At 32.9% G+C, this 252242-nt stretch overlaps 3 protein-coding genes across 4 annotated transcripts; 1 reads left to right on the top strand and 2 right to left on the bottom strand.

The window, feature by feature from the left end:
• Positions 1-63556: 63556 nt before the first annotated feature.
• LOC114338956 (protein deltex) lies at positions 63557-142400 on the bottom strand. Its single transcript, XM_028289579.2, has 7 exons — positions 141915-142400; positions 128047-128198; positions 127816-127990; positions 124135-124350; positions 112490-112714; positions 112061-112400; positions 63557-80073 (listed from the first exon to the last, which is right to left on the bottom strand). The coding sequence occupies exons 1-7, from the start codon at positions 142111-142113 to the stop codon at positions 79743-79745; spliced, it is 1638 nt and encodes a 545-aa protein (XP_028145380.1). The 5' UTR covers positions 142114-142400; the 3' UTR covers positions 63557-79742.
• Positions 142401-142433: 33 nt separating this feature from the next.
• Positions 142434-188768, top strand: LOC114338957 (GTPase Era, mitochondrial). Of its 2 annotated transcripts, none has more exons than XM_028289582.2 (6): positions 142434-142586; positions 144457-144581; positions 144636-144810; positions 145568-145733; positions 154581-154787; positions 188571-188768. In XM_028289582.2, exons 1-6 carry the CDS (start codon positions 142557-142559, stop codon positions 188750-188752), a joined length of 885 nt encoding a protein of 294 aa, XP_028145383.1. In that variant the 5' UTR covers positions 142434-142556; the 3' UTR covers positions 188753-188768. The 2 variants fall into 2 exon arrangements, with proteins under 2 accessions (XP_028145383.1, XP_028145382.1); XM_028289581.2 differs by lacking the exon at positions 142434-142586 and adding an exon at positions 142781-143078.
• Positions 188769-222221: 33453 nt separating this feature from the next.
• On the bottom strand, positions 222222-249837 carry LOC114338958 (uncharacterized). Its single transcript, XM_028289583.2, has 3 exons — positions 249660-249837; positions 241048-241262; positions 222222-222567 (listed from the first exon to the last, which is right to left on the bottom strand). The coding sequence occupies exons 1-3, from the start codon at positions 249712-249714 to the stop codon at positions 222274-222276; spliced, it is 564 nt and encodes a 187-aa protein (XP_028145384.2). The 5' UTR covers positions 249715-249837; the 3' UTR covers positions 222222-222273.
• Positions 249838-252242: the final 2405 nt, after the last annotated feature.

The following is a 252242-nucleotide window of genomic DNA, read 5'->3' as shown; positions in this document are numbered from 1 at the left end:
AGTTAGGTTTTAATTTTAATATTTTATAAATGCTAGAATATTCCACAGGGTGATGCAAACTTTAAGAAAAAAACACCGTTTGAGTGGTACACCCGGTATACAACGAATATTTACCTGTTTAGCAACAGTATGATTATAACGATATTGTCAAGGAATTAGGCTATAACATACTAAAAAAATCATTTAAATCGGACAACAGGTTTAGGAGATATAAGACATCAAAAATGACCCACTTTTAAGGTGGCCCGTTAATTTTGGCCCAGAGTGTAGATATCCTCATATTTTGAAATAAAAAAAATTCCCTATATTTTACGAATAAAAAATATATTCTGAAGTTGATGTTTAGTAAAATACCGTCTGTTATGTGTAATTCCAAGTAGTTTTACGCTAATGACGTCGACTTTGCAAAGTAACAAGACACTTATTCAACATACACACTACACATGACACTAATACTCTTACAGTACAACACTACATGTTATGATTGGCTGAATGACATAAAGTCCATGCCATAAAAAAAATTAAAAAAAAAAACTTCATTTTTTTGTTAATTGTCATTTTTGACATTTTTGACCTGGGGTCATTTTCCCCCCTTGGTCATCCGTGTAACAAAAAAAGGTTGGTCATCGGAAGGTTAAAAAATATTGTGTAAATATTCCGACCCAAAAAAAACACCTTGTATATTAATTTTCTTTAAAATGGATTTCGCATTTGAAAAGAGGATGAAAAACAAAATTAGTGGTATACTTTGAATTTTCGACAAAATGATTTTTCTGGTAAAATTTTGAATTTGAATTCTGAAATTATGTCAATTGCGAGAGCTCTTGTAGAAAAAATTAAAATGCGACTTAATTTTAATTAATACCATTATTTAATCTAAATTGGTAAAATGTTAATATTTTATTGTCTTTTATTATGTGTGAAAAATAGTTTTTGGCGAATATTCATCTTTAAATAATGAATAAATAATAAAGGGTCAATAAAGAATACATCACTTTAATTAACAAAATAGCTAAAAATTATAACAGAACAGCGAAAATTTGCAGCAATCACTATTCAAAACTAAAGTACTTATTCAAAATTACCACCATCAAAAATTATTTTTTTTTATACGTAGGTACGGTAAATTTTTGTAGTTAGGTACCTGTGCGTGTTGAGTAAGTGTCTTGTTACATTGCAAAGTCGAGGTCATTGTCTTTGCAAAGAGACACTAATTGTATCCGAACGTCTGCGGTCCCTCCGGTGAGTACCGATCCCACAAGGACAGAAACTATCTTCATTTATTAATTTATAATAAACGAAAAATTTCTGACCCTGGTGAGATTCGAACTCACGACCATTCGGACCTTTCGATCCAAAGGTAGGCGCTCTTACCACTGAGCCACCGAGGGGGTCATCAAAAATTATTGCTATGTGTGCAAATGTTAATATTTTACCAATTTAGATTAAATAATGATATTAATTAAAATTAAGTCATATTTTAATTTATTCTACTTTGAGCTTCGCAATTCACATAATTTCAGAATTCAAATTTAAATTTTTACCAGAAAAATAATTTTGCCGAAAATTCAAAGTATACCACTAATTTTGTTTTTCATCCTCTCTTCAAATGCAAAATCCATTTTAAAAAAATTTAATATACAAGGTGTTTTTTTGGGTTGGAACATTTATACAATATTTTTTAATCCGGCCCTGGATTTTTTATAATTGAAATTAAATTAATTGGCTGGACACCTAAAAGAATATTCGCGTGTTAAATATAAAATCAATATACAGTGTGGTTGACAAGTTGTAAGATGTATTTAAATTTTTTTCTACTTTGAGCTCTCGCAATTCACTTAATTTCAGAATTCAAATTCCAAATTTCACCAGAAAAATCATTTTGCCGAAAATTCAAAGTATACCACTGAATTTAGTTTTTTATTCTCTTTTCAACTGAAAAATCCATTTTAAAAAAATTTAATATACATGGTGTTGTTTTGGGGTCGGAACATTTTTCCAATATTTTTTAAGCCGGACCTGGATTTTTTACAATTGTAAATAAATTAATTTATTGTACGCCTTAAATGATATTTGCGTGCCAAATATAAAATAAATATACAGTGTGATCAAAAAGTTATGAACCAATTAAGAAAATGGCAAAATAGATAAAACACCCAGTATCTTTGTTATTAATGGAGTAATACCCATTAAGTATGGTGTTTTTGAGACCGCCTAAGTACATATCCCCTTTCTACAGTTAACGTATGTTAATTTACCAATGAAACAACCTGTATATGTAGATTCAGAATTTTCTATTATTGACTGAGTTCGGGATGGTTTCAACCCTATAGGTGCTAAACAGTGTTTATTTCTTTGTCTCCATCAACTTGTTGGAATTTTTGACGAGTGTGTTTGGTTTTTATTGACGGACTTTGTTCATTATCCTACAACCAAATGCAATAATATAACAAGCCACGTCATAAGCCACTACATTAATCTTGAATGGTAATAATGTGACAAGCCACATTTAGGAAAAAATGACATATCGCTGGATTTTCACTACTTATGTCACTTCTAGATTGTACATAGTCACGGTCACTGTCATCGAATGTCAAGTCAACTTTGCTATTTTTCTTTCTAAACTGCGCGTCATAGAAAACGGGCACCCTAAAAAATGGGTAATTTTTGAGGTTGCGTATCTCCTCAACCTGTTGTCCGATTTAAGTGATTTTTTGAATATGTTATAGCCTTGTTCTTTGTCAATATACCTGTAATAATATTTTTGCTAAACAGGTAACTTTTCATTGTATACCGGATGTACGAATCAGACTGTGTTTTTTTTCTCAAAGTTCGCAACACCCTGTGGAATATCTTAGCATTTATAAAATACTGAAATTAAAACTCAACTATAGCCACAGGTTTTCTCAACATTTTCTTTTTTGATTCATTCGCTTATGTTGGATAATACAAAAGTTAGGTACTTTAACAATTACCCATGTTCTTTTTCAGTACAGGGTGTTTCTAAACAAGTGCGACAAACTTTAAGGGGTGATTATGCATTAAAAAATAATGACAGTTTGCTTTATAATCGTATGTCCGCAAATGCTTCGTTTGCGAGATACGCGATCTTGAATTTTTTCTTACAAACTGACGATTTATTTATTGCTTTAAAACCAGTTGAGATATGCAAATGAAATTTTTTGGGTTTTAAGACGTAGTTATTGCACATTTTTTGACATACAATTAAGAATTTGATATTCACCATTGGCGTGCATACTGGTAATATGATCGGTCATATTACCCATATGCACGCCAATAGTGAATATAAAATTCTTGATTGCACGTCAAAAAATTCGCAATAACTATCTCTTAAAACCTACCAAATTTCATTTGCATATCTCAACAGGTTTTAGGACAATAAAATAAATCGTCAGTTTGTAAAAAAAATTCAACATCCCGTATCTCGTAAACGAAGAATTTGCGGACATAAGTTTATAAAGCAATCGGTCATTATTTTTTCATCCAGAATTGCTCCTTAAAGTTTGTCGCACTTATTTACAAACAACCTATACTGATGAAGAACATGACTAGTTATTAAAGTACATAACTTTTGTATTATCCAACATAAGAGAATGAATCAAAAAACAGAATGTTCAGAAATCCTGAGGCTATAGTACGGATTTCATTTCTGTATTTTATAAAGGCTAGAATATTCCACATGGTGTTGCGAACTTTGAGAAAAAAACACAGTTTGATTCGTACACCCGGTATACAATGAAAATTTACCTGTTTAGCAAAACTATTATTACAAGGATATTGACAAAGAACAAGGCTATAAGATATTCAAGAAATCACTTAAATCGGACAACAGGTTAAGGAGATACGCGACATCAAACATGACCCATTTTTTAGGGTGCCCGTTTTCTATGACGCGCAGTTTAGAATCGTCAGAACTTAATAATTATCAGAAACGCTTCCGCCCATGTTCGCCATTTTGATGGCTTGTCATTATGTCGAGTAGATACTAGAACAAACTAGGCCTATGCAATAGTGTGACCATAGATTTATCGGGCCATCTATTAACGAAGGGCTGAGATAATTTGTTAGTGGCTTGTTATACCATTAATTTAACCAAGAATAACACTAACTCTTTTTGAACTCATGTGTGGCTTGTCATTGTTTCACCTTAAGCCCTTCAATTATACAAATAACAGTTATCCAAGAACATTCAAAAGCCATCTCTTTAAGTTAATGATGACATTTTCAAGTAGAATGACATTCTAGTAATGTTTACATATCCACACCAGTGTGAATTTTACCACACGTAATTTGCCGTGTAGACAGAAAAAGTAGGGATAGCCGTAAAATATTTGCGAATTATGTACCGATGGCCTTAATAAGCAGCTCATAATGTGTGATTGCAAGTCACAAGATGTGTAACATATTTTGATATTCAGCCCTGTCATAGATGACCGAAGTTATCTTTAACGTAAAGTTATCCTGTAGTTAAGTTATAATCCTCGAATTGGTGTGATGTATCATATTTAACTTAACTACTTGCGTTATTTTTTCACAGTTCTTGAGTTATCTGATGTATCAACTGTCACTTTATAACTCGACGTTAAACCTCAAGTTATGAGATAACTCTGTAGTTATGTTAAGGATTGTAAGGTTATGTTTTGATTTGTTTTTAGATAAAAATCAAGTGAATATTTAACGTAGAACGCTGCTTCAGGTTGTCCCAGGACTTTCTGCGGCATTTTATTAATTTAATAAATCAAATTTGACATCAAATATAAAGCAGCACAAAATTATCAAAAACATAGAGTTAAGATAACAATCAAAAAACAAGTAGGTAATAAAATTAAAACAATAATAAAAATGAAAAGAAAGCTAATAATTTAAAAATAGAAGGGTAATGCAATTTTAAAAATTATACAAAAATCAAATCGAGAGATACAAGTTGAAACTTTTATTTAAAACATCCAAGGCCAAGTGTTTTAAGTACTTCTCTACTTCTTTCTAATATCTACTTTTACGATTCACCACCGAATCACAGCGAACAGCTGTTCGGTCATCGGAGTCTGGTGGGTAGGTATACCAATTTCTCGTGATTCTCTTTCTCGCTCCAACTTGTACTGATTCTACATAAAGTTCTCTTTTTAGACAACTTAATATTTTCTTCCTCGTAATCACGTCTAAGAAATAACTCATCTCATAACGGTTGATGATCCATCACACGGAATTTAACTTTTATAGTTATGGAGATAGTTATATGTCGTAGTTACGTTAACTTTAAGGCAAACGTTAAAAATAACTTCGGTGATCCATCAAAGGGCTGATTATTTGAAAAGAACAGAATTACGCATGTTTCGCACGCTAAGAGTTTTGACCTGCGATGGTTGAAATCTACATAAAGGCTCGAGCAATCGTATGGAATCTTTCTCCCTTCACCGCTTGAAACGTTCGGTGAAAGGAGAAAGAAGGGAGAAAAATAATATGATTGCTCGAGCCACTATGTAGATTTCTACCATCGTACGTTCAAAATTCTTAGTGTGTCCCAGGCAACCAACTGACGTCATATAACGTCGAGGAAACGTCAGTTTTTGGTTGAAATAACACGTGTTTTAACATGACGTCATATAAGCGTCTTTTGTAGGTGATTTGAAATACGTAACATTAATGACGTTAAAATACGTTTAAAAAACGTTTTCATTTCAGACAGCCTAAGTCTGACGTCACAAAATTGGGAAGAGCTTGCTTGTTTGTATTGACTCCAAACAATTTCGTTTAGGTATAACGCTGTTCATAAGAAATTTTTCATTTATTTACGTGGTTTGTGTTTTGTGTGATAAAATTTATTTACGTGGTTTGTGTCTTGTGTGACTTTTCATTTAGATATTTAGTTGAAGAAACCTGTTAATCAAGAGATTTTTATTCGTTTTTGCTCAGTGAGTTAGTTTAATGCAGTAATTATTCTTCTTGACAACTACTTGAGGTTATGTTTATTTGTTTTTAACTAAGTGTTAAATTAAGATATTAAGACAACGTTAAATTAAAATATTAAGTATGCTGGATAATTTGTTAATAAATTATTTATCAGTTTCATATATTATGTTGTTCCAGTTATGACACAGTAAGTAGGTGTACAGGGTGAGGCAGATAAAAGTCCTATTAGAAATATCTCGAGAACTAAAGGAAACAGAATCATGAAAATTGGAATGAAGGGGTTTTAAAGAGTGGTCTCTTTAATGAAAATATTTTCATCGATTTACTACTTCCGGTTATACCGGAAGTGGCTTATAACTTCGTTTTTTTAAATGGGACATCCTGTATATTTTTACATTTTTAGATTCTACTCGATGTTTTCTTTCTTAAAATATGAGGTTTTGTAATGTTATACAGGGTAGTTTAAAAGATAATTACGTTTTTTTTTCTTAATTTTCTAGCAACATTGACACCCTGTAGAATTGTAGTAGTTTGACATCAAAAACTCTATTTATGTTCAAATGATTTTTAATATAGTCTACTATTGTTAAAAATTGTTAGTATAGCTAAATGTTGAATTGTACTATACAGGGTTGGTCGAAACTCGGAAAGAGTATTTTCTGAGTTTTCTCAAATGGAACACCCTATATATTATTATTGTAGTGAAATCATATTTTAAGCTACTTTTTTATTTCTTAAGCATTCCCTATACGTAACTGCTTTAATTTGTGAGTTATTGGTGATTCAAGCCAAACAATAATTTCAACAAAAAATACGTGAAATTTTATTAGGTTGGCCGTGAAAATATTCAATCACAAGTAATTTTTCGGAAATAAATACATATTAATCTAGACTGATCTTTAAAATTGCCAATAATGGTTGAGCTATCAAAATACCTACGTAGTTAACATTCTTGGCGCGATTAACAATTAAGCACAAATTAAAGCATTTAGGTATAGGGAATGCTTAAGAAATAAAAAAGTACCATAAAATTTCTTTTCATTGCAATACTAAAATACAGGGTGTTCCATTTAAGGAAATTCAGAAAATCCTCATTCCGAGTTTCGACCAACCCTGTATACTAAAATTTAACATTTAGCTATACTAATAATTTTTAATAATAGTAGACTATATTAAAAACCATTTTAACATAAATAGAGTTTTTAATATCCAACTACTACAATTCTACAGGGTGTGAAAATTGCTACGAAATTAATAAAAAAACGTAATTAGCTTTTAAACTACCCTGTATAAGATTACAAAACCGCACATTTTAAGAAAGAAGACATCGAGTAGAATCTAAAAATATAAAAATATACAGGGTGTCCCATTTAAAAAAACGAAGTTTCAAGCAACTTCCGGTATAACCGGAAGTGGCAAATTAATGAAAATATTTTCATTAAATAGATCACCCTTCAAAACCCCTTCATTCCAATTTTCATGATTCTGTTGCCTTTAGTTCTCTAAATATTTCTAATAGGCCAGTTATCTGCCTCACCCTATATATATATATATATATATATATATATATATATATATATATATATATATATATATATATATATATATATATATATATATATATATATAGGGTGTCTGCGTGACTTTTAACCATATGGGAGACTTTTTTAATATCAATTTTACGAAAAAAAGTCATTCTTTATAAAGTGCTCTGCCTAGTCTAAAACCTCAGATGCAATCATCAGATATCAAATTTTGTCAACAGTATACGAGGTGTGTCAAAAAATATGAATTTCGCTCAAGAGCAAACTACCTTTATATTTCAAAATATCAAAAAAGTTTACTATGAAAAGTTATTTGTAATTAAAAACCATATTCAAGTAAGCAATAACAGCCTTCTACTTTAAAAAAAAATTCTGAAATTTTCCTAAATTACCGATTCACATCATCTTTATTTATTAGACATGTATTAACTCTTTTATTAATAATTTTAGGAAAAAAAGTTATTCTTCATAAAAATCTGTGTATGGTATAAACCTCAAGATGCAACCATCAGTTATCCAAGTTTGGTTATTTTATACGAGGTGTGTCAAATAATATGAATTTAGAAAGAATTCTTTCTATATTCGTATAAAATTAACAAACTTGGATAACTGATGTTTGCATCTTGAGGTTTGAAAGAATTCTTTCTAAATTCATATTATTTGACACACCTCGTATAAAATTAACACACTTGGATAACTGATGTTTGCATCTTGAGGTTTGAAAGAATTCTTTCTAAATTCATATTATTTGACACACCTCGTATAAAATTAACACACTTGGATAACTGATGGTTGCATCTTGAGGTTTAGACCATGCACAGATTTTTATGAAGAATAACTTTTTTTCCTAAAATTATTAATAAAAGAGTTATTACATGTCTAATAAATAAAAATGATGTTGGGAATCGGTAATTTAGGAAAATTTCTGAATTTTTTTTTTCAAGTAGAAGGCTGTTATTGCATATTTGAACATGGTTTTTAATTACAAATAACTTTTCATAATAAATTTTTTTGATATTTTGAAATATAAAGGTAGTTTGCTCTTGAGCGAAATTCATATTTTTTGACATACCTCGTATACTGTTGACAAAATTTGATATCTGATGGTTGCATCTTAGGTTTTAGACTATGCAGAGCACTTTATAAAGAATGACTTTTTTTCGTAAAATTGATATTAAAAAAGTTTCCCATATGGTTCCAATTTTAACTATTTAGAATGGGAAATAAGCCACAATATTATTAAAAAATGATTTTTATTAACGTTTCGACGCCCAAATCGGGTGCCGTTGTCAAAATACAAAATACTATTAATATAAACGATTTTATTTATATTTATATAATATAATTATATTTTGTATTTTGACAACGGCACCCGATTTGGGCGTCGAAACGTTAATAAAAATCATTTTTTAATAATATTGTGGCTTATTTCCCATTCTAAATAGTTAAAATTGTAAAAATGCCACAAGAAAAATAGCTTCAGAACAACATATGGTTCCAAGTTACGCAGACACCCTGTATAACTAGTGAAAATCTTTGACTTTTGAAAATCGTCACAATCTCAACGTGAAAAAAAACGTAGATACGATGACGTTTTAAAATCGTCACAATTATGACGTCAAATCGATAAGACAAATACACGTGATTTTCAACGTCAGTACTACGACTACTTCATAGAAACACGTCAATTGGTAATTTTATGACGTGTTATCTACGTTATAAAAACGTCGTTTGGTTGCCTGGGGTGTTTCGAGCGTTATAAATCAGAATAAACTGGGTGGGTGTCCGTAAAGTCAAGATTTGTTCTTTTATTCTCCTCTAGCTACTTAACATTAAAACCTTTCCTTATCGACCACCGCCCTTACCTTACAACAGTTTTATAGTTTGACTTTTATTTTAGGGTTCTGTCAGAACGAGATTAAAACAAAGCGGAGAACGAGAACACACACTGTAGAACAGCCTTACAAGTGTAAAATTTGTTTTAAACAATTTACTCGAGCAGGGTCTTTGAAAAGGCATTTGAGAATACACACTGGAGAGAGGCCTTACACGTGTCAAATTTGTTCAAAGCAATTTAGTGAAGCAGGAAATTGGAAAAGGCATTTAAGTGTACACACTGGGGAGAAGCCTTACACATGTGAAATTTGTTCTAAGTGGTTTATAGAAGCAAATAAATTGAAAATCCATTTGAGAATACACACTGGAGAGAGACCTTACAAGTGTGAAACTTGTTCTAAGCAATTCAGTCGAGAGGGAGATTTAAAAAGGCATTTAAGGGTACACACTGGAGAGAAGCCTTACAAGTGTGAAATTTGTTCTAAGCAATTTTTTCAAGCAGGCAATTTGAAAAGGCATACCAGAATACACCCCAGAAAGAAGCCTTAAATGTGTGAAATTTGTTTTAAGCAATTTAGTGAAGCAGGAATTTTGAAAATTCATTTGATAATACACAGTGAGCCTTAAGGCGCAATTCCATTGAGACATCATGAGTCATGGGTCATTGTCGCATGCTATACGGGAGAGATTAAATATCCAGCAAACGACGGCACTGTTGCCAGATTTAGTTTTTTCCTTTTAGCGGGAATTTTAAAATTAGTCGAATGCCACTTTGGTTTTAAAGAGAGTTCGTATTCTTAAATCTTAATCTTATTTTTACAAATAATTAGGATTATTTTATTTACATGTAAATATTGATACAATTATTGTACTGTGTGATAATTTAAAACTCATGTTGCAGTCTTTTGAAAAAAAAATTAAACTCAAAAAAAATATACACACTTGTTTACAGTACAAATTATTTTTTAATGGCAATAGAGATTTACGATTTCAAAAGTGAAAATGTGTTTGATAGTATAGATTATAGATGACACTTTTTTAGTGGTTTAGTGGTTATAATTATTTAGAATATTAATAAAATATGTACTAGTAATTTGTATTAGTTTTAACATGTATTATAATAGTATTAATTCTCATCATGTATCTGGCTAAATAGCTAAGCGCTAAAGTCTCAAAATAAATAAAAATGAAAAAAAAAACATTCTTAGTGGCCTAGCACCTTTACTTTACCTGGGGGCGAGGCGAGTTATTAATTCTATTTTCTTATTGCGGTCATTTTGTGACGTCTTAAGAAGTTACATAAATGACGTCTTTAGGCTGTGAAATTTTAACCATAGAAAGACATCTTTATGATTTGTATTTACATCATATTCAATTGGCGTCTGCATTACATCAGGATATTGCTGGGTGTACACAACTAAACAACATTTTTTTGATTAAAAGGTTTATTTCATTAAATCAAAACTTAAATGTATACAATTTAAATAAGATAATAATAACAAATATGATTTGCTATCTACAAATGTGTTAGTGCTAAGAAATACATAAAACATGACAGTACCTAAATTAACACATTAACTGCCCAATTGAAAATTTTTGTTTTGGTCTTCAGGCTCCATAAGATATATTATGGATACATAAGGTAATATATAAGATATAATATTTATTTTAGTATAGCTCCCCTACACTAACAAGCTTTAACACGTTCGGTGGCCATGACGCATGGGTAGCGTGATGAAGGTTTTACCAAAGGTACTGACGACGTATAAGTTGTGTCAGTAGTACTGTGTAACTACATACATGATTTAAGTATGTGGTACCAGCCAAGTGGAGCTTGTTCGAGATGGGCACCGACCGTGTGTTAATCTGGTCATGCGCAGAGAGTTATACTATAATATATGTTATATCTCATATCGCTCACTCATTACTGTTATAGTGAACGATATGAGTGAGATATAATATATATTAAGGTATAGCTCTCCATTCGTGCCAAGTTTTAACCTTAACTGATAACAATTGATGGATACTCTTTTATCCAAAATTTTATGAATATTTTAAATGGCCATATTGGTATTAATTCCACAACCTCTTCCTATAACAATAGGCCCATTGTTGGATGTTATTGCAGTAGTTCTATTGGAAATACTTACTAAAATTATAGTATTTGCATTATTTAGAAGTCTACCCAAAAAGCTATTAATACTCTCTAAAACATCATTAATACATCTTGTAAACCTACATAGGTTTTTTTTAGAATCAGATATTTTATTAAGATTTACTTGCCATGCCCTATCTATGTGCCAGGCACTTAACAGTATATTAGGAACAGAACCCATTACATTTGACCAGGCATTGTAGAAGGTGTCACTTATGTCTGATATGAAAACACTCCACTGTACATATAATACCAACACACATATTTATGTATTAAAAAAAATGGTAAATAAAAGTAGATATCTTTTCTATTTGAAAATAAGAAAGCAGTACAAAATCCATTTCCAAATTCATCTTTTACTAATACTGTTGTAAGCTCATAAATGTTGTAAAGTCATAGGAATTGAGCCCATGAGTTCCATCGATTGCAATAAAGGATTTACCAAACTTAATTAACATTTCCTTTTGGCACAGCATTCATGAAAATAAGACAAAAATCATAAATGTTAATTCAGGATGAATATCCATTAGTATGCCCTGTTGTTTGTAAAATAATATTGGACATGACATAGCTTGTAAGCATTCCACCCAAAAATGAACACTGGTTGCGTCATCTTAGTACATATAGGTATCCATCTTTCAAATAAATGCCATAAGAGTGTTTAATGTTTGTGATATCTTTTCTTGTAAGTAAATCAATCCTTTTTAATTCGCCTCTTATGCTATCCTGAACAGTCTGAAGTGTACTAAAAAAGTAAAATATAGGTATATTTATTTATTTATTATTTATTGACGGACCGAAGTCCATTAGTACATGATACAATTAAAATGTCACACAAATTAGAAAAACAATTCAAAATAAGATCTATTAGGTACAAAATTGGTAAATACATAATAAACAATAATAAAAAAATAAAATTACTTGCTCTCATTTAACAATTGAGAGCTATATATGCAAATATTTTACTTACATTTTTGAAGAAACTCTCAACATAAACTTTGAAGATGTATTTATCTGATTTTGGTATAATATGTAAGTGCTCTATATCATCTTCATGCCCATAATGTGTTTTAAGATATGTTACTGCACAACAATCAGTGTCAATATTTTTAGATACTATTATTCAACTAGTACACGACATTACAAACATTTTGCAGGATCTTTGGGATTTTAAAGCTCTTTCTCTATCTTGTTTTGTAGAATAATTTTTTGAAGATCACATACATTCATAATAAGATGTTTCATGTTGTACTCTTGTTCTCTTCCTGTGCCATCCATACAGTAAAATCTACAAAAACAACATAAGTGATTATATGGGCGTTATACTACTTAGAGCTTACTTTGTATCTACTGTATTATCTAGTATTACTCTATTAGTATATCTACCTACATAAAACTATCTTTGAAATCTAAATTTTTGTGATCAACATCAACCTTAATACTTAAATAAATAATAATGTGGAAGTTACACGTACCTACCTAAAAGTTTTTGAATTGCAATTTTATCAACTGGAAAAGACTGCAACATAATGAGTTTTAAATTATGACACAGTACAATATTTCTTTCAATATTTACATGTAAATAAAATAGTCATCCTAATCACTTGTAAAAGTACGGTTAAGATTTTTGAGTTGAGAAAACAGAACTGTCAAATTTAAAACCAAACAGACTATAAAATTTTAAAATTCCCGCTAAAAGGAATCTGGCAACAGTGCCGTCGTTTGCTGGATATTTAATCTCTCCCATGCTATACAGTCTTTCCATGGAGACAGAAAGCGACACGAATCAAGTCGCCTTCCCGCATGCCACATGTTGACTGTTGTTGCTTCGGCAAATTTCAACGCGTTGAACAGTGTCGCCGCTATCCAGCAGTCAACGGATCGGTGCGACATGGAGTGGAATATTGAAAAAACAATATTATTTATTAAAGGCTCTCATAACTAACCTGAGATATGGAATAAGAAAATTAGTTTTTATAAAGGCAATAAGATAAAAATTTATAAGTTGAAGCAGTTATCAAATAAATATGATTGTACTGTAAGTGATATAAAAAATAAAATCAATAATTTACGTTGTGAATTTCACTGTGAGAGGAAAACACTAAAATTAAAGGGCGGTTCATCTTCTAGTAAAAAAGGGAAATGGTTTGCATTCGAATGTCGTTGAGGCGAGTTGCCTCAACTTATGATGGTGGGTCTTTGAACCCTATCATGATTAAAAATGTTAAATGTGTTTTTGTGAAAACCCCATGTGCTGTTCTGATGTTTTTAACCTTTTTATAACTTTATTAAATTCAAAATTCAACCTACGACCAAGCTTCCAAAAAATAACAAGGAATTTTTTCAAAAATTTTTAACACAAAAATGGGATCACTTTCTTTATAAATGGTACTTAAACATTTGACCATAGCTCTGAAGATGTCTTTTGTTTTCCCCGTTATTCAAATACATAAGGGACTCACGCGGTGGTATGATTCGGTATCATCTTTTTTTAATTTTTGGTCACACTTTCTCAAGTACTCAAAATCATCTTAACTCATTCGTGTGAAATTTCGAAATAAAGCTTGATCGTCTGTAATCAATTTTATATAGAAATTATTCTGCGTCTCTTGACTACCAACATATAGCTCTCTATTCCACCACCGCGGTTTACTTCTTTTCTTTTTACCATTCAAAGCAATTACTAAATATGATGCTGTCGCGACTGCTTGCAAATACATAGCATTCTAAACTGAAGTGGCCTGAATGGAATCATGTCTAGACTAGTCTTGCAAAAATTCTCGAGAATGAAAAATCGGAGAATATTCTCGATATGGAGAATTTTCTGAGAATGAACCCCATGACGCACTTAAGAATATTGTTGAAGATTAAAAATAGGGTTTTAAAAATCATGATCTTATATACAAAATTATGAGACGAAACAACAGTGTTCTTTGTATATAAAATAATACAAAAACAACAGAAAACACAAAATTTCTTTGATAAAAAAATGAAATTTTCTTCATAACAGCAAATAATCGATGTGGTATGATAAAAGATGAGACCTCAGATTCAGAATCTATTTATATCATTAGCTCATCCTAGTCATCTACAATCTGCATTTCAATGTATTGATGATGAGTTGGGGAATTTTGATTTTCACGAGTGGCCAGCTCAGTCATGAATTGGTCTACGTCTAACCATTTTAAATTGTGAGCAATAAAAGTTACCTTACGAGCCCTTTCAGCAGTGAGCCGGTTTCTTTTAAAGTGGATAAAAAAAACCATAAGTACCGAAACTTCATTTAGTCGCTGCACTGGATTAAAGCATGCTTAATAATATATTAACTACTATTTTAGATAATTTTGTTCCGAAACATGTACCTTTTCACCATATGATTAACTTTAGTTTTTCAATTGATTTTACAACGTATGGTTTTCCAAAATATCCCTCCTTAGACCGATAAAGTGCCAAATCTGCCATTATTTCAGCCGACTCATCACCATATTTTAAAGTTGCTAAATTATCTATAAACTCAGTTTCCTCAACTTGTTCTTCTCTGCTTAAATGAACACCATTCTAAATATTTGCACGTTAATATTGCACCAAAACAATAAATATTGACACTGTCAACACCCTTGCTAGTGGTCCATGGGATTGGCAAAAACAATAGCTATATTTTTTAAATTATAATAATTTGATCCGTATCTAGTTTTTATTTTTGTTTTGGTTTTTGAAAATATAGAAAAAATTTGCCGAGAATATTCTCGAGAGAATTTTCTGGCCGAGAATATTCTCGTTCTCGAGAATATTCTCTTCTAACATCACTAGTCTAGACGCATGCTACAAGCTCATGCGACAAGACGCATGCGACCTAGGGAGAAAAATAATGCATGCGACCTTTTAAAATTTGTGGCTCAAAGTCGCAAACCTTCAAGCAGGCGACAAGTGGATACGTGTATCTTGCCACATGTCGTTCAGTGTTGCCTCAATGGAATTGTGCCTTTATGTGAAATGTGTTCTAAGCAATTTAACGAAGCAGGAACTTGAAAATTCATTTGACAATACCTACACGCTAGAGAGTAATATTTAAATTATAAAGTAATTCTGAAATAAATAATTTGTGTACTTATTTGTGAAATTGGTGGTCACTTGATTGATTAATAATAAAACAAATGAAAAAATACAACAGTTTTTTAATTTCCACAGAATACGGCCAACTTGACATGTCTGCTGCAGAAACAGTTTATTTAGATGATACATTTTAATATTCTCCCTCAATTCGTTTCTTCTTTGTGTTTTTGGCTGCCAAATTTCTTTCACTGGTTATGTATAATCCATTCTCTGAAGATGACCTCGCCAACTGAGTTGCCTTCTTTCTATAAATTCGAAGGTTGACTCTATTTCCAAATCTTCTTTTATTTGAGTGTTCCGTAGTATATCTTTTTGGTAACTCCTCGAACCCGTCTAAAGCCGGATCCACATCAATAAAAATTTATGTTGTACGTTGTATTTGACACAAATTTGCTCGTGTGCGTTGAAATTTTTGTTGATGTGGACTGTGCGCCGCAAGGATTTATGCAAAAATATTTTCGTGACGAACAACACACGCTATCGGACGTGCTGTCGGTTCTTCAGTCGACTTCAAAGAAATTTTCGCCGCACAGAGATGTTAGTGTGGACTTGATTATCCACTTGTCGTTAAGTGGATTCGGAGGTACAACACACGAACCAAATAAAAATCCACAAGGAAAAAGTTTTCCTGTAGTTGGCTGTATACCATGTGATACAAAAAACAATAAATCCTGTATAAAAGGTATATTTAAAAAACCCTCAAAAGGGCCACATCAAATTCGCATAACTAGTTTTCGACTGGTTTACCAGTCATCATCAGTGCTTACCTAAAATGAATATAACCTGATAAAAAGGCAGATGTTGAAATTTTGACTAGGGTTAAAAAAATATTAGGTTATACTCACGTGCAATGTACATGCTTAACCACCAAGATAGTATTACACAAAAATATGTGGGTCAAAGCCCAGTAAAAGTAGTCCGTCAAGGAAACATTGGTATAAAATGCTACATTAAGCCTGGATGTTTAAAATATTATCTAATTTGCCCTAGGTAACATCTGAGAGCTAGGTATGACTTGTTCACATGTTGGAAGTGAGACGGCAAGTGAAAATGAAATGGTTGGGAACCTCGGAACGATGACAAGACAAACGACAGGTCCACAGGTAGTTTAAAATAACCTGTCATATTTAAGAGTAAGGTATGCAGATTGTTAAAATTAGAAATGATGTAACAACACACCCAATGTGAAAATTATCATTTAAAATTCATTAAACTAGTTGTTATTGAAAAATGGATTCTCGCTAACGGTAAGTGGAACTAGTTAGGCAAACTACATTACACAGGAGTTTAGTGTTCGACAACTGAATACCGTATAAAATCTTATTATCAAGAAATCGAAGATTTAAAAAAGCAATTTTGTGGTGATTTAGAGTTATCGAATTTATTTAACTTATTAGTAGCTGTTGGAATTTGTGTAAGTGGGTAAGAAATCACAATGGGGGTGTCTAAGGTGTAAAAATGTCTTAAATAATCTAGGGGACGTATCATAATGAAAGCACAAACTCAGACTGAGGCGACTATTTCTTAAAGGCAATGCAGGCTGCCCGGATCTCTAAGGGTCCAAAAACCAAAACCGTAATATGATGATGACAGTGGGGGGTGGGGGGGTATGAGATGTCTGTGAGGAAATTATAGTGAAAGGAACAAGAAAGAGAACCAGAAAGAAAAAATTAAACTGTTGATTTGGTTTAGCTAGAGATGAGTATTATATGTTGGTGATGACAGATGGAGTAGGTATGATGATAATAGTCATGTAGAAATATAGTGGTGGGTTGTATGCAGGTGAAAGTTTGTTTAAAAATGTTTGCAGATGATGATATCAGTAATTTATATGTATGTTATGAATATATAAAATTGGTGAGATGACTGAAGATGACAAAAGGATTATTGTGACTAGTAACAGATAAAATATTAAAAGTGTGACTGAGAATGAAGCAGATGAAGTGAGGTGAAAAGAAATATTGTAAATGTATTAAGAAAAAAGTTGTCGATGGAGTGGTTGGAAGTCCCGATTGAACGAAACATGGCGGTTGACACAATTCGGACTTTTTTGTTTTTCTTTGATTATTTCTAGGTCCTCGTACAAGTCTAATTTTAAGGAGTCTTTCTGTGGGATGTTGTGAAGTAGAGCAACATCATCTGGGATATTTAACGTATGGTTTTTTTGTTTAAGATGTTGTGAAAAGGTATAGGTGTTCTCTCTTTTGGTGTGTTCAAGAGAGCGAGAAGCAAGTGATCTACAAGTTCTTCCTATGTAAGTAGCATCACAGTCAGAACATTGTAGTCTATAAACACCACTACGATTCATGTAATTGATGCTATCTTTGGAATTAGATAGAGATTGTCCTAAGTTGTTGGATACTTTAAACACTTTAAAGGAAATTTGGATGTTGTCTAGTAATCTGTGTGTCTAGTGTGATCTAGTAATAATGAGAATGAGAACAACAGAGGAAAAAGAAGAAAAGAGAAGAAAGGTAGTAAATGAAAAAATAAAAAGTTACAAATTAAAAGAGGAAATATATAAGAAGAAATTCCAAGAAAACTTAGATAATACTTTGAAAGGTAGGGCAAAAAATACAAATATAGAAAAAAAATGGGAATATCTAAAAACCAGCATAATCAAAGCAGCTGAGGAAACTTGCGGGAAAGCAAAAATAGCAAACACTAACATGAGGAGAACAGAATGGTGGACGGAAAAAATACGAGAGAAAATAAAGAACAAAAAAGACAAATGGAAAAGATACCTAAGCACAAAACACCCGGAAGATTACGAAGCATATAAAGAAAAAAGGAAAGAGGTTAAAATAGCGGTGAAAGCAGGAAAGGAAAGGTCATGGGAGATATTTGGACAAAAAATGACAAAAAATTATAGGGAAAACCAAAAACTCTTCTACGGCGCATTAAAACAACTCAGACAAAAGAAAGAGCACACGATGCCGAATATAAAAGACAAGAATGGAAACGTACTAACAGAAGAAAAACAAATAATGGAAAGATGGAGAGAACATTTCAAAGAGCTAACTCATGTAGACAAGGACAACATAGGGGAGATACAAGAAAGGAATGAAGAACAACAAGTGGAATCCATAACAAGAGAGGAATTAGAGAAAGCAATAGAAAGAGTAAAACTGGGCAAAGCACCAGGCAAGGATCATATCACCCCGGAAATGATAAAATTCATGGGGACAGAGGGAATGGATAGCATGAAAGAACTAATGAATGATATCATAAATAGAGCAGAATTACCAAAGGACTGGAAGAAAGACATTATATTACCAATACACAAAAAGGGAGACAAGAGAAACTGTAATAATTACCGAGGTATCACCATATCAAGTATCCCTGGGAAGGTATTAGCAAGAATACTAGAGACAAGAATAAAAACACAAATAGAAACAACTATGGAAGACACACAGTGTGGATTCAGGAAGGACAGAAGCACGCAAGACCTAATATTCACATTAAGACAAGTAAGTGAGAAGGTAATCAAGAAAATAGAGAGATACATATGTGCTTCATTGACCTGGAAAAGGCGTTTGACAGAATCCGAAGAAAGGACGTTTGGAAGACACTAACAGAAAGGGGAGTCGACAGACACATAATAGAAGTAATAAAGGATATGTACAAAAATAATACAAATACAGTAAGAACCAATAACGAGGAATCCAGAGAATTTTCTACAAGTCAAGGCGTCAAACAGGGATGCGTGCTGAGTCCACTGCTATTCTCAGTGGTACTGGATGAAGCGATAAAGAAAGCCAAGAGAAGAATGAGAAAACTAACATTAGGATACTGGCAAATGAAACAGACTCAACTATCGGAGCTACTATTTGCAGACGACATGGTATTGATAGCAGAAAACAGAGAAGACTTACAGAACAATCTTGAAATCCTAGAAGAAGAACTATCAAACATAAATATGAAAATTAATACAGAGAAAACAAAAACAATGATAATTTCAAATACGAGGAAGACACACGCAATAGAATTAGACGGGAAACAACTAGAGCAAGTGGAATATTTTAAATACCTAGGAGTAATAATCGAATCAAATGGTAAACAAGACATGGAAATAAACGAGAGAATGGGACGAACAGGAAGCTTATTTAACACTATGAAAACAACATTTTTTGGGAAAAAAGGGATACCGGAAAAAGTAAAAACGGCAGTCGTTAAATCAGTAGTTAGACCAACAATCATGTATAGCAGCGAGACATGGACATTGACGGGGAGACAAAAATCCAGAGTCAATGCTATGGAAATGAGGTTCCTGAGGAAAATAGCAAACAGAAAAAGGACAGACAAAATACGAAACGAAACAATTAGACAAAACCTAAAACTAGAACCAATCAATGAAAAAATAGTAGAAGGACAACTTAGATGGTTCGGGCACGTGTGTAGAATGTCGAACGAGAGGCTAACAAAACGAGTGTTCGAAACGAGAGTGCAGGGGAAAAACAAAAGAGGGAGACCAAGAGTTATGTGGGTAGATGAAATCAGGAAAGAAGTCGAGAAGAAGGGATTGACATTGGAAAGTGCAAGAAACCTAGCGCAAGATCGGAAAGCATGGAGACTACAATGCCAAACTCAACTCCACCAGCCTTACACCTAAAGGTAGAAAGGCTTAGGACTAAGTAAGTAAGTGGATGTTGTCTACTGATCTTTTGATAATGTTCGAAATATTACAGACAACCTGATGGTTTAGCCATGGGTAGTTGCCTATCTCCTCTTTTAGCTGATATTTTTATGGATCATTTAGAATCCATACATATCATGAAAAATCCTGAAATTCTACATTGGTATCGTTATGTTGACGATTGTTTATTGATTATCTCAGGTAACTCAAATACAGCTGACTTATTGCTTTCTAAAATTAATCAAATCCATCCCAATATTAAATTCACCATGGAATTAGAGTCATCCCAATCAATTAACTTTCTTGACCTCACTATTACCAGATTAAATGACCACTTCGATTTCAGTATCTTTAGGAAGCCGACACAGACTGACCATGTCATACCTCTATCTTCTAACCACCCTATGTCGCACAAACTTGCCGCCTTTCACAGTTACATACACCGCCTTGAAAGCATTCCCCTGTCACAATCTAATTACAATAAAGAATTAAACATACTTCGTCAAATAGCTTTTAATAACGGTTATGATCCACACATCAGACAAACTCATTAATAAAAGACAGCTTAAAGTCTTACGACATGCTGCGTTCCCTAGGGATTCGACAACCAAACCTACTTATGCTTCCATACCCTTTCACCAAGATAGGCTATCTGGGAATATTTCGAACATTATCAAAAGATCAGTAGACAACATCCAAATTTCCTTTAAAGTATCCAACAACTTAGGACAATCTCTATCTAATTCCAAAGATAGCATCAATTACATGAATCGTAGTGGTGTTTATATACTACAATGTTCTGACTGTGATGCTACTTACATAGGAAGAACTTGTAGATCACTTGCTTCTCGCTCTCTTGAACACACCAAAAGAGAGAACACCTCTACCTTTTCACAACATCTTAAACAAAAAAACTATACGTTAAATATCCCAGATGATGTTGCTCTACTTCACAACATCCCACAGAAAGACTTCTTAGAATTAGACTTGTACGAGGACCTAGAAATAATCAAAGAAAAACAAAAAAGTCCGAATTGTGTCAACCGCCATGTTTCGTTCAATCGGGACTTCCAACCACTCCATCGACAACTTTTTTTTAATACATTTACAATATTTCTTTTCACCTCACTTCATCTGCTTCATTCTCAGTCACACTTTTAATATTTCATCTGTTACTAGTCACAATAATCCTTTTGTCATCTTCAGCCATCTCACCAATTTTATCTATTCATAACATACATATAAATTACTGATATCATCATCTGCAAACATCCATTTTAAAAAAACTTTCACCTGCATACAATCCACCACTATATTTCTACATATGACTATTATCACCATACCTACTTATCGGTCATCACCAACATATAATACTCATCTCTAGCTAAACCAAATCAACAGTTTAATTTTTTCTTTCTGGTTCTCGTTCTTGTTCCTTTCACTAATTTCCTCAGACATCTCATACCCCCCACCCCCCACTGTCATCGTCATATTACGGTTTTTCGTTTTTGGACCCTTAGAGATCCGGGCAGCCTGCATTGCCTTTAAGAAATAGTCGCCTCAGTCTGAGTTTGTGCTTTCATTATGATACATCCCCTAGATTATTTAAGACATTTTTACACCTTAGACACCCCCATTGTGATTTCTTACCCACTTACACAAATTCCAACAGCTACTAATAAGTTGCTTTTTTAAATCTTCGATCTCTTGATAATAAGATTTTATACGGTATTCAGTTGTCGAACACTAAACTCCTGTGTAATGTAGTTTGCCTAACTAGTTCCACTTACAGTTAGCGAGAATCCATTTTACAATAACAACTAGTTTAATGAATTTTAAATGATAATTTTCACATTGGGTGTGTTGTTACATCATTTCTAATTTTAACAATCTGCATACCTTACTCTTAAATATGACAGGTTATTTTAAACTACCTGTGGACCTGTCGTTTGTCTTGTCATCGTTCCGAGGTTCCCAACCATTTCATTTTCACTTGTTAACCCCCTCTGTGGCGCAGTGGTAAGAGCGCCTACCTTTGAAACGAAAGGTCGGGAGTTCGAATCCTACCAGGGGCAAAAATTTTTCATTTATTATAAATTAATAAATGAAAAATAGTTTCTGTCCTTGTGGGATCGGTACTCACCGGAGGGACCGCAGACGTTCGAAAACAATTAGCGTCTCTTTGCAAAGACAATGACGTCGACTTTGCAAAGTAACAAGACACTTACTCAACACACACACTACACATTACTCCCCTGACTTAGTATTAAGTTATACAATTACGTGGCTAAAGGTTCTAGTTCTAAACCAAAGCCAGAATCAGAGAAAAAAAAAATTTTCACTTGCCGTCTCACTTCCAACATGTGAACAAGTCATACCTAGCTCTCAGATGTTACTTAGGGCAAATTAGATAATATTTTAAACATCCAGGCTTAATGTAGCATTTTATACCAATGTTTCCTTGACGGACTACTTTTACTGGGCTTTGACCCACATATTTTTGTGTAATACTATCTTGGTGGTTAAGCATGTACATTGCACGTGAGTATAACCTAATATTTTTTTAACCCTAGTCAAAATTTCAACATCTTTGCCTTTTTATCAGGTTATATTCATTTTAGGTAAGCACTGATGATGACTGGTAAACCAGTCGAAAACTAGTTATGTGAATTTGATGTGGCCCTTTTGAGGGTTTTTTAAATATACCTTTTATACAGGATTTATTGTTTTACGAACTAAATATTTACGCCGTAAAAATACTTCACCAGACTTAAATTTGTGCCGCAAATATTTTTTCTGTATTTTAAAATACAACATTGTATACAACAATACACAAATACAAATTGTTATTGATGTGGATCAGCCTTTAGGAACTAAATTTTGTTTTATTTTTATTGTCATTCCATATTTTTTTAGTATATATCCAGTTTTAGTTCCATATTTCTTTGTAGGTACTTGTTTCTCATTTCGGCCAATATGACAACGTCAGCGAATGCTCCTTCTGAAATGTCTAGACTTCTTAAATTTGTATATGTATAACCCACATGCATTTTTTCACTTATACGTTACATTCTTTAATTATGTCTTCCATGTAAATTATTAATAATGTTGGATAAGTTGTGCATTCACACTTGAGTTGTTGGACAATAGCTCAGGTGTGATTTCAAGAACACATTTTGATATTTGAAAAGAACAGAATTAGAAATTAGAATAAACTGGCTCTCCGCAAAGTACAGATTTGTTCTTTTATTCTCCTTTAGCTACTTAACATTAAAATTTTTCCTTATCTACCACCGCCCTTGCCTTATAGTCGGACAGATGGAAGCGGATTTTGTGCGTGATAAGTAATATGGAAAAACTATACGGGGATATGTTGAATTAGTTGTGTACATGACTTTCCCCAACGGGCGGAAACCAGAGTGAGGGACGAGGGTAGTTATAAGGGGTCAAAGTCGCAGTTTTTATTATTTTTTTGTGACACTCATGATCGAGATAGTGCACCAAAATTTGGGAATAAGTAATTTATGACGTAACTAAGTAAAATCTCCAGGGGCGGAACGCTGCGTGGCCGACAAAGGGGTGGGGTTAGGGGTGAATACAAAAATTATAAGGGGTTTTTTTTGTGACGTTCTTGATTGAGATAGTGCACCAAAATTTGGGAATAAGTAGACCAAAACATAATTAAGTAAAATACCCAGAGTGGGAAACGAGGGTAGTTATAAGGGATCAAAGTCGCGGTTTTTATTATTTTTTTGTGACGTTCATGATCGAGATAGTGCACCAAAATTTGGGAATAAGTAGGTCATGACGTAACTAAGTAAAATCTCCAGGGGCAGAACGCTGCGTGGCCGACAAAGGGGTGGGGCAGGGGTGAATTTAAAAAATATAAGGGGTTTTTTGTGATGTTCGTTATTGAGATAATGAACCAAAATTTGGGAATAAGTAGACCATGACATATCTAAGTAAAATCCCCAGAGGCGGAAACCAGAGTAGAGGACGAGGGTGGTTATAAAGGGGCAAAGTCGCGGTTTTTATTATTTTTTTTGTGACGCTTATGATCGAAATAGTGCAGCAGAAAATCCGAGTTATGAAGAAGTAGCAAATAATAAAGTAACTAAAAAGCAGTAAAGCGCCAGGAACAGACGGTGCTTCGGCAAAATTGTTGAAATATGGAGGACCCGACCTCTGGAGAAGAATCCATTACCTAATAAAGTTGGTATGGACCAAGGAGCAAATGCCGGAGGAATGGGCAGTTGGTCTTATAAAGCCAATATATAAAAAAGGAGGTGAGAGTGAATGCCAGAATTACAGACCAATTACATTGCTAAATGTAATATACAAAATCCTTTCTGGCATTATCTATACTAGATTGTCAAAATACTCCGAAAATATATCTGGTGATTATCAAAATGGATTCAGACCAAATAGAGCCACTACAGACACCATATTCATACTTATAACAATACAAGAGAAAGCCTATGAATACGACATAGAACTATATAATATGTATATAGACTTTAAACAAGCTTTTGATAGTGTGAACAGAGACAAAATGCTGGAAGACCTCCGAAATCTAGGTATACCAGAAAAATATATCAGGCTCACAAAAATGACGTTGCAGGGTTCAAAAGCCGCAGTTAGAGTAGATGGAGAACTGTCTCCCCTGTTTGACATCAACATGGGGGTGAGACAGGGAGACGCACTTTCAACCATGCTGTTCAACCTAGTTCTTGAAACAGTCATCGGAAAAACCAATGTAACCGGCCATATAAACACCAAAACAGTACAAATTACTGCTTATGCAGACGATGTCGCCATTATTAGTAGAAGCAAGATACGACTAAAGTAAATTGATCCTGAAGTACAAAAAAGAGGGCTTAAAATAAACAAAACAAAAACTAAGTACATGACCATCAAAAGAACACCAGAGAATGAACAATAGACAACTATACTATTGAACGTGTGGATGCCTTCACATATCTGGGCACAGAACTCAATCAGAAGAATTCCGTAAGTAGCGAAATTAATGAACGTATTTCCAGTGGAAATCGTACATACTATGTTAAAAGATTAATGACATCGAAATTATTAGACAAGAGAACCAAAATAACTATCTACAGAACTTTGATTAGACCCGTAGTAACATATGGTTGTGAAACCTGGGTAATGACGAAAAAAGATGAAGCCCAACTCAGGACATTTGAGAGAAAGATACTGAGAAAAGTATATGGCTCGGTGCAAGAGGAAGACGGCACATATGGAGAATCAGGAGAAACGACGAGGTTAATGAACTGAATGAAGAGTATAACATTGTAAGATTTGTGAAAAGTCAAAGGCTGTCATGGCTGTGACATGTTCAGCGACAAGAAGACACGAAAACAACAAAGAAGATGTTACACTAGAAGGCGGAAAAAAGGAAGGCCCAGGACGAGATGGTTGGATGACGTGGAAGACGACCTGAAAACCATGAATATAAGACAATGGAGGAGAAGGGCCCAAGAGAGATCTGAATGGAAAGACATAGCCAGACTGGCAAAGGCCCATCCAGGGTTATGATGCCAAAAGAAGAAGATGAAGGGATTTTTTGTGACGTTCGTGATCGAGATAGTGAACCAAAATTTTGGAGTAAGTAGATCATGACGTAACTAAGCAAAATCTCCAGGGGCGAAAACCAGAGGGGATGAAGATAGTTTTAAGGGGTTAAAGTTGCAGTTTGTATTTTTTTTTGTGACGCAGCAAAACATTTGTCTCCCACACAGCGTTCCGCCCCTGGAAATTTTACGTAGTTATGTCATGATCTACTTATTCCCAAATTTTGGTGCACTATCTCGATCACGAAAGGCAAAAAAAACCTCTTATATTTTTATACTCACCCTGCCTACCACTCCTTTGTACAAAAGCAGCGTTCCGCCCCTGGAGATTTTACTTAGTTACGTCATGACTTACTTATTCCCAAATTTTGGTACAATATACTATCGCGATCCGATCATGAGCGTCACAAAAGAAAATAATAAAAACCGCGACTTTGCCCCTTATAACTACCCTCGTTCCCCACTCTAGTTTCCGCCCGTTGGGGAAAGTCACGTACACAAGTCACAACTAATTCAACATATCCCCATATAGTTTTTCTATATTACTTATCACGCACAAAATCCGCTCCCAGCTCTTAGACTATTATATATATAACAGGCCTTAGAGGCCCTTGGCTTCGATAGTCTTGACTAATTTCTTCCACTTTTTGCGGTCCTGTACTTATCCTCTCCAGTCTCTTGTACCCATTTCTTCTAGGTCAGTCCGGACGGCATCAAACCACTTCCTTCGTGGTCTCCCTCTTCTTTTCTTCCCTTGTTCTACTGCTGATAAAACTCTTAGGACGTTTCTTTCTTGTGGCATTCGTAAAACATGGCCCAACCATCTAACTCTCTGTGCCTTGATTTTCTGAGTTATTTTAGGTTTCTTATACATCTCCATTAGCTCCTGGTTTGTTCTTCTGCGCCATTCCCCGTTATCCTCCTTTATACCACCAAAAACTTTTCTCAATATTTTTCTCTCCCAAATCTCTAGCTTCTTTTCTACTTTCTGGTTCATTGTCCAAGTTTCACATGCATACAGCACCGTTGGTCTCACTATTGCTTCATACGCTCGGATCTTGGCTGCCCTGGACACGTTTTTTGCCTTCAACAGTGCGTTTAATGAACCTACTGCTTTGCTACCTTTTAACAACCGTTTATCTATCTCTCTCTCTCTTCGTCTCCTCTATTTGTAACTGTGACTCCAAGGTACTCAAATTCAGTTACCTTCTCAAATTTATAATCTTTGTCATTTGTCCATAGAGTAATCCACTTATTTTCTTCGGCATTTTCTCCTCTCATTTCCATATACTTGGTTTTTCCTTGGTTTATAGTCAGGCCATATTTTTTTGCTTCTTCTTCAAATTGCTTGAACATTTTTTGAAGTTCTATTCTTGAACGCGTCAGAAACACCAAGTCATCTGCAAAACCTATACACTGTTGTCTTCTGTTAAGAATCGTGCCGCTTGTCTGGATATTGGCTCCTCTAATTATATTTTCTAGTACTAGATTGAATAAGTCTGTTGACAGGGGGTCCCCTTGTTTTAATCCTCTGTTGACGTTAAACTGATTTGAAAAACTGCCTTCTATCATGACTTTATTGACTGTGTTGGTTAACGTCATTTTAACTAATCGTATCAGTTTCTCTGATATTCCTAGTGCTCTCATTGCTTCGTATAGCCCGTTTCGTGAGATTGAGTCGTAAGCCTGTTTAAAATCGATAAAGAGCATATGTAAGCCTAGATTTTGTTCATAACTATTGTTTTGCAATAACTTTAGCAAAAAAATTTGATCGGTTGTTCCTCTTCCCTGTCTGAAACCAGCCTGGTATTCTCCTATTATCTCTGATTCATAAGCTTTCAATCTAGTTCTTATAATTTTTGCTAATACCTTATACACCACTTCTAACAGTGCGATTCCTCGGTAATTTTCATATATGGTATTATCACCTTTTTTGTGAATTGGGCAGATGAGTGCTGTGTTCCATTGCTCCGGCATTTTTTCGTTGTCCCATATTTTCTTTATAAGTCCAGCTATTTTTTGCTGCAGTATATTTCCTCCTACCTTTAATATCTCTGCTGGAACTCCGCTTTCTCCGGCACTTTTATTATTTTTTAGGTCCTTTATTACTGTTATTATCTCCCTTTCTGTCGGTGCTTGTGTTTGTTGTGGTTCCGCTTCTTGTATTTGTTGTTGTTCGATTTCTTGCCCTCGCTGTTGCATTTCTGTTTCTGTTTGGGCTTTATCGTTTAATAATTCTCCGAAGTATTCTGCCCATCTATTAAATTTTTCTGTCTTGTCTCCCAGCAACATACCATCTTTATTTCTGCAAAACATTGTGCATTTATTTTGAGTCCCTCGTGTTTTTTTTACTCCTTGATAAAAATTTTTAATTTCTTTTTGGACATAGTTTTCTTCTATTATTTCTAGTTGCTTTTCCAGTGCTTTTCTCTTCTTTTGCCTACATAATCGCTTAGCTTCTCTTCTCTTTTCTTTATAATACTCGTTACTTTTTTCTGTGTTGTTTCTAATATTTTCCATTTTTGCGTTGTTTCTCTGCTCTAGAATTATTTTGCAGTCCTCATCAAACCATTGTTCTCTATTGTCTTTTTCTGCTTTCCCAATGCTAAGGTCTGCCGCTTCTATCACAGCTGCTTGTATTTGTTCCCATTCCTCTTCTAGGTTCCCGGTCGTGATTCTTTCCAATCTCTTGTTTATCTCTTCCTCTGTTCTTTTTGCTACCTCTTTATCTTGGAGTCGCTCTAATTGGTATTTTTTCCGTTGTGTTCCTTTTCTTGTTAGCTTGGGAATTTCTTGCTTAAGTTTGACTATTGTCAATATATGATCGCTATCCGCGTCTGCTCCTCTGTAACTTCTACAATCAGTCACAGATTTGTTGTGTTTTCTTTCAATGAGGACATGGTCTATTTGGTTTCTCGTTTTTCCATCAGGAGAGATCCAGGTTATTTTGTGTATATCTTTATGATCAAATTGTGTACTTACTATCTTAAGGTTATGTTCCATTGAAAGTTCTATTAGTTTTTTGCCATTGTCATTACTTTCTTTATGTAGGCTTTTGCCTCCTGTTATATTCATATAAATTTCTTCTCTTCCTACTTTCGCATTCATATCTCCCACAATTATTTTTATATCATATTTTGGTATTTTCCCAATTAGCTCACCGAGTTGTTCATAGAACTCATTTTTTGTTTCCATGTCTTTCTCTTCTGTAGGAGCATGTGCATTAATTATGCTAATTTTTCTATACTTCCCGCGAAATCTTAAATAGCACAGTCTTTCTGATATTGCTTGGAACTCAGTTACTACTCGTCTTATTCTGTCTGATACTATAAAACCAGTCCCCAGGTATCTATTTGGACAGCCGCTTTTAAAAAGGGTACTTTTCCCAACTTTTACTATCTCACTTCCTAGTTGCTTGGTTTCTTGCAAGGCCATTATTTCGATTCTATATTTCTCTCGTATTTTATCTAAATTTCTTAATGCTCCTTCATCGTAGGTCCCTCTTACATTCCATGTGCCCACTTTCAGTACATTTTCAATTTGTTTATTTCCTTTCTTATCTTCTTTTCCTTTCTCCGAATTCATCGTCCTTATTGTAGCCATGTCGTTACCATTTTTCTCATGTTGATTATTATTTTTTACTTTTTTGACCCCCCTGGTGCAGCTTCTCCTTTTTTTATTTCGTATAGCTGCTCCTTCTCTTCATCCCATCTCCATTCTCTACCGTCTACTATTAACTTTTTGTATCCAATTCTTGCCATTTTTCCTTTTTCTCTTTCTTCTTTCGCCACCTTGCTTAATTGTTTCTGTATTTCTTTTTCTTTCATCGTTAGGGCACTGTTTATGTAAATGCGTTCGTTGTGGTTTTTTAACTTTCTCTTGTTTTTCAATATCTCCATTTTTTCAGTCATTGTTTCCGTTTCTATAACACAGAGATTCTCTCCAATTTTTGTGGCGTTCCTTAATTTCACTTTAACTTGCAGTTCTCTGACTAGGAAATTTTCCATTTCTTCTCTAATGTTTCTATCGTCGTTTGTGTCCATTTTTAATCCTGATATTATCAGGTTTTTCTTCTTACTGTATTTTTCTATGTATTCGATTCTTTCCTGTAGTTGCTTTACTTCTCTTTTCAAGTTCTGATTCTCTTTACTATTATAACTAAACTTAGACTATTATAACAGTTTTATATAGTTTGATTTTTATTTTAGGGTTACGTCAGAACGAGATTCAAACGAAATCGGAAAGATCGATGGTAATATACACTGGAGAAGAGCCTTACAAGTGCCAAATTTGTTTTAAACAATTTAGTCAAGCAAGACCTTTGAAAAGGCATTTGAGAATACACACTGGAGAAAAGCGTTACAAGTGTGAAATTTGTTTTAAGCGATTTAGTCGAGATCAATTTTTAAAAAGGCATTTAAGGGTTCACACTGGGGAGAAGCCTTACAAGTGTGAAATTTGTTCTAAGCAATTTAGTGAAGCAGGAAATTGGAAAAAGCATTTGAGAATACACACTGGAAAGAAGCCTTACACATGTGAAATTTGTTCTAAGTGCTTCACAGAAGCAAGTAAATTGAAACTCCATTTGAGAATACATACTGGAGAGAAGCCTTACAAGTGTGAAATTTGTTTTAAGCAATTTAGTCGATATGAACTTGTAAAAAGGCATTTAAGGGTTCACACTGGAGAGAAGCCTTACAAGTGTGAAATTTGTTCTAAGCAATTTAGTGAAGCAGGAAATTTGAAAATTCATTTGAGAATACACACTGGACAGAAGCCTTACAAGTGTGAAATTTGTTCCAAGTGGTTCACAGAAGCAAGTAAATTGAAAATCCATTTGAGAATACACACTGGAGAGAAGCCTTACCAGTGTGAAATTTGTTCTAAGCGATTTATTCAAATGGGAAATTTGAAATCGCATTTAAGGGTACACATTGGAGAAAAGCCTTAAATATGTTAAATTTGTTTTACCTAAGCAATTTAGTGAAGCAGGAATTTTGAAAATTCATTGGATAATACACATTGAGCCTTACAAATGCGCTTCTAAACGATTTATGGCCGGTTTCACCAACGACAAATAGTAGTTTATTCTATGAATAAAGTTATTCAACCAATAAACTGACATTTCTTAATTTTACTAACGTCAAATATAGTCCATTCTTTCAGGGGTTTTTGCTGTAAATTTTAAAGAACCGCTTGGATTGACATGAAATTTGGCATACGCATAGCTAACATGTCGTAGAAAAAAGTGATATGGTGCCGATGTGTGTTTTTGCCCTGGGGGTGAGTTTCACCCCATCTCGGGGGTGAAAAAATATATGTTCAAGATAAGTTCCGAAATGGATAAACTGACTAATTTTAAGCAACTTTTGTTCTATAGAGTTTTTTCACCAAATCAATACTTTTCGAGTTATTTGCAAGTGAATATGTTCAATTTTCAACAAAATAACCACGTTTTTAGACGGTTTTTCGCAAATAACTCAAAACGTAAGCATTTTGTCGAAAAAAATATTCTTAGCAAAACTATAGCCTATAAAAAATTGAAAAAAAAATGGTGTATACAGGGTGTCCCCGAAAATAGTGCGTGCCTTTAAAGTATGGATATATTACACAATTTAGAACAAAAAAGTCCTACAACATTTTTTTCTAAAGTTAGCCGTTTCCAAAAAAAAAATACATTGGTCTCCATATAGGCAAATTTTCATTTTCAGACAATTGAACAATCTGGCAACACCTACAATTGTGACTTACGAAATTTAACATAATGGAACCCCATGCACAAGCCCTTCACAAGCCCATGGTTATTTACTCTGTTTGGGAGGTTGTTGACATCTGAAATATGGGTTACCTTGTTACATACTTTCACTTTTAACATAATTGTTGCTTTAATTATGGTTCATTTGCTATTATCTGAATTAATTGAGGTTTTGGATTGCGGCTCGAAATTCTTTTTCGAAAATTACTACTTTTACTTAAGGGCATAAGCGCAAAATATCGCCTCTAATGCATTTTAAGTGCATTCATTTTTTCGAATCCTGAGAAAACTAAAAAATATTTTTGAAAAATTTAAACGCAGAATGAAATATTACGTTATAATGTTTATTTTAATAAGTTACAGGGGTAAAAAAGAGAAAATTTAGTGTGATTTTTAATTTCAAATATCTCATTAAAAAAAGTTTTTGTTTATTCTAAGTGACTTTCGGCCCTCGGCAATAATGCAATCTTTCATTCTGCGTCTAAAGTTTTAAAAAATACTTAATAGTTTTCTTAAGATTCTAAAAAAATTAGTGCATTTAAATAGCATTGGATCAAAATTTTGCGCCTACTTCCTTAAGTAACTATGGTTTAATTCCCAAAATGCAATTATTAATGCAACTAAGAAAAATTATTTGTAATGTTTTTCTGAAATGTAGTGGAATATGGAATAATTTTAAACGAATTGATAAAATGTTAATTATTTACAATAAGAAACGCTTTATCTTTTAACTAAACTACATTGTATTATGTATTTATTAAGCTCTAAAGGTGTTTAAGGGCTTTAACTGAATTAAGTACATAGTTAACAGTGGAAATTAAATATTCTCCTTTTCACGAACATTTTTCAGTGCGTCACAAATTATAGAAAAAAAGGTAAGTCCGTGATAATACACATTTATGACATTTATTCTAACGTGACATTTTAGTTAAATCTGACAGTTGTCAAATTTTATTTTCAATTTGGAATAAAACCAAATCAATTGTGTCTATTGCATTTATAAAATGGTATTTTCTTTCATTTGTATAGTCTTATAAATTGTACAGATTATATTGATAATAGTATTATTTTATTTAATAAATAATTCTTTTTTGATTATGGCGCCATCTATCGACAACTAGAATAATCACCAAACTAGAATAATTACCAAAGTATTCACAGACGTGCCTTTTTTTCTGTCACATACAATTTAATGCGTTAGAGAGAAATCGAAAAACTGTGATGCACTGAAAGATGATCATGAGAAAAAGAATACCACAGACAACCTGTAATAATTCTAAATTAGTTTTTTACAGTGTTCTCGGACTATCAGTGATTTGTTTACTTGTGAACTAATATTAAATTAGATGTTTATACTTACTTGACAATATTTTTTATAATAGATGTTCAAAGTGAGCTCCACATGCGCGAACTAGTTATCTAAATTATGTCGAATGGTTTCTGCAGCATCAAAAATTCGTTCCCGTAATTCAGCTTCTGATTGGATTTCATCTCGGTTATCATAAACTAACGATTTAAGATGTCCCCAAAAATAAAAATCTATTACATTGAATTCGGGACTTCGGGGAGGCCAAAGAATGGGTCCATTCCTACCAATCCAATGACGAGGATACGTGGTATCCAAAAGATTTTCACAACTCTGGTAAAATGTGCTGGGGCTCCGTCATGAAGAAACCACATTTCACGGCGTATTTGCAATGGCAGGTCTTCAAGCAGAACCGGCAAAACATTTTGCAAGAAATTATGATAGGCCTCTCCATTTAGAGTTCTGGGTAATTCATATGGTCCTATCAAACGATTGTTGATTATTCCTGCCCATAAATTTATGCTAAATTTTCGTTGAAAATTTGTCCTACGTATTAAGGGTTTTCGTCACTCCATCTGTGGCAATTATGAAAATTATACACACAATTTCTCGTGAAACATGCCTCATCCGCGCATAACACTTTAGATGGAAATTCAGGTTCTCTGATGAGTTTATCTTGAAACCACCTGCAAAATGTTAATCGTCGAGGAAGATCACCTTGGTGTACCTAAATCTTGTAGTACTCTCTGATAGTGATACGGATGTAGAAGTTGTTCCCGAAATGTTCTATGAACAACGTTTTTCGATATGCCAACCATTTTAGCCACATCTCGTGTGCTTACATTTGGATTATTTTCCACAGCATCTAAAATGTTGTCTTTTACATTCAATCGGTGGATACTTCTTGTTCTTCCGCTATTTTTTTTTCGGTACAACAGAACCCGTTTCTAATAATCTTTGAGAAACATTCACAAAAGTTCGAGGATTAGGAGCTCGCCTTTCGGGATACCGATGCACATAAATTTGGACAGCTAAATTACTGTTGCATTGCGCTTCTCCATAAACAATCAACATATCATGATATTCTCGGATGGAAAACATTTTTATTCAACGGTGACACTAAACACAATCGCGTTTCCACTAAACACAAAAAATGTTCCAATCTATCTCGTACGATGAAAACAGTACCTACCCTTTACAAAGTAACGGATATACTATTTGAATTACCTACCGATTCCTCGTTGTTTTGATAATCACTTGTTCCTCGAGAAAGACTCGTTCTTTTGGTACAGAATAAAACTAATAAATACGGAAATATCCAGATGTCAGTATAATAACAAACGAAACAAATTCTTCTTTTGTTTGATGTTGAGGCGCCCCACAGGTTGCAATGTATAATAAACACTTTTAGGGGTATTCCGATATGGACATAGACCGGACTATATCGTCGCCCCCGCTAGCGAAATTATTCCGATTCGATTTTTTTGCACAAACTTACTCAAAAAGAGGTCCTTATAACATATCCACAGGGTGCCGGGCGATGCCGTGGTCAAAAAATTGTTTAAATAATTTTTTTTAAACAAATTCATAAAAATAATTTTTTTATTTCGAACAGTATTTTTTTAGATAATTTGGGTCATTCTGAACAAAAAACGCCTCTTGTCATTTTTTTCTAAAATTGATTGTTGTCGAGTTATATGCGATTAAAAATTTGAAAAATGCGAAAATGACCATTTTCAAGGTTTAAATTATTATTATGAAATTCAAGAAGTGACCAAATCAAGTTTCAAACCCCTTCTTCAAGGTCCTGAAGAGATTTTTGTCATTATTTTATTACAAAGTTGTTATTTTTAATTATTAACAATTAGCGCAATAGTCCAACTTTATCGTCGCCCACGTTAGCGAAACTATTTTGATTAGATTTCTTTGCACAAACTTACTCAAAAAAGGTCCTTATAACACATCCACAGGGTGTCTGGTGGTGCCGTGGTCGAAAAATTGTTTAAACAATTTTTTTTAAACAAGTTCACAAAAATAATTTGTTCATTGCGAACGATTTTTTTTTAGATAATTTGGGATATTCTGAGCAAAAAAGGTCTCTTTTGATTTTTCTCTAAAATTGATTGTTGTCAAGTTATATGACCATTTTCACATTTTTCAAATTTTAAATCGCGTATAACTCGACAACAATCTTTAGAGAAAAATCACAAGAGACATGTTTTGCTCAGAATGTCCCAAATTATCTAAAAAAAAATTGTTCGAAGTGAAAAAATTATTTTTGTGAATTTGTTTAAACAATTTTTCGACCACGGCACCGGCCGGCACACGGTGGATATGTTATAAGGACCTCTTTTTGAGTAAGTTTGTGCAAAAAAATCAAATCGGAATAATTTCACTAACGGGAGCGACGATACATCCTGGACTATAGCGCTAATTGTTAATAATTAAAAATAACAGCTTTGTAACAAAATAATGATAAAAATCTCTTCAGGATCTTGAAGAAGGGGTTTGAAACTTGATTTGGTCACTTTTTGAATTTCATAATAATAATTTTTAATCGAGTTATTAAGCATTGATAATGGCCATTTTCGCATTTTTCAAATTTTTAATCGCATCAACAATCAATTTTAGATAAAAATGAGAAGATGCGTTTTTTGCTCAGAATGACCCAAATTATCTAAAAAAATATTGTTCGAAATAAAAAAAATATTTTTATGAATCTGTTTAAAAAAAATTGTTTAAACAATTTTTCTACTACGGCACCGCCCGGCACCCTGTGAATATGTTATAAGGACCTCTTTTTGAGTAAGTTTGTGCAAAAAAAATCGAATCGGAATAATTTCGCTAGCGAGGGCGACAATACAGTCCGGTCTAACAAGGGTTTCATTGATATGACAATGTATTTACATTTTATTACTTTACAGGTATAACCTTAGAGGATGGAAAAATTTCCATCCTCTAAGGGTATAACAGTAATAAACAGGAACCCACTATTTTCTCTAATTGTGACCATGTACCTTTAACGTTTTGTATTACAGAGTTGCCATATTTTATTTTGCATGCCAAAATGTATTTTCGTTTTTTGGCCAAACGGGTGAATTTAGAAAAAGATGTTATAAGACTTTTTTGATCTACATGGTGCCTTCTACCTACACCTTTTTTTTTTTTTTTTTTTTTTTTTGGAGGTCGTCTGACATATGTCTCCGATGGCACTGCAGCCTCATGGGCTTATTGTGCCATACCTTTAAGGAACGCACTATTTCCGGGGACACCCAGTATATTAGGTCCCTATACGTAGCAAAAGCAGGGTTATAGCTAATGAAAAATAGGTTCATATTCGAAAAATTCCAAATAGAATAATTCAATGTGACATATCCAAATAATGAAGCATTCTTGGGGAAAACACATTACAACTTTTTTAAAGTGTTTAAAAAAATCTTTATTTCTGTTTTTATAAAAAAAATCTAGCATCAAATGTAAGCAAGTTACGCTCAAAATAAAGTTGGTCCCTTTTGTTTTGGCAAAAAAAAATCAGGAAGATCATCCCCCAATTAGCAACTTAAATGAAATTAATCGTTACCGCTTCACAAGTTACTTTACTTATGTTGTGTTTATATGATCTGTAAGTTTCATCGATTCAAAGTGCTTATTTTTGAAAAAAAAAATGGTAAGTAAAATTTTCAAAAATTTTAATTTTGAAAAAATGCTTTTTTTTCAAAATAACTTAAAAATTGTTAGAGATACCAAAAGTCTTTTTTTTTTCGTGGAATTTATGGCTTTGGTGAGGACCAATTAGCCAGACTATGTTAGATTGTATAAATAGTTTGTGTAAATTGTTTCATAGTATCAAACTTGAGCATGATGTATTCATTTGTTTTGTTAGTAATATGTAGCATTAGTAAAGTGTAAGGTGTTTAATTTTTTTTTCCTTCCGCGCTAGAGCATCAACCCGGTTCAACGCCGCGGAGGTTTTAGCCCTCTTTGTGTGTGTTTTTATTTTTTTTGTTTTCTTTTTTTTTGTTTTCTTTTTTTTTGTTTTCTTTTTTTTTGTTTTCTTTTTTTTTGTTTTTTTTGTTTTTTTTGTTTTTTTTTTGTTTTTTTTTTGGTTTTTTTTTTAATTGGTTCATTTTTTTTTACTTGGTTTATTTTTTTTTATTATTTTTTTTTAATTTTTTTTTTGTATTCACCTTTTTTTTCCTTTAATGCTTTACATTTAGTTTGTTTTGCAGAATTGCTTACAAAATTGGTTAGTAATTTTACAATTTTAGTTTACAGTTTATGATGTGTTGATGAAGTACATAAAGTATATTATTATTTCCTGAAAAAATAATACAATTTAGGTCTATTGGAAGGTTTATCTTGTAGTGAATTAAGTTTTTATATAGATTATTAAAGTTTACAATATTTATTGGACATTCAAGTAAAACATGTACCAATGTACCCATTTTACCACAACTACACAGTGGATCGTCTGTAATTTTTATTTTGTGCTTATAATAAGGTGTTAGTGCATGGTTTGCACGTATTCGATTTATTGTGGCGACAAAGTTTCTGTTTGGTATTTTGTGAAACCATGGTTTTCTGGGGATCCTTGGCTGGTGTTTACAAAAGTTTGTTCCAGTTGTTGATGCACTGTATAGGTTTTGCCACATCTCATTTATTTTGTTCCTTTGATTTAAGAATAAATCGGACGGGGGTAGTTTAAGATTTAGTTCTTCTCCTGATGTTGGAGCTGTTTTTGCTAAGGCATCCACCATTTCATTACCTGTTATGCCTGCGTGTCCCTTTACCCATAGATATATGACGACTTTATTCTTGATGTGTATCTCATTATGTAAATACAGGATTTTTGCTTCAATATGATTAACTGATCTATTTATTTTAACATTTTTAAGTTTATCTACTGCACTTTTGCTGTCCGTACATATTATAAATTTGTCGTGGTTAAAGCCGAGTACGTATTTCATAGCTTGCACTATTGCTGTTAGTTCTGCAGTGTATATGGAAGCTTCCTTTGGTAAAATAAATTTTTTGTCAGTATTTTCCTCAAAATGGTAAAAGGCACAACTGGTATATTCTTTTGACTTTGATCCATCAGTGAATATAGAATCATAGTTTGGCCAGTATTTGTTTTTTGTTTCGTTGAACTTTGTTTGATTGATACTTGCTACTTCTTCACTTTCAAAATAGTAGGTTCTAATTTCACGTGAAAAAATTTGTTCAGGTGAGTAAATTAAAACTGGAGGGAGTTGGTTGGAATAGAGTATATCTGTAATGTCAGCTATTTCTGAGAAAGATTCTACTATGAGGGGGGTTTTCTTGAAGTGCCAGTATCTATGGGTCAAAACTTGAACTGTTAGTGACTGTACACTATTGAGGTAAGAAGTTTTTTTTGAAATGGTTTTTATCATGAATTTTCTGCTCAATAGTTGTCTTCTTAGTTTAAGAGGAGGTTCCACGGCTTCAGCTTGTATAATGTTTATGGGCGTTGACTTAAGATATCCCAGGCAAACTCTTAAGCATTTATTTTGTTGTATCTCGATTTTATTTAGATGTGTATTTGCTGATATTCCATAGAGTTGACTTCCATAATCCATTATTGATCGTACCATTGTTTTGTAGAATAGTAAAGCCGTATTTGGGTCTGCTCCCCACTTTGCTCTACAAAACGCTCTTAGGATATTTATAGAATTACTTGTTTTTTTGATAATTTGGTGGATACAGTCCTTCCATAATAGTTTTCTATCTAGATGCAGACCAAGATATTTTACAGAGTTGCTAATACAGAGTTTATATTTTCCTATTGTTAATTGTCTTTGATAGTTGTTTCTGTTTCTAGAGAAAATACATATATTGGTTTTGGACTCGGATATGGAAAGTCCCATGTTGTCTAGGTATTTTTGGATTTTTATAAATTCAGTGTTGATATTTTCTATACATTTGTCCTCTGATTTGCTACTGGTGTAAATAACAACATCATCAGCGTATTGAATGATTTTAGACTTTTGTGATATAACATTTTCTATATCCATTGTGTACAGGCTGTAGAGGATTGGGCTCAGGATACTACCTTGTGGTAATCCAGATCTACATATTCTTGATTCCGAAATTTCTTGATTTATCTTTAAGGAAACTGATCGATTAGAGTAAGCTGATTTTATGAAGTTGGCAAAGGAGGTTGGTAGACTAATATTGATGAGCTTCTCTTCTAGTATATTTATTTGAACATTATCATATGCTGAAGTTATATCCAAAAATGTGGCCAAAGTGCTGTATTTGTGTGTGAAACCTAGATAGATGTCATTTACTAGTATCGTTAGGGGTTCCAAGGAAGATCTTCCCTTTCTAAAAGCATATTGTGAGTCAGGTAATATTTTTTCATTTTCTAGCCAATATTCAAGCCTGTTCTTTATCATTCTTTCCATGGTTTTAAATATACACGATGATAAAGCTATGGGTCTATATGAATCTGCATTTCCATTATGTTTTCCAGGTTTTTTGATAGGTACTATGATGTATTCTTTCCACATCGGTGGAAAAGGAATCCTATTTATCCAAATCGAATTGAACAATTCCAACAGGGCTTTCTTATGGTCTAAGGGCATTTTATGCAACATATTATATGAAATGTTATCCGCCCCGGGAGATTTATTATTTGTTGATTTAATGCAATGATCGAGTTCCCATAATTGAAATAACGATTGTAGGAAAGAAGTGTTCCTATTTACAGTAGCTATTTGTTGAGTAATGTTGTTTTCGACCCATGGAGGTGAGATTTTTGTGTGGAATTCGCTTATCCAGTCTTCTTTGGGGTCCATTAGGGGTTTATTCGCTTGTTTTCGGTTTTTATATCGGTTTACTTTGTTCCACACTTCTTTAATTGGTGTATTTTGATTTAGATTTTGGCAGTAATTTATCCAACTTTTTTTCTTAGTTTCTTTAAAAGTTTTTTTAGCTACTGCATCAAGTCTTTTATATTCTGTTAGATTATTAAGATTTGGAGCCTGTGTGTAGGTTAAGAAAGCTTGTTTTCTTGCTTTAGCAGCTATGTTACAGGTTTCGTTCCACCAGTCCTTTGAGCAATGATTTCTATTTTGTGCGTTTGATTTTCGTAACGGAGTTGCTTTGTCGGCAGCTTTGTTAATATTGTCGATAATGCCCATTAGTGATGATTTTGGTTCTGTTGCTTCAAGGGTAGCGGTGTATACATCCCAATTAGCAGCCTTGAGTCTCCATATATTATGGTTTGTCTGTTTAATTTGCGCAGGTGGGATATTCCTTCCAAATTGTATGTGTATTGGTAAGTGATTAGAGCCATAAGGTTCTTCTAAAGTACACCACGTAATTAGTTGTGTCAGATCCTGTGTACAGAGGGTCAAGTCTACAGCTGACTTCTTATTGTTTGCTAATGTAGGTGATCCGTCGTTTATAATTACTAGGTTGCATTGTTCGATAGCTTCCAAAAGAATCTTGCCATAGATATCGTCATATCCATCGTTCCATGCCAAACTATGTGCGTTAAAGTCGCCCCCAATTATGAATGGTTTTGGAATTTGTTCCAAAAAGTTAATCCACTGTTGTAATGATATTCTAGTTCTCGGTTTAAGGTATACTGAAACAAAGTAAATTTTTTTATGTATATATGGAAAATTTACCGAGATACAAGTATGCTCAAAGTTGATTGTAGTTGGAATTGAGACTTCTTGGTATATTAAGTCTGATTTTAATAAAATGGCAGAGCCGCCGTACCCCTCGTCCCGGTCACAGCGAATATTGTTGAAGCCTTTAAAATTATAGTATTTTTCTGCTTTAAACCATGTTTCCGATAGAAGTGCAACGGAGTAGTTGCCCCTATCTAGTAGATATTCTAAGTTATTTTTATTAGAAACTGCCGAACGGCAGTTCCATTGAAGGATATTTATTGCATGGTTGAGGTCTGAGAATGTGATGACGTGTTTCCATTTATAGTTAATTTGACTAAGTTTTCGAGTTCTTCCTTATTTATGTTTATACTTTTTGTTACTAAAACTTTTGTGACAATTTCTATAACTAATTCTAATATTGAATTTACCATGCTCAAGTCTGAAGGAGATGCAACTGGATTATTATTAATATTTCCCTTATAGTTAATGCTGTCTAATATTCCTCCAGTAGGTAATTGAGATCTAGGGGAAGATATAATTTCATTATGCAAAATTAATGTTGGATCTGGACTATTTGGTCTCTGTCTTTTGAATGTTCGAGAATTTGTACTATTTGAATTATTATTGTAGAATATATTATTAGTTGACATTTTGTTAATTGGATTTGATGGGAATTGGGTGGGTGTATAATTATTGGGATTTAATGGAGGGAAAGTTTTGAGGCATGAGAGGTTTGTAGTTTGTTCCGTATTTATGGATGTTACTTTTGCATAGGAGTTTCTGGGGAACTGTTTGTTTGCGTCTTGATAACTAATATTATTGGAAGACATAGCGTCTTTAATAAGTTTTTGACGCTGAAATTCTTGACACGCGCTTAAATTTGTAGTAAAATGATCCCCCGAACAGTTAAAACATTTTGGAGTGAGATCGGTCTTTTAACAATCTTTTGAGTTGTGGGATTCTTGACATTTATCGCACCTAGCCTTGCTCTTACACTGCCCACCTGTATGTCCAAATCGAAGACAATTAAAGCATAATAGCACCTTTTGTTTGTATGGTTCGACTTCCTTTAGTACCTTGTTGATTGTTATATATTTTGGTAGCACTTGTGACTTAAAACTAACTACGCATGTTTTTGTTGGAATGTATTGAGTACCGTTTTCATCTACTTGTCTTCGATTTAATCTTGTGACTTGAAGGACTTCAAATTTACAGTGTAAATCGTACATTTTTATTCTGTTTTTAACATACTCTACTGAAAATTCTGTGGAAATATCTTTTATTACGCCCTGTCTAACTAAAAGAAACTTAGGAATGTATATGTCTAGATTATTTTTTATAAATATTGCTTCATTTTTTTTAGATATGATATAGTTAGCCGATTTATAATCTTTAAATTTTATACGTATTTTATTTCTTCCTACTGCGTCAATGCTTACAATTTTTTCATCAATTTCTTTAAAATTTGTGATAATAATGTCACCTATCCTTAACGCGTTTAATCTGCCTTTAAAATCGGGTGAATTATTTTCTAAATACGCGTAAAAAGGTCCTAGGTCGTTTTGTCGGTAAAGAAATTCCTCCCTTTTTGTTCCTACTTCTTTGTTAATGTTATTTGTTATTGAAGTGTGTACATTAGCAAAGTCATTATCGATAATGGGTTTATTATTAACAAGTTTTGTGGTACTTATCTGTGTAACTGGAACAAGATTGCTCCTCCTTTGAAGATGTTGCATGTTCTGTATCCATTTGGGTTTCTAAAACATTTTTATCGGGGGCGTCGCCCCCGCTAACTGCACTCATAACTTTTTAATGTTTTTATTCCGATTTCGCTTTTTTATTTGGTGTAATTAATTTACTTTTAAAGTTCACAAAATATTTATTTAAATATCCAATTTATAGACACCGGTTTTAAAAAACAAGCTTCTTTCCTACGCACGTCTAAGTGACCAAAAGTCTTAAACAATAAAAAAGTCGTCTTTACTTTTCTGAATATTTTGTATTTTTTTGTTTTTCTGTAAGACAAAAATTGGTCAAGATTCGGTGTTTCCAAATTTGCATACACTCGTGATAAGTGACTCGTTCAAGCCATTTTAATTACAGCTCTTTCAAAAATAAGGACTTTGAACCGATGAAACTTACAGATCGTATGATCAATACATACGCGAGTAAAAAACTTGTGTAGTGATAACAATTAAGTTAATTTGAAATGCTAATTAGGGGGTGATTTTCCCGATTTCTTACCAAAAAAAAAAAGAGACCAACTTTATTTTGAGCGTAACTTGTTTATTTTTGATGCTAAAAATTTTTTTAAAAAACAAAAATAAGCATTTTTTTAAACACTTTAAAAAAGTTAAAATGAGTTTCCCCAAAAAAGTGCTTCGTTTTTTGGTTATGGCACGTTACAATATACAATTTGGAATTTGACGAATATGAACCTATTTTTCATTAGCTATAACTCTGCTTCTACTAGATACAGTGACCTAATATATACACCAAGTTGTTCACTTTTTTACGTGCTATATTTTTGATACAAATTTTTTTTCCACCAAATACTTACTTTTTGAGTTATTTGCGAAAAACCGTTTGAAACGTAGTTATCTTGTAGAAAAAATATTTACTCGCAAATAACTCGAAAAGTATTAACTTGGTGAAAAAACTTTATAGAACAAAAGTTACTTAGAATTAGGCATTTTATCCATTTCCGGACTTATTTCGAACATATATTTTTCACCCCCAAAGGGGGTGACTCACCCCTAGGGCAAAAGCACACATCGGCACAATATCACTTTTTTTCTTTGACTTGTTAGATATGTGTATGCCAAATTTCATGTCAATCCAAGCAGTTCTTTAAAATTTAGAGGTTTTGCAATATTTTACCTTTAAAGAACGTACTAATAAGACTTATTTTATGTATTTATCTAATAAATACTCTTTAAGTAAATTGACAAGTTAATATCGCTGTAAATATTTATAAGAAAGTAAAGTCGCCAGTTTAGCTTTAAATTATCAAAATTATATTGAAACAAAATATAAATACGTTCGGTCCTGGCAAGTATACTAGTTAGTGCGTATTTGTCAGCTCCAAACAAAATAGTTATTTAGATAGTAGCTAATGAGTAAAAAAAATTATTTTCGCATATACAGGGTGTCCCGGAAAATAGTGCGTTCCTTTAAGGTATGGATAGAATACACAATTTAGTACAAAAAAGTCCTATACCATTTTTCTCTAAAGTTAACCGTTTCCAAAAAAAAGATTACATTGGTTTCCATATACCTGAATTTTAATCTTCAGAAAATTAAATAATCTGGCAACATGTTACTCACTGGTAAATAAGAACTCGTTTGTGTCTTACAGCATAGATGAGGGGGTGGGGTCTTACAGTATTTAAAATAATCCAACCTAATACTTACTATTTTTGTTTACTATAATTTTTTTTAAAATGTAGTTGAAATATGGCATAATTTTAAACGAATTATACTTACATATTTTAACATGAAAACACACATTTTAACTGAACCACCACTTTTGCGAACACATGAATTCATAGAGTATCATGCACTCATACGACGAGAAATTCCAGCAAAACATTTTGAAAGAAATTATAGCAGGTATTATGCCTCTCCATTTATTGATCTGCCATAAATAATCAACATAATATCATAATATTACTTAACTCATGAACACACGATTCAAAAACATTTTCGGCGTTGACACTAAACAGTATTCTTCCAAATTTATCTGTTTACTAAACATGGGACTATTTACGTTTAGATTTTTGTACTTCACAGAGCTGCCAGATTTGAATTTGAATTCCAAAATGTTTTATAGTTTTTTGGTCAAACGGTTGAATTTAGAAAAAAATGGTATAAGAGTTTTTTGTTCTGCATGGTGCCTACTACCTATACCTTAAAGGAACGCACTATTTTCCGGGACACCCTGTATAAGTGTATAAAAGTGCGTTCAACTATTGTACGTAAGTACTCTTTAAAATTATATAAAGCCAAGTCATTTCACTGGAATTTATTATTTATCAGAAATCGGTTTGATACAAAAAAAAAACCCTAAACACGTTTATTCGTTATCTATAACATGATAAAATCACCTGTTGTAAGACAGGTCCGTATTTCAGGATTTACTTAGTTTTAAATAATAAAGAAAATATGTCAAATCCGACTGCCGGGGACTTCTGACTACAGGAGCGCCCAAATGGAAAACACTACTAAAACTTATTCTACTGCTTTGATTGAACAACAATTCCCAACGAAAGAACAAGCCATTGTATTCCCATCCATTGAAAACCTTAAACTTCAAGATTACCTGATTTCACTAGGAAAGTTGATCGAGCCCAAAAATATCTTATTTTCTTCAAGGCTTTCTAACAACAGAGTGTGTATGTACCTTGCAAACAAAAATGTTGTTGAAAATTTCATGAATAATTATGGAGGGTCTATAGAAATTAATAACCAAAAAGTCCAAGCACGCAAACTAATCACTCCAGCAAAAAGACTAATTCTGTCAAACGCTTGTCCCACCATTCCGCATGCTGTATTAATTCAAGAAAGTGAAAAATTGGGCCTTCAACCCATGTCTCCCATGCCATTTCTCAAGATAAGCGCCGGTTTGCCGGAATTTAACCACATTTGAAGAGTACAGGGGAAAAACAAAGAATGTCACTTTTTCATGAATTTTGGATTTTCTCGCCATGTGGTAGCAAGAATTAAGTACTATCGACTAGACTGTCGATTCAGAACAATAACCAGAAATTTCAGTCTATATAAATTTTTTAAGAATTTGTATCCAGGGTGTCCAGGCTAAGGACCAGGATTGTCCGCACGCCACTGGACAAAAATAAAGAATGTTAGCAGTTTTTTGTTGCATTATTAAATTAATCAAGTTAATATCGAGTATATAGTTAATACGTTAATAAAGAGTGTTTATCGCTAGTAGATTAACGACACACGTACATTTTTGTGCTCCTAGTAATTTTCAAGATTACGCTGTAAATAATAATAATTTCGCAAAGAAATTTTGCATACCAGTTCCATATACCAATAGTCATTAGTGGTGTAAAAAATTTTGTGTAAAAAAGTGCAATTACAGTGAACATAAACTGTGAGTACCATTTCACAATTTATTAATAATAAAACAAACTATACTAATTACATACCAGTAAAAAACCCGATCATGCCTTCTACCTCAGTTTGTTCTAACTGTTCCAAAAACATAGCAACAGCCTGACCGTAAACTTCAGTGCGATGGTTGTAAGCGACAAATACATATCACATGCACGGATCTTTCTTCCGACGATCGCGTTACTCGACAGAAAATTCGTGGGATAAGTATCCTATGTAATTCTTGCAGCACAAATATCTCTAATTTTTCGGAAATAAAAGATCTTTTGCTGGAATTTAAAATGGAAATTCGTACGACAATTAATGATTTTGAAAATAAAATAACTGAGTTAAATAATAAGCTCAGCCAAATTGATTTGTTTAAGTCTACCGAATTCACGGATAATATTGCAAACGAAGCTGTAGATCGCATGACACGTGCGAAGAATATTCTAATCAGAGGCGTTCCAGAATCTTCCTCTGGGGATGCACAACGCAGAAAAGATGACGACGCAAATAAGATTAACCTTGTCTTGGAAACTGTTGGCTGTCAGGAAAAGCAAATCACTTTCTACAGAGTTGGCAAAGCGAACCAACGTTTTCCCCGAATGATAAAGGTAGTAATGAGTTCGGAATACCACGTTAAAGATATTTTGAGAAATAAAGCAAAACTTTTGGAAAACAAAGCCACGGACAAATTCTCAATAATTGATGATAAGACGCCCATCCAACAAACACGCTTAAAAGAACTCCGAAATGAACTAGAAATTCGCAAAAATAACGGTGAACATGACTTAACAATTAAATACATTAATGGCACTCCCAGAATCACGAAATTTCGTTCATAATTTTTCTACCGATAGATTTAATGATTGGCTATTTCTATATACGAATTTAGATTCACTTTCCGCAAAATTTGATGAATTTGTATGCACAGTGCATCTTCTTCAGCCACACATTATTTTGTATTGCTGAATCCTGGCTTAAACCCTCTATTCCTGATTCTTCTGTTAACATCAATGGATATACAATTTATCGTAAAGACAGAGAAAATCGTGTCGGTGGTGGTGTATGCATTTAGATATTCCTGGAATAGATGCTATTCACGTGTCTATTACTAAAAATCCATTTTGCCTTAATTTAGTCTGTATATACCGTCCACCTCTTACAGTACTTGCACACGATAATATTATGTTTACTAAACTTGAAGAACTATCATCTCTCGATAATCTCATTATTACTGGAGATTTTAATTTTCCGGAGATCACCTGGCCAATAACTTCGTTATCTGACACCGAAAACTCTCATAATTTATTTAAAAGTTTTGTAGTAAATTCGAACTTAATACAGCTTATTACAGAACCTACCAGATTTAGAAATAATAACCAACCATCTACTTTAGATCTGGTGCTTATTAACGACGAACAGCTGATTTCATCTCTCGAAATCAGCTCTCCTATAGGAAAGTCAGATCATGCAGTTATAACGGCTCACATCCAATTCAGTCAAATACTACCCCGCAAAAATAATATTGTAACATACACCACAACAGATTTTTCTGAAGTCGACGCTGAATTCTCTCAAATCAACTGGAATTTGTTTTTTGCTGACTTAAACGACCCTTCATCAATGTGGACTGCATTTCTCGATACCGTCCACAATATAATTTCTAAAAATACTACCATCCGTAAGACTTATAAAAACAATCTTAAACCGTGGATTAATCAAACGGCAACAGAAAAAATTAGTCACAAACGACATCTCTGGCGGAAATTTAAACAGACCGGGCTTTACAGCGATTTTCAAAATCACCGCAGATTTTCAAATAACTTACAAACATTTCTAAAAACTTTAAGACGTAATTTTGAAACAAGTGTTATTGAAAGCGGTAACATTAAAAAAGTTTACAAATACATAAGATCCTCATTGACATCTAAAGTGTCCATACCTTTACTACAAAAACCTAATCAGACTTTATGCTCTTCTGACACAGATTCGAAGAATCGAATGATGGCAATCTACCTCCTATTAGGTGTAACCGTGTCGGCGCATCCTTAGAGCAAGTCGAATTTACAGTGGATCATGTCAAACAACATTTAATGAAACTTCGCACAGTCGCTTCACCTGGTTTAGATGGTTTAACACAAAAAATGTTAAAAAGATGCGCAGGCACGCTTGCAATACCTTTAACGTTAATTATGCAGACTTCTTTTATCCAGAATTCCTTACCCTCTAGTTGGAAATTAGCATCCGTCACCCCTATTTTTAAAAAAGGTAACAAACTCGATCCCAACAATTATCGTCCGATTAGCTTGCTGTCAGTAGTTGGTAAGGTCATGGAAGCCATTATTTCCGAGGAGATGACTAAATTCCTTCTCCAGGAACATGTCATTCCAACACAACAACATGGATTTGTGTCTGGCCGCTCTACTCTAACCAATCTCCTACATTGTGTTAACGACTGGACGCTATCCCTTAACAGTTCAAAGCCGGTCGACGTTGTTTATCTAGACTTCTCTAAAGCCTTTGACCGTGTCCCTAAGCGCAGACTTCTACATAAGCTAGAACATTTCGGAGTTCGCGGTACTTTACTTCGTTTGATAGATGATTTCCTGACAGATCGACATTACAAAGTTAGAGTTGGCGAATCTTTCTCACAGGACAGGTTAGTGGAAAGTGGAGTGCCTCAGGGTTCTGTCCTCGGACCTCTGCTTTTTACGGTTTATACCAGCGATGTTCCTTATTATGTTTCCAGTAAAATATCGTTGACACAAAAATATATGCCAATCCTATGACAAACCAGTTAACCCTCCAAAGGGACTTGGACTCTATCTTTACTTGGTGTTCCCAATGATTACTACCCTTAAACGCGGAAAAATGTGTAGTGTTTAGAATTGGTAAAAATAACCCACTTGTGCCGTATTTTGTTAACGGGCGACCATTAGATTCAGTGTTCTCGTATAAAGACCTTGGTGTTATCGTAAACAGCAGTCTAACGTGGTCCGACCACATTACTTCTATTTGTAAACGTGCGAACTCCAGATAGTCCAGAAAGCCACTGCTCATCCGCTAGGAAAAATATTCTAATTCGGATTTTTTGCACAATCTTACTTAAAAGGGACTCCTTTTAACAAATCTGCATGTTGCCAGGACCAAAAGGTGGTCAAAAATTTTTTAAACGTTATTTTTTTTGTTTTTTTCATAAAATTATTTTTTTGCATGGAAAAAGTTTTTTTAGGTTTTTTGGATCATTACAAACAGAAAAGCCCTTTAGTGACTTTTCTCTAAAAATGATAGTTTTTGACATATAAGCGATTAAAAATTGAAAAATTGCGAAATCGGCCATTTTTAACCCTCAAAAACTAGGTGAAAAACTGAAAACTTGAATGTTGCCAAGGTAGGTAGATATTCTTTAAACATCGATTGATGAAATCCCGAAGAGTTTTTTGCAATACAATATTCAAAACTCCTTTGTTTTTTAATTGCTAATCAAGCGTGCGCGACACTATTTTCCACCGACAGTATGGTGCAAATGAAAGGAATAAATTCGTTATTTCGTAAACCGGCGACTTTAAGGAAAAATACCGAAACCGGTCGATTTTTATTTTTAAGTTATGATATTGTGGCATATATGGTATACTAGTGACGTCATCCATCTGGACGTGATGACGTAATCGATGATTTTTTTAAACGAGAATAGGGGTCGTGTGCTACCTCATTTGAAAGGTTATTCAATTCTCTATTCAGTAATATAAACACTTATATAATTATTTATACAGGGTGTCCAAAAATTTTTTATTAAATTAAATTATTTGACAAAAAAAGAAGTAGAAGGACACACTGTATAAATAATTATGTAAATGTTTACATTATTGAATAGAGAATTTAAGAACCTTTCAAATGAGCTACCACACGATCCCTATTCTCATTTAAAAAAATCATCGATTACGTCATCACGCCCAGACGGATGACGTCACTAGTATACCATATATGCCACAATATCATAACTTAAAAACAAAAATCGACCTGTTTCGTTATTTTTCATTAAAGTTTCCGGTTTACGAAATAACGAATTTATTCCTTTCATTTGCACCATACTGTCGGTGGAAAATAGTGTCGCGCACGCTTGATTAGCAATTAAAAAACAAAGGAGTTTTGAATATTGTAGTGCAAAAAACTCTTCGGGATTTCATCAATCGATGTTTAAAGAATATCTACCTACCTTGGCAACATTCAAATTTTCAGTTTTTCACCTAGTTTTTGAGGGTTAAAAATGGCCGATTTCGCAATTTTTCAATTTTTAATCGCTTATATGTCAAAAACTATCATTTTTAGAGAAAAGTCACTAAAGACCTTTTCCGTTTGGAATGATCCAAAAAACATAAAAAAACTTTTTTCCATACAAAAAAATAATTTTAGGAAAAAAACAAAAAAAAAACATTTAAAATTTTTTTGACCACCTTTTGGTCCTGGCAACATGCAAATTTGTTAAAAGGAGTCCTTTTTGAGTAAGATTGTGCAAAAAATCCGAATTAGAATATTTTTCCTAGCGGATGCGGAGTGGCTTTCTGGACTAAGACTATATCTTATTCGGAGGTGTTTTTCGAGAGTTTCAATGCAGTCATTCTGTAAACTTTACACTATTTACGTAAGACCGATTCTTGAATACGCTGGTCCAACGTGGCATCCTGATTTGGTTCGAGACAAAACATTGTTGGAAAACGTCCAAAGAAAAGCAACTCGAATTCCATTGGGCTGAGAAGACCCTCCTATGCAGAGAGACTTAGTATGGCCAATCTAACTTCCTTCGAACTTCGTCGACAACGTGGAGACTTAATAACCACTTTTAAAATATTAAAATTCAGTTTCGGAAATTTCGACGAAATGTTTACTATAAGTAAACCAAGATGAACGCCTCAGAGGTCACCAGTTCAAACTTAAAAAAGAGAACTTTTCTACGAGATCAAGGCAGAACTTCCTACCAAATAGAGTGTTCGAGAGTTGGAATAACCTTAGTGATAACATTGTCACGGCCCCCTCTACTAACACGTTTAAAAACAGACTTGACCGTTTCTTATTATAGCTGAACTATTTTATTTTTTTTTATGTAAACAAAAATTATATCTTTTTTTTTTGTTTTATATTGTATCTACTAGTAGGTTAGTTATGTAATTTCTTTGTTTTTGGGCATAATAGGGACTTGTCCCTCTGCCCTTGCTTATGTATAATAATAATAAATAATTAAGATTAAGATTATAGACTAATAATTGCTAGAATTCTGCTAAGAATCTCCTAAGTAATTTTTAGATATCATAAGAATTAAACCTTTATTGGTGTTTATCTCAATATGTATAAAATGTGACATTCCTTGTTTTACCCCTGTACTCTTCATTTACAGTGTTAGACGACACATTTTTATCACACCACCTTCTTCTTAAAGTGCCTATCCGTTCCGTATGTTGGCGATCATCATGGCTATCTTGACTTTGTTTACCGCAGCGCGGAACAGTTCAGTGGTAGTGGTATTATACCATTTTCGTAAATTTTGAATTCCAGGAAATCACACCACCGCTTGCCCCAATACCTGAATCCATATTAATGAATTATGATAACACCAACTATAGGATTTATTTTGCACAAGATTCCTTGATCTGTTTTTCATGTAAAAGGACAGGTCATACCGCAGCAAATTGCAAAACAATCCAATAATCAGTTTCTGAAAATTATAACCAAAACCCCCACTCCCAATCGTCTTCGCAACCCACACCTTCCCAAATACTTTCAACCAACCCCTCAAAAACTCCAACCTCACAACCAATTATCAATATAGATACAACCCAGTCTACACAAAATAGCTCAAAACGCAGTTTGGATGATATTGTTACACCTCCTCTAGCGGCAGATGCTAATCTAGAAAACCCAAGTCTTGAACCGTTTGTTAAATCTAATGATGCTCCAGCTAAAAAACCAAAGAAAAGTAAGGGAAAGACTCCAACTCACGTACTCATGGAACCGACCAACGCATTCATCCAGAGCAAAACCCTTCATTTGTTCTTGATTTTAATCAAATATCCGATCTATTTGAAAATGTTTATGGTGCACAGGACCCAGTCAGCACCATAAAAAACTACCCTAGCGAATTTGAAGCTTTAGTGGAAATGCTAACAGCAATATACCCGATATTAAAAAAAAGATCCATTAAAGTTAGATGTACAAAAATAAGAAAGAAACTAATGCAGCATTTACAGATGACTTACTCGGATACTGAGGCATCAGAAACTGAAAGTCAGTTTTCTCAAGAATAGTCATGAACTTCTGTAACAATCCCAAATTTCAGTTTTATTTATTATAAATGAGCTTCTCATCAATTTTGCAGTGGAACATTAACGGTTTCTATAATAACCTTCCGATGCTCCAAATAATTCTGTCCGGACACAATCCAGATATAATTTGTCTTCAGGAAACTAATTTCAAAAATGAAAACATACAAGCTTTAAAAAAATTTAAAAATTACTGCAAAAATAGAACTAACCAAGAAAAAGCCAGTGGTGGAGTAGCTATCTTTGTAAAAAAGTCAATTGAAACTACAGTAGTTCCTCTCCAAATTAATCTAGAAGCAATTTGCATTAAAGTTAACTCAAGTCCAAATATCTACGTTTGTAACTTATACTTACCTTCATCAACGCAAGTAGACTCAGAAGTATTAACTGAACTCTTACAACAAATTCCCCAACCCAGACTTATTTTGGGCGATTTTAATGCTCACAATTTTTCATGGGGCTCTTCTACTATAAATACCAGAGGAAGATTGCTGGAAGAGATATTTGAACAGTCCAACCTTTCAGTCTTAAACGATGGCAGGCCCACTATATTTAATATACAGAACGGTGAATCTTCATGTATAGACCTTACGATATGCGAACCAGGTCTGACCCCACAGCTCACCTGGGATAGGCTGGATTTCCTATATAACAGTGATCACTACCCAATTTTCAACGAAAACATTATGTTTATAAATTTGCAAAAGTGTGTGTGTTATTGCGTTGCCGCTCCTGCAATACATAGATCAGATTTATCGATGGATTTTTATGTAGTTTTTTCTTCTGAATCCAAATCTGAAATATCGATATTTCTAACGGTTTTCGAGATAATCAACCTCAAAGTCTAAAATGTGACGTCACAATCGTTCTATTTTCTGCCGACACACTACACGTCCAGCTGAAATCGTTGCTATAAAAAAGGCTAGTTTTTTAATTTCGATTTGTTAAGCAAAGCATAGGTTATTTACATTTGAGTTTGACACTTCGTGAATATGGGTAATATGACCCGTATGCACGCCAATGGTGAATATAAAATTCTTAATTGTATGCCAAAAAATGCGCAATAACTACCTCTTAAAACCTACCAAATTTCATTTGCATATCTCATCCGGTTTTAGAGCAATAAATAAATCGTCAGTTTGTAAGAAAAAATTCAACATCCCGTATCTCGGAAACGAAGCATTTGCCGACATATGTTTATAAAGCAAATGGTCATTATTTTTTTATGCAGAATTACCCCTTAAAGTTTGTCGCACTTATTTAGAAACACCCTGTACTGATGAAGAACATGGCTAGCTGTTAAATACCTAACTTTTTTATTATCCAACAAAAGCTAATGAATCAAAAGCATAATGTTAAGAAAGCATAAGGCGTTTTAATTTCAATATTTTATATACGCCAGAATATTCCACAGGGTGTTCCAAACTTTGAGGAAAAAAGCACACTATTATATTTACACCCGGTATACAATGACACTTATCTGTTTAGGTTTAGGAACAATATTATTACAACGATATTCTTGAGCTATAACATATTAAAAAAATCACTAAAATCGGACAACAGGTTTAGGAAATACAAGACATCAAAAATGTCCCATTTTTAAGGTGGTGCGTTAATTTTGGTGCTTAGTGTAGTTCATAACATTTAAATTAGAATGGTATAATTGCACATTAAAACATAATTATTAATTTTAAACTACTTTTCATAATAGCAATTTTCCATATTATGAATTAAAATACGTAAATAAACAAAGTTTTCGTTATGATAATGCTCGCATTCTCAGCTTGTTATTCATAACAACAAAAACCAATGTGGACAGACATTTACCCCAAAATGGAATTTAAAAAACCTAACTCGAATCTTTTTTCAAATTTAGTCGAAAACAGTATGACCACATTTAAAAGCACCTCAAATATAGAGGAGACGATTCAATAAAATTGAATATACAAAACAACGTGCTATAGCCAAGAAGACAACTGACTAGAAATGCCAAACGCCAGTCATGGACTCCATATGTATCAACGTTAAATGCAAACACTCCGATGACTGAAGTATAGAACAAAGTCAGAAAAATATCTGGATTAAACAGCAATCAGAATATCAAAAGCCTCGAGAGAAATGGAAAGGCAGTTACTAGTAATACTGAGATTGCTAACACATACAAAAACCGATCCAGTAATATTAATTATAAAAAATCTTTCATTAATTACAAACAACATGAAGAAAATAAGAAAATTAGCATTATACCTAACACAGATGAACCGTTAAAACCCATTTCTCAATTGAGAGTATACGGAAGCATTATCAAATATCAAATAAACTAGCGCTGGCCCGGACGATATTCTTAGTATTTTATTAAACACCTTCCAGCGAGCGCTCACAAACAACTTCTAGATTTGTTTAATATTATTTGGCTTCAACACAAATTTCCTGAAAAATGGCATGAATCCATAGTAATACCTATTACCTATATATAAACCTAATAGTATTAAAAGAAGTCCCGAGTCATACAGACCGATATCTTTAACATGCGCCATGTGTACGTTACTAGAAAAAATTATTAACAATAGACTAAGATGGCACTTTGGAGAGACAAGATTTGATTATTCCAGAACAAAGTGGTTTTAGAGAGCAAAGGTCAACTATAGATAATATCATAGATTTGGAGAGTGACATTTCTGAATAGAAACACAAACATGATAGAAGAAATTCAAGAAAAACACTTTTGTTGGTATGGCCATTGTTTATATAGGGATAGTTGGTCAGCCCAACAGGAAAATTTGTTTGATTCAAATTGAGACGGTCACCAGATGTCCCCACAATTTCTGTCAGGGTCGCAACGTCAAAATGCATAGACACCAAGTTGGATACGATCCTATTCATAACACCCCAACTCGCATACATATTAAGAAAAATAAATAATATATTATGGAAGAATATATATTTAGAAATTGAATTAATGATGTCATGCTATTATAGAGAGAGGAGCTAAATTATGGAATAAATTCATTTTCTCTAAAATGGACGACTTTGAAGAAAAATCCCAAAACAGGTCGATGTTTATTTTTAAACTACACGTCATCACTAGTGACGTCATCCACCTGAGCTTGAGGACGTAATCGATGATTTTTTTAAATGGGAATAGGAGTCGTGTGGCACCTTATTTGAAAGGGTGTTCAATCCTCTATTCAGTAATATAAACATTAATATCATTATTTATACAGGGTGGCCAAAAAAATAATTTTTGATTTAAATTAATTGACGAAACATGAAGAATGTATGCAATTTATTTAACTCAAAATACATATTCTATCGCTGTCAGAAAATAGAAAAAAATGTTTATTTGGCAAATAAACATTGCTTTTCGCTTAAATTAAATGTTCAAACTGCCAAGAGGTAGGTGGGAGGCTGTTTGTGATCTAATTTAAGCGAAAAGAAATGTTTATTTGTGAAATATACATTTTTTACATTTACTGACAGCAGTACAATGTATTTGGAGTTAAATAAATTGAATACATTCTTCTTTTTACGTCAATTAATTTAATTCAAAAATTATTTTTTTGGTCACCCTGTATAAATACTAATATTATTGTTTATATTACTGAATAGAGAATTAAACCCGCTTTCAAATGAGATGTCACACGACCCCTATTCCCATTTAAAAAAATCATCGATTACGTCATCACGCTCAGATGAATGACGTCACTAGTATGATGAAATATATGCCAAAAAATTGTAATTTAAAAATAAAAATCGACCTATTTCGGGATTTTTCTCCAGTCGTCGATTTTAGAGAAAATTAATTTATTTCATAATTTAGCTCCTCTCTGTATATACAGAGTGGGCCAAAGAAAAGAGTCCACCTCGATATTTGGCAGTATTTATTAGATTTTAAGAAAATAAAAAACAGGCCAATCTTTGATCTAAGGGTCACACATTTTTACAGTATAAACATCTGTCATTTGTCAACTCCCTCCCTTCCACTTCCCCACCCCTTATTTTTAAATAGGGAATAGGGGTCGTGTGCTAGCTCATTTGAAAGGTTGTTCAATTCTCTGTTCACCAATATCAACATTGACAAACATTTATACAGGGTGTCCAAGAAACATTATTTTGAATTAAATTAATTGAGACAAAAAGAAGAATGTATGTAATTTATTTAACTCGGAATACATTCTACTGCTGACATAAAACAAAGAAAAATGTTTTTTTAATAAATAAACATTGTTTATTGATTAAATTCAATATTCAACCTACCAAGCAGATGGGTGCGGAAGCTTGAACATTGAAATTAAGCGAAAAGTAGTGTCTATTTATCAAAGAACATTTTTTTCGGTTTTGTGAGAGCAGTAGAATGTATTTTGAATTAAATAAATTACATACATTCTTCTTTTTGTGTCAATCTAATAAAAATATTTTTTTCTTGGACACCCAGTATAAATAATTATGTTAATGTTTGTATTACTGAATACAGAATTGAATAACCTTTCAAATGAGCTAGCACACGATCCCTATTCCCTATTTAAAAATAAGGGATGGGGGAGTGGAAGGGAGGGGGTTGACAAATGACAGATGTTTGTACCGTAAAAATGTGTCCCCCTTAGATAAAAAATTGGCCTTTTTTATTTTCTTAAAATCTAATAAGTACTGCCAAATATCGGGGTGGACTCTTTTCTTTGGCCCACTCTGTATAATGTATGACATCCTTAATTCAATTTCTAAATACATTGTTCCATATACAGGGTGTCCCGAAAATATTGGTCATAAATTATACCACACATTCTGGGGTCAAAAATAGTTCGATTGAACTCAACTTACCTTAATACAAAAATGTGCTCACAATAAAAGCTAGAGCCCTGTGAAGTTACAAAATGAAAATCTATTTTTTTTTTCAATATATCGAAAACCATTAGAGATTTTTTATTGAAAATGGCCATGTATCATTCTTATTAATAACCGCTTTACACCAACAATAAATTGTTCAAGAAATTGACCAATTAATTCAAGGCCAAATTTGACGTGTACAAAATGTATGGTTTTTGGTACAAAACACAGTTTGATATCCAATTTTAACCACAGATCCTCACAAGTGTGCTGTGATTTTACCGTGAAAATGAAGAAATTTGACGAAATAAAACATGTCATAACAGAACATGCTCTATTTAGTCAAATTCCTTCATTTTCTTTTTATTCACGGCAAAATTATGTTTTGTACACGTCAAATTTGACCTTGAAGAACTTAGTCAATTTCTTCATCAATTTATTGTTGGTGTAAAGCGGGCAGAAACATCTTAAAACAAAATTATAGTGAAGTTTGTCCTCCACATAAAACTTTTATGGGGGTCTTGTTCCCTTAAACCCCCCAAACTTTTGTGTATGTTCCAATTAATTCACTATTGTGGTACCATTAGTTAAACATAACGGTTTTAAAACTTTTTGCCTGTTACTATTTTTTCGATAAGCCAGTTTTTATCGAGAACCGGCATGCGGCTTCTTTTTTAATATATTTACATAAAAATTTTCAAACCGAGAACAACGATGTGTAGAGATAAGGAAGGTAATATATTGACAGAACAACAAGAGATACTAAGAAGATGGACAGAACATTTTACGGAAAAGCTCGAAGGAGATGGGAGTGAGACGAACCCTGATATACCATTAGGCCAAGCAGACAACAGAGAAAAGAGTCCACCAATAATAGCCGAGATTAGAACAGCAGTAGACAAATTAAAGAACAATAAATCACCGGGATCGGATCAGCATCGGAATTACTGAAGGAAGGAGGAGACGCACTACAGAAAACAATACATGAATTGATAACAAAGATGTGGTCAAATAACCAGCTACCAGCGGAGTGGAATAGTGGTATTATTGTGCCATTACATCTTCTTCTTAGGGTGCCTGTCCGTTCCGAACGTTGGCGATCATTCTGGCTATGATGACTTTGTTAGTTGCTATACGGAATAGTTGTGTTGAGGTCTTTCTATACCATGCTCTCAGGTTAGGAAGCCAGGATATTCTTCTTCGTCCTGGGGCCCTTTTTCCTTCAATTTTACCTTGTAAAATGCACTGGAGTAGAAAGACGTAGACCATACGCTGAAAAAATAGTTGGCAGGTACCAAAGTGGCTTCTGTAGACAGAAGTCAACAATAGACCAGATATTTGTTCTGCGACAGATCCTCGAAAAAACAAGTGAACATAACGTCGACACACATCATCTCTTCATAGACTTCGAAAGCGCATATGACAATATAAACCGAGAATTCTTAATAAAATCAATGAAAGAATTTAATACACCAACACAACTAATAGAACTGATAAACGAATCTCTAAAAGTAGAAAGTAAAATCCGGATACAAAACGAACTAACGGAAACAATAGATGTGAAAAAGGGACTACGCCAGGGAGACGCTCTATCATGCATCTTGTTCAACATCGTACTCGAGAAAATAATGAGGGACACAACAGTCAATACTCGAGGAACAATCATTAATAAAAGCGTGCAAATACTAGCATTTGCAGATGATGTTGACATATAATCGCAAGATCAAGAAGAGAAGTGATAGAGGCATTCAATCAAATAGAACGAGCTGCACAAAATAGTTGCCTTAAAATCAACCAGAACAAAACAAAATATATGCAGGTAAGTAAAAACACAGAAATAAGGCAGCCACAGTTTGTTGAGATTGTAGTTTGATACAGTTTTTGAAGAAAAGTAAAGAAGGTTTACTATTGAAAATAAAACCATTTTGTAAAAGTGCAAATTTTCTATGAATAGTTCAAACGATCAAAAACACTTTTAACGTCGCATAACTGTATTTTTTACTGACGTTTATAATGTCTAATTTAAAATTATATCTACAATTGGTGTAGAATGTAAACGTACAACCCTGTGACGTCATGACGCGTTTTGGAGTGGCTGGTATAAGTTGAATTTTTAGTCGTCTTTAGGGGCCAAACGAAAGACAAACAAAACTTTTTTTATCTTTGATACAGGTTGTAAATTATGTTCTGTTGTGACATAACATTTTTTTCGAATTTAAAATTTTATGCAAGTTCCCTATTAAACTATTATTGTGGTACCATTAGTTAAACACAGTGTTTTTAAAACTTTTTTGCCTCTTAGTCTTTTTTTGATAAGTCACCTTTTATCGAGATGTGGCTTCTTTTTCATAATATACCTAAAAATGTAAATTATAAAAAAATTTTCAGATTATTAACACGTCTCTATTGTTACTTAACCATATACAAATATGTGGTGGATTCGATAAATATTCAAAATATCTCGATAAGCACTATCTAATCGAAAAAGTACAAAGAGGCAAAAAAGGTTTTAAAAACATTTTGTTTAACTAATTGTGCCACAATAATAATTTAATTTGAACGTACACAAAAGTTTGGGGGAGTTTTCACTTTAATTTTTTTTAAGATGTTGCTGTCATAAGAATGCCACATGTCCATTTTCAATAAAAAATCTCGAAGAGTTTTCGATATAAGAAAAAAAATCGATTTTCATTTTGCAACTTCAAAGGGCTGTAACTTTTTTTCTGTGCACTATTGTATATACCTAGGTAAGTGAGGTTCAAGCAACCTATTTTTGACCCCAGAATCTGTGGTATAATTTATAACCAATCTATTCGGGACACCCTGTATATTTACTTTTCTTAATATGTATGCGAGTTGGGGTGTTATGAATTAATCCATCGTATCCAACTTGGTGTCTATGCATTTTGACGTTGCGACCCTGACAGAAATTGTGGGGACATCTGGTGACTGTCTCAATTTGAATCAAACATATTTACCTATTGGGCTGACTATCTCCCTATATAAACAATGGTATGGCTATGTACAGAGAAAATGGAGGACATCGACTCCCAAAACTGATAATGGATTGGCAACCCCCAGAACGAACGAAAAGGAGCAGACCGAAAACTACTTGGATCAGTGGGATCCAGAAAGCAATGTCTGAGAGAGATCTACAACCACGAGATTGGACAGATCGACGTGGCTGGAAAATAGGAACCGGAAGGCGCAGTACGCTATAAACCGATGTTATATCATTGATTATAGTATTGGAGGGTGATATTATAATCCCCTCCAATACTATAATCAATGGTTATATACAGGGTGATTGATTAGCAGGGTAAAGCTCAATAGCTCCGCTATAGTAACAGATAGCAATAAAAGTTAATAACAAAAATTTTAGCCACCTTTGAGCTTCACATTACAAAATTAGTTAGAATGTTACAGGGTGTTCGATAACACAGTGGCAGACCTAACTTATGTTTTTTTAAATGGAACACCCTATATTTTATTTTATATTCGAAATCCTGTTAACTTCTCCAACACAAAAATATAAAGGTTTGTAATGTTGTACAGGGTATTTACAAAGTTATAATTAATTTTGTATGAAAATCGTAACAAGTTCAGCTCCCTGTATAAATAAAAATAAGCACAACAGCAATGGTTTATTAATGCCATATTTTTTTATTTATTGTCAAAATTTTTAAGAATTATTGATATTGCTAATTTTCTTTATATCAAATACAGGGTGAGTCAAAACGCAAGTACATTATTTTCTCAGTAATGTTAAATGGACACCCTGTATTTTATATCATTATTGAAAAGTAACACTAACGTACTTTAATTTTTATATAACATTCCCTATGCCCAAATTTATTAGTTTTCGAGATATTTTCATTTTTCAGAGCAAATTATTTTAGGTGTTTAAATTTATCTAAATTTTAAGTAAGCCATGACTGAATTGACAATTGAAGATTACCGATTATCAATATGGTAATCAATGTAACACTGTAGCAAATAAAGAAATAAAAATAATTGATTAGTAATACATTTTACAAACAAAAACACAACCACTACATGCAACATTTTTGAAACAATTAAAAACTATCTTTTTATGTAAACGCAACAAATAAACAAAAAAAAATAGTAATAAATTTTACAAAAAAAAACACACAAACACAAAATACAATATTTTGTGAAGACAATTAAACACTACTTTTGTATGTAAATGTAACAATGTAACAAATAAAGAACGAAACATAGTTTATCAGTAATACATTTTGCAAAAAAACATGTTTGAAAAAATTAGAAGCTACTTTTAATAAATTATTTTTAATATTTAATTACATTTAATTACGCATGCCGAACGACTGGAATTGCGGTCTGATAACACCAATCCCTAAAAAAGGTGACAAGACGAAATGCACTAACTACAGGGTAATCACGCTATTAAATACAATGTACAAAATATTAACTAATTTGATCAGACAAAGAATAGAAAAAGAAACGAGAACAAAAATAGGTGAATACCAACATGGATTCAGAGAAGGTAAGTCAACAATAGATGCAATACACATTGTAACGCAAATCGTCGAAAAAAGTTACGAGCATGGAATAGATCTACATATACTGTTTATTGACTACAAGCAAGCCTTTGACAGTGTAATAAGGGAGGAGCTAATTATTGATATGAAGCAACTAGGCATTCAAGAAAAACTAGTAAGTCTCACGAAAATGACGATGAAGGAATCCAAAGCACGAATCTTAACAAGGGAAGGCCCGTCATATGAAGTACAAATGGAGGTAGGTGTCAGACAGGGAGACTCCCTATCAAAAACATTATTTAACATTGCCATAGAGGGTGCAGTAAGAGCAGCCAAAATTAGGGGAACAATTATTGAATCTTCAGCCCAACTGATAGCGTATGCAGACGATATTGCACTGGTTACTAGAGATTTAAAAACCATGCAGAATATAATATTAATATTAGATAAAGAAGCAAAGAAGAGAGGGCTAGTAATAAACCAAAGCAAAACGAAATACCTCAAGTGCTCAAGAGAGAATACGAACATCGAGAAAGAAATTAAGCTTGGAGCATATACATTTGAAAGAGTACACCGTTTCAAATATCTGGGAGTGATGGTGAATGGCAGAAATGATAGAACGGATGAAATAAATGAACGCATCCTACTGGGTAATAAAACCTATTGGAACTACCAAAAATTCTTGAAAGAAAAACACATTAGTAAAACAACCAAATTAAAAATTTACAAGACTGCAATCAGGCCAGTGATCACCTATGGTGCAGAGACGATGTGCCTAACACAAAAAGATGAAATGAGATTAGAAATTTTAGAGAGAAATTAAAGAAGTCATCCAGGGTGAAGACATAATCAAGTTCGTGAAGGCGCAGAGGCTCAGGTGGCTGGGACACACAGAAAGAGCTAACCCAGACTCTACGCTAAAGCGAGTAACTGGCTGGAGACCAACAACAGGGAGACCAAAGGGAAGACCCAAAACAAGATGGAGAGATCAAGTCTTAGGAGACATAAAGAAGCTGAGAATCTACAATTGGAAGGAGCGTTGTCAGGACCGGAAATAATGGAGAAAAGTTGTAGACAAAGCCAAGTCACACACGCTGCTATAATAATAAAAGACAACAGCGGACTGATTCTCCGCAACAAATGAATCAGAGAGCCCAAAAGGGCGGCAAACACTCCGCCAGGAGTGAATAAGCCATGATGATGATGAATTACATAAGGTGTTCAAAATTATCTCCTAACACATATATGTACGCCTAAAAACGATCGTTGAATGAGCTACTTACTCTACGGAGCATTTGTAAATTAACACATCGAAATACACTTTGTATTCTATTTTTCATCTCATCCCTTGTTGTTGGAGGTATTTTATAAACTTCATTATTAACGTAACCCCAAAAAAATCAGTCCAGTTTATTAAATTCTGGTGATTTGGGTGGCCACGCTACTGGTTCATTGAAAGATGAAAATATCTCGAAAACTAATAAATTTAGACATAGGGAATGTTATCTAAAAATTAAAGTACGGTAATGCTACTTTTCAATAGTGATATAAAATACAGGGTGTTCCATTTAAAATTACAAAGAAAATAATGTACCTACGCTCCTACTTGCGTTTTGACTCACCCTGTATTTGATATAAAGAAAGTTAGCAATATCGACCATTCTTAAAAATTTTGACAATACGTTAAAAAATATGGCATTAATAAACCATTGTTGTTTTGCTTATTTTTATTTATACAGGGAGTTGAACTTTTTATGATTTTCATATAAAATTGGTTATAACTTTGTAAATACCCTGTATAACATAACAAACCTTTATATTTTTGTGATGGAGAAGTTAACAGGATTTCGAATTTAAAATAAAATATAGGGTGTTCCATTAAAAAAAAACATAAATTAGGTCTGCCACTGTGTTATCGAACACCCTGTAACATTCTAACTAATTTTGTAATGTGAAGCTCAAAGGTGGCTAAAATTTTTGTTATTAACTTTTACTGCTATCTATTACTATAGCGGAGCTATTGAGCTTTACCCTACTAATCAATCACCCTGTATACAATCGAAAGGACGATGCGATGAACGATCATCTGTTTGTAGGAATGTACTTTGTTTACTGCGCAGGAGCGTGATCGTTACATGACAGTTTTTCGTTGTGTTGGAACAAACCTATTGTCAATCACCCGATAGATTGTTCAGGAGGTTGATACAAATGACAGTTTACGTCCTGATGTGTTACACAGAAAGGATATTTAAAAAAAAATCAACTACTATTCAGTTCTTTATTATTTGGAATGAAACACAAATCTTACACTACTTAAAATAGTTTGTACTAAACAAGTATCCTGTACATGTCATTCATTCATAATTACTTCATTCTACAGGATACAATACTGTTCTATAAAGTCAATATATTGAGAAAATAATGCTATAAACAATAAACGAAAAATATAAACAAAACTGAGAATAATTTCTTAACATAATAATACACGAAATAAAATTTTTAAAATACAAAATTGAAACGTATATTGCAAACCTAATATCACACGACCAAAAATTGCCACGAAATAAAAAAAAATACATTATAACCCACTGAAGAACAAAAAACTGCATGGAAATGAAGTTAGATTCATTTTATTACTGCCACGTTTAGACTACCACTACCATATGTCACTAAGAATAAGCGCGGTTTCACACACTAAGAATTTTAAACGTAAATGGTTGAAATGCATGATGACATTCCAATAGTGGCTCGAGAACCGTTCTCCCTTCACCAAACGTTTCAAGCCATCGCACGTTCAAAATTCTTAGTGTGTGAAACCGCGCTAAGGAAACTTGCGGAAGAAATAATGATTTCTAAAATGTACATTCCATGTCACTCGGACAAAACTTTTGGATCTCCGATTTGTCTGAAACTTGGGTTATAGTTTATGCGGAACCTGCAAATAAGCTCAAGCTGAAGCATTTACGTCCAAAAAGTCTTCTTTTTTTCTCAAAATATCATTTTTAGCGATTTTACAATGATTTGGTATTTATTTAAACAAATTTTTGTGTTATATCATAAAGTATCAATGAAAAAAATTATTTTTAATAGAATAGACTCAAAAATGTCATTATGTCATGTCATAATAACAAGTTATTTTGATTCAAAAACAAGTTTTTCGTCATATTTTAGTGTAGAAAACGTTAAAATACCGTTTTTACATATTCCTCTATTAGTCTGGGCTGATTATCGGAGAATAGGCCATTTTTGGGAAAAGTTATTTACCAGCAATTTTATTGCTAGAATCGAATCTTATTATTGTATGTATTAATAATATAGATATGCAAAGTCCGCAGATAGTGTGCTACTTTTTTTATAAACAAAATGGCGCTCGAAAATCGTGTTTTTTTCAATTTTTGCTCTATTACTCCAAAGATTTTAACTTTAGACCAAAAACACCCAAATAAAAATTCACTGCCATTAAATTCTGCATAGAGACGTGTTTTTTCTGATTTACTTCGACGAAAACTTTCCCCGGAAAAAGCGGGTTTTTCCAACAAAATCTTTAATTTTATATTATAGAAGGGAACCAATATTTCATCAACAGAACGTCAAAATGATTAGAAAAATCTTAAAAAAATAATCATAATGAATCATAAATTTTGTACTTACTAATATTAACCATCGATTACAATTTAATTACTTCTTTGCGTTTAAATATTACACGATAAAAATTAAATAATAAATTTAAAAATTTCCGGCAAAAGTTGCATTAGTAATCCGCTAGTTGGCGATATCAGCGAAGCTCAGAGCCAATAACTATAATTTATAAATTATATACCTTTTATAAAGGATTTTAATTAATTTTTTTGTGATATATAGCATACAGTCAGCTAGAGGAAAACTTTTTTCCTTGCGGAATTATTTTATTAGGCTAGAAAATGAAGCATTTTGGCTCTAATCTTTTCGCCCAGCATGGATTTATTTGAAATTTTCACAGAAGGTAGGGAATAGTCCAAGGATTATTTTTTATATCATGCCGCTGTCCGCTAAAACCTTGGGAGTGGTTGCCACCCAATCTCGGGGGTGGGAATTTTTTTATTACATTTTAACTATGTAAATCGATGTAAAATGTGATTCTAAGAAAAAAATATTTTTTACATTTTCTTCGTAAAATTAATATTTTTCGAGTTATTCGCGGTTCAAAGTAATAGTTTTTCTACGAAAAAATCGACTTTTTTAGAGGGTTTTTTGAGAATAACTCGAAAAATATGCATTTAATCAAAAAACCGTAGATATCAAAATTGTGTCTTTTAGTAACGTAAACCAAATTATTTTTCTGTAATATTTTTACGACCAACAAAAACCGAGATACGACATGTTAAAGGTTAGCGTTTTTCGTCAAACGCATAATTTGAAATATTCAAAGCCAAATAACGGGAAATCTTTTTTCAAGTATACAATTAGACCTTTCAAAAAAATAATAAAACGTTTCTAGCATAAAAATTGAGGGACTTGTGATCAAAAAAATGTCGGTACCTGCTTTTCTCTACGAAAAAATTAGTGAAAACAACCCCCTAACTACCCACCTAATTAAAAATTGGTCTTCACCTTTCCGTAATTCCTTTTATATTTGTATTATCAATACACGCAAGAAGTTTGACCCATTTAAAAGGCCTAATTTTAGAAAAAGTGGGGTTTAAAGAAAAATTGATTTTTTGCAATTTCGTATTTTTCACCTTTTTCTTCAAAATATCCCGAAAATACTGGAGATACGAAAAAAATGATCACCTACTAAATTAAAGCTTAATAACTAAAATTTTCTTGTGCATATATTTTCATTACAGTGAATAGTTAGCGAGATATATGCTGTCTATTTGCGAGCAAACACCCCCTTATTCGAGCCCTTTAAATCCACCCCAATTAAAAACTAAAGTGAGCTACTCACACACCTGCCGCAGGGGCAACCTAGGCCGCACGGCTGATGGGGCAATCTAGGAAGCTTACTACACACGTCCCTGGATGTTTTTTTATTTTACTGTTCAGGTTCAGTGTGCAAGTGAGTGCGAGTTGTCCCGCGCTAAATCAAGAAGATGACGCCAATATTGTCATTACAGCAAAAAATTCGTGTATCATTAAAGCCGGATTTATGTTACACCGGGGACGTGGACGAGACGGGTGATTTCTTTTATTCTGCGCGCCGTGCCGTCCACGTCCCGGTGTAGCATAAATTAACTCTTTCCCTTGTTCTACAAAAAAAAAAAGAGAAAAAAGGAGATACTGGGTGAAGGGGTGGCTACAGAAAAGAGAAGATTTGCGCCACATGAACGTCATGCAATAATTGGAAGTAGATGATCTTAAGAACTTTTTGCGAATAGACATAGATTCCTTTGAAGAGCTCCTTGATATGGTGACACCAATAATAAAAAAACAAGATTAATTGATGCGGAAGGCCATAAATGCTCGAGAAGTGCTCTGGTTATGTACGAACTGAATCAAATTGGCCCAATCACACTACACACGTGTGAAGTGGCAGGGCGGCAGGGTCTGATCTAGGGAGCTAGGAAGGTTCGGAGCCCCTGTCGCCCTGTCTAGGAGACGATTTAGAAAATTGCTCCTAATTAACTACACACATCACATTTAAGGACCAAAACTCTAAGATTGCCCGTGCGGCAGGCGTGTGAGTCGCCCGCTTTAGAGATCTTACGGAATTTACAGTGGGTGATCATATTATTAGAGCCACCTAGTAAAATTCAATGATTTAGAGGAAGGGTATATATAGTTGAGCTGTATCATATATTAATGTATTTGTCTCCATATGGCTGTCTTGTTACACTTTATGAAAGTGCAATAAATAGTCTGACAATAGTGGCAATACGCACGTGTGGCAAGGCGTGACTCAGATGCCATTGTTTGTCAGTGCTGCCCAGCCCAGCTTGCAACTCGTGTGCCTATTATTTTGTATTCTTGGTGATTAGAGTTATAATAAACTTTGCTAGTTTCCATTGCTCTCTAGTGATATTCTGACAGGCATATACTATTTTTTGTGAATTTTGCGCGTTCGTTACAGTAGTGGTACCAGAACATCATGGGCATCATACCAGACATCTCACCAAGGAAAATAGCAGAAATAAAAACTTTAATATTCAATACTAATCACTCCAACAGAAACATAGCATCCATTATTAAAAAAACTGACATACCATTATTAAACAAAAGTAAAATTTTCTGAGGTGGCTCTAATAATATGATCACCCACTGTAATTTACATAGTCTTATAGCTCTTCAAAAATCCTACAAAACCATTTAAAAAAAACTTTTTCGAAAAATTCGAACAGTCCCCTTATAGAGCATTTTCAATGTATATAATACCACAGAACCGGTTCGTATACTGAAAGATGACTAAAAAACTATTTGTATTTGTACATATTTGTAAATTCGTATTTTTGTGTAAATAAAAAATGTTTTTGTAATTCTTTAATTCTACTTTTTTCTGTATAGATCTATTAAATTATCTACTTATAAAAATTGCAATGTTATTAAGGGCGGTTTTTAAGGGTTGAAATATTATGATATTATATCCTAAAGCATAAAACAATCATTATTTAACCAATCAAAACCAAATTTTACTCATATTAAAGTTTACAATATTTTTATATAATTTTTGACAATCAGGGGTAGTTTACACCCCTAAAAATAATCAACGCCCTTGAGCATGATATAGAATATGAAGTACAGGGTGAGTTGATCCTAATTCCAAATTTTGATGTAAATTGATGCAAGCCGAAATTATTCTTTAAGGATAAGTAAATTTTTTATATATAGCTCCAACAAGGGTGGTTTTAAGGGTTGAAATATTATGATAGTATATGTTAAAGCATAAAATAATCATTATGTAACTAATAAGAAACAAATGTTGACAATATTAAAGTTAAAAATGATATTTAATAATTTTTTACAATTAGGGGTAGTTTTCAACCTTAAAAAACCAAAAGCGTACAACGGCTCGATATAGAAAATGAACTAGAGGGTGAAATGAGCCTAATCCCAAATTTTTGTACAAATCAATGCTGGACGAAAAAATTGCGAGGTTTTCCCATTTTTTCAGTTTCATTTCCTCGACTATATATAGATCATCTATAAATATAACCCGTATATACAGGGTGTCCCGAAAAGATTGGTCATAAATTATACCACAGATTCTGGGGTCAAAAATAGGTTGATTGAACCTCACTTACCTATATACAATAGTGCACACAAAAAAAGTTACAGCCCTTTGAAGTTACAAAATGAAAATCGATTTTTTTTCATATATCGAAAACTCTCAGAGATTTTTTATTGAAAATTGACATGTGGCATTTTTACTACAGCAATATCTTAAAAAAAAATTAAGTAAAATTTGTGCACCCCATACAAATTTTATGGGGGTTTTGTTCCCTTAAACCCCCCCAAACTTTTGTGTACGTTCCAATTAAATTATTATTGTAGCACTATTAGTTAAACACATTATTTTTAAAACTTTTTTGCCTCTTAGTACTTTTTCGATAAGCCAGTGTTTATCGAGATATTTTGAATATTTGTCGAATCCACCACATATTTGTATATGGTTAAGTACGGTTATTTAATACCTGTTAATAATCTGAAAATTTATTTATAATTTACATTTTTAGGTATATTTTGAAAAAGAAGCTACATCTCGATAAAAGGTGACTTATGAACAAAAGACTAAGAGACAAAAGTTTTAAAAACACTGTGTTTAACTAATGGTACCACAATAATAGTTTAATTGGAACGTACACAAACATTAGGGGGGTTTAAAGGAACAAAACCCCCATAAAATTTTTACGTAAATATATCGAAAAAGAAGCCGCATCTCAATAAAAACTGGCTTATCGAAAAAATATTAAGAGGCAAAAAAGTTTTAAAAACGTTGTGTTTAACTAATGGTACCACAATAATGAATTAATTGGAACGTACACAAAAGTTTGGGGGGGTTTAAGGGAACAAAATCCCCATAAATTTTTTATGGGGTGGACAAATTTCACTATAATTTTGTTTTAAGATGTTCCTGAGATAAGAATTAAACATGTCCATTTTCAATAAAAAATCTCTAATAGTTTTCGATATATTGAAAAAAATCGATTTTCATTTTGTAACTTCAAAGGGCTGTAACTTTTTTTGTGAGCACATTTGTACTAAGGTAAGTTAGGTTCAATCGAACTATTTTTGACCCCAGAATGTGTGGTATAATTTATGACAATTCTTTTCGGGACACCCTGTATATCAGAGTTTGATTTTATAAATAAATTTCTTCGTCCATTTCCATAACAGCTTTTTCTTTATTGCAACTCTAAACTAATTTTAAAGTAGAATTTGTGTCAAATAATTGCATATTAAAAATAAATATTTGATATAAGTTAACCATAAAAAAACATACATACATACATTATTTCCTCTCAAGTCCGCTGCAAGTCATTAATGGCATTTCTATGCCGTTATAGTACACCAAATTTTAAAAATTGAAACGTTTATTTGAAAATCAACATATGTCCATTTTTCGCAAATTCGACTTTATGTATTCTTCTCGTAGAATAGTAGTTTCTTTATCCATCTGACATTCAGTTGGGTAAAAATCTCAAATTTCTGGAGTAAACTACATACAACATTTGGATAGTTCTAGAAAAACAACAAATGTCTGGGAAGTATTTCTTGATTTGCCAAAATTTTAATTTTTGGACAAGTGTTGTTTTTCAAATAAACGCTTCAATTCTTAGTAATTACACGAGAGCACTAAAATTATCGATTTGTATCCCGAGTGACACTCTGGCAGTTTTGTCACGAGGGCAAAACTGTCAAATGCAACTTTGTCACGAGGACAATGTCAAAGTGTCACGAGGGCAAAACAAATCGGTAATTTTTAAGAGTTCGAGTGTAATTCGCTAAGATTATTTCATGAATAAAACTGCTTTTTAAGTTATTTTAAAATGTTAGATAGATGAAGTAGTTTTCAATCCTAATAGCAAAATTAATAATATTGAAAATATTACTAAAATATTTCTTAATTGAAAACTTCTTGGTACATTTCCCTGGTGACACCTCCAAGGCTTCTACAATTTGCAAGCCAAATGGATGCTGCAGTGAAGACAAAGGGAAGGAATTTTACACTATGCAATTCACATCCCACGTCTGCAGCTTGGTAAAGTTCCAACGGAAAATGCACCTGGTTACTCTACGGAGTAATACGACTATAAAATAAAAAATAAAAATGTATACCATTTTTATTCAGTTGCAATGCGAAGGCAAAACAATCTTACTTTTCAATTAGAATACGGAGCGCAGTCCAGTCCTTTGAATCGCGATTGACGGCTCTTATTGGAGCCTCATCGGAAAGAACGTAGGCACTGTTCTCCATACCCTAACTGACCAGCGCCGAGAGTTTTTCCCACCCATTGCAACCGAAGTGAAGGTATTAGGTGACTAGCGTCATCTGGCAATTGAAAGATATTATTAATTTTGCTATTAGGATTGAAAACTACTTCATCTTTCAATTGCCAGATGACGCTAGTCACCTAATACCTTCACTTCGGTTGCAATGGGTGGGAAAAACTCTCAGCGCTGGTCAGTTAGGGTATGGAGAACAGTTCCTACGTTCTTTCCGATAAGGCTCCAATAAGAGCCGAAAATCGCGATTCAAAGGACTGGACTGCGCTCCGTATTCTAATTGAAAAGTAAGATTGTTTTGCCTTCGCATTGCAACTGAATAAAAATGGTATACATTTTTATTTTTTATTTTATAGTCGTATTACTCCGTAGAGTAACCAGGTGCATTTTCCGTTGGAACTTTACCAAGCTGCAGACGGGGGATGTGAATTGCATAGTGTAGAATTCCTTCCCTTTGTCTTCACTGCAGCATCCATTTGGCTTGCAAATTAGAAGCCTTGGAGGTGTCACCAGGAAAATGTACCAATAAGTTTTCAATTAAAAAATCTTTTAGTAATATTTTTAATATTTTCAATATTATTAATTTTGCTATTAGGATTGAAAACTACTTCATCTTTCAATTGCCAGATGACCTAATACCTAATACCTTCACTTCGGTTGCAATGGGTGGGAAAAACTCTCGGCGCTGGTCAGTTAGGGTATGGAGAACAGTGCCTACGTTCTTTCCGATGAGGCTGCAATAAGAGACGAAAATCGCGATTCAGAGGACTGGACTGCGCTCCGTATTCTAATTGAAAAGTAAGATTGTTTTGCCTTCGCACTGCAACTGAATAAAAATGGTATACATTTTTATTTTATTTTAAAATGGTCCAGAGGGACTCCTTTATGATCCAGAGGGACTCCTTTATCTTGGAACACAGCTTGCTTAAAGGAGTACTGGAAAATGATGATGGTTCAGCCAGGAGAACACAGTCGGTGAGTCCAAAGAGCAGAATGGTCGAAGTACTTCGTCAGTTACACGGCAGTCCATCAGGAGGGTATTTTGGTGTAAAGAGAACACTTACAAGAAAATTTGGGAACGGTTTTATTGGATAAATAGTTCCTACGATGTAAAGGACTGGTGTAAGAAATGTACTACCTGTGCTACGAGTAACGGACCTTACCGAAAAAGAAAGGCTTCTATGAGACAGTACAATATTTAAAGTCTGTTTAAAAAAAACAGCCATGAATATAGCGGGATCATTTCCAGAAAGTGCTAATGGATGCAAGTACATTTTGGTCGTAATGGATTACTTCACGAAATGAGTTGATATCTACGCAATCCCAGGCCAGAATGCCGCCACTATTGACGATGTGGTAATCAAAGACTACATCAGACGATTAGGAGTGCCTCTGGAGATCCATAGTGACCAAGGAAGGAACTTTGAGATCTTTCGAACTATTTACTTCAGGGAATCTGGGATATACTAGTAGGTCTGGATCTGGTATGAAAAAAAGTTGATTACTAGCAAGCTGAAAATTTGTTAATAGCTTAAGGGTGTCTAGTCGAATAAACTTTGGTATATGAGAACACTGGAACAGGGGCAGTTTTAATTGTGGAACAGGTTAAAAATTTGGAACGGTCACACCACGAAAACTGCACATTTATTTTGTCCGACAGAACAGACTTAAACTCTCCGAACAGAGATTATACTCTCATGCAAAAATCAGACTGCTATTTATCACCTGTCATAATTCCTGTCATTTGACATATTCTACATGTTCCACTCATTAAAACGCCCATTTGGTGATAAATAGCAGTCTGATTTTTGCATGAGAGTTTAATCTCTGTTCGAAGAGTTTAAGTCTGTTCTGTCGGACAAAATACATGTGCCGTTTTCGTGGTCTGACCGTTCCAAATTTTTAACCTGTTCACTAGACTAGACACCCTTAAGCTATTAACAAATTTTCAGCTTGCTATTAATCAACTTTTTTTTCATACGCGGGCCTATCACCCGCAATCGGATGGAATGGTAGAGCGAATGAATAAGACTGAATAAGAATGAATAAGTAAGTATTTGACAAAGATGGTGTCCAATCACCAGCGAGGCTGGGACCAGTACCTTCCGTTCTTCGCAATAGCCTATAGATCTGCTGTTAATGAATCAACGGGCCAAACACTGATCATGATTCTGAATTCTCTCATTGAGAGATGACACTGAATTCTCTACTAACCCGACAATATGGCAACGCTGTGCAAAAATAACAACGCTAAAATCGATGACGTGCAACGAATTTTCGAGGAAATTACCGATACAAATATTTTATTGAATTGTTTTTTCTTAGTCTTAACTATATTTTTATATACAGGGTGAGTGGTAAAGAATGGGCCATAGCTAAACCTTAGATTTCTGAGCTTAAAATAGGTCGATTTAAGCTAACTTACCTTAGTACGAAAGTTGAGAGTAACCGAAATAAGGGTGTCAGTTAAACTTTTATTTTATTTATTTTTGAATATTTCCTGATAAGCATAGGATAATAACACGAAATTTGGTAAGTGGTGCTGGTACTGTACACCCTACTAAATTATGTTAAACAAACGTTTCTGGCTACTACCAGAGGCGTAGGACTGGGGAACGTGAATGGTTGACCCTTCCCAAATTCTACGCCACTGGCGGAATTTCTATTTTAGTGCAATTTTTGGATTCTCCAATACTTTCTATGTAAATAATGTACTCTTAATTCGTAACGACAAACCGATTAGTTTTCGAGATATTTGAAGCTAAAAACGAAGGAGCATAATACATTAATCAAAATAACTGTGCCTTTTCATTTTTAACTTAAAAAATGTCGAAAACTAATGACTTTATCGTTACGAATGAAGCGTACATTAATTGAAAAGAAAGTATTGGAAAATCTAAAAATTATGCTAAAATAGCAATTACGTCAGTGGCGTAGAATTTGGGAAGGGTCAATCCTCCACTTTCCCCTGTCGTACGCCTCTGATATTAACCAGAAACGATTATTTAACATAATTTAGTAGGGTGTGACTATGACCCATTCTTTACCAAACACCCTGTAGTATTCCAAATTAATTACCTACCTAAAAAATATATTTATCAGACTTAAAAATACAATAGTACTGGTTCTTAAAAAACATTACAAAGTATATTCATCACAGTTAGTTTTAGTGTTGATTACAATCATTACTGGAAGCTCATAGTTAAAAAAAATTGAAAAATAAAATTTTACTTCTCTAACACGAAAAAACGATGTACAGTTGAGTCCGCGAGTCTTTACCCGTGCGTCATTAATATCTGGCGAGATAAAACACATACTTTTTATCTAGCATCATTCTCTTCCACGCATGAAACTAATGACAAACCAGCTGCCGCCTGTTATTAAGTAAAAACACATGTTGTTTTTATGAACGATCTATGGTTTGTTTTTAAAGCAAGAGGAGCCATTCAAATTTACCACGCTGTAATGCTTGTTTGTAATTGGTCCAACCGCAGGCAAGTTTACTCCACTGTTATAAAATTTTGACACTAATGACCTTTATCAAATTTTGACGCAATTGGCATTTCATAGGTTATATCGGCGATTTTTTGTATTTTCTGCGTTATTCCTTTAATTTTTAGATTTTTAGTCTGCTTTTATATAAAAAGCAGTCGTTTTTAGAACTTCTTAGCGACGTATTAATATAATGTGATATTTATGGATTACCGTCGAGGGCCGACATGATCAACCAAAAAGAAGATGTAGTTGGTGATTATTCTAGTGACTTTCTTGGGTGTGAATCTGTCTTTTTAGTTTACTCCTCCTGGTTATAAAATAAACTATAGACTCAGGGCATAGGGCTTTTCATCGATTGTCATTTGTTTCGAGCTTCTGTCATATGTTGTATAATCTGTGTATAATATTAATATACACGGATTATATGACATTATGACACAAGCTAGAAACAAATGACTGTGAATGAAAAGCCCTATTGAAAAGAGATAGGTACAAAGAAAGACAATTGGGGATGTTTTCACATATTTTAAGTACAATTTCTGACGTTTTGGTTTGTTTACTTTTGTGGCTGTCAGTTTGTTGAATTTTTTGCTCTTATTTTGTCGAATTTTTGCATTTTGAAGTTTTTTATAGTATACAAACAGTTGTTTTCACAACTAATTTTATATTGGAGTTAGAAATTTTATGATAAGTTTATGTTATTTTATGATAAATTTTGACAACGTGCAAATGACCTCATTGTTGACACAGTTAAGGAATGCTTGTGTTTAATGTTCCGCCAAAGCGAATAAAATAACAAAAAGAAAATGTTATCAAATTTTTTAGAAATTGTTTATTTATTTATTTATCAATGATAATAAAAGAATTTATTAAGCTATTTCAAATGTAGCTGTAATTATGCACCAAAATTTTAAAGCAAAGCTTAAATTTGACATTCTATTTATTTGATAACGTCAAATTTTATACTATAACCCGTGATCGGAATAATACCCACTTTTTGTCACTTACTGTTGCGTTTAGTAAATTTCCGACTTATTTCGTATGTTTTAAATGATGACGCATGGGTAAAGATTCGGGAACTGAACTGTAGCTAAGTGTTTCGGCTATACATATCGACAGAATGATGAGAGTTTTATCGGTTTAAAAAAATAAATTATTACTTATGTCAATACAATATCAACACAACAACAAAATGAGTGAATAATTGTAACAACTCTAAATTTCATAAATTTTCTGTTCTGTACTACAATTATATTTACAATGTATATTTGATATAAAAATATGTGCTTTCCACAAAAAAGTGCTATATTTGGAAGACACGAATATTGTTTTAATATCTAAGATATATGCACACATTACAATATCCTAATCGAACTCTGCTGTTCTAATTCAAAGATATCTTATAGTAGGGGAGCCAAATATGCTAAATTTGCAGTTACTCGAGCGTATGGTATGGGGACCTACAGGGTTGTGAAGATTAGGTCCTAAAACCAAAAAAGTTAAGTTTTCCATTTTGGTGGGGACTTATTATTTTTTAATTTAATTTTCCATTTCCAACATCGGTTTTTCCGATTATAGCGCCATCTATCCATAATTCGAAAAAATGCCTCAAATAAAAGTTACTTATTTTTACGTAAGGAATCTAAATCTGCAATAAAAAATGGAGGCTACTATTTAAGATTTTAACGTAACCCCCCACCCCATCACCGTGGGGGTCGTGTTTGGTGTCATTCGACAGATTTTTCAAAAATATTGAATACGTGTATTTTTCAGTTTTTCAATCTGATGTTCATTTCGCAAAATATTGCGACGTTCCTATTTAAAATTTTAAATTTACCTCAACTCTTTTCCGTATTTTTTAGTTTTTTCTCTGACGTTCATTTCGCGAAATATTCGCTTTTTTTGTGAAATTTTGTGACTCGCCCATTTCCTTACGCCCCGTTCCAATCGTCACATTTTTTAAATATACACTGTTGTGCATGTACTTAGCTTACTTTATCTTACTCTGATGATTTCGAGTTTTTTTAAGGATAGATTTTTTTTCGGACCCCCTTAACGAACTCCCCTGCATTAAGAGCCAATATATGAGGTACATTTTCAGGGTACAAGGTTTCTCCCCATGTAATAATCTGACGCGCTTGAGTGACTGCAAAAATCCTCGCTTGGGCTCACCTACCATTAGTAATGACTGAAAACATTTCAGTTTATAGTAACAGACGTTGATATCTGACGAATGAGCATTGAATTGAGAACAGCTACATAATGGGTGAGGCAATGAAGCAATAAACATGCACCTCAATTAAACTTGTTGCATATGATTCGCAAGAGTTTTAGGAAATTTTGTGAACTAAAGTGATGATGACGAAATGAAAATTGAATTATTGAACAAGAAAAATACATTTTCCAAAATACATTTTTTAGAAGTGATGAAATATAATAAATTTGTAATTCGGAAATAGTAGACGGAAATGAGTTGAATATTACTACTCGGAGGTATTTGGGCTCGCTGAACATAAATATCATAACAGCGATCGTCTCCGAGGCACCTGGTACCCATGATGGACCTCATCTGCTGGAGTTTTATGAAAATTGGATAAAAAATCAATGCAAACTTGTTACTCGGTGGTTTTGATGTGGGCGAAATCAATGCAAACTCCGATACCAAAAAGTGCAAACTCGTTGCTTGGAGTTTTTTGGTATCGATGAACACGAATATAATGTTGACAATGCTCTCAGGGGCCCCTGGTACCCATAACGAACTGATTTTGTATTAAATTTAGATAAAACTCCAGGAAATGATTCCTCCCCCAGGCCCCAGTTATCACGGAGACCATTGTCGACATGATATTCGTATTCAGCGATTCCAAAAACTTCCGAGTAACGAGTTTGTACTGATTCTGTATCAAATTTCTACAAAACCCCATGAGACCATGCCCGTCCTGGTCACCAGGTGCATCGAAGACCATTGCAATCATGATATTCGTGATCAGCGACCACAAAATCCCCCGATTAACGTCTTTGCACACTGATTTTGTATCTAATTTTCACAAAACTTAAGGAGACGAGACTCGTCCTGGTTATCAGGTCCGTTAGAGACCATCGTCGCCATGATCCCTAACAACACAAAACATTCCAGGAATGTACTATCAAAGTTCTATTAATGTTTGAATGTCCTGGACATTCAAGGACCATTCGGTGAACATCTGATTAAATTATTGGTGGAATGTTACCACAAGACATTCTATGAACATACTACCAATGTCCTATATTTTAAGTCAGGCCATTTACTATTCAATTTGCGTTCATTTTCAAATTTGCCGCGCGTGTTCTATGTACGTAGGATCGCGTGCCACGTGGTCATCACATTTTCACATTTCATGATCATGATAACCTAAAAATTTATGATTGGATGTAAAATGGAAATTAGAATTAGAATTAGTGGCTATTTTTGCTGTTCTGTATGTTAGTTTTGCCATTTTGCTCTGGCTGGATCTCTTTTGTTTAAACAATTATGTAAGTAATCTAAAATCCCTTTTCAATAATCTTTAATCTTTATGAAACGAATTATTTATACATATTATAACCTGTGACTTGCAAGTCACTTGCTTCCGTACAGCCATGATGTGAACTTGTCAGATAGAGCTCATTGGTACCTCGGGTGAAAAACATTGGATATTTTATTCATCCATGTTATAATTCACATCTTTGTCATATGTTCCGATGACGGATCAATTGTAAAGGGTTTTTACCCATATATTTTTACTTTGGTGGTTAGCATGTAGATTCTAAGATTGCACTGATGATGATTGGTCAACCGATCGAAAACTAGTTCTGTCTTTGATGTAGCCCTGTGTAGGGATTTTAACAAATATACCTTTTATAAAGGATTTTATGTTTTTGTAATGGTATACAGCCAACTACAGGAAATTTTTCCTCGTGGAAATATTAAGACCTGTATGGACTTATGGATGCCCACTATGGGGGTGTACTTACTAGACCAAGTAATATAAAAATTATACAAGATTCCAGAACAAAATACTGAGAAATATTTTAGATGCTCATTGGTATGTGACAAACAGTGATTTCAATAAGGACCTAGAAATGGAACCTGGATATAATCATCAAGAAGATGGCAGGAAGTCATGAGCAAGAACTTCATAAGTACGAAAATATTGAGGAAATCCAGCTCCTCGATACTACTGGGCTAACTAGAAGATTGAAGAGGACAAAGCCTTTTGAACTAGTTTGAGTGATAGGTGATAGTGAAAAGCAGAGCATAGTGCTTGTGTGCCTGTGTATGTTAAAATAGTGCACGATCTTGTTAGATTAGATAAGAGACGCTATGGGGTAAGCTCTTCATTTTAAGGAACAGTAGTAATTTAGGCTAAATTAAAATTGCTCATTGGTCAGTTATGACCAGATTGTAATTGTAATGTACAATTCAATACAATGAATCATTATCGTAGTGATGATTATGGAAAAAATATATGACAAGATTTTGTGCAATAAAAATGTTTATATTTATCAAGGATGTATTAATTGGTATGGCCACATATTATACTTCTGGTATATCGTCGGTGATATGTGACAATACCTCCTATCTGCTTTTTCATGAATTTTGTGGGAGACGAAAAACCATTTTTAGGGTCATCTCCTGTTTTCACATGTAAATTTTGACATGTTTTGTAGTAAATAGATAGTTGAATTTACTACAAAACATGTCAAAAAATATCATATGAAAACAGGAGGTGACTGTAAAAAAATTTTTTAGTCTCTCTTACAAAACTCATGAAAAAACAAATTGGAGGTATTATGTCACATCAGCGACTATATCCAGGGAATATGTCTAAAAAATATACTGTGAATGTCCAAAGAACATTCGTAGACATTCATGGAATGTTCCAACAAGACATTCAAGGAATGTTTAAAATGCTGACACAGGACTTTCCTGGGACATTTAGGGGACGTTCTTGTGTTTTGAGGACATTCCAGGAATGTTTTCAATGTCCTGTGTGTACATTCTAGGAACATACATGGAATGTTTGGTGTTATTAGGGATACTCGTGATCAGCGTCCTCAAACCCCACTCACCACTACGAGTAATGAGTTTTCATTGATTTTGTATCGAATTTTCGAGACGAGGCACATCCTGGACACCAGGTGTCTCGGAGACAATCCTCGTCATATTTTTATTCAGTGAGCCCAAAACTCCCCGAGTAGTAATATTCAACACATTTCCGTCAATTATTTATGATTTACAAATTTATCATTTTTCAACACTTCGAAAAGCATTTTGGAAAATGCATTTTCCTTGTTCAATATTGTAATTTTCATTTCGCCATCATCATTTTAGTTCATAAAATTTCCTAAGGGTCGTACGAATCGAAAACAATAAGTTTCATTGAGATGAATTCAACTGCAAACATTTGCTAGGTTTTGGTCTTTTTACTGCTTCATTGCCTCAACTGTAAGTTACTTTTGATATTATTTTATACAAATTTCATTATAGAAGGCCTGCAACAACACGACCCGACCTTACCTCTTACTCTCTTCCTCTACAATGCCTAATGCTTCGAGCTCCCTAATCACGTTATTTAAATAATTTGGATCGGGATAACTGTGGCTATTCGTGCTAGGACCCATTTCAGTCTTGTGCGGAATGTTCCATGATACTACATCTTCGCAGCCCGTGGTGTGGGATCTACTTACCGTGAAAATGAGTTTTCGTTGCCAGGCAGTGTACAATAGCCTGAGAACTTTTTTACCTTTGGGGTTATCGGGAAGATATGCCACTCTGGGGAAGCCCACGGCATAGTACTCACGGCCTGGGTTGGGATGATCAGGTCCTTGGATACCAGACTGTATGCTGAAAAAATATAGGTTGAATATAAAGAGTTGACAACATTAACTTTTACAAAACTTTTGCTACTACAGTCAAACCCGCTTATTAGAGTACCGCTTATAGGAATACCCCGGATTATGGAATAAAAATTCGAGGTCCCGAAACGTTTCCATTTACTGCTTAATATATTTATCCGTTTATTGGAATAGGATTTAGTAAGATGGTACCGCTTTATAGAATATTCTTCATATCAACGAATAAATTTTTACCTACAATTTCCTAAAAATTTAAATTATGTCTGGTATTACGGATTGTCGACAAAGACCTCGAAGGCCTTTAGTGCTGTTTAATATATTTTTGGGGTTTGTCAAGTAATACCTACACTTTATTACTTTATTACTTTGTTATGAGTACGAATTCAATCGTTCGCCGACACAGGTCATAAAATAATTTCATTTGTCTGCAAATTTCTTTACATATTGCCGCCCATTTGCCTGACATAAAAACATTTTTAGAAACAGCTAATCTGCTATCCTGACCGCTCGTAGGTAAGAAGTTTTCTGAAGGGGTACAATCCAATGGAAATTTTTGTAATTTCTATAATTTAGAGCAACAACTAATTAGTGGTTTATGTAACAAAAAAAAAAACAGTACAATCACCTATTATTTTTCTTTCAAGACAAAATAAGTAACTCTTTTATATGTATTTTAATAAGAAAATATTTACACATCTATATTTATATTGTATACATTTCATATTAATTCCTCTATGTATCCACATTATATAATGCAATTTGGTTTTTAATAAATAAGTATCTAATAGTTACACTACTGTATCTATTATTGACATAAAAAGACCTAAAACCGTATACATATACATGATAACATAGTTATGTACTATCATTACGTACATTCGATACATTTATTTCGGCTAGCTACCAACGATCGGTTATTAGAATATCCCGGTTATAAGAATATTTTTACTTGGCACGAAGGCTATTCCAATAAGCGGGTTCGACTGTATTTGAGTAATTTTTATGCAGTGTCTAGAGGAGCTCTCTAATCTTGTAACGGTTTGACGTTACGAAATCAGTTTTGAACTTTTTAATTATTTTTATAATTTATTTTCTGTTGATTTCTTTCAAATTCTCTAATTTTCTCGCAAATAAATATTTACGTGGCGTCACACTTCAGAGTATGGAACGTACTCTACGCCTCTGGTGGTGAATTTGATTCGTGTGCCGAGAATTTGACGTTTTGCTCTGTGAAGTGGCGAGACGCGAGACTTCACTTGAACGGTGGCTGTGGAGTAGGTCAGTGTCATGAAATGGCGGATTGATTTCCAAATAAATTATGAAGACTTATTCAACGTCTCAAGTTTAATTGCAAAGTGAAAAGTTAATACCAATTGTTCTTGTAGTAAGGATTGAAGTACCATCAATGGAGGCTGAATAAAAAAATCATCCGGTAAATATATTTTTTTTTTCATAAAAAAGGTTAATGAACTTGGATCTTACATTATTTCTTTTCATTTAAAAGATTCTTTCCAGTTCACGTTTCCAATAAATTTGTTAATTATTGAATTTAGTTTCTTAACCATTCCACCGTGTTCAATATTTGTTCGGAGAAAGTTATAATAGTCTGAATTTTTGGTTAGTAAAGTTTAAAGTCTGTTAAATATTTGATAAATTGTGAATAAAAAATTTAATGCTATGCTCATATCACACTGGAAATATAATTATCCTATAATGTGTTGTTCTAAATATCATTTTCTGTATTTAAATTCTACATCAAGGTCACACACAATACCTTTTCACATCTGATAAGCTGTCCTAAGGGATGTTTTTTATTGCTGTTCATTCTAAAAAACCTCTTCATCATTACTTCTTCTTTTGTTTTCTTATTCACACATCTTCGATTGGAAATTGAAACTAAGACTGGGAAACGTTTATTTTTAACCATTTGGAAGGAAGATAGAACCCTATTGTGAAGTCTTAACCCTTTGACACCCATAGCCACCGTCAAGTCACTCTGGGAGTATGTCACATGGGAACGAGCTATGGAGCTTTCCAGCTCCTGATTTCCTTTACACCTGGACCTACAGGAGGTAGTTTTGCACCACCATGGTGCTCATTTTCTGGGACACAGCGGCGAACCTTTTGGGAGTAGGTCAAGAAGTGTGTCGGTTTGGGAACAGTTAGTTGGAACATTGAGTAACTATGGTGTGTCATATCACAGACATTTGGTTGATGTAGTATGTTATTAATTATCTCTTTTTTTTTCAGATCTATCTTCCCTTTATTTTTATATAACACATTTGTTTATTAATGTATTAGGTTCCCAAACTTATTTACGATCCTATGGTACGTTACATTGTGCACAAGGTAATCAGTCCCAGAAAATTAGGTTTTTATACTTTATTATTGGTTTGATATTTATTTTGTAATATTAATTGCTTGTTCCCAAATATTTCGTTGTTCATTTGCTTTTATTCCATTTGTTCGGTTAATCTAGGTCGTTGTTTATATTTATCGTAATTTCAATTTATTTCATTGGTATGTTTAATTTTGCTTAATTCATTATAGTATTTTCTTTAGTCAGGCTTGTGCCTGTTGCTTTATATTATTTCATATCTGTCGGGTTTAATTTAGTTGTACGTAGCAAGCGTACTATAACCATTTGGTAAAGAAGTCCATGTGAGTTGTACCCTATATGTAAGTAAGAGGTACTTATACCTATAATTTTGTAACAGGTAACATTATTGTTGTTATCTTAGATAGATATAACTTTTGTATAACTTTGTCATCTTAAAGTCACATTATATTCAATTTGATCTAACTCAGAGATTGTTAAAAATCTAGTAGTTAATTTTAATAAATGTTTATTTATTTTGTATATCATTTATTCTTATTTTCTTTATATTTCCATATACTTATTTATTTAATATTTGACAGCAGTGTAAGATACCTGGGAGAATGATCGAAGATCATTTTCTTGGCGCCCATGATTTGTTAGTTTTATTTAATTTGTTCTTCTTTAGCAAATATTCATCTTTATTCATTTTCAGTACATTATTCTTATCTTAATATTTTCCTTTCTAGGCATCATTATCTGCTTGAGCTACTGTTCTTCGATAGGCATGCAAACGAGCCGTATCCATCCTTGAGTGTCAAGTTGTTCTCTTGCATCTCTTGCAAGCCAACTCTATTCAGTCTGCCTCTGTCTATTCATACTTCTACTTCTATCCCTCTTAATTCCCCTTTCCTAAACTTCATCATCTTATCATTATTTCCCCCTACAGAATACTACTGCACAAGTAGTATTTTTATTACTTCAGCTTCTTAGTATTTTCCTACCTCAGCTTTCTCCATTCATTTTTGTTACACTAGTTATCTGCTTTTCCCTTACTTCTGTTGGAGTATATCATTTCCTTTACATTCACTCCAACAGAAGTTTTTCTTTTTTGTTACAATCTCTTGGAATAATTACTGGAGCAGCAATTATCGGAGTACATATTAGTATTACATCATCCATAGGAAAGCTTTACGAAAGAGTTATAACAGCCCGAATAAAAGAGGCTGCCTCGGAAATGAAAGAGCAAAGCGGATTTCGATCTGAGCGATCGTGCGTTAATATATTTACAATAAAAGAATTGCAGAAAAGAGATTAGCAAGTGGAATGGAGCTTCACGCCACTTTTATAAATCTTCATAGATCATTTGACTCCATTCAGGCACAAAATATGGATAGCAATTAAAGAAGCAGGTATAAATTGGGAGTGAAATACAGTGGATAAGAAAATGCAGCTCCATCGGGATACTGATTCACTTGTACAAGTATCATAGAGCAGATGACACCTGGAGACGATCAGATACTCCTTGCAGAAGATTTGCAAGACATGACATACATGATCTCATCGATACACTTTTGCATGCGTTCAAACTAATTGGTAAAACAGTTATTCCAGTCTTCAGTTGACACTTGGAAAATCGCTGTTTTGAAGGCATCGACGGCTTTTTCTGGCGACTTGAATCGCTTCCCACGCATTAAATTCTTGATCTTTGGGAACATCAAGAAGTCGTTGGGACTTAGGTCGGGGCTATACGGTAGATGGTTTAACGATTGGATGTTTTGAAGCTCCAAAAACTCTATTGTCTTTTGGGCAGTGCTAGCACTTGCCTTGTCCTGATGTAGGATAATTCGCCGTTATGTGTTACTTTGTCGGAGTGCGATAACTTCTGGTAAACACACGGTTATATACCAATCTGAAGTAACCGTTCTTCGATCTTCTAAAGCAATTGTTACCACATGACCAGATTTTGACACAAAAGTTGCGACCATTTTATTTGACACACTTCGAAGAACGGGTCACTTTTGTTGGTTTTTCCTCATCGTGAAACACCCACACAGCAGATTGGCCTTTATTTTCTGGTTCGTAGGAGTAAATTCAAGATTCATCGCCACTAACAATACTATAAATGTTTTTTGAGCTTACTTTGTTGAACCGTTCCAATGTTCTTCGACATAAATTGACGTGAACCGTTTTTTTACTATTCTGTGAGCAAATGAAGGATCCAACGGGAAACCAACTTCGTAACACCCAATTCTTTATGTATGATTTTTTGGATATAGGTCTCTGAAATACCCAAAGATGCCTCGGACATCTTGGATATTAGTGCACCCTAATATGTCTGTGTAGATTTTGGCATTGGATCCGACCATCACTTGTTACACCGTTGCCGTATCCTCTATATTTTCATACTACTCTGGGCTAATTAGCAAAATACAAGGAAAAGTTATTTACCAGCAATTTTATTGCTGGAATCGAATCTTATTATTGTATGTATTAATAATATAGATATGCAAAGTCCGCAGATAGTGTGCTACTTTTTATATAAACCAAATGGCGCCCGAAAATCGTGCTTTTTCAATTTTTGCTCTATAACTCCAAAGATTTTAACTTTAGACCAAAAACACCCAAATAAAAATTCACCGCAATTAAATTCTGCATAGAGACGTGTTTTTTCCGATTTACTTCGACGAAAACTTTCCCCGGAAAAAGCGAGTTTTTCCAACAAAATCTTTAATTTTCAACTAAACTTTTAGATAAGTAGTTGTTAATCAATAATTAAATAACTTGGTAACCTAAAAGCCCTTTCCATATATATTATAATTCCAGAAGTCTATGGAAATTGAATGAACAGTTTAGAAAAAATTAAAATGTTAATTAAAAATTTACGGTCGCTATAATAACGACAATAATTACGATGCATAAGAATAACTATGATTTTTTCATAAAAAGACACTATACCTATCTAATATACTTTACAGAATTGAAATTGGACTATTTAAGCGGCCTCAGGAATATTTTAAAATTATAAACAATTTTTTGGTTTATAAACAAATAGAATATCTCGGAAAATATTAAACTAAATTAAATTGTGAAAACGGTATTCGAAAGACAGCGGCAGGACGCTTCTTTTAAAAGAAAAAACGTTTAATTATGACGAGTGGTTCCTGAGATACAACCGGTCAAAGTTGACCGGAATTTACGGCAAAGATATAAACAATAGGATCATAATTTTCAAACCATCACCTTTTTATTTTTGTCCTCTTTCTCCACACCAATTTTCATATCTTTAAAATCCTCATAACATATATTATTATAATAAAAACTATCGATAATACGTGTGAAAATTGCCAAAAATAGCAAAATTCCAATCAAAAATTAGGTTGAAGAAAATGTAACCCTCAAAGTTCAAAATCGGTATACGTTAACAAAATGCATTTTCTCGGCTTCCCATGGAGCAATTTCCTTCATTTTTTTTTGTTCCCTAATAACTCAAGTAGAGCTATCGAACTAACGCATTATTAAATGTCAAACTTGCTTTTGTTTTGTTATAATAGATTAATTTATTTATAAGAACAGAAAATTACATATTTTTTCCAGTTGTAGGCTTTTTTTTAGAAAAACTTACTACAAGTGTACCTTTTAAAGTTAAAAACATAAATATTCTCATTTCAAAGCTGTATAATTATTTAAACAATTTTTATTTAAACAAATTAAAATATTGTGTTATAATAAATAAATTAATTTATTATAACAAAAAAAAAGCAAGTTTGACATTTAATAATGCGTTAGTTCGATGCCTCTACTCGAGTTACTTGGGAACAAAAAAAGAATGAAGGAAATTGCTCCATGGGAAGCCGAGAAAATGCATTTTTTTAACGTATACCGATTTTGTACTTTGAGGGTTACATTTTCTCCAACATAATTTTTGATTGGAATTTTGCTATTTTTGGCAATTTTCACACGTATTATCGATAGTTTTTATTATAATAATATATGTTATGAGGATTTTAAAGATATGAAAATTGGTGTGGACAAAGAGGATAAAAATAAAAAGGTGATGGTTTGAAAATTATGATCATATTGTTTATATCTTTGCCGTAAATTTCGGTCAACTTTGACCGGTTTTGTCTCAGGATCCACTCGTCATAATTAAACGTTTTTTCTTTTAAAAGAAGCGTCCTGCCGCTGTCTTTCGAATACCGTTTTCACAATTTAATTTAGTTTAATATTTCCCGAGATATTCTATTTGTTTATAAGCCAAAAAATTGTTTATAATTTTAAAATATTCCTGAGGCCGCTTAAATAGTCCAATTTCAATTCTGTAAAGTACATTAGATAGGTATAGTGTATTTTTATGAAAAAATCATAGTTATTCTTATGCATCATAATTATTGTCGTTATTATAGCGACCGTAAATTTTTAATTAACATTTCAATTGTTGCTAAACTGTTCATTAAATTTCCATCGGCTTCTGGAATTATAATATATTCGGAAAGGGCTTTTACGTTACCAAGTTATTTAATTATTGAATAACAACTACTTATCTAAAAGTTTAGTTGAAAATTAAAGATTTTGTTGGAAAAACCCGCTTTTTCCGGGGAAAGTTTTCGTCGAAGTAAATCGGAAAAAACACGTCTCTATGTAGAATTTAATTGCGGTGAATTTTTATTTGGGTGTTTTTGTCTAAAGATAAAATCTTTGGAGTTATAGAGCAAAAATTGAAAAAGACACGATTTTCGGGCGCCATTTTGTTTATAAAAAAAGTAGCACACTATCTGCGGACTTTGCATATCTATATTATTAATATATACAATCATAAGTTTCGATTCCAGCAATAAAATTGCTGGTAAATAACTTTTCCCAAAAATGGCCTATTCTCCGATAATCAGCCCAGACTATACTATCACGTTACAATTTTTTGTGATATTATACACGAGCGGGACACCCTCAAAAAAGCGCTTAGTTTTCAAGATACTGACCACGGAGGGGTGAATGGCTAATTTTATTCATACTTTATATTTTCGAGGGTGCTGAAAACGAAAATGAGGTTTATTTTGAATTTTATGTGGGGGAACATTGTCAAAATCGCAATTTTAACCTAAAAATAAAAAAAATGAAATCACGTTTTTTGCGTTAACCTCGCTACAACTCTGTTCCATTTTAATATATTTTTCTGAAATTTTACAGTATATAGCTCCAACATTTCTGAAGACAAAGGTACCTACTTCAAGTTTTTATTCTTATCATGATAAAGGTTATAAATTTTTCAAAGAAAAATGTGCGGATTTGTGCATTGCAAAGTTTAATCGCAAAAGTTGTGTGACGAAGTTTAAAATTTAGCTTCTTAATTACGTTTATTTGAAAGTAGAGAGTACAAAGAAGTTTTCTAATAAGTTTTAGATCAAAATGTTTTATAGAAAAAAAAAATAGTGCAACTTTTAATGTCGACATTAGAAATCCCCAATATAACGCTTATTTTTTGAGGGACAGACAATCTAGGTCTAATTTCTCACCTTTAGTACTATCATTGAATTATAAGCTTTCATTTGACACCTAATTTGTCATTCTACCTAGTATAATGACGGAGAAGTAAACGTTCTTATTCTATTATTCTTGATTATGAAAGAAATGGCATGGCAACACTGTGACGCACAAACATAAGATTCAGCTGTGCGTTACATAGGGTGCACTAATATCCAAGATGTCCAGATGCCTCTATCTCCCGGTATGTTACACGGTGGTCATCCTTACGTAGTACGTGGTCACGATAGCTGACGAACCGCATTCATGTTTTGCTGTGTGACTGCTGTTTTGGGTGGACCTGGCCTGGATTCGTCACTGAGACTGGAGCGACCACGTTGAAATTCACAATACCAGCGACGTTGAAATTCACAATACCAGCGGGAAATATTGACTGGTGTGATGTTTCATTTCCACAGAAACCATTTCAGCAAGACATTGCTGTTGGGATAATCCTCTCAGAAAGTTGTAAAAAATTATTGCTCGATAATGTTCTCGGCTAAGGTGCATTTTTCTACCGACCTGTTAATTTCAAAAATTCACTGTATCTACACGACTTGTTGCATCGCAATGAAACTCTGGATTTATGTCAACAAAAGATTGAAGGTGGTACATTTGTGCCGGACGGTTTTATTGGTGGCGCCCTCTAAGCGGTTATATGCAAAACTAAAAAGACAAACATCGTAGGAGGCCGAGGAGAAAATCTCGAAACGGAAAGCAGAATAATAAAAAATGTTAGGCAGTATGAATACCTAGGAGTTGCAATAAATGAAGGCAGGAACAACCTAAGAAACGGAAATAATAACAGACTATGATTCAGGCAGTACTGACTTATGGGTCAGAGACTTGGGTTATTGATAAAAAAACCTCTCATAAAAGCTTCTCTTAACCAAAATGATTTACTGAAGAAGTTGTTCCGGTTTAACTTTACTTGATCACGTAATACGTGAGGTCATTAAAGAAAACAAATGGAAATAAAAAATATGATAATGGGTGATATAGCTGAAACACAGTTAAAGTGGTATGGACACCTGCAACGAATGAACGAAGAGAGGATACTCTTAAAGGTTTAGAAATTGACACCGGCACAAAGATATAAACGGCCCAGAATAAGATGGATTTCAAACATCCATACCGAAATGGAATATAGAGAACTCTCCAAAAAAGAGACTGGAACAATAGAAAATGATTACGACTGGGATGTGAGAAACGACATAAGTTTATGGATTAAAATAAATACCTTGCCTTAACTACTTAACATCTCTAAATGGTTTTTAATAATATAAAGTTATCATAGTTTACTAAGGATTGTTTTTAAACCAGGAGGAGTAATCCAAATTCACGGCACCGTAATGCTTGTTTGTAATTGGTCCAACCTCATATAGTCGAGGAAATGAAGCATTTTGGCTCGCAATTTTTTCGTCCAGAATGGATTTACTTGAAATTTTCACAGAAGGTAAGGATCTCTAAGGAATCCAAGGATCATTTTCTATATCATGCCGCTGTACGCTAAAACCTTGGGGGTGGTTGCCACCCCACCTCGGGGGCGGGAATTTTTTATTACATTTTAACAATGTACATCGATGTAAAAGCTAATTTTAAGAAAAAAATGTTTTTTACATTTTCTTCGTAAAACTAATATTTTTCGAGTTATTCGCGCTTGAAAGTAACAGTTTTTCGATGAAAAAATCGACTTTTTTAGAGGGTTTTTTGAGAATATCTTGAAAAATATGCATTTAATCAAAAAAACTGCAGATATCAAAATTGTAGATTTGAGTAACAAAAAGCCAATTATTTTTCTGTAATATCTTTACGATCAATAAAAACCGAGATACGGCATGTTAAAAGTTAGCTTTTTTCATCAAATGCATAATTTGAAATATTCAAAGTAAAATAACGGAAAAACTTTGCATTTTTCGAGGAAAACTTAAATAATCTTTTTTCAAGTATACAATTAGGCTTTTCAAAAAATAATAATAAAAAGTTTCTAGCCTAAAAATTAAGCAATTTATGATCAAAAAAGGTAGGTACCTGCTTTTCTCTATGAAAAAATCAGTGAAAAAAACCCCCTAAATTTCCGCCTAATTAAAAATTGGTCTTCAACTTTCTGTAATTCCTTTTATATGTGTATTATCAATACAACCAAAAAGTTTTACCTATTTAAAAGGCCTAATTTTAGAAAAATTGGAGTTTAAAGAAAAATTAATTTTTTGGAATTTCCCATTTTTCACCTTTTACTTCAAAATATCTCCGAAAATACTGGAGATACGAAAAAAATAATGGACCACTAAATAATAGCTTTTTTAATAACTAAAATTCTCTTGTACATAGATTTTCATTACAGTGAAAAGTTAGCGAGATATAGCTGTTTAAAACCTTTATTTACGAGCAAACACCACCTTATTCGAGCACTTTATGACAGCCCTGGGCACTAAGGCTATCTTCTCCCGGTGAGGGTGGTTATCCCTTATCCGAGGGGTGGAATAATTGATACGCTTTTACTTGTTGAGTTGGTTTATTTACACTCGCATTAGTATAAGCTGGTAGCACCGCACCCAAAGAACATCTCGTGTAGAAAGAGACACTATCTTTAATGTGGAAATATTACGTCTGATCACCAAAATAGAATGACGAATGTCTAATATAATAATAAAGAATTCCCTTGTTATAGTTTAACTGTTTATATATTTAGAAATGCCTATTCAGCATCGACCATGAAAAGTGTTTATAATTGACTCTGCAATTATTAGTGAATCGTGATCTTGGCTAACAATATTTATATAATCGAATGAAGGTTGTAATGTTGTTATGATGACATAAATACTGAAAGTAATTATCGTAGATAATTACAGGGTGTTTTTAAGATATATCTACTGAGTACAGATGAATTCTTGTACACCTTCCCTTTTTAGGAATTTTCCGACTACGGGGAGGGAAATTTGCAAGTCGTACTACCAACCCATACTGTGTTGTAATCAATACAAAAAATTTATTTTATATACAAACTTCCTAAGCCTACGCAAATACATAAATAATATAAAATGTTCGTTTAACAACATTGTTTCGTAACACTTGTCACTCACTGTGTTTTCGGATTGTAAGCATATAATCTATTCTTATGTATTTCCTTGATTTTATTGTTTTCTATTCTGATTTTACAATTAACGTTATTTACTTCTGTTATTGTGAAAGGACCTACATAAAGACTATCAAACTTACCATTCTCTTCCCTTTTTACAAGGACTAGGTCTCCTATTTTAAAGTGTTGTGGTGTTGCTGTGAGCTTATTCTTTTCTTGCCGCTCTTTTTTGTGTTTTAATAAGAAGGTTCTGGCTCTCTCGTGTGCGCTTTGTAGTTTGTATCGTAACTCATTGTAGTAGGCATCTATATTGTAACATGGTTGAATCTCCTGTGTAAGGTCTTCCGGTAGATTAACCTTCCTGCCATATAACAGTTCGAACGGTGTGTATCCATGATACGCGTTAGGGGTTGTATTGTAGCAGTATGTGAACATTCTGCAACACACATCCCAATTTTCTCTGTCTTCGTCTATGAATGCTCTTACGTACTCGTTCAACGTTCTGTGTAGTTTTTCACAACTTCCAATGGACTGTGGGTGGTATGCCGTTGAAAAGTTGTGTTCTATTTTTAATAGCTTTGTTAATTCCTGCATTACTTCGTTCTTATACTCTGTGCCTTGGTCTGTTCTTATTTGCTTCATGAGTCCGTATGTTGGTATGAAATGATCAAAGATTCCTCTTGCTATTGTCTCTGCTTCTTTATTGCACACTGGTATGCTGACCGCGTATTTTGTCAGTTCGCACAACATTGTGATACAGTATTTATTACCTTCATTACTTCTCGTGAATGGACCTATTGTATCTATGTATACTATGTCCCATGGTTTGGAAGATGTGTCCGATATCACGAACTCTTCGACATGTGTTCTTTTCGGTTTGTTAATTTGACATTTGTGGCATTGTTTTACGTATTTTCTTACGTCTTTTTCCAAATTTTTCCATCGGAATCTTGCCTTTAGCTTCTTAATTAGTCTGTTATTCCCTACGTGTCCTCCGAACATCGGGTGATTATGGTATTCTTCTATTAATCTGTGTTTTTCTTTGTCATCTTTTATTGTTTCTGGTACTTCACATATGTATATTTCTATATTCTTCAATTTTTTATTTCCTTCTTTAATAAATTCATCAATTGTGCACTTTTTAAAAATAATATCATTTACGTATATTTTTACTTTACGTACTGCATTCTCTACCGCCAGCTTATCAAGCTGTACCAACGCTTGGTTTAAATCGAAATGATTCAATCCTGTGGCTATGCTTTTGCTGCATTTTATTTTGTTTTTGGCCCTAATGCTCAGTCTTGGTGAGATTAGTTCTGCTTGTGACGTTCCGCCCCTTATAGAATCGATTATTGATGGGAAGATATTATTTAACTATCCAAAATATTATTTAATTATTTTCAGAATTATTTTCTTTCAATGTTTATTCAAATAGAACTTAAACCCATCTCAGAATTTTTAAATGCTTGATGACGTCACATTTAAAACGTGGCAACAGTGGTTTCCCCACTTTGACAGCCAATGCTTAGTAGAGGGGTACGAAGGATTCAGCTGTGAACGTGAGCCTTGGATTGCCATTGTTTCTCGAGTGTTCGGTCTGAATCGTAGTGTGCGGGGTCATTAGACTCAATTATTCACCTCTAATTCTCAGTTCCAAATTGATTAAATATTACAATAAAAGTATAGTGAAGTTATCCAGCAGCAGTGGATTTGAAGAATTTTAGAGCATACTATATCCAATGAGTTCTACCCCGGTAAATACACATTTTATTAAGTATTTTATTCAGCCATTTTGGAAGTCCTTGACATTTGCTAACTAAGTTTCACATAGTCTATTTTCATGGTTTTTATGTTTTATTTTCATGGATCAAACTCATCTAGAGATAATTCAATATTCGTTGTTAATTTGTGCTTCCAGTTGGAAAATAGAGCTAATTTAAACTCCATTTTTTATATTCCTTTCAAGTCTACAGAACTCCTATCTTTTGAACGATGATCAAATAAGTATCCATCGCTTAGTCTTACTATATTTTATCCTTGTATAATATATCTATATACCGGTGTATATATTATAATAAAATATTCTTTCACAGTAATTATATTTTGTATTTCAATTGGAAATTACTTGTGTTATTTGACCAAGGTCATCTGATAGCAACCTGATAAAAGGTCAAGCTGTCTAGTCATTCAAGTTTTTGGACTTAATGACCTATTTCTTCTTATTCCCATAGGAATAAAAACACCTCCTCGTATCTCTTGCTTCTTTTTTTTGACATTGGTAGATTGGTAGTAACACCACACTGTGTTTTTTTTAGCACCTACCATGAAATCTTAAAGCCACCCTACAACAACACCAAGGCCAGACCACACAGAGAGAAACAATCAATAGGCGACCAGCCTGGATTATTTCCACATTTTCTTTTTTTGAGTACCTCCAGCTGCTTTCCAACAGTTTTGAGTACCTTCAGCTGCTTTCTACCAGTCTTCCTCTCCTGTACCTCCAGCAGGACAGCTGCTAGCGAGAGTTAGCACCCTTGGGTGCTCATTACATCAACTTCAAGATTAGGAAAGAGTGGTTTGTTTGGGAACATTTACTGTGCTCTTATTAAAGACAGACTGGTTTTGTGATATTTAGTACATTTTTTTTTTATAGTTCAATTGCACACACATTTTTCCTGCTTTATATTTTTTATAGGTTTTTTTCTTTACAACATAATATTTAATTGATAGCGTTCCCCAACACTCTGCAATCTATAAAGGTATAAATTTCTGAGCTCAGATATTTTCCCTGATAATAGTAGTCGGTACTCTTATCTTGATTATTTTTAGGCTGTGTTCCACTTTTGTATAATTATTTAAACTCATTCCATTATTTTAGTATATGTTTAATTAAATTTTTTAAAAATTAACTTCACATATTAGTCAAAATTGTAATTATTAACTTTATTTAACTCGAACTTATTAACTTTACTTAACTTTAACTTATTAACTTTATTTAACTTTAACTTTAATTTATTAAATTCATATGAACTTCTGGATTCTAATCCCTCAGATTAGTTTTTGGTTTCACTTGTTATTATTACTATTATAAACCACGAGTTAGGAAAAGGATCTGTGTATCCACTCGTAGGTTTATTTATTCAATAAGGCTTGTGCCTGTCCCACTCACAGTGAGGTATTTATATGTTATATATAGTATCAGGTAGTATTTAATTAAGGTGTACGTATTATAAACGTACAATTATTATTTGGTGAGGGTTCTACTAACCTAGTTGTAAGTTGTACTTCCTGTATTAGAGGTACCCGTAGTCAGTTTTTCTAACCTTATAAAGAGTATTCTTAGATCATAGTTGTATGATGATTTTGTAATTGACTTTCACTAGTATCACTTTTTCCTGTCATGTTAGAGTTACACACTAGTTACTTGTCCTAACTCAGAGATTGTTAAAAAGATCTAGTAGTTACATTCAATAAATATACATTTATTGTGATTTTTTTTTCTTATTACTCCTTTATTTTTAGTAGTATATTTTATAATTTAATAATCTTTAATAACTTTTCACATACTTGTACTACAAATTTAACATACTCTATAGCAGCGTAGAATACCTGGAAGAGCGTTAACCTAGTTATCCTTCTTCTGGCGCCCAAAAATTCATTCTATTTTCAGTATATTATTATATTTACTCTATCTATTTTCTGAACATTATCTTCATATCTTCTTTTCGAGCCATCATTGTCACTTCCTTTAATCTATTGTCTGGCCAAAAATAGCCGTGCAAATTGGCCGAATCCTTCCTTGAGTGTCAAGTGGCCCTTCTCATACATATTTAGCTAGCCATTCAAGTTATATCTATCTATTAATGATTTCTCATCTCTAGTCCTGTATCAATTCGATATTCTTTGTCTTGGCATCCTTCCATACAAATACTACTACAAAGTTGTATTTTAGTTACTCCAGCTTCTTCAACGGAGAAGCCACACATTTTTGTCCTTTGGCTACATTAAGTAGATCTTCTTCTTTTTACTACTTCTGTTGGAGTTTACCACTCCCTTTTCATTCACTCCAACAGAAAATCATCAGCGAGTTGTTACATCGGCTTTCCAACGTGGTGGCTTTATTCTTGGTCTGAGACAGTATTCATTTAGGTCAATTCTTCTCTTTTATCTGAAATCTCTTTGTTATTTCCGTTTGGTATCCTATACACATATTGTTACTTATTTATTTTATTTTTAATTTCTGATACATATCAGGTATTCTTAAACGCTGTTTTGATTTTTGTTTATATTTTGGGACCTCATTATAGTATATGTTTGTGCAGCTTACATTCTGGGTTAGATTTTGAATTTTTATTGGGAACTTATATTTAATATTGCTATTAATAATATAATTCATATAACAATTTTATTTCTTCAGTCAATAGTGGTATAGTTGGAGGTACAACTAAGTGTTGATTATTATTATTATTATTATAGATATATATTTTTTCTAGAGTGGTGGTAAGTTACATATAAATAAAAAAATTTACTTCCAGTATTTAGGTAGTAGGTTTACTTGAGTATACAATATTTATTGGATTATTTATCCATTTATTTGATCTTATATATTTATTTGATCTTATTTATTAGATTATATACTGCATTATATATATATATATTTTTTTTTTTGCTGGCTATTTTGATTTTGTTGGTGTGTTGCTGATATTTTCTCGGTTTATATTATATATATTTTGCGTGCAAACTTTCATATTTTCATATTTTTCATATTTCTGTTCTTTGGACTATTTGTCAATAACTTTGCTCTCATCATGTGTGCTTTTAAAGCAGAACATCTTCTGGTGGATGAATTGGATTATGAATTAAAGATTCGGGACATAATGCCAGAGGAGTCGACAACTGTCGATAAAAAACGCAATCTTTTGAGAGGTGCTTTGAAACAAGAAGCTGGCAATAGAAGTTTTCTCCAAATTTCAGCTGTATCCCTTCCTTTTGAGGAACAACAAAAAGGAATCACTGAAACATTGGACAGCTTGTCTAAAAAAATCGAAAAGTTTAGGGGAACTGTAAAGGATACAGAGTATGCGCGATTAACATCTCGTCTAGGCCATATTTCTGCCCGTGTACACTTGCTACACTGTCCTTCTGAAGAACAGGAACCGTTCAAGAGGTCTGTTTCTCTTAAAATATTAACACTAGAGGGTGAACTTGATTCTAGAGTTAACCCCATTGCTACCTCTACTCCTAATGCTTCAGTCAATGTACCTAGCTTTACGTACTCCAAACCTGTTCAAGTACACAAATGGGGTATTTCATTTTCAGGTGAAAAACAGCACACTGATGTGATGTCATTTTTGGAAAGGGTTGAATGTCTTCGAATATCTAGAGGTGTTTCTGAAGAGGATTTGTTTGCTGCTTCTGCTGAGTTGTTCACCGGGACCGCTTTTACATGGTTTATGAATAACAGGGGTAATTTTTCTTGTTGGTCTGATCTGATTAAAAAGTTGAAGTCAGATTTTCTTCCGTATTCATTCCAGGATGATTTATTAGATCAAATTAAGAATCATAAGCAGAAACCTGGGGAATCTGTTACTATGTTTATTAATACTATATTAGGTATGTGTAGTCGTTTAGACACTCCTTTGTCAGATTTAGCTAAAATTAAAATCATCCTTAAATGTCTATTGCCCTTTTATCATCAACAATTAGCTCTTATGGACATTCAGAACATTGATGACCTTACTATAAAATGCAAACGTTTGGAGGAAACGTTATCCTGGTCTTCTCAACCTCCATCCACATCTCGATCCTCTTCTAACTCTTCTTCTCAGCCAACTTCCTTTAGGCAACGTTCTTGGCTAAATAAGGGTCATGAACATAATGTTTCGGTTGTTAGTTCTCTTGTCTGCTGGAATTGTGATCAGCCTGGTCACCCATTTTACAATTGTGGGATTCCTCAAAATCGTATTTTCTGCCATGGTTGTGGCCGAGAGAACACCCTTAAAAGAAACTGTTCTAAGTGTTCGGGAAACGACACGTCGGAGGTCCGTCCCCTGAACGTTTCTCCGTCCAACATCCAATCAGGGAATCAAACCCCATCGTCAAACGAAACTGCTGGACCAAGCACATCCAGCAACCCAAACCCATCTTCACGAAAAGGGAAAGGGGTGTCGTTCAAGAAAGCAGCACACACCACAAAACAAAATTAAACCAGAAATTTATTTCTATAGATAATACGTTAGATTCGCTTGATTCAAATGATCACAGATGGTCATTTACAAACGCTTCTTTGATTGGTAGTGTTCAACGTAACAATAATAATTGTGATAGTAATGTGGTTCCATTATTTATATTAGATTCTAGTTTTGTTAATGATGATGATACGTCTGGGTTAGTTCCATATAACGGTTGTAGACAACCAAATACTTTAGATCTAGATATTAATTCGTTATTAGTTAGGAAACAAAATGATAATAGGCCATATCTTCCTATTCAAATTTTAGGACAATCGTGTTTAGCTTTGTTAGATAGTGGCTCTAATATTTCATTGATAGGGGCACATTCGTTAAATTTATTGAAAAATTCTAGTATTCCCATTATGCCCATTTCATCTTTGCAAGTATCTACTGCAGATGGTACAGTTCAGTCCATTACGGGCAAACTCCAAATTAAAATCACAGTGGCAGATTTATGTAGGGAAATTACATTTTATGTTATTCCTTCCGTGCAGAATTCTATAATTTTAGGTATGGACTTTTTCAATGCTTTCAATAGTACCTTAAGTTGTTCTGATTTTTCTTTTTCCATATCTGAATTTAATTTATCTACCCTTAGTGCTATTCACGATTTTGCTAGTTTATCAAGCTCTGAACAAAGGCAATTAGAGAGTATGATCTCTAAATTTACTACTCTTTCTTCAAAAGACAAACTAGGTCGTACGTCGTTAATCTCTCACACTATCGAAGTGGGAAATCCCACTCCTTTCAGATTATATCAGTACCCCATACCTCAAGCCTGGCAGGCAGACTTAGAAAAGGAAGTAGATTCGATGCTTGCTTTAAATATCATAGAACCTTCAACATCGTCCTACTGTTCTCCGCTCTGGTTAACGAAGAAGAAGGATGGATCCTTCAGGATCTGCTTTGACGGTCGAAAACTAAACAGTATCACAACTAACAGGGATGCTTATCCTATCCCCAGAATAGATGTGATTTTGAGCAAACTTCAGAATGCCAAATACATCTCTTCTATTGATTTGTCTAAGGCCTTCCTACAGATCCCACTGAGTGAAGAGAGCAAGAAGTATACTGCTTTTGCTGTCAGTGGTAAAGGATTATTCCAGTTTGTCACCATGCCTTTCGGTCTTGTTTCTGCTCCTCAGACAATGTGTCGTCTGATGGATTTAGTCATTGGTCCACCGTTAGAGCCCTATGTTTTCTATTATTTAGACGATATTTTGGTTGTCACTCCTGATTTTTCCCTTCATATGGAAATTTTAGATAAGTTATTTTTACGTCTTAAGGAAGCTAATCTAACGGTCAATCTGGATAAATGTCAGTTTTGTCGCCCTAGTCTTAAGTTCTTGGGTTATGTTGTGGATAACCAGGGGCTGAGGACTGATCCTGAGAAAATAGTTGCTATCAAAAATTTTCCTATACCAAAGACCACCACCCAAGTCCGTAGGATATTGGGAATGTGTGGCTATTATCGGCGATTTGTACCGTCCTACTCTACTTTGTTGTCACCTCTTACTGATCTTTTGAAGAACAGGAAAAAGGGACAAACCATTACTTGGACTCCTGAGGCTGACGAAGCTTTTAGGCGCGTTAAAGATGCTTTAACGAGCGCTCCGGTTATGATGTCACCTAATTTTGATGAGCATTTTTATCTAATGACAGATTGCTCTAATACAGCTTCTGGAGGCGTATTATTTCAGTTGAAAGATGGCTCCGAACACCCCATAGCGTACACTAGTAAGAAGTTGAACAAGGCCCAGAAAAACTATTCAACTACGGAGAAAGAACTCTTAGCTATCATCCATGGGTTAGAAGCTTTTCGTTATTATCTGGAAGGTCGTAATTTCACTATAATTACTGATCATAGTTCCTTAGTATGGCTTCATAGTATGAAAAACCCTTCACAGAGGCTTTCTCGATGGATATGCAAACTGGCTGCCTATTCATATAAGATTGTCCATAGAAAGGCAAACGGGGTAGTGGTCGCAGATGCTCTTTCACGTGTCCATGATATTAATGTCCTAGATCTGTCCTCTTTAAGTCCTGATATGTGGTATCAGAATATGATTGATAGGGTCACTCAAGACCCACAAAAATATCCTGATTTTAAGGTAGAGAATAATATTCTGTACAAACACATCTTAAGTCCGATAGAGTCCTTATCCAATATGTCGGAGTGGAAAATAGTTGTACCTACGCCAAATAGGGAAAATATTCTGCATATGTTTCATGATGAAGTTACGGCGGGTCATTTTGGTTTTTATAAGACTTATCACCGTATTGCCGAATTATATTATTGGCCTGGTATGCGGAAGTCTATAAAAAGGTACATTTCTAAATGCATGGTTTGTGCTACTTGTAAACCAAGTAACCTACCACAGGCTGGACTTATGGGTTCCTTCAGGAACATAAATTTTCCTTGGCAGATGATCTCAATGGATCTCATTGGACCTTATCCTCGGAGTTACAAGGGTAATACCTATTGCCTGGTAGTTGTGGATTATTTCACTAAATTTCCTTTAGTTTGTCCCCTTCGCCAGGCCACAACTCCAGCAATTTTAAAATATTTGGAGGAACAAGTCTTTTTGGTGTATGGTGTTCCTCAAATTGTGTCATGTGACAACGGTCCTCAGTTTGTATCGAAGGCCTTTAAAGATCTTCTAGCTAAATATAAGGTTCAAAAGACCTTTTATAATGCTGCCTACCATCCACAAGCAAATCATACTGAGAGAGTAAATCGTAGTATTGTCACAGCTCTAAGGTCCTATACTTACCCTGATCACAGAGCTTGGGATCAATATATTCATTCCATAGCTCAAGCCATAAGGACTTCTGTCCATGAAGTTACCCAGTGCTCTCCAGCATATTTGAATTTTGGTAGGAATGTGGCTTTATCAGGTGATTATTTTGGTGTAATTTCAGACAATTCCGAAAATCTTCCTCAAATATCTGAGAAACTTCATCGCTTAGATGATCTCCAGACGTTACCTCATATTTTCGCAGACATTAGGAAGAAGTTAAAAACTTCTTACCTAAGGAACCAGCAGCACTATAATTTGAGGAAACGAGATCTGCGATTCTTTGTTGGTGATCGAGTCTTAAAGCGCAATTTTGTCAAATCCAATAAGGGTGATGCCATTTCTGCAAAGTTTTGCCAGAAATATGTCCCATGTACTGTCTCAAGGGTAATATCTCCTTTGATTTATGAATTAAAGGACAATTCGACTAATAAGCGAATTGGTCAATTTCATGTAAAGGATTTACTGCCTGACAACACCATGGACGATGTGGATTCTTCAACTTCATCGGAAGAAGATTAGCTTAACAGGGTTGTTTAAGCTAATATCTTCCTGTGTTTGCCTTTAATTAGTTTTATTATGGTATAGTATTTTAGTTTAAATTGTTAATCACCAGATAATGCCTGACCATAGCAATTTTTATCCTTCGGCATGGCTTGATGATTTCTCACGTATTAGTTATTAGGTACCGAATTCTTGTGTAATACCGCTTGTATGAGTTTATTATTATTTTTTTTGTATTATAGATTGCATTTGAGTCATTATCGACAAATATTCTCAAATACTAATCCAGCCAGTAGTATTACCAAGTTAATAACCTCCACTTGTACTCTTAGTTTTGTACTCAACCTCTCAGAATAAAAGGGCTGTTGATTATTATATATTAAGATATTTGGATGTGTGGGCTCATACAAGTATTCTTGCTTAATATAGATGGAGCTATGTTACACTACCATATCTTAGATTATGTGTTATATCTTGGATATTTGATTACATACCTATTATTTTTTTTTATTGTTTTTATATCATGTCATTGGATTTGCCATATTGGAAAGAAGTTGTGGTTGTTAATTTGTTATTGGGTTACTTTATTGATATTTGTCACAGGTACCTTAAATACTTTATATTAATTCGGATTCTTACTTCCTCCACAGGATGATTCTGGAATGAATTTGGAATTTTGATTTATAAATGAATTCTTGAGTCCTTCATATTTCTTCTTATGAACTAGTCTGTTAATGCTCAAAGTTGGTGAATACGTGGGTTCGAAGTTCAGCAACTGATCACTGCTATCCGATTTCGTAATCCATGTCTTTCTTGTCAGAGTAGGCAGATGTTTATCCATGATAATATTTCTGGTTGGGAAATGGTGTACAACACTTCCTAACCATTCTTGTGCAATTGTTCCAAATATTCCAGGCACATTTTCACACGATAATAGGGAAGTCTAGTTTGCTTATTTTATGTCTCTTAGTTCATAGTATATAGATGCTTGACTTTCCATAGACGTAGAGTCGTAATGTTAGTGATGAACCCACTGGGACAAATTATTGATTTTCTTTTTAGTAGATTCCCTCTTCTTTCCTTAGGCATTAATTGTTGCTTAGATTCAGGAATATCTCCTGGATAATCCTATGTATGTTCACATGAATATACAGTCTTATAAAAGATTGGGAGCTCGTTCCCGTCATATTTTGTATTTACCATGGAGTCATAGAACTTATAAGTTCATCCTTTATTTTTACTATTTAGTTTCGATAGGCTCATATTACCGGATGAGGGTAGATCTAGAGCTAATTTAGTTAGTTATTTAGTATTAGTGAGAATTGGTCCATAAATCTTCCTGATCGTTCTTCTTTGGATATGCTCCTATAAATCTGGTGTCCATTGCTAGTCCGATTTTGGATTAAGTGTCCGATTCTTCACTTATTTTGTTTATTTGGTTGTATAGGTTCGTATTACCGGATGTGGGTGTACGTAAACCTAATTTATTTATATGATTTAGTATGGATGTGAATTGGTCCATAAATCTTCCTGGTCGTTCTTCATTGGATATGCTTTTGTGAATCTGTTGTCCATTGATAGTCTGACTTTGGATTGAGTGTCTGATTCCACATTTATTTTGGTTAATGTGTTTGCATTCCTTTGGTATGTTCACTATTTATATTAGTTGGTATTGGTGAAAATTATTCTATAAATATTCCTAGTTGTTCTTCTCTGGATATGCTATTACGAATCTGGTGTCCATTGCTAGTCCAATTTAGGATTGAGTGTTTGATTCTTCACTTATTATAGTTATTGATTTCATTGGTGACTTTAGTATATGTACTTGCGTTATGGTATGAATTGGCTCTCACCTTTGCCTGGTTGTTCGTCCTTGGATATACTCCTTATAAATCTGATGTCCATGGATAGTTCAACTTTGGATTTACTGCCAATTCGACACTTATTTGTCATTATAAATTATGTCTCATCTTTAGCACTTTTACTAGGACTTCGGGTCATATTTTGCAATTTCCGTTATTTGCTGCAGTGACCATCCTACTTTCCCTTGATTATTAGTGGTGATTATTTGTAATCTTGCGAATCAACGGGGAATGATACACTAAGCACTACTACTCTAGTTTAATATTTTGAAAAAAAAAAAAAAAAAAAAAAATTTTTTTTAAATAAAATTTTTTTTTCTGGTGGTTGAAAGGGAATGTGACGTTCCGCCCCTTATAGAATCGATTATTGATGGGAAGATATTATTTAACTATCCAAAATATTATTTAATTATTTTCAGAATTATTTTCTTTCAATGTTTATTCAAATAGAACTTAAACCCATCTCAGAATTTTTAAATGCTTGATGACGTCACATTTAAAACGTGGCAACAGTGGTTTCCCCACTTTGACAGCCAATGCTTAGTAGAGGGGTACGAAGGATTCAGCTGTGAACGTGAGCCTTGGATTGCCATTGTTTCTCGAGTGTTCGGTCTGAATCGTAGTGTGCGGGGTCATTAGACTCAATTATTCACCTCTAATTCTCAGTTCCAAATTGATTAAATATTACAATAAAAGTATAGTGAAGTTATCCAGCAGCAGTGGATTTGAAGAATTTTAGAGCATACTATATCCAATGAGTTCTACCCCGGTAAATACACATTTTATTAAGTATTTTATTCAGCCATTTTGGAAGTCCTTGACATTTGCTAACTAAGTTTCACATAGTCTATTTTCATGGTTTTTATGTTTTATTTTCATGGATCAAACTCATCTAGAGATAATTCAATATTCGTTGTTAATTTGTGCTTCCAGTTGGAAAATAGAGCTAATTTAAACTCCATTTTTTATATTCCTTTCAAGTCTACAGAACTCCTATCTTTTGAACGATGATCAAATAAGTATCCATCGCTTAGTCTTACTATATTTTATCCTTGTATAATATATCTATATACCGGTGTATATATTATAATAAAATATTCTTTCACAGTAATTATATTTTGTATTTCAATTGGAAATTACTTGTGTTATTTGACCAAGGTCATCTGATAGCAACCTGATAAAAGGTCAAGCTGTCTAGTCATTCAAGTTTTTGGACTTAATGACCTATTTCTTCTTATTCCCATAGGAATAAAAACACCTCCTCGTATCTCTTGCTTCTTTTTTTTGACATTGGTAGATTGGTAGTAACACCACACTGTGTTTTTTTTAGCACCTACCATGAAATCTTAAAGCCACCCTACAACAACACCAAGGCCAGACCACACAGAGAGAAACAATCAATAGGCGACCAGCCTGGATTATTTCCACATTTTCTTTTTTTGAGTACCTCCAGCTGCTTTCCAACAGTTTTGAGTACCTTCAGCTGCTTTCTACCAGTCTTCCTCTCCTGTACCTCCAGCAGGACAGCTGCTAGCGAGAGTTAGCACCCTTGGGTGCTCATTACATCAACTTCAAGATTAGGAAAGAGTGGTTTGTTTGGGAACATTTACTGTGCTCTTATTAAAGACAGACTGGTTTTGTGATATTTAGTACATTTTTTTTTTTATAGTTCAATTGCACACACATTTTTCCTGCTTTATATTTTTTATAGGTTTTTTTCTTTACAACATAATATTTAATTGATAGCGTTCCCCAACACTCTGCAATCTATAAAGGTATAAATTTCTGAGCTCAGATATTTTCCCTGATAATAGTAGTCGGTACTCTTATCTTGATTATTTTTAGGCTGTGTTCCACTTTTGTATAATTATTTAAACTCATTCCATTATTTTAGTATATGTTTAATTAAATTTTTTAAAAATTAACTTCACATATTAGTCAAAATTGTAATTATTAACTTTATTTAACTCGAACTTATTAACTTTACTTAACTTTAACTTATTAACTTTATTTAACTTTAACTTTAATTTATTAAATTCATATGAACTTCTGGATTCTAATCCCTCAGATTAGTTTTTGGTTTCACTTGTTATTATTACTATTATAAACCACGAGTTAGGAAAAGGATCTGTGTATCCACTCGTAGGTTTATTTATTCAATAAGGCTTGTGCCTGTCCCACTCACAGTGAGGTATTTATATGTTATATATAGTATCAGGTAGTATTTAATTAAGGTGTACGTATTATAAACGTACAATTATTATTTGGTGAGGGTTCTACTAACCTAGTTGTAAGTTGTACTTCCTGTATTAGAGGTACCCGTAGTCAGTTTTTCTAACCTTATAAAGAGTATTCTTAGATCATAGTTGTATGATGATTTTGTAATTGACTTTCACTAGTATCACTTTTTCCTGTCATGTTAGAGTTACACACTAGTTACTTGTCCTAACTCAGAGATTGTTAAAAAGATCTAGTAGTTACATTCAATAAATATACATTTATTGTGATTTTTTTTTCTTATTACTCCTTTATTTTTAGTAGTATATTTTATAATTTAATAATCTTTAATAACTTTTCACATACTTGTACTACAAATTTAACATACTCTATAGCAGCGTAGAATACCTGGAAGAGCGTTAACCTAGTTATCCTTCTTCTGGCGCCCAAAAATTCATTCTATTTTCAGTATATTATTATATTTACTCTATCTATTTTCTGAACATTATCTTCATATCTTCTTTTCGAGCCATCATTGTCACTTCCTTTAATCTATTGTCTGGCCAAAAATAGCCGTGCAAATTGGCCGAATCCTTCCTTGAGTGTCAAGTGGCCCTTCTCATACATATTTAGCTAGCCATTCAAGTTATATCTATCTATTAATGATTTCTCATCTCTAGTCCTGTATCAATTCGATATTCTTTGTCTTGGCATCCTTCCATACAAATACTACTACAAAGTTGTATTTTAGTTACTCCAGCTTCTTCAACGGAGAAGCCACACATTTTTGTCCTTTGGCTACATTAAGTAGATCTTCTTCTTTTTACTACTTCTGTTGGAGTTTACCACTCCCTTTTCATTCACTCCAACAGAAAATCATCAGCGAGTTGTTACATGCTCCAAAGGACAAAATTGGTAGTCTATGCGCCTCTAAATTATTTAGTACCTTCCTTACTGTCTGTTTGGTGGCTTCTGGCTGTAGTGCGAGTTCACTTTCAGCCTTTGTTTGTCTTGCTTCTTTCTCCTTTTCTTTTGCTTGAGCTCTTGTTATAGCTAGTATATGGGCGTTGTCTATGTATAGGTTTTTTAGTTGATGCAATGTTATTCTTGAAAGGCTGTCTGCGTAGTTACTTTTCCCTGTTATATACTCTATTTCGAAGTCATATTCTTCTAGGTCTAATCTGATCCTCGTGAGTTTTGAGGTTGGTTCTTTCATTGCAAATAGGTGTGTCAAAGGTTTATGGTCTGTTTTTACTTTGAATGTTGGTGCTCCATATAGATAACATTTAAAATAATTAATTCCCCAATGAATCGCTAGTAATTCCTTAACGATTATAGGTTTATTACATTCTCCTTTACTAAAACTTCTTGATGCATATGCTATAGGTAGGTCAATTCCGTTGTAATCTTGACTTAGGATTGCTGAACAACTCTCATTGGATGCGTCTGTTGTTAAGATAAACTGTTTGTTGAAATCGGGATATTTTAAAATTGGTGGTTTCGTCAGAGATGCTTTAAGCTTTTTGAATGCTTTTTCACACTCCTCGGTCCACGAAAATTCTACTCCTTTCCTCGATAATTTGTTGAGTGGTATGCATATTTCCGCAAAATTTTTAATAAAACGTCTGTAATAGTTGCAAAATGCTACAAATCTCTTTGTTTCTTCCGCTGTCTGAGGTGTCGGATATTGTTCAATTACTGCATACTTCGCTTTGTCTGGTGATACTCCCTCTTGAGAAAGATCATGTCCTAAATATGTTACTTCCCTTCTAAAGAATTGACATTTTCTTGGGTTAAGTTTCAAATTGAATTTTCGACATGTCTCGAATGTCTTTTTCAGGTTGTCTAAGTGATGTTTTTCGGATATTCCAATTACTACGATATCGTCCATGTAAAGAAATGCTTTGTCTGGTGTTAATCCTGAAAATGCTATTGACATCATTCTTGAAAAGGTATTTGGGCTTACATTTAATCCAAAAGGTAATCTGGTAAATTGAAATGCTCCATTTTCTGTGCTGAACGATGTGTATTTTCTCGATGATTTTTCTAATGGTATCTGGTGAAAGCCTGACATTAAGTCTATAACTGAAAACCATTTTGCTCTTCCTAGTTGATCTAATATCGAATCTATTCTTGGTAATGGAAATTTGTATGTAACTATCTTCTTGTTCAGTTGTCTAAAATCTATGCATAATCTCCATGCTTTTCCTCCATCTATAGCTTTTTTCGGTACCAGTACTACTGGACTGTTGTACTCGGATGTAGATGGTTCTATGATTCCTTGGTCTCTTAGGTTTTGTACTTGTCGATTTAATTCCTCTGTTTGCGCATGAGGTGTCCTATAATTCTTGATATATACCGGAGTTTGGTCTTTAACTCTTAGTTTTTGTTCGTAGAAATTGTTACAGGTTAACATATCATGCCTTAGGGCGAATATGTCCGAATATTCCTCGCATAACGATACTAAGTTGTCTCGTATGTATTCTGGTATGTCTAGTTTCAGTGATTCTCGTAATTCTTTTTTTCTGTCTTTGCTGTCGTTGACTAGCCTATATATATTGAATAGTTTAATATCCAACGTCCTGATTGTGCTTGCGTCTACATTTACTGTTTCGTACGTTGTGTTCAAAATTTTGATGTATGGATTATTACTTGAAATAATTGCTCTTGCTATGAATATTCCTGGTTGTATTTCTTGCTATTCCACTATCCTGTCTTTCTTTAACGTTTGAAAAATTTTTACGATTCTGTAAATTTCACATCTAGGCGGTATTATTATGGTGTCATTGTCTATATTATCCAGAATTTTCGTACTAATGTAACAATCGTTGTCCTCTTTAATGTGCATTTTAAGGTTTGCGTAATCTAGTATACATTGAAAGTTAGAAATAAAGTCTCTCCCAATGATTCCGTCTGTTGGAATTGGAAAGTTAGGTTCTACCAATTGAAAGATGTGTTCGAATCGAGTTCCTTTTACTTCGAGTGTTGTCTCAACTTCTCCCATTGTTTGCAACTCTCCTTTAGTGACTCCTTTTATTTTTGCCTTTGTGTTTGGTTTCACCTGTTCCTTCATAAAATGTTGTGAACATTTTAGTATTGAAATGTCAGCTCCTGTGTCTATGATAAAAGTGCTTGTGTTTTCAAGAATTCCTGTTTTCATTCGTACAAAGTTCGTTAGGTTTAGGTCGAAGTTGTAAATGTTATATTTTATTTCTGCCTGTGTGCTTCCAACTTCTTGTTCATTCAAAACCCCAACTGCTGGTTTTCTTGCTCTTCTTGACTGTCCTCTATTTCTAGTAACCTTACGTTCCTGTTACGTCCGCCTCTCTGGTTTCCTCTGTATGTTTGATTGTTAAATTGTCTGTATCCTCTGTTCGAATAATTTCGTTGATTGTCCGTTGCTTCTCCTTCGTTCCGTTGTCCGAAGTTATTTCTTCTTCCTCTGTCATATTTGTTATGGTATCCTCTTCTGTATTGCTGCTGTCCTCTCCTATTCTCGTAGTTTGTCCTATAATTTAAGACTCTTCCTTGTACATTTTCTTCAGTCGTATCGATCGACAAAAATTTAGATACTACTTCCTGCGGTGATGTAAAGTTACCTGCTTCCAGTATTAGCTTAGCTTTCTCTGCATTAGCGTTTCGTTTCATTGTTGTTACTACGGCTTCCGTCGTATATTTCTTTGCTAAGTCAAGTGGCATTCCTTCCGCTATGTATGCTACTTTTAATTGTTCTGCTAACTCTTCCACTTCAGATGCGTACACTGCTGCATCTCTATGCCCTTGCCTTTTTTTTTGCTAATTTGGCTATTAAATTCTTCGGATTATCACCTTTTAATTCTTTCTTTAGTGCTTCAGCTATCCGTGGAATCGTATCTTCTGTGGTTATTAGGTTCCTAGCCTTATTGGTGAGTCGCGTTTTTATTAGCGTTACAGCTGTGTCTTCATGACCTTCTGCCAATTTTCCAAGTAGTTCTAATGCGTCTAAAAATGGTTGTAATTTCCCTGCGCTTCCATCGAACTCGTTGGGCAATATCTTGCTTGCTATATTCAAAAATTCATTGATTGTCAAAGCCATGTTTAATATTGTTATATCTTGTTTTATGTCACCTTTTTCCTCTTTTATTCCGTCGTTAATTATTTCTTCTTCTACTTCCTCGTCGCTTTTTCCTTCTTCTGCTTCCTCGTCGCTTTGTTCCTCTTCAACTTCCTCGTCGATTGGTTGATGTATTGAACTTGGAACCACTGTTCTCACATTTACTGCTTGAAATGATCGTATAACTTTGTCTCTGATTTTTCCAAAATATTTGTTGCACGATTCCCTTTGTTTGTCCGAAAGTGCTTCCCAGTTTTTCCTAGTCAATTGTGTGAACTTGTTATAAGCTTTAATTAGCTGTGTCGTTACTTCTTCCTTTATGTCCTTAGATTTCGGAACTTTTTTCTTTAAGACTCTTCTGCTTTGCCTGTCTATTTCTTGTGCAATTTCCTCAACTATTTTGACAAAATCTTCCCAAGTAACTTTGTTGCTACTCATTTATACATAATTTTTTTCCCGCTTCTGCACTTCTTAGCGAAAATATAAATTCGATAGTCTTACGGTGTATATAGATATGTAGTATATAGATATATAGTAAAAAATATATAGAGATAAAATAATACGTCAATATAATATGGTAAAAATATGTAAAAATTGCAGTAGTAATAAAAATTCAAAAATAAATAACGTTATATAAATAGTTATTGTAAATAAGTAGTTAGAATAATAATTTAAATGTATTATGCATATAGCGTATATTTGTTATATCGTATATTTATTTTGATAGGTATATTTACGATAGCAAATATTAAGATCATAAAAAAATTGCAAAAATGTACAAAAAATCAGTAGTCAAATAATAAATGAATAAAAGTCAGCAATGATAAAGTATACGTTGATAAATATGTAAAAATCATATAAAATTGTATCATTGCGTCCTATAATAACTTAATATGAGGGTAAAAAAATCTTTTTATATTGATAAATATTGGTAATAGAATAGAATAATTAAGTAAAAATAGGTAAACTTGAAACATATATTAATGTAATTAAGGTAGCACATAATGTTTATACTTTATACTTTATATTAATCAGGAAATACCATAAAAATAGCTAATATGGACTTACCACTTTTACGCGTCTTTGTTCGTATCACAAGTCCTCGCTGCACGTTCCATAGCATTGTCCATTTTCCATTGTCCCACGATGTTCCATCTCCATCCTATTCCATTTTCAGCTCCGCGTCGGCCTGATGTCTCCATCCATTTTACATATACCACACTGTTGTCTAAGGTGGTCTAGGTGCCTGAACATTGACGTGTTTCTTCATACCTGTCCTGTTCACCAGTCCTGAGTTCTTCCCTGGTTCTGGATCGCCATATGACAGCCCTGGGCACTAAGGCTATCTTCTCCCGGTGAGGGTGGTTATCCCTTATCCGAGGGGTGGAATAATTGATACGCTTTTACTTGTTGAGTTGGTTTATTTACACTCGCATTAGTATAAGCTGGTAGCACCGCACCCAAAGAACATCTCGTGTAGAAAGAGACACTATCTTTAATGTGGAAATATTACGTCTGATCACCAAAATAGAATGACGAATGTCTAATATAATAATAAAGAATTCCCTTGTTATAGTTTAACTGTTTATATATTTAGAAATGCCTATTCAGCATCGACCATGAAAAGTGTTTATAATTGACTCTGCAATTATTAGTGAATCGTGATCTTGGCTAACAATATTTATATAATCGAATGAAGGTTGTAATGTTGTTATGATGACATAAATACTGAAAGTAATTATCGTAGATAATTACAGGGTGTTTTTAAGATATATCTACTGAGTACAGATGAATTCTTGTACAACTTTAAACCCACCCTAAATAAAAACTAAGAGATCTTACTGAATTTAGTTTAAACAGTCTTATAACTCTTAAAAAATCCTACAAAGTCATTTTTGAAAAAACTTTTTATCGCCAAAAATGAAAAAGCTATGTTTATAAAACGAATTTTTTTTTTTTCGAAAAATTCGGATAACCCCCTTATGGATAATTTTCAATGTATGTATAATACCACAGAACCGGTTCGTATACTGGAACATGACTAAAAAACTATTTGTATTTGTATTTTTACACATTTGTAAATTCGTATTTTTGTGTAAATAAATGTTTTTGTAATTCTTTAATTCTACTTTTTTCTGTATAGATCTATTAAAATATCTACTTATAAAAACTGTAATGTTATTAAGGGTGGTTTTAAGGGCTGAAAATATTATGATATTATATCCTAAAGTATAAAACAATCATTATTTAACCAATCAAAACCAAATTTTACCCATATTAACGTTTACAATGTTTTTATATAATTTTTGAAAATAAGGGGTAGTTAACACCCCTAAAAATAATCAACGCCCTTAAGCATCTTATAGAATATGAAGTACAGGGTGAGATGATAATAATCCCAAATTTTTAAGTAAATCGATGCAAGCCGAAATTATTCTTTTAGGATAAGTACATTTTTTATATATTAGCTCCAACAAGGGTGGTTTTAAAGTTTGAAATATTATGATAGTATATCTTAAAGCATAAAACAATCATTATGTAACTAATAGGAACCAAATGTTAACAATATTAAAGTTTAAAATGTTACTTTATAATTTTTTACAATTAGGGGTAGTTTTCACCCTTAAAAAACCAAAAGCGTACAACGGCTCAATATAGAAAATGAACTAGTGGATGAAATGAGCCTAATCCCAAATTTTTGTACAAATCGATGATGGACGAAAAAATTGCGAGGTTTTGCCATTTTTTCAGCTTTATTTCCTCGACTAAGACAATTTACCCTATTATGAAATTTTGACACTAATGCTGTTGACACTAAAAAACTGACACTATTCCTTTATTTTTAGATTTTAACACCCGATTTCATAATAAATAAAGTAGACTTTAAATTTAAAGTTTGACAGTAACCATAAAAATTGCATTGTTAAAGGCAACTTTAAATTGAAAGTCTACTTTAACTTTATTATGAAATCGGGCGTTAGTCTCTTTTATATAAAAAACAGTTGTTTTTAGAACTCTTTAGCGACGTATTAGTATAATAATAATATTAATGGATTACCTTCGAAAGACGATGTTATCAACAAAAAAAGAAGATGTATTTGGTGATTTTTCTAGTGACTTTTTTGGGTGTGAATCTGCCTTTTTAGTTCACTCCTGGTTTAAAAACAAACCATAGAAAATGTGCATTTTACACAGAAAATGTGTATCTCTTTCGCTCCAAAAAATGTACCCAACAAGACTGAAGCAAGCAGAGTATATTTGAGTAATATAATACCCCATGGAATCAATATTATTATTATATTTTGAGAAACTATCTAAGTCTATACGCAATATATTTCAGTTAAATAACTTACTTATAAATAATTTGTATTGTCCTGCAATTTTGATGTCCAGGTAAACTCCTATCAACCCTTCTCCATTCCATGGTACCAGGTGGTTGATTTCCATGCTTTTCTCCATATATACATCCGCAAACAGCACACTGTATATGTAAGTGTGTACCAAGCTCCTGTTGTTCCGTCAGAGCGTAGTTCAAGCAGTCCAAATGTAGAACATGATTGCAAGGAAGAGCAATCACTACTATAGACGGTTTGAGAGGTTGTCGACAGACAGGACATGGTTGCCTTGGAGCCCATTCGCTAGATTTTGAGATTCTCACAAATTGTGATATGGTTGCACTAGCTGGATCTAAACCTATACAGAAAAAGTTCAACTATAATAGTAATATTTATAAAATGTCTCTGTCTACAGTATCTACAATGTTGTATGGGTTCATAACTTACCTACAATAGCTGGCAAATCGTCTGCAATCCCATCGTCACTACCACTACAATTAATTAAATCTGCAGTGGAAGCTGTAGCTTGACTCTCTCTACTCTCTTGACTCAGATAGGTTGAAACAGTGTCTAAGCTTGGCCTTCTACCTGATTTGGTACTGCTGCTATCTGCATCTAATAATGTTTTATTTTCTGTACTTTGGAATAATGGTGTTGCATTTGATTTGTGACCTTAAATAGAGAGAAAAACTACTTACTACTTTTAAGGGTGTAAGAGACTAATATACAACTACAATTATTTCCACGGAGAAATAACCTAGGAAACAAATATACAAACAAACATTTATTTTGGAGTTGTGCCGATAGAGGGGGTTGAAAATACAAACACAGTATAACCTGTTACATCCGGCCCTGTCACATCCAGACCTCCTCACATCCGGACGGTGCTACCATCAGGATCTACCGAGAAAGCAGTCCTACTGTTGGACAACGCACCCTCTCATCCCGACCCAGAACTAAAAGATGCGAAATAAAGTCTCTTTTTTTGCCCCCAAATCTGATATCTCTCTGTCAGCATATGGACCAAGGTGTTACAAAATCTATAAAATGTGTCTATCGACGAAAATTATTGACGGTATTGATTGCTGGAATTGATGAAGGAGAAAACGTTACCGTCTCTAAAAAAAGTGGACATTTTGGATGTGGTGATGTGGGTGGCCCAAGTATGGGATGACATGGTAAACCAATAACAATGGTCATGGAGGAAGCTGTTAGACCACCAAGCATCTGATGAATGGACGGAAGAGAAACCAGAAGAAGGTACAAATGAAACTTTCAACGAAGAAGAGAATGCCGAACTGTTAAAGAACCTGCCAGGATGTGAAAAAATGAAGGAAGACGATGTTAACAAGTGGTTGAGTGCAGACGAACAGAACGAATTAACAGACAGCGATATATTGAACCAGGTGTATAAGAATGATGATAAAAACTCAGACAACGAAGGGGATGAAAGCACTGACAAGAATCCGGTCGTAATAAGCCACTCTGAAGCATTCAAATCGTTTGAGGCTCTGCTGTGCTACTTTCAAAATCTTCTGAAACTTACATCTCTGTCAAACCGTAGATTGTTAGCAGACTTAATTTTTTTGTTTAAAGTTATATCCGAAATTGTTGGTTCAGAAGAACTGTTATCCTTGTTTAGATTTTGTGTGCCTTTAAGAATTACAAGAAACAATGTTTTGTTTGCCCCTAATTGCTCCCCATTGCCAAGGCTCATCAGATTGGGTAATTGTTATAATCTAGAAGCAACAGGGGTTTCTTTAGCGAAGTTTCGTCGACAGGTGGACAATCTAATAATTTGACTGTTTTTTGTAAATATCAAATATTTCTATATCGTCGCCTTAGTACTACAACTTGATAACTCCAAAAATTGACGTTTTTGAGATAACTAGGTCACAAGATGTATTTTATTTGCCTCCATATTGTGTAAAAACTTGATAACTCGCTCCAAATGGGTTAAGTATTTATCAATGATTCACGAAAGTTGATAAAACTCAAATGCCCCTAATATTCAGTGCTAAAACTTGACAAGATAAGTTATCAAGTTACTGCCTTACTAATAAAACACTCGTATTCTAAGGTTATTCCGTATTTATATCTAGAATAGTTATTCCAAGTATAAGGTAGATATAATACAAAAATAATTTGTTACCAATAAACTCCGTATAAGTTAGTTATAAGTATTCCCACTTTATTCCGAAATATTAGTTTGGCAACGACGCAATCTTCTACACAAATGCATAAAACAACGATATATTGGGTAAAATATGTCAATTTTGACTTTTCTCTACAAATAATACACCAAATTCCGTCATTTTTTGATGAACTACCCGCAGTTGCTTTTCCCTTTATGAGTCGTATAAACTCAAAAAATATGTAGATTACATAATTTTTTGATGGACTATGGCCGTTGTATTCTCTGCTATATTTTAATAAATCGTTATTTCTTATATTGTATGTTGAGTTTGAGCATTTCATAAAATGGCTTCGAATAAAAGGAACTTTGTATTTTCTGCTGTATTGTAATAAATCGTTATTTCGTATGTTGTATGTTATGTTTGAGCATTTCATAAAATGGCTTCAAATAAAACAGAACGTTACATTAAATGGGAAAGTGAAGAAAAAGTAAACTTTATTTATTTGACTTATAAATGCAATGTAAATATGTTAATTTCAGCATATTTTGAAGAATATTGTGAGAGATTTTCTACATACTATAGAAAATAAAGACCTTATTTTTCTTGTAGAGTGGAGGATAAGCCTCCTCCTCGCTTGTTCACAATAAGTGAATCACCTACTAATTTTTCTAAAAATCTTACATCATCTTTAGGAAACCGGATTTTTATTCTGCTTTGTTTGAAAAAGAATGTATGCTTTCTTTGAAAGTTTCCTTTTTCGTGTATTTTCCATCATGTTAATTAAATTATCAACTTCCTCGTTAGCCGCAATACCTCTTAAACACATTTTTTTATTGTATATCTACTCACAAAACAAATCAAAAAATAATATATTTTTGTCTCTGATGACTTTGACAGTCATAAAATAGGTTACACCAGACTTAAACAATGGTGTGGGTCGGTATAAACTTGGACTAAATTCTTATACCAAGTATAACCTATACCTAAGTTATTCCATGTTTATTGGTAGTGATTTTGCCTATACCTGATTTATTCTCAGTATAACTTTTATACTTCGTTTATTAGTAACAGTGTTATTGTTTAATCGAAATAATCGTGAATATGAAGTACACTGAATGCTATAATTAGCTAACTCTAGTTATCTAGTTGTAGCACATACTTTTCTGAAACCATTGAGCTTACCACGTACAATTATGCAGGTACATGTAACAATAATTATTACATGTACTTGCGCAGGCCAATTTTTCGTGTGACATGGTGACAGGAAAATACAGCGTGTTTTATATGTTTGTTCATGGGTATTCTTTCATTTTTCCGACTGTAATTGCTATCTGTTTATTCGGTTTATGTTATTGCAAAAATTCGAGAACTGTTAGCAGATCTGACAACCTCCATCGCAGAGGGCTAATTTTCACCAAAATAATACTTAAAAGTTTTATTAAAAAGTTCACTTAGATGCAACTTGGCACGACATGCGACATTACCAAATGCTAACATTATGGTAGTGCTAAAAGTTGATAACTTTAATTTTTCATGTTATTTTCCATATTGGAAAACAAATTTGCACTGTATTCCTAAATAGATCAGTAGCCAAAAAGTTAAGGAATAGTATTTTAGAGCTGCAGAGTGAATTCCGTATTTACCAACATGATGGTAGCAGCACAAATATCTTTAAGCCCGTTTATCTCAGAACTACTAATTTCGAGTTATCAAGTTATAGTATTAAGGCGACGATATGTTCTAATTTAACTATTTTTGTATGTTCTATTTCAGTATTATATGTATGATTATAAAAAACGGTTTTACCATTTAATAATAAATAAAAATAGAATAGCAAAAGTGAATAAAAAATTACGTAGTTAAGACACCCGATGAACTCAAAATAAGTTTATAGACAAGGACAACTCGAAATATACAATAATTTGACCCACAGTAACATATGCCTGCGAGACATGGACATTAAATAAGAAGGAAGAGGATACTCTGGAAAGAGGGGAAAGGAAAATATTGAGACGTGTATTCAGAGGATGGAATTAATGGCTTTGTACAAAGAACCTACCATCACTAGGTTCGTCAAGTCACAAATAATCACATGGTTGAGACCAGTGGCGGATCCAGGGGGGGGGGCGATCGGCCCCCCTCTCAACCCAAGTGATTTATTTTTTTTATTATAATATAAAGATTACAAAACATTCATTTATTTTTTTTTCAAATGGATAATTATACATGTTTTAAAATTACAATATTATATGAATTATATAAGCATATTTAAAAAAATATGTAATCCTATATACTGTGAACTCATACTTGCATCTCCACGTATACCTAGTAATTATAAAATCGTTTGCAGATAACAGCTTCGCCGAAAATCTCTCGAAAATTGCGCGCCTAGCAAAAACTATATTAATTCGCCGAAAATATAAATATGTTCACACGCCGATAGGTCGATAGCTGACCACGAAAAAATAACAACCTTATTAATTATTAGTAATTAAAGTGTATTTTGTATATCGATGCAAGTAGTAACATCTCTAATACTGATTCGTACAGTTTATCCACTAATAATTTTCCAACATAATCAGCAGTCATATTGATATCAAAGAGACCGGCTTTCGAATCAAGGTTGTCAGATATATTTCCTAAAATTCTCAAGTTTATATATTCTGAAAATTTTTTCTCTACTTTACTATTCAATTGTTATTCAATGACACTGTTAGAAAGATAATATGCAAATATTCTTAAAAAATATATAAATTAGTTAACTAGGTACTTAAAATTTCAATGGGCCTTTACTAATAAATTGAACCAACTTTGTATATATTATACTTTAAAGAAATTTTAGAGTATCGGCAACACTGTATGCTGGACAAAATTAAGAAACCCCTTTTAAATTGACGTTGCCATGTTGATGATTTTAACGAGATATTAAAAATTTGCTTTAATGTTAAAACAAGTTTAAACATTGAAAGTATCAAATTTTAAGTAATAAAAAACCAAACTGTGATGGTCACATCCATTACTTATATATTTCATTTCAATTCAACAACAAAAGAACACTATTAGTTAGTTCTTCCCTACTCTGCCTAGCGTTAAATTGGCATCGTATTTCGGCCATCGTTGGTGGCAACACAGCACAGCGGAACACCTGTTTCTCAACAAACAAATTTTGTCGTTGTCCATCTAACAGTGGCGGAGTTTTAACTGGAAGGTTAGGTTAATTTTGCTACTATATAAATAATAAATCGAATTAAAAAACAACGATTTGCACGTCCAATATGAACTCGTTTCAAAAAAGAATATACTGGAATGACTGATAATGCAATTGTTTCGAGAATTCAGGAATTAACAAAAATCGAGTAAAAGACGATCTAAAAAATTGTTAAATTAGGAACTGTTACATATCATTCCTTAAAACGAAAGCGACGAAATAAAAAATTGGGTAGGGTTGACACCGCTGCAAAGGACGTTTATCAATGTTTATAAGACAGTTTATAACTTATTAGTTTATTACAAAGAAAATAGGTAGATATTCCATATTGTGAGGACGTTCCAATCTGAAAAAAAATATAATTCGATTTATTTGCAAATTCCTGTTTAAAAATATCCCCTTAAACAAATCTGAAGGGCGTCGAGCTAATTTTTTGTTCAAAATTTGTTTAAACTTTAAAACATCGCCTTTTTTGTTCCAAAATATAATTTTCTTAATTTTTTGGTCATTCTAAACAAGACAGGTACCTTGTCATTTTTCTCAAAAGTTGATAGTTTTCGTCTAAGAAAAAACTCATATTTAAATTATTATTTTTGAAGTTGTCAAGAGCTTAAATTGAAAACATTCATTTTCAAGATTTTGAATAGTAATCGGGTCTAACTTCAATTTAGACCGATATTCTTTAAATGTTAATTATGCACGTCCATCCAATTTTATGCGGTATACTATTTCAAAAAACATTTTTTTTAGATTTTTTAGGCCATTCTAAACACAAAATATTTCTTTTCATTGTTCTGAGTTCATAAGAGATTTCTGAAATGGTATACTGCATAAAAATCGGATAGACGCGCATAATTATCAATTAAAAAACAACGGTCTAAATTAAAGTAGGCCCGATTTCTCTTTAGAATCTTGAAATGAATGTTTAAAATTCAATTTAAGCACACGATAACCTCAAAAACTATAACTTACATATGAGTTTTCAAGCCTCGAAAATGCGTATTTTTTGCATTTTTCAGATTTTAAATCGCTTACAACTCGAAAACTATTAACATATTAGAAAATTACAAGAAACCTTTTTTGTTTAGAATGACACACAAAATAAGCAAAAAAATGTTTTTCAGAACAAAGCAAAATAAGAGATTTTTGAAATAGTATACAGCATAAAAATCGGATGGACGCGCATAATTAACAATTAAAAACAACGGTCTAAATCGAAGTTAGACCCGATTACTGTTCAGAATCTTCAAAATGAATAGGTATTTAAACTTCAATTTAAGCTCTTGACAACCTCAAAAACAATAATTTTAATATGAGTTTTAAACCTCCAAAATGCGTATTTTCGCATTTTTCAGATATTACATCGCCTATAACTCGAAAACTATTAACTTTTGAGAAAAATGACAAATTACCTTTCTTATTTCGAGTCACCCAAAAACCTAAAAAATATTTTTTGGAGCACAAAAGGTGATATTTTGAATTTGTTTAAAAAATTGTTTAAACAATTTCTGCCCAAAAATTGAGAGATTTTCCTGAATATAATTATGCAAAAATGAATAAAAATTATATGATTTTTCTTGAAATATGCATGTGATGAACTGATCCTTTTTCTTAATTTCCACGCCAATGGTCGGCATCGGCATCAAAGAATCTCAAAAGCCGACAGTTGGCAAACTGACTTTGGAAAAAGAATACAGATCTTAATTATTTATATGGGAAATAAGCCACAATTAAAATGAAAAAAATAATTTTATTAACGTTTCGACGCCCAAATCGGGTGCCGTTGTCAAAATACCTATTTTGACAACGGCATTTTATTATTAATAATAAAATTATCAATTAATAGGTATTTTGACAACGGCACCCGATTTGGGCGTCGAAACGTTAATAAAATTATTTTTTTCATTTTAATTGTGGCTTATTTCCCATATAAATAATTAATCATAAAAATGCCACAAGGAAATAGCTTCAGAACAACAATACAGATCTTAGTTTGTAAATTGTTAGCTTGATTAATAGTATTTTAAGTTTATTCTTCTTTTTTAATATTAATATAGTTTGTGATTTACGAAGAGTTATAAGATGTCAAATAAACGAAAGGGATCAAAAGCTTCTAGCGAGAACTTAAAAAGTAAAAAATTCAAATGTCGCAATATAACTGATTATTTTTTTAAAAATCAACGTAATTTGGGTGATAATATTAATAGTAATGGTGATAATAAATATGTACAAGGTACATCTTATCAGATAGATCATACTATGAGACCTACTGATCTTGGATCAAATTTAAGTTCTGAGAGCATTCAAAACAAGTCATGCGATTTTTCAGTGTGTCCGATATAAATCAACGATGATGCAGTAAATACCAATTCTACTTTCGAGAGTTTTATGGAAAAAGGTATGTCTTATATACATGAAAGTATGTCTTTTATATTATATAAGTTTATTTTATATCACGTTTGACAGAAGTGAGTATTTCTCCACGAGTACGATAGATAGTCATTTATGTCGCGGGATGCAATCATCCACATATATAAAATTATGGTAATAAATTAAATTTTAAACTTCATAAGGGAAAGTACATCATGTGACACCTCATTTAAAAGCTTTTGAGATTTGAGATACTGATTACAAAAATGTATAGGCAATACTTGTGCAAAATGTCGGTCCAATGCTTTTTAAATGCATTCATTTTTTTTATAATCCTGAGAAAACTATTAAGTATTTTTGAAAAATTTAATGAAGGCCCTGAAAACTTCTATAATGTTTATTTTAATAAGTTACAAGGGCGAAAAAAAGAGAAAATTGAGTACTTATGATTTTTAACACGTTGACGGACAGTGCGTCAAATGTATAAGCAAGTGTTGTGACACTATATTATGTATTTTGCAAAGTAGAATAGGGGAAAATGCAACGTCTATAGACGTTGTGTCACATTACATCAATGTAAATTAGACGTCTATATACGTTCTGTCCGTTAGCGTGTTAATTTCAAATAATATATCATTCAAAAGAAACTTTTTGTTTATTCTAATGGACTTTCGGCCCTCGGTAATAATGTAATATTTTATTCTGCGTTTAAATTTTTCAAAGATTCTTGTATTAGTATTCTCAGGATTCGAAGAAAAATGAATGCGTTTAAAAAGCATTTTACCAAAATTTTGCACATGTACGTATTATATATTTTTGTAATCAGTATTTCAAACGATTTTAAATGAGGTGTCACATAATGTACTTTCCCATTACGAAATAAAATTAAAACTATTTCGACATAAATTTTTTTGCCTTGAAAAAAGTAAAGTATTTTGATTTTTTGAAAATTACATTCGGTTAATTCATTATTACATTTCCGAAACTACTGTAAGCTGTTAACTTATAAAGTGTCATTTTGTAGGTTTTTTAAATTTTAATGATAATTCACTACATATATTTATTTTTATTTCATCAACTTTATGTATAGGGTGTCTCAACCCAAAAGTAGCGGAACCATTGAATATTTCGCGAAATGAAGATCGAATCGAAAAAATGAAAAATACGTGTTCAATAATTTATAAAATTCTATCAAATGATACCAAACACGACTCCCTACGTGGAATGGGGGTTACTTTAAAATATTTAATGGAGACCCCCCGGCTTTAATTGCAGATTTGGATTCCTTACGTAAAAGTAAGCAACTTTTATTCGAGACATTTTTTCGAATTCTGGATAGATGGCGTTATAATCGGAAAAACGATTTATCGTGATACCATGGGTAATTTATAGAAATTGTTTAATATCTATAGAAACACATTCTCAAATAAACAATCAAAAAACATAAGTTGAATATTTTTCAAAATCCTATCGAATCGAATGCCACCAAACACGACACGGTGTCATTCGATAGGTTTTTAAAAAATATTAAACACGTGTTTTTTAGTTTTTTATTTGGAAGTGTATTTCTCGAGACAGACTGTTTCTATATTAACTATTTTAATAGAATAGAAAAAATGTCTCGAATAAAAGTTGCTTACTTTTACGTAAGGAATCCAAATCTCCCCACCTCTAGGGGATGGAGTAGAAGGTCGTATTTGGTGTTATTCGATAGATTTTTAAAAATTACTGATCAGGTACTTTTCAGTTCTTCGATCCGATTTTCATTTTAGCCAATCGGCCCCCCCTCTTAACGATGCTGGATCCGCCGCTGGTTGAGACATGTACAAAGAATGGCAGTAAACTGAATGCCTAAACTGGTTACGACAAGAAAACTAATCAGTCCCAAAAGAAGAGGTAGACCCAGGATGAGGTGGATTAATAAAGTGGAGGAAGACCTTAAACACATGAAGGTGAGTGACTGGAAAAAAGCAGAAAATAGAAGTGACCAGAGAAATATTGTTCATCAGGTCCTTCAGAGTAGTTAAGAATTTTGTATACAGTAACCGCTACCCTACTAGATACATAGAAACATTGAGCTATTACAGTCAAGGACTCTTCAATTGGTTCAATGTTTATTTTTTATGTCTAGTGCCATTTAGATGTCAGAAAATGTATAGAAACTGAATATTAACATACAAAGTTGACAAACAATAGATCAGCTGTATTTGACATTTCGATGGCTTAGTGTGAAAACCTCGTATCTCATTAAATTACAATTTTACAAGAGAGGCAAAAAACTGATTTTCTGCATAATATAATCTAAAAACAAAAACTACTGTTACGTATTTTAATTTGAGCACATTGAGACAAATATCTGATCTTGGCCCAGAGCTGAAAGTGTTAAATGTTGCTATTAAATTGAAAATACAAATATTAACTATGAAAAACACGTAAATATCCTTGCAGTATATAGAGCCTTTGCCCAAGTAACTATGATAACCTCGTATATCTTGATATACGTGTTTATGATTATTTACGAGGTTTTCATTTTTCATAGCTTATTGCACACCTCCAAATACTAGGTTGATACAGTACAAATCTTTTGATTTAAGGTTCATAAAATGTTTTTATATGCCGGACTACCTTTTGTTGTTCACAAAAAAACATTTCTCCAAGTCGGATTTCTTAAACAAACACTCCAAATTAAGTACCAAAGTTTTGGTTATAAATATACGTGGTATTCACACTAAATAAGAGAGCAATTGATATACGTGGTTTCTTTTTTCGGCTGTAGAAAATAGTCAGGTGTATTTGGATTTTTTCTAACAGTTGTAGATCGTCAGATACAAGGTTTTCAAACTAAAACCATCAAAATGTCATTTTCGAAAAAAAAAAAATGAGATACGAGGTTTTCACACTAAGCCATCGATTTACTGTTGTCATTTTGTTAAAATTGTAAAAGTTTTAAATTATTGTAATATTCTTGGTGTTTGAATAAAGTTATTTTAAAGCAGGGTCATCATCATCATTATCATTCTGATATCCGTCTTCACCGGAATTTTAAAGCAGGGTAACAATTATATTACTTAAAGTATTTTTTATATGGAAAAATAATTATTTTGAATAGTTTCTTGACAGTAACATGACAGGGATGATAGTCACATCTGAGAACAGACCGGATTAGCCCACAAGCATAGCAATTAGGTACCTATCCATGTATCTAGTAGCATGGAGCTTACTGTACACTTCAGTTTGAGTTTTGTTTAAAATAATTGTAATTAGTTAATCTTATGATTATTATTTTTTTTTCTTCCTTATTGGCTTTGGATTACTTGATCCATTCAGCCACGATAGATAATAAATTACTGTTTGCTACAATATTCCAAATATAATACATTGCATTACATAATACATTAGGTACATGTGCGCACATATAATACTTATGCACGCACATACATACATACATATGTAGAAGTGGAAACATTTAATTGACCAGTAGGTATACTCCTCATTCATGGCCCTAACCAACTTAAATTAATTTACAAATAATTAAATCGACAAAAAAAAACTACATGCTAATACTAAATACTAATACTAAATGCTAATAAATATATGTTTTTTTTACACAGCGATAAGGCTTCAACCCGGATCAACCCCGCGGAGGTTTACACCCTCTTTGTGTTTTTAATTTTTTTTTCTCTTTTTTATTTTTTTATAATTTATTATACTTTTTTTTATTTATTTAATTTTTTTTTAATAAGATTTAATTTTTTTTATACTTTTTTTTTGTATACATATTTTTTTGTATTTTTTTTTAAAATTTATTCAATATAATTTTTTATACAATTCTATTCTTATTACCTCCCTGCAAAATCTACTTAATGAACTTTCACAGGGAGACAATATTACATAATAAGGATAAACATAAAAAACAATAATTATTGCTAAACACATTCAACCGAACTCATTCAGTGCAAGTTAAATTTTCCTCTTAGTCCTTTTTAAAAACTCCCAGATGATTTGTTTAATTTTAGAATTTCTACGAGACAAATATAAAAGAGAAGCATTATTTTGTGGGAAAGGTATTTCTTCTTGAACCAGATTGTGCATCAAAAACTTAATTGCAACATCATTATGTTTGCATCCAAACAACCAATGATTAATATCGTCAACATATCCATTGCAATCGCAAAGATCTGATTCGGATAGGTTAAATCTATAGAGGTATGACTTGACAGTGGCATGATTAAAGAGACATCTAATAAACATGGCATATATATTTCTATTGGGATAACTTCTGATAGCAAAACATAATCATAATCTTATGATTATGTTTTATAAAAATAACCTAGGTCTGTTGTGCGTACAAATAAAATAAAAATAACCAAACTTACTAAATATATTTAAATTGTTGAGAATCTGCCTTGCCAAATTTGCTGGTGTGGTTTCATTCCCAGTTTTTGTTTTACCACTTTTCTTCTTATTGGAAGATTTTTTATTGCCATCAGTTTGATTCAAAATTGCACTACTGCCTATCACTTTGGTACCATTACCTTGCTGAGAACTATTTGGTGTCCTAGATGAGTTTCTTATATTTGAACTTCTACGCCCTATAACAAAAACAGCTCTAATAAGTACTCTTTATCAATATGTGTGGTTGGCATAATATTTTCTAATGCTTTCTGGATAACCAAGACATTCACATTCACTAAAACCATTTTATAGGACCACTCAAAATCTTTGTTTAGATTGGAAAGAATACAAAAAAAAAAGAAACGCTTAATGCTTAGATTAATACGCTGTCAGGCGTGTAAAAAGGGGATAAGCCACTTTTTGATGAAAATGGGATTAACTAAAATATAGGTTGAAAAAGTATGTTTTAATTGTGGTAAAAGGGGACAAGTCAATGTAGCTGAGTTTGTAAGTTAGGTTGATTGTTCCAGAAGAGACACTTACAAAATAGTACATAAAGTTTAGTGTAAAAAGGGATATGTTAACAGGGGGATATATTTCATCAAAAATTGACTCGTTTCTTTTTCCACTCCCAATAGCGAATAAGATCTGTTTAATATGTTAAAGTATTAACAAATTTTAACTATTTTTTTAATAACTTTGGGACACATTTTTTAATGAGACAATAAATGTTGCATTTTTCCCTACTCTACTTTGCAAAATACATACATATGTATTTGTATGTATTTGTAGATATGTAGATGATGTGTTTTCAATATGGCCTCATAGATCAGAATTGTTGGATACGTTCCTGAATATTATAAACGATCAAGAAGAGACAATAAAATTTACAATGGAAAAGGAATACAATAACAGCCTACCTTTCCTCGATGTTTTGATCTCAAAGAAGGATACTGGATATGAGACTCAAGTGTATAGAAAACCAACACACACCAACAGATATCTCAATTACAAATCAAATCACAACATCAACGTTAAAAAGGGAATCATTAAATCCTTATATGATAGAGCCAAAATTACTTGTTCTAACGAAAATTCCTTTTTATCAGAAAAACAATTGTTAACATCTGTTTTATTAAAAAATGATTATCCTTTATCGTTTATAAACAAGGAATTGTCAAGATTGGATCGAATGGAACAGAACAACTTAGAACGGGATCCTACAATATTCACAAGAAATAATACGAGGAAAATATCAATACCATATATAAAAGGACTATTCGAGAAACTTAAAACAATAGGAAATAAATTCAACATTTCAACAACATTCAAAACAACAAACACATTGAGATCTATTCTATCTAAAACTAAACCTAACAATGATCAAGAAAGAACAAAGAATTGCATTTATAAAATACCTTGTGAATGCAAACAATTTTATTTAGGTGAGACATCAAGACCATTAGACGTTAGAATAAGTGAACATCAGTCTTATATTAAAAATAGAGAATTTGATAGATCTCAAATATGTCAACACGCATGGGATAATGAACATAGAGTTCAGTGGAGAGATTCAAGTATAGTCCTGAAAGAATCAGATAGCAAAAAGAGAAAAATCAAAGAAGCGGCTCTAATTATGCTAAATGAAACCAATTGTGTCACAAATTCCTCGGTAGAATGCAGTAGGATGTGGTTACCCATACTGAAAGAGGAAGTCAATAGAAAGAAAATACCAAGATTAGTAAGTCAATAATATCGAGTTAGTACATATTTTATATTTTTAGTATTACTTTATATCTAGTATTATTAATATTATTTATAATTTAAACATGTTACAAGTCAGAATTTGGTATTATTTTTTGAGAGTAAATTAAATGTAAGACCAAATACTTACGATGTCGGGATAGTATCACAAGATTTTTTCCTAGTTTTCCCTTGTGATTTACTATGAAGTCTCTAACGCGAGAATTTTACTGTCGTTGCATTTGGTTGTCTTTTTAAAGACAGATCACATGCTATAATTTTTTTGTGACGGATATTCTTGAGTTGGGGTTGATTTCATGTAATCAACACAACTCATAAATATTGGCAATATCATTTTAAAGTCTTCTACTTTAAAATGTATAATATATGTCTGAATTGCCAATATAAATGAGTCAGATTAAATAAATTATTAGAAGAATTTTTTACTTAGCAACAACATTTTTGTTTATTTTAGTAATATTTTGTATTTTGACAATGGCACCCGATTTGGGCGTCGAAATGTTAATAAAATTATTTTTTCATTTTAATTGTGGCTTATTTTCCATATAAATAATTAATCATAAAAATGCCACAAGGAAATAGCTTCAGAACAACATTAAAATACATACAGTATCACAACACTTGCTTATACATTTGTCACACTGTCCGTCAACGTGTTAACAATACAATACTTTTTTTAATTTAAAATAGAAAATTATTACCGCAATGGATACCCCAAACAACTACGACCAAAATTTCATAAAATTATATACAGGGTGTCCCGAAAAGATTGGTCATAAATTATACCACAGATTCTAGGGTCAAAAATAGGTTGATTGAACGTCACTTACCTATATATAATAGTGCACACAAAAAAAGTTACAGCCTTTTGAAGTTACAAAATGAAAGTTGATTTTTTTTTTCATATATCGAATAGTCTTAGAGATTTTTTATTGAAAATAGATATGTGGCATTCTTATCTTAAAAAAAAATTAAAGTAAAATTTGTGCACCCCATAAAAATTTTATGGGGGATTTGTTCCCTTAAACCCACCCAAACTTTTGTGTACGTTCCAATTAAATTATTATTGTGGCACCATTAGTTAAACACAGTGTTTTTAAAACTTTTTTACCTCTTAGTACTTTTTCGATAAGCCAGTGTTTATCAAGATATTTTGAATATATGTCGAATCCACCACATATTTGTATATGGTTAAGTACGATTATAGAGACCTGTTATAATCTGAAAATTTATTTAGAATGTACATTTTTGGGTATATTTTGAAAAAGAAGTCACATCTCGATAAAAGGTGACTTATCTAAAAAAGACTAAGAGACAAAAAAGTTTGAAAAACACTTTGTTTAACTAATGGTACCACAATAATAGTTTAATTGGAACCTACACAAACATTTGGGGGGTTTAAAGGAACAAAACCCCCATAAAATTTGTATGTAAATATATGAAAAAAGAAGCCGCATCTCGATAAAAACTCACTTATAGAAAAAATACTAAGAGGCAAAAAAGTTTTAAAAACGTTGTGTTTAACTAATGGTACCACAATAATGAATTAATTGGAACGTACACAAAAGTTTGGGGGGTTTAAGGGAACAAAACCCCCATAAAATTTTTATGGGGTGGACAAATCTCACTATAATTTTGTTTTAAAATTCTCCTCCCATGAGAATAATACATGTCCATTTTCAATAAAAAATCTCTGATAGTTTACGATATATTGAAAATAATCGATTGTCATTATGTAACTTCAAAGGGCTGTAACTTTTTTTTATGAGCACATTTGTACTAAGGTAAGTTAGGTTCAATCGGACTATTTTTGACTCCAGAATGTCTGGTATACTTTATGACCAATCTTTTCGGGACACCCTGTATAATTCTATCAAAGTTAACAAAATTTATTTTACCTGTAACAGGAGCCAGTTCCTCAAGTTTTACTTTAACCAAAGGGTAAGGAGCCTGTTTTATTCTTCTCACATTTCTTAGATATCCATTATTTAACCATCTTTGAGTTAAATTGCTAAAATTTATGAGGTATGGGAAGCCTAGGTGTGTTTTGCTCATATCCAACATTTCATCACCCTTAAAATAAAAAAAATTGTGTAAAAGTGACATGAGCTTATTTTTTTGTGGCTTACTGTTGCCCAAGCTTCCTCAATCAAACACTGTATATCCATATCAAAAGGATGCCATTCTTGACTGTGTTCTGTTCCGGAACATTCCCATCTAGCACCCTTGCCAGCAGGGGAAGAAGGGGAGTAGCATTTTCTTCTAACAGGAACCACATCATCTGAAATACATTTTTAAAATTACAAATTAAATTAAAATGTAACTAGAAATTACATTATTATGTTCTATGTATATAAAATCCTGAAAATTAATAGTATTATGCAATAATATTTTAGGCAGAGAAATCTTACATACATGCCGTTTTCATAAAGGCAAGTAAGAGTAATGTGTCCAGAATATAACTTTGAACTAGTTAATATCTTTTTCTTCTTCTTTTAACATCATAACCGTGGATGTGCCTTTGCCTGTGTGGCTATGTCTTTGCATTCCTGCCTCTATTGTGCCCTGTTCCTCCATTTTCTTACATTCATAGTTTTCATGGTGTCTTCCATGTCATTTAACCATCTCTTTCTGGGTCTTCCTTTTTTCATATTCCTATTGGCTCCCATTCTATTTTCTTTCTTGATTTTGTATCTTCTTGTATATGGACATGTCGCACGTTCCGAAGAAAAGTGTAATAAATCAAAAATTTTTCGAACCTCACTTTTCTACAGTAACGGATAGTATATCTAATGCTCTATCTCTGAAGAAACCCGTATTAATTTTAGTTCGATAATTATTGCCTAGATGGCGAAAGAATCACTATTCTTCGGAACAGGTTCATCGGCATTTTCTGAAGAAAACAGTAATAAAACGCAGTTATCGTGGTATCATTGTGGCACTCCACTGTATTTCCGATCAAAAGTGTAATAAGTGTAGTTATTACTTAGAAGTATTGTAAACTTTAGTTTCGTGTTCTCCCGGTAAAAGTGTAACATTTTGAGTTGCTACTCTTATTATCGGAATATTTGCCAATATTTCCACTTTGCATCTGACGAAAAGTGTAATATTTGTAATTATTGCTGTTTAGTTTGGAAGAGCATACCTATACTTTTGTTTCGTGTTTTCCGAGTAAGAGCGTAATATTTCGAGTTGTTACTCTGATCACTGGAATATCTTTCAGTTTTATCACTTCACTTCCGCCGAAAAGTGTGGTATTTTCAGATAATACTATTTTCTTCGGTAAGTTCTGACAAATATATTTATTGCGTGTATTAGAATAATGTAATAATAGTCTCGTTCACGGCAAAATCCGGGACTAATGGAGATTGTACCGCGAATAAGGCTATTATTTGTATCTATAGATGTAATTTTTGAGGCTTTACGATCAATGTATGATTTGTTTTTAGAATATTCATCGGACGGGCCCCAAAATATTACACAAAAGACTAAAAGAAAAAAAATTTCACTAGATTCAAAAAAATAAATCTCTATCCACTAACATAACAAATATTTGTTATAGCTTTCCAATATTTTCAGGGGATTTCCCTAACATTTGATTTATTCAGGTTCAAAAGTAAAAGACCTTGAATAATTATGCTGAAGTAATCATTCCAAAATAATATTTTTACAAAAAGTTTTAGTCATCTGATTGAAATAGACAACCCTCAACCCTGGGATCTTTTTACTCAGATGGATTATGTTTATGTTATGATATTTATGATTAGGTATCAAAGTACGATTAATTACAAATTTCTGGGGATTTTCCTTTCAATGCACAGCAATTATTAAACACTACAGGGACGTATTAAATGAATTACAAACGTATTAAAAATACTACTGAAAATAATTTTTTTTTGTAATATTCCCAAGTATTACCAAGTGTTCTATGATTCATTATGTTGAAATATCCAAGAATAATTTAGTAGGCGATATTTTCAGTTTATACTGCTTTTACATTCTCTTAAAAAAACATTTTATAATAAAAATAATTATTCGAATATGTTGTATCTTTAAATTCTTTGATATAAATTGTAACTATTTTTCAAAGAAAACTTTAACATATCAACTTTTTTTAAAAAATGACTCATTATTTCAAAAACCGTTTTGTTTCATAAAGAGATTTAGGCAGATTAAGAAATAATAATTTATTTACTATTTTTTAATGCTATTTGCAAATATATAAATTCACTTACGGGGTCTTCTATTCGCATTTTAAAAATGACAAAAATTATTTTTGCTCTCCTGAAAATTTTTCTTATTTTGACTTATTACACTTTTCTTAGGAACGTGCGATGTCCCAGCGATGAGAATCTTTTTTACTAGAAATTGATTCCAGATTTTGGAATTTTGGGCAGTGCCGGTTTAACCTAACTTCGGGCCCTGGGCGCTGAATATTTAGGGGGCCCCTTAATTGTTATTTGTTGTCAGCTTGTTAAAACAAGAAAACACATGTATTTATTGTAACATACAATATTTCCATCCGTACAATATCAATCCATACAATATTTTTTTAAACCAAATAAGAAGAATGGTAAATGTAAAGAATATTCCAAAAAATGCATTCAAAAATATATAAAAAAACAGAAAGTTACACAAAACAACACATGACAAACAAAAAAATATATTCTAAAAAATACATATGACAAAGATTAGATGAATTTTTCTTGACTAGGTATTAGCAATCTGTCATATAATACTACAGTAAAACCTGTCAGTAACGGCCACTAAAAATAAAAGAACTATTGGCCGATATGGAAAGGTGGCCGCTATTGCCAGTTTTTGTAGTCTATATAATTGTTTTGGGAAATTTTTAAACTGGCCGTTAGGACAGGTGGCCGTTAACACAGGTTTTACTGTATCACAATTCAGTTGCTCCAGGTCTTCATTTCCTATAATACAATAGTGATATGCGTCTAGATTTTCTTGACCCAAATTTAGCGTTAAATATATTTTTATTCTTTTTAAAGCCGAAAAAGACCGCTCGCCTGACGCAGTAGAAGTTGGTATCGTGTTATCTTGCAGTAAGGGTAAAATATTGGGAAATGTTACCTTTACAATCTTTACATCCTGGATGACACCAAATTTTATAAATGTTATTCAACTTTTGGCATATTGTTCTAATAGAATGAGTAATTTCACTATGCATTCTCTTTTGGTTTCATCAATATCTTTTTTATATTTCACACATAAAGTATTAATTGACGTCTTGAGATATCCTCGCCTTCGCAAAAAAATATTTTTGGCTTCTAATTCAATTTCCCTTAACATATTATTTCTTACGTCTTCAACAAATCTCAAAATAGATGTCATTAATTCTACTTCAATTGACACGTTTAAGTCCACAGTTTCTTCACGTTCGCGTTTTGCTTGTTGCATTAACTCGTTCCAAAGTTTTTGTCCAAATCAGTGTCAATAGAACTGTCTCAAAGGTATCCATTTTATTCTGCAGTGTCTTGGCTTCATTTTTAATTGCTAATTTTTCGTCTCTGTTATTGCTTAACTGGACAAAATAGGTTTGATGAATGATGGATCCCTAGTTTTAACTAAAGCATTTACAGCGTCAAAAGTTTCTACAAGTTTTGATTTAATTACTTCCAAGAATTCATTGCAAATTTAGTAAGACAGATAGCTAACTTAACCTTTTCATTTATTCGCATTCCGTTGTAAATGCTCAGCTAAGAAGTAGTCAAATTTAGCCTAGTATACAAGACAACTTAAGTAATTTCCTTTATGACGACTTGCTAAAACCTCATTGTATCTTTGAGAAGCAAGTAATTTGGTAGTGAAAACAACTCTTCTTATGAAGCTTATCCAATAGTCAGCTTCGCGTTCTACTTGATCTTTCAATGCAGCGTCTATAACTCCAAATAATGATGATCTTGTTCTTAATGTAACCATAGAGTTCAGATGAAATTTACTTTCTTAATGTGACCATAGAGTTCAGATGAAATTTACTTTCTTCGTGAGATTTGAGCAAACTATTCAAATGTTTCCAGTGAGTCCGTCCAAAATCAGTTTTCAATTGAAAAAAAAAATTGAACGGAAAACAATAAACACTTGCGTCGTATATTAGCCAAGGTCTTTCTTTTCTTTGCCTCCATTGGATGTTCCTCTATAAAAGTTGCTTTTATTTAATCTTCTCTAATAAGGTTTGTCTCCATCTTGATACATTATTTTACAATTTTCTAAGGAATCAATCTTTGGTTTAAAAGTTCACAGTTTTTATAAAGTCTTAAAATCAGACCATTTCGAAATCGCAGGTATGTCGTCGTCTTTTTTTCTATTTTGGAAAATATGTAGATTATTTAGCGGACTTTACTTTTTTATTAAAAAAAGGAACGGGTCTCTACGGGCCCCTCCGAGGCCCGGGCCCCTGGGCGAGCGCCCCAAGCGCCCAGTGCATAAACCGGCACTGATTTTGGGGAAGATACTTTATTTGAGACAAGATAAATTTCAACATACCAAAAAACAAGTTAACATTTTTAAATATAAATATAAAACATATTTATATTTTGAGTGTTTTAAAAATGTTCATAATCTAAATAAATAATATGTTTCACACAGCTATATTTTTGTCAATCCACTTGAGTGGACATCCATGTTGTATTTTTCTAAAAAAGCTATGATGAACACCCACTCTGGTGGATTTTTAATGTACTAATTACTAATATCTTGGTTATCCCACAATGGAATGTTATGGAACGTTTTTATTTTATTTTATTCAATAAACGGCAGAGCCAATTTACAAAAAATGTATAAAAAAAAATGAAATATTATGGTAAACAGTAAAGATAACCAATTTTAACCTAAAATAACAAATAACAAAAGATAATAAAAATGACGACAATAAAAACCAACAAAATTAAATTAGTAACAATAATAAATAATTAATAAATTATAAGAACTTACTTTACTTCAGTTACTGAATTATGTATGCTTCTTTTAAATACACGAAGACTGTCCACAAATGGATCAAGACTGTTTTGATTATGATTAATTAGACGCAAGGTGCGTGACAATGGGGAGTATTGTCCTTTTCATGATCATTTTTCAGTGCGTCACAAATGATAGGAAAAAGGGTAAGTCCGTGATAATACACATTTATGACATTTATTCTAACATGACATTTTAGTTAAATCTGACAGTTGTCACATTTTATTTTCAATTTAGAATAAAAACAAATCAAATGTGTTTCTTGCATTTATAAAATGGTATTTTCTTTGATTTGTATAGTCTTATAAATTATACAGATTATATTTGTAATATTATTATCTAATTAAAAAAAAATATTTTTTTTAATTATGGCGCCATCTATCGACAACTAGAATAATCACAGAACTAGAAGTAATCACCGACGTGCCTTTTTTTCTGTCACATACAATTTAATGCTTTAGAAAGAAATCGAAAAACTGTGACGCACTGAAAGATGATCATGAGAAAAATAATAAAAGCAATAGTTCGTATTATGATAAGGTATGCGAAAAATTGGGGAAACCCGTCTTTGGGCAGTATTGAGGCTTATAGCTTGTAAGATAGTTGGGCAATGATATAGACCATTTAATATTATATAAATGATTGTTAAATCTGATTTAGCCCTTCTTACTTCCAAGCTATCCAATTTAAATGTTTGATTAACCAGATCATAATTAATGTTAAAACCCTGACAAATATTGATATGAGCTCGAAATGCCAAAGAACGAAGAAATGTTTTTTGGACGGACTCAATATTTCTAATGTGACAATCATAGTAAGGTGACCATATAATTGAGGCATATTCCAGCAATGAGCGCACAAAAGAAACATATAACCTTAAAAAACAATTCGGTTAAAAACAATTTATTCTCAATGTTTTGAGAATAAATTTACAATTTCTTGACCACTGTCGGCAGTCTCATTATCAAGAAACTTACTATTAGGATATGCACTTGATCTCCGTAAATTATTCACATGTTTATAGAACAGACTAGGGTTAACGGACAATTCTGTATTTATTCTCATTATGTAGTTGTTGTGACATTCATTGCGTAAAATTTTACATCTATCTCTACTTTGTGAAAATAATGGATAGTCCTCATAATTCCCAGTCTGCTTAAATTTACAATGTGCTTTTTTCTTATCAATGATTAGCCTCTGTTATTCCCTGCTAAACCAAGATGGAAAGTTAGATGACTTAAAATGTTTAATCGGGACAAAATAATCAATAGCAGAGTACAAAACATTATAAAAATATTCCACACATTTGTTAATGTCACCATGATAAAGTGCATGATCCCAGGATATGCTAGCTAAATAGTTGTTAATAGCATTAAAATCACAGTTCTTAAAATCGTAGTAAAAAACGTCATATTTTAAATCTAAATCACTTTTAAGAGGGATGATAAACTCATATGCTGGGTGATGCTCTGTTATGGTGGACAGGTTTTCAGAAGCATAATTAACTACAACACTACACATATTTGAAAAAATAAGATCTAGAAACACACCAAAACTATTTGATAAGGAATTCACCTGCTTAAGGTTAAGATAGTTGCAACAGGCACACAAAATATTAGCGGATGTTATAGATGCTGCTCCCTCAACCTGCAAACCATCCTCGGAATTGACCCAGATAGCTTGTGGTAAATTAAAATCACCGCAAATCACAAATTCACAATTTGTATAAACACCCACAAGATCTGAGGCTGCCGAGGAAAATTCTTCATATACAGTCACCTGTGACCCTGGAGGGATATAAACTGCACCCAGAACAATATTTTTCCTGCCAGTTGCAATGTGAACAAAAATATTCTCTAGATTTGAGTTACTGGTATGTACTAATTTTGATTTAATATTTCTCCTGACTGCAATTAATGTGCCACCACCTCTGCTCTTTCCCGTATTTAATTGGTTCCTATCCTGCCTAAATACATTAAAATCAACAACGCCTAATTCTGCTAATAAGTAATTCTCGTTAAGCCAAGACTCCACAAAAATTATGACATCATACACACAGGCATTGACAGCATTACGAAGTTCTGTTAATTTGGTGTTCTCAACCCCCCCGCATTATGATAGTAGACATTTAGTTTTTTGAGGTATTTCTGTTGTTTTCTTTAGTTTTTTGTTGAACAACACTAGGAATGCCTTTTATATACTGAATGTGAAGATCCTGCTCAACTTGAGAACGCTGAGCTAGTTCCTTGTGAGCTTTTTTTAGTTGATTACGCTGTAAAACTGTTAAGTCAGCTCTTATTTATATTATTTATATCATTACAACACAATTTTTCCTAAAATACAAAAACCAGCCAAATTGTATAGCAAGAATAAGTTTCCTAAGCACATCAAAGAAATACATAATATGCTGTGCGAAATGAACATATTACGCAAAAGGTTAAATAGTCCGTTTTATACAGAAAGATATAATACTTTTAAAAAGCAATATCAACAAATCAGACAACAGTTTTTAAAACAAAGAAATGATGCACGTATTGAAAATAGCAATAACATGATAAAAGAAAGTTGGAAAATCATCAATAATAATCAAAATAGAAATAAACCTACATTAGCAAATATAATTAAAATAAATGACAATGAAAATATAAAAACTAAAGATAAAGCCAACATGATAAATAACTATTTCATCAATAAAAATAATAATAACTCAACTCCAAATTATCTCATGAAAATTGATCAATTTTCCAATACTTTCTTTCTTTCTCCAACTACACCTGCAGAAGTAATGTCACTTATAAGTAAGACCACATCTAAACATGCTGAAGGTTTAGATGAAATCAATGGTAAGGTTATAAGATAGGTTGCCAGTCACATATGTGAACCCTTGTCACATTTAATCAATGAATCTTTTATGGCAGGCCAATTTTCAAATATAAAGGAATCCAAGGGATTTCCAATTTTTAAAAATAAAGGTTCTGCAAGTAATATTGAGAATTACCGTTTGATTTGTATACCCAGTCAGATTGCAAAGTTGTTTGAACTGGCATTCTATGAAAGACTAACAAGCTATCTAGAAGCATTTCATTTACTGCCAGATGTCCAAAATGGATTCAGGAAAGGAAAATCTATTGTAAGTGCTGTTGATGACTGTCTTAACTGTATCTATCAAGCTCTAAATGAAAAACAGAACACATTGGGTCTTCTTTATGATCTCAGTTGTGCTTTCGACATGGTGGACCACATGCTGCTTCTGATGAAGATGGAAGGCATGGGAGTTCGAGGTATACCACATGACTGGGTGAGATCATATTTGTCAAACCGTTTGCAAACAATAATATTGGATGGTACACTATCAGACCCAATGAAGTCTTCTGTAGGGGTACCACAAGGTTCGGTTCTTGAGAGAGAGAGAGAATATATGTTTATTGTCTAAGAAAAAATCTTGTTGACAAACACTGTTTAAGAGTTTTAAATAAATAAATTAAATTAAAATATGACTAAATATAAAATATAACACATAACACATTTACATTATATAACAACTACAAAATATGTAGTATTGTCAAAAATAAAAAACAAACAAACTACAAGCTGTAAAACTAAATCACAAACAATAATGACAAACAAATTGACAAAAAAAAAAAAAAGAAAAAAAAATATATATATAAAAAAATATACACGAGATCACAAATACATCAGCTCCAATGGTCCTCAAAAAATTCTGTCAGATCATAATAGGCCCTCTTAGCGAGCAGTCTATCTAATGAATTTCTAAACTTTCTAATAGTTTCCAAATTTTTTATTTCACTAGGTAGTTTATTAAAAATTTTGATGCCGTTAAAAATAAATGAGTCTTTGACTAGTGTGCTTCTAGGTGTAATCAAAGCTAAATTGCTAGCAAATCGTCCAGATCGATTATTATTTTCATATAGATGTTTATTCTTAAAAATAATGCTTGCCGTTTCCAAAATGAAAAGAGATACAAGTGTAAGGATACTGTGTTTAATAAATAAAGGTTTACACGTTTCTCTAGAATTTACCTGGCACAACAGGCGCACTGCCTTTTTTTGAAGTAAAAACACACTACTGAAAAGCTCCTGACTACACGCTCCCCAAAACTGAATTGCGAATCTAAGATATGACTCTACTAGTGCAAAGTACACAGTTCTTGCTTGGGCAAAACCAAGCTCCCTTCTAGTCGACCGTATTGCATAGCATCCAGATGCAAGTTTTGAATTCAAGGCTTCAATATGCGATTTAAATTTAAGGTCAGGATCAATATTCAGGCCAAGAAACCTGACGGACAGCTGAGGTTCAAGTTCCAGATGTAATTCAGGCATAACATGTTTAAAACACAGAAGCTTGGTTTTAGAAGTGTTTAATGTCAAAAAGTTCGCTGTGCACCAATTTTCAATCATTAAGAGTCCCCTACCTACAGATTGGCGTAAGACATTCAAATCTTTAGCATGCCATATAAGAGTGGTATCATCTGCATAAAGGGTGAAATGAGCAGATACATCAAGGTAGGCTAAATCGTTTATATATACCAAAAACAGAACTGGTCCCAATACCGAGCCTTGGGGCACTCCCCAAGTTACATTCATCAAGTCAGAGTCACAGTCTGTCCTAACAAACTGACTCCTACCCGACAAATATGACTCCATCCAACTCAGTGACTTATCTTTAATTCCGTAGTGTTTAAGCTTCTGCAGCAGCAAACCATGATTGACACAGTCAAAAGCCTTCGTTAAATCACAGAACACTGCCGCAACCATCTCGCCTAAATTAATATTATTGTAAGCTATCTCTAAAAAACTGAAAATCGCGTCGGTCGTGCCAGTGTTACCACGGAAACCAAACTGTTTCGGACTTAGTAGTTGGTTAACCTCTAAAAATTTTATTAATCTTGCTTTAACAATTTTCTCTATTATTTTTGCCAACGTAGGTATCAGAGAAATTGGCCTGTAATTGGAAGGGTTTATGTGATCTCCACCCTTGTGCAATGGAATTACAACATTTATCTTCAGGAAATCGGGAAATGTGCCAGCATTAAAACTATCATTAATTAAAATAGATAAAACATCCAAAGCAGAGTTTGGTAGATTATTGAAAACTCTTATAGAGATGTCATCATAACCTGAAGAGTTTTTGTTTCTGATTGATTTAAATGTCTCTTTCAATTCCTCAACATTAGTATCATAAATTATGAAGGGACACATAACTTCTGTTTTCTTCAGATATGACAAAGGATCTGTACCATGTCTCAACTGTGCTGTTAAAGTTTCGGCTATGCTACAGTAAAATTCATTACAGTCATTTGGAAGTGGAGTGTGATGACTATTACCTGATCTGTGTTTACCCCTTAATTCATTTATTATAGACCAAGTTTCCCTAGTTACATTTGAGGAGTTTTCTATTCTATGCTTGTAGCAGTTTTCTTTTGCAGTTTTAATAACATTTCTGTATATCTTTTTATATTGATTATAATAGGTAACAAACCATTCATCTTGGTAATATTTTTTGATATAATGGAGCGATCTCATGGTTTTGCAGGAATTTTTAATGCCATTTGTAATCCAAGGTTTTCTATTTTTAATTTTAATCTTTTGTTTAGGAAAAGACCTTTCAAAAAATTCACATATTGTATTATGATATGATTTAAATGGCTCAGACGATTGTGATAGGAGAGAATACCAGTCAAGACTCTCGCACTTTAATCTAAATTTACCAAAGTTAGATTTACTATACAGGCGACCAATTTTAAATTTATTTACACTATCTTTACCTTTACTAAATTTCTTAATTTTGATAGAAGCAACAACTGCCTTATGGTCTGACAGATTGGGGTCAAATACAATACATTGAACATAATCCTTCTCAAAGTTAGAACAGAAATAATCTATTAGAGTTTGAGACAATTTAGTGACACGTGTTGCTTCCTTAACATGCATTTTTAAATTAAAACAAGTGAGTAAGTTTTTTATTTTCTTTACTTCATTGCAATCATAGTTCAGAAAGTCAATATTAAAATCACCCGTCAGGATTATTTGACTAAACTTTGGAATCCTCAACAACAAGTTCTCCAGCCTTTCCAAAAAAATCTGGACACTGGTTGTTGGAGATCTGTAGATGCAAATAATATAGATATCAAAATTTGTTATTTGTGCAACTGAAAATTCAAATTGTTTTTCTTCAATAAGATCCTCATAATTTATCTGATCAAAAACCAGTTCTTGCAATAGAGAGTTGTGTACTAAAATAGCAGTACCCCCATGTATAAAGTTTGTTCTACAAAAATGTGAAATCATGGAATACTCGGGAATATACAAGTATTCATTTTCTTCTAGCCAGTGTTCAGTCAATAACAGAACACTGGGAAAGTCATTATATTCTAACATTAAAAATAAATCATCAATTTTATTTCTAGCTGACTGAGTATTAAATAAGAGAAAAGTTAAATTAAAAGAAGATTCTGACTTGTCAGTTTCTAAGTCTGAAGTTGTATTATTGGCGTTAACTGAAAATCCAAATCTTTTTCTGGTCTTGTAAAAGTGCAACAAGTTTCACCAAGATCATCTAAAACAATTATGCTTTCTGAATTTTGTTCATTGGGTGGTGTTGTATTTTTTAACTGAATAAATATCAAATTTTTATTATTTTTAAAATGTTTTATTTGATTCTCCAACAGGTATGAAATTCTATAGTTGCTCAGTCTATGCCCATATGAATTATTTACATTTAGGAATGAGATTGAGTGCTCATAATATGAATTAAAAACACTTAAGAAGTCACTTAATTTGTTATTAAATTTTGAAATATATTTGGCATTAGGATCATTTCCCGTAGGAACAGAGAGAAACATTATGTTCGTGTTAGTACATTGTCTTAGTTTCATATTAACATGTTTTATACTAGGATTTCTATATGAAACAAAACTTGGTCCTCTGTTCTTTATTGTTTTTATCAATGATATCAACCAAGTTTGCACCACTCCTAATCAAATTATTGAATATGCAGATGATACAAGCTTCATTATATTACATCATCAATTTGATCAGCTTGTTCGCAAGGGTAATACAGCATCTCAGGAATTTAGTAAGTATTGCAAAGACAATGGCCTTAAATTAAATATAACAAAAACCAGTTTCATGAGATTTTTACCAAAGAATATAGCCCCTGACTATGATCCTTATCTATATATTGATCACAAGTCCATTCAAAATTCTGAAGTAATAAAATTTTTAGGACTGATGCTAGATCCAAAGCTAAGTTGGGAAGATCAAATTGATAAAGTAACCTCAACACTAAGTAGTCGTTGTTATGTAATTAGAAACATAAGGGATACTGTATTCTTCCATATGTTAAAACTAATGTACTATGGCTTGGTGCAGTCAGTCCTTCAGTACTGCTTAATATTTTGGGGCTCATCTCCATATATCAATAGAGCTTTTATATCTCAAAAAAAAATACAACGAACTATGTTTAAAGTATCACCAACTACATCATGTAAGCCACTATTTATAAAAGCTAACATCTTGACTCTCCCAAGCCTATATATTTTACAACTAATAATGTATATAAAAAAACATGAGCAAACATTCTGTAGGAACGTGGATCTACATCCATATAATACACGCCTAAAAGATAACATACACCAGCCTTTTTCCCGCCTGGGAGTTGCACAGCATGCTCCTACATACATTGGGATTAAATGTTTTAATAAGTTCAGTGACATGTCGGTGACACATAAGATGCATCTTGACACTATTAAATCATTTGAACTGAATCTAAAAACGTTTCTAGTTAGCCATGCCTTTTACAGTATTGAGGAATTTTTAAATTTTTGATGTGTTTCTTGTAATGTATTTTTCTTAATGTAAATTTTAATGTACTTACTAAATTTTTAATGTGTTTATCTTTGTATAACATATAATACTTCTTTGACTAGTCAGATAAATTTATGTAATGTGTATACATTGTATAAATTTCTAGACGAATAAAATTCTATCTATCTATCTATCATGAAACCTAATGGTGTTTGTAAAATTGATCTATGGCAATAAAGAAAATATTGCTCTAGCACTCCTGAGCAATTTACAAAATTTTGTCTTGGCACTAGTGAGGGGTCTCGTGTCCATCCAATCGGGTATATGTGGCACTTGTTAAACTGGAAATCTTGAACAACAAAAAGTTGCTTATCCTGTAAATTTTTGTGAGGAAAACAAAACAGCAAAAGTGATAATGAATATTTGACATTTTGAACAGGAGAGGAAAAAACTATGGTTTGTATACTGCAGCAAATATTCTTGTAGTTTCGATTTTGTTCGTGTTTTTTATTATTAAACTTCTTTATTATTTTATTTTATTTATCAACGGGCAAGCCCAATTACAATAATGTTAAACTATAAATTCATAACACTGACTATATCTACGGTTACAATATAAAAAATTAATCTGTATTATTATACAAAGCAATACAAAAAGTTATGTCAAAATGAATCTCGGCTGAGTGAATTCAGTGGTTGCGTTCGGCTGACTGTCAGCAGAAATCAGCTGAGTGGTTGTATCCAGTGCTGATAGGGAAAGCTTAGTAAATCTCACAGCGGCTGACTTCCAGCGGTGTTGTCTAAACGCTGCTGCTGGCTCAGCTGTCCAGCCACTGTGGTCATCCGAACGCACCCCTTATATTTTTAAAAATATCCCTAGACTTTTCAGATGTGTGTATATTTGTGATAGTGCAAGTTCTGTACCTTTCTCAAATATAAGTACAGTTTTATTATGTTATATGGGAAAAGCCTCCCTGCAAGAAAACAAAAAAAAGACACACACTTTTGACAAAATGAAGAGAACTGTAGCAACCAAGGGGCAGAAAATATCCTTTTAAATCATTTAAAAGCTGCCTACTGCTAGCATCTCAGTATTTTTCACAGGAAGAATGAAATTATTTACATTTAATTACCATTGGTATATTAAAAACATGTCTTATTTAAATTTTGTTAACATGTGATTTGAAATTAAATACCTGTATCTTCCAGTTCTTGGGTCAGAGTTCTTAAATTAATATAGTAATTCTGTAATGTGGGATCAGCATCAGAAAGTATTACTCGAGTCAGTTGTTTTCCTTTAGCTCTTTCTAAGTGTTGACTAACTGCAGGACTATAGGGCTTCCAGTAGCCTGACCTAATTTCGTATTCCCACACAACCACTGCGTGACCAGTCATTATGGTAAATGGTTAATTATCTGTTGATCATTTTAATTTTTAGATGGTTTACCAGGTTCTTCTAAGACTACAAAATATACTTGTCCTCAACAAAGCTCTTCCAAGTAGTTATCGCACCATTGTATTAAACATGAACGTTACTTAATTTATATGCAAAAATTTTATTTGTTTATTTTCTTTTTACAAGCGAGGACATCTCCATCATCAACTCTACTGCGTGTCAAAGTCAAATGTCATTCAATATTCAATATTCAAATATCTTAGGCAAATTTTGAGTTAAATCTTGAAATAGTTTAATATTTTAAAAGATATTTTCCGACATATTAAACTGAATTATTAAACAATTAATTAACGGCAAGATAATTTTTATATTTTATGTGCATACCAACACAGTCTTAACACCAAAAATTTCAAGTTGTCTGAATAGTTGGTGCAACATTTTTATGATTATTTTCCATACCATTTCCATAAAGGTAAGTTTTACTTTTTATTAATTTCCAGGTATATATAATTTTCCTTTGTGAAAATTTGTGGAAATGCATTTTTGGTGAATATCGTCATTCATGGCCCATTGCATTGAAAATACATAATTATTCAAATATTGGTAACATTTTTAAACGTGTTCCGTGTTCTATATTATGTTGGTAACATATGTTTTCATTTTGTCAAATTTTTCTTTTATAGGTTATAAATATATTGGTTTAAGTGAAAAATAATTATTTAATGATAACTAATAAAAAATGTTATGTTCATGTATAAGTCGTTTACTATCCAAACAAAACTTATTAGTTTATCATTGTAAAGCTTTATTATCAACTGTCAATGAGAACATACTAAGTTCTTCCATACCAACCATAACAGAATCTACAGCTCCAATTTATGACACCAAACTATTAAAAGTAGCAATTATAGGAATGCCAAATGCTGGAAAAAGCACCTTAATAAATGGTTTAATGGATAGAAAGGTACGTTTTGTATGGATATGTCTTCAATTGTATTTTGAAAGGTTCATACACCAGTTCCAAAGTGTAACAAGTCAGGAATCATTAGTTAGGAAAAAACACGGTCACAACTCGAATTGTTACACTTTGGAACTAAAATAATTACCGCCTTATGACACAATATGTATGTGACATTTTCACAGAACGTTATTAGGTATAGAATTGCTACCCTTCGGAACCCTAAATATTGATTATTGAAGCTCTTTCCAATCTTATTCGTCTTGTAGTGCCTATCCATTTCCGATGTTGGCGACCATCATGGCAATCTGTACTTTGCACACTGCTGCTCTAAAAGGTTGTTGTGTTGAACCACACACACAGATTTTTCAGCCAGAAATCCTTTGCCTTCCTGGTCCCGTTGTGGTTAACAGCTCTTTTTCATTCTCGTTTGCAACCACGTTACATGTGGTATAAGTTATCTTCAGGATTCGATGATAAAACCACATTTCAAAAGCCTCAATTTTCTTGTAGGTGGCGTCTGTGAGAGTCCAAAACTCAACTCCGTGCAAATGAAAGATACAACATCGTAGTAACCTGATTTTTATGGGTATTGATAAATCATGCCATTATTTGAATAACTTGGCCATTTTTTGAAATGCAGATCTTGCTTTCTCTATCTTACATTTGATTTCTATGGAATAGTCTCAATTTTCAATAACGTTTGTACCAAGGTAGATATATGCTTTTACTCTTTCTATTTGTTGATCATTCACACTGATTCGTCAAAATTGCTGTTCCTTCTTAGAGATCTTCATACTGTTTGTTTTCTTAGTGTCTAGTGAAAGTCGTTATATCTGACTGACTTCTGTGATTCTGTTCAATAACTCCTGGAGGACTTCAGAACTGTCAGTCAATACCACCGTGTCATCCATGTATCTTATGTTATTGCTCAACATCATCCACTGCTTCTTGAAAGATTTACTCAAAGTAGATGTTAAATAGCAGTGGTGATAGTATACATCCCTGACAGACTTCACATTTTATTTCGATATCGTCAGATTGTCCTACCTCTGTCCAGATAGATGATGTTTGATTTCAGTACAGATTGCTGATAATTCTTAAATCTGAGGTGTTTATCCAATATTGGTTAATATCTCCATCAGCAAAAGCCAAAACCTTGACTTAGTGCCTTTTGGTTAGCCTTTTGTAAGCCTACTGTAAATATATCCTTTGATGTATAATTTTTAGAAATAATTTTAAAATATGTCTCATTATGCTGATGGTTTGGAAATCACTGCAGGATATGGATTTTGTTTCACTTTCCAATACTTAACTCCAAATCATTAAAATTCAGACTTATTACTCTTTGGAATTGGTGTATTGAAGTGTATTTTTATTGTAGGTATGTCCAGCCTCATCAAAAGTACACACTACTAGGACACAAGCAAAAGCAATATTTACCGCTGAAGATACTCAAATAATTTTTATCGACACACCTGGACTTGTTAATGATAGGGAGCAAAAGAAGTAACAAGTTTTCTATTCATTTGTTTACAATGTTTTAATCTTAATTATTTTCAGATTTAACTTACAAAAGACTTTCATCAGGGATTATAAAACAGTTTCTAGGGATGCTGATATTATTGGAGTCATTCATGATGTTTCGAATATCTGGACTAGAGAAAGATTGGATATAAAAATTATAAAACTATTAGAAACACAAAAAACAAAACCCAGCTTTTTAGTGCTAAATAAGGTAATACATATTGATTAAGTACTTTCTGTTTTTTAATTATGTATAGCTTTTGACAAAAGCATCCACAAAGTAAGAGAATAGAATGGGAAACAAAGAAGTAAAAATACTCTGTTATGCAGACGATGCAATACTGATAGCCCAAGATGAAGATAGTTTGCAAAGATTAATCCATAGTTTTAACATAAGAGCAAAATAATTCTATATGACAAACTAAAACAACAGCAATCAGTAAAGAACCAATCAGATGTAAAATAGAAATTGATGGCATCACTATCGAACAAGCAATGAAAATAAAAGGGGGTGTCATGTTTGGTGTCATTTGATAGATTTTTGAAAAATATTGAAAACATTTTTCAGTTTTTCGATCTAATGTTCATTTTGTGAAATATTCGCTTTTTTTTGAAATATCTGTTTAATCGTCAGATTTTTGAAATATCTGTTCTTCATCTACTTAACTTACCTTGTCTTAATCTGACGTTTTTGAGTTTTTCTAAGGATAGATTTTTTTTATGGACTGCCCCCAACCCACGCCCCTGTATCAAGAGTCTATGTATGGCAGGGGTACATTTACAGGGTACAAGGTTTCTCCCCATGTGATTTTCTGACACGCTCGAGTAGAGTGCAAAATCGCTGCTGTGGCTTTCCTACCATTGTAAGTGCATTATTAACAGAAAAAGTTTGGGAACTTGATATGTGTCTAATTAATTCTTGTAATTTATACTATGCTCTCTTTTTAATAGACCTTTTTTGTTATTAGATTGATGTATTAAAGTCAAAAAGAAAATTGTTAGATCTTACTAGAAATTTAACAGAAAATTCTCTTGGAGGAAAACCTATAGAGTCAAGAAAATTTACAGAAACTGAGATTGAAAGTAAAGGATGGCCATATTTCGATCATATTTTTATGGTATCTTCTTTAACAGGTAGGGAAAATAACTCAAAAGTGAATCGCAATTTCAATAAATATACTAGCCTGGTCCGATAAGTACTTAGCAATCATAATACAATACAATCATACAATCACTTTATCAGAAAATCAGTTCGACTTTTTAACTAATAAATGTACCACTGATGACTGATGCCATGTTTTCTGTGCTTCATGAGGTTTACCAAGCACTAAACAAAAATCTATATACTGCCACTGTTTTCTGTGACTATGCCAAAGCTTTTGGTAGTTTAAATCACGACATTTTTATCAAAAAAATAAATTTCTATGGAATTCGAGGTATTTCTTTGAATTGGTTCCAATATTACTTGAATAATAGGAAACAACTGGTTAGAGCAAATGATACTGACTCTAGTCTCAAAAACATTGTATGTGGAGTACCACAAAGTTCAGTGTTGGATCCTCTACTGTTTCTTATCTTTATAAATGACATCACTAATCTAAAAATCTTAACTCTTCATGCAACTATAACTTCTGATCAGCTTACGATGAAAACCGGGTCTGACTCTAATTTACTCTCTTTTAACGTGAATAAAACAGTAGCATTATCCTATAAAGGTACTCTTAAACCCCTGCTTGTTAATAACAGCCAGATCTCTACCGTTGCGCGTTGATTCTGTAAAATTTCTTGGTATTTTTTTAGACAGCAACAATAGTCCCTTCATATCGATTTGTTAAGTAAGATACTCGCCTCAGCCTACTATACTATAAGATCTGTTTCGAAGGAACTCAATTTAGCATCTTCTAAAATAACATATTTTTCTTTGTTCGAGTCTCATCATCATGGTCTTCCTTTTTGGGGTTCTAGTACCTACAGCTGCCCAATTAGATGTTATTTTTAAATTACAAACAAGAGCAATAAGATATCTGTTTGACCTCAGAAGAACAACACATTGCAGAAGTTACTTCAAAGATCTTTATATATTTTAGAAACTGTTTGCTTAATTCGTAAACACCTGCATACCTTTCCAGCAAGGCCTCATCATGACTACTCCACCAGAAATTCAACTTTTGATGTCTATTTACCGATCCCGTCCTCTGAGTTCATCAAAGCGCATCTATCTAAAAGACCACATTATTCAGTAGAAGAGTTTCTTAATGACTAACTAAGAAATTATAGTAATGTACAAATAACCAAAGTATATTTATCTATATTTGGATGTGACATGCAGCAGCTTAAACTTATTAGTTCCTATGTTTGTATTTTATTATGTTGTATGTTCAATTCGCAATTTATATTAACTTTGCAATATATTGGTTTTGTTTGTTGCTTTACTTTATTAACTTGTAATTTTTTTTTATATTTCCGATTTATCTAATTTCAGAAAATTATATTTGTTATTGTTATTAGTATTTTTTGACTCTATGTTCAGCTTTGTCCATAAAATTGTATAATTTTCAGTGACAATAAAGCATATTTCTATTCTATACAAAAGAAAAACGGAAGTTTTGAAAAAAAAAGAATGTGTGTGTACTTTGTACGCACGTAAGAAGATATTCTTCTATTATATAATAGGTAATTTAAACGAAGTAAATATACTTAAAAGGATATTTGTATTTTATTTAAAAATCAAACTAACTTTCTTATCTACCACTTTCAAAAATTTTTTATTAAAACAACCAAAAATAAAAAAAATAATAATCGCCCAGGAATTGAACCCGCAACCTTCCAATCTCAGTGCTAACGCATTTCCCACTACTCCAGCGAGGCCCTAGAAAACATGTAAGTTTCGGATATAATTACACAACACGGCGACATATAGTGTAAAAATGTTATGCTTACATAATATTTTATTATTTTACTACAGGGAAACACAAATCCAAAAACACAAGAATTATAATAAATAATACATTTCCTAAAACCACTAATATATTCTTTTAATTACTTATTTGCACGGTTACAGATACATACATACCTATCTTGAAAGATTAGCAATGAACTACATACTGTCAGAACTACATACTGTCAGTGTGCGCAGGCGCGCGGATCATGTACAATTTTACCCTCAATCGATTCGCCGCTAAAGAAGAATATCTTCAAAAAAAATGGCGATTTATTTCTCAATATTTTTAGCTCAATACAAAGTAGGCTTCGGTGTTGGCGATGAGCTCCTCGTTCGTCTTAAATTTTTGGGAAGCAAGTGACTTTGGAAACAAAAAAAAAGCCGCACGGGATTAAATCTGGAGAATACAGTGGATGGGACATCAATTCGTAGCCTAGTTCCACCAATTTAGCCATGGCGACGGCAGAAGTGTGAGCCAGTGCGTTATCAGAAGGAAGAAGAATGTTCCATTTAAATGAACAAAGTTAACATCTGCTGCAATTTTGTTTTCACCTTCTTTGTTTTTCTACTATCATTTTCGAAAACTACATAAAAAATCTTGTAGGTTTGTATTTTATATTTTTTTTCTAATTCTGTAAATAAAGCAGTGTACAAGGGGGTCAAAATATAGTGAATAACGCTGTACGTAAGTATTGTCTTTAAATTAACTGTGCAAGTGCGTCTGTGTGTAGGTAAAGTTGTCCTTTATTGATATTAATGTATTGCATATTATTATAATTAATAATATTGTTGCCGCTATTTATGAGTGTTTTAATTTCAAACCTTAAACTAATTTTATCGCCGAGACAGAAGAGAGAAGACGATCTCCAAAGATTAACACACATCTTCAATACAACAGCCAAGAAATACAATATGATAATATCAGCAGAAAAAACCAAATATATGACAACATCTAAATACCCACTACGATGTAAAATCGAAATTGATGGTAAAATAATAAAGCAAGAAGCAATGTTTAGATAAATGGGAATAGATATAACCAGTACGGAGATGTTGAAGAAGAAGTACGACAACAAAGCTTAAAAGCAAGTAAAGCGGCAAGATCTCTTAATGACACAATCTGGAAGAACAAACGCCTAAGACAAGACACAAAAGCAAGAATCTATAAAGCAGTAATTAGACCTATATTGACATACACGGCGGAGACAAGACCTGACACATCTAAAACGAGAGGGTGGAAGAGCACTTTTTGATAGGACAGTTTTTGCCTTCTTCGTAGCATGTTCGCCGGGTGATGTCCACTATATCAACTGTTCCTTGGTCTCTGGTGTGTACAAGTGGATCTATGTTTTGTCGACAGTTAGAAAACGATACAGGAAATATTCCAGCTTTCATCTCTTTATTATATTGACCAGTCAGTGGCGTGCGGTGACTTTTTCTAAAGGGGAAGCGATTCAATAAGGATATAAAAATATTTTCTTAAGGGTTGAGGGTCGAGCCACTTCCCACCTGATAACACTCTGATGCGCTATAGGGGCTCTTTATCAGCAAAGTGCTTATGTGAGACGTCCTGGGTACAAGGAGTCTACACACTAAATCCTAGCCCGATCAATGCGTGAGGCACTCTATTGCCGCTATTTCTAGTGACTATAGTGACCTATCATTGATCTGTATTGCTTGCTCGGGCCTTCAGTCCTCGCTCCGGGCTTCGTTTCCTAAAGAAGAGATCTACATATTTAAATGTCTTTTTTTAATTCCAAGGCATTTTCCACAACACACAACTTTCAACAATATGACACTTATTTATACTTGAGCTCTATTCTCCTATCAACTTCTGATAATTGTTGAATTTGGTCTTTTTCAATGGACTTGTAAAGTCTGTCTTCGCTTGTTGAATTTCTTGTAAAACTTTTAATGCATTTTAATACTGAAAAACTTCGTTCAACTGATGCACTTGTGACTGGGATAGTTTGTAGTAATTCACACAACATGGACACTTCACACAGGGACTTTTTTTAAACCAGTAGTTATAAGAAATACCCAGATTTCTGAGTATATCTATATCACTAATGTGAGTTGTTTCATAAACAACACTTAACTTATAATGCAAAGCTGGCATATCAAAATATTTTCATTATTTAATCGTAGTGAAATAAATTCCTCTGTGGGAAATTTTGATGAATTATAATTAGAAATATTAAATAAGAATATATTATATAATTCTACAAATTTTAATTCGTTAAAATTTTGAAAGCGAAAATTCATTTTTTGTAGAATGTTATCAAAAGGTCTCTCTGTTGTCGACATTATCAATCTTCATTCTTTTTCTTTCATGTTCAAACCCCATATTTTCAGTTTTATCCCAAATATTTTTAAACTGCTCTCGTTTTTTAATTATCGTATTAATAAAGTCATCAATTTGTCTTATACAAAATGCAATGTCAATTGACTTCATCTGTAAAATGTCAAATAAAAGATCAGTAAAAGAAAAAATCTCTGCAAAAAATTTAAATCGAAATATTCTTTAAGCGAATGTATGTACCTAAGCAGACTAAGCACCCCTTAGAAGCAGTAACAGTCAGAGCATCCCACTCTTGGAAGGCGATCGAACAATCGCTTCTGCAGGGTACCAAAATTCGCGCGACTAGTGGGTGCGGTCATTGAACCCTGACCAATTTTTATACGGGACAACTGCATGACAAGCGGCGATTTTGAGATGCGCTTCTGTCAGGGGTGGACCGAATAGTTGAATTGTGTGCATAGTGCATATTGAGTTCCTTCCTATGCGATTAATTTTTAATATTTTTCAATGCCTATTGCCTAGGTAATAATGTAGATTACTGGGATTGGGGAAAATTTTTGATAATTAAATATTAGTTAATAATATATTTTGTTATATCGAAGTATACAGGGTGAGGCAAATAAAGAGCCTATTAGAAATATCTCGAGAACTAAAGGCAACTATTAAATGAAAATATTTTTATCTCTTTGCAACTTACGGTTATACCGGAAGTTGCTTATAACTTCGTTTTTTTAAGTGGGACACTCTGTATATTTTTACATTTTTGGATTCTCTTCGATGTCTTCTTTCTTAAAATATGAGGTTTTGTAATATTATATAGGGTATTTTAAAAGATAATTACGTTTTTTTATTAATTTCGTAGCAAAATTAACACCCTGTAGAATTGTAGTAGTTTGACATCTCAAAGTCTACTTACGTTCAAATGATTTTTAATATACTCTACTATTGTTAAGAATCATTAGTATAGCTAAATTTTTAATTTTAGTATACAGGGTTGGTCGAAGCTCGGAATGAGTATTTTCTGAGTTTTCTTAAATGGAACACCCTGTATTTTAGTATTGTAATGAAATGATATTTTATGGTACTTTTTTATTTCTTAAGCATTCCCTATACCTAACTGCTTTAATTTGTGCTTAATTGTTAATCGCACAAACAATCTTAACTATGTAGGTATTTTGATAGCTAAACCATTATTGGTAATTTTAAGGACCAGTCTGGATTAATATGTATTTATTTCTGAAAAATTATTTGGGATTGAGTATTTTCACGGCCAACCTAATAAAATTTTACGTATTTTTTGTTGCAATTAATGTTTAGCTTGAATCACCAATAACTCACAAATTAAAGCAGTTAGGTATAGGGAATGCTTAAGAAATAAAAAAGAACTATAAAATATCATTTCACTACAATACAAAAATACAGGGTGTTCCATTTAAGAAAACTCAGAAAATACTCATTCCGAGTTGCGACCAACCCTGTATACTAAAATTAAAAATTTAGCTATACTAATGATTCTTAACAATAGTAGAGCATATTAAAAATCATTTGAACGTAAGTAGAGTTTAAGATGTCAAACTACTACAATTCTACAGGGTGTGAATGTGGCTACGAAATTAATAAAAAAACGTAATTATCTTTTAAAATACCCTGTATAATATTACAAAACCTCATTTTAAGAAAGAAGACATCGAATAGAATCCAAAAATGTAGAAATATACAGGGTGTCCCATTTAAAACAACAAAGTTATAAGCAACTTCCGGTATAACCGGAAGTTGCAAAGAGATGAAGATATTTTAATTTAATAGATCATCCTTCAAAACCCCTTTATTCCAATTTTCATGATTCTGTTGCCTTTAGTTCTCGAGATATTTCTAATAGGCCAGTTATCTGCTCCACCCTATATAATAGGGAAGCGGTGCTTCCCCCGCTTCCATGGACCGCACGCCTCTGTGACCAGTTGTGTTGTTTCATTCAGCCGTCTAAGGACCTCCTCATTTTTAACTCTGTCTGTAACATTTAAAATGGTTAACTTTAGTAATTATTGACAATTAGTTGAATAGGACCAACATCTTGTTTACTAACCACAAGTAACTGTCTAAATTCATCACCATTACAAATAAGTAAATCAGAGGTGGAAGAAATAACCAAATCTCTGAAAAATGGAAAATCCCCTGGTCCTGGTGACATCCCTGCAGAATTAGTGAAAGCCGGTACAGACAAACTCCAAGAACAGCTAAGAAAACTCTTTCAAGACTGCTTAAATGGTGCCAAATTACCAAAAGAATGGAAATTATCTATCATGTCAACCATCCACAAAAACGGCGCAAGGAGCAATGTAAAAATTACAGAGGAATTGTAAACAGCACAATAAGTAGGATGTATGGGAAACTTATTAAGAACAAAATAGAAAATGACTAGAGATTATGAAGCAGAGGAGCAAGCTGGCTTTAGAGCTGGGCGGTCCACAGTAGACCATCTTTACTCTATTACGCAAGTTATTGAGAAAAAAACAGCCGTTAATAAAGAAGTTCACCTGGTATACGTAGACTTACAAAAAGCATATGACAGTGTGCCCCTCAGCAAACTATGGTTAACCCTACATCAAACCAACATTAAACATGGTCTTATCAAAGTAGTCCAAAGTCTGTATAATGGAACGACTGCAAAAATTAAAACTGGATCAAGGATGTCTGAGTGATTTAAGGTCACGAAACGATTGAAGCAGGGTTGTTGTATTTCGCCTATCCTTTTTAAAATTTATCTGGAACAAGCACTCAAGCTGTGGAAAACAAAATGTAATGGCATGGGAATCCCTCTCAATGACGAGACAACACTATACACTTTATGTTTCTCTGATGACCAAATTCTGATTGCTCAGGATCATGACGACTTGAGCTACATGACGCGGAAGCTAATAGAAGAATATAACAAATGGGGTATCGAAGTCAACATTAAGAAAACTGAAGCCATGTGTATTGGAGGAACAAAGCAGTCCATTACATTAGACGATGGGGTAGAAATTAAACACTGCGAGGAATACAAATACCTGGGCATGAAGATAACTCAAGATGGAACACCCAATGCTGCCATAAAAGACAGAAACATACAGGGTAGAAAAGCCGTGATGAACGGCATTCTGTGGGACCACACAATATCTAAAGCGAACAAACAGCTCATAAACAATAGCATACTTAAAAGTATAATCACATATGGCAGTGAAGTTTGGCCACTGAAATAAAGAACGGAGAAAATGTTACTAGTAACAGAAATGGACTTCTGGAGAAGAGCAGCAGGCAAATCAAGAAGAGATCGGATACCAAATGAGAGAATACGAGAAATGATGGGAGTCACACATACAATAATTGATGACATAAAAACCAAAACAACTAGTATGGTACGGCCATGTACAGAGAATGCCAGATGACAGGATCCCTAAGCAGATTTTGGGGTGGACACCACAAGGGAGAAAAAAAAAGAGGAAGGCCGAGAAGAAACTGGAGGGAGGGAATTGAAAAAGAACTAGAGGAAAGATAAATCCCTCCAGGTCTATGGTTCAGAGAAAAATGGCGTTTAGGAGTCGGAAGGCGTCGGAGAACGCTGTAAACCGATTGTAGTAGTAAGTAACTTTGTCTTTGATGTATTTATGCCAAGTTAATTATTGGAGAATCCATAGTAAGTTAATCCTTTTCCTTTATTGGGTCTTTTTCTGTTTTTAAAACTTCGTTTGTTATAGTGACCATGTCGTATTCCTTATATTATCTGGATTTTATCTGATCTACCAAAGCTACGAGGCTAAGTACTTATCGGGTAGCATACATAAATATATTAGTATGATGTAATAGGCATGCACCATAATATACAGTGAGCATGTAAAGGTTGGAATTAATTCATTTTCTCGAGAATGGACGATTTTGGAAAAAAATCCCGAAAGAGGTAAATTTTTATTTTAAATTACGGCTTTTTGGCATATATATCATACTAGTGACGTCACCCATCTGGGCGTGATGACGTCATCGATTATGTTTTTAATGAGAATAGGGGTCGTGTGATAGCTCATTTGAAAGGTAATTCAATTCTGTATTCAGTAGTATAAACATTAACATATTATTATATATAAAAATAAGAATGTATGCAATTTATTTAATTTAAAATACATGTTACTGCTCTCAGAAAACAGAAAAAATGTTTATGTAAAAAATAATCATCGCTGTTCGCTTAAATTAAATGTTCAAACTGTCAAGAGGTAGGTGGGTGGCTGCATTAATATTGAATTTAAGCAAATACAATATTTATTTGTTAAATAAACATTTTTTTCTGTTTTCTGAGAACAGTAAAATGTATTTTGAATTAAATAAATTACATACATTCTTCTTTTTATGTCAATAAATTTAATTCAAAAATTTTTTTGGACACCCTGCATAAATATTTATGTTAATGTTTATACTACTGAATAGAGAATTGAATTACCTTTCAAATAAGCAATCACACGACCCCTATTCTCATTAAAAAATCACCGATGACGTCATTACGCCGAGATGGGTGACGTCACTAGTATGATATATGTATATGCCAAAAAGTCGTAATTTAAAAATAAAAATTGACCTGTTTCGGGATTTTTTCCAAAATTGTCCATTCTCGAGAAAATAAATTTATTCCAACCTTTAAGTGCTCACTGTATAGGTTCTTAATAATTAATAGACAACCACTACAAAGAAATTTCATACTATTTGTTTCCAGGTGATGGTTTGGAAGAAATACGAGAATATCTGATTTACAATGCAAAACCAGGAGAATGGATGTTCCCAGGGGATACTTGGACTGATCAGAAAGCAGAGTCTGTGGTAATAAACACAGTAAAAGCTGTTTTATTAAACCACATGCCTCAGGAAATACCTTATAAGCTTCAACCGAAACTAGAATATTTTAATAGTGACGAAGTAACAGGTAAGACTTTCTTTAGGATGCCGACAGAGATCGACCGATTAATTGGCTTCGGCCACCTTCGGCTAATATTCCAATATTCGGCCACCTTCGGCTAAAATTCGGTTTCGGCCAAGACGAAGCCGAAGGTGGAATAATGCAACAATGAAATAGGAAACGAGTAATTTGTTAGGAGAAAACGCTGACAAGCTTATTTTTCTTACTTGTAAAATTAGGATGTTTGATTTTTAATATTAGCTACCAGATCTAGCAATCAGAAATCTCATACTTCACTTATGAGGAACAATAGATTGGCCATAAGATCTCTAGATCTCACACCACTTGATTTTTTCCTAGGGGTTACTTAAAATCAAAAGTTTACATCGATCGACCACAACATTTAAAGATAAAAGATTTTTAAAAATAGAATTTATGTACATATTTTCTACATACATTTTTCTTCTGTTTTTGACAACGGTAAAATGTATTTTATATTAAATATTGACAACAATATCGAAAAAATTGAAAACATTATAGAGAAAAACAAGACTATGAAAGTGTTAAAGACTCTAAATAGCAAAGGTCGACAACCAGATAAAAGATAAAAATGTACTATACAGAATTATACTCGTCCAGTGTAGCAAAACCTGAAGCCTACGATATGGAACGAAGAATACTAAATGTAGGATCTGAAATACTACCAGAAATTACTAACGAGGAAGTTATAACTGCTTTAAAACAGATGAAAAATGGAAGATGGACTCTTGGAGACGACGGAATAACAAAGTAGATGATTACAGCTGGAGGTCAAACAATTTTGGATGCAGTTAAAATCTTAATGAGCAAGTGTCTCTTTGGGGGTGCTATTCTAACCTCTTGTCAAAATGCGCAGGTACTTTTACTACACAAGAAAGGAGACAAACACAAACTCGAAAATTACAGACCAATAAGCCTGTTACCACATCCGTAAAAACTGCTCACCAAAATAATTATTATAACAGACTACAGTGGCGGCTCGTATAAATTTAGGAAGGTAGTGCCAGAATCCGGGCAGCTGCCTAAATTTTTTGTGGCGGTTTTACGATATGGTCAAAAAGGATATAAAATATAAATAGAGTATCACGATAAGCTGAATTTAATTGGGTTTTTATATTTAACTTACCAAGCATTGAAAAGCTAAAAACGTTATTCATGTGCACTTTAGATTTTTCATGGGGTTTCAATTTCTCCCATATATGTACAAGATCATCGGTATCTTTGTTTGACCAAGTCTCGTCACCTCCAAACAAAACGCATACAAAACAGAAGAGTTTATTAGTTTGTTCGCAACCACACAACCAGCTATTTTTATCATAAATAATTTTATTAAACTTACGACAGCGAAGTTTTTGTCCATTTCCACTTTGTTTTTCAATTTTTAAATCGGGTAAAGGCCGACCGAGTTCTTTAATTTGTAGTTTTTTTTCTAACGAAAAACCACCAAAAGAGTTTTTTAATATACTAATTTGATTCATTGTCAATAAATAAATTAAATGTAGAAAATAATCAAAATATTATTTTTATACCTACGACACCCACGATCACAACGCACTAACTAATAATTACAAATTAAAAAATATAGTAGAGTATAAACACAAATATACAATACAGTAGTAGACAATAAACACAATAGCGTCAAGCGAACGCGTAAAGAAACTAGAAATATGTAGATCTAAAACATTGTATCTTAAGATCCACTAACTTCCTTTTCGAGATTTCGAGCCTGGCACGGAGACTCCAATTTAAACGTATGTTAAAAGTGCAATACCGCTCTCTCTCTGTCACTTAGACAGGATGCTCATACAATCTTTCTCTTTTCTCACGAGCCACTATGCCGTTCGGCACTGGGATTTTTATGATTTTCATCCTTTATCCGGTCAGCTGTGGGTGGCCAGAGTCGGTAGATTTGCATTGCGCTACACAGTTGCCAGATTTGATATAATTTATAAAAATAAAGAGAAATATTCACAAAAAAAATAAACAGGCATTAAAATGTTTTTAAGATAAAAAATATGTTTCTGCATAGTTAGCAAGGTAGTGCCATGGCTCTATGGCACTACCTCACGGGCCGCCACTGACAGACTATCAAATAAATTCGATAGGTACCAGCCTGTTGAACAAGCGAGATTCCGCAAAGGTTATACATAGTACCATAGAACATCTACAGACAAGAAGGACACTTATCGAAAAGTATAACGAATACAATGAACCTCTTCATTTGGTATTTGTGGATTACAATAAGGCATTCGATTCCATAGAACTCTGGGCCGTATTAGAAGGAATGAATAACGCAGCAGGCCTGGATCCCGCGTACCAAAAAAAGTTAGTTAATAGCAAGCTGAAAATTTGTTAATAGCTTAACGGTGTCTAGTCGGACCAACTTTGATGTTCGGGAACACTGGAACAGGGGAATTTTTATTGTGGAACTGTTTAAAAATTTGGAACGTCTCATTACGAAAACGTCCCATGTATTTTGTCGGACAGAACATCCAATTGATTTGTTACCCTTTCATTAAACTCTCATGCAAAACTCAGACTGCTATTACCAAGACCCATTACCCATTACCCAGACAAAATACTTGGAACCTTTTCGTAGTCTGACGTTAAAATTTTTTAACCTGTTCCACAATTAAAACTTCCCCTGTTCCAGTGTCCCCATACATCAAAGTTTTTCCGGCTAGACACCGTTAAGCTATTAACAAATTTTCAACTTGCTATTAATCAACTGTTTTTTGGTACGCGGGATACTTATGTACAAGGATTGACTCTAGATATAGAATACTCCTCAAATACATACACGACAATGCAACTATGAAAATAAATATATCAGAAGGTTTAACAACAAGCAAAATAAGAACAGAGAGAGGAGTTAGACAGGGAGACACTTTCTCTTTAAAATTATTTACTCTTGCATTAGAAGACGTATTCGAGAAGTTAAATTGGGAACAACGTGGAATTAACATCGATGGCAGATTTTTAAGTCATCTAAGATTTGCCGATGACATAGTCCTCATAAGCAACAATACCGAAGAACTAATGTACAATGTAAAGAAGCTTAAACAAGAATCTGAAAATGTCGGTTTAAAAATGAACTTAAATAAAACAAAAGTGATGACAACTCAAGTTATCACAATCGGCTTAGATGCAAGTGAGATCGAAAGTGTCGAAGAGTATGTATACCTAGGTCATACGATCAAACTAGGTTTTCTTCTTCTTCTTAAAGTTCCCTCTCCTATCGGAGGTTGGATATCATAATGGCTATGGTCACTTTGTTGGCTGCTGCTCTGAATAGTTGTAATGAACTACAGTTAAACTATTCTGTAATGTTCCTCAGCCAGGAGATGCGTCTTCTTCCTATGCTTCTTCTTTGGATCCTTTCTTGCATAATAATTCTCAGCAACTCATATTTTTCTCCTCTGGTAATGTGACCCAAATATTCCAGTTTTCTAGTTTTTATACTTTTCATAATTTCTAACTTCTTATTTAAACGTCGTATCACTTTGTGACATTGGTAATCCTTTGAACCCACTGAATTTTCAATATTCTTCTGTAACACCACATTTCGAACGCTTCTATTCTTCTTATGTGTTGTCTCTTCAATGTTCAAGCTTCCATTCTGTATAGCAATATAGAAAATATGTAGCATCTTAGAGCCCTCAATCTGAGAGGTAACTGAAGGTCTTTGTTTGTAAGTAGTGTCTTCATTTTTATAAATGCTTGCCTTGCAGTTTCAATTCGGACTTTAATTTCTTTGCTTTGGTCATTTTTTTCATCAACCCAGGTTCCCAGATATTTGTATGTCTTAACTTTTTCTATTTGGGTTTGCTCTATCATTAACCTTTCATTTCCATGTTCTGTTTTTGAGACAATCATAAATTTAGTATTTTTCTTGTTTATTTTTAGTTCGTATCGAATGCAATAATCGTTAATTCTATTTAGCAATTCTTGTAGCGATTCCAGGGTGTCTGCCATTACAACGGTGTCATCAGCGAATCTTATGTTATTTACTATTCTTCCGTTTATAGAGATTTCATCACTTAGCTCCGCTATCGCTTCCTGAAATATGGCTTCACTGTACAGGTTAAACAGTAGCGGCGACAGAACACAACCCTGTCTTACTCCTCTCTGTATATCAATATTCTCGGACTCCTGTTCTTCTATCTTTATATTGGCCTTTTGATTCCAATACAGATTGATGATAATTCGTAAATCTCGTCTGTCTATATCTCTGTTTTTCAATAATTCTATTAGTCTTTCATGTCGGACCCTGTCGATTGCTTTTTCGAACTTGATGAAACAGGAATAAATATCCAGGTTCATATCTAAGCATCTTTGAGAGAGGACATTAAAAGCAAACAATGCCTCTCTTGTTCCAAGTCCTTTGCGGAACCCAAATTGGGTATCATCCATATCATATTCTAGCTTTCTGTGTAATCTTCCATGAATCACCTTTAGAAATATTTTGAGGGTATGGCTTATTAGTGATATTGTCCTATAGTCCGAACAATCTTTGGCGTATATTGTTTTTGGTATTGTTACAAAGGTGGACACCAACCATTTCTGAGGGATTTTTCCGGTTTTATTTACTTCATTAAACATATCCAGTAGTACCGGTAGAGTTTCATCGTCTAGACATTTCAGTAATTCCGCAGGTATTTCGTCTGGACCTACAGTTTTTTCGTTTTTTGCGTTTCGTATTGCTTGTTCAATTTCCTCCATTATGATCTCTGGTACCGTTTCGCTGTCGATTTCTTCCGGTTCTTGTCTATTACCCTCAAACAGATCTGTTATGTATGTCTTTAACTTTTTTAATTTCTCTTTGACTTCTATAATAATTTTTCCATTTATGTCTTTAAGAAGGCCATCTTTCTTTTTTCGCTGTGTATTTGTGATTTCCTTTATTTTCTTGTGCATGTTAAAGCTATCATACTTTTTAGAATATTCTTCTATTTCACTACATTGATTTGCCAGTCAGGTGGATTAGGCCTCTTTTATTTTCTTTCCTATTAATCTCTGGATTTCCTTGTATTTTGCCTTACTCCTGCCTTTATGTTTCCTTCTTTCCTCCATTAGCTCTAGGATTTCTGAAGTCATCCATCTCTGTTTTTTTATTATTTTTCTCGGTAATATCTTCTTTCCTGCCTTTACTAACGATTCTTGTATCACGTTCCATTTGTCATTTATATCTGTTATTTTTATTACGTTTTGTTTGATATTCTTTAAGTTATCATTTATTTCTGCTTTTAGCCTCTGACGTACAGGTTCTTCTTTTATATTTGAGACATCAAATCGTGGTATATTTGTTTGTTTTTTGGATTTTTTTCAGTTTTATCTTCATTACGCCTACTAATGGATTATGATCTGAATTTATGTCAGCTCCGGGGTATGTTCTCACAGACTTTATAGTGTTTTTATATCTGAATTTGATTAAAATTTAATCTATCTGGTTTCTTACAATGTGATCTTCCGAATCCGCCGGTGATATCCAGGTATAAAATCTTCTTTTAGGTAATTTAAATAAGGTATTCGTTACTACCATCTCCTCGCTTTGGCAGAATTCGACAAGTCTGTCCCCCATCAAACTAGGTAAACAAAATCAAACGGCAGAAATAACTAAAAGAATCCGAATGACTTGGGCATCAGTAGGAAGACTCAGTGATGTGTTAAAAAACAAAAAGATACCAATAAATCTAAAGAAAAGGGTAAAATAAAAATGTATACCGTTTTTATTCAGTTGCAATGCGAAGGCAAAACAATCTTATTTTTCACTTATAGACTGGGAGATATTATACATAAGTTCAGCCACGATTTTCTAAGTCCTGCCTTTTGCAATACTGGAAGGGTAGACGATGTACTTACAATCTGTGGAAACATCCACAAATTTCCTGTGACATTTTCCTGTAACAATTAGATTTTCCCAAAAAATAAAAATAGGGTTTTGCGATGAATTTCTAAGTCCTGCCATATCCGTAGATAGACAGGATACTATCGATTTTATGAAGAAAATTTTTTGGGCAGGAGGGTTGCAAACGGGGTAACGGAGTATATATGTATACAAACATGTAAGGAAAATAATGAAATTTTCATGATTTTCTAAGTCCTGCCAACTTAATAAACTAAACATATTTATTTCAAAATGATCAAAAAAAATATTGGCATGACGTCTCCTAATGTTTAAGTATACTTGTCCCTTGGAAAATTCTGCGGAAAATTTTCACCCTGATTCCGTGATTTTTTAAGTCCTGCCTTTAAAAAGTTATAATACTCAAATACAATCAATACCTTTTCGGTACTCGGCAGGAAGGTTAAACGGTTCTTGTAAGACGGCGGGAGTCCTAGATTTGTAAGAAAATTCGTGAAAAAGTCAACGATTTTCTAAGTCATGCCATTTTGCACATGTTTCAAGAATCTTAATATAAGTCTATATACAAAGAGGCAGGATGGTTTTATGGTTATTTTGTATACAGGGTGGGGCATTAGTGTGGGCTAGTCCAATTACTCGTTTGTCGTAAGATATACGAAAAAAGTTATTTAGGTAAAACATGTGCCACAGATAGGACTATAATTTAACAGTATTTTCTAATATACATACAGGGCTACCCGTTTTCACAGGGTGACAAAAATTTATGTTTTTTTAAATGGAATACCCTGTATATTTTTACATTTTTGGATTCTACTCGATGTTCTCTTTAATAAAATATAGTGTTTCGAAATATTATACGAGGTAGTTTAAAATATAATTACGTTTTTTTTTAATTTTGTAGGAACATTCACACCCTATACATATTGTTAGTGATTTGATATCCAAACTTCTATTAATTTATGTTTAAACGATTTTTAATATAGTCTACTATTGTCAGTTAATAATAGTATACCAAAATGTTTAATTTTAGTATACGGGGTTGGTTGAAACTTGAAACTCGGAATGACTATTTTCTGATTTTAACTATTTAGAATGGGAAATAAGCCACAATATTATTAAAAAATGATTTTTATTAACGTTTCGACGCCCAAATCGGGTGCCGTTGTCAAAATACAAAATACTATTAATATAAACAAAAATGTTGTTGCTTAGTAAAAAAATTCTTCTAATAATTTATTTAATTTGACTCATTTATATTTTTCCTGGTTTTCCCTCGTGATTTACTATGAGATCTCTAACGCGAGAATTTTAATGTCACCGTTGCATGTGGTTGTCTTTTTAAAGACAGATCACATGCTATGATTTTTTGTGACGGATATTCTTGAGTTAGGGTTGATTTCATGTAATCGAATGAACTATCTTTCAGTAAAGTCGTCCCAGGAACGCAACTCATAAATATTGGCAATATCATTTTAAAGTCTTCTACTTTAAAATGTATCATATGTATCTGAATTGCCGATATAAATGAGTCAAATTAAATAAATTATTAGAAGAATTTTTTTACTAAGCAACAACATTTTTGTTTATATTAATAGTATTTTGTATTTTGACAACGGCACCCGATTTGGGCGTCGAAACGTTAATAAAAATCATTTTTTAATAATATTGTGGCTTATTTCCCATTCTAAATAGTTAAAATTGTAAAAATGCCACAAGAAAATAGCTTCAGAACAACACTATTTTCTGAGTTTTCTTAAATGGGACACCCTGTATTTTAGTATTATAATAAAATGATATTTTATGGTACCTTTTTATTTGCTAAGCATGTTCTATACCATATTTATATATTAATTTCGGCAGTAAATTGATACAGACAGATTACTCAGGTGGTTTTTGGGGTTTCTGAACAAGAATGTCACATTAGAACAGATCTTTACCTAGTGCTCGAGGTGACTGATATACACGCCGTATTCTTAAATTTCGAGGCTTTCAGACACTAAAGTGATGCAAGCAGATTACTCGAAGAGTTTTGTGGTTGCTGAACTGAATACGCCATCAGAATCGACCCCGAAAAACTCTCTTAAATTCGAGATCAGTCACCCTGGGCACCAGGTGCTCCGAGGGTCGGTTGTAATGTCATATTCGTGTTCGGCCATCCCAAAAACCATCGAATATTCTGTTTTGTTTTTTTAAATTTATTGCCGATATCCCACGAAACTCCAGATGACGTGCCTTAGCAGCAACTCTGGGCACTAGATGATTCTGAGGTCGGTTCTGCTTGCGTATTCGTAACTCCATAAACCTCCCAAATAACAAAATTTTGCCCTTCATACACTGATTTTGACAGGTTTATGCACTTTTGGATGCATGTTATGCACTAAAATGCAATTTCCACCCATTTTTACATTATACACCTTTTCCTGATGTTATCCTGAACACAATGCAAAAAGTTGCAAGTAGATAGATGCTGTATTTAAAAATCGATTTATTCTGGTGTTGTTAGTGTTAGTACATTTTGCTATCAAACATAGGAAACAATATCAGGATAATATCTACAATATCAGGATAATATCTACCACTAACAACATACAGGGTGTCCAGAAACTCTAACAAATGACGACGGGAGATTCCTCAGATAATTTTAAGGCAATTTAACACAATTCACCTAATCTGAAAATGCTTCCTAAGGCAGATTAAAATATCATAAAACGTGAAACATGAGACGTGAAACATGAAACTTGAAATAAGAAACAAATAAATTGTGAAAAAACATTTGATTTCATGTGATATACTAATCGAAGAAACAAAAATAAAATTTGTATAGTCGACAATGGAAAGTTATGACGAGGTCGTTGCTGTCATGGCAAACCTTTATTACTGTCTAAGGGAGGCCGCAGATCAAAGAAACGTGAAATAAAAACATAAAACGTAAAACATGAAACAAAATGAATTGTGAAGGACGAAACCGTTTCATATTATATACTAATCAAAGAAACAAAATGAAAATTTGTATAGCCAACAATGGAAAGTAATGATGACGAGGTTGTTACTCTTGTGGCAACTTTTTATTACTGCCCAACATCATAACCATAGTACGTATTTGGTTGCAAACGAACTAAGTAATCATCTTCCCAAATTTAAATCATTTTATAGACTGAGTATTCAAACATCTACATTGTTTTATTGTGGGTCCTGGTTTAAAGAAAACTGATATTTTCTTATCATTACCTATTCGAGTACCTCTCCAGGTTATAATTGTACAACTCTTCGTTCTACTTTACAGCAGAAACCAATGCAATATTAAATTCTTGGTCGGAATTCATATTATGCACGTAATTAACTGTCCAAAACAATGAAACTGAAACCGAAAAATACAACACGATCTCTTTCCTGAAACAGATTTCACCAAGATAAAAATGTTTTATGTGCATGAATCACACTCGCTTCTTGTGTGTGCGGACTTCTATTTGTTTAGCTGTGTTTTATTTTCATGAAACGTGTTTTACGTTTCATGTTTTATGTTTCATGTTTCTTTGGTGTGGGGCCTCTCGAAGATAAAAAAGTTTCAGGCACATGAATCACACTCGTTTCATTGGTGGGCGTACTTTTAAATAGACGGAGGCCTATGACCAATGACCAGTACTAGAAATTCACAATTGATAAAATCGATTCATCTCTGCAAGAGAAATAAACGGAGCAGTTTTCGTTTTTCTAAATAGAATTTTTCTAAATTCTTTTAAACTCAAAAAACCAAAAAACGAAAAATTTTTCACATCGATTTTTCTAGAACACTGCGTATTCTTCTGAGTTAAAGGAAAAGTACCTTTTAGTACAAAACTATCCCAGAATTCATAATCCAGTGTCAGAGATGCTTAAAAGTTAGACAGAAAAGTTATTCGATAATATATCCGTTTCCGTACCCAAACGGACCCCTATGACCGGTACTAAAAATTGACAATTGATAATTGCCATTTGACAATTGACCTCTGGAAGATAAATAAGTGTACCAGTTTTCGTTTTTCCAAATAAAAGCGTTCTGCAGCTATTTTAAAGAAACTAATTACAAGACTTCGATATGCTTCTTCTAGACGAAGCATATCGAAGTAGAGGTCGTCCGCCAACCAGATGGTCTGATGACATTTGTAAAGTTGTAAACGGTTTTAGATTAGTGTTTTTTAAGCATACTCGACATGGTATGACTCAAGAAAAATGTGGTGATATGAATATGTTTGTATAACACCCTGAAATAATTTTACAGACAGATAATTTAATTTTTTTATACGAAATAACTATACAACCATCCTGCCTCTTTGAAAATAGATTTATATTAACCTTCTTGAGATATGTGCGAAATGGCATGACTTAGAAAATCGTGTAATTTTCCACGAATTTTCTTACACATTTTTTAACTATATATAGTAAAAAAGGTGTAACTAAACATCCTGCCATTTTGCATAATGTATACTGAAATTATTTATTTTGTAACAAAATTTATTTTATGACTTAGAAAATCACGGAACCAGAGTGAAAATTTTATACAAAATTTTCCAAGAAACAAGTGCAGTTAAACATTAGGTGACGTCATGCCAATATTTTTTTGGTCATTTTGAAATAAATATAATTAATTTATTAAGTTGGCAGGACTTAGAAAATCATGAAAATTTCATTATTTTCATTACATGTTTGTATATATGTATACTCCCTTAGTCCTTTTGCGACTGTCCTGCCCAAAAAATTTTCTTCATAAAATAGATAGTATCCTGTTATTCTATGGATATGGCAGGACTTAAAAATTCATCGCAACTCCCAATTTTTTTATTCATGGAAAATCTAATTTTCACAGAAAAATGTCACAGGAAACCCGTGGATTTTTTCACAAATTGTAAGTACTTTCTCTAACCTTCCAGTATTGCAAAGGGCAGGACTTAGAAAATCGTGGTTGAACTTCTGTTAATATCTCCCGGTTTATTAGAACAGGGAGCGCAGTCCAGCACTCTGAATCGACGATTTTCGACTCTTATAGGAGTCATCATCGGAGAGGCGTAAGCCTGCTGCTCTCTGCTCGAAGTGACCCAACCTTGAAAGTTTATCCCCACATTGCAACTGACGTGTATGGATTAGGTGAATAGCGTCATCTGGCAATTGAAAGGTAAAGTTTTCAATCCTAATAGCAACATTAATAATATTGAAGAATATTAAAAATATTACTAAAAGATTTTTAAATTGAAAAACTAATTGGTCCATTTCCCTGGTAACACCTCCAAGGCTTCTAAAATTTGCAAGCCAGATGGATGCTGCAGTGAAGACAAAGGGAGGGAATTCTAAAAAGTTGCAATTCACAACCCCCGTCTGCAGCTTGGTAAAATTCCAACGGAAAATGGACCTAGTTACTCTATAGGAGTAATACTAATATAACATAAAATAAAAATGTATACCATTTTTATTCAGTTGCAATGCGAAGGCAAAACAATCTTATTTTTCACTTAGAACAGGGAGCGCAGTCCAGCACTCTGAGTCGACGATTTTCGACTCGTATTGGAGTCATCATCGGAGAGGCGTAGGCCTGTTGTAAAGTTCCGTTGGAACTTTACCAAGGTGCAGACGGTGGTTGTGAATTGCAACTTTTTAGAATTCCCTCCCTTTGTCTTCACTGCAGCATCCATCTCTCTTGCAAATTTTAGAAGCCTTGGAGGTGTTGCCAGGGAAATGGACCAATAAGTTTTTCATTTTAAAAATCTTTTAGTAATATTTTTAATATTTTTCAATATTATTAATGTTGCTATTAGGATTGAAAACTTTACTCTTCTAAAGAAAAGGATATTCAACAGTTGTATTCTACCAGTTATGACCTATGGAATGGAGACGATGACACTAACAGATGTATTAGCCAATAGGTTTGAGAACGACACAGGGGGCGATCGACCGAGCTATGTTAGGAATATCCCTGAGGGAACATTACGAAGTGAGGACGTGCGAAGCAGGACGAAGGCGGAAGATTTAATTGCAAGAATTGCGCAAATGAAATGGAACTGGGTAGGACACGTGGCACGACAAAACATCGGAAGGTGGACGAGAAACATTGTACATTGGAGACCACGCGAGCACAGTCATAGTAGGGGAAGACCACAAAAACGATGGCTAGACGACATCAAAGCAAAAATGGGAAGAAACTGGCACCAAATAGCACAAAACAAAGAAGAATGGATAACTCATGGGGAGGCCTTTGGCCGGGAGTGGATGCAAACAGGCTGAAGAAGAAGAAAATTAAATATTACATATTTACTTCTTGTTATGTAAATTAGTATAATTCAAAAATTAAATATTTTATTGACTATAAAGATAAACTTCTGGACAAAATTAACGCACCACTCATATTTTTCTCAATAATCTTTATTTATTGATAGTTTACTGTAAGACAAGTTGCCTATGGACCTTGCTTGACAGTGACAGTTGTTATGTAAGCTAATTTAATAGTCTTGTTTTAAGAGGATCGGAACGTATTTTCGGCTGCAATGCTATTCAAATGGGGATTCATTTTTTTCAAATCCTGAGAAAACTAATAAGTATTTTGGAAAAATTTAAACGCAGAATGAAAGATTACGTTATTAGCGAGGGCCGAAAGTCCCTGATAACTTCTACAATGTTTATTTTAATAAGTTACAGGGGTGAAAAAACTAAGAGAAAATTTAGTGTGATTTTTAAATTCAAATATCTCATTCAAAATAAACTTTTTATTTATTCTAAGGGACTTTCGGCCCTCGGTAATAATTTAGTCTTTCATTCTGCGTTTAAATTTTTCAAAAATATTTATTGGTTTTTTCAGGATTTGAAAAAAATGAACACAATGCCGTGGTAATATTTTCCAAATCTGTCTTTGTCTTACAACGCACTCAACCGAATATAATATTGTCAGCATATATTGTCAGTCAGACACTGACAATCAGTGACAATTTTAAATATTTGACATTGCATCGGGAATATTTTGAGAAATTGATTAAATATTATTGATATATAGTGTATTTGATAAATAATTGATTTAAGACGTGAACTTAATAAAAAGTTATTTATTGTGTATTATTTGTGAAAGATCCAAGCAGAGAATACATCAGATATATCCTGTGATCCAAGTATTTTGTTGTTAGAGATGTTCAAAATTGTAAGCGTTCCAAAATAACAACATATTATTAAAAAATCACTTTAACACTTTTCCTCTTTTCTCGATTGATTATTAGTTTTTGTTGTACAAATAAATTATTACAATCACTGAAAACATAGTTAGTGAAAAAATTATCACATTTATTAACTGAATTAATAATTTGCAATTATAAAAATAACAGTTATCCAAGAACATTCAAAAGCCATCTCTTTAAATTAATTATGACATTTTCAAGTAGAATGACATTCTAGTAATGTTTACATATCCACACCAGTGTGAATTTTACTACACGTAATTTGCCGTATAAAGACAGAAAAAGTAGGGATACACGTAAAATATTTGCGAATTATGTACCCATAGCCTTAAGAATAATTTGTATTAAACTTCGTTTTAGACTAAAAGTGAGTTAAACTTTTCATAAAAAGTGCCGATTAAAGCAAAGTGCTTGTGAGAAACAAGCTTTTTATTGTGATATTTTTCATCACATGCATGTTTGGAAGTTCATTTGCATACAAACCAAATAAAAAAAATGAACCGCCAAAGAAATTTGTTAATGGAGGAGGCAGTGCGAGCATCGACTCTCCTAGATGAAGGATATTCAATGCGATACGTTGCAGGTTTTTTAGGAAGACATTATTTCAGCATCAGTCGCAAGGTGAGGCGATATAATGAAACAGGGTCGTACCATCGAAGACCAGGGTAAGGGCGAAAACGTTGCACTAATCAAATTGATGATCGTTTTTTGAGACAACGTGCTCTCAGAGATAGGAGAGTTACCAGCAATTTGCTAAAAAATGAATTAGCAGATGTTCGAAATGTCGCGATATCGTCTCGAACAGTTAGAAGACGTTTACGTGAAGCAGAATTGAGCAACAGGAAACCGGCCAAAAAACCCTTACTTACCAGAGAACACAGGGTTCAGAGATTGAATTTTGCAAGATTGCATCAAAATTGGACCATCGATGATTGGAAACGAGTTCTTTTCTCCGATGAGACTAGAGTAAGCCTAAAAGCTCCAGCTGGTCGTGAGCGTCTCTGGCGAAGGCGAGGAGAAAGGTTTGCCAGCTGCAATATCTCTCCTAAAGTACCTTTTGGTGGTGGCTGTAAAATGTTTGGGGGGGGGGGATTTTGTTTTGAAGCTCGTACGGAGTTGGTCCCCATACGTACGAGGTCTATGAATGCCCATTATTACTAAGACAACATTATTGTCGAACATGTAATGCCTTTTGCTCCGTTTCTTGGACCTAATTTTTTATTCATGCAAGACAACGCTCGTCCTCATGTGGCTCGACAGGCTATTGGCTATCTAAATGATGTTGATATTCCATTATTAGAGTGGCCACCTAACAGTCCGGATATGAATCCTATAGAGCATCTATGGGACTATCTAAAAAAAAAGATTCGAAGTCGTAGACTCTCTATTGCCAATCACAAGCAACTCATTGAGGCCGTTATTGAAGATTGGGAGAATATTCCGCAAGCTTTTGTTGAACATTTGATATCAAGCATGCCTCGACGCATAAATGCAGTCATAAGAAGAAGAGGAGGGCCTACACGGTATTAGTGTTGACTCAGATGCATTTTATTGTGTTACTTTACTGATTTTTTTCTTTTTGCAATTTGGAGTTATGCTAGCTTATTTACGCATTTCCGGCAAAAACAAATTTTTAAAGAAACAATAAGGCAAATAATTAAGGTCATGATAAAGTCATGTTGGACTTATTTGTAGGTGTTTATTATTATTTCAATGTAACTTAGTTTTATGTTGTGTTCATATTGTAAATATTTAGACTAATTAAAGTGGTGCGTTAATTTTGTCCAGGAGTTTCTTTTTTTGTTGTTGTTATTAAAAAATATACGAATTTTTGTGCTAGGATGTATCTTAATTTTTTATTACGTTTATGCTTTCCTGTATAGTTAAGTAAAATGTCAACAGCAGGCAGCAGGTCTACACTTTTTAACGACTGATAGTTTTCTCTGCATTATTTAATATATTTTTAATGTCCTGGAAATATATTCCATAAATATTTACTTTTATAGCCTATTTAAAGATAAACGCTTAAAATTTACATGAGACATAAATCACTCAATAAAACTCACTGTCCCAATTGTCTTTCTGAATATCCTTAGAGAATAGAGCTTGTTAAATAAATCCAGTGACTTCCTGAGCTATTTCGGTTTCACGTCGACAATTGAATCTTTTAAAAAGCCGTTGGAATGAGTCCAAATTTATCGTCAGCCGAAAACTAGTCTAATGTAAATGCTTTTACTATTCCGATGGAAATATCCACGTCGAAGTGTGTATTTATAGTACTCTAGCTTGATGCGCTATTCCCTACAGATAATGTTCTATTACAGTTGAAGTTTTAGCTTTTGGAAGCATTAACACAGTTCTCTAATTAGAATAGTTTTGCTATTTTTAGTTTGATATAAAGAGTTTTAGTTTGATATAAAAGGTTATACTATAATATAGACTTTTGAAGTTACAGAATGAAAATCAAATTGTTATTATTGTGGCACCATTAGTTTAACCCTTTCGCGTCTTCTTCCTCTTTAGGTGCTGTGGCCGTATTCAGACCTTGGCCGTCATCATGTTTACAACTTCCCGAAATCTTTCTCTATCGGCTCCTGCGCGAAATAATTCTTCTACTGTGAAACCACACCTGATGAGCCATTCTTTAAAAAGATTCCTCAAAGTTCTTCACTACAGAATCTCCACAAAATGCGATAAGGTTATTGGTTGCTCACAGTTTGGATTTTGAAAATGCCTGGGTACCAGGGAAGCACTAGTTGCACCCCAAGTGCTAGCTCAGAACTGCTACGATCAAAGGAAAGATGTAGTGATGTGCTTTATAGATTATGAAAAAGCCTGCGATCGAGTACAACATCATAAACTCGTAGATACATATACTAAAACAACTCGACATAGATCAAAAAGACATTCGCTGCATAGAAGCTCTTTACTGGAATCAAACAGCTGTCGTCAAGGTGGATAATGAAACATCGCAAGCTCAAAGAATTCTCAGGTGTAAGACAAGGACGCATTCTCTCCCCACTACTGTTCAATCTATATTCAGAAAGTATCTTCCAGGAAACTCTTGAGGAATGCGAAAGCGGCATCAAAGTAAATGGTACCTGGGTCAATAATATACGATATGCGGATGATTCGGTCTTAATAGCAGACAATATAGAAGACCTTCAAAACCTTCTTAATAAAATTGGAGAACATAGCGAGAGCATGAGACTTAGCATCAACATACAAAAAAGACGAAGTTACGTCAACATCAAAATGCAAGACTAGCATATATCAACCAAGATGTAGAGCGCGTAAGAAAATTTAAGTGCCTGGGAACCTGGCTATGTGAGGACTTGATGTCGGATATGGAAATTAAATGTCGGATAGAAAGGGCCAGAAGTGCATTCATGAAATTCAGAAACGTCTTTACGAACTCTGACTTTAACCTGAACCAAAGACTAAGATTCACGAAATGCTATATATTATGGTCGGTGCTCCTATATGGCATGGAAAGATGGACTTTAAAAATAAACACAATGAAAAAGCTAGAGGCATTTGAGATGTGGATTTATCGACGAATCCTTAAAGTTCCCTGGACCGCACGAATAACAAATGAAGAAATCCTGAGAAGAATTGGTACAAAACGACAACAGCTGTGCCCAATTAAACAGAAGAACGGCATACCTGGGGCACCTAATTAGAAACGAAAGATACCAGTTTCTGCAAACCTTAATTGAAGAAAAGATCGAAGGAAGAAGGGGAGTGGGCAAAAAGAAAATGTCATGGCTTCGTAATGTCAAACAATGAACAGGACTAAGAAACATAGGAGACCTAATACATACTGCAAGGGATAGAGAAAAATGGTCAAACGTGATCGCGAACATCCATTAGTGGATTGCATAAGAAGAAGAAGAAACCACACCATTGTCTAATATTGCGCAGCGATTAAAGTTTCTTTCGACCAATCCATCTCGTTCCCTCCACTTTTTCTTATATTATAGGGCGAAGTAGATGGTATTTAGTTCCTCTAACTATATGGCCGAAGTATTCTGATATTCTCCTGTTTATGACGCTTGAATAATTGTTTCAAATTAAACTGAATTCATAAGTTTAATTTAAATTTGAATTTATTTTAGAAATAATATTCTTTTTTTATTGATACCCTATTTTGCTTATGTAAAGTACGCCTAAGCGTGTTTGAATTCAACTTTCAAAAACGCGCGTGTTTTAAAGTTACCATGGCAACATCAACAGTTTTAAATATTGATTGGGAGAAGTGGATCTTCTTTGCCACAATATACTTTAATTCTATAACTGTAACCATGTGTTGTACACACTTTATATAGTTTCACACCATACTTGCGACGCTTATTTTTAATATGTTGACGCATCCCAAAGCGTCCTCTCCAAGGAACCATACTTTCATTGATAACCATAGGTCTGGATCCCGCGTATGAAAAAAAAGTTGATTAATAGCAAGCTGAAAATTTTTTAATAGCTTAAGGGTGTCTAGTCGGATAAACTTTGATATATGGGGACACTGGAACAAGGGCAGTTTTAATTGTGGAACAGGTTAAACATTTGGAACGGTCAGACCACGAACGGCACATTTATTTTGTCCGACAGACTAGACTTAAATTCTCCGAACAGAGATTAAACTCTCATGCAAAAATCAGACTGCTATTTATCACCTGTCATAATTCCTGTCATTTGACATATTCTACATGTTCCACTCATTAAAACGCCCATTTGGTGATAAATAGCAGTTTGATTTTGGCATGAGAGTTTAATCTCTGTTCGGAGAGTTTAAGTCTGTTCTGTCGGACCAAATTTTTAACCTGTTCCACAATTAAAACTGCCCCTGTTCCAGTGTTCCCATATATCAAAGTTTATCTGACTAGACACCCTTAAGCTATTAACAAATTTTCAGCTTGCTATTAATCAACTTTTTTTTTCATACGCGGGATCCAGACCTACCACGTTTCTCCCAGGTGTCAATATTTCTTGAAACATATTATTTAAAATGTCTAAATAAGGTGTAATTCGGTGTAGTTTATCTTTGATATTTTGCAAACCATCGTTATCGTTGAAGTGTAGATATTTTAAGATCAATAAAAATCTGTCCCTTGTCATGATGCTACTTATAAAACTATGTATTATGGTAAAGAGGATTTTTAGACCAGTATTGTTGTAAAGTAGGGACATTTGTCAAACCTGTACAAATGATTATGGCTAAAAATTTTTTCAAAAAAAAAAAAAAAAGACTAAGTTTTTCAACCTAATAAAAATATTTGTAAATTAAATATTTTTAAAAGATTTTTAATTGAAAAACTTTATTGGCCCATTTCCTGGTGACAACCTCCAAGGCTTCTACAATATGCAAGCCAAATGGATGCTGCAGTGAAGACTAAAGGGAAGGAATTCTACACTATGCAATTCACAACCCCCGTCTGCAGCGTGGTAAAGTTCCAACGGAAAATGGACCTAGTTACTCTATAGGAGTAATACTAATATAAAAATAAAAATGTATACCATTTTTATTCATTCAGTTGCGGTGCGAAACCAAAACTGTCTTAATTTTTACTCAGATCAGAGAGTGCAGCCAGCACTCTTATCGACGATTTCACCTCTTGTTAGAGGTTCATCAGAGACTGCATAGGCTGCATTTCTCTGGCCCAGGTAAAAATCTTCGACATATCCATCTCCCACCGCAACTGACGAGATGGTAGTAGGATCTCGTCAGTTGCGGTGGGAGATGGATATGTCGAAGATTTTTACCTGGGCCAGAGAAATGCAGCCTATGCAGTCTCTGATGAACCTCTAACAAGAAGTGAAATCGTAGATAAGAGAGCTGGCTGCACTCTCTGATCTGAGTAAAAATTAAGACAGTTTTGGTTTCGCACCGCAACTGAATGAATAAAAATGGTATACATTTTTATTTTTATATTAGTATTACTCCTATAGAGTAACTAGGTCCATTTTCCGTTGGAACTTTACCACGCTGCAGACGGGGGTTGTGAATTGCATAGTGTAGAATTCCTTCCCTTTAGTCTTCACTGCAGCATCCATTTGGCTTGCATATTGTAGAAGCCTTGGAGGTTGTCACCAGGAAATGGGCCAATAAAGTTTTTCAATTAAAAATCTTTTAAAAATATTTAATTTACAAATATTTTTATTAGGTTGAAAAACTTAGTCTTTTATTTAGCAGATGCCGCTAGGCACCTACTACCATCTCGTCAGTTGCGGTGGGAGATGGATATGTCGAAGATTTTTACCTGGGCCAGAGAAATGCAGCCTATGCAGTCTCTGATGAACCTCTAACAAGAGGTGAAATCGTCGATAAGAGTGCTGGCTGCACTCTCTGATCTGAGTAAAAATTAAGACAGTTTTGGTTTCGCACCGCAACTGAATGAATAAAAATGGTATACATTTTTATTTTTAAAAATTTTTTCATTTACTGTTGATTTACAGGTATCCAAGATCCTTGTCTAGATTTAGGTTTGATTGGGTTCTTATTTATTTGTTGTGATGCATATCGATTGGTTTCTGTAACCAGGAGATCAATAACCGTGTCATTTATAAATAGTGAATAGCTTTCGAGAGGACTAATTGATTCATTCTGAACATTAATTACTGGGTTCACTGTATCCATTCATCGAGTGTTGCTATGTTTTCGAAAATTTCACTTGAAGTACCTTGGTCTCCTACAAATTTTACATGAAGTAATACATAAGAAGAGAAAAAAATATGTTATATTTAAAATTTATATAAACACGGCTTTGAAGAAATGGTTCAAAAAATGTTAAAAAATGGGAGTACGAATAGAGTAGGGTAATCTAACTACTTTGTTATTTACTGACGGTCAGGTGGTTCAAGCGGAGGATGCAGAGGATGCTGCTTATATGGTACGAAAACTGGTACCTGGAGTATGAAAAGTGTGGTCTGGAAATAAAGTAAATACCTGAGAGTTACACTGACGGAAGATGGAAACGACGAAACAGATATACAACAAAAATTAGGTAGAGGAAGAGCCATCACAAGTTAGATAAACTCAGTACTATGAAGTAAAGACATACGAGAAAATACAAAACATCAACTATAAACAACACTGATTGAAAGTACAGTTAGATATAGCTTAGAAGTGTGGACAATAAAATGCAGAATATAATAAACGCAGCAGAGAAAATTTTTTGGCGAAGATGCTGTAGATTAACATTACACGATCATGTAAAAACATATAGAATAAAGGAAATGATGAAGATAGAGACAAAATGAACAGATATGATAGAGAGAAAACAACTTTCTTGGTACGTACACATGAGAAGAATGAATGATAGAGATTATCGATTAAAATCTGGGAATGGGCCCCAAAAAGAAGAAGGATAAAAAGAAGATCAAAGAAGTCTTGGAAAAAGGATCAATATATCCATGAATGGCGTTTTAATTGCGATGAACGGCCTAGGATGCTGTAAATATATAATTGGATTAGAATAAAATGGAACGCGCTACAAGGAATTTGACCCGCGATGAGTGTGTTCAATCAGTGATCTTACATAGCGAAGGACTTAGCTAACATGCTATCGGCTCCTTATATTGGTAACAATTTTTTTCTAATGTACGATATTGCAAGACCTCACGTTCACAAACTGTAATCGAATATTTACAACAGGCAAATCTTCGGGCTTTGAATTGGCCATCGCATACTCCAGATCTTAACCCGATCGAACATTTGTGTGACGTAATTGACAGAAGACTACGACAGCGTTTGCCAGCTCCTAGAACCTTACAAGAGGTAGAAACAGTAGCTCTCGATATTTGGAATGATATTGATCAAGAGCAAATAGCATACCTCACTTGTAATATAAAAGTTCATATATCTTTTACTATGGAACAGAAGCGAATGAATTAAAAAACAAATTGTTAAGAAAGCCTAAGGCTACAATTGAGTTTTAATTTCAAAATTTCATATCATCCTAGACTAGAATATTCCACAGCGTGTTCCGAACTTTAAGGAAAAAACACAGTATGATTGTTACACCGGGTATAAAATGACCATTACCTGTCTAGCAACAAAATCACTCCATCGATTGTCTTAAATCTGGACCTCAGAGGTAAACTACCTATGTCATTTTAAGCAATTTTGCAGTAGAGCAGTTTGAATATTTTAAAAATCTTTTATATCCCATAATTATTGTCCTTTTCATGATCATTTTTCAGTGCGTAACAAATGATAGGAAAAAGGGTAAGTCCGTGATAATACACATTTATGACATTTATTCTAACATGACATTTTAGTTAAATCTGACAGTTGTCACATTTTATTTTCAATTTGGAATAAAAACAAATCAAATGTGTTTCTTGCATTTATAAAATGGTATTTTCTTTGATTTGTATAGTTTTATAAATTATACAGATGATATTTGTAATCTAATTAAGAAAAAATTATTTTTTTATTATAGCGCCATCTATTGACAACTAGAATAACTAGAAGAAATGTTATAAAAATGGCACCGACGAAATGTAATCACCGACGTGCCTTTTTTTCTGTCGCATACAATTTAATGCGTTAGAAAGAAATCGAAAAACTGCGACGCACTGAAAGATGATCATGAGAAATACTGTAGGTATCTTTCGGTCTGAAAGGCAATGTGATCATATTTTAATCATAGCATATAACTAGTTTGTACAATACAACTAATAAAACGTTAAAATTTGCCCTCATTACTGTAATTTTACAGTGACATAGTGCAGTTTACCTCTGAATGTTTTAAAAATCTTGTATATCCCATAATTAGGTATCTTTGGGTCTGAAAGACAATGTGATCATATTTTAATCATAAGATATAACTAGTTTGTACAATCTAACTAATAAAACGTTAAAATCTGCCTTAATTACTGTAATTAATGGTAATTTACAGTGACATATTGCAGTTTACCGCTGATAGGTTTGATCTATACTTATAAAAAATTTAATAAATTTGAAAGTTTTTAACCCAAAAAAAATTAGCTACTTCTCACGAAACAAATTTTTATTTTAGTTAAATATTATTACAGTAAAACCTGTGTTAACGACCACCTCTCAAAATCGGCAACCTGTACTAACGGCCATTTTCTAAATTCCCCAAACCCATTATTAACGGCCAAATAATCTCATTATTTTTAAAACCCATTTCATAGAAATTTACCAGTTAATATCGGCCAAAATATTTTTGTATAGGTAGGTACTTGTTGATAATACCCAATATTGCGAAATACCCAATACTATTTTATTAGTTATCGTATTTATCTAAAATAAGATGAAAAATAACCTGCATAATAATTAGGGTCGGTGTTGGCGATCACAAAGTTCTTAAAGCTCTATAATAATATGTCGTAAAATAGGAAACCTTTGTCGCTAAGAACCAAAATAAAAATATAATAGCTGAGAAAGTGAAAAGTATGGCTTAAATTCACAAAAGTTTGCCGAAAAATATGGTGTTGTAAAATTATCAAGCTATATTATAAAAACAATAAAATTGAGTTTAAGAATTCTTTCAAACGTTAACATCAGTTATTTAACATCTGATAACAGTCTGAACAGATTCGTTTTTTCCGTAGTATACAGTCTCTGGCCAAATTATTAAAGTTTTTATAAAAATGTTATTATGAGGCGTAATTACCATTGTATGTAATACTAAATAGGTTTTTTGTATTTACCAAACACAAGGTATGTTGTTTGGTAGTCCATTAAATTGTCTATATTTTATCACAAATAGAACATTATTATTAATGAACCAATATGTATTTATTGACTCTTAAAAGAAAACAGAAATAACGACAATTAAATGTTGTCAATTTGTTGTTGTCATATTGTGGCTCAACAAAATATTAACATTTAATAATACTTTTATTTTTGTTTCTTTTATAATTTGTTTATGTTTAGCATAATTTTAAGTGATCCATAATTTTTGAAACTATTTGTCTAATATCACTCGAAATAGAAACACCAGTTTTTAAGAGAAGGTACACAATATTCGTTGATTGTTTATTACAATGTATTAATAACCACGATTTCTATAAAAACAACAAGAATATGTGACTATAAAAAAAAGAATAGATGAAAACAATCAGATTAATTTATGTTAATAACAGTCATCTATGACCCGTCTGCCGCTAGGTGCTTAGCTCAATGCACTATGTCAACATAGTGCTGTTTGCCATCAGCTTGCAGTTAGTAACTGTGAGGTACAAACACCCAAGTTTACATGGTGCTTTTTACCTGTTAAATTATTTGAACATACTGTTCTATTTTTTTGGTAATTTCGTTTTCGTGGTCATTAGTGCAAAGTGTAGTATACCTATAGAAAGCTCTTGGAGAGCTGAGTGAGTTAAAGAAAAAAAAAAAAAGAAAAGCAAAACAACACCATGTCGACATAGTGTACTTTACCTCCGAGGCCCAGAAATAATAAGGCTATAACATATTAAAAAATCACTCAAATCGGACAACAGGTTTAGTAAATTCTAGACATCTATATGTACCATTTTTAAGGTGTTCTGTTAATTTTGCCGCTGTGTGTGTTTTGTATTTCGATAACGACTTCCAAAGTGGAAGTCGAAACTTCAATAAAATTAATTGCCAACTTAAATTGTATCGTATTTTCCAATTAATATAGTAAATTAAACATAATAAAATTCCACAAAGATATAGCTTCAGAACAATATACAGCGTGTCTACTTGAGTTGGAAACATATGGGAAACTTTTTTATTATTAATTTTACGAAAAAAAGTTATTCCTTATAAAAAGTTCTGCATGCCCCAAAACCTAAGATTCAATTATCAGATATCAAATTTTCTCAATATTATACGAGGTATGTCAAAAAATATGAATTTCGGCTAAGGGTAAAGTACCTTTATTTCTCTCAATATCGAAAATTCTTATTATGAAAAGTTGTTTGGAAATAAAAACCAAGCTCAAATATGTAATTACATGCTTCTAATTGGAAAAAAATATTTTCCAAATTTTTCTCAAATTTATTGATACTAACTTCGTTTTTATTCATTACACATACGATAACTCTTTTATTATTACTTTTACGAAAAAAAGGTATTCTTTATAAAAATCTCTGTATGTCCTAAGACCGAAGATTCAACCAACAGATATGACATTTTATTAATTTTATACGAGTTATGTCAAAAAATATGAATTTCACTCAAGAGTAAAGTACCTTTATTTTTCACAATATTGAAAACGGTTATTAAAAAAGTTGTTTAGAATTAAAAACTATGTGTCAATATGCAATTACATCCTTCTAATTGAAATACTGTGAAATATAAAGGTGCTATAATATTGAGCGAATTTCATATTTTTTGACACACCTCGTATAAAATTAATAAAAGTTGATATATCATGGTTGTGTCTTAGATTTTAGACCATGCAAAGTTTTTTATGAAGAATAACTTTTTTTCGTAAAATGAATAATAAACGAGTTATGATATTTGTAATAATTAAAAACGATGTTGGGTATCCATAAATTTGAGAAAAATATTTTTTTTTCAATAAGAAGCATGTAATTGCATATTTCATCTTAGTTTTTAATTCCAAACAACTTTTTATCATAAGAATTTTCGATATTGAGAGAAATAAAGGTACTTTACCCTTAGCCGAAATTCATATTTTTTGACATACCTCGTATAATATTGAGAAAATTTGATATCTGATAATTGAATCTTAGGTTTTGGGGCATGCAGAACTTTTTATAAAGAATAACTTTTTTTCGTAAAATTAATAATAAAAAAGTTTCCCATATGTTTCCAACTCAAGTAGACACGCTGTATATGTATGTTAGCCTCTCAACATTATGTGCAACAAGTTTCGTATTGCATAATTTTGTCTAAAGTCGATTTCGCAAATACATTGTTGATTTCAAAGTTTCTCACATAATATATATCACACCCCACGCTAGCATAGTTCCGAAATTATTATTTGCAAAGTAAACTCATAAGCCAAAGTTTCAAGCCAACCTTAATCCGAATTGAAAACAAAGTAAATATATGACATAATTTCGGCTCTGTGCGTATCGCTCAAACTTTGTATTTCCACGCGTACCTTTTGATACACTTTTGAAGTGTATTTTGTAGGTACCCTTTCTTGTTTTCTTAATCCTCTTTTCTCAAACCGATCCAAATTCTAAATGTGGAAAGCCACTTGTTTCGGCTTAAATATCATTTGATGTAGAATTTATTTTTACTCTTTATTACTGCCATACCTTTATATATACGTATACGTATATATACTGTTATGCTCTGTATTTCTCTCTTTTATGAGATTGATGAGCAAATTCTTAATTTAATTAATTACTCAATTATTTTAATTACTGTTTATGTAAAAACAAAACCAAATTTAAATTAGATTTTCTAATAAACTTTATTCTCAGGGCTTTTTTGTTTTTGATGCTTTACCTTTGGTTTGTGGCTTATAGTATTTCTCGTTGCTTACTCCATCCAGGATAAAACAGGAAAATTAAACACACTCAGTGTCATATAAATGTTAAAAAAATATTATTTATTTATCCAATATACCATAAACATAAGATTTTATAATATGCTAAAAATTTAGATTTGTTGCAACTATTTCTCATCTAATAAATTAAGCGTTATTCGTTATTTCAATTATTTAAATAATTCGTTATTCATTCTTACACAATTTAAGAAATGTTACTTTTCTCCTTTTGAATTGATTACTTATTTCTTCTTTAAAATTTGGAATGACTAATTATGTTATAGAACTGTTCAATACAAAAATTAAGCAAATATGGTGTGGATATAAACAACCTCTCTCCGTTTCACAAATTATTTGACTAACCTTTTTTGTTTTTTCTTTACTTCATTTCCATGATTGCGTCGTCCTCGATTCTCCCACATGTACTCTTAGGATGTTGCGAAAAGTCCCTCTCGTCAAAACTGCTTCACAAAAAAACAAACAGGACTCGCTCGAATTCTCGACTCAGTTTTCTTTCTGCTCGATATCTTGTGCAAATTCTAGACAGAAACAGGAATCTTCCTCGGTCTCAGGAAAATTAACTTTTCAACACGATAAACGATTTCGTTTCAACTTGATTCTGCTAGCAAAGGCCAACTTAACCACTTTACACTGACTTCTCACACTTTTCAAAAACTGGACTGCTGTCTTCAGATATTAATTTCACAGTCATATTTTTTCTCTCCTCAAAATCAGACTCAACCCTCTCATCCCTTCCATCCATCATTTTCCACCAATCACCAAACATCCTTCCTACCCAATACACCCATATTATCATTTCTTAAGAAACGATTTAATTTGTACATAACTTTCCAATTTGTTAAATTCTGGGAGACATCAAATTACTCATGTTGCTAAACAAAAAGCCTTACATTCTAAAATTAATAAATTTATTTACCGCTTAACCTTCTTCGAATTTTTTTATAAAATGTCTTATTGTCCATTGCAAAGCGAAATAAAACTGTATTGTCTACTCTGACCACACCATTGTTTTAGTCCGTTCAAAAACCCATTAAGAAATACCACCTTCTTAACGATTTCACTATTCCGCGAAAACACTGATTACTCACGAAATTATCCTATTACAATTTTTGGTCATATACAGGGCGATGAAAATCTATAATTTCGTAATCTTTGATATAAATTTATTTACAACATTTTTCCCACAAAAAAATTATACAACAATACAGTATGATGCAAATGAAAGGAATAAACTTATTTCCTAAGCCGGCGACTAAAAAAAATCTCGAAACAGTTCGATTTTTATTTTTAAATTATGAATTTTTGGCATATATATCATACTAAGATATCCACAAAGGAACATGGAAAATACCTGGAACCAACGACGCCAACCAAATTCACCATATCCTCAGCTCAAAGATGGGCAACAGGCATAACTAATGTCAGAACGTATCACGGGGCGAATTCTGACTCAGATTACTATCTTGTGGGGCAAAATTATGGCAGAAAATCGCGACAGTGGCAAAAGAGACAAACAGTACAATTATTAAAAAATGGTGTTGAAGGATTCAAAAGTCCAACAAAGAGGCAAGAATATCAAAATGCTCTCCAAATAAAACTCAACGGAATTATACAGGAAGATACTGCAGAGTAGGAATGGAGACAATTAAAAACAATAATAATGGAGGTCTGCAGAGGAAACTGTCGGAAGAGCCAAAAGACAAAGAAATGCGGAATGGTATGATGGTGAATACAGAACTGCAGTAGAGGAAAAAAGGCCAGCTAGGCTCAACCAACTTCAAAGAAACGCAAGAAGTAGCAGGGAGATTTATAACGAAAAGAGAATACAAGCGACTGGAATATGAAGAAAAAAAAATAAAAGCTTTGAAAAAACAAGTACAAGAAATCCTAGAGCATAACAACAGACGAGAAAGCAGGCAATTTTATAAAAGAATAAAACAAATCACACAGTCATTTAGACCAAAATCGACGATATGCAAAGGCAAGGACGTAGAACTACTCTGCCGTCCTTAGGAAAAACCCCGTATCTGCAGAGAGATCACATTTGAGTAAAATCGGTTTTTGTTTAAATGTCTAGCCATTGAAAACTACATATTAAGATTTTTTTTTGTTTTCTACTTATTATTATACATAATAAATATCATAGAATTTATATTTTTACATAAGATTGGCAAAATATATCTTATTTACTCGAAAAACTCATGTTACTGCGTTCTTTCTAACGGCCGGTTTCACAAAGTAAAGTTAACTTGTGGTTAAGAGATAACCAGAAGAAACGTCAAAATATGCGTTTTAGTTTCAGGTCAATTTTAGTTTCAGGTCAACGGCGAAGTATGGTTAACTCACAGAATTTTTAACAAGAGGTTGGAGTTGGTTACCCTTATGGGTATACCCAGAAGGGTAACAATTATGAAACTGAAACACATATTTTGGAGTAATTTTGAGGTTATCTCTTAACCACAAGTTAACTTTACCTTGTGAAACTGGCCCTAAGTATACTACATAAATTAACTTCTTCCTCCTTAGGAGGAATGCAGTACTACGTTTGCGCTAAGCATTTTCTTATTTTATAATACAGTGGACTCTCTCTATAACGAACACGGTTATTACGAGGTTTCGCTTATAACGAGGTACACTAGATGTCCCATGAAATTCCTATTGAACTGAACACCTCTATAACGAGACATATTTGGATAAGTATAACGAGGAAAAATGAAATCGTAAAATATGTAGGTATCTTTATTATTCTTTATCTATTTTTAGCGCTGTAATGGCTATAACTAAATACCCCAACTAGGTACCTGTATACATAAATTCCCAACATCTGTGCGGTTATCGAGGTTAGTGCTTTAATAAAAATCCACCGCCTACCTATAATAAACTTCTTCCTGTTCTGTTTATCTATTGGCCGATATTGAATATTATAAAAAAAATTATAATTTATGATGGCGAAGCCTTATTGTCGAGGAAACAATATTTAGCATCTTATATTGCTCCGAATGGCATCACTATAGAAAGTTAGTATTTTAGACAACTATATATGTATGCGCAATATTATTGTTGTCTGATATAACGAGATCCGCGTATAACGAGGTAATTAGTCTGCCATTTCAGTTCTCGTTATAGAGGGAGTCTACTGTATAATAAATACAATATAACGATGAAAAAGGAGAATAAAAACATGTTTTATAAAAGTGTGTCATGAAAATGGACAAAAAAAGTGCTGGAAATAATTTTGGAATTAATAAGTTTGCCGCTAAGGGGCGTTTCGTGCATTTTAAAATTAAAAACATTCCAGAAACGATTAACATTTACGATCAAGTTTATTTTTCATTATTAATTATTAGACATTGATTTAACTATGTACTTTTATACCACATTTTTTATTTGGAAATTCTACGACCTACGGCGACCCAAAATACTCCGTACCAAAATTCGTATTTCGAACAAACTTTCTAAAATTTGCGGTGTTTAAAATGCCTGATGTAACGTAATAATACAATGTCGCATCAACGATCAACAACAATATACATACACATAGTAAACTCCGCTATACCTCAGGAAACTCCACATTTAGTGGAAGTATTTGTCTCAGTAGTACCGCATTGTTTTTAGAACCACACATTATTTCTTGATCACCAACAACTCAAACATGTGTGTTTAGATTTTCTGTTGATAGAGAAAAAATAGTCTTCTGCAATATTGACTATTTAATTTTGTTCTATTTGACATATTTAAAAAATTATATCAAACAACCGTTCTCGTTGAAAAATGGCAACAAACTAACCTTATTAAAAATTTTACACATGCTGTAAAAATCTGTCAAATAGTCAAATGCTTAGGCAGAACGCCGCATCTAGTGCCTGCTTAGGATAAACGCGGCAAGCGACCTTTAAATACGCCGTTTTTTCTAAGTATTTTTCAGATGACGCATTTATTCTAAGTATCCATGAACATTTTTGCAGATACGGCATAAAATGCGTTGTGTTTGTGTTTAATGTATTTTGGTTTAACTTAAGTCATTTTTAGTAAGCAAATAAGATAGATATGCACATTTGGGTTAGAAAAATGTATAAATCTAATTTTTTCAGATTTTTGCAGATACGGCGTTTTCGCTAAGCACGGCAGTACTAACAGAGAAGCAAGAAATTATTATGAGATTGAAAGAAACTTCGAAGGAAACCTAAAAGCAGACAACGAAAATTGTCTGAATTCGGTCGTTACATGCAGATTGGGATCTGGAAGATTGGAGAAACGTTCTGTTTACAGACGAAACTCGTTTTACGAGATATTTACCTGATGGTTGCCAAAGTATTAGAACGTACCATATTTACCTGATGGTCAAAAAATTATATCACATTCTCAAATTATTTTTGAAAATAATACATGGTCGTATAAATAAAAACTGGAAGAAGGAATAGATGATAGTCAGTTTGGATTCAGAAACGGACTAGCAACCAGAGAGGCGTTATTTTTTGCTTTTAATGTGTTAGCTCAAAGATGCATGGATATGAATGTAAATGTGCATGTTTGTTACGTTGATTTTCAAAAAACATTTGACAAAGTAAGACATGAAAAATTAGTCCAAATTCTAAAGACAAAAACATAGACAAAATGGACTTACGAATAATAGCAAACCTCTACTGGAATCAAAGAACACAAATTGTAGTAGATAACGAACCCAGTTCAGAAACTGAAATCAGGAGAGGAGTTAGGCAGGGATGTATTATGTCTCCATTACTATTTAATGTATATAGTGAATCCATTTTTGAAGAAACACTACTATCTCAAAGTGAAGGAATAATAATTAACGGAAGATCTATTAACAACATAAGATATGCAGCTGATACAGTGGTTATGGCAAGCTCTGCTGAACAACTTCAATTACTGCTAAACAAAACAAACAGGTTCTGTGAAAAATATGGAATAAAAATGAATATAAACAAGACCAAACATGATAATAACAAAGAAAACAAATATACAAATATGCAGTTGGGGAATGTACCGTTAGAAAGAGTAGATAAATACAAATACCTAGGAACCTGGATTTCAGACAATAATGATCAAACAACGGAAATAAGGGCCTGGATAGAAATAGCAAGAAATGCATTTGTAAGAATGAACACAATTCTCTGCAACAAAGACCTTAGCTTAGAACTTAGAGTAAAAGCTTTGAGATGCTACGTGTTTTCAATACTGCAATATGGACTTGAAAGCTGGACATTGAAGCAAGAACACGTAAATAAGCTACAGTTCTTTGAAATGTGGTGTTACAGGAGGATGCTTAGAATAGCATGGACACAGAAAAAAACTAACACGGAAGTATTGCGAGAAATGGATAAACAATACGAAATTATAAACACGACAAAAATAAGAAAGTTATAATATCTAGGACACGTAATGAGGGGACAACGATATGAACTAATAAGACTGATCATACAGGAAAAGATAAGAGGAGGAAGGAGTATAGGAAGAAGGAGAGTGTCATGGTTGAAGAATTTAAGGGACTGGTTTAAATGCAGTTCAATAGAACTCTTCAGAGCAGCGGTAGATAGGGTAAAGATAGTGATGATGGTATCCAACCTCCGATTAGGAGACAGCACTTTAAGAAGAAGGTCGCCAAAGAGTGTGAAGAAGGCGTCGAGAACTCTATACCCAATGTTGCTTATATCCTAGACTCAGTGGCGACGCGTGACTTTTTCTAAAGTGTTACCAAAACCAGATGCAAAAAATCTTATTTAAAAAAAAATGAAGATATGGCTAAATGTATATACATATAGCTTCAATAATATCATTTTGTATATCACTTGAAACTCTCGAAAAAACAGTTGATGTTTCTAGATGTTGGCAAAATTTTTGATCTTTTTTGGCAATTAATGTTAACAATTCCCTGTAATTGCCTCGAATGTCAGAGCCGTCGCCCTCAAAATGACCACGAAACGCTAATTCTTGTTCGGCCAAAAAACATACGGTACATATCTATTATAAGTGAGCTAAGGATATACGAGTACCAATCTATTTTTTTAACAAACTCATTATATGTTTAGCAATATTTGCTTTAAATGCTTGGTTAAGAGAACTTTTGATTCTTGTTTTGCCAAACTGAATCAAATTGGGTATACATCTTACATGTAGGTAACGGAGAAATTTCATGTCTCTTTTTTAAAACTCTAAAACTATTTAAATCGTGAACCTGGTCCATCCATTTTTCTGTAAAAACCAGAAGACATGGCCAACAATACAGTCTATTTTTCTTGCAACCACATAACCAAGGATTTTCACTGTACCAACTAAATTTAAAATATCGAGCTAATTTTTTAAATTCCTTTTTTAAATTGTTTAAAATAGGTCTTTCATTTTCAATAATCTCATTTTATTTTTCAATCAGAATTACTTTTCAAGCAGTTGATCGATTACGCAGCGACACTCATCCATGGTGAACTGCACGCACACTTTTTATTTATAGGTACTGTTAGCAAATTTAAATCTGGTAACAGCCCTACTGATATACACAGCGCGCTTACGCCCATCGCTCCTTCAAAATTTTCAGTACTAGCCGGTCCCGAGCCGCCCGAGCGACAGCGATTCATTGTCACCACAAATGAGACTGGTAACAGAATATAATAAAGTGCAACTGAGTTACATAAACTCGCCAATATTTTCGTGTGTCTGGCTATTTACTGAATTAGGTACTATTAACACATAATATAATAATATATTTCTATTGGTAAAAATAAAATAAAATAATAAATGGAATTATTCATCGTCATAAAATACATATTTATTTGCAAGATTTTTAACTGTTACCAATGGTAACAGTGGTTACATGGACGCTTCGCCAGTGCCTAGACTACAGTTTGGTGGTGGAGGTATAATGGTATGGAGCGGCATTTATTTGGAGGGCAGGTGGCCCTAATGCTTTTACGTATATTAACCTTTAACTACCCGCGCATCAAATTAGAACATAACTACACGCGTGGCGTACTTTATACGCCACAAGAAAATACCCTTATATACAGCGGATTTGTTTATTTATTTTTTTAAATACACTTAGTTGTTTGTTATAAACCTTATTCGGCATCAGTGAATACTTGGAGTTCCTTCTCAGTAAGCCAATTGGGATTTATAACTGGAATCATGGAATAACTGGATTCCATGATAAATAAAATTACTAATAAAAAATGTTTTGAAATGTGATTTTTTACGGGAGAAAAAGTATTGTTTATAAAGAAAAATATATTTTGTGCCATAATGACTGAAAAACAATTGAAATATGTACTTATATTACTACTTATATTAATATAATCGTGGCGTATATTGTCCACCACCCGAAACAACAAATAATAAACTGTAAATTACGATCTTCCCAGAACGCCGATTATAACGAAACTAAAACCAAATTGTAAAGCACATTCCAGTGATAGGTTAGAGAGATAAACTAGGTCAAAAATTAAATTTTTAAATATATTTGCAGTAGAATTCTTATATCTGGCGTACAAAATACGCCAGCGCGTGTAGTCAAAGGTTAAGGAATGTCTGGAAGAACATGTGTTACTGAAAGTTGGTGAAAATGGTGAAAATTTCTCCCAATGGAGGATAATGCTCGGCCACACCTAGCTACGATAACAATGTAATACTTTCCAGATGTTGGTATTCTGTTACTGGCCTCCTAGCATTCTGGAACTTAACCCGATATTACATTTATGGAGCAACTTGGGAAGAGCGATTTTACAAAATTATGGCAAGTTTAAAACTGTGGAAGCGTTAGAACAGGCGCGAATAAAGGAGTGGGAATAAATACTGCAAAACGAGATTGCTTCCTTGATTCATAATGCTAGAAAGGATGAGAGCTGTAATTCGAGCTCGAGGAGGAAATAATTGATTTTATTATCCATAGTTTAGAAATATTTATGATTTTAATTTGAAAAATCCTGGTTAAAATTTTTTATAAAGTTTTATTTTTTGTTACATTAGTCAATATTTTGGAATTTGTTTTCTATTTTATGGTTTGTTATTGAACATAGAATAAAATACTTTATTGGCAATGAAATCTTTCTGTTATTTTTTATTCTACTTAAAATAAACTTGAGTGTCCGGTTACTTTTGCGGATCAGTGTAATTTTTATAACTTCCAAATGACAAAATTTGTCCAACTTGATTCTTTAGAACAATTTAAGCCAATTTTCTTCTGTGAGAATAATCAACTATGTATTACTGATATTTTTGTTTTTAGGTAAAATAAATGCAGTTGTTTTAATAAAGTGCCCCACTTCAAGGATTGCAAAACTATTAGCAGGCGCATCTGATGGAAGACTAAGATTGATCACGGAAAACGTCCAGAGGGATTTGCAAGACTCATTCCAGAACTTCGTTAAAATTCAAATTGTACCAACACCCTTAGCTGATAACGAATAAATTTAATTTAATATAACGTTCTTTCATTTTTTATGGTATATCCACCCAAAAGTTCAAAGGGTCTTAGTAGTCTGCTACTCAATTTCTATCCCCATCTCCCCAAATTGGTCTTGATCACAGGGGAAACCCCGAACATCTGAGCAACTTTGCTGGAGATCGGGTGCAACCAACTTTGCAACCAACTCCAATGGAACGCAGGTTTAGGACAAACGAGGAAGGGGTTATGGTCCTCCGAAAAGAGGGTTTTGCTACGGATCAGCTATCCATACATGTAAAACACTATATTAATTAAAACAGCTTTTTATTTTAAACAAATATGACTCCTAACCGCCACTCCCCTCTGTTTAACCATAGACCTGGAGGGATTTCTCTTTCCTCTAGTTCTTTTTCAATTTCCTCCCCCCAGATTGTTCTCGGACTTCCTCTTTTCCTTCTCCCTTGCGGTGTCCACGTCAAAATCTGTTTACAGATCCTGTCATCATGTTTATGGCATTCTCTGTACATGGCCGTACCATATTGGTTGTTTTGTTTTTATGTCATCAATAATTATTGTATGTGTGACTCCCATCATTTCTGGTATTCTGTCATTTGGTATCCGATCTCTTCTTGATTTGCTTTCTGCTCTTCTCCAGAAGTCCATTTCTGTTTCTAGTAACATTTTCTCTTATTTTGTTTCAGTGGCCAAACTTCACTGCCATATGTGATTACGCTTTAAAGTATGGATTTGTATATGAGGTGTTTGTTCGCTTTAGATATTGTTTGATTCCACAGAATTCCTTTCATCATGGATATGGCTTTTCTACCCTGTAGGTTTCTATCTTTTATAGCAGCATCGAGTGTTCCATCTCGAGTTGCCTTCATGCCCAGGTACTTGTACTCATCACAGACTGGACAGGATTGCTGTGTCCCTCCAATACACATGGCTTCAGTTTTCTTAATGATTACTTCGAGACCCCATATTCTTCGATTAACTTCCGCATCATGTATCTCAAGTTGTCATGATCCTGAGGAATCAAAATTTGGACATCAGTGAAACATAAAGCGTATAGTGTTGTCTCTTCATTGAGAGGGATTCCCATGCAATTACATTTTCTTTTCCTCAGCTTGAGTGCTTATTCCAGATAGATTTCATAAGTATATTAAAAATCAGATTTAAATGATCAAAATTCCCTTTCTTTGCCATATCATTGTAATCTTATACATAATAAATTTATGCATGGAACAAGCACTGGAACAAAGAAAGGGAATTTTAGAGCATTTTAAACTATTTATTTCGCTCTACTTTGTATAATCTGATTTTTATTTGATAAAAGTATACCAAAAATATGTTATACGTGATATTCTATCATTCTATATTGACATCTCTGATATTTCCGATTCTAAGGCTATAAAATTTATTTTATGTCCTAATAACATTTTAGCGAAGTGTGTGGTTTTACCATCGATACAAATTCGGTGGTTTGGAGGGTTGGATTTTAGATTTACTGCTTTGTTCTTACTTACCTTTCAAATTCTTTTCATTAGACATAAAAGTAAAATTTCGCCAAAACGTCGAATTTAGATCATTTCTTTTATTTCCTTTTACAGCATCGCTATAAAAGTTGGGTGTAATATAAAAACAAAACATTAATGAACACAAGTTTATTTGAGTTGTCGACATTACAGTAAAGTTATAAAAGTTAGATGAGTGCTTTCAGAACTCAAAAGAAAACGTGTTTATTCTACAGTTTATTCGCATAAGCTGTGCACTAGATGTAAACATTAGTTGACAGCGATGTTGTCATCAACAGAATAGAGATGACTATTTCGGGTAGTTTTTGAATATTTTTGGATAATAGTTACTTGTATAATCGCGTAAATCATTCATTAATTTAATTGATAGGGTTATTTTTTCACTATCTATGTATTCAGTGATTACAATAATTTATATACTATACAATACAAACTAATAATGGAGAAAAGAGAAAAATTGATAAAGGGATTTTAATAGTATACTATTACTATGGAACGAGTAGATACATTTTGAACACCTTTAACAACTAAAATCGTTGTTAACATGCACTGCATGTCTTATTGAAATTTAGTTTAAAATATTTTAGGTACCTACCTATTTCATTAATTTTTATTACGATCTAAGAAAAGCACCACAATGGAGGCAAAATAATAATAAAAAAAGAATGTGTGTGTACTTTGTACGCACGTAAGAAGTTCCCACATAACAATTTCATGTTCTTAGTAGATTCATAGAACATAGTTTTTAGAAAAAGTATATACTGAGAATATGCGTAATTACCATTGCGAATGTGCAGAGCACATATATACTGAGTATATACTACATTACAGTACTTAAACGTTCTATGTATATACTTAGAATGTACTACCGCACTTCTTTTCAGTATATACTAAGAATATACTTTTTAGAACATTCCAAGGACGTGCTATAAACCTTCTACTTATATACTTAGAACGTACTACCGCACTTCTTTTCAGTTTATACTAAGAACGTACTTTTTAGAATATTCCAAGGAAGTGCTATAAACCTTCTTTTTATATACCTAGAACGTACTACTGCACATCTTTGTATTAGAAGAATATACTTTTAAGGATATTCTAAGAAAGTGCTATATTGCTCAGAAGTATGTTTTCAGCATCACCTTCTCAACTTAGGTTCTACTGGTTACTGGTTCTACCTAATACCTATTATATTTACATATTTTAATGGCAAATGAGAATGTAGTTAGTACCTACATTCTGCAATATTACTTAAAAAGTAAGTACATATTTATAAATTTTAGTTATTTATATAAACTATTATATTATAATATTTAGCTAAACTAAAGTATGTATGTATGAGTAACTAAAATTTATATACTTATATGTACTTACTTATATATGTATTTATTAAATAATATTGAGTTACCAAAATAGATTATACCTATTTTGAAGCACCGCAAACAAAATAAAGAGATTATGTATGTTCTTTAGTTCTAGTACTTTATTATCATTCGTCTTCATCGACTTCATCCTTAACACTGCATAGATACAAATAATGCCTATTTTCGATTTCATATTTTACCGTTGTTCCTATATCCCTGATCCATTCAGGTAAGAAATGGTCAGAATAAGACGGGGATATGTATTGTCATTGTGGAATAACAAAATCGGTGCAACGGTGGTTAGTGTTGCCAAACGGAGGGAAATTTCTTTTTTTGCGGGAATTTTCAGCATAAAAGGTGATAAAGGAAAAAGTTAACTCAAAAGAGAATTTTTGTTTCAGTCTAAATTGCAACATATTAAAAAAAATCAAAATGTTTGAAAATAATTAAACATATCTTCTCAGATTTTGTAAACAGGAGGGAATTTTTTTGTTAAAGTGGGAATTTTTAACGTAAGTTGACGGAAAAAGCTTACTCGATTGGTTGGCAACACCAAAGCCTTTGGTTGTGGGTTTTGGCATGGTTTGGTTCTGGAATGGTCCATATTGAATTGAATGTACCTGAATTCAAATTCCAACGATGTAAAAATACTCATGATAAACTCGAAATGGTAAAGTTTTGTTTTCCCCCAATTTTGAAAAAATGTGAAAACTTTGAATTATCCACGTCCGTCTGTCCGTCTGTCTGTCTGTCTGTCTGTCTGTCTGTGATCACAACTCCTCCGTCAATATACCAGCTAGAATGACAAATGAGGTTTCAAATGAAAGCTTATAATCCAAGGATGGTAATAAAGGTGAGATATTTGACCTAAGCTGTCTGCCCGTCGGTCCGCCCGACCGCGAACAAAACTCCTCCGTTATTATACCAGGTAGAATGACAAATGAGGTGGCAAATGAAAGCTTGTAATTCAAGGATGGTACTAAAGGTGAGATATTTGACCTAGGATGTCTGTCCGTCGGTCCGTCCGACCGCGAATATAATTCTTCTGTCAGTACAACAGCTAGAATGACAAATGAGGTGTCAAATGAAAGCTTATAATCCAAGAATGCTAGTAAATGTGAACTATTAAACCTAGGCTGTCTTTCCTATTGAAATGTTAGCTATCCTGATCCCCAAGTATATGTAAATCAGGTTGGCAATATTGACAGTTGAAGTAGTCTAATAAAATGGTCGTCACGAAGCGTTGCATATGAATTATGTCTCCCAGTAAATATACCTAATTAATAAGTACTCGGCAAGCTTCCTTCTCCAAAAGGTTATGGACTCCAGTTTTACATGCCAAGAGTACATTCAATAAGAAGTAAAGTTTTTTAGTGTTGCTGTTTATACCGACCGGCAGTGTTGTGAGTGACCGCAAAAAAATGGCAGTCCAAGGTTTAAATGGCGCGAATTCAACCGTGAGTTTGTATCCGCAATTAACATCTACGAACTTTTCGTCATGGAAATTTAGATTAGGCAATCTTCTAGATGCCAAAGGTGTTAAAGATTTTATTACCACTGAAGTAACTGCAACGCAATTCACACAATTATCAAGAGACGAGCAAAATCAACATAAAAAGCATGATGCAACAGCAAGATCGATCATTGTCACATGCATTACAGATGAACATTTAGAATATATTCGTGACTGTGACTCAGCATTCGAAATGATAAAAAGTTTAGAAAAAGTGTTTGAAAGAAAAAGTATTCTTTCTCGTTTATATGTGCGGAAAAAGTTGTTAACGTTGAAATATAAACAAGGTATCGATTTACAAAAATTTTTCGTTGAATTCGATTCTTTAATCCGAGAGCTTGAATCGACTGGAACTACAATCGAAGAAGATGACAAGGTATGTCACCTTTTGTTGACAATGACAGATACGTTTGACACCGTTATTACTGTCCTAGAAACTTCAAATGATAAACTATCTGTTGATTTCGTTAAAGCAAAATTATTAGATGCAGAATTGAAGCTGAAAAATAATGTACAAGAAAGTGAAGAATCCTCTTTTTATACGAAGCAATACAATAAAAAACCCCGATGCTCATTTTGTGGACTTGAAGGCCATCTAGTGTCCAATTGTTTCAGAAAAAACAATAATCGAGGTAGATTTTTTCGAGGAAATAACTATTCCCGTGGCAGAAGAGCCAATAATGATACACAAGGTAAACAGAATATCCATGTAGCCGAAGACGAAGTAAGTTTTATCACAGCCCTACCAGCTGAAAATCTCAAGAATGATGACAGCCAAATTTCGTTTATAATAGATTCTGGAGCATCACAGAATATGTGCAGCAATAAATATAAACAATTTATAAGTAATATTATTGAAATTGAGCCTGTTGGCATTAAAATAGCAGATGGAAGAGTGATGACGGCTCGTACAAAAGGTAAATTAAAAGTTTATTACAATGAAACTCCTATTAACATTGATGTTCTCATTTTAAATGAACTAGAATATAATTTATTATCAGTCAGTAAACTAAACAGTTTAGGTTTCACAGTTGTATTTAAAGAAAATAAGGCTGAAATAAGAAAAAAGAACTTTAAACTTATTTGCTATAAACATAAGAGTAACTTATTTGCTGCAAATTTTCAATTAAATAATTTTCAATCTAGTTTAGTAGCAAAGCCTAGCGATAAAGACTTATGGCATTTACGTTTAGGACACGTAAATAGAAGGGGACTACAATTGTTGGGACTTCCCTATTCAGATAAACTATGTGACTCGTGTCAACAAGGAAAAGCCACAAGGCAACCTTTTAAAGAAGTTATATACAAAAAATCCTCTAGAGTTGGGGAACTTTTACATGTTGATACTTGGGGACCATCCAAAGATCCCACATTTTCTGGTGAAAAGTATTACTTATCAATTATTGATGATTTCTCACATTTTAGTGTTGTATATTTAATGACAAGAAAAAGCGAAAGCGAATCACATCTTATTAATCATATTGAAAAATTAGCTGCAGAAGGCAGAAGAGTATCTAGAATAAGAATGGATAAAGGTGGAGAGATGTCTTCTAAATATTTTAAAAACTATTGTATACAACATGGTATAGTACAAGAATTTACTGCAGGGTACACACCTCAGCAGAATAGTATAGCTGAACGATTTAATCGTACTATTTTAGATAAAGTAAGAGCAATGTTTGTAGAAACAAATCTTCCAAAGAGTTTGTGGGGAGAAGCAGTTAGAACAGCTGTTTATCAGCTTAATAGAACTCCATCACGAGCAATTGAATTACAAGTACCAGCAGAAATATACTTAGGCAGACTTGACTTGTCTAAACTTAGAATTTTTGGTTCAAAAGTATGGTACTACAACCTACCAAAGCAAAGTAAATTAGAACCAAGAGCAAGTAAAGGTGTAATGGTTGGATATAGTGGTGCTGGTTATAGAATTTGGAATCCACTGACCAAGCAAATCAAAATTTCAAGAGATGTTGTTTTCGATGAAACACAGTATAAATATTCTCCAGAAATATCGTCGAATAATCAAAATGTTGAGGAAATTTTACCAAGCCAAAATGAATTGGAAACATTTGAAACAAATTATGAAGAAAGTACAGTCCAAACATTAAGAAACACTACTGAAATTAATTCACAAGATGAAGAACCAGTAAATTTACAAAATACCAAAATTACTTCCTCCAATAGAGAAATAAAACAACCTTCGAAGTTCAAAGACTATGAACTTTATTATGCATATTGCTTAGTTACATCAACACCAGTAACTTATGAAGAAGCAGTAGAGGAGGATGAATGGAAGCAGGCAATAGAAACAGAACTAGAATGTCTTGAAAAAATGAACACGTGGAGTGAAGCCACAAAAATACCTCATGATCAACAAATCATAAATACAAAATGGGTATTTAAAACAAAAAGTGATGGCACGAAAAAAGCTCACTTAGTCGCCAAGGGTTATGAAGAAGAAGTGTTTTTAGATATATATTCACCGGTAGCTAAGATGGCAAGTGTAAGAATTTTATTATCACTGGCTCTCAATAACGACTGGAAGGTATACCAATTAGACATTCCTTCAGCGTTCATCAACGGAGTGCTACAACATGATGTTTATATTCATTGTCCTAAGGGTTATAAACGACAAAGCAAAGTTCTCAAACTACAAAAGGCTTTATATGGACTAAAAGAATCACCCAAATGCTGGAACCAACGATTCAACAAATGGGCAATCAAAATTGGTTTTAAAAGTGCGGAAAGTGACTGTTGCGTTTATACAAAGAAAAATGTGTGTATGTGTATATGGGTCGATGATATCCTATTGTGCGGTGAAGATAGCGATTCGATTCAAAAAATTATTGAAAGTTTAAAAAGTGAGTTTAATGCAAAAAATCTCGGTTGTGTAAACAACTTTTTGGGTATTGATTTTGAATATTCTGTAAATAAAAATGATGTAAAAATGTATATTTCTCAAAAACCCTTAATCAATAAGATAATTGAGAAATTTAATATGACGAATTGCAATGTTTGCAAAACACCAATGGAAACAGGTTTTCAGGTTGACAAAACTAATGCTGATAATCAAATCTCTGTCAATGTGCCTTATAGGCAATTAATTGGAAGCTTAATGTATATTGCATTGGGTAGTCGCCCTGACATAATGTTTTCAATCTCTTATTTGAGTCAATTTCTCGATTGTCCTGATGATATATTATGGAAAGCTGCTAAACGTATTATTAGATATTTAAAAAATACAATTAATTTCTGTCTTATATACAGTAAAAATATAAAAAGAAAACCTTTAATATTTGCATATTCAGACTCAGATTGGGCAGCAAATGTAAATGATAGAAAAAGCATGTCAGGAGGTATAGTATATTTTCTAGACAATCCAGTTTCATGGTATTCAAGGAAACAGAGCACTGTTTCATTGAGCAGTACTGAGGCCGAATATATTTCATCAACTGTTACATGTTGTGAGTTATTGTTCACAAAAAACTTAGCAGAAGAATTATTGAACGAGAAAATAACTGGTAGTATATTATATATAGATAACCAGGGAGCTATATGTATTGCAACAAATTCATTTAAAGGTAAAAGGTCTAAGCATATAGACACAAAATATCATTTCATTTGAAATTTAATTGAAAACAATGTAATTACTTTACAGTACATAAATACAAAATCAAACTGTGCTGATATTTTCACTAAAGCTCCTTCAAATGAAATATTCTCATGTCTCAGAACTTTGATCAAAATTCAAGAATGTTGAAAGTTTTTATAGATTAGTACTTTTATACTTTAGGCACAACTCATGTGAATTATCTATTTGCTTTTTTTATTTTTTTATCATATTCTCATGTTAATATTTTTTGAGTTAATGAAAGTTATTTTTTGAATATTTTTCTATATAGGTATGAGTTGTAACCTGAGTAATGTAGGATGTATAAGTATGTTTTTATGATTTCATTTTGTTCAATTATTGTCAAGACTTGGTTAGAGTCAAGATTGTTGTTTAGTCGACAATTCATCCAAATTTACTATTTATGTAAATGTTGTATAAATTGAGAGGGGGTATTGAAATGTTAGCTATCCTGATCCCCAAGTATATGTAAATCAGGTTGGCAATATTGACAGTTGAAGTAGTCTAATAAAATGGTCGTCACGAAGCGTTGCATATGAATTATGTCTCCCAGTAAATATACCTAATTAATAAGTACTCGGCAAGCTTCCTTCTCCAAAATTTCCGTCGGTCCGTCCGACCGCGAATATAACTCATCCTTCATTATACCAGGTAGAACAACAAATGAGGTGTCAAATGAAAGCTTATAATATAAGGATGGTACTAAAGGTGAGATATTTGACCTAGGCTGTCTGCCCGTCGGTCCGTCCGACCGCGAATACAACTCCTCCGTCATTATGCCAGGTAGAATGAAAAATGAGGTGTCAAATGAAAGCTTGTAATCCAAGGATGGTACTAAAGGTAAGATATTGGACCTAGGCTGTCTGTTCGTCGGTCCGTCCGACCGCGAATATAATTCTTCCGTCATTATAACAACTAGAATGGCAAATGAGGTGTCAAATCAAAACTTATAATCCAAGGATGGCACTAAAGGTGAGATATCTGACCTAGGCTGTCTGCTCGTCGGTCCGTCCGACCGCGAATATAACTCCTCCACCATTATACCAGGAAGAATGACAAATGAGGTGTCAAATGAAAGCTTATAATCCAAGTATGGCACTAAAAGTGAGCTATTTGACCAAGGCTGTCTGCCCGTAGGTCCGTCCGACCGCGAATATAACTCCTCCGTCATTATACCAGGTAGAATGACAAATGAGGGGTCAAATGAAAGCTTGTAATCCCAGAATGTTACTAAATGTGAGATATTTGACCTAGGCTGTCTGTCCGTCCGACCGCGAATATAATTCTTCCGTAATTATAACAGCTAGAATGACAAATGAGGTGTCAAATGAACGCTTATAATCCAAGGATGGTAGTAAATGTGAAATATTTGACCTAGGCTGTCTTTCCATCGGTCCGTCCGACCGCGAATATAATTCTTCCTTCATTATATCAGGTAGAATGACAAATGAGGTGTCAAATGAAAGCTTATAATTCAAGGACGGTACTAAAGGTGAGATATTTGACCTAGGCTGTTGGTCCGCCCGACCGCGAATATAACTCCTCCGTCATTATACCAGGTAGAATGACAAATGAGGTGTCAAATGAAAGCTTACAATACAAGGATGTTACTAAATGTCAGAAATTTGACCTAGGCTGTCTGTCCGTCTGTCCGTCCGACTGCGAATATAACTCCTCCGTCACTATACCAGGTAGAATAACAACAGGTGTCGAATGAAAGCTTATAATCCAAGGATGGTACTAAATGTGCGAAATTTGACCTAGGACTTCCGGTTTAATAAATGCGACCAGAAGTACTGTTTTAAAGTCACCGGAATAGTACACGTGATATATTATTCGACGCTACTTCGCAAGATGAGAGCAAATATATACTTCCGGTTTCATGACTGTCTGTCCATCTGTCTTGCGTCGGCGAATACAACTCCTTCATTATTAATACAGATAGAATGACAAATGAGATGTCAAATTAAAGCTTATAACCCAAGGATGGCACCAAGGATGAGAAATTTGTCATCGTACTTCCGGTTTTAGAGTTGCAACCGTATCAACTGTTCTAAAGTCACCGAAATAGTATAAGCGATATATTATTCGACGCGTCTTAGCAAGATGAAGACAAATTTTGGTTTTGGATTTTATATCATTTCCGCTTATAAAGTTCTAACCAGAAGTGCTGTTATAGTCGCAGAAATAGTACATGTAACACATCAATCGAAGCGTATATTGAAAAGTTGAATTTTAATCTTTAGTTCCTGTTTTGAAGTCATTTCTGTTTAAACAATGATGACCCAAAGTTTAGTCAAAATGACTCAAAATTGGTAAAATCGTATATCGATCGATGCAAAGTTACACGAAGCGTTCAAATATCGACTTCCATTTCTACTTTCGATTACTTTGGGTGAAAACCTAGGACTGACGAAGTCCAATTACTTGTTTCAATTATGAAAACGAATTTTTAATAATAAACGGTAATACAATTAATGTTTAAACTTTTTTACCATACAACAATTTTGAAATGAAATTCGTCCAATAAACATACATAAATTTTATTAATTATTCTAAAATATAACGAAGTTGATAATCTATAAGCCTAATATTATACTTCCTATACATACATATTATTTTTAAGATATTTTAAAAGTATCTACTTTTAAAATCATTATCAAAAAGTATGTGCTAAGAATATTCGATAAAGGTATTGATGTGATCTTGATTATTGATATGAGATAATATTCTTATATGTCACTTAATTTAATCAATGTATTAATACTAATCTAATTAATTAACCAGATCACATATCAATATGTTTTCAATCTCAGGGCGAATTATAAATTAATTACTTACTTTCGTGGCTTCTAAATATTTCTTAATGGTTCCTAATCGGGATAGAAAAGAAAAGAGTAAAAAAAATACACATATGGGTTACAATTATAATCAAAATATTTTTTATTTTATTTAAAAGGCAATCAATGCTTAATATTTGCTATTTCTTATTATTCTTAAACATAACATTTACAAATGGGAATCTTATTTCCTTTTGGTTTTCAATTGAAAGTTTTTATTAACATTTAACTATTAGGAGTTATTAGGAACAACTCTATTTAAGTTTGATGAAGCTTTTCTGATATTATTGATTATGTTATTCAATTTTTTATGTGGAATTTAATACGAAAAACCCATACATTCATGTCCAAACAAATGAGACTGACCTTTTCCTGGTGAACTGAAAATGTCCTCACACAAGACCCGTTTCCTGCTATCCTTGGCTGCGATCAAACCTCGTCCTGGCTTCCAGTAATGTTCTCCTTTGAAAAACTAGCTCGTATAGCTCTCGTTCCTGCGTCTGTCGTGATGCTGTATTCTACCTTTCTCGAAACTGCTATCAGCTACCGGGACACTCTTGGCTCAAGGAGGTTCTTTTACTCTCGACCTGGCCTACTTCTCGTTCCACGATAGATACTCCACACTCACGGAACTACATCGGCTTTCTCACTCTCCGTACACTACCGTCTACTACTCGACTTCACTTCTCGACAGCTCAAAACATTCTGATCTCACTTTCTCATCCATTCCCCTACTTTCTAAATATCCCTTCCAGATTCACAAATCAATCTTCCACCACCAACTCTCATTCGTAATATTCCTCAAAACCAATTTTTAATCTTTCTAAATATGATTAATGGATTTCAAAAGAAAATATTTAATTCCCATTCTAAAATACTTTCTAACTATTTACAAATTTTAATGACCTATTCTCTCTTTCAAATGAGTCTTATTTAGCATAGGCTAATGATCGACCTTCCGAGAAGAACGATAATGGTACGCGTCATTCACTTTGTTTATCTAAGCACATTGTTCCGAGTTTCGTACGCTTATTCTAATCACTTCTTAAAATTAAATATAACAATTTGTTGTATACAGGTTGTTCTAAATTTATATGCCCGAGGTTGAGAAAATTAAAAATATTTTATATTAAAGTGAATTTTGTTTATAATTATCAAATTTTAATTTTTATATCAAATAGAAATATAACAAATCCCCGCCTTGTATTCGATAAAATTTATCTGCATTTTTAAATAAATTTTCTCGAGGCAAAACCAACTCCCTGTATATTTCCTTACTTTAATCTACGTCTTATACCCCTTCTTCTTGTATTACTCTAATTAGTCCCACCTGTAGAGTAATTGTTTCCTTATTTTCAGTGTCCTCATCCTGTGTTAGAGTGTCGGCTATTATGTTGTCTTTCCCTTTTTCCCATATTAATCTTCTGTCTTTCATTCGTGATATTTGTATACATCGTGAATATTATAAATTCCTCGGATCTTTTCCGAGTTCCTGTGCCTCAACTCATAACTATTTATCCCATTTTCATTATTCACGATGTACGGGCCTTCAAAAACAGGCATCAACTTTGCGCAAATGCTCCCAGGAAGATTTGATACTCGTAATGCCCTCACGAGTACTTTTTCACCCTTTTGGAAAGTCACTGGTCTTCTTTTTCTATTTTGTTCCTGTCTTTGGATATATTTTTCGTTGCTTCGCCGTAATCTTCTCTGTACGGTTTCAATCACCTGTTGATTTTGTCCACCATTATTTCTGTTTTCTTGATTTGAGCGTGTGGTGTTTCTATTCTGGTATTCTCGATTTCTGTCCTCATTCCATTGCCTATTTCTTTGTTCATAATTTCCTCTTCCGTTGTCTCTATTTTCGTTTTCCCTTCTGGGATTAAAATCTCGTCTTGTATAGTCCCTCCTATTTTGATTTCTATCTCTGTAATCCTGTGTTTCTCGGGGCCTTCTTGATTTTGTTTCTCTTACACGTAATTCTCTTATTTGTAGGAATTGGCATAAACTATCTATGTCTTTGTAGTTTTGCAATGTGATATGGTCTTCCAGCGTTTCTTCGAAATGTCTTGCAATCAGTTCGACTAATTGTTCCGATGAGTAATTATATTGTAAATGTTTTGCGTTATAGTAAATTTGTAATGCATATGTCCTTTCTGATATACCCATCCTATCATTGTATTTCCCATTTTGCAATTCCTTGTTAATTTCCAATTGTTGGACTTTTCCCCAGAAATAATTCAAAAATTTTTGTTCAAATTGTTGCCAACTGTCAAATTCTTCTTCTTTGCAATCGAACCATAGGCTTGCTTCATTTTTGAGATGGTTTCTGATAGTTTCTTTTGCTGTTTCGAAATTTCCGATGTGCTGTATTTTCTTTTTCAGGCTATTTATGAACGGCACTGGGTGTAATCTTCTTACATCCCCGCCAAACCTTATCTTCACGTCATCTGTGCTATGTATAACCATTTCTCTTCTTTCTCCGACATTTTGTTGCGTCCGGTTTTCGGTGACTTGTTTTTCTATTTCTGTGATTCTTTTTTCCACTTCTTCTCTGTCTACTTGAATAGCATTTTCCAACTTATTTTCCAAATTTTCTAGTTCCTTTTTCTGGCCATTCGTTAACTCCTTTATTTTATCTTGAATTTTCATTTCATACTTTTCTATGCGTTCCTCCATTTTCTTGTTGTTCTCTTCTATGGCTTGTTTTGTTTCCTTCTGATTTTCTTGCATTATTCTCTTTGTTTCATCCATTTTTTGATCCAATTTTTGTTGTGTTTCATCCATTTTTCGTTGTGTTTCCTCCATTTTTTGATCCACTTTATCCATTTTCTTTGATGTTTCTTCCTGATTTTTCTCCATTGTTTGTTTTGTTTCTCTTTGATTGTCATCCAGTTTTTGTTGTGTTTCATCCATTTTCTGTTCCATTCTTTGTGACTGGAGTTGCATCATTTGTAATAATTTATCTATTCCTGATAATTCTTGCTGTTCTGATGCCATGATTGTCTTGTCTAAAATATCTTCTTGGTCTGAATTATTCTCTTGATTTGAATGTTCTTTTTGTTTTTTGTTGTCTTTGCTTTGGCTTCTTGTCACAGACATTTGTTTTCAAGAAGTACTGTCCCCGCCAAATATGAAATTTTACTAGTATGTTACCAAGACGACTTTTTCTCACCCAAATATTATAAATTGTCAATAAATATATCAAATGTAAATATCGTAAAATAAAATATTAAATCAGTTATGTAAAATTTGTACCTAAAGAGATCTAAAATTTTATGTTATCAAATGTAAGTATCTCACTTTTTACCACAGGCATATAAATTTTCAAATACCGGCTTTACTCTTTCTATCCTTCAAATTTGCCACTAGAAATACTTTACAATGCTTTCCACGTTGGACGACAGTTGATGTGATCTTGATTATTGATATGAGATAATATTCTTATATGTCACTTAATTTAATCAATGTATTAATACTAATCTAATTAATTAACCAGATCACATATCAATATGTTTTCAATCTCAGGGCGAATTATAAATTAATTACTTACTTTCGTGGCTTCTAAATATTTCTTAATGGTTCCTAATCGGGATAGAAAAGAAAAGAGTAAAAAAAATACACATATGGGTTACAATTATAATCAAAATATTTTTTATTTTATTTAAAAGGCAATCAATGCTTAATATTTGCTATTTCTTATTATTCTTAAACATAACATTTACAAATGGGAATCTTATTTCCTTTTGGTTTTCAATTGAAAGTTTTTATTAACATTTAACTATTAGGAGTTATTAGGAACAACTCTATTTAAGTTTGATGAAGCTTTTCTGATATTATTGATTATGTTATTCAATTTTTTATGTGGAATTTAATACGAAAAACCCATACATTCATGTCCAAACAAATGAGACTGACCTTTTCCTGGTGAACTGAAAATGTCCTCACACAAGACCCGTTTCCTGCTATCCTTGGCTGCGATCAAACCTCGTCCTGGCTTCCAGTAATGTTCTCCTTTGAAAAACTAGCTCGTATAGCTCTCGTTCCTGCGTCTGTCGTGATGCTGTGTTCTACCTTTCTCGAAACTGCTATCAGCTACCGGGACACTCTTGGCTCAAGGAGGTTCTTTTACTCTCGACCTGGCCTACTTCTCGTTCCACGATAGATACTCCACACTCACGGAACTACATCGGCTTTCTCACTCTCCGTACACTACCGTCTACTACTCGACTTCACTTCTCGACAGCTCAAAACATTCTGATCTCACTTTCTCATCCATTCCCCTACTTTCTAAATATCCCTTCCAGATTCACAAATCAATCTTCCACCACCAACTCTCATTCGTAATATTCCTCAAAACCAATTTTTAATCTTTCTAAATATGATTAATGGATTTCAAAAGAAAATATTTAATTCCCATTCTAAAATACTTTCTAACTATTTACAAATTTTAATGACCTATTCTCTCTTTCAAATGAGTCTTATTTAGCATAGGCTAATGATCGACCTTCCGAGAAGAACGATAATGGTACGCGTCATTCACTTTGTTTATCTAAGCACATTGTTCCGAGTTTCGTACGCTTATTCTAATCACTTCTTAAAATTAAATATAACAATTTGTTGTATACAGGTTGTTCTAAATTTATATGCCCGAGGTTGAGAAAATTAAAAATATTTTATATTAAAGTGAATTTTGTTTATAATTATCAAATTTTAATTTTTATATCAAATAGAAATATAACAGTATATTCTAAGAATAAACTTTTACGAATATTCCGAGATACTACGTACACGAATGTACTCAGTATATTCGGTACGAGAATATACTTTAAAGTATATGCAAAGAACATGAAATTTAGAATGTTTTTTAAGGTACATGCTATATGCTTGTACTACGCATATACTAAAAAGAATATACTCCGACGAATTTTGGTAGTATATGCTTAGAACATGATGCGAACATCATTGTTATGTGGGTTATACTTCTATTATAATATAATCTAACTTCATATTATGATTTCAACGAAATCAATACACCTATCTACTTTAAACAGTTTCTTTGTATTGTAAACTAATTTTAGAAAGAACAAAAAAAAAAAATACCAAAAATTAAAAAAAAAAGGATATGACTTTGTCCGGATTCGAACAGATGACGTCTCGATCCCTAGGCGAATGCTCTACCGATCAGCTACCACCGCTTTTGTATTCAGTTGATCATTTCTAGGACATAATTACAATCACGGTGACAGATACATTAATTGAAAATAAATATTTTCAATAATACTTATTAGGAGGAAGAGAAATCCACAGACATAAAAATTATAATAAATATATTTACTAAAAACACTAATAATATAACAACGAATAATGAAGTAAAGACTTTTGTTGTATATATAGGCACCTATATGAATTTATTAAAATTCTTAAAAATTTTCCATAAGGGAGTGGAAGTACAAAACGTTTTCGGTCAAACTGACCATCATCAGTGTAAACGTCCAGTGTACAAGTAATTGTAACTAGCCACTTCAATAGGTGTAAAAACCTCTAAATAACATTATTGCTACATTATATGCTATATAGTAGTCGACATTAAGTCGATGTCTTAAGATTATGAATATCACATGTGGATGTATGTCATCCTTGTTCGGAACATACGGACATACATCCACATGTGATATTCATAATCTTAAGACATCGACTTAATGTCGACTACTATATAGCATATAATGTACCAATAATGTTATTTAGAGGTTTTTACACCCATTGAAGTGGCTAGTTACAATTACTTGTACACTGGACATGTACACTGATGATGGTCAGTTTGACCGAAATCGTTTTGTACTTCCACTCCCTTGTGGATAAATTTTAAGAATTTTAATAAATTCATATATACAACAGAAGTGTTTACTTCATTCCACGTTGTTTTATCGAAGGTATACAGCCAACTAAAGGGTTTACCCTTTTTAAAGTACTAATAATATTTATTCTTTTCACGCACACCTTATTTGCCTTACATAATCTAAAAGATGTAGCGACTAATACCATACTGTCGGTGTGCGCATGCGCCAGGGAATGTAAAAATTCACCTTCGTGCCTAAAAAGTATACCTAACTTAAATAAATGAAATATTAAATAACAAAATTTCAGAAAGCAGTAATAAAGGCAATTGAACGAAAAGAAATATACAGATTCAAAACACTTGGCGGACAAACGAAAACGAAATATTCTAACTCATCACCAGCACCATCAACATTGTTATAGATCGATAGATCTTTATTTAAATAGAAGAATCTAATATACATACAATATCAAGAAAGTACAAACGAGACTAGTACCTACATTTTGTACAGATGCAAGTAACTGATTAAATTTAAGGAAGCTTTTAAAAAATTGGTTATTGGGTCAGTGCGGAACGTACAAGATCGTCAGTGTGAGACGTACCTACACAAAAGAGTTCAATTCAAATTTTTCAGCACACATTATAGGCATATGTGTCTACGGTAAACTCTCCTTATTAAAGGAAGAAAAACAAAATTTAGGATTTATAAAAGAGCGAGAATACTTTAAACTTAGATGCAGTTACAAGTCTGCCATAACTGAAAACGAAACGACTTGTGTAGACGTGTTTGTACCAATAGTGCATAGAACTTACCCTAATTCACCCTGTGCCTAGGGACTAATTCACCCCTTCCTCAAAAACGCACCCCTTTAAATGGTAGCACTCCACGGTTTTTTCATATTTAGAGGTCCATTGACCATGTGAAACAATAAAGCCCCTTTAACATTGTAGTTCCTTTTAGCTCTCTTATTTTGAACATAATCATAATAGCCTATAGAATAGCTTCAGAACAATATAAATAGTAATATTGGTAACTACAGTTGGTTCGCTAAACTCAGACACAACTGGCTAGTGATTTTAGTCGGTACTTTTTTTTGCTTTGGCCAATTTTACCAAAATTAACAAAATTACTAACTATTTAGTATATAATTATTAACTATTTAGTAGTTATTACATATTGTTTTTTTCAATTTTACCAAATTGGCAAAATTACTTACTAAAATCACTAGCCAGTTGTGTCTGAGTTTAGCGAACCGACTATATTTATCAACTAACAATGTAACAAAATACAACATAGCTTATCGTACACTAAACGGGGACAAAAATTGTCTCTTCTTTCCAAACTTTATTATGGGTTGTGCAATTGGCTGTAAAAGAGTAACTTTCTAACAGTTTCCGTTACAACCTACAACTCTGAAAATGCAAATTTAATGCTATACCATAATGTTGATAGTGTTGATAGATAGTTGTTTATAGAAGTTTGGGAATTCAATAAGAGGATTTGTTAAAGCAAAATCGCCTCAAGTTGTTTTATCGAAATCTTTTTATTCATATTAAACTCTTATAGAAAGTATTAATTTTAAGAAAGACGTTTTTTATATAACAACTTTCTTGTTCAATGAAAGCCGACTTTGGTAATCGAAAGTAGTCTGACCATGTTTCCTTCTAAATGTGTTTCATTTTTATTATCTCTCCAGAAGTTACTCCACTACAGCCAATCGAAAGCTAGTATTTCCGTCAAGTTGCCATGCGCACTAGAACAACCCTGCTGAGAGTGGCCATTGCGTTTTAAGTTTGCTATGGTTTGCTACAGTTTACGACGTTATTTCAACCGTTTTCGTGGTTTTTTAAATATTATTTGTGTTATTTTTCCGAAAAATGCAAGTGAACATAGTTGAAGCAACTAAAAATGAAGCCAATGATTGATTAGTCGACAAAAATGGTCGACATTGGGTTCACAAACGGACAGCTCCAGACATTGGTTGCAATATCGGCCAACTCCATTTTCTTTATTGATTTTAGGGAATAAAGCATAAATATATTTACATTTTCGTTATTCAATAGTATTAAGAGACGCTAGAAGTAGGGGAAGGTGGGGGAATACCGCGCGCGGGGGAATACCGCGCACCATGTTTCTCGCTCTCTGATAATTATTATAAAATTTCGGCTAGTGCTGATCTCTAGCGGTCAAGCAACCAAATATTGTCAGTTATTTCAGATTTTGTAAAGTTCACACCCGTGGCGCTAATATGCATTTATCTGTTTGCAACGTGGCCGTTATAATATTTTGCTAAGACAAAATAAGCAAAGTAAGCCAAAGTGTTTAACTTATTTAGTTGTTTTTGAGTTTGTGTAAATCTATGGTGTTTTAGCCTTTGTTTAACCATAATTTATCTTACATTAATTACCCCACTTTTTTATATTTATTATTGTTTGGAAAATATACGTGAGGGGTAATACCGCGCAGTTTTTACCCGTGTTGAGCTATATGGTAAAATATTTATAATACTTTATTTTTTTGTTTTTTTACTTTACATAGATTTTGTTGATTAATGGATTTTATTTGGGCCTTTTTTAGCTTATGATATTAATTAATTTTTTTTTTATATTACCAACAATTGTTTATCAAAGTAGAAAATAAGTTTGTTGTGCAGTTTTAATTAAATATTTAATTTTTTTTTGTTTAAAAAAATTGTTTAAACAGTTTGCAAATATTTTGTGTCTTTTTAATACGTATTTACATAAATATCATAGAACCTATCATACATTTTTAACGCGCGATATTACCCCTCACTGTGCGCGAAATTACCCCACGGGGTGGGGAATATCGCGCAAATGCACTAGAGTAGAAAAAATATTATTATTATTAAACTGTTTGAATAGAACGAAATTGAGCATAGCCAATTTTTCGCCAATACTATAGCCAACAGGCCAATGCAAATTTTATTTTTAAAATCAGTTTTAGTTGCTCGTAATCACCTTTTCCGCTTAAGGGCGCGGTATTCCCCCACCTTCCCCTATATTCATAAAAAAATCACAATTGGATGTTGAGTATATAACGAGCTGCAGTTTTTCAGCTTTCCTGAAAAAAGTACAAAATGGAATAGTCCGTACTTATTTGATACACAGCTCCTCAAGAGGATGAACCTTAAAGGGTCAAAAATGGTAGTATTTTAGGTAAAAATAGGCTAATTAGATATCTTATTTAGAGTAGGTACCTATTTATCTTTTAGTAGATGAGCGAAGGTTTAAAGCGGCAGTTTTTTAATTTAGGTCCGATCATTTTTGTTGCTTCGGAAATTGCAAAATAAGACTAAAATTTCCAAAATCAAAAACTTGCTATACCTTTTGCGAAAATGAATTTAAGACTTTGAATATTTCATGAAAAGTGAGTCAAACAGTCCTTATAATACACAAAAAATTTCAAGATGATTTGTCAATTAGTTTAAATTTTATTCAATTTGTTTATCCCACAGAGCTTTTTTTGCAATGTTATTGCTCAGAAAATAATAATGTTACAGCGATTTTGTGGATATCACCTGAAAAAAGACGACTAATATTTTCATTATTTTTAATAAAAAATAACGTCATTTTTGGCTTAAAAATAATTTTAATAACTTTGTTAATATTAATTGTAGACTAAATACACTTTGGTATTTGTAAAGCTGATATTTTTATACAAATTATGACAAAAAAATTCGCCGAGATCAATTAAGGTCAAAGTTAGCCACTTATTTTTATTTAATTCACAGCTACTTTGTTATAACAATTAAGCAACCTAACTAGCGCCATTTTGAAGATCACGGTACATATATAGTTTATGCTTAAAAGTTTGAGTAAATTTTAACTTCAACAGAGGGATTAATAAAGCTTTAAAAATGACTTCCTAACGAAATCGATTCGGGGTAGGTGGAGGGGAATTATTAAAATATTCGTGCACTCAAGAAACGAATTTGATTCTTCAAACATATGCTGCGATTAATATCTTCGGAGCACAACTTTAGATTTGGGATATAAAAAATGAGTAGAATTTAAATATCTAGTGACAGAAGGAATATCGAAGAGGGACATCCAGTAGAAGATACAATAGTGCAGAAATGTGCTACAAACACTAAACGCATTACTTTGGTCTTCTAAAATTTGTTTATGAACAAAAATGACAATCTATGAATCGGTTGTAGAAACTAGAAATCCATCAAGTTAAACTAGTTTGATTTTACTCAACAAACTTGACTTGATTTGAAAACCAAACTTTTTTTGCAAAAAAGTTTGACTTGACTTGATTTCGATATCTTTAGGTTTGACTTAAAATCAAACTTCGTCAAACAGTTGGAAGTTTGAATATCATATTGCGCAACGTGTTTATTTCCAATTCTAATTTGAGAGTGTACTACCTTTTGTTTCGACTTATTTGGACAGGTCTGAACATGTATTCTGCTACTCAGCAAATTAGTTATAGTTCATATTTAGAAGTATATGCTTGACTTGTTTGTTACGTTCGTCTTGAAGTATGTGTGAAGAACAAAAAATTGAGTCTGATTTTGAAGGTATTCCCACTGCAAAAATTAAGAGAAAAAATCTGTAGACGAAGCAGCATTAATTAAGAAAAAGAAATATATGTAGGGGAGAGTTGGACAAAACGGGATATCATTCTTGTTTACTTTTACTACGGAAAACATGTTAAAGAAATTATCATAATATTATTTTTTATAGGTATAACATTTATTGCAGCACACAAAAACATGTCCTTAGTTATTTTTAATAACTGGAAAATAGTAAAAAAAATATATTTATTAAAGTAGGTACTACACATCCCGTTTTATCCAACCACGGTTGGATAAAACGGGATAGGTTTATAATATTTCATTTGTTGTATAAAATTTTCTAAAAGATAGATAGATAGATATTAAACTGTATAGTAAAATTTACTCTTGAAAGAATAATATCTTCAGTAGTCAGAAACTTAAAAATAGGCGTTTTTTATGTTTTATGGCAAAATGGGAAATAAGACCTTTTATTTAGGACTAGGTACGTATATCAGAACAAAAGTCACATAAAAATATGTTGTTCTTCTCTGCGGTATGAGAAAACGCTTCATATCTCTATTTAAAAAATTAATAGGCCAACAAATAAATAGGTAGATAAAACGGGACATAAGAAACTGTATCCCATTTTATCCAACTTATATGTGTCCCGTTTTGTCCAACTCAGACATTTTTCAAAACAAAAATGGCTGCTACCTAAATGTGAAAGTAAAATTAGGTAGACTACACATGGGAATATTCGTTAATGACTGCTTAATAATTAAATGTAATAGTCACTGAAATTATATTTTTATATATGTAGGCAGTATAATGTAGAAAACAACGCACTTAAAAGTACAAAGTATCAAAAAAATAGAGTCAAACAATAGTGGCAACAACAATCAAATAGTGGCATCGAGGTAATACTCCAGGGAAGTAAGGTTTTTGTCGGGACACTTGAGCAGCCAGGTTGCAAATGGGTTTTTTGGGTACTATATACCTAATACATTATACATACAAAAATGCCCGTCACAGTTCGGACGAAAATTTTAGTTATTAACAAATGAGGGTCAAAAATGGCAGTTTTTTTGTTTAAATCGCTACAGGTAAAAATAGGATAATTAAATATCTTATTTATAGTATTTTTCTTTTAGTAGATGAGCCAATGTTTAAAACGGCAGTTTTTTAATTTTGGTCCGATCATTTGTTGCTTCGAAAATTGCAAAATAAAACTAAAATTTCGAAAATAAAAAATTTGCTATAACTTTCGCGAAAGTGACCTTACGACTTTTATATTTCACAAACAGTTGAGTCGAAGGGTCCAAATACTGCACAAAAAATTATAAGACGATTCGTCAATTAGTTTAAATTTTATTCAATTTGTTTATCCCAAAGAGCTTTTTTTTGTAATGTTTTTGTTCAGAAAATAATAATTATTTAGAAATTCTGTGAAAACCACATGAAAGAACAATAGTCTTGTTTTCAACTTATTGAAGAAAATCATTAAATAGCAATTTTTGTCACTACGAAAACATTTTACAAAAGTAGAGTCATTTTTGGCTTGAAAACAATTTGAATAGATTTGTTAATATTGACTGTAGAGTAAATTTACCTTGGAATTTCAAAAGCTGGCATTTTTACACAAAATTTAAAAAAAAACTTTTCGCCTATGGTAATTACGGTCAAAGTTAGCCACTTTTATTATTTAATTCACAGTTACTTCAATATACATAAAATTCTCCTGTAGCAGTGTTAGTTACCATACTACTCCGAAACGGCTTGGCCAATTTTTATGAAATTTTACAAGTGTATCCTATGGGACTGAGGATAGGTTTTAATCTATTCTTCATATCCATAAGTTATAAGGGGGGTTGCCCCCCTGACATTTTCTTTTATTTTTTTGGACAAAATTGTCTATCGTAATTTTATATGATGTAGAATTAAAAAATACATACAACCCTTAATTTACACTTTTCCATCACCAACCCCTATTTGTTAATACCCATCTATATATTTACATCTATAAAATTCTCCTGTCACAGTGTTAGTTGTCATACTCCTCCGAGACCGCTTGACCGATTTTTATGAAATTATACATGTGTATTCGGTAGGTCTTAGAATCGGTCGTAATCTATTTTTCATATCCCTGAGTGATAAGGGTAACTCCCCCTAACATTTTGAAATGTTAGGTGGGGTTTTACGTACATAACGTACTCTACAAGACTACGAGTACATACAATTTAAAAAAATTATGATTAAAATCCATCAACAAGCTCTGGAGATTTTAATCGCAGCATATGTTTAAAGAATCAATTTAATTTTTTGAGTGTACGGATTTTAATAATTCATTTCCACCGACCACAAATCGATTTCGTTAGAACGTTATTTTTAAAGCTTTATTAACAACTCTGTTGAAGTTTAAAGATTACTCAAACTTTTAGACATAAACTATATATCTTTATCTTCGAAATGGCGCTAGTTGGGTTGCTTAATTGTTGTAAACAAAGTAGCTGTGAATTAAATAAAAAAAGTGGCTAACTTTGACTGTAATTAACTTAGGCGCAAATTGTTTTTTTAAAAATTGGTATAAAAATACCAGCTTTTTAAATCCAAAAGTAGTTTTAATCTACAGTCAATATTAGCAAAGTTATTCAAATTGTTTATGAACTAAAAATGACCCTACTTTAGTAAAATGTTTTCGGAATGATAGAAATGACTTTTTAATAATTTTTTTTAATATTTTGAAATCATGACTTTTCTTCTTTCATGTGGTTTTCACAGAATTGTTATTGCATTACTATTTTCTGAACAATATTATTGCGAAAAAAAAGCTCATTGGGATAAACAAATTGAATAAAATTTAAACTAATTGACGAATCGTCTTAAAATTTTTTGTGCATTATGTAGACTGTTTGTCTCAACTTTTCAAGCAATATGAAAGTCTTAAGGTCATTTTCACAAAAGTTATAGCAATTTTTTTATTTTCGAAATTTTAGTCTTATTTTGCAATTTCTGAAGCAACAAATGATCGAACCGAAATTTAAAAACTGCCATTTTAAACCTTGGCTCTTCTACTATGAGAATAACAGTATAAATAAGATATTTAATTACCCTATTTTTACCCGTAGCGATTTAAACGAAAAAGCTGCCATTTTTGATACTTATTTGTTAATAACTAAATTTCTCGTCGGAACTGTGACGGGCATTTTTGTATGTATAATGTATTAGGTATATAGTACCCAAAAAAACCCATTTGCAACCTGGCTGCTTAAGTGTCCCGAACATGGTATATTTTTGCCTTATTTCTCTGGAGTATAAAACGAACTGAGAATGTTAAAATGACGACTGATAACAAGTTTCCGTCGTTGTCCGATTGATAGCACCACTAGTTGGGTCTCTAGGCTAGGTATCACGTTTTATCCGACTATCCCGTCTTATCCAACTCTCCCCTACTGATTTATTTGATGTTGCGGCAGGCGATTGCAGAACAACGAACTTTGCAAAGTGAATATTATGCAAAAATAAAGAATTATAAAATGATAAATAGTGGAACTAGTTCTCTAAAACGATATGGATCTGATGCAGAGTCACAAAGAATTCATTGAACCTACTCTGACAAAAATATATTATATTTTTTTGTTCCTTCATAAATTCTTGTTGAAGTAGATTAAATTAATTACACTTGGTATTAAACAAAATATCCAACGAATAATTTGTTGTAATCTAGTAACACTCAAATAAACATAAAAAAAGTAAATATGGTTGACAGAATAAAATGCATAAAATTATCACCGATTACCGATAAAACAAAACTTGCCAGCAAGCAATTTTAAGCATAAATGAATAATTTTCTTGAATTTACGACTCTATTTTTTGCCTCAAATCGCTGCCTCTATCCAGTTATTTTTATATAGGATTAATTATTTTTTTAATTTTGTTATCTTCATTGGCAAGTAAAATTTCTATCTCGACAAAGAAGTATATCTACTAAATAAATTATTTTTTAAACTCTTTTAAACTAGTTTGACAAACAGTTTGAATTTTCAAACCTGTAACTTTTGACCAGTTTAACTTGACTTGAATTATTTGTCAGAAGGATTGATTTGAGATTAAAATGATGTCAAACTCAAGTCAATTTCAAACATTCAAGTCAAACTTGTGCAACTTTAGTAGAATCCATTATGATGTACGAATCTGAATGTTGGCAAATGGCAATAAAAGAGAATAAGAGAAGTAAAATCTGGAAGTAATAGAAATGACTATTTAAGAAGAGCGTCTCGGATATCCAGACTTGATCACGGCCCAAAAGAAGAAATAAGAAGAAAAACAGGAAGGATTTACAATAACTGATATAATAAAATCTGCTTTTATAGCTTTTATGGTACGGGCCTGTAATGCGAATGAAAGATGAACGATGGCCAAAACAGGCCTTAAACTATATTACATGAAATGGAGGAACTAGAGGAAGACCAGCATTAGAACGGCCCAGGCAATCAAGTGACTTCAATAACGTCGAGGAAACGTCAGTTTTTGGTTGAATATATACACGTGTTTAAACATTACGTCGTAAAAACGTCTTTTGTAGGTGATTTTAAATACGGAAGATTAATGACGTTAAAATACGTTTAAAAACACGTTTTTATTTGATAGCCTAAGTCTGACGTCACAAAACTAAGAGGGGCTTAACGGTTTAGTAATGCTTATGACTCCAAACAATTTCCATAAGAATTTTTTCATTTATTGTTTATATGCTTTGTGCGGTAAAATAAGACTTTTCATTTAGATATTTAGTTAAAGAAACGTGTTAATTAAGAGGTTTTTGTTCGTTTTTCTCAAGTGAGTTAGTTCAATGCAATAGTTCTTCTTGAAAATTGTTTGAGGTTATGTTATTTGTTTTGTTTTGGTATTTTCTGTTAATGAACTAATTATGTGTTATCGAGTTTAATTAAATTAATTTGTTAATAAATTATTGATTAGTTTATATTTTATGTTGTTTTAGTTTTGACACAGTAAGTATAGGTACCTATATAAAAAGTGAAAATTCTATATTTGTTGCATTGAGGGTATTGTAATTCTATACATTTTAGATAGTCTTCCATTTGGTTTTACTTTCAGCCTATGGGCTAAATTTAAAAAAGGTAAATGAAAAATTGCAATACCAACAATGCCCATACGAATAATTGTTGTGTGTTTTTAAAACCATAAAATGAAAAATAATCTAAACACGACATAAAAACTACTTTATTGATATCACGTAGGTTAAAATGTGATAAAAATGACGTCAATTGTGGTGGGACAAATTCACGTGACTTTCGACGTCGAATAAACGTGATAGACTGACGTGGTTTGGTGATAATTATGACGTCTTTTCAACGTTTTGTAAACTTTATTTGGTTGCCTGAGGAGAGATGGAATCAGAGGAATAATGAGAGATAGAGGATTGATCCATAAATGAGGAGGAATAGACCGACCAAAAAAGTTGGAAATCGAAATGCTGAATTCGGCAGGAGCTGTAGGGCTACCGTAGTTTTAAATAATAATTTCCTTACGAAATATTTAAAGCTATTCATTTGGGGTGTAACTAACACAGCCGGAAACTCGGTTTTTTGTTACAAACTAGTTACAATATAACTGCTTACCGAAAATCAAGTTTAACTTTATTTCTGGTGAAATTAACGGAGTGTACGTTAATTAAAATCCCGGTGTGCTGTGTGCTGTGTTTCAATGTTTCAGTAATTGCAACATAAATGTGAGCTCGTTTCCTAAAATCGTTTCACTTGTTTTATAGTATAATAAAAACTTGTGGAAGCACATATTTGAAAGTAAATGTTGATTTTAGAAGGAGTGGAAATTGGGGCATATTAAGCGATATGCAGATAACTTGATTCCTTGCAGTGTCATTTAATAATTCTTCCTGTTTTTCCTAAAACTTTCTTGTGTGGAAATAATTTGGAAATAGAGAAATGAGCAGTCCCAGATGTTTATAATAAATCTGAACATTCTCGTGGAACATTTTCTGTCAACAGCCTTAACCCATTTGATCCCACGACATTTTTTTTCGATAATACAAGATTTTTTTGAATATCCTTGTTGAATCTGGCTTAAATAGTCACAATTCATTATTATTTGACATAAAAAATTTAAATTTTTAGCAAAAAGTAGGTGTACTCATACGAGTACAGTGGGCTGATCGGGAGTCAAAAATATAAAACATTGTGTAAAAGTGAAAATATTTTATTTTCTTACAATATAGGTACATACTTGGTTACATCCTGCATTATAATCTAACTAGTATGAAATTGTACAAAACAATCACGTTCAATACACAGAGTAACTTCACACTTTATACAAGTCCAACGTACTCTTTGATGGCATAAGCGACATCGAAGTTGTTTGTCTATTTTCTTTGGAAGATGACCGCTTCCATCCATTTTTAGACTAATTGGCACAGATCCTGCTAGTCGTTTTCTAGAATAAGTAGATTTCCCGAAACTTCTTAAATAATGACGTACTACATCTCGTTGAAAAGCCAAAAGATCCATTTGTTTATTTCCAGCAAATATTTCTAACCTCCACGAGTTAACAAGAGCTGAGTTGAGCATGTGAGTAAAAATGGGCCACCACCATTTTTTATCTTTTATGCTGACTCGGTAGTTATTAACCGATTGGTCAAAGAGATCAACACCGCCCATTGAAGCATTGTATGATGAGAAAAGTTTTGGTTGGGGTACATCAATTTTTCGTTTGGCAGCAGCACACCAACGATTCACTTTTGAAAGTGGTTCAATACTATCGTAATTTGATGCCATTGTGACGACATTGTTGTCGTTCCATTTTACAAAAAGTAGTACATAGACTTGTCTTTTCAAAGCGATATTCGAAATATCCACGATTCTTCTTTTTAATTACAGCGGAAGGTAACAAAGGACATTTTTTTATACGATTTTCTCTTGCTGTGCCTGTTGCTCATTGCTCTAAAACCCTTTTCTTTTAAAGTTTCCATCAAATTGTAACTAGTAAAATAATTGTCAAAAAATACTTCGTGGTCAGTAGGCACATCAACGACATCAATCAGTTTTAGAACAACTTGTGATCCTAAAGGCAATGCCGCGACTTTCGATTTATCCACTGATGCTTCACAATATGTGTCAAAATTGTAGCAATAACCAGTTGAACTACAAAGCATCCAGTCCCTGTACTCGAATCTTACTGGCTTTCCCCTTATGAACTGTTTAGATGAGTGATGCCCAAAATACTTTATCATCGCTTCATCAATTATTGATAAGTCTTTGTGGAATATGCCAAATTGTTGAAATTTTTATTTAGTTTGTTCATGAGAGGCCTCACTTTATACATTCTGTCCCTTTTATTAATTTGCGAATTATCTGCCAAATGTAGGTATTTTTTAATTTCTTGGAAACGGTTCCTTGAAATTGCATTAGTCACGAGGGGAGTATGAAGATCCTCATCTAAACACCAATAGTTGCGCTCTCGTGGCAATCGATGGTATCCAGTAAAAAGTAAAATAGCCAGAAATATCTTTATCTATTCCTGCGTTACATGAAATTGATGATTATTATTTTGAGCGGCATATAAATTCGTCTGCTGTGTAATATATTCAATAATTTCATTGTCGAAAAACTTCTCAAATATTTCTATAGGATATTTACCTCGGATTTGTTCTTTCATATTATCCAGACGACCCTCGTAACCTGTTGTAGATGGCATACTAATGTCAGTAATTTCTTCCGTCCAGTCAGATTCCTTGGTTTTATTTTGACTCTTCGGGTACGTCATTCGGAAAGCTTTGAGTCTGAAGATCATCCTCATCTATGTCTTCATTGTCAGTTTGATAGTCAATCTCAGGAGGAATAACTATCACCGATATATTGTGTGGAATTCTCTACGTCACCTGAAGCTAAAGCAAGAGTTCTATAACGTTTTCCATCAAACCCAATGGGACTAATAGGCGGCAATTCTTAAAAATCCATTCCAATACCAATATTGAACCTGAAACAATAAAAAACCAATTAATCATTTTGATCTCATACAAACCCACTGTACTCAGATGAGTACAGGTCTATTTTGTAACATAAAAACAAAAATACTAAGAAAAATCTTATACTGAGTAAATAAACATTAGTAGTACTTACCCTTTCAACAGTAAAAGTTGAAAAAATGATAAATAATATCAAAATCACAAAATAACAAGCACTTCAATAATCCAACAGAAATATCGAGGTTAGGTTTTAATTACAGCGGCAAAAATTACGAAGAAGAGCGCCACCTAGGGTGTAATTTGTGAAAATCTAGTAGAACACTTCCTAATAGAATCGGACATACACGTGGAGTACCACTTTTTTACCAGATGTGTCACTACTAGGCCATTTTTGCTGCTGTACTTAGACGAGTACAACAGTGGGACCAAATGGGTTAATCTATACCCACATAACAATTTCATGTTCTTAGTAGATTCATAGAACATACTTTTCAGAAAAAGTATATACTGAGAATGTGCGTAATTACCATTGCGAATGTGCAGAGCACATACTGAGTATATACTACATTACAGTACTTAAACGTTCTATGTATATACTTAGAATGTACTTCCGCACTTCTTTTCAGTACATACTAAGAATATACTTTTTAGAACATTCCAAGGACGTGCTATAAACCTTCTATTTATATACTTAGAACGTACTACCGCACATCTTTTTAGGTTATACTAAGAACGTACTTTTTAGAATATTCCAAGGAAGTGCTATAAACCTTCTATTTATATACTTAGAACGTACTACTGCACATCTTTGTATTAGAATAATATATTTTTAAGGATATTCTAAGAAAGTGCTGTCAAGTGCTATATTGCTCAGAAGTATGTATTCAGCATCACCTAATCTCATCTTAGGTTCTACTGGTTCTACCAAATACCTATTATATTTACATATTTTAATGGCAAATGAGAATGTAGTTAGTACCTACATTCTGCAATATTACTTAAAAAGTAAGTACATATTTATAAATTTTAGTTATCTATATAAACTATTATATTATAATATTTAGCTAAACTAAACTATGTATGAGTAACTAAAATTTATATACTTATATATGTACTTACTTATATGTATTTATTAAATAATATTGAGTTACCAAAATAGATTATACCTATTTTGAAGCACCGCAAACAAAATAAAGGAGATTATGTATGTTCTTTAGTCCTAGTATGATCATTAGTCTTCATCCTTAACACTGCATAGATACAAATAATGTCTTTTAGATTTCATATTTTACCGTTGTTCAGGTAAGAAATGGTCAGAATAAGACAAGACGGGGTTAAGGGGATGGGGGATATGTATTGTGGAATAACATCGGTGCACCGGTGGTTATAGTGTTGCCAAACCGAGGGAAATTTCACTTTTTACGGGAAATTTCACTTTTTACGGGAATTTTCAACACAGAAGGTGATAAAGGGAACAGTTAACTCAAAAGGGGATTTTTGTTCCAGTCCAAATTGTAAAATATTAAAAAAAATCAAAATATTTGAAAACAATTAAACATATCTTCTCAGATTTTGTAAACAGGAAGGAATTTTTTTATAAAAGTGGGAATTTTTAAGGTTGACGGAAAAATCTTACCCGACGGTTGGCAACACCATAGCCGTGGGTTTTGGCCATAGATAAGGGGGTGGTTTGGCATGCTTTGGTTCTGGAATGGCCCGTATTGAATTGAATGTACATAAATTCAAACTCCAACGATGTAATGGTAAATGGTAAAATTATTTCAATTATGAAAACGAATTTTTAATAATAAACGTTAATACAATTAATGTTTAAACTTTTTTACCATACAACAATTTTGAAATGAAATTCGTCCAATACTACCTACATACATAAATTTTATTAATTATTCTAAAATATAACGAAGTTGATAATCTATAAGGCTAATATTATTCATACTTCGTATACATACATATTATTTTTAAGATATTTTAAAAGTATCTACTTATAAGTATGTGTTAAGAATGTACTTTTAAGTATGTGCTAAGAATATTCGATAAAGGTATATTCTAAGAATAGTATCTACTTATAAGTATGTGTTAAGAATGTACTTATAAGTATGTGCTAAGAATATTCGATAAAGGTATATTCTAAGAATAAACTTTTACGAATATTCCGAGTTACTACGTACACGAATGTACTCAGTATATTCGGTACGAGAATATACTTTGAAGTATATGCAAAGAACATGAAATTTAGAATGTGTTTTAAGGCACATGCTATGCTTGTACTACGCATATACTAAAAAGAATATACTCCGACGAATGTTGGTAGTATATGCTTAGAACATGATACGAACATCATTGTTATGTGGGTACCTTTTACAATAACTTATAAGGAAAGGAGACGACGAATAAAGGAATTTTGAAATACTTGGTAGTAACGATATTTGTCTTTACTTCTTCTGTTTCTTCTTCCTCTTCTTCTTCTTCTTCATTATCATCTTCTTCTTCTCCTTCTTCTTTTTCTTCTACTTCTTCTTCTTCTTTTTATATTAGGCCTTTTGGCCTGTTCTTAACCGATTTTGAGCTTGTATTCATAGCTGTAATGTTGACTGCCAGCTATCTCGTCACTTTTTAAAGGGTCTTCCTATTGGTCTCTTGCCTATTATTGGCTTCGAATCTCTGGCTATACGGGCTATTCTCTCGCTGACCATTCTCGTCACATGCTGCGATTCCACTCTCGTCTTATCTGTATTTCCCACCGTACTATGTCTTGTATGTTACAGAGGTATCTTATTCTGTCGTTCGGTATTCTGTCTCTTAGTGTTTTCCCAGTTATTGACCTCAACGTTCTCATTTCTGATGTTCTCAGTATCCTCTTGGTTTCTGCTGTGTCACATCTTGTTTCTATCGCGTACCTCATGATCGGTCTTACACATGATTTATATATGTGTACCTACTTTCCCTTCCAGCCTCATATCTTTATATATCCAAATGACATCCCTCAGACATCCTGACACGTAATTGGCTTTATTTGCTTACTTTTGGACGCTCTCCTTAACATCTCCTTAACTATACATATTTCGACTCCCAGATATTTGAATATCGAGACTTGTTCAATTAGGCCAGGGTAATAAGATAAAGTTATACCCTGTTCGTGGCACTGCAATAACCAGGGTACTGAAGCTTTTATTCGACAGGTAATACCCATGATACTATAAATAACAAGATAATATATTGCACATCCGGAAGTCGTGACGTAACTGGAGACCGGCAAGTTCGTAATGGTTCGTAATCATTCGTAATGTCCGATTACTTTGAATTGTTCGCGGTTGTATTTTATATTTTATCTTTGACAGTTATTTTGACTGGAATCTCGACACTAAATTTTTTTCGAATACATTGAAGTTTAATTTTATTTTGCTAATTGAATAATTTCATCACATAATGCATACAAATCCCATTTAACTTTAACAAGAATTCAAATTCAACTTCCGGTCTCCAGTGACATCATCAATGCGCGAGCTCGGATGTATTTGGGCTATGGGAAAATACTATCTCTTTATTTATAGTATCATGGTAATACCTATAATACCGGATTTATACTCAGCCCTGTTCGACAGGGAATTGGACAGGGAAGTGGGCAGCGTGAATGTGTAAATAGCTTACTCGCGCTGTTACTCGTCATGCTACTGCCATTGCACCTACATACCCAAAGAGTCGGTTCTAGTGGCGGAAGTCAAAGGAGAGAAGTCAAAGAAGGGTTTGCCGCCGGAAAAGCGGCAAGTGAGTAAGGGAGCAAGACGATGTTGTTGTCACATTCCTTTCTTGTGAGTCGTTCGGTAATGAGTTGTGGGGACATTGGCGAGGAACTGATGTGAACACCTCACTCGCGTTGATATCGTATTTCGGGCAATATTTCCGTCAACGGCAGCAGCAGTGGCAATAGCTGAGTATAAATGCGGCATAAGAACAAATTGTAACTATTTCCTGCGTAGGATCTGGCGGTCATTTTTATTTATAACCAATTTAGTGTCAAAAAACGGCCATTTTTTCTTCTTTTCTAAATCAATCGAAAACATTAAGACTTATGGTTTTCTTAGTACAAACATCTTCGAGAGAATGGAAAAAGCTTTAAAATGGCGCACTACAAAGTTTGATACACTCATTTATGAGAAAAAGAAAAAAATATGATGACAAAATTATCCCCAAAATAGATGATATAGGTTAATAAGAAACAACAAATGATAACAACATTTTTATTGTCTACTAAAATTTCTTCTTACTTACGTAATAATTAATAATAATACACTAGTGCCTCAAACACGTATCCCGTTTTGGTTTTACTATTCGCAGCAAAATACAGTTCATTGTTTTCTGCATAAAAATTTGCGCTGGTAAAAACTTTTCCAATGTTTGTTCTGTCGTTGAAGTGTGTTCTCCCCAAATAGATTGTAGAATTAAATTCGCCCTTTGCTAGTTCCCAACCCACTCTGGCAACATGGAATTCTTCATGGTCAAAAAGTTTCGGAAACTGGTATTCTTTTACTAATATCCATTCTAGTTTTGGGTTGTTAACTGCTGTAAGGATCTAAAATAAATAAACATATATGTTAATTGCAAGTTATTGAGAAAAAACAGACGTCAATAAAGAAGCTCACCTGGATTACATAGACTTACAAAAAGCATATGACAGTGTGCCCCTCAGCAAACTATGGTCAACCCTACATCAAATCAACATTAAACATGGTCTTATCAAAGCAGTCCAAAGTCTGTATAATGGAAGGACTGCAAAATTAAAACTGGATCAAGAATGTCTGAGGGATTTAAGGTCACGGAAGGATTGAAGCGGGGTTGTTGTATTTCGCCTACTCTTTTTAAAACTTATTTGGAACAAGCACTCAAGCTGTGGAGAAGAAAATGTAATGGCTGGGGAATTCCTCTCAATAACGAGACAACACTATACACTTTATGTTTCGCTGATGACCAAATTCTGGTTGCTCAGGATCATGACGACTTGAGTTATATGACGCGGAAGATAATAGAAGAATATAACAAATGGGGTCTCCAAGTCAGGGAACAAAGCAGTCCATTACATTAGACGATGGGGTAGAAATAATTAAACACTGTGATGAATAAAAGTACCTGGGCATGAAGATAACTCAAGGTGGAAGACTCGATGCTGCTATAACAGACAGAAACATACAGGGTAGAAAAGCCATATCCATGCTGAACGGCATTCTGTGGGACCAAACAATATAGGTCTGGATCCCGCGTATAAAAAAAAAGTTGATTAATAGCAAGCTGAAAATTTGTTAATAGCTTAAGAGTGTCTAGTCGGACAAACTTTGATATATAGGAACACTGGAACAGGGGAAGTTTTAATTGTGGAACAGGTTAAAAATTTGGAACGGTCAGACCACGAAAACGGCACATTTATTTTGTCCGACAGGACAGACTTAAACTCTCCGAACAAAGATTAAACTCTCATGCAAAAATCAGACTGCTATTTATCACCTGTCATAATTCCTATCATTTGACATATTCTACATGTTCCACTCATTAAAACGCCCATTTGGTGATAAATAGCAGTCTGATTTTTGCATGGGAGTTTAATCTCTGTTCGGAGAGTTTAAGTCTGTTCTGTCGGACAAAATACATGTGCCGTTTTCGTGGTCTGACCGTTCCAAATTTTTAACCTGTTCCACAATTAAAACTTCCCCTGTTCCAGTATTCCCATATATCAAAGTTTGTCCGACTGGACACCCTTAAGCTATTAACAAATTTTCAGCTTGCTATTAATCAACTTTTTTTTCATACGCGGGATCCAGACCTAATATCTAAAGCGAACAAACAGCTCATATTATACCATACTTAAAAGTGTAATCACATATGGCAGTGAAATTTGGCCACTGAAACAAAGAACGGAGAAAATGTTACTAGTAACAAACATGGACTTCTGGAGAAGAGCAGAAGGCAAATCAAGAAGAGATTGGATACCAAATGAGAGAATACGAGAAATGATGGGAGTCACACATACAATTATTGATGACATAAAAACAAAACAACTAGTATGGTACGGCCATGTACAGAGAATGACTAAACAGATTTTGACATGGACACCACAAGGAAGAAGAAAAAGAGGAATTCCGAGAAGAAGCTGGAGGGAGGGAATTGAATAAGAACTTGAGGAAAGAAAAATCCCTCCAGGAATATGGTTAAATAGAGAAGAATGGCGATTAGGAGTCGGAAGGCGTCGGAGAACGCTGTAAACCGATAGTGGTAGTAGTAATTAATTGTAGTTGTAAATATATAAAGGATTTGAATGAAACTGTTTGCTAATGAATTTTTCATGAAGAACGACGTGCTGGTCCCTGGTCCGTCTCTGCAATCTCATTAAATCTAAGTGTGCGTTGGAAGGGATATCAGCAGTGAGATAGGATATAGAGTCAGGGTGCCTAATTTTAAAAAGGTATTATAAAGTTCCGGACATATCAGTCCATCTTCACTAAAGTGGGAAGTAGGTACTTGCGCTAATAACCGCAAAACCAAGCAGTGAGTGTGTTTAAATTGAAGATCAAGCCGGTAACAGGTATATGTTTTAAAAAAATTGATAGTGTGTAAAAATTCTTTATTAAAATAAGCTAACTACTTTGGGCAATAGCACATGCCTTCATCAGAGCTTCGTCCTACAGGTTATAAATGCCTCAAAGAAGCGTAATTGCAAAAATACAACACTATAAAAAACGTTTAAAAATTTGGATACAGGGCTAGGACTCTGATCTAGGGTCTATCCTAGCCCTGTATCCAAATTTTTAAAAGTTATTAATATGTTGTATTTCTACAATTACTCTTCTTTGAGGCATCTATAACCTGTAAGATGAAGCTCTGATGATGGTATGTGCTATTGCCGAAAATACTTAGCTGATTTAAATAAAGAATTTTTACACACTATCAATTTTTTGAAAACATAAACCTGTTGCCGGTTTGACCTACATAGAGCGGGGTTTCAACCCTTTTTTAAATAGAACTTGAGGGATACGCTCACACCAATGCATTGAGTGGCATATACCCTAGCCTGGTCTATTCATAATATGTCTATGGTAACGCCAATATCAATATCAAGTACAGTAGTCTAGCTATCTTTGTCAGTCGTACGAGTGTGAGCGTATCTACCAAGAGGTGGGAGTAATGGAACGACACAGACACAGAGTACAGCGGCAGCGGCCATCATATGCTAGAGAGAGAAAGCTAAGCGCCGGTAGAGAGAGATAGATAGACCACCGATGAACTGCTCCGCGTTACTCTATTTTTCGTACCTTACCTAATCTATGTATTATTATATCTATGGATGTTACACTTAAAACTCTGACGCATGTTTGTCAAAATGACAATATAATATTACTAGATCCATATCTATACCTATACAAAATACCTACCTACTGAGAAATACGATTCTCGATATGATTACCGCTCCTCAAATACAAAAGTAACCATAGTAATCAAAGTAACGAATACTGTAAATGATTACTTTATACAAAAGTAACGATTTGTAACGAATACTCGAAAGTAACTATAATCAACATCACTACCTGTTTGCCGCAAACTGTTTTGAAATTTCGTAAGTACCTAACCTAGTCAAACTACAACCTGCGATGTATATGTCGCCACCAGTAGTTTAATAATAATTCACCTGTAGGTAGGTATCTCTTTGCCACTAAATTTTTAGTACTAGGTATCTAGTATTATTTTGTGCACTTAACTCAGTTTGCACTATTTTGTCACTTGTACCCCTTAGCATCTAATCCCCTCAATTGTTTTTAGTTAAAAAGAAATATATCAAAACATACAAAAATTAAATAATTGGAAGATTTATTTAAGTACTTTAAAATTTTATGTCCATTCCTCTTAAATAATAGTTCTACTACTGTCGCCAATCAGCATTTTGCCGACTACAACTGCATTAAATGCATAAAATTTTTATCTATAAATCTTTCAATCTAGTTACACATCATTTACACATACATACATTTTTATACTATATTATTTTTGTTTATTTTGAATTACTAAAATCTTTTTAAGTGATAAAATTACTCTAGTAAAAATTTAAATCTAAAATGTATTAAAATGTTATCCTTTTCACGACAAGCTAAATTGCTTGAGTCATACAAAAAAAGCTGTTTATTATCAAGTAGTGTGCTATGAGAATTCTTTCCAATCAGAACTGTAGTTTTTTGGCTTGGTTTTTGTCCTTGTCAGTTTCGTTGCAATTTTAAAACCGCGTCGTGGTTCGGTTTTAGTTTTCTTGAATAATGGTAAATAAATTACTTAAAAGACGATTTTGCGTGAATCTTGAGTGAAGTGAATGTATATTTATATCAAAGATTTAAGTGAACATAAAGTGATCTGTGATCTTTTCAATTCTCATGAGGCAGATTGTGGTAGGTAAGTGCTTTACAAATTATTTAAAATATTTTTACTTTGCTATCGCATTAACTATTGATGCTATCATTTTTTATGCTGAAATATTTATCTTTTTTTTGTACCTATTGTGCTTTCAGTGTTTTAGTAAATCGTTTACAGTATAAACTAACTTATGTAACAAGCTACTATACTTAGATATTTGTACAATTTATACTAGATACTCCAATAATTAGTTAATCTCAATCAATCAATATGTTACATATTGACATCATAGATGTTTATAATATTATAATTTAAAAAGTTGTTCTAATTTAACATTTCAAAAGATTGTATTAGACCGAGATCTATCGTTCTTTGTCTATCCCTTTGTCTATCCGCATCCGGCATTATTAATGTCACATGTCATGACGTAATTCTGTGATTAGATGTCAGTTTAGGAAATGGCTACTGTTACGTAGTCCAGGAAGCTAGCAATATAAAATCAATAGTAGTGATATTAATGTTTTTAATAAAGTAAACGCAAAAAGTAAATTAAAAATTTAAAATTAACCATAGGAGTTTTAGTCCATTAAAATGTTACATTTAGGTTGCATTTCTTAGAGGAGTCAATTTTATTTTTTTTAATGCGTAGGGGGTTCAGTAGAAGCTTAAGTTCAAGTTTTTGGGGTCGCCACCCTTGTCCCCGGCCGCCATATTGGGAAAAGGGGTGCAAAGGGCTTTCGCGCTGTATCTTCTAAACTAGCAATCATACAGAAAATTTAATAACACATAAAATGTAGCAAATTAAATTTTCTACAATTTTATATCTATTACTTTTTATCGTCAAGTGACCAACAAAAAAGTCATAAATAAAAATATGAGAAAATTTTGTAAGAAGTTTCCTTTTGGAGGTTATAACTTTTTTTCCGTTCATTTCACAATAAAATAATATCAGAGCGATTTTGTAGAGGATTTTTCAGTGAACAATTTTCGCTATAAAGTTGTTTAATTTTATTTATTATCTAGGTTTTACAGCGCTCCAATCTTGACCAGATTCTCGAATTCTCATAGGAATACATACAATAAATTAGTCGAGCGGCAGCAATCGTTATGCCGACCACGAAAATCAAATTTAAGGTGAATGACCAATTTTGGTCTATTTTTATGTTTTCGAGGTGGATGAATTCAAATATGAAGTTTATTTTTATCTAGATTTGGTGGAACATGTTCAAAAATCAAATTTTATACAAAAATGCCGAAAATAAATTTTGATGATTTTTCAAATTTACCTTGCTGTATCTTTGGTCGCTGTAAATATTTCCTTTTGAAAATTTTACTGTGTAATCTTTGAAGTATGTAGATAACAATGGAATTTGTCCTAAATATTTAAACACATTAAACAAGGAGTTGTTAGTTTTTAAACATTTTGCCATCATATTTCGTTAGTTTCATGTTTACTTAAAAAAGCTGAGTGACAAACTTTTTAGTTTATAATTTTAACCAACACAACAATAAAATATAATTCATGAAGAAGTTTTTTGGAAAAGTCAAAATATACAATAGGAAAAAAGTTATGTTACTTCATAAACAAGCGGCACACCCCAAAAAACGCTTATATCTCGAGATCCTGACCATGGAGTGGTGAATGGCTAATTTTGATCATGCTTTATCCTTTTGCCTTTCTCCAAGGCATTTGACAGAGTGAATAAGGATATATTAGTTAAAAAATTATCTGCATTAGGAATTCATGGATCATTATTATCATGGCTTGAAAGTTACTTAACAAATAGAAGACAATTTGTCAAAATTCATGATTGCTTATCATCAGAAATTAAAGTCTTATCAGGAGTTCCTCAAGGAAGTCATCTCTCTCCAATGCTTTTTAATTGTTTTGTCAACGATGTTTTAAACTGTTTTTCCGAATGTAAAATATTACTGTATGCTGATGATTTAAAGATATTTAGGGTAGTTAAAGATATAAATGACTGTCTTCTAATACAAGAGAATCTTGAAAATTTTTTCAGGTGGTGTTGTGACAATAAACTGAATTTAAATATTGATAAATGTAAAATAATGAGATATCACAGAATCTTACAACCTACACTCTTTAACTATTCGATTGACAACAGAAACTTAGAAATTTTAACATCCATTAAAGATTTAGGCATTATTTTTGACTCATCTTTGAGTTTTACTAAGCACTTTGAGTTTGTTGTTAATAGAGCTTTGAAGATGCTTGGCTTTGTAAAACGTAGTCTTTCTGATTTTAATAATATAAATTGTCTTAAATCTGTCTATTGTGCATTAGTTAGATCAATATTAGAATATTCAAGCTGCATATGGACACCCTACTACAGATGCCACATCGATAATATAGAGAAAGTCCAAAAAAAATTTCTAAGATTCATTGCATATAAACTAAATATACCATCTGAAAACATCAATTATAGTGAAATTCTCAACTTATTAGATTTATCATCACTGGAAAATAGAAGATCATTTCTTGATTTAGTTTTCTTATATAAGATTGCTAATGGATTGGTTGATTGCTCAACACTTCTTGAGAAGATAAAATATAGAGTTCCTCAATGTAATACTCGTAGTAAAGAACTATTTTTTGTAGACTTTCATTGCACCAATTATGCACAGAACAAAGCAATTGGAAGAATGTCTAAGGGGGCCAATAATATCGATATTGACTTTTTTGACTGTTCATTGCCTAGTTTTAAGAAAAAATTAAAAAAAAATGCTAAATTGTATTTAATATATGTGTGTATATATGTGTGTATATGTGTATATATGTATGTATATATATATGTATATATTTTTGATTTTTCAGTCTTTATATAGTGATATTGTTCTATATTTTAATATGTATTTATGATTGTGATACTACCTATACCTATTGTGATATGTGGTATTTTTGTAAATGGTATTTTGGCCGTAAATAAACTATTTATTTATTTATTTATTTATGATTTTGACATCAAAAATTTGTTTTTTGCTCTTCTTAGGAAGTTTTCAATATGCGGTTGTGTCATTCTTCTTCTGAACCGGCGAATTTGTCCTCAAACAACTTCTTGGGCCGTTTCTATATATGCTTAGGGTTATAAGTTTTATAGTGGGGAGAAAGGTCACAAACAGATTAATAATAGCATAGAAATGTTAAAATCATAATAAATTGTATGAATAAAATATATTTATTGCTAGAAAAGTAAGCCTAACTTTTGTTTTTATTATATCCCTATGAGCATTCGAGAATCTGGTCAAGTTTGGAGCGGTGTAAAACCTATATAAATAAATAGAATTAAACAAATTTATAGTGAACATTGTTCGCTGAAAAACCATCTACAAAATTGCTAAAATCTTATTTTGTTTTAAAATGAACTGAAAAAAAGTTATAACCTCCAAAAGGAAACTTGTTAAAATTTTTTTACATATTTTTGTTTATATCTTTTTTGATGGTCACTTGACGATAAAAAGAAATAGACATAAAATTGTAGTAAATTTAATTTGCTACATTTTAAGTTTAATTAGATTTTCCGTAGGGTTTGTAGTTTACGAGATATAGCGCGAAACCCCTTTGCACACCATTTCCAAGATGGCGGCCGGGGACAAGGGTGGCGACCCCAAAAACTTGAACTTAAGCTTCTATTGATCCCCCCTACACATTAAAGAAATAAAATTGACTCCTCTAACAAATGCAAGGTACGGCTTAAAAAATGTAACATTTTAATGGAGTATTTTATAATAAAGTAGGATGATTTTACCTTCGACATGCAGAAAGCTTGTTTGTTCTTATTAAATGCATTTTTACAAAATTGGTATATCAATATTTGATATTCAACTAGGGTTTTAATATTATTCAAATATTATGCCAGTATGGCATATGGCATAATACTATGACTTCTTATTACTTTGCTATTGTTGGTATATTCTTGACTTCTTTTAGTATTGGTAATCAAAGCCTGCTGATGGGTTTGCTAAACGTTTTTCTTAATTCAGTAGAATGAGAGCCGCTAATTTGACAATTCTCTTTTTCATGTCTGTTTTTCATGTCTGTTTTTGAAGTACATAGTTATACTTCTTTGGGCACGACGGTGAATTTTTACATTCCCAGGCGCATGCGCACACCGACAGTATGGTATTAGTCGCTACATCTTTTAAGTTATGTAGCGCAAATAAGGTGTGCATGAAAATAATATATTATTGGTATTTTTAGTAAATATATTTATTATACTTCTTATGTCTGTGGATTTGTCTTCCTCCTAATAAGTATTATTGAAAATGTTTATTTTCAATTAATGTATCTGTCACCACGATTGTAATTGTGTCCGAGAAATGATCGACTGAATACAAAAACGGTGGTAGCTGATCGGTAGAGCATTCGCCTAGGGATCGAGAAGTCCCTTGTTCAAATCCGGACAAAGTCATATCTTTTTTTTAATTAGTTTAATATTTAATTAATATTTAATTAATATTTAAATACAATACAAAAAACTGTTTAAAGTAGATAAGTAGGTATATTGATTTCGTTGAAATCATAATTTATTTATTTATTTATTTATTGGTACACATCACAAACACCAGTAATAAACAAAAAAAAATGTTACAATGGTAATCACAGGTGATGGCAACTTACAAACTAACAAACAAAACAACAGACTAACAATAACAAAAGAAAATACATATATACACACACATATATGATATAGATCTATATGTTATATAACTTCTAATTGCATCTGAAAATTATCCCAGCCCACCAGAAGTTCCTGAATATCTTTAAAACTTGCATCGAAAAAATCCAGTTCTGGATGCTGGTCTAAAAATTCATTACAAACTCTGAGCATATTATTGATAGGAGATAAACTGTTCCATACAAAAAAAGGTTTCCTATTTATAATTCTCAGCCTAATCTTTGGTATCTTAAAATGTACAAAATTCACCATTCCACAGCTTTTATACTTAAAATTATTTACAATATTATGAACATCACAGACTGCCGATCCCTTCTAGCAGAGAGTCTATCGACTTTGAAATACCTTAGCATTGAATAATATGAGATCATATAAGGGTACACTCTATATTTTTTGAAATAAAGATATCTTAAAAAACGCTTTTGAACCTTTTCAATTAAATCCGTTTTAAAAGCTGTTGTTGGGGACCATATGACTGACGCATATTCTAGATTTGGTCTTACAATGGCATTGTAGAGCCTTATAATTGTGTCAATATCAAAGTCCCTAGAATTACGTATAATAAAACCCAATATTTTATATGCCTTATTTACAATACTATAAAGATGTTTATGAAAGCTCATGTTTGACTCAAAATTGACCCCCAGATCCCTAAATTCATTTTTCCTGTCTATAACTACACCATCTATATGATAATCTTCAATGATGAAATTTAATTTACGAGTAAATGTGACAACTGAACATTTGCTAATATTAAGTGACATCTTATTAATTCTAAACCAACCAGCCACATGACTTAGATCAGACTGTAACATATGAGAGTCTTCATTACATGAGATTGTTCTAAAAAGTTTAAAGTCATCAGCATACAGTAGGCTGGTTGAAACTGTTACTGATGCTGGTAAATCGTTGATAAAAAGTAGGAATAGTAAAGGGCCTAAATTACTACCCTGTGGGACACCTGACTTGGCATTAAACTGACCTGAAAATGTTCCTCCCACCTTTACTATCTGTGATCTGTGAAGCAGGTAAGATTTCATAAAGTTATATGCATTCTCAGAGAAACCATATTCAACCAACTTATTTAAGAGTATGCCATGGTCCACCCGATCAAAAGCATTTGCGCAGTCTGTATATATGACATCTAGCTGTTTTTTATTGACTATTGCATTACACGCATGTTCTGAAAATAGGCAAAGATTAGTAACTGTAGATTTATCTGGGAGAAAACCATGTTGTGAAATTGTTATTGATTCTTTTACAAAATTATATATATTTAAATATAAAATATTTTCAAAAATTTTAGCGACTCCATTCAAGATACTAATTGGTCTATAATTACATATGTCACATTTTTTACCATTTTTATGTACAGGAGAGATCACAGCATTTTTTAAATAGCTAGGAAATCGATTTTGTTCAATTGCTAAATTAAATATAAAAACTAAAGGCTTAATTATAAACTCAGCACAACCTTTATAAATATAAGACGGTATCTCATCAGGTCCTGTGCTCAGGTTTCTTTATTTGAACTATAATCAGTGTCAGTGTCATCAGTTTCTGCATATACAGACTGAAAAAACTGTGCAAAAGCGTTAGCTATATTCTGAGAACCCTCGTAGCTCTCGGTGCCAAATACCATCTTCATTGGTACCCCACTAAGACCTGCTTTTCCTTTTAAAAATCCCCAAAAACTACTGGGATCATTTGTTAGGTTCTTTTCTATATTTTGTTTATATAATTTGTAATCATTTTTTGTTTGAAATTTTATATTTTTTCTGAGTGTTAAATACATACTCAACTCTTCTGCATTTGCCTTACCTTTTTTAACTAAACAATGCAGACGATTTTTTAACCTAATATTTTTAACCAGATAAATGGAGAACCAAGACGGGAATTTTGCCACTGATTTATTCATTTTAACCTCAAATTTTGGTACCGATACATCCATAAAATCATACATCTTTGTATAGAAAAGACCCAAAGACCTGTCCACATCATCACATGTCAGTAGGTCAGACCAATCACATTGCTCAAGTAGCTTATATAACATCAAAAAATCACCTTTTGAGTAATCATATTTATAGTTTTTCATACAATGCTTTTCAGACTCTGATTTATCTGAATGATTTATCTGATATGAAGTTAGATTATATTATAATAGAAGTATAACTTCTTATGTGCGTACAAAGTACACACACACATTCTTTTTTTATGATTATTGATGCATCTGTGCATATCTGGGATTTGTTGAAGTCTCTGATCTCGTTTGTTTTGGCATTTAGTGGTTTTACGGTTTCTTCCACGTAGAAATTGTTGCATTGACAGGGTTTTTTATGGATACAGTTTTTTGACATTTCTTGTTTGTTGTTCGTTCTGGTATTGGACAGGATAAAGCTCAATATGTTAGTTGTTCTGAATGTTGTAACGTTCTACTTGTTCCCAATCCTTTTAAATTTTTCTGATAAACTCTTTACGTATGGTATTATTGACTTCTTTGAATTCCGCCTGTTGTGGATTCTTCAATGTCGTGGAAAAACTTGTTTATAAATGACAATGTGTATTAATTTTTAGTAAAAAAATTTATAGCGGCGGCCCAAGTAGCAATTTTTCGACGCATTGGTTGTCAGTACAAACAAATGCACTGTATACAACGTTGCCTGAGAGCATTTTCAGTTGTTTCGGCCAACGTCCCCTACCCCGACTGACATTACGATGTTACAACCTTTAGTTACACGGGCAACTAATCTATTACCATTGTGTCACAATGATTGTGACAACTACATAATATAACAGTTCAGTGTGGTTCAGTTTTTTAAACAATCACAACGAGTTAAAAATGTTATAATGCTAAACTAATTTACGCCCTGGCCGACTCTGTAGTTGTAGTTGAGTAGTTATCTGTCACGTCACGACCCTTGTGTTGTTCTAGAGGTGTGACACGTTTGCGGCAACTAGGAGAAAAATAATTTACTTTATAACCTTATTTTTTTCTTATTATTATATTATATTTTATTTTGATGGAAATTTTCGATTTATTTAACAACCTGTTTATTTGTTTTTTTAATAGCTGGTTTCCATTCCGTTGTTTTATCAGTAGATTTGAGATTTGATAACCTAATCTTTGTATCAGCTTTCGTAGACAGGGTTGCCAGGTCATTTTTATTCTTTCAGTAGTTTTGTTTTCACAAAATCAGTAGAATCTTTTTAGGCCATGTGAATATACAGTAATACAGTGATATGTACATCCGTCCTAAATGTCCCAAGAGGAATTCCACAAAATTGGAAACCTAATTATTCCAAACCACCAACTGGTAATTACCATTTTTTAGCTAAAACCTACTAAATCAATAACTAAAATATACTTAAGGATTTTTGGGATATATTTGGGATTTTTTATAATAAAAACAACAGCTAACTTAAGGGGATAGGCGCAAAATGTCGTCTGTTAAAATGTTCAATGTATTTTAAATGTTTTAATTTTTTGCGAATCCTTAGAAAACTGATAAGTATTTTTGAAAAATTTAAACGCACAAAGAAAGATTACGTTATTACCGAGGACCGAAAGTCCCTGAAAACTTCTATAATATTTATTTTAATAAGTTACAGGGGTGAAAAAAGAAAAAATTTAGTGTGACTTTTAATTCCAAATATCTCGTTCAAAAGAAATGTTTTGGTTTTTCTAAATAATGCTGTCTTTCATTCTGCGTTTAAATTTTTCAAAAATACTTATTATAGTTTCCTCATGATTCGAAAAAAATGGATCAAATTCTGTTGAAATATACCAAAAATCTACTAAAAAATATTGCCTACTAATGGTTTGTTTTTAACCAAGAGGAGTGATTCAAATTTACCGCGCTGTAATGCTTGTTTGTAATTGGTCCAACTGCAGGCACGTTTACTCCACTCTTATAAAATTTTGACACTAATGACATTTATCAAATTTTGACCCTAGTGGAATTTCATAGGTTAGTTAAGATATACCGGCGATTTTTTGTGTTATCTGTGTTATTCTTTTAATTTTTAGATTGCTAGTCTGCTTTTATATAAAAAAGCAGTCGTTTTTAGAACTCTTTAGCGACGTATTAATATAATATAATATTCATGGATTACCGTTGAGGGCCGACATGATCAACCAAAAAAGAAGATGTATTTGGTTATTATTCTAGTGACTTTCTTAGGCGTGAATCTGCCTTTTAAGTTTACTCCTCCTGGTTAAAAAATAAACTATAGAATTTTTTTAAAAAATATCAAAAATCTATCAAAAAAGTAGAAATCTACTAAATGTGGCAACGCTGTTAATAAGAATGATACACTTTTGACACTGGTCACATGACCTCTGTCACCCAATAAGAGTGTGCGTTCTAAAACGGTTTTGATAGTCGGCGCAGCCGGGTTTGGTTGGCGATTGGACTTCTAAGTCTACTTATATATACCTTATCTACAGTGTGTCAATTTTAAAACTTACAATGGCTATATCTCACGAACAAAAGCTGAAAACGAAAAATGCGTAAAACCGTTTCTAGGATAGTAAGGGGGAACTAAAATGACATGAAAGAGAACTCACTCCCATCAACCCCCTAGGCCCCACCCACCACAACCAAAAATGTTTAAATTGCAAACCCCTACTTGTGATACATCATTGAAAAGGCTATAAAAAATGCTATCCAATCGTATAAATAATAACTATACAGGGTGAAGCAATAATTGTGAGACTTTGGCTTAAATGAAAAACTTAATGAGGTTTTGTTGAACTACAAATTTGATAAAAATGTCAATTAAGTAAATGTTCAAAGTGGCTTCCGTTGTTTTGTAAACAATAATACAGTCTATTTTCAAATTCTGCACGAAGTTTGACAAATGTTTTTCTAGTAATAGGGCGACATGCTTGAGTAATTATTTCTCGTAATTTCCCAAGTGACGCAAGTTAAGTTTTATAAACAACTGATTTAAGGCAAAAATGGCAAATTAAGTTTTAATTAACAAAAAAAAGTACGAGCGGACACTTACCATCTAAAATAATAGTCCGGGAGATAGCACTACAAATACAAAAGTCCTAGTAAGCCAGCTGATATTAACACCCTGCATAATTATTATTTATACCATTGGATAGTACTTTTTATACTAGGATAGTATATTACTTTTTTCTATGGGTTTACCCTAAATCAGTTGTTTATAAAACTCAACTTGCTTCACTTGGGGAATTGTGAGAAAGAATTACTCAAGCATGTCGCCCTATTACTAGAACATTTGCTAAATTTCGAGCAGAATTTGAAAATAGGCTGTATTATTGTTTACCAAACAACGGAATTCACATTAAATATTTACTTAATTGACATTTTTAATAAATTTGTAATTCAACAAAACCTTATTAAATTTTTCATTTAAGCCAAAGTTTTACAAATATTGCTTCACCCTGTATAATTAATATTTATACCATTGAATAGCATTTCTTATAGCCTCTTCAATGATGTATCACAAGTAGGGGTTTGCAATTTAAACTTTTTTGGTTGTGATGGGTGGGGTCTAGGGGGTTGATGGGGGTGAGTTCTCTTTCGTGTCATTTTAGTTCCCCCTTACTATCCTAGAAACGGTTTCAAGCATTTTTAGATATCAGCTTTTGTTCGTGAGATATAGCCATTGTAAGTTTTAAAATTGACACACTGTATGTTCTAAGTTGTCTTATCCGTCTAAGGTTGGTGATAAGGTATTTTTTTAGTAATACTGGTAATATTGTTTAATGCGCCATTTTGGGTTTACTTGACATTTTTGGGATGTAAAGAAAATGAAAACACAGAATATAAAAAATGCAGGCATTTTCTGATATCTTTAAAAGCACCATAAATACATTAAATTTATACAGAACATCTTTAACATAAATTTTGACTTTTATATTAAAATTTGATTTTTTAAATTTGCATATTTTTTGTCAAAAATGTCATAAAAAAAGGAGCGCGTGTGTTTTTTAAAGGTGAAATATCCATATTTGACGGTAATCTGAGATGCGTTTATAAATTTCACATCAGGTAATAAGTCTTTTATGTATTTATATAAATTTAAATACCTAATACGATGTCAAAATAGTTACCATTTTGGTTTTCGCATTCACCATACAGGTGTTAAAAATATAGGTAAAAAAACATAACTAGTCTGACTCCTTGAGCAACCATTGCACGCGCAGGTGCTTTTTATAGTCGCTTCAGTTGTCTAATGCAACGCGTACGAAACGATGTTGCTTAAACAGGAGGTTGCCTAGGCAACGTTAAGACAACTCAAAAATCGTCCACCAAATCAGTGCAGAATAGGGTCGTCTTCTAGGCAATAACAACGTTGTAAGAAAACGTTGCCACGCGGTAGATAACGTTGTCGCGTCGACAAATTGCTACTTGGGGGGTTTTTCTACCTCAAATGCATTTTTGTTAGAGCACGTGCTTCGGACTTTATCTAACATACCTTATTCTTCTTCTTCTTATACTTGTTGTAGATCTGTCGATCTGTTAATTCCGACGTTGAAATATTTCTTGAAAGGTAGACTGCCAGCTATATCTCCATATTTTTGGTGGTCTCCCCGGTGGACGCTTGCCTGCTGGTTTTCCTTCTAGCGCAATTCTTGGTAGTCTGTGCTCCTCCATTCTTTTTACATGACTGAACCATTCTCTTCATCTTTGCCTGCCCAATCTGACTACATCTTGCACGCCACATTGTTCCCTGATGATGTTGTTTCGTATTATATCTCTTCTTGTCTTCCCTGCTATTGCTCCTAGTGTCTTCATTTCGGCTGTTTGTAGCATGCTTTTGGTTTTATTGGTGTCTTCTCTTGATTCAATGCCATAGGTCATAACATGTCTGATGCAAGTTTTATAAATTCTAACATTGCCGTCCATTCTCATGTGTGGGTTATTCCAGACCACATCTCTCAAACATCCGGACAAGAAAGCGGCCTTGTTGAATTGTCCTCTTAGGTCTCTGGCTGGGTCAGGATAACTTGATAACTCTACACCTAGATATTTAAACTGGTTTAGCTGTTGTATGGGTTTCCCCTCTACCACAAGCTTGCACCTAATTGGGTCTTCCCGCAATGGTAATGAATTTTGTTTTCTGCGTGGATATGTTCATGTTGAGTTGTCGACATGCTTGATAGAATCGATAAAGTTGTCTTTATAGGTCATCCGCATAGCACACTATATACTGATTCTACTGTGGCCGATCCCAGTTGTAGCGATTCCACATCTTCTATTATTTCATCCATTAGCATATTGAATAGAAATGGACTGAGGCTGTCTCCCTGTCTGATTCCTCCTGGTGTTGGTATGTTGGCCGTAGTGGTGTCGTTTGTTTTAATTTTTGTCGTGTTGTTATTGTTCATTTGTTTTATGACTTCAACAATGTTTGCCGGTATCCTTTTTGCTTAATTTTCTTTATTATATCGCTAAGTCTGACTCTGTCAAATTCTTTCGTTAGGTCTACGAAGCAAATATATGCAGGTTTGCTATATTCTATCGCCTTCTCCTCTTTCACTTGTTTCATGACAAATATTGCGTCCGTCGTCGACCTGTCTTTTCTGAATCCTTGCTGTTCTTGTCTGTTCTTTATCTGTGATTCCAATTTATCCTTGAGTATGTCTGTGAATAACTTCATTGTCGTATTTAAGAGAGTTATTCCTCTGTAGTTGTCCTGGCATGATCTTTGTCCTTTCTTAAAAATCGGTATTCTGATACTGGTGTGCCAATCTTGTGGTATCTTTGTTCTGTCTAAGATTTTGTTAAAAAATGTGAGACAATTAGTGAGTTTCTGACCGCCGTATTTCAGCAGTTCGTTCGGTATTCCATCAGTCCCTGGCGATCGTCTATTCTTTAAGATCTTCATTCTCGCTTCAACTTCAGTTTCTTTAGTGATATACTTGTCTTCTGTTTTGTAATCGTGTTCGTGATTGGCGTCTTCACCTTTGTAGAGTTCTCTGAAATATTTTCGCATGTCTCAGTTAGTATGTATGTCAGTATGTTAGTATGTCTGTACAAATTCAGTTACTGTTTTTTTTCTGTTTTTTCAAAAACTTTCAAAAGCATTTTCAAAACTTTCCTCTGTGCGTCATAGATGTCGTGATCCATGTCACTTGTGAACTTGATCCAATGCTCTCTTTTTATTACTCTTATTCGCGAATTTATTCTGTTTCTTGTTTGTAGATGGCGCGTTGTTCCTGCGTTCCAGTGCTTCTGTAACACATATAGCATTTTCTCTTTTGTTCTGCGGGTTCTTTGTCTTCTTGACAAAACCATGGTTTGTTGATTCTTATCTAACATACCTACATTTCATAATTCCTTTTTTATTTAAAACCAAAATTTTATTGTAATTTATTTAGGTAAGTACAAATTAGTAGAATTAAATAAACAGTTGTTATAAATATTTGACGGTTAAAAGTCATCACTTTTCTAATTTTTAAAACAATTATTGTCATTAATGTCACTGAATGTATTTTTTCATAGCAGCGAAGGGCATCTGACGTAATATACTTGACGCCGGGAAATTATCAAAACTTCAGTTTAATTTTTATTTCTGTAGCTTTCTATGAATGAAATAATCGTATATAATATCACAAGAGAGAAAACTTTACCGGCAATATTTTCGACTGGTATGAAAGTTTGTTGCCTGGCAGTTTTCGCGAATTAAATTTTGACTTAAATCACGAGACGTCAGTCGAGTGATTTTGTCAAAATTTCATAAGCGAAAATTACCAAAAGGCAACGAACTTGAATGAAACCAGGAGAAAATTTTGCCGGTAAATAATTTTCTCTCGAATGATATTCGACAAGACTATTTCACGAGACAATTAATGCACGATATCAACGAAATATATAATCTTTATTTATTTGTTATTACCAGACACTTTCGTGACGGATCTGTCATAATTTTGTCGCTGAGAAATCACGTCGCTAAGGAGTTTTGTCAGTAGAAAACGATGCGTTGTTATGCCGTTTTATCAAAGGTAATACCACGAGTCCTCTAAATTTTATCGATAAATTTTTTTGTTTTCACGAAAACTTCTTTATTTGGTAAAATTACGAAAACAAACCGAATGATAAAATCACGAGTCCGAAGGACGAGTGATTTTATCCATTTCGGTTTGTTTGAGTGATTTTACCCTAAATAAAGAAGTTTAAGTATGAAAACGAAAAAATTTATCAAGCAAAATTTAGAGGACGAGTGGTATTTCAAAAGATTATTTTGTGAACCAATATGTATTATTAGTAAATACGGGCATCTGTAAAATATTTTTAAGACGATTAGGATCAATGTCTTAAGTAGGTTATAGATAAATTATTTTATGATTTAAAAATGGACAAATTTATTTATTATATTGTTAATACATAAAAAACTGTTTAAATCGAAAATGAACAATTATTAAAAACACAATTTTTATAACTAACATGAGATTTTCCAATGTCGTTCGTAACGTATTATGTGAAATTTAGGGTACCTTAAATTTTATCATGGAAGAGACTGTTTTATCAAGGAAGAGGCTGTTTTATCAGTATTACACTCAATGATTGGCTAGAACGACGCGTGGTGATTGGCTGAAAAAGCAAAAACGTCAGAATTTGACAGGTGAAAAAAATAATCAGTTAAAAACAGTCTAGTGAAATAGTCGCGTTAATTTAATTAAACATGAACAAAATAAGATAAATTTGAAATAAATTAGTAAATAATATCTAACTATTAGTTCATTGCACGTATTATAAATTATAATATATTATAATGCCATATTAAAAGTTATGCTACTTTCCCGCACGCCGTGCGGAAAAGTGCAACTTTAGGAAACGAAATGCGTGCGGTAAAGTGGCTGTTTTAGCACGGCCGTAGAAAAATTTAACTTTCATTACAATCAATTGTGCCTTAATCCACATAATATTTATATTAGAAACGCCACAAAAAAAGTTCCAGAACCTGTTTAAAATAAAAGATGTAATTACCTCAATGTTTTCTGTAGCTGTGTAAACTTGATTAAAAAGGACGGTATCCAGAGATACTACACCAGGATTAATATTTCCAGGAACAAATCCTTCAGCCCTATTCGTGATTAAATGCACTCGTCCGATATATACTGTATTATTATCAGCATCCATACCAGCTGGCACTGCATCTTTTGGTATTTCTCCATTGTAACTCACCCATTTCAAATAATCCTCTAAAATTATTTAAAAAGGAGTAATTTTAATTAATCTTAATAGTCCATGTGGTGAGACCGCTCCCGTCTGAAAAACATTTCTAATTCGGCTTTTCTGTGGATTCATATTCAAAAAAGTCCCCTTTAAACTAATCTGAAGGGTGCCGGACGGAATTTTTGGACAGAAAGACAGAAAGAGTTAAAACAATGTTCTTTAACATAAGGTCACCTTTTATTGCTCCAAAAGATACATTTTTGGGTTTTTTGGGTCGTTCTAAACAAGAAAGGTATCTTCTAGTTTTTCTCAAAAATTGACAGTTTTCGAGTTATAGGCGATTTCAAATCTAAAAAATGCGAAAATACGCATTTTCGAGGCTTAAAAACTCATATTTAAATTAGTATTTTTAAGGGTGCCAATAACTTGTATTACAGTTTAAACATTCCTTTTCAAGATTCCGAAGAGTGATCGGGACTAACTTCAATTTATACTGCAGTTTTTTAATTGTTAATTATGCGTGTCCATCCGGTTTTTTTGCCGGTGCGGCGCGCACTATTTTCAAAAATCTCCTATTTTCCTCCGAAAATATTTTTTCTAGGTTCTTTGGGACATTCTAAATAAAATAAGTTTCTTGACCTTTTTCTAATAGTTTTAAAGTTATAAGCGATTTAAAATACGAAAAATGACAAAAACACCATTTAGCATTTTAAATCGCTTATAACTTTAAAACTAGTAACTTTTGAAAAAAATGTAGAATGTCTCAAAGAATCAAGAAAAAACATTTTTCGGGGGAAAATAGGAAATTTTTGAAAATAGTGCGCGACGCACAGACAAAAAAACCGGATGGACACGCAAAATTAACAATTAAAAAACTACGGTTTAAATTGAAGTTAGACCCGATCACTCTTCGGAATCTTGAAAAGGAATGTTTAAACTTTAATCCAAGTTATTGGTACCCTTAAAAATACTAATTTGAATATGAGTCTTTAAGCCTCGAAAATGCGTATTTTCGCATTTTTTAGATTTTAAATCGCCTATAACTCGAAAACTGTCAATTTTTGAAAAAAATTACAAGATACCTTTCTTGTTTATAATGGCCCAAAAAATCTAAAAATATACTTTTTTGAGCAATAAAAGGTGACCTTATGTATTTGTTTAAAAAAATTGTTTAAACAATTTCTGCCCAAAAATTCCGTCCGGCACCCTTCAGATTTGTTTAAAGGGGATATTTTTGAATATGAATCCGCAGAGAAACCGAATTAGAAATGTTTTTCAGACGGGAGCGGTCTCACCACATGGACCATAACGATAAGTTAGGAAATGAATAAATGATATGACCGGAGAATTGTTTTTATTATATCAGAAATATTTTGGAGTAGTTTATAGTCTTGAATAGATAGTCTTAAAGAATGTTATGACCAGTTAGTTTCTGACACTTGGGTGTAAGACCTTTGTACTATACCTCGTTTGTTTCCTTAAACTCTAATGAGTCATGTGACCCCAACGAAGAACATTTATGAAGACCGACTTGTACAGAAATTTTTAGTTATTAGTCCTCATTCTAATTGTATTTAGTGTAAGAATATGTCTGGAGTTCGAAACCACCAAAATTACCACCATGTTAGCGATTTTGACAGAGGTATAATAATTGTTGCCTATAGAGATATGAGTTTGCCGTAACGCGAACTCCGTCACCGTGTTAATTGTACGGCAATGAGTGTTTGTCGTGTATGGATTAACGAAGGTAGAGGAACACGAAGCTACTCCGCGTCAAATCGCTAACCAATGATTTGGATAGACCTGTTAATATGCGTACACTATACCGTCGCATTGGAGCCTTTGGACTGGGACGTCATTCCGCCATGACGTTGATGATCCATCAACGTTTGAATTGGTGGAAAGAACGGCAGCATTGGGAGGCAGAATGGCGTAATTTAGCCTTCAGCGATGAATCGCGATTTTGATAAGGAATACATGATGGTCATAGGATGGTAAGACGCCGCCGTGGAGAGCGACGAGATATCGGGTTCGCTGTTGAGAGGCATGTACACAGGACATTTCAAGTAATAGTTTGGGGGACTATTGGCTATGGTAGCCGATCGCCAGTAGTCTGGGCTGATTATCGGAGAATAGGCCATTTTTGAGAAAAGTTATTTACCAGCAATTTTATTGCTGGAATCGAATCTTATGATTGTATATATTAATAATATAGGTATGCAGTCCACAGATAGTGTGCTACTTTTTTTATAAACAAAATGGAGCCCGAGAATCGTGTTTTTTTCAATTTTTGCTCTATAACTCAAAAGATTTTAACTTTACACCAAAAACACTCAAATAAAAATTCACCGCAATGAAATTCTGCATAGAGACTTGTTTTTTCCGATTTACTTCGATGAAAACGTTTCCCGGAAAAAGCGGGTTTTCCCAACAAAATCTTTAATTTTCAACTAAACTTTTAGATAAGTAATTGCTAATCAGTAATTAAATAACTTGGTAATAAAAAAAGCCCTTTTCGTATAGATTATAATTCCAGAATCCGATGGAAATTGAACAAACAGTTTAGCAACAATTGAATTGTTAATTAAAAATTTACGGTCGCTATAATAACGACAATAATTGTGATGCATAAGAATAACTATGATTTTTTCATAAAAAGACACTATAACTATCTAATTTACTTTACGGAATTGAAATTGGACTATTTAAGCGGCATCAGGAATATTTTTAAAATTATAAAGAATTTTTTGGCTTAAAAACAAATAGAATATCTCCAGAAATAATAAACTAAATTAAATTATAAAAACAGTATTAGAAAAACAACGGCACGACACTTCTTTTAAAAGAAAAAACGTTTAATTATAATAAGTAGTTCCTGAGATACAACCAGTTAAAGTTGACCGGAATTTACGGCAAAGATATAAACAACAGGATCATAATTTTCAAACCATCACCTTTTTATTTTTGTCGTCTTTCTTCATGCCAATTTTCATATCCGTAAAATACTCATAACATGTATTATTATAATAAAAACTATCGATAATACGTGTGAAAATTGCCAAAAATAGTCCAATTCCAATCAAAAATTAGGTTGGAGAAAATGTAACCCTCAAAGTTCAAAATCGGTATACGTTAAAAAAATGCATTTTCTCGGCTTCTCATGGAGCAATTTCCTTCTTTCTTTTTTTGTTCCCAAGTAATTCGAGTAGAGCCATCGAACTAACGCATTATTAAATGTCAAACTTGCTTTTGTTTTGTTATAATAAATTAATTTATTTATTAAAACACAAAATTTTAATTTGTTTAAATAAAAATTGTTTAAATAATTATACAGCTTTATAATGAGAATATTTATGTCTTTAACTTTAAAAGATACACTTGTAGTAAGTTTATCTAAAAAAAGCCTACAACTGGAAAAAATATGTAGTTTTCTGTTCTTATAAATAAATTAATCTATTATAACAAAACAAAAGCAAGTTTAACATTTAATAATGCATTAGTTCGATGGCCCTACTCGAGTTATTTGGGAACAAAAAAAGAATGAACGAAATTGCTCCATGGAAAGCCGAGAAAATGCATTCTTTTAACGTATACCGATTTTGAACTTTGAGGGTTACATTTTCTCCAACCTAATTTTTGATTGGAATTTTGCTATTTTTGGCAATTTTCACACGTATTATCGATAGTTTTTATTATAATAATATATGTTATGAGTATTTTAAAGATATGAAAATTGATGTGGAGAAACAGGACAAAAATAAAAAGGTGATGGTTTAAAAATTATGATCCTATTGTTTATATCTTTGCCGTAAATTCTGGTCAACTTTGACCGATTGTATCTCAGGAACCACTCGTCACAATTAAACGTTTTTTCTTTTTAAAAAGAGCATCCTGCCACTGTCTTTCGAGTATCGTTTTCACAATTTAATTTAGTTTAAAATTTACCGAGACTGTTTACTGTTTGTTTATAAGCCAAAAAATTGTTTATAATTTTAAAATATTCCTGAGGCCGCTTAAATAGTCCAATTTCAATTCTGTAAAGTACATTAGATGGGTATAATGTCTTTTTATGAAAAACTCATAGTTATTCTTATGCATCATAATTATTGTCGTTATTATAACGACCGAAAATTTTTAACTAACAATTCAATTGTTGCTAAACTGTTTATTCAATTTCCATGGGCTTCTGGAATTATAATCTATACGAAAAGGGCTTTTTCATTACCAAGTTATTTAAATATTGATTAACAATTACTTATCTAAAATTTTAGTTGAAAATTTAAGATTTTGTTGGAAAAACCCGCTTTTTCCGGGGAAAGTTTTCGTCGAACTGAATCGGGAAAAACACGTCTCTGTGCAGAATTTAATTGCGGTCAATTTTTATTTGAGTGTTTTGGGTGTAAAGTTAAAATCTTTGGAGTTATAGAGCAAAAATTGAAAAAACACGATTTTCGGGCGCCATTTTGTTTATAAAAAAAGTAGCACACTATCTGCGGACTTTGCATACCTATATTATTAATATATACAATAATAAGATTCGATTCCAGCAATAAAATTGCTGGTAAATAACTTTTCCTTGTATTTTGCTAATTAGCCCAGAGTACAGTTGTATTTATTCGAAGTAGTATGACATAACCGCGTTCTGTTGATGACATCTTTTAAACCAGTTTACTGCCTTATCTAGATGGCCATTAGCACGTCTTTTTTCAGCAAGACAAGGCTCGTCTCCATATTGCTCGTCGAACTATGGATTTTCTCCATGAAGTTGGCGTTAATATTTTGCCGTGGCCACCCCGTTCACTGGATTTCAATCCAATCGAACATATGTGGCATATAAGGGGAAGGAGACTCTCCACTTTGCACCATCCTCCACAGACTCTGGCACAGTTAATCCAAGAAGTTTAACTTGCTTGGAACGAGGTGCCACAAGCCACCTTCGATCATCTCATTTCGCCAATTAGTACGTTCTTTAAAGGTAAACTATTGCAAAACCTCTAAATTTTAAAGAACCGCTTGGATTGACATGAAATTTGGCATACACATAGCTAACAAGTCAAAGAAAAAAAGTGATATTGTGTCGATGTGTGCTTCTGCCCTAGGGGTGAAAAATATATGTTCGAAGTAAGTCCGGAAATGGATAAAATTACTATTTCTAAGCAACTTTTGTTCTATAAAGTTTTTTCACCAAGTTAACATTTTTTGAGTTACTTGCGACTGAATATGTTAAATTTTCTACAAAATAACCACGTTTTCAAACGGTTTTTCGCAAACAACTCAAAAAGTAAGTATTTGGTCAAAAAAAAATTCTTAACAAAAATATAGCACGTAAAAAAGTGAAAAACAGGGTTTATATATTAGGTCACTATGCCTAGTAGAAGCAGAGTTATAGCTAATAAAACTAGGTTCATATTCGTCAAATTCCAAATCAAATATTTTAACGTGCCATAACCAAAAAACGAAGCACTTTTTTGGGGAAAACTCATTTTAACTTTTGTAAAGTGTTTAAAAAAATGCTTATTTTTGTTTTTTAAAATATTTTTTAGCATCAAAAATAAAAGAGCTGTAGTTAAAAGGGCTTGAACGAGTCACTTATCACGAGTGTATGTAAATTTAGAAACACCGAATCTTAACCAATTTTTGTCTTACAGAAAAAAGAAAAAATACAAAATATTCAAAAAAGTAAAGCCGACTTTTTTATTGTTTAAGATTTTTAGTATCTCTAACAATTTTTAAATTATTTTGAAAAAAAATCATTTTTTTCAAAATTAAAATTTTTAAAAATTTTACTTTAAAACCAAATTTTTGCAAAAATAAGCACATTGAATCGATGAAACTTACAGATTGTATAAACACAACATAAGTAAAGTAACTTGTGAAGCGGTAACGATTAATTTCATATAAGTTGTAACGATTAATTGGGGGGTGATATTCCTGATTTTTTTGCCAAAACAAAAGGGACCAACTTTATTTTGAGCGTAACTTGCTTACATTTAATGCTGGAATTTTTTTTTATAAAAACAAAAATAAAGCTTTTTTAAAAACTTTAAAAAAGTTATAATGTGTTTTTCCCAAGAATGCTTCATTATTTGGATATTTCACATTGAATTATTCTATTTCGAATTTTACGAATATGAACCTATTTTTTATTAGCTATAACTCTGCTATTTTGCTAGGTATAGAGACCTAATATATACACCGTTTATTCACTTTTATATAGGCTATAGTTTTGCTAAGAATATTATTTTAATAAAATGCTTACGTTTTGAGTTATTTGCGAAAAACCGTCTAAAAACGTGGTTATTTTGTTGAAAAATGAACATATTATTCACTTGCAAATAACTCGAAAAGTATTGATTTGGTGAAAAAACTCTATAGAACAAAAATGCTTAAAATTAGTCAGTTTATACAATTGGGGACTTATCTTGGACATATATTTTTCACCCCCAAGATGGGGTGAAACCCCCCCCCAGGGTAAAAGCACACATCGGCACCATATCACTTTCTTTATATGGCATGTTAACTATGCGTATGCTAAATTTCATGTCAATCCAAGCGGTTCCTTAAAATTTACAGCAAAAACCGTGAAAGAATGTACTAAATGCCTAGACAAGTACATACAGTAGGAAAAATGAAAGAATACCCATGAACGAACATATAAAACACGCTGTATTTTCCTTTCACCGTGTCACACAAAAGATTGGCCAGCGCAAATACATTAGTCCGTTCTTTAACGGTAAAATATTGCAAAACCTCTAAATTTTAAAGAGCCGCTTGGATTGACATGAAATTTGGCATACATATAGCTAACAAGTCAAAGAAAAAAGTGATATTGTGCCGATATGTGCTTTTGCCCTGGGGATGGTTTTCACCCCCTCAAAAGAAGTCAGGAAATTGATAAACTGGCTAATTTTAAGTAACTTTTGTTCTATATAGTTTTTTCAATACGAGTATAGTATATATCAATCATTATCAAAGGTCATTGGAATGCCCAATCAGAGCAAACTATCCGCTGTCCTGCGCGTAGCAACAATAATTAATGTTTATTTAAAAAAATTCCTGACGCCGTGGTGTTAATCAATTTTAATTTTTCAAAATGGCAAATGAAAGGTACAATATACTTCTATACGTAAAAAAATTTCAACTTGCTATCTGCTTTATTTTCAGTCCTGTAACATTTTGAAAAATGAATTTTTTTTACGAAAGCTGGATTGCAAAATTTATTTTGCAAAATATATTGAACCGATCTTAATGAAATTTACAGTATTGTTTTGCTGTATCATAAAGTTTTTCTGGGTGAAATATGAAGGTCCTAAGTTTAGCATAAATGGTTGAAAAACGTAAAATACGAATACTTGTTTTTGTATGTTTTTTTTGCAATTATTGCTATTTTGCAACAAGGGTGACTACTCTTTAAATTTTGAACCAATTCTATATTGTAGGAAATTTAATTACGCAACTTTTATGTTAGTACCACTTTTCTCGGAAATGAATACTTTTAAAGTTATAATCAAAAAACCAAGAAAATAATCGAATTTTTCCTTAATTTTTTGATATTTTGATTATTTAAACAATGTTCCGGACCTTTTTGAGAGGGAGGATAACTCAATTATTATGATTTGATTTATTTTCAAGCAATTTGTGCAAAAAAATTTGAGTCACCTCTCAACGTCCAAATGTACTAATATTTTTACAGATGCGCCCTGGTCTACGTATAAGGCTGTATAGAACATTGATAGTCCCCGTTCTCACATATGGATCAGAGGCATGGACGCTAACTAAAACAGATGAATCCGCTCTGTCGATTTTTGAAAGAAAGGTGCTACGTAAGATATTCGGAGCGGTCTGTGAGAACGGAATATGGAGGCGTAGATATAACTTTAAACTGCAGAATATCTACAAGCATAAGTTTGGTGGAAAAGATATTATCACTATAATTAAGCGAAACCGCCTGCAGTGGGCAGGACATGTAGCCCGGGCCCCTGAATCGAACATGATAAAAAAGATTCTAACAGCGCAACCCGTGGGAATGAGAAGACGGGGTAGACCAAAGCTGAGGTGGATGGATGGTGTAACACAGGATGCCGAGAAGATCGGAGTCGGCAACTGGAAAATGCAAGCAAGGGACAGAACAGAATGGCGTAGAAAGCTTGAGAAGGTCGAGGCCCTCTAAGGGCTGTAGCACCAAGATGATGATGATGAAATAGGAAAAAAGAATAGTTGATTGGAAATACCATCAAGGGGAATAATCAACGATAGTATGAATGTTGACTACAAGTACCTTAAGAATTGGGATACAAAAATAAATATTCCTATAAATTACCAAAAAAAAAGAAGAAAACAAACAATCGTATGTTGATCTAATGAGTATCACAATTTAAATAATTTAAAAAATAATGATCTTTGGTCAATTGTGACGTACCTACCTTGGTTACCGTAGACTAATGCCAGAAGGCTTAGACTTAAAACAAATGTCTTCATTTTTAACTACACAGTTGCATCAGCAAGAATAAATTACTAGACTTTAAACCGAATTTATGCTATTGATTAAGCAGATAATCAATTGGTTTATCAAGTCTACAATCTTATCGGTTTCACTTTAAATAGATCTTTTAAATGCAGTCTAATGCAATGTCCTTAAATATTGTATCATAGTGTTATAGACTAAGCAGCAAAATTAACGCACCACCTTAAAAATGGGACACTTTTGATGTCTCGAATTTCCTAAACCTGTTGTCCGATGTGAGTATTTTTTTTAGTATGGTATAGCCCTATTCTTTAGCAATATCCCTGTAATTATATTGTTGCTAGTCAGGTAAGTTTTCATTGTATATAGTGTGTACCAATCATACTGTGTTTTTTTCCAAAAGTTCGAAATAACCTATGGAATATTGACACAATTATAAAATGTTGAAATTAAATTTCAATTGTAGCCTTAGGCTTTCTCAACATTTTGTTTTCTGCTTAGTTTAATAACCAAGTCTATAGTAGGCTATGAGAAATTAATAATTTGATAAACGTCAAATTGTTAATTATTGTCAGAAAGTGTCTGATTTGTTGTGAAAATTAGTAGATTTATTATTTAAAGTTTAAATTAAGTCCGTAATTTTTGTTGTTGTTGGAAATGGAACACGCTACAAGGAATTTGACCCGCAATGAGTGTGTTCAAGCAGTGACCTTAAATAGAGAAGGACTTAGCTATCATGCTATTGACTCCTTATATTGGTAACATTTTTTTGATAATGCACGATAATGCAAGAGCTCACGTTGCACGAACTGTAACCGAATATTTACAACTGGTACATATTTGGAATTTTGAATCGGCTACCGCACAGTCCAGATTTTAACCCAATCGAACATTTGTGGAACATAATTGGCAGAAGACTACGACAGCGTTTTCCACTTCCTAGAACCTCATAAGAAGTACAAACAGTAGTTCCCGAGATTTGGAATGATATTGTTCAAGACCAAATAGCAAACCTCATTTGTAATAAAAAGGACATATTTATTATCTCCTTTATTATCGAACATAAGCGAACGAATCAAAAAACGAAATGTTAAGAAAGCCTAAGGCTACAATTTACTTTTACATTCAACATTTTACAAATGCCAGAATATTCCACAGGGTGTTCCGAACTTTTAGAAAAAAAAAACACAGTATGATTGGTACACCCAGTATACAATGACAACTTATCTGTCTAGCAAAAAAAAATATTACAGGGATATTGTTAAGGATAAGGCTATAATATATTAAAAACTCACTTAAATCGGACCAGAGGTTTAGGAAATTTGAGACATCAAAAATGTTCCATTTTTAAGCTGGTGCGTTAATTTTGCTTTAAGTGTATTATTACATTACATATCGAAGACCGATAGTTTCATATTATGTATGAAAGAGGTTTGAAGACATTGAAAAAGGTTTTAATCAATGTATTTTGCCTCCTCGTCAAAACAGAAAAATATAAATTATGTAATAAAAAACAAAGCTTAATAGAATATAAATTGCCCCCCCCCCCCCCAGCCCATCATAATATTCAGTTATGCTTTCAAAACCGAGACCATAAGACGTCAAATATAAGAATAATTGACGCATTTGTGACATGCGAAAAAAAAATAATTCGAATACTTTGGGCAGTCAAAAGAACAATCAGGTAAGTTTTTGAGAAGGTTAGTAAGTTAAAGAACTACTTTATTTTCGTATTTTCAACGATAGGAACGTTGTTTGGTCATATCACTGCGCGGACAATATGGAGAGGATAATGGTTTAGCAAAAACTGGAGGAAAAGGGAAAGAGGAGGTGATCATAAAATAGATAGATAGATAAAAAGATGAAAATAGAGAACCAGCAAGAAAACAACAATAAGGTCCGTGGAAGACTATCAATATTTATAATTACTACACATTCGCTAAGATATACAGGGTAGCGAGAAAGTATGGAAACACGGTAATTTCTCGGAAACCGCCGGAACGATTTTTATAGATTTTAATGGGTAAGGGTTTTCTAATACGGCCGATATTATAGTGGTAATTACATTGTTGTCAAATGTTCCGTTTTTCTGGAAATCTAATGAATTTTCTTATTTCAAATGGAACACTCTGTATATTTTTCGCGTTTTGACGTCCTTAAGAAATACTGATTATTTTTCATGTTATATTTCCTATGCATAAATGCCATAAGGGGGATAAAGGGGTAGAATGCGAAAACATGGAGTTGATTCCAGTTTACTCCACTTAGCCTCTTCTACTCAAATCCGACTCTCACCTTCACGTTGGTGTCCCCTGTTAACCGAGCAACCCAATCTGAAGATCCGGTATCCAACCCGGGTGGAAAGTTGGGTCGGGAACTGATGAGAGCGGGTGAAATGGCCATGTCTATTAAGCTAGAAAGACCATTTCATAAGGGAGCCATGAGACACACCCCATATTTTTTTGCTATATTATTGCTAATTTATTACGCAAATTAAAAATTTATTGCTTCATTCCCTTCAGAGAAACAGGTGGTCATTCCA

This window comes from Diabrotica virgifera, chromosome 3 (assembly GCF_917563875.1).
Source record: "Diabrotica virgifera virgifera chromosome 3, PGI_DIABVI_V3a".
In the NCBI taxonomy this organism is placed as follows: Eukaryota; Metazoa; Arthropoda; class Insecta; order Coleoptera; family Chrysomelidae; genus Diabrotica; species Diabrotica virgifera.
Note: the sequence above shows the minus strand (reverse complement) of the source record. Positions and strands in the feature narration are given on the sequence as shown.

Coding starts and splice junctions, on each gene's coding strand:
- LOC114338957 (XM_028289581.2), top strand. CDS start 142,854: ATGTTATGTTCATGTATAAGTCGTTTACTATCCAAACAAAACTTATTA. Junction 143,079..144,456: donor ATGGTTTAATGGATAGAAAG/GTACGTTTTGTA, acceptor TTTTTATTGTAG/GTATGTCCAGCCTCATCAAA. Junction 144,811..145,567: donor GCTTTTTAGTGCTAAATAAG/GTAATACATATT, acceptor TTTTGTTATTAG/ATTGATGTATTAAAGTCAAA.
- LOC114338958 (XM_028289583.2), bottom strand. CDS start 249,714: ATGAAGACATTTGTTTTAAGTCTAAGCCTTCTGGCATTAGTCTACGGT. Junction 241,263..249,659: donor ATTAGTCTACGGTAACCAAG/GTAGGTACGTCA, acceptor AAATAATTTTAG/AGGATTATTTGAAATGGGTG. Junction 222,568..241,047: donor CAGCTACAGAAAACATTGAG/GTAATTACATCT, acceptor TATTTATTTTAG/ATCCTTACAGCAGTTAACAA.
- LOC114338956 (XM_028289579.2), bottom strand. CDS start 142,113: ATGACTGGTCACGCAGTGGTTGTGTGGGAATACGAAATTAGGTCAGGC. Junction 127,991..128,046: donor TTGAGGAAGCTTGGGCAACA/GTAAGCCACAAA, acceptor TTTTATTTTAAG/GGTGATGAAATGTTGGATAT. Junction 112,715..124,134: donor CAACAATTTAAATATATTTA/GTAAGTTTGGTT, acceptor TCTCTATTTAAG/GTCACAAATCAAATGCAACA.